This window comes from Acomys russatus, chromosome 29 (assembly GCF_903995435.1).
Source record: "Acomys russatus chromosome 29, mAcoRus1.1, whole genome shotgun sequence".
Classification (NCBI taxonomy): Eukaryota; Metazoa; Chordata; class Mammalia; order Rodentia; family Muridae; genus Acomys; species Acomys russatus.
Window position 1 is genome coordinate 47,387,839 of NC_067165.1, and position 276,443 is coordinate 47,664,281.

At 49.6% G+C, this 276,443-nt stretch overlaps 11 protein-coding genes and 2 pseudogenes across 17 annotated transcripts; 6 read left to right on the forward strand and 7 right to left on the reverse strand.

The window, feature by feature from the left end:
• Positions 1-2,398: 2,398 nt before the first annotated feature.
• Positions 2,399-15,434, reverse strand: Ttll10 (tubulin tyrosine ligase like 10). Its single transcript, XM_051171201.1, has 13 exons — positions 15,235-15,434; positions 11,970-12,391; positions 11,061-11,141; positions 10,841-10,973; positions 10,044-10,162; positions 9,838-9,964; positions 8,660-8,745; positions 8,029-8,200; positions 6,986-7,157; positions 6,230-6,370; positions 3,809-3,925; positions 3,437-3,530; positions 2,399-3,149 (listed from the first exon to the last, which is right to left on the reverse strand). The coding sequence occupies exons 2-13, from the start codon at positions 12,310-12,312 to the stop codon at positions 2,701-2,703; spliced, it is 2,034 nt and encodes a 677-aa protein (XP_051027158.1). The 5' UTR covers positions 12,313-12,391; positions 15,235-15,434; the 3' UTR covers positions 2,399-2,700.
• Positions 15,435-46,181: 30,747 nt separating this feature from the next.
• LOC127211361 (40S ribosomal protein S29-like) lies at positions 46,182-46,342 on the forward strand. The gene has a single exon (XM_051171200.1). It carries the CDS (start codon positions 46,187-46,189, stop codon positions 46,340-46,342), a length of 156 nt encoding a protein of 51 aa, XP_051027157.1. The 5' UTR covers positions 46,182-46,186.
• Positions 46,343-68,739: 22,397 nt separating this feature from the next.
• On the forward strand, positions 68,740-86,807 carry C29H1orf159 (chromosome 29 C1orf159 homolog). The gene is made up of 10 exons (XM_051171748.1): positions 68,740-68,968; positions 73,527-73,636; positions 77,871-77,963; positions 79,972-80,047; positions 82,491-82,586; positions 82,917-82,982; positions 84,622-84,756; positions 85,053-85,078; positions 85,168-85,198; positions 86,686-86,807. Exons 3-10 carry the CDS (start codon positions 77,892-77,894, stop codon positions 86,781-86,783), a joined length of 600 nt encoding a protein of 199 aa, XP_051027705.1. The 5' UTR covers positions 68,740-68,968; positions 73,527-73,636; positions 77,871-77,891; the 3' UTR covers positions 86,784-86,807.
• Positions 86,808-91,101: 4,294 nt separating this feature from the next.
• On the forward strand, positions 91,102-94,097 carry Rnf223 (ring finger protein 223). The gene is given in 3 exon segments (XM_051171419.1): positions 91,102-91,545; positions 93,229-93,657; positions 93,659-94,097. Coding segments are annotated over 2 exon segments (768 nt in total). The 5' UTR covers positions 91,102-91,545; positions 93,229-93,237; the 3' UTR covers positions 94,007-94,097.
• Positions 94,098-104,851: 10,754 nt separating this feature from the next.
• Positions 104,852-106,837, reverse strand: LOC127211303 (single-stranded DNA-binding protein 2-like; annotated as a pseudogene).
• A 6,933-nt stretch (positions 106,838-113,770) lies between these two features.
• Positions 113,771-145,935, reverse strand: Agrn (agrin). Of its 2 annotated transcripts, XM_051172195.1 has the most exons (38): positions 145,663-145,935; positions 143,632-143,893; positions 134,139-134,186; positions 127,712-127,927; positions 127,415-127,639; positions 127,101-127,325; positions 126,771-126,977; positions 125,610-125,828; positions 125,344-125,538; positions 125,058-125,258; positions 124,827-124,975; positions 124,636-124,741; positions 123,399-123,515; positions 123,157-123,321; positions 122,875-123,018; positions 122,661-122,785; positions 122,482-122,587; positions 122,069-122,398; positions 121,828-121,965; positions 121,275-121,402; positions 121,044-121,158; positions 120,842-120,961; positions 120,383-120,727; positions 120,093-120,285; positions 119,722-119,937; positions 119,101-119,330; positions 118,877-119,011; positions 118,614-118,710; positions 118,364-118,528; positions 118,073-118,184; positions 117,507-117,623; positions 117,174-117,366; positions 117,003-117,090; positions 116,791-116,814; positions 116,041-116,073; positions 115,579-115,803; positions 115,011-115,114; positions 113,771-114,774 (listed from the first exon to the last, which is right to left on the reverse strand). In XM_051172195.1, the coding sequence occupies exons 1-38, from the start codon at positions 145,867-145,869 to the stop codon at positions 114,617-114,619; spliced, it is 6,183 nt and encodes a 2,060-aa protein (XP_051028152.1). In that variant the 5' UTR covers positions 145,870-145,935; the 3' UTR covers positions 113,771-114,616. The 2 variants fall into 2 exon arrangements, with proteins under 2 accessions (XP_051028152.1, XP_051028151.1); XM_051172194.1 differs by lacking the exons at positions 116,041-116,073; positions 116,791-116,814 and having other exon boundaries at positions 145,663-145,934.
• Positions 145,936-147,841: 1,906 nt separating this feature from the next.
• On the reverse strand, positions 147,842-148,376 carry Isg15 (ISG15 ubiquitin like modifier). Its single transcript, XM_051171227.1, has one exon. It carries the CDS (start codon positions 148,319-148,321, stop codon positions 147,860-147,862), a length of 462 nt encoding a protein of 153 aa, XP_051027184.1. The 5' UTR covers positions 148,322-148,376; the 3' UTR covers positions 147,842-147,859.
• Positions 148,377-151,905: 3,529 nt separating this feature from the next.
• Positions 151,906-167,142, forward strand: Perm1 (PPARGC1 and ESRR induced regulator, muscle 1). Of its 2 annotated transcripts, XM_051171259.1 has the most exons (4): positions 162,259-162,512; positions 163,251-165,626; positions 166,201-166,326; positions 166,545-167,142. In XM_051171259.1, exons 2-4 carry the CDS (start codon positions 163,535-163,537, stop codon positions 166,655-166,657), a joined length of 2,331 nt encoding a protein of 776 aa, XP_051027216.1. In that variant the 5' UTR covers positions 162,259-162,512; positions 163,251-163,534; the 3' UTR covers positions 166,658-167,142. The 2 variants fall into 2 exon arrangements, with proteins under 2 accessions (XP_051027215.1, XP_051027216.1); XM_051171258.1 differs by lacking the exons at positions 162,259-162,512; positions 166,201-166,326; positions 166,545-167,142 and adding an exon at positions 151,906-151,994 and having other exon boundaries at positions 163,251-165,929.
• An 892-nt stretch (positions 167,143-168,034) lies between these two features.
• Positions 168,035-175,642, reverse strand: Plekhn1 (pleckstrin homology domain containing N1). Its single transcript, XM_051171637.1, has 16 exons — positions 175,088-175,642; positions 174,896-174,995; positions 172,161-172,307; positions 171,965-172,045; positions 171,813-171,885; positions 171,537-171,664; positions 171,344-171,457; positions 171,158-171,238; positions 170,467-170,542; positions 170,175-170,323; positions 169,904-170,044; positions 169,572-169,718; positions 169,273-169,413; positions 168,900-169,112; positions 168,645-168,693; positions 168,035-168,564 (listed from the first exon to the last, which is right to left on the reverse strand). Exons 1-16 carry the CDS (start codon positions 175,168-175,170, stop codon positions 168,461-168,463), a joined length of 1,827 nt encoding a protein of 608 aa, XP_051027594.1. The 5' UTR covers positions 175,171-175,642; the 3' UTR covers positions 168,035-168,460.
• A 117-nt stretch (positions 175,643-175,759) lies between these two features.
• Positions 175,760-181,394, reverse strand: Klhl17 (kelch like family member 17). Of its 2 annotated transcripts, none has more exons than XM_051171650.1 (12): positions 181,177-181,394; positions 180,376-180,635; positions 180,164-180,285; positions 179,796-180,017; positions 179,240-179,356; positions 178,833-179,046; positions 178,481-178,625; positions 178,229-178,396; positions 177,769-177,857; positions 177,580-177,653; positions 177,186-177,367; positions 175,760-176,945 (listed from the first exon to the last, which is right to left on the reverse strand). In XM_051171650.1, exons 1-12 carry the CDS (start codon positions 181,275-181,277, stop codon positions 176,717-176,719), a joined length of 1,923 nt encoding a protein of 640 aa, XP_051027607.1. In that variant the 5' UTR covers positions 181,278-181,394; the 3' UTR covers positions 175,760-176,716. The 2 variants fall into 2 exon arrangements, with proteins under 2 accessions (XP_051027607.1, XP_051027606.1); XM_051171649.1 differs by having other exon boundaries at positions 178,226-178,396.
• Positions 181,395-184,127: 2,733 nt separating this feature from the next.
• On the forward strand, positions 184,128-196,867 carry Noc2l (NOC2 like nucleolar associated transcriptional repressor). The gene is made up of 17 exons (XM_051171127.1): positions 184,128-184,335; positions 184,423-184,551; positions 185,583-185,703; positions 185,790-185,880; positions 187,193-187,271; positions 187,365-187,475; positions 189,352-189,465; positions 190,249-190,437; positions 190,598-190,737; positions 191,628-191,739; positions 192,718-192,831; positions 193,241-193,342; positions 194,432-194,575; positions 194,694-194,807; positions 195,075-195,210; positions 196,164-196,253; positions 196,468-196,867. Exons 1-17 carry the CDS (start codon positions 184,327-184,329, stop codon positions 196,566-196,568), a joined length of 1,896 nt encoding a protein of 631 aa, XP_051027084.1. The 5' UTR covers positions 184,128-184,326; the 3' UTR covers positions 196,569-196,867.
• A 103-nt stretch (positions 196,868-196,970) lies between these two features.
• On the reverse strand, positions 196,971-214,633 carry Samd11 (sterile alpha motif domain containing 11). Of its 4 annotated transcripts, none has more exons than XM_051171125.1 (14): positions 213,940-214,633; positions 212,799-212,890; positions 209,601-209,782; positions 208,986-209,036; positions 204,494-204,585; positions 201,536-201,625; positions 201,229-201,363; positions 199,650-199,812; positions 198,643-198,758; positions 198,451-198,529; positions 197,883-198,373; positions 197,599-197,720; positions 197,331-197,441; positions 196,971-197,213 (listed from the first exon to the last, which is right to left on the reverse strand). In XM_051171125.1, the coding sequence occupies exons 1-14, from the start codon at positions 214,454-214,456 to the stop codon at positions 196,971-196,973; spliced, it is 2,484 nt and encodes an 827-aa protein (XP_051027082.1). In that variant the 5' UTR covers positions 214,457-214,633. The 4 variants fall into 4 exon arrangements, 3 of the variants coding, with proteins under 3 accessions (XP_051027082.1, XP_051027081.1, XP_051027083.1); XM_051171124.1 differs by having other exon boundaries at positions 204,494-204,618; XR_007833420.1 differs by having other exon boundaries at positions 197,073-197,213; positions 197,609-197,720; positions 204,494-204,618.
• A 40,459-nt stretch (positions 214,634-255,092) lies between these two features.
• LOC127211304 (F-box/LRR-repeat protein 19-like) lies at positions 255,093-270,934 on the forward strand (annotated as a pseudogene).
• The last annotated feature ends 5,509 nt before the right edge of the window (positions 270,935-276,443 follow it).

Here is a 276,443-nt window from a genome sequence, read left to right on the forward strand (position 1 = left end):
ATGTTCTGCTGCAGAGGCCACTCCAGACCCTGCCTTCTGAAGGCTGCCATCTGCCCACCTGCAGGGTCTGGCAGCCATTGACAGCTAGGTGTGGCTCTGCCTGGCCTAGATTAGCAGGAGGGAGGCCTTGCTGAAATTCCCAGAAACCCCTACCCCTCGGTGGATGCTCTCCAGTTCAGGAAAACCACAGCACACACCCTTCACCTTGATTTCATAAGTTTTGTTCGGGCTCAGATAAAGGCCAGAAACCATCTCAGTTCCCAGAAATGCTTCCGGCCACAGCTGGTGGCTCCTGCCCAGCCTCCACCCTCTCACCTTGCTGAGAGAGAACCTATCTTTTACTCAGTGTGAGGCATGCCCCAGCTTGACAAAGAGACCTGTGTTATGGAAAGTGAGGTGCTTTTCCTTTTTACAACTGGACCACCTCTCCCCCAACTCCAGCTCCAGACAGCTGTCCAGAGACCCCGAGGGCAGGTGGGCAATGACTAGCCCTAGCTTCTGAGGTATACGCCCTCTGACCACGTAGTCACTCAGCCTGTAGGTCTTTCCTCTACTGGGCTTGGGTCACATCCCAGGGACTATCTCTCAGGCAGCCACTAGGCACTATGGGAAGCAGCTTATCTGCCCAAGAAGCTCCATGGATTGGGATGTTTTTCAGAAGACCAGGCACTGACTGGGGAGAAACTGGAGTGGGTAGGTATTTAGGATGTTCTGAATCTGCCAGGTGGCTAGATGCTCAGATGCCCTACAGCCCTTCTTCCCCCCAGAGCTCTATTTGGTGCTAAATGCGGGGCTCTGGGGGACTTACATGTGGACTGTAAAGGCAGATGGAGTCATCACTCCTGTGGGGTGAGCGAACAGCAGGTCTCAAACGTTTATTCACTGTTCTGCAGCTGCCAGGAATGAAAAGTAGCGATGGCCCAAGCCCTTGGGGAGCCTGTGGTTGACAGTGGCTCTGCTTGGACAGCACAGGCTACTGCCAATGGACATTTGTCACATGTCCCAGTAAAGGCTCCATGTCCCCAGCACAGCAGTGGAAGCATCCCCCCTCCTGAGAGCTTTGTCCCTCCTCTGACATCTTGATGGGGGCCAGGGCTGCAGGTCCATGTGGCAGCTGAGAGCAGAAAATTTGATGCTGGTGATGCCATCAAGGGACACAGCTCTGACTTGGCCAGGGAAATGGGAAAAGGGGGAGACACTATGGGAAACAGAACTTGGAGGTGGCACAAGTTGAGCATGTATTGACAGGTGGCCCCGAGAGACATGGCTATATAGCTCCTTGGATGGCAGCAGAAATGTGGCTGTGACCCAGATAGCAGATGTGGATTCATCAAGACCTTGGCATTTAGGCCTTGGGAAGACTGGTTGGTCTTCATTTTCCTAGCTTTAGTGGGCTTCAGATACCCAGATACCCACAGGCCGGGGTGGGGTCTTTGCAAGAGGAACCACAGATGGCTATAGGAGACACTGGACTAGGTTACATAAGGACAAGAACGTGCTTAACCCTGCACCTTGTACCTTATGCTCTAGGCAGCAGGCAGAAGGCCCCGAGCGAGAACACCGGGGTGGAGCAGGCAGTCTGCATGGAGACTGGATGTGGAGGGTGTGAAAAGATGTAGGGTGTTCGCAAGCCACACTGGGGTCTCCACGATTATTTCCTCTGGGACCTGAGCACCTCACTTTACCTCTTCGAGCCTCAGTTCCCTTTTTGTTCTGTTTAAGGTTTCCTGCACAGAACCCCCACTGTATGCTGGCCAGAGCAACAGCGGTAGACAGAGCCCTCTAGTGGTAGGCAGGCCATTGCGTCCCCGAAACCGCGCTGCAGCTGTACACTGTTGGGACGGGAAGGTCTCGCTACGGGAGGGATTGGTCTGGCGTTGGGTCTGGCGTTGGGTCCACACGCGGTGGAGCTAGGCTTGCTGTTTGGGACAGGTCACTTGGAAGGGCAAGGAAGCGGAATTGCCACCTCGGATATGCAAGAGAGTATTCCAGCTGGGCGGGGCCTTCTGGAAGTCTGTAGGTTGTTGTCTTTGGAGGTTTGTAAGGGTGGGATAGCTTGAGAGGACGGGGTTTGGCTGGAGGGACTTAGAGGCGGAGCCCTGGCTGCTTTGTGGTAAGACGTGGACACCTCAGAGAGAGGTGCATGAACATTAGAGAGTGCAACCACCACCCACGCCAGTTTAGCCTCATCCTTCCTGGCCAACTTCTCCGTCCCTTGCCTCTCTGACACAGTGCTTCACAAAGTGTCTGAAAGGCCAGAAGATGGTGGGCAGGACGAGCCTGAACCCCAGCTCTGCACCAGAATAGTAATGGGAGAGGGTGGGTCTTTCTGGGGGCTCCACTGAAGAGTAGGTGGGTCCCAGTGCCAGGCTGCAGAGGTCATGAAGGCCACGGCAGGTCAGGAGGGTCCTACAGGATGAGTGACAGGCGCAAGCAGGGGCTCAGGATTTGGTGGGTTACCCCAGGGAAAGAAAGAGACCGGTGGAGTTTTTCCCTTCCTGAAGGACCCACTCCCGTTCTGCATGCAGCTCCTCCTCCTTCCCCTAAGGTCAACCAAGGAGCAAGGAGAGGAGCGGAGACAGACGGGCTTGGGTCGCCCAGGTGGGATCGGCTTCTGGAGGCCGCATTTGTCACAAAGTAGCTTTTATAGGTCCTGGACAGGGCACGGCGGCGCGTGGGGCCGCTGGATGCTTGGGGCAGCTAGGAGCCCCGGTGGCTGGTGCTCCTCTGTTCCTCCTCGCGCTCTTCCTCGGATGGTCCCGGGGAGGGTTCCCGGGCTGCGTCCCTGCAGCCTTCCGGGGACCCAGAACAGACAGAGGGTTCGGACTCCGCTACGGAGCCACGGCCGGAGTCAGGCAGCCGTGATTTGCGGGAGGTGCATGTGGGGGTGCCCCTGGAAGGCCCTGGCTTGCGTGCGCTAGACCGGTCTGCGGGGGCACGTGCTGAGGACAGCGCAGAGGATGCGGCTTCACAGGTGGACCTGGGAGGCGTCGTTGGAGGCAGGCGCGCAAGGGGCCGCGAGCAGCCCCCTATGCGCTGCCACAAGTCCGTAGTCTCGCCATTGTAAAGGAGCACAAAGCGGCGCTGTGACAGTAGAGGCAGCATCTTCTGACAATGCAAGCTCTTTTGGCAGGTCTCAAGCGCCAGGTCTGTGGGAGGCAGGAGAGGGACAAGGTGAGAGGGCAGTTTGGAGGGGCAACCTCTCCAGCATGTCTGGAAACAAGGGAGGAGGAAAGGGGTCCGTGTGGGATTGGATGTAGGTGGACGAGGTGACAGAGAAGTTGGAGCAGAGGGCTTGGCTGCCACGCAGATTATGGAGCGTTGGAAAACCAGACTTGTGGAGTCTGACTGAACTTGGAGGCAAGTAGGATGGGGTACCCAGAACTAGAAAAGAAATATATGGGACAGCTGTCATACGGGGCTGCCCAGAGCTCACCCAAAGTCTCCATAACCACTCCAGGGATCACCTCCTTCAGGACTTCACAATTGGTATGTAGGGCAGGGTTAGAATTCATCTCCAGCAGCCAAACCTGTGACAGACAGCAGTCAGCGTCTCTCTCTCCCCACCTACAGCCAGTTGGCCAGTTAGAAAGCTGGGATTCTGGTCCCTATTAAGCCATATGGTTTGTTTGCTCAAGGAATTAAGACTGATCTTGAGAGCTGCTCTGTTCCAGTAGGAGATGAGCTTTATGGACAAATCCAAGTTTAGGGCTGAGTCCACCCACTGGACCTACTTATGTGGTCGATGTACAGATGGGCCCTACCTCCTTGCACCTGCCTACCAGACCTCATCTTCCCAAGACAGCACCTTGAAGTTCTCATCAATCAGGAAATCACAGCCAATGAGGTCAAAGTAGCCCAGCTTGCACTCCAGCTTGGACTTGACCGCCAGGAAGCAGTGCACCATGATCTGCTGCATCCGCTTCTGTGGGTGAAGCAGGGAGGGATCCTGGCTGTCACCTGTTGGCCCAGATGAAATATCCTAGGCCTGAACAGTCACACCTCTCACCTACACTCTCACCCTCACGTGCACAGCTGTAACTGCCCACACTTTCACACGCTCAGAGTCACAGGCTCACAGTCAGAAACTCATTCAACAAAACCATGCGGCTTCTGCTGGGAGGCCGCTACTAAGAGATACAAAAGTGAAACAAATTAGAACTCACAGCAGGAGACACGGAAAACTAGAACATAGAAAACCCTGGTAGAAATGAACATTATAGCATTTCAAGTTTCCCTACTTAGTTTTATCCCATATCTTTCACCTCAGTGAAAACCTTGAAAAATGTATCTCAGTATCAGAAATAGAACATATCTAATTTACAAATAATTGTATTAGTTTCCCTAAGTTTGGAGATTTGTTGAAATATTCCTTTAGAAAACACCAAAGGACAGTTGAGTATCATCAATCAGAAAATTAAATTAAATTAAAGAGGCCCGCCAGGCCGCGGTGGCACACGCCTTTAATCCCAGCACTCGGGAGCCAGAGGCAGGTGGATCGCTCTGAGTTCGAGGACAGCCTGGTCTACAAAGTGAGTCAAGGACAGTCAACCCTGTCTGGAAAAACAAAAACAAAAATTAAATGTAATTAAAAGTTAAAAGGATACAAAGTATAAAAGGAAGTGGATTAAAATTCCTGGAGTACAAAAATAGTGACTACAATTCTTTAAAAAAAAAAAGGGGGGGGGGTGATGGTGGCAGGAATGGTGGTGCAAACCTTTTAATCCCAGCACTCCGGAGGCAGCGGCAGGCAAAGCTCTGTGTGTGTGTTCCAGGCCATCCTGGTCTACAGAGCAAGTTCCAGGACAACCAAGGCTACACAGTTGAGACTCTGTCTTGAAATAAGAGAGAGAGAGAGAGAGAGAGAGAGAGAGAGAGAGAGAGAGAGAGAGAGAGAGAGAGAACTTGCTTGTGCTCTTAACCACAGATCTGTCCCTTCAGCCTTCCAAGAACACTGTAGACCAGGCTGATCCCAAACTCACCTGCCTCTGCTTCCCCAGCACAGGGATAAAAGGCATGTGCCAACCAACACCCAGCTCACCATTTACTTTTATTGTCCTAAAACTATATACACAAGACTGGCTTCAAACTTAGAAATCTGCTTGCCTCTGTCTCCCAAATGTTGGGATTAAAGGTGTGTACCACCATGCCCAACATAGTAAAATTAATGTAAGAAAATACAGTAAATGTATGTAAACCAAACACATTATTTAACTAAGGAGAACTGGAAAAATCCCTAGGAAAAGCTAATAAATTAAATAGAAAATTATTTTTTAAATTATAGAAAATATTAATAGACATCAATCAAATGAGATTGAGGGGGTGGCTAGTGACAACGCTCCCCACAAAGGGAAGGCCAGGCTGCTTCACAGGGTGTGTCAGTCTATGGTTTTGTTTTTCTCACTGTAACAAATACCTGAGAGAATTACTTTCATGGAGGAAAGATTTGTTTGTTTGTTTGTTTGTTTGTTTTTGAGACAAGGTTTCTCTGTGTTGCCCTGGCTGTCCTGGACTCGCTTTGTAGACCAGGCTGGCCTTGAACTCACAGCGACCCACCTGCCTCTGCCTCCCGAGTGCTGGGATTAAAGGCGTGTGCCACCACTGCCTGGCTAAGATTTTTGCTTTATAGTCTCAGAGAGTCCCATCTGAGGGTCTCTCAGATTTGATCAGGGCAGACTATCAAAGCAGTGAGATAATGTGGCAGGACCTCTTCAGATAGACCTCAAACCTCTAAAACCATGAGCCAGAGTAAGCCTTTCCTACAAATCAGTTGATTACTTCAGGTGTTTCATATAGTAAAAGTGAGATGATAGATCTGATACCAAAATCAGATAAAACACTAAAGGTCAGCATTACTTATGAGCATAGACACAAAAATAATTACAGTAAAATTAAATTCAGAAGTACATATTTCATTGATTAGAATAAAGGAAAACTAATGCAGGACCACCTTAATCAGAAAGGAAAACTAACGCAGGACCACCTTAATCAGTACAGAAACAGCATTTCACATCACTCAGCACCCTACCCTTAAAAAATGCTTAGCAAACTAGAGAGGAAAGAGAATTCATGAGCTTTCCTCTCCTATCAGAAATACCACTTTTGCCATGTCAACTTGGTATTTAAAATCACATGTGGAGCAACTACACATGCTCCAGTAACTCCCGAAAGCCAAGTGCCTAGCCCAAAGCCTGGGCACTGTGCACACAGAACCCAAAGCCAGACTGACCGTGAAGGTGGTGAAGACCCAATCTCTGGGGAGGCCCTTGCTCTTCCTAAACTTGTCATTGATGTATCGGTTGAGGTGCTCCATGCTCCACACAGTACCCTCTTTCAGTAACATGTACAGGGGGCTCTTCTTCTGCATGAACTACAACAAAAGCAGGACCTAGAGGTCACCTTTAAAAGAACCTATGGAGCTGGAGAGATGGCTCAGAGGTTAAGAGCACTGCCTGCTCTTCCAAAGGTTCTGAGATCAATTCCCGACAACCACATGGTGGTTCACAACCATCTACAGTGAGATCTGGTGCCCTCTTCTGGCCTGCAGGTGCATATGCAGACAGAACACTGTATATAAATAAAGAACTCTTTAGAGGGACCATCGGCCTCACCGTGACCTCGTGACCCTCACAGCAGCTCTGTCACCACCTCCTCACTGACTGTGAGACCCTTGTGTATACACCTTTATGCCTTGAAACTTTCCAGTCAGCAAATCCCCAAAGAGCCAGAAGAAGGATGTGTGCCAGACTCTCCCATTGGGCCTTTGATCAGCACACCGAGAGTAGCCGATTCAAGGCTTTAGGCTCTAAGGTACTAAGACACCCGAGTCTCTGTTTGGGGCAAAGGCATGAGGCTGCTAGGCTACTTCCAAGCCTGGGCAGGCAGACTTTAACTAGACCCTTCCTCTGTGTCCCCACATGAGGATGAGTCATTCTCTGAGCTCAATCACACCTATCGGAAGAGGACTTCTATAAGGGGCTCTCACCTGATTGGTCAAGTGACCACCGAGGTCACTGGAATGAAGATCATACAGGCTGAGGGTTAGGCGGGCATAGCCATGACCAAAGAAGACCATGTAGGGCGCGGCACAGGCAATGAGCAGGTAGGAGCGCACGTCGAACTTCTTCCCGTCGAGCAGCAGCGGGTTCTGGACATATCTAGGGGGTACCACAAGGGGCACCTGGGGCTGAGTTGCCTGGCCAGCTGGCCTACACCCGTCATCTCCACAAGGACCACTTCCTCATTGCCTCCCACCTGTCCCAGGCATGGCCTGAACACTGGCCATGGTCAGAGGACTCTGGTCAGGGGAAATAGGAAGAGGGCCTCATAACCAGATCTTTACCACCCATTTGCAAGTGTCTGGGCCACCTTAAGGTGCAGCTCTTACTAGGAAGCATTATGGGAGCAGACTGGGCCCCCTGTGGCAGGGAGGGTTGCCTGGAGGAGGAAGGCTAACATTGGACCATGAACGGGAAAAAGGGCATTTCACATAGGAAACTTCAGGTCTTCGAGACAAGGTAGAGAGAGCATGTTTGGAATGGCCCTGTGGAAGGGGAAGGGGGCAGCAGGTAGCAGCTGTGGCACAGGCTAAGACTCTACTGGGACCTTCCTAAAGGTGAGCTGAGCTTTCCCTCCTAGTCCCAGGTGAAACTGAGCATCTGGGCCCCACTGTAGGCAGACGAGCCATTGGTCAGCTCTGTGTTGCTGTAACTGGCCGGCTGGGATAGAGAAGACAGTTGCAGGGCGGAGGACAAAAGGACCAGATCCTTCTTGACGAACCCTCCCTAAAGCCTGTGTTTAGGGGCAGTGTCGTCTGCTACCCTAGCTAAATGTGACACCTCCCCTGCACAGGCTATGGGGCTGGAGGTAAGCTGCTTGAGGCAGGTTGGTTGGGTGTTGGAGGTGCTGCGGCCTGCTATGGCCAAGGGCTTCTCTGCAGCACTGCTGATTAGCACCAGCGTTCACAGGCACCAGCCAGCCTGTCATCCCTGCTGAGACCCGGGCCCTTCCTGGCATCCATGCCCACACCTCTGCACCACCCGCGCCTGAGGTGCACGGAAGGGCATCTTGCGGTAGATGGGGTCGTCCTCAATGCTCTGGGTCTTGGCCTGCAGGGCAGCAGCCTCCTCCTGGCTCCTGATCAGAAAGATGCCCTTTCCCTGGTTGGAGGCCGTGGGCTTGCAGATCCATATCTGGGTTTCTGCAGGGAGTAAGCCCTGAGCCTCTGGCCCTGAGTTCTCCCTGCCCATCCCATCCCTCACCTCACCCTGGTCCTGACCGTACTGACCCTTGACCTTCCCTTCCATTATCCTTTCCCCTCAGCCCTGAGCATGCCAACCTCGCTGGCTCCAACCCTGACCCTACCCTGATTTCACTGCCTTGCTCTGGGTCAGAGGGCTATTCCTTTGTCACACCTTGATCACACCCATGATCCAGCTATGGCCCTGGCTCTGCCACACCCCTACCTCTAAAGGCCACAACCCTTCTTTCTCCCACCCCTCAACACCAGAAACCACTAGGCCCCAAGCCCTGGTCTCACTTTTCCTCTCAAGAACTATTCCACCGTTTCTCGGTCTGGCCCTGCCCCACCCTGCTAAGGGTCCTGACCTGATCTTGTGTACCCTTCTAGTGTGCCTGGCCCTACTCAGGGGTCTCTCACCATCAAATAGAGTGAAGAAAGCCTGTCTCTCATCCCTGATGTCCAGCCGATAAGTCTCTGGAAAAAACTCTTCCATTTTCAGGACCCTTTGGGAGAGCAAGGATGTAAAGACGTGGGGAGGGCTGTCCTCCGCCTCAGACGTGTGCAGTGATCTGGTCGTTTGACCTGCAGGCTAGCTGGAAGGGGCGTTTACTGCTGTGTCCTCCAGCCTTCTCAGCTGTTTCCTTTTCTCACACTGTGCCATGTAAAACATTCTTTTATTGTCTCATACTTTCAGTTTCTCTGCTGCAGCTGGCTTTCTAGCTGCCGACCCACTGTGGTTCCTCTGTCTCAGCTCTCTTCTGTGTGGGTTGGTTTCCAGTGCCAAGACAGTGCCTGGCACAGAATCATAGTCTGCATCTGAGCTCCCTTCATGTTATCTGTGAGAAGGTCGTACTGAGTGCTGCTCTGACCCAGCTGTCTGCCTCTGTGGCCCCAGGCACCCTGCGCTGGTCCATCTGAGTTCCTCAAGGACTGATACCTCTGTTCCGAATCTGCATCCCCAAGGGACATAAACCCTGGTGTGGGGGTAGCTCTCTCCAGGATGACTGGAAGTGTGGGTGGGGTATGCAGTGTGGGAGTACAGATGGGCGTGGCGGTAGGTGAGCTGATAGGTGCCTCAGGAGAGTGGCTCTGAGTGGCTGGTAGAAGTTGGTAGGAAGCAGACAGCTGGACACACAGATGTCAAGATGGTGCTATGGTTGGCTATGATCTAAACGCTGCCTTGAGGCGGGGGGGGGGGGGCATATGGTTGGATGAGTGGATAGATCTCTAAATAAATGTTTGGGTGAGCGAATGGCCGGGCAAGTAATTAGTGAACCAGGCAGTGGTCCTGCTCCGCTTTGTGGTAGGGGCAGAGGGAACTGGATGGATGGATAAGTAGTAGGAACAAAGCGATGCCAAAGTGGGTGGGAGCAACGGATGACTTCTGGGGACATCCATGGGTGGCTGTTGTGGGCATAGAGTAAGGAATGGTGGGCATGCATTTGAGTGGAGGCAGACTGGTGATCAGTGGAGAGAGCATGGAACATATGAAGGGCAGTGGTTAGGGTCAGTTGCGACTGGCAGCTTGGACAGTGAATGCTGAGGACTGGAGGTAGAAGTGGGTGTGCCTCTGGGGCTGGGCAGGGTGGGCTCACTTGGCTTGGGTGCTGGGAAGCAGCCTGGCTTTGCTCAAAGTGCGTGAATGCTCCCGCAGAGCACTGAGCAACCCGATCTTGGTAGTAAGCAGCTTGTTGTTAGGGAGCTGGAACAGCAACTGCTGGCCTGGCAAGACAAAAAAGGGTCACGTGGGTGGTGTCTCGAGGCTGTGCCACACCTCCCCCCTTCAGCAAGCGTCCCTTGCCTTCCCGGAAGCTGCAGTAGTTATCCCTGCACTTGATTTCACACCACTTTAGCTTGTAGTCTTCACAGCGGCTGTCCTGAGTGCGTTGCCAGCCCTTGCTCTCACAGTAGTTGCTGATTCTGTGGGATACAATGAGAGAAGAAAGCGCAGAGCTGGGGCAGCTCGGACCGACCGCAGAGCCACCGGGAAAGCGCTCGGAAATGCTATTTAACATCTAAAAAAGTACAGAGCCTTTTAAGCTAATACCAAATAATGTTAGCAGTACGGATGGTAGCAATGCAAATGGCTTATCTGAAGTCCATAAAACTCTTTGGAAGGGACTTAAGAGATGGCGCTATCTGGTGTGACCTGCTCCCGGAGACAGGATTATACTCCTCTGAGCAAATGGCCAGAAAAAAAAAAAAGGAAAAACAAAGAAGGTTAAATTTTGTGCGTCCTGGTCCTGGCGCCTTTCCTCTCTGTAGTCGTTTGGATTTTAGACCCCCTCCCCCCTTCTCATGTCAACTATAAGAAGTTCCTCAGGCCTACGGCGTCCTGGGTCGTTTCTGAGACCTTTGAATTGGGGATCGGATATGACCCAGTGCCTGGGGCTGAATAAAAGATTCTCTTGTATTTACAACAGTCTCGGGTTTCTCTGGTTCTTTTTTTGGGATCGATCTGGGCGCAGCAGCAAGGCAGTATTAACTGGGGCACTTGGGGTTCCCTGAGGAAGGCAGGGCAGGAGTGGCTGCCTACAGCAGCAACTTGAGCTAGACCCAGGACAGGGGTGGTGGGCATACTGCCCAAACCCCACTCACATTGATGCTCCATTGGTGCCTCCGATGTAGAAGAAAGAGCCCTGACTAGGACTGGGCTGCTTGTCCCCTTCCAGCAAGAACTCCTCCAGGGAGGTCACTGGGAGTCTGGCAGCTTCTTCTTCCTCCAGGAGGTCTGCGGGCAGGTAGGTAGGTGGTCAGAGCCCCAGGTTTCTGGCTCAGCAGGGTTTTTCCTGCCCCTCCCAGATGCCAGAAGCCCCACCTGCATCTTGGTCCAGCCGACTTAGCACAGGTCGGAGCCCCTCCTTGATACTGCTCCCCATCCGTTTCTCATGGGTCCAGCCTGGAGACCAGTGTTGTCAGGTGGGGAGTAGGGAGGTATCCATTCTATCTGCCTGAGCCCCGCCAATGCCAGCAGCCGCTGGGAACTAACCCAGCCACTCTGGACCTCTCTTCATGCCAAAACAGATCTCACCAGGAGGTCTGAGGGTCATTACACCCAAGAAAGGAGGCAGACACCACCAGCCTTAGGTCAGGCAGAGTCCAAGTAGTGTGGAGACTACAGTGGGAGTAGAAGGCAGCCCCATCTCCACCCTCCTTACCAGCAGGAAAGGCTCCATGCAGGGGATGGGCTGGACTGTGAGACAGGAGCCCACACAAACATGATGTGGGGATGTCTCCAGAGGGCAGGGGTCACAATGTCTATGATGACATCATGGGTGACCCAAGAGGCTACGGTCAACCAGGAAAGATGAGAGGTTGCACTAAGTGGGGTTGGGGTAGGAAGTGCCCACTGTGATGGCTTAGACCGGTAAAGCCTGCAGATTTTTGTTTGTTTGTTTATTTAGGTTTTTCGAGACAGGGTTTTCTCTGTGTAGCCTTGGCTGTCCTGGACTCTTTCTGTAGACCAAGCTGGCCTTGAGCTCACAGTGATCTGCCTGCCTCTGGCTCCCCAGAGTGCTGGGATTAAAGGTGTGTGCCACCATGCCTGGCTGCCTGCAGATTCTTAAACACAGAGTTCCTAGGATGTGGGCCCCTGCTAGCTTCTCTCAGAGCCTGGCTGGCTGGGCATGGCCTAGTGTGAGCCTAGTCCCCTTCCTATGAGATGCTGCTCCCGGTGGCCCTGACTTGAGGATATATGAAGCCAGTCCCAGGGCCCATCTGCATTCACCTGGTACCCGAGTGTGGCATCGACGGATCCTGGACCGTTTGGGTCTCTTGGAGCCGACATGGGTCCGAGGGGGCTGACCCCGGCAGTGGATGAATATTTTACGGCTGCATGTTGCAGGCATGAAGGCACCAGGGCGAGGAACCCTTGAGGCAGATGTAGTCCCTACACCCCTTCGGGGTCTTCGAGCAGCCCGAGATCCCAGCCCTTGGGTAGGGCAGACACCTAGACCCACCCTGCCTGGGGAAGTACGCCTCCCTGTGTCCTGGGCCGTGGCTTCAGCTTGTGTCTCATTTCCATCTTTGTGATGGTCATGAGGCCTTCCGGCCCGTAGGTGCAAAGCCATCTTTGCATGCCGTCTCTGCCGGCTGAGTCTTCTTCGGCCAAGAACCTTCTGGCCTCGACGAGTGTGGCCTCTGTGTCTGCTGCAAAAAAGGTGTCCATTAGTGTTGCTCTTGTTGGGTGCTCATCTGCAGGGTTAGGGCAAAGGGGCTCCTAGCCCCAAGCAAAGGTCCCATCAGTCTACAGGTTCCCAGGTGCTCCGCTCAGGTCCTGCCAACACAACTTGTCTACAGCTACTGGCACTCTTCTTCCTCCCGGCACGCCTGCCCTAAATGCTGTCCTTTTTCTGTATTTGCCATCTTTGGAATATTTTAGGGTATTTAAAATGAATTCCCAGACAAATCTCTGTGCCTCACATCAAGGAAATAAACCCAGTTTGTTGGGCAGGAGTGAGTGAAGAGATGGCACACAGAGAGGCCTGTGACTGAGAAGGGAAGACAAGCTGAGGCCTTTGGATGGGAGCAGGTCAGCTCTAAAGAGGAAAAAAGGTCTCTGGATAGATCGACTGGCAGCAAAGAAAGGCCATGGGCAGCTACCACGTGACAGTCAAGCCACTCAGGCATTATGTAGATCCTACCATTTCACCCCCACTGAATTGACAGGAGAAGGGAAAAAAAATCCAAAAAATTCTGGAAGATGTTGAGAAAGCCTGGAACCTCTGCAGAGGGTTACCTGCAAATGCAGAAGAATCCAGGAGTGCCTGGAGAGCCCTTCCCACCGAGGAAAGAGAGACTCACAGGAAGAGGCTGAGGCAGCAGCTTAAAAATTGGGCCAAGATGTAGGCGTGGGTGATTCTGCAATCACTAGGGGGTCCACTGGGTTTTCAGAACCCAGCAGCAGGTCAGAGATGGAACCTTAAGACACTGGTATCCTCAGCACTTGGGAGGCAGAGGCAGGTGGATTGCTGTGAGTTCGAGGCCAGCCTGGTCTACAAAGAAGTCCAGGACAGCCAAGGCTACACAGAGAGACCCTGTCTAAAAAAAAAAAAAAAAAAAAAAAAAGACACTGGTGTTCAGTACTGTCCACAGCCTGAGAGGCTGCAGGACCCCCAGGGACATCTTAGGGAGCCTCCTGGGTATGAACAAGAGGAACATATGGGCATGGACACAGGCAGAGGAAGAAAAAAATGTGGGATAGAGATGATGTGGAGACTGAAGCAACCAAGCTCACTTCGAGAATGTGTTTGAGGGTCAGGGAGATATTGCACCGTAAAAAGGCGCTGGGTTCTATTAGAACAGCAAAGAGCCCACGGAAATTAGTCATGTGATACAAAGGTCAGAATTCAGTCCAGGAAATTGTTCGGGGAGAACTGAGGACAGGGCCCAGTGGACCAAATCAAATACAAATGCACAGAGACCCAACAGTATAACTTGTTGAGAGATGAGGAAAGGAAGGAAGTTGGACATACTATTGGGAATGGGGGGGGGGGCTGCCCTGTGGCCAACCAGAGCCCTCTGGCCTTTGAGGAGGGTACACACTGGAGTGCCAACTCCAGGAACCCGGGGAAGTGAGAAAAGAGTGACCAGAGAAAACTAGAAAAGAGAAAATGGATCCTCTGTTACCTAATTTGTCTTTGTAACTTAGCTAGTTTTACTTGGAGTAAGAGCCTGACAGAATGCTATGCAGATTGTTTCTACCTAGAACATGTCAGGGTGGGGCAGGCTGCCCAGGAAGTATACTGTTGAGTATAAGGGTAGCCACACAGTCCCAGGAGGATCAGAGCTCAAGGACAACTAAGCAAAACAAGCGAGTACATGAGGTAATGAATGTCTTAGAAAAAACCTTCCCTGTGCAGCTGCTCAGCTGGACTGTTGGTACTACATGCACACGAAAAAGCACAAATAAAAAAATTTTTAAAGGTCCTGTCATGTCTGCAGACAACAGCACTGTCAGAGGCTGTTTGGGAATGATGGGGTGAACTGGGTGTGGGTGCGCACACCTTTAATCTCAGCACTTGGGAGGCAGAGGCAGGTGGATCTTTTGTGAGTCTGAGGCCAGCCTGGTCTACAAAGAAAGTTCCAGGACAGCCAGAGCTGTTAACACAGAGAAAGCCTGTCTCCAAACAAACAAACAAGCACCCCCCCAAAGCCTATTTAAAGTCTCAAAAAGAAACCAGCAGATTTATCTGCTCCCTTCGCGGATAACCTAACTCCACTGTCGCTAGAATGGGGTACCTTTTCTATCAAAAACCGTATGCCCCTGACTTTCCTAACTTCATATTCTTATTATTTTCACAATGAATTCAGCTATGAATTATTATTCCTTGTCATTCATATTTACTAAAACTAAGCTAGGAGTGGTGACACAAGCCTGTAATCCCAGAACGTGGGAGGCAGAAAAAAACAGGATTGGCAGAAGCTAGCCTAGGCTGCACACTGAGACACTGTTTCAGGAAAACAAAAAATATCAAGGGCTCAATGGACAGAGCGCTGCATAGCATGCGTAAAGCCTAGATCTGATGCCCAGCAAAAACAAAAGGCAGGAATGACAAACACACACAATCTCAGTACTTGAGGAGGGTCAGAAATTCAAGGTAATCTTTAACTACATAGGTTGGAAACCAGCCTGAGCACATGAAACCCTACCTCAAAAAAAAAAAACCCCAAAAAACAAGTAGCCCTCCCACACAAAACAACCAAAACTTCATAGAAAGCCTATATATATCTACCTAAGAGAGGAAGGGATGGATGCAGCATCTAAACTGCGTCTCTTATCTGGTAGCCTCAGGGATGAGACCCTGAGTCCAGAAAGGAAGGGTCACGGTAAAAGCTTCAGTTACTATTTCAGGGGGCCAGTTGTCCACTACTGTAGCAAATCATGTGGTCATGAGTCTTGGGATATTACATAAAAGCTATGGGAAAGCTCCAGGTTAGGAGCCAGACAGGAGCCTGAAGTATTCATAATAAATTTAAAATAAACTTTTTACCTGGTCACATAAAAAGACCTGCAGGACAGCACAGCCCGGTACAATGGGCAGGAGACGCGTTTTTTAAGCCTGAAGAAGATGGCCAAGAAAATGACCACATCAGTGCTCCGCTGAAGTTTTCCCCAGACACGAATTTCGCAACACGGGGCTCTGGAAAGGTGCTGACATTGTCTGAAGGACTGGTGCCTCCAAAGCAGCGCTCACTGTCTGGGGATGTGTTCTCTGAGGCTCTCAAGAGGTGGCCCTTCTGAGGGGTCAATTCTGGAGGAGACAGACATGGCTCTAGGCAAAGAGCTCCTTCTAAGAGATCCCAGCCCCACCCCACAAAACACCCTTTCTTGGCTGAGACACTGGGGTTTGGAGAGAGAGTAGCTTTGGCAGAGGGCTCAGCTCAGCCAAGCTGCCCCTCTGCCCAGTCTCCGTCTACTTCCGGAAAGGGCCAAAAAATGGGGCACAGGAGGGCAATGACTCAGCCTCAGCCCTAGTCACGACCCTCAGCCGAGACCAGTCGGAGAGTCTGTCTTACCTGCTCTGCGAGGTCTTAGTAACCGTCTGCTAGGATACAACAGTGGTGACCTGGCAACTGTCTCCAGGCAACTATTACTAAGGAACTATGATTCAACAGCTGCCCAAAAGTAAACAGAGTTTTAGAGGCAGCCTCATAGAAGTTGGGCAAAACAAGAGGTGGAGAATGGGGTCGAATTGGTCTGAAGAGGGTGGGGGATGCTGATGCTGAAGAGGGGTCTCGTATAGACACCCCTCCCATGTCTGAATGTGGGGCACAGCCCCACTTCTTCCATCCTCCCATATATTCTTCCAGGATCATCCTGAGCATTCACAGGGACTCCTTAATTCAGAGCTAGTGATCTGGGGGTTCCGACACCAAGCAGGCTTCGGAGTGGCTCTTGGTGCCAGTTTGTAGTTTCCTGCTGGGGTCCTTGCGACCTGGTGTGACTCCTGCTTCTGAACCCAAGTTTCCAGCCATATGGACCTCACATGTCCATCGTCTTTCAGCGCCTTGTAAGGGTCACAAGGGTTTGATGGGCTATATGTTTGCTTCTAAAAAGCCAGACCATATGTTGAGTCCTGGAGCCTATGAACATTATTTTTAAAATAAAGGTCCGTACTGATGTGATGCAGTTACCAGGCAGATTCTAAACCCAATGACTGATGACCCGCTCAGAAGGAAGCAGAGACAAGGGTATGTGGCCATAAGCCACAGGACCTGAGAAGCAATAGTATGAGAGAGAACTGCTCTATGCTTCCTACGTAGGTAATAATATTTCCTTCTAAAATCCCCGATGGGGTTGAAGACTAGACAGTCATAGTCTAGTACAACTAAGTTTAGTTGTTTAGGAACTAAGATAATGGTTTAGATCTAAAAAGAGGTTTTAAGGTCTAGACGTTTGCAGGTTGATAGATATGGAAAGTGATTTAGCTATAGAACTTTGGACTTATGAGGGTAGGGTAGATAGTGGAATACTTTTTCCAAGGGTGCCAGATATGAATGGACTGGACATAGTAAATGTAATTTTTACCTGATAATTCTAATAGTTAATCTTATTGTATATAGTTTATTAATGTTAGATAAAAAGTCTTTTTTTTTTTTTTTGAGACAGGGTCTCTCTGTGTAGCCTTGGCCGTCCTGGACTCACTTTGTAGACCAGGCTGGCCTCGAACTCACAGCGATCCGCCTGCCTCTGCCTCCTGAATTCTGGGATTAAAGGCGTGCACCACCACGCCCGGCCTAAAAAGTCATTATTTTTTAAGATTTGTTTATCATATATACACAATGTTTTGCCTGCATGTACACCAGAAGAGAGTATCAAATCTCATTATAGGTGGTTGTGAGCCACCATGTGGTTGCTGGGAATTGAACTCAGGACCTTTGGAAGAGCAGCCAATGCTTTTAAGCTCTCAGCCATCCCTCCAGCCCAAAGTCATTTTTTTTTTTTTTTAACAAAAAGAAGAATATGTAATGGAAGTGTTGGTTTCTTTGTAAACTCAGTTACGTAAATATGTTTTTGTTTTAATCCCAAGTGTAAGATTTTAGTTTGGGCTTTGGTTTGTCCACATGCACGGTGTGGTCTTTGCCAGTTGGTAATGGCCTGCAGCTCAGAGGGAGCGTGGTCTAGGACTCTGAGGAAGAGAAATAGGAGAGCCCAGAGAAAGGGTGGTGTGCAGCATGTAGCAGTTTGGAGAGCCCAGACTCGGACAGTGGGATGGCTTGGAGTTAGACAGAGAGAAAAGTTTCAATGGAGCGGATCAGAGGAGACTGCTTGCTGTGCTTGCTGTTGAAGGAGACTGGTATTGCCCCCAAAGAACCCACGAATCGTACACAGCTGAGAGAAGTAAATGGGTCCATGGCCCCACTAACATTCTTTCTCATGCTCAGGGTTAAGAGGTTGGTGGAAGGGAGGTCGAGGCCTCAATACCCCAAATAAAATAACATTAAAAACATGTGTGAGCTGGGTGTGGTGGTGCACGCCTTTAATCCCAGCACTGGAGAGGCAGAGGCAGGTGGATCACTGTGAGTTCAAGGCCAGCCTGGTCTACAAAATGAGTCCGGGACAGCCAAGACTAACAGAGACCCTGTCTCGACAAAACAACAACAACAAAAAAAACGCACACCAAAAAAACCCAACCAACCAAACAAAAACTCCCCCTGGGCCCTTGGAGTATTTCAGAAATTCTGGAAAGCAATTGCTTTGGGCTACTCTCTAAACATCCTTCACCTTCAGGTTCGATTGTGGTTCTGCCCATGCAAAGGGGCTCCATTATCCTCTTGGAGGCTGTGCACCCCAGTCTTTCATGTGACTCCTCCCTTGAGGTCTCTTCCCCAGCAGCCAGTGTGGGAGGTTGCTAGGCATGGCTGGAGGGGCACCATCTCTCAGCTGTGCCTGTCCTGCCTTTCCTATGCTGTGATGGGGGCAGGGGTCTTTGTGGTCAGTCCAGTGCTGGATCAGGAAACCTCTCTGCCCCAGACTAGCAGTGTGGGACTGCAGGTGGGCTGGGGCATATGGTCTAAGCCCTGGACTTGAGTTATTGGGGCACATAGTCCTAAGCCTGGGCAGGCAGCATGCCCAATCCTGGAAAGGCTCTGGACAAGGCTTTTCGAGACAGGGTCTCTCTGTGTAGCCTTGGCTGTCCTAGACTCGCTTTGTAGACCAGGCTGGCCTCGAACTCACAGAGATCCACCTGCCTCTGCTTCCCGAGTGCTGGGATTAAAGGCATGTGCCACCACGCCCGGCTTTGACCTTGGAATATTCTAAAGTGTATACATCGTGTACTAGAGCCAGCTTGTGTGGTAACTGGCTGGGTACAATGAACCCTGTGTCTCTCTCCTGTAGGTCTTCTCTCCTCTCTGCTGGGAGCACAGAGCATTGGAATCCTTGTGTCCTCAGCCTGGCCCTTTGCAAAGCTGCTTGTTAATAATGTTTTGTATGGTTAAAATGAAGTGATGAAAATATGATTTCACAAATCACGCAATTTATTGCCTTAAAGAGATTATCCCCGCCCTCACCTTGTTTGCAATGCTTGAAGAGAAGGTGATAAGGAGACCAGCCATCATAGAGTGCACAATGGGCAGACAGGCCCCTCAGCCACGCAGAAAGAACCGCCGATGTAGGGTCCAGTTGCTCACTTGGGGCACAGCAGGCATCTGTGGGAGGCCAATCTCCATATAATGGTTCTCTGGAGGGAATGGCCTGACCAGTTCTAAAAAAACCATTAAGGGCACATTGGGTCCTTTATAGAGGGCAGTGAGTGAGGTAGGGCTTGGCTCTGCTGGGCTCAGGCTGTATTGGCCAACTTCAGGTTTGCAGAGACAAGGTGCTGAGGTAAATGGCTTATATTCAGGGTCTGAGAAGAGGTTCACTTCTTTTCACAGCAAAACTTATGCTGCTCATAAAGCAAACGGTGTAAGAGTTGGGAACCATTCCAAGGGACAGTTTTAGAAACAGCCCTTAGAAAATTCCCAGGGATGGGGGTAGAGGTTAGGACTGGGGTGTTCAGCACCCAGAATTAAAGAATGGCTCTCTGATCCTAGGAGCTGGAGGTGGGCTACAGAGAGAGGGCTCATGAGCAGGCTGACAACACAGGGCTATGCAGCTTTCTGCATTTTCCCTGGGTATGGGTCACTATCACCTGGTCTGGCATTGAAACCCACATGCCCTGTCTTCCACCCTGGGTTTGGCCACAGTATTTAGACCTACTTTTGTTCTCTTTGGCCCCATGACCTGAAAATTTGGGGGATGGGACCGAGGACCAAGGCTTTGGGTGTCCTCTGGTTCTATACCAGTGTTGGTAGCACAGGAGCTATAGGGTCTGCAAGTGGCAGTTGACTACAGCTTGAGGTCTCTCAGTGTGAAGCCCAGTAGGCTAATGGGGGCCGGTGGCACTATGACAGCCCCACCCACTGCTCCTGAAAAAGACTTGATCTGCTGTGCCTACGACAGAAAGCTACCACAGGGTCAGAGGGAAGCAGTCAGGCTTGGGGCGGGGGCTGTAGACCCAAACTGTGGTCTGGTTGGATGGAGGGTATGATGGCCCCAGCCATGGACCACTGTACTAGATGGCTAAGGCCCGGTCTCTACCCAGTTTCCACAACGATGTTGACTCCAGCGGTGATAAAGCCATGGATGGACGGCATTACCAGACAGTATTAGACAGAGGTATCCAGATCTAACCATGTCTGGTAAGACACCCATCAGCAGGCAGGGCACTGTGCAAGGGCCTCCCCATCTGGGCAGTTAATCCTGATTTGACACCTGTGGAGGGAAGGTGGGGTGGGTGGGGTGGGGGTGTCTCCTGCCTGCTCTGGCCTTGGAGTTTGCTATTCTAGGACCTGGGGTTACTACTCCTAAGGATTTGTTAGCAGGCCCCAGCCCACTGCCTGTGGGTGCGACAGGGGAGTCATCTGGTCACTCTTCTTCTTTGGCGAATGCTCATGACAGCACCTCTTTGGTTCTCTGACTGGCTGTTAGGTTAATGAGTAACACTGAAGCCCAGATCAGACCCTCTCCCCGGGGAGAGGCATCTAGGCTCATGCTGGGTGGGGCTCCCTGCCCCGTACTCTGGCTTCAAATAAAGAAAGATAAGAAGTAATCCTGGATTCTGCTTTGGGGCAAAGTTCCTATTCTGGACAGCCACTGGGAAGGAATTCCTTGTCCTTAGTTAGGAAACAGCTGGTGACATCACAACTCTGTGTACCAGGCTCAGGTCTCTGAACCCACCCTTGCCCGCTGGTCCTGTAGGCACCTGGTACTAAGAGTCCTCATGCTTGACAGTGCTGTATACCCTGTCTCCTTACCTAGCCCAGTACCCTGGCCGACCATGACAGTCTCTCTAGGAATCAATGAACCCCAAAATCTAGCCAGCAGGGGAGGAGTTGAAGGTGGGTATTGCTGTTCTGGGAATGGGTAACAAGTGGCCTCTACCCCAGATGGTAAAACCATCTCTTGCCCCAGCATGAAGTAATTGGGGCAAAGTCCAACCCCCATTGACTTACTGAGCTGTAGAGAGGAAACAGGGCCCCCTGCAAGCCCAGCGCATCCTCAGTCTTGGCCTCCCTGGAGTCTAGGAGCTAAGGCAAGTGTACAAGGCACCGTCAGTCTCTCTTCGACGAGTGGTGGGTCACCTTTGAACATCGTTACCAGACAGTGTTAGAATCAAGCCAAGAAATCCAGCACTGTCCGGTAAGATGCCCACAGAGGCCCAGGTGTGCTTTGTCAGAAAGATACAGGGTAAGATATGTGGTTTTCACCCTCAGAGAGGCCCAGTTGGGACCTAGCGCCATGAACAGCCATATATGCATTGGAATAGACCAGCAGGGAGAGGTTGACCTTGACTCCTACTGTCTGCTTTGTCCAAAACAAGGGGACTGTGACACATTGGCTCAATACCCATGTTGAAGGTGCTGTGGGTCTGCAGGTCAGTACCCACTTGATACAGGAAGGGAAGGCATCCCAGGCTTGAGGAGCCCCACTAGGGGTCAGTACGCAGCTCCCAGATCTAGGTGAGGCAGCTCTTTGGCATGAGGCCCTCTGAGCCTGGGCTCAGACTTAGCCCTTTAGAGCCTTTGTTGCAGTCCCACCCAGCCCACACCTGCTAGGTGTGGTGGCAACACCTGGCTGGGTGTTGTAGGCAGGACCCAGGTACCCGAGTGTCCTAATACCCAGAGCACTGGGAGGGGGCTACCCCCAGGGCAATGGTAGGAAGCCTCTAATCCCAGGACACAGAGAGGCTCTCTCTCAAAGGTGCCTGGTTAGGGGAAGCTCTCCCTAAAGCCTCCATGTCCAAGGTTAACTTTCTGCCCCATAGCCCCACCTTGGGCAGGGTAGGTGAGTGGGCTGATCAGGAGGCGGCTCCATTGCTGCACGCAGGGCTCCGCCGTCATCATTACCAGGCAGTATTAGAGATCAGACACTATCCAATGCTGCCCAGTAAGATGGCCACGGCTGCCCAAGTTGGGTATGGAGGCCGCCCAGCAGGGAGTTGAAGAGAGCTAAATCCCATGGTCCTAATCTCCAGAGCACTGCAGAAGGAGAGGACCCCCAGGACAATGAAGGGTGGAGAAGGGCAGACCCATCTCCAAAGATAGGTAGCGGGGAGCTCAACAGCTTGAAGTAGAATCAAGTTCTCTTTTGGAAAGTAGATGGGAAAAAAAATTTTTTTTAGGATGGCAGTCTCATGGGCCCTGAGGTCTCTGTCTGCCTCTCCATGAGGCTCAGAGGAAGGGTTTGGCACCAGGGGCCATCGATAAGCTCCCCTGCCCAGCCAGATTTGGGCTGACAGCCCCGAAGAGTTCCAGGTTAGATAGAGTTCCATGCGACCAATGGCCAGGTCAGGATCAGGTCATAGATAAGCCCTCCATCTAAGTATACCCACTACAGAATAGCCTGGCCATCAGGCCGAGGCGCACTAGGGCCCACAGTCTATTTCAAGGTTGGTAAGGTTCAGCCACTGGACAATGGGCCTCTGTCTCGGGATGGTTTCCTGCCCAGCTCCCACTTGCCTTTCTTGGGACCAAAGAGGGACTAGGTGGTGGAGTTTGCTGTCTGATGGTCTGGGGGTCTGACATTTTAAGTACATAGGAACAGCAGCCCCCAACAGAAGTACAGCAATCACACACCCATAGCCTGCAGTGCCAAGCCACATCTGCCTAGGGGTGTTTGGAACAGGAATGTTTTTTGACCCTCTTGTTGCTAAGGGCATAGCCTATAGTCCCCACACAGACCCGGGAAACCAAGCACTTGCCCCAGGGATAGGGATACCTGGGGGCGGGAAGAGATGCAGTTTGTGCTTCCCCTCATCCCATCTCTGTCTTTACACAAGCATTCCCTGAGTTTGGAGAGCCTGCCGAAGCAGCATCTCATGCTTTTCTGGCATCTTCTGTCACAGAGGCCACACAGGTGGCTCAGGCCCTGCACTGGTCTCCTTGGATCACAACTAAGGTATCACTGTCTCCAGGCAGCTGCTGGTCAGTTCTCTAGCCTCTTGCCCTGTAGACAACTATTCTCAGAGAACCTGACCGGAGCACAGGCCCAGCAGATGGGGGTGGACTGACTACAGGACCCCGGGGGCTCTCAAACACCTCCCAAATATACTTCCCTTTCCCTGGACTGTTTTAGCTCTATCCTATCAGACCCATAGAGTTTGTGTGTATGTGTGCGCGCGCGAGCGAGTGTGTGCGCGCGCACGTGTGCTCGCGCGTGTGTGCACTTTGGCAAACTAAGGCTTCTATTTGAGAACTAACTAGAATTTCAGTTGTTCTCGTGGCTGCAGAGCCACAAAGAGAAGAGAGACAGGGAGCTGGATGAGGGTTGGCACCAAGGGTGTTGCTGTCCTCCCGACTGGTTGTATCAAAGACACAGGGAAGACAGAACGGTGTCTAACAATGAGCCTGGTGTCCCTGTGTCCTTGGCCACTCAGGGCGAGCACTTCTTAGGGAACATGGAAGATGACAAAGGGGACCCTGCCAAGTACAAAGCTGGCCAGGCCATAAGTCAAAAGGGCAGACCACTCTCTCTGTACTGAACCCTGTTCTTGCCTAGCAGGCTGAGAGGTACAGGGGCAGGTGCCTAGACAGGGGAGAGAGAGAGAGAGAGAGAGAGAGAGAGAGAGAGAGAGAGAGACTCTAAAACGTACAGCCTGCAGGTCCTCCAACAAAACTTAAAGGCTAAACAGACGCTAGAAGTCATGAGTAGGGGAGAGAACCCTGTTTTATCCAGCACAGGGGTTAGGGAGAGGCAAAAACATGACAGGATTGCAGCTAATGAATGGGTCAAGAAATGAAAAATGAAAATAGAAGTTCTATTTGGAGCCCTGTGTGGTGCCCATCTGGTTAGCTGTGTCTGGGATGTGAGGTTCGGGTCATGGTCCCCACAGCTAGTTAATTATCAGCATCCATCAGTCTTAGTTTAGGAAAATTAAGGAATGGATTCAGAAGCCCAGGGACTCCAAGGCTCCTCTGCATGGCCCCCCATCCCTCCCTTTCCAAGCTATCTGATCCCCACCTGCAAGAACAGAGAAAGTTGGGGATTTGTGGCAGAGGAATGCAATCCCAGTGTGAAAAAGTAAGTCGCTGGTTACCTTGCCCAACGGGCCTTAATCAATGGTGAGGCCAGAGAACAAAGCTCTGAAATTCAACCTCTCCAGAAGCAGATTGGCCAAACTTAGATGCCAGCGGCTGTGGGGGGCGGGGGCAGGAAAGGCTTGTCTTGTCTACGCTCTGGCTACTTCTTAGCGTCTGTTGGAACTACGTGTCTTCAAGGCAAAGCCGCCATTTCATCCACACAGCGGTCAGCATTGTCCCTCAGCCCCTGAGTTGTATAGCACACCCTCTCATCCTCCGCACCCCTGGTGCTAGTCTCTTGCAGGTAGGGGACATTTTTAGGCCGTTTTACCTGACCCTAAACACACTAAGACCATCCTGACCAATTGATTTTGCAAATAAAGTATTTGCAAATTACCAAGATGTCTGAAAGTTAACAATGGACTACATCCATATTTTATGGCCCACTTGTATTTTCATAAATGCAAAACATTTTGCTTTATTCAACAATCTGCCAATTGGTCTAACATTTTATCTGGGTTACTAGAAAAACAAAACTACTTTTCCAGATGCCCAGCCTAAAAAAGGCTTAAAATGTTCATCATATATTAATCAAAACACTGCACTCTTACATCCCCTGAATTATGTTCAAGAACACTTAAACAACGTACTCTATATTAGACCTAAAGAAAACTGACCTTACTTCCCTTTAACATTATCAGCTCCTGAGCTTAAACTCAAAGACTTGGCCATCTGGGTACAAACTCAAGGCTGAGCGTGCCGGACGCCATAGCACAGGCTAAACGTCCCTCCAACCAGGCCTTTACATGGCTATCCATGGCTGCTGTGCTATTTGGCATTTAAGAAAAAAGTCTTCAAAATAGACTTTGGCCCTGATCCTGAGTAATGGTTTGCGGAACTTGTTCCGTCTCCTCCAGTGTGGTCTCGCTTTGTTGGCACCTCAGAAATGAACAAATGAGAAAAAGCCGGAGGACAAGACTGAGCAATTCTGATCTCACACTGTCACCAGTCTACAGGTCTCAGCCAACCTCTGACCATAGGTCACTCGGGGTCATGGCAAAAGGAAGCCATTCCCAGCACAGAGACCCACCAACAGAGATGAGAGCCTCATGCTGGCCAGCCGCACCCTTCCCTGCACCCACCTCTGAGGCGGCAGTCTACTGTGCTGGAAAAAGTAGCTCAGGAACAGCAGTGGCTGCTTCAAGAAAGAACTTTCCAGAAGGGTCTGTTTCCAGAAGTCTGCTCTCCAGGTGCTTGGACTCACCTGGTCTAAAGATACAGCCCGTGGGGCCCTGAGGCTCCAAAGCCTTGCCCAAGATGGCTCCGCATCTGAATCCCGGCTGCCGCACAGTTGAAGAAGCCACTTTCTTCTTTGGAAAAAAGATCTGTTCGGTTCTGCACTCACCGATACACAGTTCACTAGAGAGAGGCTGATCTACGCGTCGCAGGCCTGTCACCACCATATCCTACTCCATGTCAGACACGTCGGGGGGCCTTCGGCCTCTCCCTACAGAGTGGTATTCGGAGGCCTCTCTGGCCTCACTCCTGCCCGTCCCTACCTGCCCCAACAGGTTCCTGACAGGATCCTCCACTGCAAGCCGCTCCACCCCCAGTATTGAGGCAGCACTGTGCCTGTGCCTAGGACCTACCAGGTGGGGTGTAAACCAAGGTTTATAAAGGACATGGAGAGGCTTGGGCATCCATCACCCCCATATACCTGTCAGCCGTGGTGGATAGGGCTGGGCGCCCAGCTTTGCCATCAACCCAAACTTTCCCTCAGCCGGGATTCAGCTCAGGCGTTGTAGCTGGAGAGGCTCAGCAAAGAATGGCTTGTCTTCCCTTCAGGTGAGTCTCAAACACAAAGAAAACCAGGATGCACAGTGGGCTGGCACAGGCCGACAACTCGGGGACAATGGGGAGGAGAGAAACAGCTCGCAGCCAGCCGGGAAGGGGAAGGACAGTGTGGCCTGGGCTCGCCTTACATGTAGCCACTCACCCCGCCCCATGCAGGTGTCTGTTGCCTGCCAGCCAATCTCTGCTCCTGGCCCCCAACAGGTGTGTCCCTTGGGCTCTGATAGGCTGAGAGGGAGGCAGCTCTGATGACGAAGGCAAAGGGGCGGTAGGCTCACACATTCCTGCCCCCACCTTGCCCGCCAAGCCCAGGTTGAACAAAAACCTGGGTAGGAAGGGCCCCTGTGGGGCATGGTGCTTGGGCAGGTGATTACCTAGGCGCAGGCAGCAGCTCCTTTCCGGATCCATGGGCACTGGAGGCTGCCTTAGAAAGGGGAAAGGTGGGCCTGACCACCTCTCACCTCCCAGGCCTCTCAACTGCGGCTCTTACCTCTGGCTGGGTCTCAGCCTCTACGCCTGACCAGAGCTTGAAAGAACTACACTCTCCTAGCCCCTCTCTATAAGCAGGTAGCCTTAGAACTCCACAGCCACAACTACTGGGGTCATAGGTGTTACTGGGGCCTTCTTTGAACACAAACGATACTGCAGCCTCAAGAACCCTAATGAGCAGGGTGTGGTGGTGCACGCCTTTAATCCCAGCATTCCAGATGCAGAGGCAAAGGCAGGTGGATCTCTGGGTTCAAGGCCAGCCTGATCTACAAAGCAAGTTTCAGGCCCTAGGGCTACACAGAGAAACCCTGTCTGAAACAAAACAAAACAAAAATAAAAAATGATCAGACTAGTGGTGCAAGGTGTCTTATTAGGGCTTGGAAGGGCATGTGGTTTCTGGTTCTGGGGCTGGGAGAGTATGGCCCCAGTGTAGTCTAGGGATGAAACTGTTAAGTCCCTTTCTAAGAGTTCCCCATGACTCCACCAGACATGTTTGTTTCTTGGGCTCCCTGGGGAAGGGCCTATAATGAAAGACAAACGACCCTAGCAATTAGCCAAACCAGCAGAGAGGTCCCCAGGAGGCCCAACTATTTTCCATAACGAACTCAGCTGCTCTGCTGGAAACTCCTAATTATGAAGGGCCTGTCTCCTGGGCCCTGACACTTGCTATCCCTCTATGCCTAGGAGTAGAGGGAGCTTTGTAAGGTCTGCTGGCTGTCCTGTGTACAACCTCCAGGAGCAAACTTTCCTCCAGGGATGAGGTGGCCAAGGAGGGCGGCCTAAATCAGGCAGTAGTTCCCAGCAATGAATGCTGGAGTTAGGGCCATGGCCCTTCAGTTGACTAGACTAGCTACTTAACACTGAGGGTTCTCAGTCCGCTGCCTGCCCTAGACACCCTAGTTCACACCTCACTTGAGCTTAGCCTGCCTGAACCCAAGGATTATGCGGGGGGGGGGGGGTAGGAGTGTCACAGCTGGGCAGCATGAATGACCTCTGATTTCCTGAATCCCACATGTTCAGGCTGTCCCATCTCAGTTATTGGGACCCTTGCTCACCCTGAATTTCACGTAGAGTATCTGTGTTTGGAGGACAGGAATGGGGTCAGAGCTGGGTGCTGTGGCACACATCTTTAATCCCAGCACTCGGGAGGTAGAGACAGGTGAGTTCGAGGCCAGCCTGGTCTACAAAGTGAGTCCAGGGCAGCCAGGGATACACAGAGAAACCCTGTCTCCAAAAACAAACAAACAAACAAACAAACAAAACAAAAAATGGGGTCAAGATCCCCCCTGGATTCTGGACACCTGTGTTCTGGGAAGACTGAAGCATTTTCTTCAGACCCCGAACCTAAAGATGTCTGCTAATAGGCACAGGGACAGAAGAGCTGTTTCTTGTTAACTTCCTGGCTCAGAGTTGCCTGTTCTTGCCTAGCACGTCTCAGTCTGGCCTGGTGAGATGGGCTGAGGGTGTAGGCAATCCCACGATGGTAAGGGCAGCCACTATCTAGGGAACCCTAGGAAACGGTGGGGCCAGACCCTCATGAAGATGTCTACACAGCTTAGTTTTGATGTCTGTAACTGTCTGGAAAGGACCAAAGAGAAGAGGTGGAGCATATTAGCCATAAGGGACAGTTGACATACAAGTCAGGGTTTCAGGGCACAGCATGACTGGGACTGACTCTGCGCTCTGATGGGAAGAATAGAGTCTTTAGACACTTTCTGCCCTGACTGCGTTTCTCCTGGATGGCTGAGCTTGAAGGCTCATCCTTGCCAAGGTGGGGGGAGACTCAAGGGCTTCTGGCAGGAACATAGCAGCCCATGGAAGGACCTGTTTCCCTGTCATCTCCATCTGCAATGCACTCATGTCTGTGTGCTCCTTTGTCTGCACGTTCACTGATACAGAGGATGCTCTGTTGTCTAGCCTCAGTGAAAGAGTACAAACACTGACTTGAGCCCCGCTTTAGAATGGACCCAGCTCTAAAAGCTTTGCTCTCTGCTCAGATGCCCTAATTAAAGTCTGTTGAGGACATTTCTGGGACATGTCCTAGGAGAGTCCAACAGCTCTGAGCTGTGGTACGTAGCCCTTAGTCTCAAGGAGCCACAGGCTGCTGGGTTAGCACCCTAAAGATGACATGAACACGTAGATATCTTCTGATGAGCTTGAGAGACCTGGGCCTGCGTGAGAAGGAGGTAATCTGAGAGGCTCACCCAGTCCCTGCTTACATACACAGGCATCTGGGTGGGATCCTCGATACGTGTTCTTTCCTCCATCATCAAGAACTGTGTGCTGCCAAGACGGACAGACGGCTGCACTGAGTCCTAGTCACAATGCTGAAGCTCGTGTAACCTCCCATTTCTTCCTACTCCCTCATAGCAGAGGTTGCTGTTCAACACGGGCTGAGCACCAGAAAGAAGAGACCTCCCACTTGGTAAGCTCAAGTCTCCTCCTTTCTTGTAGATGCAGCAGTGAACCTCGCATCCTCACAGTTCCTGCCCATGTCCGTTGCCAGGGAGTCGGCGCCCTCCACACAAACCCAGAGAGCTCTGGACAGGAGTTTTCCCTCCTAGTCTCAGAGTAGAGAGACAACCAGGTTTCCACAGGAGACTCAATGGGATGGCTCCACCAGGGAGCTGCCAAAGCAATAAGACGGAGCCATGTACCAAAGTGTCTACAGATGTTCCTTTATCCTTCTTGGTCCTAGATGGACGAAGCTGAGCCCTAACCTGTTCTGGCCTAGGCCCTTCACAGACGTAATGCTGAGTGGCCAGCAGCCCTGCATGTGAATGTTCTCAGGGAATAAAGCTGTCTTTAAATATTTTCCTTGGCTGTCTGGAAGAATCTTGCCTGGCTGACCACTGGGTTCTTGTTCCTGCAGTTACCACCCCATTGTTCTCGTGTCCTTCCTGAATCCTAAGTAGAATAACGCGGCCAGAGCTGTCTGTGTCTGTGCTAGAGACTGGTCTAGAGAAGGCAAGGTTGCCACATCTTACCACAGGACTTCGAGCAAAATGATCAGTTACCTCAGGCTATCCCACTGCAGAGCTTCCTGCTTGAAGAGATGGAGCCTCAGATGGTCATCAAAGTCCGGATCCAGCATCATGGTAGGGTTCAGGAAGCCTAAGGCAGTCCATCCTTTTCCCATCTAAAAAAAAGGTTCTGGCCGGGCGTAGTGGCACACGTCTTTAATCTCAGCACTGGGGAGGCAGAGGCAGGTGGATCACAGTGAGGCCAAGGCCAGCTTGGTCTACAAAATGAGTCCAGGACAGCCAAGGTTACACAGAGAAACCTTGTCTTAAAAAAACAAAAAAAAAACAAAAAATAAAAACAAAACAGGGTTTCTCTGTGTAGACTTGGCTGTCCTGGACTCACATTGTAGACCAGGCTGCCCTCAAACTCACAGGGATCCACCTGCCTCTGCCTCCCAAGTGCTGCAATTAAAGGCGTGCGCCACCACCCGGCGAGAAACCCTGTCTTGAAAAACCAAAAACCAAAAACCAAGCAAACCAAAAAGGTCCTACTGTCTTGCTGGTGCCTAGGTGTTCATGGCCAGCTCTGAGCACCCAAATGGATGGGCAGTCTGAGTTGTAGCAGGGTCTACCACCTACCATGTGAAAAAGCATAGTGAGGAAGGCCTGGGACTCCTGTCTGTCACAGATCTTTCAGGGCAGGCCTCAAGTCTCAGGAGAGTCCTCTCTCTGTAAATTCCACCTGCCAAGGAGGTCAGTGGATGTGGGCACCATGAGAGAGTTTCTGTGGATGTGGGCACCATGAGAGAGAGTTTCTGTGGATGTGGGCACCATAAGAGAGAGTTTCTGTGGCCTTGCTGGTCAGTGGATATGGGCACCATGAGAGAGAGATTCTGTGGCCTTGCTGCTCAGTGGATGTGGGCACCATGAGAGAGAGTTTCTGTGGCCTTGCTGCTCAGTGGATGTGGGCACCATGAGAGAGAGTTTCTGTGGATGTGGGCACCTGAGAGAGAGTTTCTGTGGCTTGCTGGTCAGTGGATGTGGGCACCATGAGAGAGAGTTTCTGTGGATGTGGGCACCATGAGAGAGAGTTTCTGTGGATGTGGGCACCATGAGAGAGAGTTTCTGTGGATGTGGGCACCATGAGAGAGAGTTTCTGTGGATGTGGGCACCATGAGAGAGAGTTTCTGTGGATGTGGGCACCATGAGAGAGAGTTTCTGTGGATGTGGGCGCCATGAGAGAGTTTCTGTGGCCTTGCTGCTCAGCTGAGCTACTTCACACCACACACCAGGCCAATCTTATGCCAGCTGTGCACAAAGGTTCTGTCTGGCCCACCTGCTGGGCAGGGCAGTGTTACCATGGCAGCAGGAGAGGGTTAGTGGGTGGGAATATGTAAGTAAGCTCTCTAGGGACCTGGGAGGCCTGGCTGCTCCCCTTTGTGGCCTCCTCAGAGGAAGGGCTAGTCTGAGAGGTGTGGCAGAAACCCCCCCCCCCCATTAGTCTGGTAGTAGAGTTGGCCTGAGGGAACCCAGCCCCCAGTCCCTCAGCCCTGGCCAGGCTGAGGCCTCCTTGGGTGGGGCAGACACAACAAAGGCCTATTGTGCTGGCAGCCAGGCTACTTCCTGGATGGCTACCAGCCTTGCCAGCACCCAGAACAAGCTGAGGAGGGGTCCCACGAGCAGCCAGGGGCTCGCCTTCACTCTGGGACAACCTGGAAAGGAGAGCCCGGGAGTCTCCACTTAGGCTTTGGTTCTCTTAGGCATGGCAGACTTCAAGGTTCCCTGATTCTGTCATGTGCGCACAGACGGCTGCCAGCCTGTCTATTTCTGGCTTTTCTTCCACGTGAGCCACACACCTTCCCACTGGCTTTGACTCTTCTAACTTGCACACCAACACCTGGGCAGATATGGATGGATGCTAAGAACTGCCTAACCCTATGTAAGGTCTATCTTAAAGCCAGCACCCTGCACCAGGAAGCTTAACTCTGTTACCTCAGTCTCTGGCCTTTTGCCACATCGGGGAGGGAGCTCTAAGCTCTCCTATTGCTCTAGGGAAAGGTTGGCATCTCCTCCACTCCTGGTGGACAGTCTGTGGGTTATTTTTGTCTCTCCCTGCTCTAGCCAGTACTGTCCCTGGAACAGGAACATTTTTTTTTTTTAAAGAAACCTAAGGCCGGGCGTGGTGGCACATGCCTTTTATCCCAGCGCTCGGGAGGCAAAGACAGGCCGATTGCTGTGAGTTCAAGGCCAGCTTGATTTACAAAGTGAGTCCAGGACAGCCAAGGCTACACAAAGAGACCCTGTCTCAAAAAATAAAACAAAACAAAAACCAAAAAAGAAAGAAAGAAAGAAAGAAACCTAGGAAGAGCCAGCATTGTGGTGCTCATGTCTGTTAATACTAGCACTCGGGAGGCAGAGGCAGGCAGATCGCTGTGAGTTCAAGGCCAGCCTGGTCTACAAAGTGAGTCCAGGACAGCCAAGGCTACACAGAGAAACCCTGTCTCGAAAAACCAAAAACCAAACCAAACCAAAGCAATGACAACAAAAAATCAAAGAAACCTAGGAAGAAAACTCAGCTCATAGAGCAGTAGCTACAGGGCCCCAGCCCCAGGCTTGCAGAGCCCCATCTTAGTATTTGGGATTCAAGCAGATTGGGGGTGTCTGCCCAAGACCCAGGGCCACCAGTTCTACCTCTTCATGCCTCCAACCCCCTCTCTTCCTACACTAATCTGCCTCACCTTCTCAAGAAGGCCCACGGAGCTGGGTGGTAGCGCACGCCTTTAATCCCAGCACTCAGGAGGCAGAGGCAGGCGGATCTCTGTGAGTTTGAGGCCAGCCTGGTCTACATAGTGAGTCCAAAACAGCCAAGGCTACACAGAGAAACCCTGTCTCAAAAAACCAAAAACAAACAAAACAAAAAGGCCCATGGAGTGAGGGAACTGGAGTATTGATAGAAGCCCAGGTCTGTCTTAGATTTGCTTTCTGCCCTAGGTCCATGACGCAGGTGCTTCTCAACACGCTGCTCTCTCCTAAGGGTAGGAACCAACAGGTAAACACACCTAGACACAGATGTCTCCTGCAGCTCTGCCCGTCTACTCAAGGGGCAATACACCCCTTGGCCATGGAAAATTCAGGACATGAGGGTCAAGCCGAAAAGGTCACCCTGTTAACTTGCGGTCCCTTTACAGGCCTGCTTAGCCATCTTAGAGCATCATGTGGCCTTAGGCCTGGCAGAGAGGTGGCACAGAACAGACGCTGCTAACCCTGGACCAGGCCCCGTAGGCGGCCTCAGCCTGGACATGCTTGAGCCCTCCACTCTCATGTCTTCCCCTGCAGGTTGCTGGTTTGGTTTGGTTTTTTGTTTGTTTGTTTGTTTTGAGACAGGGTCTCCCTGTGTTGGCCTTGGCTGTCCTGCACTTGCTTTGTAGACCAGGCTGGCCTCAAACTCACAGCAATCCACCTGCCTCTGCCTCCCCAGTGCTGGGATTAAAGGTGTGTGCCACCACGCCCAGCGAGGGTTCTTACATATTAACCATAGCATCTTTTGAAATCTCAGGGAAATGGAAGCAGAAAACACAGAACTTGAATTATGAAAACTCACATTCACTTAGGCACACCCTTCTGCTACATTTGCCTGACCTGAAACTGCATATTTCTTTGAGATTCACCTTTAATTCTTCGGAACTCCAGCGAGATTTCCAGAGGCCCAGATGTGGTCAGCTACTGGAACTTCTCAGCCCAGCCTAGTTTTGGTCCCCTCAGCCATGTCCTCACTGTCCCCCTCCCCCACCCCCATGGGGCTCATTTACATCAGGGTACCAGTACCACAGGAAGAGAGGAAATCTGAGGCTGGAGTTCTGGGTACCCTCTGGCCTGGCAGCTGAGAGGTCACAGCTCAGACTTGTTGCAGGTTCTAATGGGGCAAAGAGAGTTCCCATGGAGAGCTCTGGTGGCTGACAGGCAGCACACCTGATGGTTCCTATTGACAGTAGGCACTGAGGCCAGTGATTTACTGTGCTGTAAAGAATCCCAGGATTTGCCGGGCATGGTGGCGCACGCCTTTAATCCCAACACTCGGGAGGCAAAGGCAGGCGGATCGATGTGAGTTCAAGGCCAGCCTGGTCTACAAAGGGAGTCCAGGACAGCCAAGGCTACACAGAGAAACACTGTCTTGAAAAACCAAAAAAAAAAAAAAAAAAAGAATCCCAGGATTTGGCTGGGATGTAGGTGACTGCTCTGCAGAGAGGACAGAAGGACTTATGGGGTCTGGAGAGCTGAAGGAAGAACTCCTTCTCGTGGCCTCCTTGGGCACCTGCACACACACAGTAATACAAACAAACAGACACATATACATAAAGTAAAAAGAAATACTTTTTTTTTTTTTAAAGGGACTTGCTGTTGAACTTCTATTTTCTCCTGCACAGGGACCTGTTTTCAGATTGTGTTTTTGGGTGTCCGTCAGTCCCTGGTGTTGATGACCTTCTCAGCCAGGCTTGAACTTGAGCATGAAGTTCAGGACCCAAGACGCTTCTGGACCAAACCCTACGCCAAACTCCAGAACCCTTTAAATGAAATGTCAGGAACCTCAGCATCATAGGGTCTTAGTAAGCACTCCAAGCAAGTGGCCCTGAAGCTCAGTTGGCACATGGAGCCTTGAAAACCTGCTTGCAGACCTCCAGGGAGGCTGGCTCTCTGCGGCCTGGAACAGAAGAGGACCTGGGTAGAGAGAGCCCAGCTGGTGGAACCAAGACAGGTATGGAAATCTGAAGCAAATCAGTCTCAACAGGCTCAGCCCCACCCTCTCAACCTCCTGTGGCCCAGGCTTCTGCATGCACAAAATCGAGGATGTGAAATCTGACAGGGGTATGGGAGCGGCTGCCCTGTGAAGGGGTCTCAGACGTTTGAGGCCAGCTTGCCATCCTTTTGAATGACAGAAGGTGCCCAGGATGAGCGGTCAGCAGGGTTGCCACTGTTTGTACTAAAGGAGCAACCCTGAGAGCTGGTGGACTTCCACAGTAGGGTAGACTGTGAAGGAGGGAATGAAAGGGTCAGGGCTTCGCCTGCCTCACAGCCCTGTAGCTCAGGATCTCTCAGACCCAGGGGAGGAAGGGGAAGCGGATAGGCCACTTCCTGTTTGAGTCTGACTGGCTGAGCCCTTCCTGCCCACAGCTTTATCTCTACTTGATCCCGCCGCCTGCCTCTAACCTCCAGGGTTTCCCAACCTCTAACCACGCTTCATGCTAAATTCAAGGGGAACTCACAGGTCAGTTATGTCAGTGGCGCAAGGTGGGTCCAAGCCAGGCTGGGCTTGGCCTACTCCGAGGTAGGCAGGAGTCCAGGCGGGAGCTGCAGGGGGCAGGGGGTCTTCGGTGTTTGCTGGATGAGCAACCAAGGAATTGAGGCCTGGAATGTGTGCTCATGACAGTATAACTAAGGGCTCTCATCAAAGAGAACAGTCCCTTCACAGCTGGACCTGCTTCCTGAGGGACCTATGACAGCCCTGTGTTCACCTGGGACACACACCAGATCCCACCTCTAAGTGGTTGTGAAAAACAGCAAAATATTCAAGATCAATCTTTTATTTGCTTTGCTTTTGCCTTATTTATTTACTTTGAGAAAAGATTTTATGTAGCTTAGGCCAATTTGAACTCCTGATCCCCCTGCCTCCACCTGCAAAGTGCTATTGGCTTATTGGTGGCTCAAGTCTTGAATCTCAGCATTGGGCAGGGTGAGTTTGAGGCTAGCTTGACCTACAGTGTGAAAGCCAATTTCAAAAACAAAATACAAGAACAACAACTGGCTGTGAGTTGGATGTGGTGCATACTTACAACCTAAAATGCTCAGGACGTCGAGGCAGAGGGAGCCATTGAGGCAAAGGGCAAAATACTGAAGCTTTCTTATCTAAAAAATGCCATGAATGGGGCTGGAGAGATGGCTCAGAGATTAAAAGCACCGACTGCTCTTCCAGAGGTCCTGAGTTCAATTCCCAGCAACTGATGGCGGCTCACAGCCATCTAATGCCTTCTTCTCTCATGCAGCAGTATATGCAGACAGAACACTGTATACATAATAAATAAACCTCCTTTTAAAATGCCATGGACAGCTGGGCATGGTGGTGCACACCTTTAACCCCAGCTCTCGGGAGGCAGAGGCAGGCGGATTGCTGTGAATTCGAGGCCAGCCTGGTCTACAAAGTGAGTCCAGGACAGCCAAAGTTACACAGAGAAACCCTGTCTCGAAAAACCAAACAAACAAACAAATAAAATGCCATGAACAAATAAATGCAAATAAATAGCCTTGATGTTGAGCCTTCCCCTGAGAGTGTAGGAAGCTGTCCAGGCTTTGATCAGTACTGGAAGAAGAGGAGACCTATCCTTGCTTGTGACGCGAGGACCTAGGGGTCCCTTTGGGCAAATCTGGCCAGTGTCAGTCAGTACACAGAGAGGCTAGCTCTGTGTGCCCATGGGAGGGTAGTACTAGACATTGCATCTATCTCCTGGTGTCCACACTCCAGTAGCACTCCCACACTGGGCAGCTGCAGAGAATCCAGACATCACTGTTGGAGCCTAGCTTTTCCCTACCTATGGATCTGCCTCAAACCCAAGCTCTGGAAGGACACAGCCTTGTACAGGTAACAGATTTGCGTTAAAAGCAGCACCTGGAGCCAGAATTAGCATCTAATTTGAAAGTTCTTACATTCAGGAAGAAGGTAAGGGTTGCAAGGAAGCCCTCCAGACCTATGGAGTAAGGCCAGTACGCTGGCCTTCACAACTCTCAGCCCCATCTCTCTGAGCTGGGTCCTGAGCCAGCAGCAAGCTTTGCTTGGGTGGGGGCAAAGCATATTCTAAGATAGCATGGTAGCCCTGGTGGTCCCCAGGCCTCCTGGCCCCTGCTTTTCTTTGTATGGCTTCCCAGTGGCCACACTGACTCCCAGTACCCTAGGTCAAATGTCTGCAATAGAGACCTGTTGACCTCCCTGAGCAGGAACCAGGGCAGCCCCAGTTATAAACTCTCAGGGGGTGCTCAAGGCACTAACTAGTTGAAAGCCGGTAGACACCTTGTCCTGTCCTACTGTTGGGACTCCTAAGGGCCCAAATTTACATGTGGACACTTTTGCCCAAGCCTCCTGCAGTTCTGGGTGCTGCCACCTGGCTCCTGACTGCTCTCTGGTCCCACCTTCTTACCCTGAATACTTTCCCTTCCTCCTTATAATTAATCCCTTATAACTCATGTGTCCCTCTTCTTGTGCCTTTAGATGAAGCACTTCATCTTGGTGCCTCTGCAGGCTGTAGATCAGAATTTATTCTGATCAATTTACACATGTATTTATTATTTATTTATAAAAGTACAATTTATTTATTCAAGGCTGTAGGTGACTGGCACAGCATTGGGCCTGAGAGGCCTCATTGAGGTCAGATGGGAGTCAGACTGGGCCAGGTGGGGTTAGTAAGTCAATCACTGTGGTAGGTATGACTGATTGATCCCCCAGTCAGGCGCTGGGAAAAGCTGGGGTGCTAATTGGGAGTATATGGACCAGCATGGTAGATGACTTCTGAGGAAGAGGGAGGCAGGGCCTGGAAGCACCAGGCACCCTTGGAATAGATGCTGCCTTAAGCAGGGGAGGGGTTCCTGGATGCCCAGGCTGAGCAGAAGTCCCCGTGGTATCATAGAGGTTTCTCAGGTTAGACCCCTGGTGGAGCAGGTGTGGAGGGCTTGGCTGCTCTTGCTGCGTGTGAGGGTAGGGGGCAAGTACAGGTAGGTGGAGGCCACTTGTTCCTACTATGTGAGCTTTGGAGGACCTGACAGAGAGGCTGGAGTAACCCTGCTCTGGGTTAGGACTCCTTTCAGATTGCATTGCAGAGGAGGGAGGCAGAATCATGCAGAAATCCCACAGGAGGCAGGGTCCCCAGCCCCAGAGGCTGAGGCCTCTCCCTGTAGCCAAGTTGGGGAAACTGAGCTGGGACTGCAGCTTCAAGCCAAAGTCCTGTGCTTGGTGACAGAACTAGGTAGGGGAGAGTGCCACCCTGTTTTCTGCACTCCCCAAGCCCCAGGTGTCACAGCTGGGCCCTTAAGGCAATGTCTGATGCAACTGCAGCACAGAAAGAAGGCCACTGTGGCCTATGGCCAAGCAGAAGGGAGCACTGTCACACAAGATTATTCTGTTCACCCTGGGGACCCTTGCTCCTGGCAGAGGTCTGAGCCCAGCGAGCCAAGTGAGGCCCCTCAGCCCCCTCAGGCACCCAGCTGCCCAGAGCCCTAAACCCGTCATTCTTTCTGGCTTGATCTTCTCTCTTGCACAGCAATTCTAGGTTCTTAACAAGACCCCTGGGTCTCCACCTAAGTAATTGGTCTCTAAAGGAAAGTGTCATGGAGACAGAGCCCCGGGCCTCATGGGGTAGGTGGAGTCAGAAAATCACCACCCTTTTCCACTTTGGGTGTCTAATTGTGCTCAGGGGCTGTAACTCCCCAGCACTAAGAAGGCTTGTTTTTCAGGGTACAGGAGTGGAGTGGGGGCTCACTGACTTCCCGTTCTCAGACACAAAAGACCACTTTGCAAAGTACTCAGATAAGTCCAGGAATCAGGCTTAGGGTGACATGGGGGGGGGTGGCGGGGAGGGCGGGTGACAAGGCTAGGGTTTAGAGCCGAAGCTACTTAATCAGCAAGAACTATCGATATGGGAACGTTAATCAGGTACTTAGATCATGGACTAAGACGCGTGGGGCTGGAGGATGTGTTTTGTGTTTGCAGTACAGTTTATTTCTAATTGGGGTCAAATTCACATGACATAAGTTAATCATTTTAGAGGAACAAAATATTGCACTTCTGTATTCATAGCATTTCAGCAACTACGAGATCCATCTGAGAGAAGCACCTTGAGCAGTGCTCTCCAGCCTGACCGCTCTCCAATGTCTATATCTATGGGCTGAGTCTGTTCTGGGCACGTCCTAGGACTAGGTCACATACAATTATGGCATTTTGTGTCTGGGCAGGGGACCCAGAGACACCCCCACCCCTACCCCCGTCAATCCCAATTTCAATCCTCCCATAGCTAAAAGTGTAGATATTTCTTGCTGCTGTTTTTCCATCCCATGGGCCTTTGTTGTTTAGGAAGACACGCACCTGCTCACGGTCTATCCTATTGTCTGGGAGGGCCAAGAGAGAGTGTCCCAGAGGGAACCTCAAAGTTTAATGGAATCAGAGCTGACGTAACGAGAGAGGGTATGCTCTCTACCACGGCCTGGTCGGGCTAGCCTTGTTAATACGCGAAAAGTGGCAGCATAGCTATATCTCCAAACAGGAAGACAACGTCGGGAAATAATATGGAAGCACATTTTTATTATGAAACCATTATGTGTACTGAGAAGGATCTGCTGATCCCGTTGGTTCAAACTGTGTGTGAACAGGAAGCATCAGACTGTGAGTCAAATAGCAGGCGAGAAGAGAAAGAGACACTGTGGTTTTACAGTCACTGGGTGGAAGAAGATCTCATTTAGAAGTCTGAGGACACACGTTCAGGAGCTGAAGGGGCAGAAATGGGCGTGTAGCATTAGGAGAGCCCTGAACAGCCGGAACATGGGGGCAAGGCAGCTTGGCATGCACCCCAGGAAAAGGAGGTAGAGACAGCCCTCAAGAGAATGGAGAGTGCAGGAACTCAGGAGGCAAGGGGGGGGGGGAGTGGCCAAAGGCAAAGACCATATCAATGCCAGGCCTTGGCTAGATCAGTCCAAGGGGCCATCTGTCCTCCTAAGCACAGGCCATGATGGAGCAGGCTAGCACTGAGGGAATGTGGAGCAATGGTCTGATGTGAGCTATGAGAGTTTGCTCATTCTGATAGGTACCCTTATCCTTCCTCTCGCCAAGCACACACACACAAAACTAAGACCCTCAGAGCCGGGCGTGGTGGCATATGCCTTTAATCCCAGCACTTGGGAGGCAGAGGCAGTTGAATTGCTGTGAGTTAGAGGCCAGCCTGTCCAGGGCAGCCAAGGCTACACAGAGAAACCCTGTCTCGAAAAACCAAAATAATAATAATAATAATAATAATAATAATAATAATAATAATAATAATAATAATAATACGACCTTCTGTCCCACCTCCAGGGCTCCTCTGTAAAGGGGCATATACTAAACTAACTGCCCAATACTGGTAACAGAGATGCCTAGAACAAAATGAGTTTAGGTTCCAGGACTCTCTCCCTCCCAACATGACTGCACCCTAGCTCATGGGCCCACACATTATACTTTTCCCAAATCTCATCCTAAAGATCCCCAGACATTCCTCAAGTGCTACTTGTGGTGCCCTAAATCTGGACTCTGAGTGGTCCTGCCCACCCATGATCATGTGCATTTCCTGTCTCTCTGGACCATCTGGCATCCTTGGGTGCTATCTGGCAGCAGGGGAGAATGCTGTACACGTAGGCTGTAAGCATGTATGTGCAAACAGGCTTATGTGAGAAGTGTGCAACTCAAGCATAGGAAAATGGCTGTGCGAGGCATGGTGGTGCACACCTTTAATCCCAGCACTCTGGAGGCAGAGGCAGGAGGAGCTCTGTGAGTTAGAGGCCAGCCTGGTCTACAAAGTGAGTCCAGGACAGCCAGAGTTACACAGAGAAACCCTGTCTCAGAAAAGAAAAAAAAAAAAAAAAAAAAGAAAAGAAAGAAAGAGAGAGAGAGAGAGAAGAGTGTGTACATACTGGCAAGCATATAACTACACACATGTAGATGGTCACATAAAGGCAGGCACTCAAGTGTGCAAACAGGTGCAGATACAAATTCTTGTGTTTGCACACAGGCGCGCGCGCGCGCGCGCACACACACACACACACACACACACACACACACACACACACACAGTGGCTGCTCCTTAGCTCTAGCCTTCTGCTTCCTTATTTGTTAGATGATGACAGTGAAGGAGAAACAGGGTTATGAAAGGCTTAAGACAGGAGTGGGTCTCCTTACTGGCCTCCGGGTTTTATTCTTTTTACAAAGTAATTCTCTCTCTGCTCTTCTCCTCAGGCTCCATGAAGAGCCTGGAACAACCATCTACAACTTGAAAGTAATGACCATGCCTGTTCAGGAAGGACCCAATGTCGGGAGAGGAACTCTGGGTTCACAGAGCTTAGCAGTCAGTAGAGACAATTCTGAGGTGTGTAAGGAGAGGTTTCCTGGAGAAGGTGGGCCCTTAATTTCCAAATAGAGTGGACTGGACCCAGGATAAAACAGCCTCTGGGGACCAGGTGCAGTGGTGCACGCCTGTAATCCCAACACTCAGGAGGCAGAAGCAGGCAGATCTCTGTGAGTTCGAGGCCAACCTGGTGTACAAAGTGAGTCCAGGACAGCCAGGGCAACACAGAGAAACCCTGTCTCAAAAAACCAGAAAGAGGAGGAGGAGGAGGAGGTGGAGGAGGACAGCGATGTAGATGATTTGAAATGGGAACTGAGAAGCCTCAAAACAAACAAACCCTGTGGATAAAAAGCATGTACCAGAACAACAGCAAAAGCTAAATGTGGTGACTCACATCTTTTGATTCCAACCCTTGGGTGGTAGAGCAGGAGGGTCGCTGTGAGTTCCAGGCCAGTTTGGTCTACATAGTGAGTTCCAGAACAGCCAGGACTATGTAGTGAGATCCTGTCTCAAACAAACAAACAAGCAAACTGCGTACCAGAAGAGTAAAACTACACCTCCATTTCAGATGATTTACCAAGCATGGCACCCACTAGAGCCTTACAAGCTTAGCACAGAAAGCTGTATGACACTTTTAATTTCACAAACAAAAACTCACAAAGAGGAAAAGACTGGAATTTGATGACATTCCCTGGTTGAAAAAGACGCTGTGAGCAAAGTTGAATTTCAAGTAGATTTATGAGAACAGGAGGAACATCTTATACTCAGGGTCAGTGCTCAAAACATACATCACTCATGCTCCTCCTTAAGGGCCCTGACTCTGAGCATACACATCTCAGAAAGATGGGCCAGGTCAGCCGGCATGGCTGCCTTGCACTTCACAGTGTGTGTGCTGAACCCTAACCCTGGGTCATGAGAGAATCATGTCACTAAGAGGGTTAATCCACCCTTTCCTAGCTGGACTATCTTGGCCAAGGCCCAGTTTCCCATCTGTACCAAGAAAACACCTATATATAGGATTCTAGAAGATCCATACAGGGTACCATACTTTTCTCCTTTCTTCTTCCTTTTCTAAGACAAATCCTTGGATAAGATGGGAACAAGGCCAGCTTGGTCTGCAAAGTGAGTTCAGGACAGCCAGGGCGATTACACAGAGAAACCCTGTCTCAAGAAACCAAAACAAACCAAAACAAAAAATCCAAAAAACAAAAAAAGATGGGAAGCAAGAAGCAAAAAAGCAGCAGGTATCCAAAGTTAAAATGTCCCTTTAACACAACTTTTCTAATCAAGGCTTTAGTAAATCTTGCTTTCAGCAGGATGGCTCAAATAAAAAACGTTCTCTGTTTGTACCAGCTGGGAACAGAAATGGGACACACCTCAACACAGGCAGGGCCTCCTCTTGCCCTTCGGTGTCTGATGTCCACCACATTGCACTGCACACAGGCTACACCAATGTTTGCTCCTTCTCTCAAAATCACAGGCTTGGAGCAGAGGGTGTTGCTCTGTGGTGGAGAACTTTCCACTTGCCTAACATATGCAAAACCCTTAGTCTGACACCCAACAGCAAACAATAATACATATATGGGGGGAACATGTGACCTTGCAAGCTGCCTAACACCTGGACACAAACTTATGTTCTGGATTTTTGTTGTTATTGCTGTTTTTTGTTTGTTTTGGGGTGTTTTGTTTTGGTTTTTCGAGACAGGGCTTCTCTGTGTAGCCTTGGCTGTCCTGGACCAGGCTGGCCTCTAACTCACATAGATGTTGGGGACAATAGGCCATATGGCCAATGTTCAGCCATCTTGTCAGAGCCTGCACCTTTAAGTCTCTGTTCTTCCTAGAGCTTGCCTTTCCCCAGAAACTAGCTGACCCTGTTGTGGGTCAGCAGTTAGACTAAAGACAGATAGAGATGGAGCAACCCTGTTATGGTTTAGCAGTTAGACTAGACAAAGAGGGAGCCAGATACCCTGTGTGGCAGGACATTATGGCCCTGCCTGGAATTCCCTGTGTTTTGAGAAAAGCCTGCAGCTGGGTTGTATAGCAATATGCTTCCCTGCCTTCTGACTTATAAAAGCTGCTGCCTGACTAATAAAGTTTGAGAGTTTGATCAATCAGACTTGCTCTCCTTCTTTGTGTCTTGCATTTTTCAACAGGTGACCTTCCTCCCGAGTTTTAGTCCAACCCTGCAGGTCAGGGTACATAGATCTGCCTGTCTCTGCCTCCCAAGTGCTGTTTTTGTTTCGATTTGAGAAAGAGTTTTACTATATAAGCCAAGGTGGCCTGGAACTCACAAAGACAGTCTTTTCTCTGATTCCCGAGTGCTGCAATTAATGGCATTAAAGGCATGTGCCACAGTGCTAGGCTATTCCTGGATTTTGAGACCTGACATGTACTTATTTGCCAGAAAACACATTACAAATGCAGTCACCAGGGCTGGGAGGATGGCTCCGTAAAGTGTTTGCCATACAACTGTGATGACAGGTTCCCTAGTACCCACACTCAGCTGGGTGCTGAGGCATGCATCTGTAATCCTGTGACTGGGGACTGGGGGAGGCAGAAATAGGCGGATCCCTGAAGACCATTGGCTTAGCTAAAATGGGTGAGAGTGTGAGGTTTGCTGAGCACAATTGTGGAAGAGATCCAATGTCAACCTCTGGTTTCCACATGCATGCACACACATGTTCACACACAACCACACAAAAGCATACATACACCATACACACCAAACAAGCAAAGGATATCTTTGGGTGCTGGGCATGGAACCCAGGGCGTTTGGCTTGTCAAGCATGTACTTTAGCATTGACCTACCTCTCCAGTGCCTATAGATGACATTTTAACACTAAAAAGCCCAGAGCTGGAAACCTTTCCCTCTGTCTGGGGAGTTCCCACTAGTTGAGTGGTCTGACCAGACCAACTAACCGTAGCTGGGAGTGCTGCTGGCCCCATCCTTGGGAGCCACAGAGAATGAGGGGGAGTCCACTGGCAAAAGTCCACCCTATGCCAGGAAACTGCCCCTAGGGGTTGGGGTGACTTCAGAACCAACAAGTGCTTGTTCCGAATTCCAAGAAGGCTGCCCCTGGTTCCTGTCAGGGACCCAAGGCCCCTAGCACAGGGCCACAGGATCTGAAGACCTTCCTGAGGGTTGCTGTGTACACAGAAGCACAAGCCCCTGCGCCCTCCCCCCACCCCCCCCCCCCCCACCAGGGCTTTTGGAGAGCACCAAGACTGTCAGGTTAAAAGGTCTTCCTTCGAATTGCTGCGAATTTTTTCACATTCCATAGGCCTTGGAAACTACATATCTGAGGCCAGCTGGCTGTGGGTATGGAGCCCACTCTTTCTGGTCCCTGGAAGGGCGCCTTCCGAGCACAGCTGCAGCGCATGCGTGCAAGGCCTCCAGCAGCTTCCTGCTGACTTGCCTCCATCTTCTTTCCCAATCCCTGCCTTAATTCCTCTGTGTCCTAAAGAATGAATAAAATTGCTAACACTCAGGGTCTGGATTGCAGAAAACAATGGGGTGGAGGGTGCTTCCTAGAGGAATGGGGGCTTGCCAGGATTTTCCATTTGCCTGCCGGCCCAGAGCTGTTGAAATAAGTAAACCTTGGGAAGTCGTCCAACAGGTCAGGGGCAGGTCAAGAGGGCCCCAGACCCGCAGAGACCCCAGAAAAACAAAGTCTTGTCGCCTTGAGTTTTGTTTTTGTTTGTTTGTGTGGCTGTCCTAGGCCTTTCCTGGGCTCCAAGGACTTCGCCCAGCGCCAGCAGGAGGCAGAAAGCCCACACAGGAGGATGCACCAGTTTGTTAGAAGTTATGCTGAGGCAGAGAGCTTTGAAGTGATTATCACTTGGCTCAGACTGCAGAGCATATACATGCTCACCATAGGGCAGGGTGTTTATGTCTGAGCATGCACGGTTATGAATGCATGTGTATATGTGTTCTTGTGAATAGTGGCGCAGAACAAGGGAGGAACTAGAGGAGCTCCCAGAAAAGGGAGCATACCTTTCTATTCTCTTGGGGGCAGGGACCCCTCCAACATGAGCCCCTCCTTCCTTCTGGAGAAAAGCTAGTTGGGACTACTCCCACCTCCGGTGGCAGGAGCGGAGCGTAAACATAAGGCCACAGGTGGCGCCGCTCTCTAACGAAGTCTTATGAGGGAGGTGAACTGGAGTTGAATCTGTTCTCCTTGGAAGCCTTTCCCTCTGTTTGGGGGGTTCCCGCAGTAGCTCGACAATCCGGGAAGCTGGGAGGGCTGCAGGCCCTAGCTTTGGGAGCCACAGTGAAGGAGGGAGAGTCCCCCACCCCACCCCACCCCCGGCAAAGCTCCACCCTATGCCCAGAAACTGCTCCTAGGGTTGTGGTGACCTCAGGAACAACAGCTGCTTGCTTGGCTTCTAAATTCCAGGAGAGCAGCCCTTTTCTCCAGCCTGGGATTCCCTAGCTAGTCTCTACCCTACCCCCACAGTGCCGGGCGCCCTGAAGAGCCGCCCGAGGGTTGCTGTGGATCCAGGAGAACCCGGCCCCTCCTGCCAAAGCTTTTGCGGAACAGAGACCAGCAGGCGGGGCAGTCTTAGTCGCGCGCACCTGGCGTTTCTGGTTTCCTCCTGTGTGGATGGCTCCTAGCCAACTCGAACTCAGAAGGAACGGAAGGGGACCCTGCCACCCAGCACCTCCGCCCATTGTCGGGAGCAAACTGGGGGTTGGGCGGTGCTGGGGAGAAATGAACAGGTGCACGCCGACCGAATGGGGAGGCCCAGGGGCCGCTAGCCACCCTATCCCTTCCGGCCCCACGCCGAACTGCCTGCTCTGTCACCGTGTGTACAGAGTTGTAGGGTCTCCACAGATGGGGAGTGGCCAAGTCCTGCCTAAGGACTGGTGGGTTTCTAATCTGTCTTCTGGCTGCCAACCAGGTTCCGCCCGCGCCGGCGGGAAAGGGTTCAATGGCCAGGAGACCGCGCCTTTGTTTGCTTGCGATCCCCACCTGTGTCCAATTAACTCGGACAAATGAAGGCGAACTGGATTGAATGAGTACAACAAAAATAAGAATTCGCCCCAGGGAGTGGCCAGGTCCTTCAGCCACGCAGGCGCCTGGCTCCGCAGCTGGCCCTCGCTGCCTTGGAGAACTTTTAAGATTCAGATCTCAAGACCCTGCTCTTCAGACAGGCTTCCGTGTGTACCATCCAACCCGGCCCCCTTCCAGTCCTAGGGCCTCTCCCCTTAGCCTCTGACCACCAGTCTGCCCTCCATCCCCCATGGCGTGCGTTTCCTTCCTCTTTCCTGTCCAACGAGTGACAGCATGGGTTGAGCCACAGGGAACTTGGTTGCCTTTTTCTCCTTCAGACAGACTATCCCTGACCGCCCATGCTCTCTGACCTCGCAGATTCTGCTTCCTTCTAAAACACGTCAGCCCTAGCTTCCTGGTGTGAACTTTGAGGCTTCTCCCCAGGACAAGGTTCCTCAGGTGTCTGCTTGGCACCTGCCCTACAAGCAGCCTACCCCAGATGCATGATACTTGGATTCCACATGGATTCTCAGAGATTTGCTCATCCCTAGACACCTGCTGCCCCACACCACAGCCAGGGTTGAGAAGCACCTCCCACCACCTGTCCCCCAGGGCACCAAGAGGTGGACAACTGGCTCCCTTTGGCCTTGCTGGCTCTCAGTAAGGGTGAGGCTGTTGTTCTCAGGCCAGTGCTGGGCATTCGGCATCAACAGGCAGCCAGCGGCCACAGACACAGCACTAAGACCTGATTTCTCTGACCTGGACTCAGACCCCTGCACGGAGGGAACCATGTCTAATTTTTAAATTAAAAACTGAGGTCTGGGACTAGGTAGAGTGCTTGCATAACACTGTGTTCAATCCCTAGCAATGACAAAACAAAACAAAAAATAACAACAAAATGATAGGATTTTAAAAATGTAAAACCCGCCTTTTTCCTCGTTGGCTGAAGGCAAGATGGGTCACCAGCAGCTCTACTGGAGTCACCCCCGGAAGTTCGGCCAGGGTTCTCGCTCCTGCCGCGTTTGCTCTAACCGCCCCGGTCTGATCCGGAAATGCCGTCAGTGTTTCCGTCAGTACGCAAAGGACGTAGGCTTCATTAAGTTGGACTGAGCGACCTTGAGTAGATTATTCAAGACTGTCTGCCCAGTAAAACTGATCATGCTAGCCTTTGTACATAAAGAATAAAAACGTGAAGACCTTCAAAAAAAAAAAGTAAAACCCAAATTTCTAGAAGCCAGGCCTTTGAGCAGCATGGCCCTTGTGCAGGGTCCATGTGGATGACAGATAAGGTGTGGGAAGGTATGAAAAACACCAATAATCCCTCATTTCAAGGTTAAAAAGTTCCAGAAAGCCCTACTGTTAGGATTCTACTTCAGTCTGCCTACTTTTGATGAAATTGCCTACCTGCCATGGGGGTGTGGCCCCCTGCCCAGGGCCATATAAAAGGACAGACCCAGCCGGGTTGTGGTAGCTCACGCCTTTAATCCCAGCACTTGGGAGGCAGAGGCCAGCCTGGTCTACAAAAGTGAGTCCAGGACAGCCAAGGCTACACAGAGAAACCCTGTCTTGAGAAAATCCCCCCCGAAAAAAAAGAAAGAAAAAAGAAAAAGAAAATCCAAACACCAAACTAAAACAAAAAGGGACAGACCCACCTCGCCCCTGTCTCTCCTACCCCCTTTCTCTCTTACTGTCTTACCTACCCTTTTTCTCTGTTCCTCTGTCTCTCTCCTTCTCTCTGGGGTACCCCATCCCCCTTCCTTCTCTCCCCCATGCTCATTTAATAAACCTCATATAATCTAATATCTGCTGCCTGGTATTTTATTATCCTATTTCTTATTCTCTGGTATCTTATGCATTATTATTAAACATAAAACCAACACAGTGGAAAGCTATGGTCAGTCAGCATTTTGGGACTACCCCCACCCCTACTCCCTGGAGAGGTGGCAAGACCTCAAAGTAGGTATATGTGCATGTAATCCAGGTCCGAGACACTTGGCATCCTTGAATGCCAGCAGCTTCTGGCCTAGACAGCAGGGTAGTTGGGAGGAAAAAAGGAGACAGTGACCTTGGTATGGCTACAGGCTCTTGTGGGGACACCCACTTTGGGAGGGAGGACTACCAAGGAGATGGCTTGATGGCATCTGGTATTAGAGACTGATTATTCTTTGTTGTTGTTGTTTTTGGTTTTTCAAGACAAGGTTTCCCTGTGTAGCCTTGGCTGTCCTGGACTTGCTTTGTAGACCAGGCTGGCCTCAAACTCACAGGGATCTGCTTGCCTTTGCCTCCCGAGTGCTGGGGTTAAAAGTGTGCACCAGCACGCCCGGCTCTAGAGACTGATTTTGAAATTAAGATACAAGTCAGCTGGGGAATGACATCATTGATTTTAGAGGAACTCCAAAAAGTCGGTCACTCCTTCCTGGGTCTTATGGGAAACTGTGAAGCCATGTCCCTCACAGGTGTCTCCTTTGTGAGTGGGTGGTGGCTTCATATGTTGCCTTGATGCAGCTGATATGGAAGGAGCTAGAGGTGGGGCCCAGCGTGATGACGTGGATCAAGGAGTGGAGGGAGTAAAAGTCAGGGCGTTGTAACCACACCAACTTGCTCAGGCCCTTATGAAGTGAGGACTGTTGAGGTTCAGACTCAGGACAGAAGGCTGAGATGCCTGTTTAACATACCAAAGCAGACCTGGCCTCCAGGCTCACCCGGCATCCCTCAGTCCCTACCTGTTACAAGGCCTGGCTGACATACTCCACCCTCTGCCCTGAACTTTCCAGGCCAGGGACTGGGCTTCCTCTCTTCAGGAAGCTTTTCCCTATGAATCCAGATGTTTGGTTTCTCCCTTCCCCTCTTTCTCTGTCTGTGCCCACACTCCCATCTCCCTTCTCTGTCTCCCTGTCTGCATGGTGACTTCCCTGTGAACCTGCCTGAGAGCTGCCCCCAATAAGCCTGACTTTATACTTTAATTTGACTCAAATTGGCTCATTTAAGCAGAGAACACCTTTCATCTTTATTAAAAATTGATACACTTGATTTCCAAATTCTCACTGCCATAACAAATGATTACCAAATATCTTACATCTAAATTTGCTCTGTTCTATACTTAAAGCCCTACTTCTCCCCTCTTAATCTTTTTTTGTTTGCTTGTTTGTTTGGTTTTGGTTTTCTGAGACAGGGTTTTTCTGTGTAGGCCTGACTGTCCTGGACTCACTTTGTAGACCAGGTTGGCCTCAAACCCACAGAGATACACCTGCCTCTCTCTCCTGAGTGCTGGGATTAAAAGTGTGTGCCACCATGCCTGGCTTCTACTCTTAATCTTTTATCTCTGATTTCTTTGCATTCTGATTTCAAAAGAAAAATAAATATATCTTAAAAGTATGCTCTACTGGGTATGGTGGTGCACGCCTGTAGTCCCAGCACTCGGGAGGCAGAGACAGGCAGATCTCTGTGAGTTCAAGGCCAGCCTGGTCTACAAAGCGAGTCCAGGACATCCAAGACCACACAGAGAAACCCTGTTTCAAAAGAAAGAAAGAAAGAAAGAAAGGCAAAAGGTTAACTTAAAACTCATAACTCTGGGTTACTAATTGAAAGACTGTGTGTAGATAATCTTAAACCATGTGGTATGATTCTGTTCTGGGATATAAACAACATGCAGATGGTCACCATTTAAACTATGAGATAAAGAAGGTGGAGTCATAGCTTCACCACCATCTTGATTGAGGGCAGGCACGTGGCTGACAGCCATCTTTGTTATGGTAAAGAGATACTGCTTCCCCAATATTAATTGAGGGTTGCCAAAATGTCTATGTATATTGCCTTATTTACCCTCCTGTATGTCTTTTCAAGGTTAAGCCTAGGATGGGTAATAGAAACAAGCAAAGTTTGTCTATTCAAATATATTTTAGATAGATGGTACTCAAGCACTTCAAAGATCTGCTGAATATGGCATTTAAATGCCTAATGAAAAAAGCTTACTATAGATGGGCATTGACGACTCCACATATATTGTGGTAATGCTTAACCACTGGGCATAACTGCACCCAGTGCCTCTCTTGCTGCCAGGATCCTGCCCTAACTATGGGCTGACTGTCCTGCTTCACCTAGGCAAGGTAAGATCAGTTTTTCTTCTGCAGGAAAGTCTCTCAGATTTGCTGGGCCTGGCAGCCGGTGACTGATGGCTGCCCTAAGATCTGTGTCCCCCAATGAAGCCATTAACACCATTGGAGCCTAGTGGGGTGGTCATCTAAGTAATGGATAGGTCCCTGTCATTTTAACTGATACAGAGGCCATTTGGATTATACTTCCTGCTAAAATTTATTCTTCTCAGATCTCTGATGGGTTTGAAGACTAGACTAATGAAAGAAGTAACTTTTTTTTTTATTATTATTTCCTTTATTTAAAGGCACTCACTTTACAGTGGCTGCGCCCAGTAATCAAACACCTATGTCTCATAGAGGTAAATAGTTGGATAAAAAAAAAGAAGAAGAGTTGGGGCTGGAGAGACAGCTCAGATGTTAAGAGCACTGACTGCTAATCCAGAGGTCCTGAGTTCAATTTCCAGCAACCACATGGTGGCTCACAACCATCTGTAATGGAATCTGACACCCTCTTCTGGCCTGCAGGTGTATATGCAGGCAGAGCACTTATACATAATAATAAATAAATATGTCCTTTTTTTTTTTTTTTTTTTTTTTTTAAAGAAAAAGAGTGTAAGGTTTACAACTTTAAAGTTCAAAGCTTTAACATTGATCAGTGGAATTCTGATAAATTAGTAGTTTAACTCTGGTGAAACATTCTGCTGTAGAATTCAGTATCATAGTCACAACCTCAAGATTTTAAATTGTTTGCCAAGCTTCTACTGTGGCACAGAGGCGTGGGTCTACTGCCTCCTCTACAGTGTGGATTTCAGTACAGATCACAGACAGTGGTAATGCTGACATATCTAAAATTTATCTCTTTTTGTAAACTAAAATAAGATTCTTGTACGCTCCAGGGAATCCACTTGGGTCCACAAGTCGAATGGACTCCAGAGAAGCACTGTCAATCAACAGCCTGTTTCCCCACCTGCCAATCCCGAGGGTGGGATCACTCCCCCTTTCTCTAGTTTTGGGATTCTCCCCACCCCCAACCAACTGTGACGATCACAGGCCGAAAAATTTCAAATGCACATCTATAAAAAGCATTTCTCTCTAAACTCCTTAACTTTGTCTTCTGGCCCTGGCATATATGTCTGATCCAGCACCTTGCCAGGTCCAAGCCTTTCTTCATAGTCTGTATCCAGGACGGCCCCGACAATGGCTGGCCCCAGATAGTCCTACAGCCTGGACAGCAAGTGAAACAGCCTGCTTTTCCCGGACTTGGCCAATGTTCCAGCTTTTTGTGTCTCTACCCTCCACCACCCCGCCGTCCTGTCTTCTCACGTCTTAGAAGACCCCTTCCCGCCCAGTACCCTCTCCACCTCGCCTTTACTCACCATTCACCTCGAACAATGCTTCCTGGAGCTGGCTCTGCCAGTTATGAACACTGATTTGGGCCTCTCAAGTGGGCCTCTCTGGATGTCTGCTTCCCTCCAAGTGCTCTAGGTGGTCTGGTTCTAGGCACCTGTGGGGGGTTCTGGGGTCCTTCCTGTATCTGTGCCACATGGCTTTTGACTATGAGAAATTAATTTCCGCTAGGACCCTGCATGGGGCTCTAGTCCATTTATTTGTTTATTTATTTATTTATTTATTTATTTATTTATTTATTGAGACAGGGTTTCTTTGTGTAGCCCTGGCTGTCCTGGACTTGCTTTGCAGACCCAGGCTGGCCTCGAACTCACAGCGATCCGCCTGCCTCCCCCTCCCGAGTGCTGGGATTAAAGGTGTGCTCCACCACGTCTGGCTCGGAGCTCTAGTTCTTGTGTTACATAGCTACACTGAGGGTGTGTGGGGACTGTACTGCTATACCAAGGCACAAATGACTCCCAAAAGCCACTGCACCTGCTGAGGGACCATATTGTTATGCTCTTTAAGGAATTTTCCTCCTGGCTGGGAAACAAACTCATTGCCCTCACAGGACAGCAAAGACTAGTTTGTTTGGTTTTGGGTTTATTATTATTATTGTTGTTGTTATTATTATTTTAGTTTTTTGAGACAGGTTTTCTCTGTGTAGACCAGACTGGCCTAGAACTCACAGCGATCCACCTGCCTCTGCCTCCTGAGTGCTGGCATTAAAGGCGTGTGCCACAACCGCCTGGCCTGGTTTTTGGTTTTTCGAGACAGGGTTTCTCTGTGTAGCCTTGGCTGTCCTAGACTCACTCTGTAGATCAGGCTGGCCTTGAACTCACAGCAATCCACCTGCCTCTGCCTCCTGAGTGCTGGGATTATAGGAGTACACCACCATGCCTGGCTACCATGCCTGACTTTTTACATTGACTCTTGGGAGAAAAAATTCAGTTTCCCTGACATGAGTATCAAGCACTCCATAAGGGGAACAAGTTAATCAAACATTTTTTTTCAAGAAAGACAACTTGGGACGTAATTGCTCACACCTTTAACCGCAGTATTGCATAGACAGGTAGGTATATGTGAGTTCTAAACCAACCTAGTCTACATTGTGCTTACAGCCAAGGGCATGGTGGCACATGTCTTTAATCCCAGCACTTGGGAGGCAGAAGCAGGCAGATCACGTGAGTTTAAGGCCAGCCTGGTCTACAAAGTGAGTCCAGGACAGCCAAGGCTACACAGAGAGACCCTATCTTGAAAAATAAAAACAAAACAAAACAAAACAAAAAACAAAAACAAAGAAACCCACAAAAAATAGGCCAGGCAGGGTTACACATAAGACAAAAACCAGACTCTACCTCCTAGGACACACCTTTCCCCACCCACAGAGGCAAACTCCAAGGAATTGCCACATCCAGGCTAGGCAGGAGCTCAGGTACTAACTGCGTGTGTATGTGTGTCCCAAAGCTCTTGATATCCTTGTTAGGAAGGTTTAGCCCCACCCCCGGAGGCAGCCAGGCTACCTTGCGCAGCTGGATTCAAGACCATAAGTGAAGTGTTAAAATGCAAGGTTAGAGGTGGCTTGCCTTCCCAGGATGGCTAAGGGTACTGGAAGAGATAAGATATCTGTAAGGCTAGATAGATGCCTTGAAGTGGACAGCTAGCCAAGGTGACATCCGTCTATGAGGGACTACCTGCTGGAAAGAATACACCAGGATTAGCCGACTGACCATCCCTACCCATAGCCCCAGGACCTCTGAACGTGAACGTTTGAAGGTAGGCCTTGCAGGACCGGATCTCAGATCCTTCGCTATTCTGACTAGGATCTTCACCACACCAGGAAAAGGACAGTACAAACAGCAACAACAGCAAAAAAAAAAAAAAAAAAAAAATCACGCGAAGACACTTGAAAATGGACCAGGAAGAGAGGCCTAGAAAACAGCCCTGTCTACGTCTTGGTGTAAGCTTGTAATCCTCAGGACTATGATGAAACCAGCTTATTGCATAAGTCCCCTCAGCTGAGACATACCCAGTCAGCCCTGAAGGCACGCATCTTCCTATCACACATTATAGGAAGCTACAGAGGTGCCCCTATGGTGCCTAACCACCCTCGTCAAGCCCTAGAAGGACTATGGGAGCATCCACTGCGGTTTACAAACACCCAACTCTTGGCTGATAAGCCAGATAGCCTTGAATCAAAGGCTACACACTGACGCTCTCCAGCAAATTCTCCTTTTGGCCATCAGACACATCAAAAGTGAAATGAGGTATCCTGGTTCCTCTCAACAGGCTCAGCCCTGACACCCAAGGTTCACAGCTGCTCACACCGCCTGACCTTGAGGCAGATTTACCCTTCTGCTTCCTCTAGGCCAAGTATGATGGTGTGAGACTGTCCTCCCAGCATTTGGAAGGTAGACAGGAGGATCACAAATTCAGGACTACGCATGGTGGTGCACGCCTTTAATTCCAGCACCGGGGAGGTAGACAGATCTCTGTGAGTTCAAGGGTAGTCTGGTCTACAGAGTGATTCTTGGACAGCCAGGGCTATTACACAGAGAAATCCTGTCTCAAAAAAAGAAAATGAGCCGGGCAGTGGTGGCACACACCTTTAATCCCAGCACTTGGGAGGCAGAGGCAGGCAGATCTCTGTGAGTTTGAGGCCAGCCTGGTCTACAAAGCAAGTCCAGGATAGCCAGGGCTGTTACACAGAGAAACCCTGTCTCAAAAAACAAACAAACCCAAAACAAAACTAAAATAAAATAAAAACAAATAACAACAAAGAAAAAACGGAAGCCCCTGAAACTAAAGACTAGGGAATTCAAATTGAAAGCGCCACTGGGCATCTGGCAGAAGGGAGAGTAAACCTATGCGCAGGTTTGTACTTGTGAAATGTCATACAGACAAAAGAAAAGTCCCCAAAAACTCCAGAGAAAAAAGCCTAAAATCAAATTTCATACCAAAACTAGGGATTAAAATGGCACTACCAGCCAGGTGTGGTGGCACATATCTTTAATCCCAGCACTCGGGAGGCAGAGGCAGGCGCATCGCTGTGAGTTGGAGGCCAGCCTGGTCTACAAAGTGAGTGCAGGACAGCCAAGGCTACACAGAGAAACCCTGTCTCAAAAAAACAAAACAAAACAAAAATAAAATAAATAAATAAAATAAAATGGCACTACCTATGTCGACGGAGGTTCTCAAGAGCAGCAGGAGGGTGCGCACAGCCACAAAGTGACCCAGGCCAACTACGGTCCGAATAGCATCTTAGGACAGCGCCTCCAAAGCCATATGTTTCCTATACCCTCCTTTCTAAGCAGCTATAGACGGACCATCTACTTTGGCAAAGAGCAACCCAAGAAATGTGAGCTCCAGACCCAGGGAATCTGGGGGAAGCCAGGAAGATCTCCAGGACCTAGACCAGAGGCCGTCTCAGGATGCCAGTCCCACACCAGGCACAGGAGGATCAGGCTGAGAGCCTTCCCCAGAAAGGCCCAGTGCAGAGTTAGTAATTTGATGAGAGAAAACTAAGCAAGCAAGGAAGAAAAAGACAATTATTAACCCTTTGGAAAGTAGCACAAAAGTTCAAGTTAGAACAAGTATCAGAAGCCATGGGCCCCTCAAGTGCAGATCTTGTTAAAGCAAAACAGTTTAACTGAAGTCCTCACATAACGATGAGAAAGATAGAAAAACCCAAGTGTTCAGTGCCAGGACAGGAGGTGAAAGACAAACACTGCCGCCCGGGTGAGGTCAGTGGGTAGCAGCTTCTAGTCCTGTCAGGGCAAGTGGCGGTGAATCCCACTGGAGTTGGGGCAGGCACAGGGTGTGGCTGAGAAAGTGTTTGTCTAGAATATTTGTCTCAAACAACATTCAAATACAATGCTGATAGAAAATGAAAGTAAAAGTTATACTGGTGCGCTCTGTGTGAGGCCTGAGAGTGGTAAAATAATGCTGCCATCACCTATTCCTCAAGGTCTGCTGAAACAACTGTTCCTACGTCTTAAGAACGTGTTTCTAAATCACCTTCCCCACTCTTTGACCACAGAACATTTCACATTTTATACTTTACCTTGTCTTGATGACTTATACTGGCTGGGTTTTCCCATTATGGTGTGGCCTCATGAGGTCCAATTTCCCCGACCCACCTTAAGTGGCCTCCCCAGGCCTCCCCCTGGCATAGTGCCCAGACGCTTTGCTCGTGAGGCTAAGGACAGGCTCACTCCTGTAATACTCTGGACTTGTGGGTCTCCACCAGCCTGAATTTCAGTTTTAAAAGAGCAAACCTGGGACACCCAGTCTTACCCTATCTGGCTACAGATCCTACAGTTAAAGGGCATGCTAAGTACATGTGTGACTTGATTAACAGGACAAAACAGAAGCACTTCCCTCCAGGTACCAGACACAGGCGGGATGCAGTAAGGCCGGGTTCGGACCTTCACACAGATCGTTTCCCCCAGGAAGCTTAAGATATCTATAACATTAGAGTGGCTCGAGACCCCTGACTTCTCCTAGGGGCTCATTGGTTACTCCATGGTTTTTCTGTAAACTTTTCTCAGGAGAGAGAGAGAGAGAGAGAGAGAGAGACAGACAGACAGACAGAGAAAGACAGAGACAGAGACAGAGAGACAGAGAGACAGAGTTCTGACCTGTCCAGCTAATCCAATATCACAGTCTATTCCTCATCACAGCTCCCAACTTACACTGAACGTGGTTGTAGCTTTCTGGAAGACCCTTCGCTTCCCTCTGCAGAAGAGGCCTCCTCTCACATGTACTTGACCCCATGATGGTATCTGAGTGCCCAGCCTGACATACCCTGGAAAAACACCCTCCCAAGACACTGACATCTACATATGGGGCCAAGAAGGAAAGGTTTCAGGGCAGGGCCTTGGGACTATTCAGAAGCACAGAGGTAACCAAAGTAACTACAAGTCCACAGACAATTTTTCCCGTTCCCCACAGACTCTGATGGAGTCTCAGTCCTACCTGGTCCCTGGGGCCTCAGGTGCCTTGTGGGCTAGCAGGGCTGCCTTATCACAGCCTGGCTGGACGGAATGTGGTGAAAACCTTTGCCTGGTACAACTGCCGCTGCTCCACAGCCCAGGAATTTTGTGTTGAATAATTTTTAACTTCTGCTCTGAGAAAAAACAGGGTTTGTGTATAATGTTCATCGACACAGGAATGCCAAGGGGCTTTCATTGAAAAGTGGAGACTCTGTTATAACGAGGAAAGCCTTGACTTGGAGAAACAGCAAAGTGAGCAACAAAAAAGGTCAAAGAAAGCAGCCCTGGGGGCTTGTATACAGACCCTGCTGGTATTTAGCCCTGACTGCTGAACCCTGGCCACTTGCAATTCAAGGGCAACAGTTCTCCCTGGAGAAAAATTGAGAACATTGTGGGGGTAGGGGACAACTCCCTTTCCCAGGATAGGTTTGTGTTTCCTGGTAAGGATAGAAGCACCCTCCCCCACACATTTCTGCATGCACTACTTGTTCTGTGGTCACTCACCCCACCTGGCCCATAACCCAGTGAGATGCCCTGTGATTGTTAAAGATCTTTGTATTGCAGAAATTGCCCTGTTAAGGACCACTCTGCACTCTCTAGCCAGCTTTACAACCACTACACCCAGTCTCAGTGGCAGGCACTCAAGGGTCTATTCTAGGCAGGCTTGAACCCTGCCTCCAGGCCATGCCTCACCCACCCACCAAGGCCCTGAGCCATCTGTTAGTCTGAGACCCTCTTGCTCTGTCCTGGTGAGAATCTAAAATGATGATGACCTCACGACTTTACAGCTGAACAAGGAGGAGACTGCATATGGTTGCCATGGCCCCCGTGGCCACTTGCATGGGGAGATAGTCCATGGGTAGGGTCCACCTAGGACAAGTGTAGAGCCCCCAGGTGTGGCCAGGATTCCTCTAAGTCTTTGTTTTACCTTGGCAGAGGGTTTGGTGGTCTGCCTTTGCACTTCTGTGCCCTCTTCCCTGTGAAGCGTCCAACAAAGATTGAGTATGAACACCAAGTCTGTCTCCCTTCTGTCTCCCGTTTGTTCACCTATCCACCAGGTGTTAGAAGCATCCGTTAAAAAAAAAACCCAAAGCATCCATGTACCTCTGAGTTATTGCCAACTCATGTGCTAGGACAGTGTCCAGCACAAGGCTCTGCAGGGGCATTCAACCTGTTACATTGGGTCTTTCAGACATCCCTGCCTAAACTGCTCATGATCCTCACAGCTTTCACAAGCTCCAGTGCTTGGCCTTGCCAATTCATGGGTGATCGGAACCCATCTCAGCCTCATATGTGCATGTCTCTAACTACTAACCCCGGGCCTCTGTTCATGGGGGCCCCAAGTTCAGGCCACCAGGTGGGGCATGGTGGCACACGCCTTTAATCCCAGCACTCGGGAGGCAGAGGCAGGCAGATTGCTGTGAGTTCGAGGTCAGCCTGGTTTACACAGTGAATCTAGGACAGCCAAGGCTAACACAGAGAGACCCTGCATCAAAAAACCAATAAATAAATCAATAAATAATTTTTTTAAACCGCTTATAGAATTTTGCTAGTTTTTCTTCTTTCCTGTGGAATTGTAGAATTCACATCCATCCAATTCCAATCACATTTAAATTGTTTTTTATTACATTTACTTCTAGGCAGATCTCCCACTCTACCATTACATGCTGAGCCTCTGGGTGTTGTGGTGGTGCTGCATGTCCACCACAGAGTCTGCCTACGTTGGCTGCTGTGTAAACACCTCATCCCACTTTCAAGTTAGAGATCCAAGGGTACAGCCATAGGCCAATTCAGGGTCAGTGGTGGCCACACCTTTACATCTGTGATTTACACGTAGTAGTATTGCCCCACATCCAATAAAGAGCAACCCTTGAGATTTGTGCTGTTCAGTTGTGAGAAACCAACCTGAAGGGAGCCCAGGTTCCTTCTACCGCTCTCCCTGGTCACAGGGCAGTAAACAGCTGGAGAGCTGTGCAGCATCACTGTACGTCCACCAGATGGATTCTGCTGTTGTTTGAACTTTGCAGGGAGGATAGCACTGCCCTCCCACAATTCCCAAAATGACAGTAGGTGTTTTGGAGCTCCGTGTCTTTTTTTTTTTTTTAATTTATTTTTTTTTTAAAGATTTTATTAATTTATTATTTATATAGTGTTCTGCCCTGCATGCCAGAGGAAGGCATCAGATCTCAGTGTAGATGGTTGTGAGCCACCATGTGGGTGCTGGGAGTTGAACTCAGGACCTTTGGAAGAACAGTCAGTGCTCTTAACTTCTGAGCCATCTCTCTAGCCCCGGAGTTCCATGTCTTAAAAAACCAATAGTGGAGGCAGAGGCAGGCAGATAACTGTGAGTTTGAGGCCAGCCTGGTCTACAAAGGGAGTATAGGATAGCCAAGGCTAACACAGAGAGACCCTGTCTTGAAAAACAAAACAACAACAATAACAAAACAAAGAAACCAATAGTGTCTGTGAACTGATGTGCTTCCTACTAGCACCAGTGAATTGGGGGTTTTCTCTGTCAGGGAGAGAGCATGTCTGGAAACAGGTCCCTCCTGACCTGGAGATGCTTCCTTTTAACTCCAGGAAAAGCTTGGGTCACTTTGGAGCTGGTGTCCACTGCCCCCCAGGCTATGCACCCCAGTAACCCCCAATCTCCTTCAAATTTGTGCTTTCCAGAAGACTTCCAGCCCTTCAAAGGGTAGGCTCAAGGTCAGAGTATAATCTAAGGGTTCTTTCCGTCTCAGGCTTGGCTGACTTCTTGCCTGAGGAAACGCCAGGGAGAGGAAGGGACACTGGCTCTTATTAGATTCAGGCTCATGCCAAAGCTGAGCATTCATCAACCAGGCAGCCCCAGAGTGTCTAACAACCCACTGCACAGGATGGCCCAGTTCCACTAGTCACTCCTCTGGGGTCAGGGAAGGGGGACTCAGTCCCCTTCTGCCTTCAGTGCCTGAGGGGCATGTCTTGCTTGCTGCAGATCCTTCGAGTCCTGCAGGTGGAATTACCAGGGAAGTCTGAGGTGCATAGGTCACATTTCACAGGATTCAGGATTCTAGGGTCCATTTTTTGGAGAGGAGTTGGGGATAGAATTGAAGCAGGCTCTCACAGGATATCTCTGTCTGGCCACAGGACCCACTTCTGAAGGGAGCAGACATACTGCGCTCTCAGCTACTACAGGGTTAAAGAACTTCTGGTGCCTGGTGGTTCTGAGTCAAGGCTCCCCCCCCCCGCCCCATCATATTGTAAGTTACCCTCAGGCATCTTTCCAGATGGTAGCCCTCATACTCTCACTGAGTTCCTTAATGGTCTGTCTTTCCATTATCCTCCCATCAGAACACAGAGACCAGGTTGGTAGATGAAAGGGACATCAGGATCTATCCTGTGCTGGCACAAGCCGCCAACCCAACCCCTGGCACCCATAGTTCCCCATGTCCTTTGTACAAGGAGTGTGATCTAAGGCCCTCTATTCCGGTTTCCTGCCAGATGAGACATCTTTGCTTTGTGTCTCCACGACATTGTGGCCCACTTAGCTCCCTCTGTGGCTGAGACGTCTCAGACACTAGCCGCCGTCTAATTCTCATTCTCACAAACCCTTCCTGGTACAGCCTGACACTAGTTTATTCCTGTGCTGCTATGGCTGTGGCCTTCATCCTGGTGAGCCATTATTTGCCAAATAAATATTTGCGCAGGGTGGGACTTGAGTTTTACATGGGCCTAAAGTCGGAGGACTCTGTGGCAGCACCACAGAGGCACAGGGGTAAGGGAACATGGTAGAAAGCTGACCTAAGGCTCTCACACTAAGACTCAAGAAGTCAGACCCAATCTGCCAGAGCACAGATCCCAAAGGAAAGGTGAAGGACAAGGGAGACCTGAGAAGTGCAGGCACATGGGAAGCCATCACCAACATCAAACTAGGGGGAAAGGATCATGGAGCAGGAGCCATATGAGATACTTAACCCTGAATTCACAGGGCACCTTTCATCAGTTACCTACTGCTATTGAACAAGCACCTCCAAATCTAATGTCTGAGGACATACATTTATCATTTCTGTTCGGTAGCTTAGGAACCAGTGGGACCACTGTCATTGGAGGCTGGACTATATGGGGACAGGGTTGCCACAACCTCAAAGTTTAGTGGTAGCCAGTCTTCATACGTGCTCCTTCCAAGGAATTTTTTAGGTTTTGTTTTTGTTTTAAGAAAGGGTGTTAAGCCGGGCGTGGTGGTGCACGCCTTTAATCCCAGCACTCGGGAGGCAGAGGCAGGCGGATCGCTGTGAGTTCGAGGCCAGCCTGGTCTACAAAGTGAGTCCAGGATGGCCAAGGCTACACAGAGAAACCTTGTCTCGAAAAAACCAAAAAAAAAAAAAAAAAGAAAGAAAGGGTGTTGGCCTGGCATGGTAGTACATGCCTTTAATCCCAGCACTTGAGAGGCAGAGGCAGGTGGATTGCTGTGAGTTCAAGGCCAGCCTGGTCTACAAAGCGAGTCCAGGACAGCCAAAGCTACACAGAGAAACCCTGTTTTGAAAAAAAGAAAGAGAAAGAAAGAAAGAAAGGGTGTTGGCAGGTATGGTACCACAAGCCCTTAATCCCAGCACTCAGGAGACAAAGGCAGGTGGATCGCTGTGAGTTTGAGGGCAGCCTCGTGTACAAAGCAAGTCTAGGATAGCCAAGGCTACACAGAGAAACCTTGTCTTTTTTTCCCCCAAGGCAGGGTCTCTCTGTATTAGCCTTGGATGTCCTATACTCACTTTGTAGACCAGGCTGGCCTTGAACTCACAGTGATCCACCTGCCTCTGGCTCCTGAGTGCTAGGATTAAAGGCATGCACCAACACCACTCGGCTGAAACCCTGTCTTGAAAAAAGAAAAAAGTTGGAGATTACCTCTGGTGCCTAGAGAGATGGCTCGGCAGTTAGGAGCACTGGCTGCTCTTCCAGAGGTCCTGAGTTCAATTCCTGGCACCCACATGCCTGCTCACAGCTGTCTGTAGCTCTGTAGCTCTAGTTTCAGGGGATCTTACACCCTCTCACAGACATACATGCAGGCAAAAAAGAAAAAAAAGTTAAAAAATAAAGGATCTTATGTAGGTCAGGTTAATCTGAAACTTTTTTTTTTTTTTTTTTTTTTTTTTTTTTGGTAGCTAAGGCTCCTGGTCTTCTTTTTTCCACATCCCAAATATTGGAACTACAGACAGGGACCACCATATCTGTCTCCATGGACCTCACTGCTGGGCTACCTGCAAGGATTGGCTGTTCAGAGCATGCCATCCTAGTGAAAATACCCAAGATAGCCTGGCCTGGTGGTACAGGCCTGTAATCCCAACTACTTGAGATACTGAGGCAGGAGAGTAAAATGTTCAAGATGTACAAAAACAGAAGGCAAAAACATGGTGGGGAACCATTGAGATGGCTTAGTGGGGTAAAGATACTTATGGCACCAAACCTGATAACCCGAGTTCAATTCTCAGGATTCACTTGGCATAAGGAATGAATCAACTCCTATAAGCTCTCCTCTACTAGTGAGCCACCCTGACGCACATGTATGCGTCTATACATATTCAATCAACCAATGTAATTTAAAACAAAACAAGGTGGAGATATATTTTAGTGTTGGAGTGATTGCCTAGCTTGCCTGAGGCCCTCAGGCCCTCAGTTCAGTCTCCAGAAACACACAGACACCACACACACACACACACACACACACACACACACACACACACACACACACACACACACACGCTTGTTCAAACACCAGCCGTCAAGTGTATTTGGGAAGCCATTCGGTAGATAAAGGAGTATGGGGAGGGAAAACCCTAGGGCTGCTACCATAATTAGCTGTCCTGGGTTTAAGACAGCTGCTGGTCAGACTCCTGGCCCACTAGCTTTGCTTGCTTTGGCTTTTTTCCCTGGGAGCCAGTCATCTTATTTGTGGGTTTGTCTATGTTTGCTGATGGACTAGCAATTGTTTGGCTAATAGTATAAAGGCAGAGGACCTTTGAAAAGACCCACATTTTGTTCTAACTTAATATGTATATAAATACACAGAACATACCCACTTGTTGTGGGGCCTGGAGATCAGACAGACGTCAGAGGCTTGCTTCAAATTGTGTTACGTGTTGCCTTCATCTGGTCTTTTATTTTCTTTCTTTGTTTCTTAGCTTTTCTATTTTTTTTTTTGAAGATTTAATTTATTTTATGTATGAGTGCTCTATCTGCATGTACACCTGCATATCAGAAGAGGCATCAGCTGGGCGTGGTGGTGCACGCCTTTAATCCCAGCACTCGGAAGGCAGAGGCGGGTGGATTCCTGTGAGTTCAAGGCCAACTTGGTCCACAAAGGGAGTCCAGGACAGCCAAGGCTACACAGGATTTTTGTCTCAAAAAAACAAACAAAAAAAAGAGGTATCAGATTCCAGTATAGATGGTTGTGAGCCACCATGTGGTTGCTGGGAATTGAACTCAGGACCTCTGGAAGAGCAGACAGTGCTCTTAACCACTGAGCCATCTCTCCAGTCATCTTTTTTTTCCTCCTTGTTTTTTTAGACAGAATTTCTCTACATAGACATGGGGGTCCTGGAACTCACTTTGTAGACCAAGCTGGTCTCAAACTCACAGAAATCCACTAGGTTCTGCCTCCTGTGCTGGGATTAAAGGTATGTGTCACCACACCTGACTTTCACCTGGTCTTTCACTTAATTTCCATAAAAAATAGCTCAAGTTTTGCATTCATTTAGTGTGTTTATGGATTATTTAGTTTAAACCACACCCTCTTATCACCAAAGCCCAGTGACATCTTTGACTTTTATTATACCAAATACAAGCCATCTGTACATTTCAGAGTGGTATAGCAGTGACGGACAGACCTGAACATCCAGGCCTGGGATGCAGACAGGATAAAGAATGGTACACAAAGTGTTCTTATTTCAGTTCTCAGGGCAGAACAGCGCCTTGTGCTCTTGGAAAAGCCTTCCAGGACCTCCTTTGTACATTGTAGAATTTTGTTTTGTTTTTTGAGATAGAATGTCTCTTTGTATCCTTGAGGGTCCTGGAACTCACAGAAATCCCCCTGCTTCTCTGTCTCCAGGGTTCTAGGACTAGAGGCATGCACCACTATGCCTTGTTTGGTTGGTTGTTTGGTTGTTTTTCAAGACAGGGTTTCTCCGTGTAGCTTTGGCTATCCTGGACTCGCTTTATAGACCAGGCTGGCCTCGAACTCACAACAATCCACCTTCCTCTGCGTCCTGAGTGCTGGGATTAAAGGTGTGTGCCACCACCGCCTGACAGGTTCTTGTTTTTTGAGACAGGGTTTCTCTGTGTAGCCTTGGCTGTCCTGGAGTCACTCTGTGGGCTACCCCAGGCCTGGCTTTGGTTTTGTTTTTGAGAGAGGGTCTCCTGTGCAGAACTCCCTATGTAGTTATAAACGATGACCTTGATCTCCAGATTCTGCCTCTGCCCTCCAGTCCTGGGTCATAGATATGCACCAACACACTCCGCAATGTGTTATCAGTAAAAAGTAAGAGGTAAGTGGGGTTCTAGACATCTGGAGGCTGTACTCTGGGTGGCTAGTGAGGGTTAGGGACACCAGGAAGCCGTGGTCTGAGGCTGTAGGGTTAGTGTTATGAGTTTTTCCTGGATGAGACCGCCAGGAAAAAGAGATGGTGACAGGGTCACTTTCTGCTTTTATTCCAAAGCCAAGTTAGCCCAAGGGTTGAGATAGCCTTGGCATTAACTCTCAGGCCACCTCTCTGTTCTTTGGCTGTAGAGGTTGAAGCTAATGTTCAGGTCCTGAGGACCTCCTGGAAAGATCTTAAGCTATACCCTGCCCTATCTTCCTCAGTTCAAGTAGGTAGAGTTGGAACAATAAAGTGACTGGCAGCGTTGGCCTAGTCTTGGTGGACAGCTGCTGGAAAGGGACGCCACCTGCAGGGCAACTCAGAAATCCACTGTTCCCAGGTTGTCCCTGAAGCGCCTGAGTCAGAGTTCCCAACTGGGATGCAAAGCCCATTTGATGCCAAAGAGGAAGATAGGCCCTGTGTAGGCCTCATAGCAAATGCTGGCGAATATGATGGCAACTGGGGCAGTGTCCTTCCTCTGACTGGTGAAGTCCAGAGGCAGCCGTGAGCAACCCTCTCGACCTTCAGTGAGAGTGAGGTCATCCAGTCGCGGCTGAGCCTTGCTGATAACAACGAGCTAAGGTTCCTTTGTACGGCCAAGCTCCTCTACCTCTGGGGTTCTTGTCATGACGATTGTTTTAATTGGCATTGAGGCTAGCAGGATTCAGTCTCACAGCCTAAAGGGTGGCTATTAGGCTGGCACCCCGTCCTATATGGTGCCCCAAAGCCCTTCCCTCCCAGATCTGTGCTAAGCCTGTTTCATATGATCTCCTCACCCATGCAAATGCAGCACCTGTCCAGGTGGGCTGTCTCCATCTCAAGTCCATTCAGCTCTGACTGAGGCTCAGGGGTATCCCTTAGCACCGTGTGCAAAGTAGGTGTCATGTAGAGATGCTCTCACCCCATCTAACCCTGCTGGTTACCAGGGGGTGGTTACGTGTGGTTTGCAGGGCAGTCTGGGCTGCAGGAGGAGAGCTTGTTAGTTATCACAGCCTGCTTAGCCTGCTTCCTTCTGTGTCCTCCCTCACAGGATTTCACACATGATGCTCAAGTCTAAAGCCGCCAGTCTAGGGCCTGGTAAGAGAAGGCGAGGGATAAACACAGCAATTAGGGCCTCCTTCTATTACATGGATTACGTAGCCTGGTAACTGAACCTCCCTTAGCTCCGGCTGTTTGGAAAGGAAGCACTGAGGGTTCTTACCTGCTCGTCCCTCCCGTGTGGATAGAGGGCTTCTGGGCTTTGCTGGTGGCAGGGTGAACAGGTACTTCAGACACACATAGTCTAGCGCTAGGGGTGGTGGGCCAAGGGCTCCCTGTGCTCTGTGGGGCCCTAGGCACCATCAGCTTCAGCCCATTAAGTCAATTGAGCGGCACCTTCCCAGGAAGCTACATAACCTTGTCCTGGAGATGAAGGTCTGGAGGCAGTGAGGAAGAACAAACCTCTGGGAACAACGTGAGGATGATTGCTTCCTTGTGAGACACCCAGAGCCAGCAAGCCTGGGCATGTTTACCCCAGGGACCTTCCTTCCTGATATGACACAACACAGCGAGCTCTGGTGCTGTCTCCAAGGACTGTTAAGGAAACTGCTGAACTGGCCGCTCAACTGAGCCAGGTCCAAAGCTTTCAGAAGAGTCCATAGAGCTGTCAGGAGTGCTATCTACCTAAGTCATCCTTCTTTTAAAGGATTAATTTGTTTTATTTATTTGTTTGTTTGTTTGTTTTTGTTTTTTTGAGACAGGGTTTCTCTGTACAACCCTGACTGTCTTGGACTCCCTCTGTAGACCAGGCTGGCCTTGACCTCACAGAGTTCCACCTGCCTCTGCCTCCCGAGTGCTGGGATTAAAGGTGTGTGCCACCATCTCCTGATTTTCCTGTCTTTCTGGTTTTTGGTTTTGTATTTGTTTTATTTTTAATCATGTGTGCCTATGCATGGGTATGTACAAATAACCTCAGGTGTCCAAGGAAGTCAGAGGCTTCAGAGCCCCTGGAGCTGAAATTTTGGGCCATTGTGAGGCACCCCACATAGTAGGAACCAAAGCCTGTTTCTCGCTGCTCTAGATCAGTCCATGCTTTTGGCCACTTGCCCCAACCTGAGGGGTTCGACTAAAACTCGGGAGGAAGGTCACCTGTTGAAAAGTGCAAGACACAAAGAAGGAGAGCAAGTCTGATTGATCAAACTGTATTAGTCAGGCAGCAGCTTTTATAAGTCAGAAGGCAGGGAAGCATATTGCTATAGCAACCCAGCTCCAGGCTTTTCTCAAAACACAGGGAATTCCAGGCAGGGCCATAATGTCCTGCCACACAGGGTATCTGGCTCCCTCTTTGTCTAGCCTAACTGCTAAACCACAACAGGGTTGCTCCATCTCTATCTGTCTTTAGTCTAACTGCCGACCCACAACAGGGTCAGCTAGTTTCTGGTGAAAGGCAAGCTCTGGGAAGAACAGAGACTTAAAGGTGCAGGTTCTGACAAGATGGCTGAACATTGGCCATATGGCCTATTGTCCCCAACAGCCACTGAGCCTTCTCTCTCTCCAACTTTTGCCGCCCCCCCTCTCAGCAATGTGTGCGAGTACTTGGCGACAGTTACAGTTGTTTTTAATTGTAGGCGTGGCAAGATGTCACCCTCTCAATGGACATTTCTAACTGGCAACGATATTTATGAGAACCGCCCCCTCCCCTTTTTTCTTAAATCTCTCCGAGGTTATTAGCCTGACAGAGACCCATATTCCTTGAGCCCTCTCCTTCTCTTTCACACTGATTAGCCAGTTACATCAAAGTGGATGTGGAGTTCTCACTTCCAATTATGGTATAAGATATAGTCACCATCTATGTTAGGGATAAAAGCCAGAGGCTGGGCTGGAGAGATGGCCCAGAGGTTAAGAGCACTGACTGTTCTTCCAGAGGTTCTGGGTTCAATTCCCAGAAAGCACTATAATGTGATCTGATGGCCTCTTCTGGCCTGCAGGTGTACATGCAGAGCACTGTAAATAAATCTTAAAAAAAGAAAAAAAAGACAGAGGCCATTTTGACTGTGTATGCTTATTAGAAATAAGTTCTGGGTCACAAAGAAAGAGACACTATTCTAACTGAAGTGTCTAGACAAGGCAAACCACTCCTGATCAAGAGGGTGCTCAGCACACACCAGTACAGGAAATGAGAAGTGCATGTGGTTTTTATTCTAACTCAGGTGGAGGCCTTACAATCTTATTCAGTTGGCTGGCATGGAAAACATTTGGGGAACAGGAAATGGGGGGAAGGGACCACTACTACTAGGAGACCGGTGTCACTGTCCCAGGTCATCAAATTCCTAGAACGGAGCCCTGGGCCTTTGTGTAAGCAAAGGTTTTAGTGGGTGGGGAGGATAAAGACATTTGCATAAAAGTCTTAAGAGAAAGTGAATAAGAAGTGTCATCAGCACAAAGCAAATGGTGTCCCGTCCATCTTTCCGTAGGTGTCCTTGGTGACGTTTGATAACCCTGTTGCCAAGAAGCACCAAACACAGGACACTGTCCCATGAGGGACTTGGCTGGAGGTGAAGAAAGCACAGAAAACCGGAGGGAAAAAAGCCTCCGTTCTGGGGCAGTAGGGCTCATATAACTTACTGATAGTTTAACTCTCATAAAGCCAAGATGGGGAACAAGTTAGGCAAAAATAGTTCTAAGAGAGTGTCGAGGCAGGGAGCAACCAGCTCCCTCTGGCAGGCCCAGAGGTGCCCTCCACCCTTCTCAATAGTCACAGATCTGATTTCAACTCATTTCTTTCTCAGGTGGGATAAAATGATGCCAAGGTTACATACACTCTCTTTCCCAGTTTGTACATGTTCTCTCAGCACAACAGCGCCACCTATGGGTGTTAAGCACGCCTCCCACTTCTTTGCTTTTCCTGGGTTCACTTTCCCAGCAACAGCTTGTTTCTAGAAGCTGAGGGGCGGTCAAAACAGACCCAGATACACTGACTGGTACTCACAATTATAATTGTGGTAAAGCATATAAACTCATGGAGATTCACTTGCTTCTGCTACCCTGAGTGCTGGGATTAGAGGCGTGTGCTACCATGCCCAGCTGAACTCATCTTTCTTGGTTTGAGACTTTTTTGTTTGTTTTGTTTTGTTTTTTCGAGACAGAGTCTCTCTGTGTTAGGCTTGGCTGTCCTGGACCCGCTTTGTAGAACAGGCTGGCCTCGAACTCACAGCGATCCGCCTGCCTCTGCCTCCCTGAGTGCTGGGATTAAAAGCGTGCACCACCACAACCGATGAATCCAGCCCATTTCACCACAGTCCCATCACCTTGTGCCACTGTGGTCATTGCAGCTGGCTAAGAAGGCCCACAGCTCTTAACACTGAATTCTTAGAGCTGCTGAGACTTAGGGTAGAGTTCCAGGGAAGAGTAATCAAGGTGGCCAATAGAATACTGAGTTGTCTGACCGGCTCTACCAGATCAGAGACACTGAGGTCACGTCAGTATCTAGGACGTGAGAGGCCTAGAGGAGGGCAGCCGCGCTGCCTGAAGGCAGGTCCCGATGCCAGGGTGAAAAACCAGTCCCGACACAAAGGCTGACACTCCCTAACCTTTATTCAAAACATAGCCCCGGTGTATACCCTTGTGTCCTCTGCAGATGCTGCCCATTGGTCCAACACCACTTCCGAGAAGCTGTAAATTGATGGACTGCAAAAAGCACATGGCCTCCTCGTGTCTGGGTGGCACGTCCAAGGAGTATTAGGGAAGCAGCCCAGCTACCTGAGGCCCCCAAAGTGAGAGAGCTCAGGGTGATCAGGTAGCCCAGAGACAGACCCCTAAGCGTTCCACGCGGCGACTGCAGATGCTCTGTGCTCGGTTTAGCGTGGGTGTGGCCTCCCACTTGGGAAGAACTGGAGTCCAAGTCTTCAGGCCGACACTACAGATAAATTAGAGAGCCCAGACGTTTACAAAAGGCTTAATTTGAACTTCGTAAATGTTCACTTTGAGGGCTGGGCGTGGTGGTGCACGCCTTTAATCCCAGCACTCGGGAGGCAGAGGCAGGCGTATCGCTGTGAGTTCGAGGGCAGCCTGGAATACAAAGTGAGTCCAGGACAGCCAGGACTACACAGAGAAACTCTGTCTTGAAAAAAAAAAAAAAAAAAAAAAAAAAAAAGTTCACTTTGAAACGGGGCTAGCCAATCAAACCATTCGTTCTGAATAAGTTTGAAATGCATCTGCTCCATCTCAATCACAAACTAGGGCCGGTTAAATATGCCAAAGGCTAATGTGGCGTTGATACTCTAGGGAGAGAGAGATCGCAAGGAACTCGGAAGTCACAACCCCTATCCGAACGGCCTAGAGCCAGAGGGTGGCCCTCCGCCTAACAAGGACTACGGTGATTGGCCGCCGCTAGGAATATTGGGAAATGTAGTCGTTTCCCGGTCCCCTCCCTCTCCCTAGGTTCAAGTCAACTTGGACTACATTTCCCAAACAGAGCTCCGAGTCCAAACCTGCTGCTAGAGAGAATCCCGGACAAAGGCACTTGGGTGAGGGGGCAGTTAGGAGTTGTAGTTTTTTGTCCAAAGCAGAACCAGCCGACGCCTGGACGGGGGCGGACCAGAGACTACAACTCCCAGATGGCGCTCGCAGGGCATTCGCTAGGCGGCTCGTACGAAAGAGGAACCCGCCTGGTGTATGGTGAGTGAGGGCCCTGGTCTGATGGAGGTGGCGGCTGCAGCTACAAGATAAGACTCCGGGTAACTTAGACTCCAGGACTGGCGCAAGGCCTAGCGGGACGGTGCCCACCCTGTCTCGCTGCCATTTTGTCAGCGATGTGGCGGTATGGGTGGAGCCGGGAGTGGAGCACGGTGGTTGCACGAATGGACAGATGGAGGGAGGGGAGATTGAAAGTGGACCGCCAGTAGCTCGGAGGTGCGCTGGAGCGGAGCAGGACGTGGGAGATGTGGGACTTCCTTTGTCTGTTGGTGTCAAGAAACGGCCGAGGTTCTGCCACAGATGAGGACTTTGCTGTGGGACCCACTTTGGTCTTTGCAGTCCCCCCACGCCGACCCCGGCCCCCCGCAACTCTATTCTTACTGAAGTCTCTACTCAATAAGCCTATTAAATTTAAAGGTGTCGAAGTTGGCCCAGTATTTTGTTTTTGCTGTTTTGAGAGATTCAGGGCATGTTGCCCCTGCCAGCTTTGGACTTGCTATCATCGGGCTTCTTAGGCGAAGCTCTCTTGTCCACTAGCAGCACCTGTCACAACACCTCTCAAAACTGCCACTTATATTTCTCCATGTTAGTTTGGATGTATAAGGTAACTCATTAAAAAACAAACAAACAAACAAACAACATTGCTTCCGGTCAGGCGTGGTGGCACACACCTTTAATCCTAGCACTCGGGAGGCCGAGGCTGGCAGATCTCTGAGTTCGAAGGCCCAAGGACAGCCAGGGCTACCCAGAAAAAAACCCTATCTTAAAAAACAAAATAATAATAATGAACGAACATTTCCTAGGGGCAGGAGAGATGGCTTAGTGGCTGAGAACAAGGATTCAACAAGAAAACCTGATTTCTAGTCCCAATCAGTACTCATGTCTAGATGCTCACAGCCACCTGCAATTCCAATCTCAGGATCCAACTCCTTCTGGCCTCTACTGGCACCTGCATTTATGTTTATAAACACACACACACACACACACACACACACACACACACACACACACATATAATTACCTAATTAAAAATAAATATTTAAAAGAGAAACCCCAACCTAGTGCTGGAGAGGTGACTCAGCAATTAAGAGCACTTGGTGCTCTTGAGTTTGAGCCCTGTAGGTGCTTACAGCTATCTGCAACTCCAGTTCCAGGCGATCTGGCACCTAGATTAGTCTAAAACCACGAAATCCGCCTACCTCTGCTTCTGGAGTGGGATTGAAGGGTCGTACCAACACTCTGGTGCTTTTGTAATTTTTGTAGCCCATTGAGTTCAGTTAATGCTGTCTGTTGGAATGTTATTAATCTTACTAGCTTGATCTTGCACAAGTAGCCATAGCTTCAGTGGATTCATGAGTGCAGTGATTATATGTCCAGGAGACAGCAGTTTACACTCTGGCTTTTAGTTTTATTTATTTTTCACTCTCGCTTTTAAATAATTCTTCTTCTTCCTCTTCTTTTTCTTTCTCGAGACAGGGTTTTTCTGTGTAGCCTTGGCTGTCCTGGACTCGCTTTGTAGACCAGGTTGGCCTGGAACTCACAGCGATCCCCCTGCCTCTGCATCCTGAGTGCTGGGATTAAAGGCGCTTGGCACTGCGTATCAGTTTTTTCTGTCCCCTCTTCCACAATCTTCCTTGAGCTTTGGGGAGGGGAGGGTTGAAATAGATGTCCTATTTATGACTGAGCACACTCATTTTCAGTTCTTTAACCACCAGATAGATTACCTTATCTATTTATTTGTTGAGGCAGGATTTCACTATGTAGACCAGGCTGGCCTTGAACTCACAGAGCTCCTCCTGCCTCTGCCTCCAAAGTGCTGGGATTAAAGGTATGTGCCGTGATGCCTGGCCTAGATTACCTTTTAAGGGAGAATATAATAGGATGTGACATTTTAATCTTTGGCACATGTACCCAGGGCCAGATGTATTCCATTGTTTAGACCTGGATGTCTGAGAGGTGATAGCATATTTTCCGTTCTAGTATTACCAGGGAAGTGGGAGGTGGTGCCCAACTAACCACGAGGGACATACCCTCAATGGCTCCCAAGGATGCTAGTCTTTGTTTAGCTATCTAATGATGAGAATCTATTCAAAAGAAAATTAATTTGAAAGTCATCATCTACATAAAGAGTTTGAGGCCATCCTGAAATACATAACAACACACACACACAGAGCTATGTGTGATCTGTAAGCACATGCTTGTAATTCTAGCACTTGGGAGACAATCTGGTCTACATAGTGAGTTCCAGGCAAGCTTGGACTTTATAATGAGATCCTTACTCAAAAAAAAAAAAAAAAAAAGTGCTGGGGAGCTAGCTCATTTAAAAGCACCTGCAGCTGGGTGTGGTGGAGCACACCTTTAATCCCAGCACTCAGGAGGCAGAGGCAGGCAGATCTCTGTGAGTTCGAGGCCAGCCTGGTCTACAGAGTCCAGGACAGCCAGGGCCACACAGAGAAACCTTGTCTCGGGAAGAAAAAAAAAAGTGCCTGCAGAGCACGCGTGAGGGTCTACGTTTGTGCCCACAGCTCGCATATAAATGCGAGGCGTGGAGACAAGCAGATTCTTGAGCTCAATGACTGTCAGTTTAGCTGAATCAATGAACTCCAGATTCAATGAAAGAGCCTGTCCCAGCAGGTGGGGCACACCTGTAATCCCAGCCCTTGGGAGGCAGAGACCTCTGTGGGGAGACCAGCCTGGTCTACAAAGCGAGTCCAGGACAGCAGGGCTACACAGAGAAACCCTGTCTCAGAACAACCAACCAACCAACAACAACGAACTGTCTTGAAAAGTAGCTGGGTGGGGCCTGGGGAGATGGTTAGAGGCTAAGATGCAGGTGACTCCAGGGTCCCAGCCTGAGTGGGGAGAGGGGCATGCTGGCCTTGCAGCAAAAGTGATGCAGTCCAGGTTCAGTGAAAGACCCTGTCTCAGGAAATATGGAGGGCTGCCCATATTTAATCCCAGCATCTGAGCAGCCGAGACAGAAGGAACTGTGAGTTTGAGGCTAGCTGGTCTACATAGCTAGTGCCAGGGTAGCCAGGACTACATAGAGAGACCCTGTCTCCAAAACAAAGGATTGTGGAGTGTGATAGAGGAAGCCACCCATAACCCATCCCTGAGCACCAGGTGGACCATACACACATGCACCACACACCAAAATAAGGTGGAGAGTGATTAAAGGCAGTGCTGACTTCTGGCTTACACACACTTCCAAACATGCAGGTACACCACACACAACAGGAAAGAACACACAGGTTATCATTGAGATAGCTCAACAGCTTACAGCACAAAGCTGAGTTTAGTTCCCAGGACCCACATAGTGAGAAGAGAACTGACTCACAAGTTGTCTTCTGACCTCCATGCATGCCATAACACGTGTGTATATATACACATAAGCAAAGAATCAAAAATTTAAAAATTATATACGGAACTGCTGAACCAGTGAAGTGGCCGAGTCTGACAACCTGAGTCTGATCTCTGGAACACACATGGTGAATGAAGAGAACTCACTGTTCTATGACATCCACATACATGCTGAACATGTGTTTCGTGGCGTGTGTGCATGCTCATGTGCACATGCACAGACACACTAAGTGAAGAACTGCCATATCTAACTAATTGGAAGACACTTCAATAAGACACACGTGACTAATGACATGAAAAGATGCCAGCCATTACCAGTCAGGGAAATGCTGATAGCAATAAGATGCCACTATGTGCCCACCAGTACGTTCCAGATACTGGTGGGATGCGAACCCTGTAAGCTCTTCTGCTCTCCTGGTGGGAAAGTGAGGAGATGCCACTGTATGGAAAAAGATTTGACAGGTTAAACACACCTCTCTGCTCCATTGCAAATTCCTTGGTATTTACCTATGAGAAATAGAAATACAGGTTCACATAGTGTGTGCTCAAGGGTCTATGATTTCCAAAATAGTAGAATCAGCTCAGGGACCTTACAGTAGGTAATAGGTAAAGGAAGTGAGGTACAGCCACATGACATAGTAATGAGCAGAACCTGCATAATACATCTAAAGAGCCTTGGTGCTGAATGAAAGGAACCATTTATTTATTTATTTGGGTTTTTGAGACAGGGTTTCTCTGTGTAGCCTTGGCTGTGCTCGACTCACTTTAGACCAGGCTGGCCTCGAACTCACAGCAATCTGCCTGCCTCTGCCTCCCAAGTGCTTGGATTAAAGGTTTGCTCCTGGCTCTAAGACGTCACACCTTAAATAGAAGAGTTAAATCAAGGACAGAATGTATTTTGAAACTCAGCATGCATTACTGAAACAAAAAAAAAAAAGGCATGTACTGCGTGCCAGAAAGGCTCTGGATAAGGTGTCACAGGTAACTCCCGAGCACTACCTCTTGCCCCTTGCAGTGTGGGCATTTTCCTGACAGTCCTGGCTTAAACCCAGTATAAAGTGAATTATAGTGGATCCCTTCCCCTGCTGATAGAACTAGAGCCACATAGTCGGTTCCCTGGGTCCTCGGGTGGGGCCTCTCACTTTTAGCCTAAAGCTGAAACTTCTCTGTGTTCTCTCAGGGTTCTTCTACCAAAGTTCAGAATACTATTGTTCCAGAACTGGAGATGCCCAGCTTTCCTGCTATTTCAGTGCTGCAGAGGCCACTGCTAAGTAAAAAGTCTTCATAGAGGTAACGTTGTTGTTGTTGTTATTATTATTATTATTATTTGAGGCAAGATCTCATAGTATCTCAGGTTGGTCTTGAATTTACTATGTAACCGTACTACTTTTTTTTTTTCTTCCAAGACAGGGTTCCTCTGTGTAGCCTTGGCTGTCCTAGACTCACTTTGTAGACCAGGCTGGCCTCGAACTCAAAGCGATCCACCTGTCTCACCTCCTGAGCGCTGGGATTAAAGGCATGCGCACCATGCCTGGCTGTAACCATACTGCTTTTGACCCTCTTGCCTCCAGCTCCCGAGTGTTTGGATTACAGATGTGTAGCATCACACCAAGTTATATGATAATGGGGATAAAACTCAGGGCTTTGTTCATGTTGCTCAAGCACTTTCCAACTGAGCTACACCCTGAGTCTCTTAAGAGGTAACTTTATGAACTTGGCATGGTGGCGCACGCCTTTAATCCCAGTGTTGGGAGGCAGAGGCAGGTGGACACTGAGTTTGAGGCCAGCCTAGTCTACAAAGCAAGTCCAAAGACAGCCAAGGCTACACAGTGAAACCTTGTCTCAAAAAACAAAAACAAAAACAAGAGGTAAATTTATTGCCAGGCGTGGTGTCGCAGCCTGGTCTACAAAGGGAGTCCAGGATAGCCAAGGCTACACGAAGAAACTGTCTCAGAATTTTAAAAAGGTAACTTTGTTTGTTTAAAGATTTATTTTCATTTTATTTGCTTAGGTCTTTTGCCTGCTTGTTCCACAGGCATGCAATGCCCTCAGAGGCCTGATCCCATGGAATTGGAGTTACAGACAGCTGCCATGTGGGTGATAGGAATTGAACTCAGGTCCTCTGGAAATGACTTAACCACTCAGCCAGCTCTCCAAAACTGGTTTTGTTTTTTGAGACAGAGTTTCACTATGGCCTGGAACTCACTAGGTAGGCCAAATTGTCCTCAAACTCATAAAGATCCTCCATACCGAGTTAACTTTTTGTTTTGTTTTTTGTTTTTAAAGATTTATTTATGGGGCTGGAAAGGTGGCTCAGTGGTTAAGATCACTGGCTGCTCTTCCAGAGGACCTGAGTTCAATTCTCAGCAACCACATGGCAGCTGACAATTGTCTGTCACCCTAGTTCCAGCAGATCTGATACCCTCATACAGATGTGCACACAGACAAAAAACCATTGTACATAAAATAAAAAAATAAAAAAGATTTACTTAAAAATTAAAAAAAGGGCTGGAGAGATAGCTCAGTGGTTAAGAGCACTGACTGCTCTTTCAAAGGACCCAAGTTCAATTCCCAACACCCACATGGCAGTTCACAGCTGTCTGTAACTCCAAAATCTGAGACCCTCATACAGACATATATGCAGGCATAACACCAATGTACATAAAATAAATTTTTTTAAATTAAAAATAAAATAAATAAAAATAATTTTAAATTATGTATACAATGCTCTGTCAGCACATACACCTGCACACCAGCAGAGGGCATCACCTCACATTATAGATGGTTGTGAGCCACCATGTGGTTGCTGGGAATTGAACTCAGGACCTCTGGAAGAGCAGACAGTGCTCTTAACCTCTGAGCCATCTCTCCAGCCCCCCAGTTAACTTTTTATTCTTGTTTGTTTGATTTTCAAGACAGAGTTTCTCTGTGTAGCCCTGGCTGTCCTGGAACTCACTGTAGACCAGGCTAGCCTCAAACTCAAAGAGATCTCCTTGTCTCTGCCTCCCGAGTACTGAAATGAAATTAAAGTTGTGTACCATCACTGTCTTGCCAACTTTTTTGTTTTTTTTACAGAGATAACCTTTAGGGGGCTGGAGAGATGGCTCAGGGGTTATAATGAGCCTCTTCTGGTGGGCCTGCCCCCCAGTGGGCAGAACATTGTAGACATAGTAAATAAATAAATTTTTAAGAGAGAGAGAGAGAGAGAGAGAGAGAGAGAGAGAGAGAGAGAGAGAGAGAGAGAAGAACACCTTTCGGAGCTGGAGAGATGGCTCAGTAATTAAGAGCCCTGGTTGCTCTTCTAGAAGACCTGAGTTCAATTCCAAGCACCTACACAGAAGTTTACAACTGTCTGAAACTGCAGCTTCAGAGTATCCAATGCCCTCTTCTGGCCTCCAAGAGTCCAGACACTACTACACAAACATGAGTGCAAGCAAAATGTACAAACACGTAAAAGTTAAAAAAAAAAAAAAATTCGGGTGCACTGACACAGACCTGTAATCAAAGCACTTTGGGAGGCAGAGGCAGGCAGATCACTGTGAGTTCAAGGCCAGCCTGGTCTACAAAGAGAGTCCACGACAGCCAAGGCTGCACAGAGAAACCAAAAAAACCTTTATGGCAAAAAGTATTCTTCAAATCTTATTTTGGACTGATTGATTGATTTATAGGTACCACGTTGTGAGTTAACCTAAGTTTGTTGTAAGAGGGACAGGGAGACTGGAGAGATGGCTTGTGGTTAGGAGCACTTGTTTTTGCAAGGGACCCACGTAGCGTTTCTAGCAACCCAAGTGCCAGCTCATAATTGTCTGCAGCTCCATCCGTGGATCTGATGCCCTCTTCTCGCCTCTGCAGGCGCTAAGGGTACCTGTGATGTACGTGCATACATACAGTTTAAACATTCATATATGTAAAATAGAATAATATTTGAAAAAAATTAAAGGGGATGTAGAGGTGGTTCCGTTGCTTGCCTAGTGTGCACAAAGCCTTGGGTTCAAGTCCCTGGCCCTGCGTAAACCAAGCTTGATGTTGCACATCTGTAATCACAGCACTCAGTGGTAGAAGCAGCAGGTGAGAGAGATGGAGAGATGACTCAATACTTAAGAGCGCTCGGGAGCACTGGTTGCTCCTCTGAAGGACCCAGGTTCAATTCCCAGCACCCACATGGTAGCTCACAACCGTCTCTAACCCCAGGTCCAGGGGATCTGACACCCTCACCCATACATACAAGGAGGCAGAACACCAGTGTACACATACCATAAATAACTAAGAAGAAGAGCATGGGCTAGTCGTCTAGAGGCCTGTGTTCTCTTCCCAGCACTCACATGGCAGCTTGCAACTGCAGCTGTTACAATCTGTAGCTCGAGCTCCAATAGATCTGATGATCTTTTCTGGCCTCTGCTCATGGAACACAGACAAATATGAGGACATACATCATATACCTAAAAAAGAAATTTTGTTTTCAAGACAGGGTCTCTCTGTGTGGCCTTAGATGGCCTAGAACTCACTCCATAGACCAGGCTGGCCTGGAACCCAGAGGTTCACCTGTCTCTGCCTCCTAAGTGCTTAGATTAAAGGTGTGTACCACCATTCCCGGCTTGTTACTATTCCTTTTTTTTCCCCTTCGGTTTTTTGAGACAGGGTTTCTCTGTGTTACCCTTGGCTGTCCTGGACTCGCTTTGTAGACCAGGCTGGCCTCGAACTGACAGCGATTCACCTGCCTCTGCCTCCTGAGTGCTGGGATTGAAGGCGTGCGCCACCACGCCCAGCTTCACTATTACATTTTTAAGCATGGGTGCTACTCTGGACCATGGTTTTACATCATCTTGTTTCCCCAAGTTCATGAAGGCAGAACCTATATCACTGAGAATTTCCATTGAGCCCATGTTTACCCCCACCTGCTAGCTATGACGTGAGTAGGGGCCTCACTGGGACAAGTGTGTGTCTGCATCCTGGGAAATCAAAGGTACAATGGTCTTGCTTTCAGAATTCTGACAGCATGATGTTTCTGGAAGCAGCACCAGGCCATCCCTCTCAATCAAGGCCTTGCTCACCTGCCTTGATTCCTGAGTTTTGAGTCTTAAAACTATGGTATGTGGCTGGGTGGTGGTGGTGCACACCTTTAATCCCAGCACTCGGGAGGCAGAGGCAGGTGGATGGCTGTCAGATCAAGGCCAGCCTGGTCTACAAAGTGAGTCTAGGACAGCCAAGGATACACAGAGAAACCCTGTCTCGAAAAAACAAACATACAAAAAACCTATGGTATGTGGTGGTCAGGCCTATGAGCTCCCCACAGTCCTGTCTCTGCTGACAGCTGATCCTCAGGTGATGAGTTGATATCTGTAACTCTTATCCTAGAGGGGCAGGTTAAAGTGCTTTGACTACATCATTGTTTCCCTGAAAAGCTGCCCCACCCTTTCCATTTCAGCCCTACCCTACCTGCTTTAGTCCTGCCCTCCCAGTTATGCCCCTCAGCCCCGCCCACCCTTGCCAGTCCCTCCTCCCTGCACACTGTTCTGTCTTGCAGATCTCTCTGTTAGCTCCCCACATGGCACTGCAGTGTCTCATGCTCCTGGCTGGCCTTCTGACGGGAGGCATGAGCAAGTCCACAGAAAGCAAGGTGGGTAACCATGTACTCAGTGACAATGGGTCTTTACCCCATAAAAATCTCAGTCTTTGAACTTAGGGCTCACTGAAGGTAGCCTAACCCTAACCCTGGTAGAATCCTCGTGGAGTGTATTGCTAGGATTAGAGATCCTTGAACTCTACCTATCACCTGTTTATTCTGCTTTCTAGAAGTTCCTTTGCCAAACCTACTTATTGCTATAGCTGACCTAGTGTCTCTGCAGAACCACCCTCCAGAGGTGCCTGCTCAGTTGTTGCTTACTCAGGAGAGCTAGTGACTGATAGGCATACATGGTCAAAGCCAGTGACACTCCAGTGGACTGAGCTTTGTTATCTCAAATAGAGGTGCCAGTATTCTGCTCTCCAAGGCAGGCAGGATGAGGGCCTCACTGTTTGGGGTGATAGCATGGGAATCTCTTACTGACTTGGCCAAGGGTAACAAGAGGGATGGCTTGTGTGCTGGACCTTGATTCTTCCCATGGTGGTCTGCCTAGCCCCAGTGTCCCTGTTCCCTCTCAAGGTTAAGGAGCAGGACTGACCTACATAATGCATCCTTGTCCTTTTTTGGTTTGTTTGTTTGTTTTGGTTTTTCAAGGCAGGATTTCTCTGTGTACCCTTTGCTGGCCTGGGCTTGCTTTGTAGACCAGGCTGGCCTGGAACTCAAAGTAATCCACCTGCCTCTGCCTCCCAAGTATTGGGATTAAAGGCGTGTGCCACAATGCCTGGCTCTTTTTTAAGATAGAGTTTTTCTGTCTATCCTGGAACTTGTTCTATAGACCAGGCTAACCTCAAACTCAGAGATCCAGAGTATTGGGATTTAAAAGCATGTACAACTACCCGGCTGGAACCCTGCCTTAAAAACAGAAATGAAAAAAAAAAAAAAAAAAAAAAGAAAGAAAGAAAGAAAGAAAGAAAAAAAAAACCAGAAATGAACAGGGTCAACAAGGTAGCTCTGCAAGTAAGGGGCATGCTGCCAAGCCTGAAAGTTTGTTCCCTGAAACCCACAGTTAAAGGACTCCCAAAAGTTGTCCTCTGACCTCCATGTACATGCCCGTATTCACATATACACAATAATAATAGTAATAAATAAATCTGAGTTTCATGGCATATGCCTTTAATCCTAGCATCTGGCAGGCAGAAACAGGTAGATCTCTATGAGTTTGAGGCCAGCCTGGTCTACACAGTAAGTTACAGGACAACCAGAGCTAAATAATGAAACCCTGCCTCACAATATGACAAACAAACAATAATAAAGTAAAATGTAGAAACTAAGAATAGAGAAAAGAACTGGGTGTGGTAGCACACACCTTTAATCCCAGTGCTCAAGGAAATAGGCAGGCAGAGCTCTGTCAGTTCAAGGCCAGCCTGGTCCACAGAGTGAGTCTAGGCCAGCCAAGGCTACACAGAGAAGGCCTACCTCCAGAGGGAAAGGGAGGGAGGGAGGGAAGGGGCAAACTTAATATACATTTTACATTTCTTGAGAGCTTCTATAAAGAAATAGAGACACCTGTATATTTATGTTGGATTTGGGGAAGAAAGTGTGATTGGATAGACGACATGATCTCATTAACTAGGGGCCTAATCAGGCTGCTGCTCAGATTCGTGTCCCTGTGGCTTTGGAAACAAGAACTTGCCCTTTCAGTATAGGGAGGGCACCACGCTATGAGGACCTTAGCCTGTCTTTGCAGGTAAAGGGCAGGCAGGGAGTCAAAGGCTTCCTTTTGAACTCTCTTCGGTGTCTTTAAGTATTCTATTTTAGGTAATTTCTTATGTGTCATATCATGCCAGGCTGTCCAAGGCCCAGGGCAGTTCACATAAATTCACTAGTTCTTACCTTTCCTGGACTTTGGGAGACTAGTTAGTGTTGGACATACCTGGTCACTTGACCCTGAGAGTTTGGGAGTTGTGGGTGATGAGAAAGACAAAGCCCTGTCGTGACCAATGCTGTCCTTGACACAAACTAGGCACTTAACCAGCCTGTCTCCCTGATGTCTCTCCTCTAGGCCCAGCAGCTGGAGTGTTGTGTGGATGTGGTAGACTTCAATGCTACCTGCCCAGGCACAGGGCTGTGTGGCCCAGGTAAGCACACCAGTCAACATACACCAGCATTCCCAGATGTCTTTCACTCCTCAGCAACAAAACAGCTGGGATAGCACAGGCTGTGGCATTGTGCAAAGGAGGCCTACCTGGGCTTCCTCCTTATGGAGCCTAACCACACCCTTGCCGAGTCCCTACAGGGACCTTTGGGGGCTGTTGTTCTGTAAAGGGCTGAGCCACAGGGAAGAGGAGGAGGCATGGGCTCAGAAGGAGACTAAGCCAGGGTAGTGCTTCTAGGAGCTAAGCTAAGCAGGCCTTTTTGGGTTTTGTTTTTTGTTTTTTCGAGAAAGGGTTTGTCTATGAAACAGCCCTGGCTATCCTGGCTGTGCATTGTAGACCAGGCTGGCCTCGAACTCACAGAGATCTACCTGCCTCTGCCTCCCAGGTGCTGGGATTAAAGGTGTGCACCACCACCCCTGCCTTGAACTGGGCAGTTTTTGGATGTATCTTTTTAAAAAGACTTTAATTTTTTAAATTTTTATTTAATTTTATTTTTTTTTATGAATATGAGTGTTCTGTTTACATCTGCACGCCAGAAGAGGGCATTAGATCCCTGTATAGATGGGTGTGAGCCACCATGTGGTTGCTGGGAATTGAACCCAGAAGGGCAGACAGTGCTCTTAACTTCTGAGCCATATCTCCACCCCCTGGAGGTATCTTTTTAAAGACTTATTTATTTTTATTTTAATTTTTTAATTTTTTAATTTTTAAAATTTTTCCAAGACAGGGTTTCTCTATGTTATCTTGGCTGTCCTGGACTCACTTTGTAGACCAGGCTGGCCTCAAACTCACAGCGATCCGCCTGCCTCTGCCTCCCAAGTGCTGGGATTAAAGATGTGCACCACTGTGCCCAGCTTTATTTTTATTTTATGTGTGAGTGTTTACCTGTGTATGTGTATATTGTGTGTGTGTGTGTGAGCATGCGTGTGGGTGTGTACCACATGCATACTTGGTACCCTCAGAGACCAAAAAAGGGTTAAGATCCTCTAGATCTAGAATTATGGACAACTGTGAGCCTACATGTGGGTTCTGGGAACCAAACCCAGGTCTTCTTTAAGACTAGCAAGTGTACTTAACGGCTGAGCCATCTCTCCAGCACCTCCTGAGGTATCTTGACCTTGGAATATCCAGCAATGTCTGGAGGCATTTTTGGTCATCACAACTGGTGCGAAATTAGTCGAGGAGGATGCTTCTATTATCTGGAGGTAGAGGCCAGGGTGCTGTTCGCTAGCCTCAGTGCACAGAGGACAATCCAGCCTCAATGTCAGCATGCCAAAGGTGAGGTCCCTTACCCAGTAAAGGTTTTAGGAGGCTGTGAAGGTAGCACTTTCTGAAAGCAGCTAACAGGGCTCGGGGCTGGTGAGAGAGGTCGAACAGGGACATCCAGGGGAGGAAGACTGAAGTGAGGTGCCGGGGCCACCGCTGTCGTGGTCTGCCCTGAGGCAAGAGGTCTTTGTGGAAGAAGATGGTCAGTCTTGGGTGGGTGACTCTGGGCTGCTGTTTATCCCTCTCAGGCCACTTATTCATTACTGTTAATACTATCTCTGTCACCACAGAAATGCTTTTTTCTCCCCTCAACCCACCTATTCAAATCAGATGTTAAAAAATATTCATTTTTAAGGTCCAGTGACCCATGGTTTAGCTCTATGTATTGGCCACTATCCAGCTTTGGCGTCTAGTGCCCAGTCAATGCATATAGAACATGTCTGCTCATCTTCTGTGTTGGGGATAGTAGAAGGAAAGATATGCCCTGACCAGGTGGGAAACAGTTATCCACAAGTCACTAGCCAGTACAGGCTGGGTCACCCCAAGCATGAAGGTGTGGCTTTGGTCAGTACATATCTGGGATAGAAATTTGGCTTGATCCTGCTGCAGACACCCTGGGAAATGGCACAGGGACAACAAACAAACCTATGTACACCTGCCCCCAAGTTGAGGCCCAAGTGAGGGCACACTGCTATGCTTAGGAGCTACCCTGATACACAGTAGGCAGCTACCTTGTATCCTATGTATACCTGCCCTCCCCCCCCCCCCCCCCCCCGCACCTCTTGTTGAGGCCCAAGTGAGGGTGCACTGCTATGCTTAGGAGCTACCCTGATACTAGCTGGACAGCTACCTTGTATCCTGGAGGAAGTGATTCTAATAGGTAGGCTAGATCTTCACACAGTACCTGTTAGCTTTAGGCTTGCACAGTCTCCTGAGGCATGCCTTAGTGACAGGCATCCACAGGAGCTTGGTTGTGAGCGCTGTACTTCCTGTTGGTTTTACTTCTTTTTCTGGAGTTTTGTCTGTGCCCTACACATATCCACAGCATTGTTAGTGTTCCTGGGTTGAAAATGACCAAATCACAATACAGAAAAGTTTGCATAAGACAGTGAGATGACCTTGACTTACTTTGGCTGAAAAACCCTGTCTCCTGGTGCAGGTTGCTACAGGCACTGGAATGCAGATGGGAATGCTAGCTGTGTCCGGTGCTGGAATGGGACCCTCCCGACATACAATGGCTCTGAGTGCAGAATTCGTATGTCTTCTTCAAGCTATCTGCCCCAGCTCCCCCATACTTCACAGGGGCCCTCATGTCCAATTTGGGGAGAAACCAAGGGAACCACTGTACTTGTCCTCTCCAACAGTGAGGACAGTACTCACCTTCCCAAGAGTATTGTCTGTCAGTGAGCAGCCCCTTGGATCCTCCCAGAGTGCTCTGTTCACTGAGGACAGCTGTGGGTGAGACCGCTCCTTGCTTTATCATCTCTAACTGAGACTCCCTTTAGGACTATGTGTGGGGGCCTCAGTCCATGGCCTCGGGTCTCAGGCATGGCCTGGGCCTCCTCTCAGTTCTGCTCTCCCACAGTCACTGGCCGGGGCACGCAGTTTCCCATGAACAGAAGCTCAGGGACACCTGGACAGCCACATTTTGGTAAGTCTCTCAGCTAATAGATCCAGAACTGTGCCTCTGCCTGGGACCTAGGCCTGGGGCACATCATTAAGGCTGGTACAGGCAGGAGTGCCAATCCTGAAGTTAAACATTTTCTTCAAGGAACTGTGGTCAAGGAAGAGGTCTGGTGGAGTCCAGCATCCCCTGGGGATGGAGTTATTTGGCTTGTGTGTGGACACGTGTGGGGGTGCCATGGGAGGAAGATACTTCATGGTCCCCAAAGAGCTTCAGTTAATAGCAGCCCTCACTGCTACCTATTGATGCCTTTGCCTCATTCCATGTCCGCTGTGACCCCAGGCTGTTAGGATTGCACTGCCCCATCCCAACTTGTTACAGTAGGGTGTAGGCCTCTGTGAGACTGCAAATGCACAGGCATGCCTCCTGAACGTTGTCAAGGAGGGGACCGGCCCTATCACCTGATGTTCATACCTCCACAGCCTTCAGGCCCACCTTAATGAAGGCCTGGGGAGTAAAGGGTGGAGGGATGTGTCTGGGGAAGCAGCGTGGCCAGGAAAGCAGGACAAAGGATGGCCTGGTGCTGCCCGAGAGAACCTCAAAAGCAGAGGAGCTGCAGAGGCCAGGGAGCTGGGTTGAGCTCCAGTACAAGCCTGTCTTTTCTGAGGTGACTGAGTCACTTCAGGGCACATCATCCTGAGATGAGCTCATCCTGCCTTAGTGGTGGATCCAGCCAGGTGCAGTGGTGCACACCTGTAATCCCAGCACTCAGGAGGCAGAGGCAGGCGGATCTCTGTGAGTTCGAGGCCAACCTGTTTGTTCTACAAAGAGAGTCCAGGACAGCCAGGGCTACACAGAGAAACTCTGTCTTGAAAAAAAAAAAGTAGTGATGGATTCTTTTCTTTCTTTTTTTTCTTTTTTTTCAAGACAGGGTTTTTTTTTTTTTTGTAGCTCTGGCTGACCTGGAACTCACTCTGTAGACCAGGCTGGCCTCAAACTTAGAGATCTGCCTGCCTCTGCGTCTGCCTCTGTCTCTGCCTCCTAAGCGCTGGGATTAAAGATGTGTGCCACCGCCACCAGTTTGGAGTCCTATTCTGAGAACTCTCAGTCCTTCTGAGAGCTCTTAGAACGTATCCCTAGAAATTGCACGTGCACTCCAAAAAGGTGCTATTCTCACCAGTGGGAGCCAGTTATATAGAGCAATGGTGTAAGGAAATTACCTCCCATGGCTGGCAGTTAGGACTGTTCTGTCAACTACCTGCTCCTTAGTATGTGTTGACCCCAAACAAACGGAGATGAGCAGGAGGCAACTGCATGCATCAGAAGTGAGGAGTGGCAGAAGTGTCTGCTGCCAAGGGTGGAGGCTCTGACTCTCGCTCCAAGAATCTGAGGCCAGTCTAATGGAGAGAGCCCAGGATCTGAAACTTGTGGAGCCTGGAATTAACCTAGGTCAGGAAACAGTAGGCAACACGCTGCCCCTATCGTATGGCTAGGTGAGTTGGCCTGTGGAGAAGCCTAAGGACAGAGCCCTCGCTCTGAACTATGGCCAGCACCTAGTATGCCTCGGGTATGTTTGGGGAATGGTGGCCCCAGGGGTTAAGCAAGGAGTACTGGACACCATCTCCTAAGACTCAGGCTTTCCTGGCAGCTTTTGATTTGTCTGCAGGGGCTCCTCATGTGGCAGCTTCCCTCTTCCTGGGGACACTCTTCATCAGCTCCTGCCTCATCCTCTCTGTGGCTGGGTTCTTCTACCTCAAGCGCTCCAGTAAGCTTCCTGAGGTTTTCTACAGGAAGAACAGAGGTACTTCCATCCGCCTGGCTTCAGGGTTGGTTACTGTCCAGAGTCTGTCCCCAGGCAGGGCCTTGGGGGTCCCCAGCAGGTACATAGCAGGCACGGACTCCACTATGCCCACACTCACCAACACAGAGCGCCTTCGGGTGCTGTTATAGCTGAGAAGGTGTGGTTGGGCCCTGCTGCTTAGCGTTCCCCAGGTAAGAAGTGTGGCTGAGCAGCTGTCCAGGCTCAGGGTGCTCGGGGCACACAGAGCTGAGGCAGCTGCTGGGCAGCAGGGTGACATATGCCTTTTTCTTCCCCAGCCCCTGCACTACAGCCTGGTGAAACAGTAAGTAACCTGCCCAACTAGGCTGAGCAACCAGGGTTGAGCACCTCTGCCAGGCCATCCAAGTCTCATTCTGCTCTTCTCTTTTCAAGGCTGCAATGGTCCCTCTGCCGCAGTCTTCAGGTACAGGCTGCAGCATGTTATGGGAGTCGGGTGGGAGGGTCTTACTGTGGACATCTTCAAAGCCTGTTCGATGGTTTTACCAAAGACATAAAGGTCCCTCTCCGGGACCCAGCTTGTCTTCACGCATTCTAAGTAGACTGTTGATAAGGCAGGGACGGGGACAGGCGCTCAGCAGGTGTTGGATAAGGCAGGGACGAGGACAGGGTCTCAGCAGGCTCTACTGCTCTTCCTTCTCATCAACGTGCATGGTTCCCATGCTGTCTCCCTTCCGTGGCATAGCCCAGACTTCCTGCGTCTCCTGCAGCCATGTCTAAGTCTGGCGCTGTTTGAAAGCTGCAAGGAACGGGTCGGATCTTAAGCTTTTCCCTGCCAGGCCCATCTGAGCAGTGACAACCCATTACACAGAAGAGGAAGCCATGGCTGGTCCATAGTTACACAGCTACAAGCCCCAGAGAAGATTTACTTAACTGCTGTCCCCACCTCATTGTCTCACTGCACAAGGGTTTAGAATACAGAACCAGTGACAGTGTTTCTCTCTTTTGAAGATAAAGCAGTTCCTTAATGAAGTTAGACTTGCCTCGTTCCAGCTAATACCTGTCTCAAGTTCTCCAAAGCAGCCTTCTCCCTGAGGGCCTTACAGGTGTTGTCAGTGACCTGCACCACACAGCAAAACACACACACTGGCCTCTGTAAGAAAACTGTATCCCTTGATAGTTGTTGGAGCCAGAAGTTAGAAATTAAGATGTGGGGGTGAGAGACACGTATTCCAAGGCCTGGTGGATGGGGAATCCCTTGTGTCTCTTCCAGCTCCTAGGATCTCATACCTCCTGTGGCTTGTGGCCACACCAGCCATGCCCTGTAAAGAGGGTACTAATTGGGTTCAAAGTCCACCTGATTAATCTAGGGTGATCTCACCTCCTATCCTAAATTACATCTGCACAGGCCTTTTCAAATAAGGCTTATAGCCGGGCGGTGGTGGCATCCGCCTTTAATCCTAGCACTTGGGAGGCAGAGGCAGATCTCTGTAAGTTCAAGGCCAGCCTGGTCTACAAAGTGAGTCCAGGACAGCCAAGGCTACACAGAGAAACCCTGTCTCAAAAAACAAGCAATCAAACGAGGGTTATGTTCATGGGCTTCAAAACTCAGTGTGGTTCCGTCTTTAGAGGTTGCCGTCCAACTCCCTGTGGTGCATAATGCAGGTATGGTTTGTGCTTTTGTCTTAAAGAATAGCTGTACTGTGATCCAGGGCCTGGGATGTGGGGTTTGGGGGTCTGATAGGAAATAGCTGAGCTCTTGGAGTCTCCATCAGAAGAAACTGTTTTTGTACAGTGGAGCCTGATGAGCTTCACTTTCTTGTTAAAATAAACACCATGTATGGGCTTTGTGCCTGTTGGCTGTTGACTGTGCTCCTGAGAGCCAACAGTGCAGGCAAAGACCTCAACTTACCTGGTAGTCTCTGACTCAGCTTGTCTCTGACCCCATTTCAGTGAGGAAGCCGAGATACATCAGGCGTGAGCTGCATCCAGACAAGACTAAAGGTCCTTCTGCCTTCTCCACAGTGGAGGCCCACATCAGCAACGTCTGACTTCTAGAGATCATCTGAGACTTCACAGTACAGCAGTGGAGACCCAAGCCTCCACTCCAGTGAGCTCAATACACGAAGGGTCTTAAAATAGGCCAAACTGGCTCTCAATGACAGACATAAACAGATGCTAGGGGGAGCCGCCCTCCATGCCGTGAGTTCTTCACTGGATGGTTTCACAGGAGTAACCATTTGTTTATGAGACCCAAGGACTCAAGAGCAAGAAGTCATGTGGGGTCTGGGCCCCTTAGGAGTCACAACAAGGTTCCAGCATCTGTAACAGCCACAACACAGGCCTGATCCAAATGGTCAAAGCTTGTGGAGCCACCCACTGGAGCCCGTAGTAGACAGGACTCTCTCTCATCACCAAGCTGAGAAGAGTGAAACCAAGATCCTGACAGTGAAGAAAACACAACCTGGAAACTGGTACCAGAGATAGGCTGCTCCAGCGTCTACCTGCTAATTTACCTGCTGACCTCAAGGCACACATTTCTGAGAGTTGCAGAATGGAGTGTCCTGGGTTTCCTGATTCCAGAGGCCAGCAGAGCCTTGTCTCCCAGGGATAGACTGCTGTCCTTTCAGGCTGAGCATGGAAAGTAAAATGTTTGCCCATGGGGCCTCCATCTCTGAACACTTGAGGTCACTGGGCTTGTGAGGTCATGTTGGTCAGTGGCCCTTTCTTTGCTGTTCCAAGCCTCCAGGAGCAGTGCCTGTGAGCTGCTAGTGTGGCTGTAGTATTGGCCGTGTGCCCCTGTGGGAGAAGGTGTCCTGCTAACCAGTGCCACCTCTGAGTGGGCCAGGGTGTCTAGCATCTTCAACACCAGGCACACAACTGAGGTTACTAACAGTGCTACAAGGTTGCTGTCCCAGACGTGAACCAGTGGCTCAGGTAACAGCAGTGATTTAAGGTTAGACCAATTAAACTAGACTAGATCTTCTCTCCTCTCGCTTTATTGTCCCAAGGGTCATGTACTCAGTGTGTGGGAGCTGTCTCCTCCATTGCCACCTTCAGGGGACAGACTCAGGGGGGTGAGGAGGGGCCCCTCAGCAGGGTCCAGACCATGTTGTCTGCTGGGACTGGCAGTGCAGCACAACCCATCCCCTCCTGTCTGGCCAGAGCCTGCACCACATGTAGCTCCTCCCATTTCAGGACGCCGTCTTGCATGAGAAGATGACCCCAGCTCCTTAATATTGAGGTAGAAGGTGCCAGTCAAGCATGGCATGGTCAGTCAGATAAGACTCCGGATGTATCACTAGGCTTTGTGGAGGCCACTGGCAGTTTATAGATCTAAGTCGCCCTTGGGAAAGGCAGGACCCGCTTCCCTGGCCACCTGAGTCCAGCTTAGTCGTCCCATGTGGAGCTGTCTGCTGTGCTGACTAGTGGTGGAACTGGGTAAGGAGTGCAAAATGAGGGCTTGGGGATTCTAGAAGTCCTCCATGGTGGTTTGAACAAGAATCCCACCCACACCCCAGGCTTATATACTTGGATGCTTAGTCATCAGGGAATGGCACTATTTGAGAGGCCCACTGGCTTTCTCTTCCTGCCATCCAAATGTGGGTGTAGAATGCCCGGCTCCTCCTCCAGCACCATGTCTGCATGTGCACTGCCATGCTGATAATGGACTAAGTCTCCAAAACAGTAAGCAAGCCCCAATTAAATGCTTTCTTTTTTATAAGAGTTGCTGAGATCATGACGTCTCTTTACAGCAGTAGAACACTAAGACACTGCCCTTGCTTTGTAACTTCTATAGGTCTCTGTGCACTAGCTAGAGGGTTGTGGCCCAAGACATCTGTAGAAACTGGAGATGAGTTTCTTGCCTGAGGCATCCAAAGAGCATCCCTCTGCTCTTGGCCATGTTTCAGAAAAGTGCTGGGGAGTAAGATCCTGTCAGGCTAAAATGTTGGTTTCCAGGGCCAGATCCTTTGTTCTGAGAGACAGGATGTGGAGTAGCTTAACACTCGGCCTACTGCAGGGCTCGGTGCTCTAGGCAGCATGAAGCACCTCAGGGTTACAGCTCCCCAGTATGATTTCTAAAGAAGAGTGGAAAGGGATGCTGATAGCAACAAGGGAAGGCAGCATACAAAGTGGCTTCCTGGGGTCACAGATGGTTCCTCACCCAGCACGTCTTGAGTAGCTAGTGCCCATGCACTCCAAAGTGGAACCCCCAGATTATTCCGGCCACTTCCATGTGCCTCCTGGTGCCTGGCACTATGGAGGAGCATAATGGTCAGCAGAGATGAAGGGTGGGCTTAAGGCAGAGAGCCTAGCCAGCCGTGGTGGCGCATGCCTTTAATCCTAGCACTCGGGAGGCAGAAGCAGGCGGATCTCTGTGAGTTTGAGGCCAGCCTGGTCTACAAAGTGTGTCTAGGACAGTCAGGGCTTATACAGAGAAACGCTGTCTTGAAAAACAAAAAGACTTGAGAACCTAAGAAAAGTCCTGGTCCTAAAAGGCCTCATGTGCTAGAGCCATACCTTGTTTCTCAACAGTGCATCATCAGACACTTGCTGCCAGGTCCATAGCCTTGGTAGTGAGGACTGTAGTCAGGGTAGGTTTTGGGGTACTGCTGAGAGAGTGTGACCACTTTGGTACAAGGATGGAGTCAGTAAGGGCCTCAACCAAAGACTAGGGCTGTGGAACCCAGAGTGAGGAGATAGGAAATAAGGTTGGCCTTGTGGGCCATGCAAACATAAATGCATACATGTGCTCAATGGTGGTAGTATATTGATGTGCACACCCACACAGTCACTTGCTTGGCAATTGCTGCTACTTTGCTGCTGGTTAAGATAGGGTCAAGACGGACCTTACTGCCCTAGACAGTGTAGTCTGGGTTCTTTTATACTGGCTGGGGCTCCTCCAAGTCCTGGCTCCTCTGCCAGCTGGGAGTTGACTTCCCCTGAGGTCAAGCTTGGGAGAAGGCCCAGGCTGTGAGAGGTGTGATAGATTCCTAAGGCCTCACAGCACATTGCCTCTCGACATTGACAATTCACTGGGTGGCCTTGGTGACCTCAGAGCTTGGGTATTCCCAGGAGCCCTCTGAAGATTGTTCCCAGAACACCTGGGACTCCAGCTTCCTAGAGGCAGCATGTGACACAGAGTCATACGCTACACAGATCTTGGGCTGGGCCCTTAGCAGCTTTCCCTCCATAGCACCCTCATGCCCTCTGTAATCCTGGATCCCCTCATCAAAGGCCCCCAGCTCCCTCCTTAGGTCTTAGTTGCCCATCTCCTCTCTGGTCCTTCATTTTCTCTCAAGCCCCTGCTTCCCTGGGCCCTGTTTTTGTTTTTTGTTTTTTGTTTTTTTTTTTTAATTTTAATTTTTATTTATTTTATTTTTTATTTTGGGGGGGCCCTGTTTTTGGTCCCTTGTACTCATAGAATTAGGGGCGCTCCTTCCAGGGCTCAGGCCCCTTCCTCCAGTAGGACCTTGTCCCCAGGCTCCCACAATCCCCATATTTTAGCTCCCTTGAAAGTTGGCCTTGAGCATACAAGTATACAGAAGCAAAACTGTGACAGCTTCTGGGAATCTGGGCCATTGGGTAGCCGTTGAGTACCTGCAGGTAGGAGTACCTAAGGTCAGCACTTCCACCAAGATGAGGTCCCTTCCAGCAACATGCCCCCCCCCCCACAGGCTTATGTGTGAGCTCCTGTCTCAGAACCCTTCAATTCACTGCACCGGAGGACAACTAAACTCAGGGACAGGGAAGAACCTGGCCTGACCAAAGTAGGTGGGGAAAAGAAATGTCCACCGGGGTTATTGAGTCTAGTCAGTGGGCCTGGAGCAGACTAAGGGGCTGCCTATCATACGGTCCCCAGACCCATCCCATTCCAGTGTGGCACTCCCTGCCCCAACCTTAGATGCCCCTTGGCCACCAATTCATAATTCTACTGTGTCACCTGGTCAAAGCTTCTTGAGAGTCTATCTTTCCAAGGGCACCTGAAGATAGAGGCTTCCTTCCTCAAGTATGAACAAATGGTACCCAGGCAGTGCTCACCTGGGTCCCTAGTATCCTCAACTGACTCCAGCATCTCGGCTGTGGTCCAGGCCTGACCCTGACCTTGCACCCCGACTTCCAACTTCCTAAATGCATCAGCGGCAGCAGGTGAGGGCTTTGCATGAAGCAGTTGTGAGGTGAAGGAAGAAGAGGCAGGACATTGGTGGGCACAGGTGGAGACGGGGCAGAAGGGGCACACTGGGCTGTGTCTGAGAGTACACTAGGCTCAACGAAGGATCTCTGCTGAGCGCACTTGCTTTTCAAAGGAAAGAAGCTTTGAGTACCTGAGCATCTACTCAGTCTACACCAGGGGCCTGTGCTGATCCTAGATGAATCCTGGCTCTAACCCTTCCCCTGGATCCCCACCCATTCTGAGCCTGCCAGGGAAGAGGACTAGCCAATCTCTGATGTTCATGCCGTTCAAAGCCACACCCCCAGCCACCATGACTTGGAGGGTATAAATAACCCCGTTTCAAAGCTCATGGCCTGAGAATTCATACCTGTCTCAGTCAGGCAGCTCCTGGATGAACACAGGCACCACACCTCCCATTCCCACATACACACAGAAGAGGTGCTCCAGCCAGACCGGTGCCACAAGAAGGCTGTTGGCTGCTAGCCTGTGGAGGAACACCTGCCAGGTGGAGCAGAGGCTAGGCTGGACCCGGAGGAGGGGAAACAGGCTCTTCTAGAGCCAGTCAGCCTAGAGACGCAGAGCTTTGCTGTTGCCAGTGGAGAGGATCATGCCAAGGAACTGTTGACCCCAGCTACCAGGTAAGGCCACCTCAGCCTATCCTCACCTTTCGCCTATGCAGTCTCAGGGTGAGGCCCCTTCGTGGAAGGTGAGGCCTGGTGCCAAGGAACCAGTCCTGTGAGCAGCACCGGTCAGGAGAGGATACACCCAAGGTCCTCTCAGACTTTGCCAAGACCACTGCTGCTTCCAGGAAGTGGTGACATCGCATGCAAGAAGGTTGGGCCCTCATGATGTCACAGTGATGTCAGATGATTCACATAGACCCAGCGATGACTCAGCAATCTTTCAGCCATTCTACTCACTCATGGAGCTGACCAATGAAACAGGGATAAGGGTCATCTCTGTTGTCGCTGCTGGGATCCATGAGTTTTAAGGCCAAGGCTTTTGTAGTTAATATTCTCTGGTCTGAATGCCTATGTCTTCTGAGGTGTGGTCCTGGCCCAGGGGAGGTAAGCAAACAGTACTAAATGGTCAGCGTGTTTCTAGGATTCCTCTCAGGGAAGTGGGGTGAGCTGTCAAAAAAGAAGGCCTGGATCTTCTGCATTCCACCTTCTTGAGAGGCAGCCGTGTGACTAACATTGGCAGAACAGGGCACGGGTGTCCTCTGGCTACTGGCTAAGGAGCATTTTTGATCCCTGGTCTCTGGCATTTCTCCTTTCCAAACAAGCTGGCCCCAGATTCCAGACTACAGTCGTTCAAAAACTTCTTGGGCCTCAACTAAGGCCCTTCCTGTTTCTCAGAGCTTTATGGGCCCAGCTGCTCGCCCAAAGACCCCAGAATCCTTACACAGCTGCCTGGAACTCAGATGTATGCCATGCAAACCAGGGCCCACACCAGGGTCAAGTTCAAACCCTTTCCACCTGATCCAGAGCCATAGGTAGCTCACGCTACCTGGTCAGGGCCCAGCTTCCAATTGGCGCTGGTCCAGAAGACCCTGCTTAAGTCACTCCACCTTGGAGATGCCTTTTCCATATGGAGGAGCTGTTATGATTATTCTGTGGCATGGGTTCAGCCTTGCAAAACACAGACATAAGTAGTAGCTACAGTGGGCCACTCTCATGACCCGCATGGGAAAGGATGGGCAATCGGTATCCAGCCATCAGTGTTGACAGCCCCTAGCACTTGGCCTCTATTTTTGAAATCCATCTGGACTGTCCATGCCTAGGGCTTGGTACTCTTGACTTTGTAATAAATGGAAGAGGACCGGTTACTGTTTGGACATGGGTGGAATTTTGAAAGTACATACATGTGGTTTGTGCCCTTCACTGGAATCTTTTTTTTAAAGATTTATTTATTTGTGATGTTTATAATGTTTTGCCTGTGTGTACACCTCCACACCAGAAGATCTCAGTAAAGGTTGTTGTGAATCACCATGTGGTTGCTGGGAATTGAACTCAGGACCTTTGGAAGAGCAGCCAGTGCTCTTTTTTAAAAAAATATTTTATTTAATTTTAATTTATGTGCATGTGTTGGTGTAGGGGTGTCAGACCTTGGAGTTACAGATAGCTGTGAGCTGTCCTGTGGTTGCTGGGAATTGAACCAGGGTCCTTTGGAAGAGCAGGCAGTGCTCTTAACCTCTGAGCCATCTCTCTAGCCCCCTTCACTGGAATCTTTGGGTCTGATGCTGGGTAAGAAAAGAGTGTAATGACTGGCTGACCTTTCAGGAAAAGGGCATCTCATAATGTCTGGTCTCTGTTCCACAGCTAATAATTATGTCATCGGGCCAGCGGTTATGGCACACAGCTATGCTACCCCACCGCCAGAGCAGCCCCACAGGCACAGTGCCCAAGTCCCCCGCCTCAGTTGGCAGCCCCAGGTCCCCTGGTACTCCTGGCTCAGAGAGGGTGGCCTCCCCACTGGAATGTTCCATCTGCTTCTCAGGCTACGACAACATCTTCAAGACACCCAAGGAGCTTTCCTGTTCTCATGTCTTCTGCCTTGAGTGTTTGGCTAGGCTGGCAGCTGCCCAGCCTGCAGGCGGTCCTGGCAGAGATGCTGTGCCCTGCCCATTCTGCCGGCAGCCCACCACTGTGCCTGCTGCTGGGGCTCCTGCACTGCGCACCAGTCGTCAGCTACAGGCCAAGATGCCAGCACACCTACAGAAGGAGGAGCCTGTGTGGCTTGAGGGCACCAAAACTGTGCTGCCGCCCCTTGCCCAACGCTTCTGGCCGAGAGGCCAGTGGCTTTGTGAGTGTGGATGTAGGCTTGAACAAACCAGCTGAGCCTACCCTACCAGTACCTGTTGAGAACCCTGCACCCAACCGAAGCCGTTTGGCCCGCTGTTGGGCACGCTTTGCGGACTGGCGTCGTGTAGCCCTGGTTTCTGTGCTGTTGCTGGTCCTCTTTTGTGTGGTACTCTGGCCTGTGCAGTGTGCGCTCAAAACTGGAAATCTGCGCTGCCTTAACCGGCCACCTACAGCCACTGCCACTGTCACTGCCACCACCAATGCCCTCACCCTTGGGCCCCTAGCCAACAACTAAGGTCACCACTTGGGCAAGGCCAGCTAGTCCACCAGCTTCGTGGATGGGTCTCTGACCCACTGAGGTCAAGAACACAGCAGCTTTAGATGTTAGTTGGCCCCCCAGAACCTGATATAGGACACATATGTGTCCCTCACTCTCCAGGACTAAGTGCCAGTGGGGGGCAAAATGGTCCTCAAAGCCTTTATGAACTATAGGTTTGTAGAAACTGCCCTGGGACCATCATACAGATGAGGAAAGGAACCTAGGTATGTCTGGCCAGACCCCTGGCCTCCCGAAATTGCCAAAACAGCAGGTTTGCCATCCTTTCTTTTTATCAGGACCCTCCCCAGTTCCTTCTCTGGGAAGGGCTGGACCCTCCCACTTGATGGGGATGCTGACCAGCTAGTTTTCTGATTAAGAGTGAAAATGAAAAGGCAGGACACTTGCTTATACCGCAGCAGGACCTTGCCAGCTATCCCTGGCCATTATGAATTGTACATTTTAAAATAAATTATTTTGTATAAATGTTGTTTCTCTGTGTACCCCCTCAGTCTCCCACCATTCAGTTTGCCTGTTGGAAAGTCTCCCACCCCACAACCCCACAATCAAGCCTCCCTCCACTCAAGTAACCTAACTGGATCACAGTGGGAGTGGGAGGGCGCGAGAACCAACACTCGTTTTTCCTGGCTTCACAAGGGCGATGGTAACCCCTGACTTGCCTGTAAACCAACACCATAAAGCTGTGAACCAGTAGGTAGCCTGAAAAACCTACAGACCACAGGGCCCTTCCAACAGATCCCCAGTCTTCTCCAGGCCAGCCTGGATACGGAAACAGCAAAGTTTAGTATCATGAGGGCCAAGCAGAGCCCTGTCCACCTCACAGCCATGCAGGTTCTGCCGCTAGCCCTAGGAATCCTGTACTACCTACCAGGTGAGTATGGCCAGGAGAGCCCAGGCCATTTCCAGCTTGAGCTGGTTTCAGCCACCTCACCTCTGACTCCCCAGCCAAGGTACTTCCTGTTCTAGCCAGCCGTGCCTTTGCCTAGGGCAGGGAGCTGATTTAGAGAGGTGCTAGCTGGGCCTGTCTTTGGGGGACTCCCTCATACCCCTGGCCCCAGTGCCAAAGACACTGAACTGAGAATTTCACTGAAGATGCTACAAAGCCACAGGCCATCTGTGATGGGTAAGGATCTTCTATGTCCCGTGAGGTTGTGACATTGCACCCTGTCACACTTAGTGATGCATACATTGGAGCTACACCTGTGTCACTGGCGGGGCCAGGCATGTGAGAATGCTTACATGGTCACATGAGCATATCACATGTGTCTTCATTCCACAAGCCTTATCCATTGTGGCTAAGACAATACTGAATCATCACAGGGACCAGATCCCAGACCATCCTGAAGTGGGTAGTGTTAAAGGACAGGACACAAGGAAGCTGGACTAAAGTACACGACAAGTCAGGCTCAGACTATCCCTATCCTTGTCACTAAGGTCATACACAGGACCATACGGAGTGCCTGGAATTGTGGCACACACAAATTCCCATAGAGTCGCTTGTCAGAGCCCTGCAACCATGTTTTAGCTGGATGCGAGGAACTGGGCCAGGCTACTGGGCTCTTCAAATGCCCCTTCCGTTGCTGGAACTCAGGCCTATCTGGACTGAGGCAGACTCCTGGATGTCTTCCACAACTCCAGTCATGGTCAGTCAGCAAAGTGGCCCTTCAGGGAAATACAGAGAGAGGCTCTGCTACCCCTGAGGCGTCCCAGGGTTCCTCCACCTTTGGCAGTTCTTCTGGTACCCGGTCCTGACCCCTTCGAGAAATCCCAGACCCCAAGATGCCCTGGGCTGCAGGTACCGCTCAGGTCGGGAGCTATGGCTGGCCCCAGAAGCACCTGGTGCCAGTCCACCCTTGCACACTGGTACACTGCCTTTCCCCATTCTTTTGTGCAGTGTGGCTTCTGGCCTGGGATAGCCACTTCTGCATTAGGATGCACGCCTTCCTGAACCGGTGGCCGGCTCCTGCACTGCTATGGTGGTGGTGGTGATTGTCGCTCGGCACCAACTGAGTCATTATTCCGGAAATCATGTCTCAGTCCAACCCTGGGGAATAGAGAGCTCAGGGGGCCAAGGGTAGACTAGGTGAGCACGGCCTCAGTGGGACGGACCCAAAAGGGGAGCTGGTGCTGTGGTGCGGCAGGGGAGGAGGCAGAACCCAGAGAGGAAGGTGGACCAGCAGAAAAAGGTGAGTCTGGAGGTGGTTTCATACGGTAGAAGGATGGAGAGGCCTCTGGTTTATGGAGGATTCGTGGAGGTCATGCTGTGGGACTCACGTGTCTGTGGATGCAGTCAACCAAAACATTAACCTGGATAAAGGCTTGTTCATTGTTCATCCTATACGGGTCCCGATGGCCCATCACCGCCCCCCCGCCCCCTGCTGGCCACACATGAAATACTCTGGGTCTGGCTCTGACTTTTGGCTCTGAATCAGGTTCACCCCCTCCAGGAAACTTACAGCTATCAGCGGGCTCTCGCTGACTTCTCCAGCCATAGTGGTGCCTGCTGAAGAAGTACTACTGCCAGAGCTCATGGTACCAGGGCAGTGAGCTGGAGCCCCTTGCTTGGTTGTGGAGTTCATGGATGAGAAATGCACACAGTGCTGGGACCCTCGTGGGCAGACACAGAGATTAGCCAAAAGTGACCACGTGGTGGGACCAATGATGGAGGAAAGGCAAGGAAATACTCCAGGTGGGACAGAGACCCCAAGTGTCCTAGATGCGCAGAGAAGAAAAGCAAGGGCAAGATTGACAACATTGAGTTTTATTTGGGAAAAGCCACCCTTAGGGACTTCTAAGGAACTACAGTTTCCCCACTTCTACTCATGGTTGCAGGTAGAGAGAATTCTGTGCCGGGAAAGAAATAGCTACCACTGAATACAAATGGATACACCAAAGCTGTTTAGGGTCAGGGCGGGCCTGAGTGGGAGTACAGGGGAAGCTGCTCTGGAGCCCCGGAGCAGAGACCTGGGTCTGAAGTTGAGAGCATTGCTGTCTTATTTAGGCTTCTACTTCTGTGATGGAACACCGTGACCAAAAGCAACTTGGAGAGGAAAGGGTTTATTTCAGTTTACAGCTTATGGGTGCTTTATGAAGGGAAGTCAGGGCAGGAACTCAAGGCAGGAACCTGGTGGCCAGAACAGAAGGGCAGATCATGGAGGGGTGCTGCTGACTGGCTTGCTCAGCTTTCTTTCTTTCTTTCTTTCTTTCTTTCTTTCTTTCTTTTTTTTTCTTTTTTAAAGATTTATTTATTGCCGGGCAGTGGTGGCGCACGCCTTTAATCCCAGCACTCAGGAGGCAGAGGCAGGCAGATTGCTGTGAGCTCGAGGCCAGCCTGGTCCACAAAGCAAGTCCAGGACAGTCAAGGCTACACAGAGAAACCCTGTCTCCAAAAACAAACAAACAAAAAAATAAATAATAAAATAAATAAACAAAACAAAAAGCTTTATTTATTAGGTTTACAATATGATCAGATCACATTATAGATGGCTGTGAGCCACCATGTGGTTGCTGGGAATTGAACTCAGGACCTCTGGAAGAACAGGCAGTGCTCTTAACCACTGAGCCATCTCTCTAGCTCCCTTTCTTTCTTTTTTTAGTAATTTGTTTATTTTCATTTTATGTGCCTACACAGATATCTGTGTGAGGGTGTCAGATTGGAGTTACAGACAGTTGTGAGCTGCCATGTGGGTGCTAGAAATTGGACCCGGGTCCTCTGGAAGAGCAGTTAGTGCTCTTAAATACTGAGTCATCTCTCCAGCCCCTCAGCTTTCTCATGTCACACGGGACCACCTGTCAGAGGGGCAGCAGCATCAACAGCAGTGACCGGAGCCTTTCCACATCATTATTTGTTTTTTTTTGTTTTGTTTTGTTTTTTGAGACAGGGTTTCTCTGTGTCGCCATGGCTGTCCTGGAATTCACTCTGTAGACAAGGCTGGCTTTGAGCTCACAGAGATCCATCCACCTGCTTCTGCCTCTCAAGTGCTGAGATTAAAGGTGGGCACCACCATGCCCGGCTTCCACATCAATTATTAATCAGGAAAATGCTCCCACAGACCTACCTTCTGGTGAATCTGGTGGGGAGCTGTAAGGTAAAAGGACTCCTGACTGCCCTGCCAGGGAACCTTTCCCCCTCAGAGCTGTGACACAGGAGCATTTTCTCAAATGCTTCCTGAATGACAGTAGCTTGGGGATATTTCACACACACACACACACACACACACACACACACACAAAAAGGTAATCAGCACACATGGCTTCTGTGAACTGAAAAGAGCCAAGGCTTACACTGTCCTAAATATGTTAAGGACATGGGAGCCACCAAATTCAGTGGGGTTGGCCTGGGGACTCAGCATAGGGCTTCCTCATTCTCAGCATAGACTTGGGGACCCTGACCATGCTGACTTCTGTTACTCACCAGGATGACCTGGTTGATGCTACACTTCAGTTCTTTCTGAGTCCTGGGTCTGGTGCTCAGCCGTGTTGCACGGCCACCTTCAACTACTGCACGTTGCAGCTCTGGCTGTTATTGGAAGCATTTGTTCTAGGAGACAGTGCTTTACGTCAGCGTGCTTGTATGTTCTACGGAGCTACACATGTACTCTCTCATTCTTCAGGGCCCGCCTCTATCCCAGTGTTTCACGGCTGTCTCTAGAAGCAAGGAATAATGGAAGCTGGCAGTCTTGCTACCATAGTGTCTGACCAGATGGAGCCTTCAGGGCGGCCCCATTGATAACTCACCTCCTCCTATCCAACGTCCTTGGGCCCCTGTCCCAAGCCCAGAGGATAAGAGTCCAAGGTGGGCACTTGTGGGACCATCTCCAATTTTTCTCTGACGACTCGTAGGGCTTTCCCATTAGAGTCTTTAGGCTGTTTAAGCTCCTTCATGCCTCATGGCCTTAAGAGGCTTGTAGGGAGAGAGTGTGCAAGCTAGGAAGCAGTTGAGCCACACCCTCCACAGGGATGGGAAAAATAAAAATTGTTACTCCCTGAGGTGAACCCAGAGCGCTTTGTCTCTGCCTCCCATTACCCGCCTTCCTATGCTACTCACTGCTGCAGTGGCCAAGACAAGTGGTCCCCGTAAATGAAAACTCCCAGAAACAAGCTGTGTCTGCAGAGACCGAGTGATTGATTAGGAGTGCAGTGTTGTGAGGAAACTGAGATGCTGTAGGTCCAGAAACTAACTGGCTACTTATCATGGCGACTTCTAGTCCTTTAGAACAGCCATTCCTTGCCCACTTCTGTTTTGGAACTAACGTCTTGTGACTAATAGATAAAAAACCCTTTAGACACTAGGCAATGGTGGTGCACACATGTAATCTCAGCACTCAGGAGGCAAAGGCAGGCAGATCTCTGTGAATTGGAGGCCAGCCTCATCTGCAGAGAGCCAGGACATGCACGTCTACACAGGACTAAAGGCATGTGCCACCATGCCCAACTCTATTTGTTGGGTTTTGGTTTGGTTTGTTTTTTTCCCAGCCAGGGTTTCTCTGTGTAGCCTTGGTATTTGTTGATTTTTCATGACAGGGTTACTTTGTGTAGCTTGTGTCCTAGAGCCATTCTGTAGAACAGACGGCCTTGAACTCCCAGAGATCCTTCTGCCTCTGCTTCCTGAGCGCTGGGATTAAAGGTGTGCACCACCACCTGCCCGGCCAAAAAAAGAATTTCGAGACAGGGTTTCTCTGTGTAGCCTTGGCTGTCCTGAACTCGCTTTGTAGACCAGGCTGGCCTCAAACTCACAGTGATCCGCCTGCCTCTGCCTCCCGAGTGCTGGGATTAAAAGCGTGCGCCACCACCACCACCACCGGCCCATTGGTTTGCTTTTAAGGCTGGCTTTTTATAAGAAAAACCATAACCAGGTGGGGAGCAAGGGGAGGGCAGCATTACAGTATTTTGACCAGTTAAACACAAGAAGAATCAATTTTTTTCTGAGCACAGTGTAACCAGGTGGATAGACAAAGCATTTTAAGCTGATTGGCTGGAATTTAGGGTAGGGGAGCTCTTTCGGTTTTTCAAGACAGGGTTTCTCTGTGTAGCCTTGGCTGTCCTGGACTCCCTTTGTAGACCAGGCTGGCTTCGAACTCAGAGACCTGCCTGCCTCTGCCTCCCGAGTGCTGGGATTAAAGGCCTGTGCCACCACGCCTGGATGAACAAATGGGTTTTATGTGATAATTGGGTGGGGTCTTTGAGCTGATCCAGGCTGCTCAGACTGATCAGGAACTAGACAGTCTTGCCCAATGTACATTACTGTAGTGGTTTTCCTAGTAAAAAACCCATCTTCCCAGATCCCTGAGGAATGCTGAGTTTAGGCTTCTATTTGCTCAATACCAATCCTGTTTACCTGCTCAGAGCTCTGTTTGGGGCATTGTTACCAACACTACCATTTTGAGGATCCACTTTGGACCTAACAGATAACACCTTTAACTCTACATTTATGGTATTTTTGTTTGTTTGTTGTTGTTTTTTCGAGACAGGGTTTCTCTGTGTAGCCTTGGCTGTCCTGGACTCACACTGTACATTTATGATATTAAAACAGCCCTCCATCATGTGTTATGTATGTTGCATTATTCCTATAAAACTAAAAGAAGAGCATTCTTCAGAAAATATAAATGCTATACTGGGAAACTTATTGACAATGCTAAAAACTAGAACTAAAAGGCTTATAGCAGCAATTCTCAACCTTCCGATGCTGATACCCTTTATTACAGCTCCTCATGCTGTGGTGACCCAACCATAAATGATTTTTTTCTTTCATTCTTTCTTTCTTTTTTGAGACAAGGTCTTTCTGTGTAGCATTGGCTGTCCTGGACTCACTTTGTAGACCAGGCTGGCCTTGAACTCACAGTGATCCTCCTGCCTCTGCCTCCTGAGTGCTGGGATTAAAGGCGTGCGCCACCACGCCCGGCCATAAAATGATTTTCATTGCTACTTTATAACTGTAATTTTGCTACTGTTATGAATCATAATCTGTGTTTTCCAATGGCCATTCAACCCCAAAGAGGCTGCAATGGACAAGCAGAGAACCACTGGTTTGTAGGGTTGCTAATTGCCTCTGTCCTAACAGTCACTGCTTTCATAACGGATACTATTGAAGTGACACTGGCTCTCAAACAGGAAGTACAGACAGCTCAGTCTACCAACGAGCTAGTTAACAATGTTTCAAAGATTGAAAGAAGCCAAGGAAAATGACAGAATTTTTTTTCTCAGAAACACTGAATAGCCTTAAGAATAGCATTGATTAAATTAGGCAGCAAATGAAAGCAATTAACTATTGATTGGTAATTGTCATATTTTATCTCTACTTTTTCTTATAATGAATCTAAATATACATGAAAATTGGTTACAACCATCCAGACTGAGTATAGTCTTTTTTTTTTTAAGATTTTATTTATTATTATGTATACAATGTTTTGCCTGCATGTGCACCTGCACTCCAGAAGAGGGCACCAGATCACATTATAGATGGTTGTGAGGCACCATGTGGGTGCTGGGAATTGAACTCAGGACCTTTGGAAGAACAGACAGTGCTCTTAACCTCTGAGCCATCTCTCCAGCCCAAACCAAGTATAGTCTTAACACAACAGTACTATTCACCTTGGACAATTACATTAAGAAATAAATTCATGCCGGGCGTGGTGGCACACACCTTTCATCGCAGCACTCGGGAGGCAGAGGCAGGCAGATCACTGTGAGTTTGAGGCCAGCCTCATCTACAAAGTGAGTCCAGGACAGCAAAGGCTAACACAGATAAACCCTGTCTTGAAAACGTCACCCCCAAAATTAATTAATTAATTAATTATTAAAAATAAATATATTCATTGGGAAGATGGGGGACAAAAATAAATATATTATTAGAACATTCTAAATTGTCATTAGTTTCTGGCTAACAGTTTGCAGATGAATTGCAAAGCACCTTACAACATCCCAATTCCTTTAATATTTTATGTGTTCAAGTTACTAAAATCCTGATAAATCTAATATTAGTTGTTCTTACTATTTTATTGTTTTTAATATGCTGTCTCTTCATTCAAAGAATCCAGAGAGGATTGATTGTACAAGAAAAAACTACGATCTCATCACAATCCTACAAAATCAGTGGGGAAATGTCAGGACCCAGATGGTTTGCAATTGCAGACTCTTTTTTTTTTTTTTTTTTTGGTTTTTCGAGACAGGGTTTCTCCGTGTAGCCTTGGCCATCCTGGACTCACTTTGTAGACCAGGCTGGCTTCGAACTCACAGCAATCCGCCTGCCTCTGTAATTGCAGACTCTTGTGAGGAAGCATCACCTGTCAATAAAAAGCTAATGGCCTGTTAGCTGAGGCAGGAAGTAGGAGGTGGGAGTTCCAGGAGAAAGAGATGAACTCTGGGATGGAGTCAGAGGGGAGATTTGTCCTAGAGTCGTATGAGGAAGACTGGGCAAAGGTAACCCAGCCATGTGGCACACATAGAATAGAACAAACAGGCAATATAAGTTATGAACTAGTCATGGAAAGAGCCAAAGCTTATGGCCTGGGTATTTATTAATAAATAATAAGTCTCAGAGGTTGAGAAATAATGAGGAACTGGGGTGCGATGGTGGAAAACCCAAGGTTACATGCAATTCCTTTCTCAGGCACAACCCCTGACCGAGAGGTGCCCACATGATTTTGGAAAACTGCATGCTTGAGATAAAGCCTAGAAGGAATGTCCTCTGGGGTAAAACAAGACCACAGTGACAGGAAGCTGCTGAAGGAGAACTCAGATAAAGGGTCAAAGAAACTGCTAAAGATCTGCTTGCAAGGCTATCTCTAGCTGCCGGCTAAACAGTATACAAAAAGCAATGACAATGTCCGGGCGTAATGGCACACACATTTAATCCCAGCACTCAGGAGGCAGAGGCAGGCAGATCTCTGTGAGTCCAGGACAGCCAGGGCTATCACAGAAAGACCCTATCTCAAAACAAAACAAAACAAAAAAGCAATGACAGTAATGGAAATAGTTTACATTTTAAGCTCTCTAATAAGTGACGTTATATTACCACAGACATTACAAAACCATAACATGAACCCTACCACCTTTTTTTTATTTTAAGTTTTATTTATTATGTATTCAATATCCTGTTGCATGTGGGCCTGCCCGCCAGAAGAGGGCACCAGATCTCATTATAGGTGGTTATGAGCCACCATCTGGTTGCTGGGAGTTGACCTCAGGAGGAAGAGCAGCCAGTGCTCTTAACCTCTGAGCTTTCTCTCCAGCCTCCCCCATCCCTCCTTTTAAATTTGCCTTTTAAAATAACACATAAGCCTGTGTGGTGGCACATGCCTTTAATTCCAGCACCTGGGAGTAGAGACAAGTGGATTTCTGAGTTTGAGGCCAGCCTAGTCTACAGAGTGAGTTCCAGGACAGCCAGGGCTACACAGAGAAATCCTGTCTGGGAAAAACCAAAGCGAGCATACAAAGCTATAGATCGGTGATATACACAGCGCAAAATAGCCCTGGCTGTCCTGGAACTCTCTTTGTAGACCAGGCTGGCCTCTAACACACAGCGATCTGCCTGCCTCTGCCTCCCTAGAGCTGGGATCAAAGGCCTGTGCCACCACGCCCAGCTGGGGAATTACTCTCACTCTGAAAACATGGTGGCCATGGAAAATGAGTCTGTATAGCCTACAGGTAGGTCTTGTGGGAAGATGACTTTTTAAAAAGTAGACCCACGAAATTGGAAGGAAAGATGCAGAAAATAAGCCGTGCAGTGGAGAAAATGTTGAACCTATACCCTTCCCCACTGTCTCTCAGCTCCCAGGCTTCAGGCCACTGGGAGGCAGGCACCCATGACAAGGAGATGTGCATTAGCCTGCAGCTCCTGCAGAAACACTTCATTGCTGAATAGGGCTGGTCCTAGGCCCAAAGGCCGGACTCCATCTTGGAGTGCTGTTTGCCCTATTGGGAGACAGAGAACAGTGCTCAGGTGTCCGCAGGCTACAAGCACAAAGGTCGCGCCAGTGAGAGGTGCAGCAGCCTGGAACTCACATGGAACCTGGCCCCAGATGCCCTGCCTAGCTGCAAAATCACCCTGACTCAGGGCAAGAGCAGGATATCCAAGGTGAGTCTTGGCAAAGGTCCAGTATTTATGGTGCTACAGAAACCTTGAAGCAGACTAACAACTCCCTGTGATAAATATTTGCGTGTAAAGATTTTTTTTGGGGGGGGGGAATACTATGCCATACATTGAAGTTTCCAGTGCCACTAAGATGAACAAATATGTGATGGAAAAGTGGAAAAGGTGTGTGTGTGTGTGTGTGTGTGTGTGTAAGGGCAGAACTTGACATCCGACACAAGAGAAGGTTGTGGTGGACAGAAGAACAAATCATTGCCAAGGAGGGCCAGCAGGGTGGTGATCCTGGAGCTTGCGCAGACTCAGACATTCTGTCCAGCCACACTATGAATCACCCTGGCTCTGAGTAACAACAGGATGTCCTAGATGAAAAATGGCTCATTTTCTGGATTGGACCTTCCAGAAAGACCTCAATGGTCAATGCTGCCCCCTAGAGGCCATATTGGTACTTGTGGTCTGTGCTGTTGCCTCATGCTGAGCTGAAAATGGGGTTTTCATGTCTGAGGTCTGAACAGCTGCTGGAGTCAATGTCTGAGGTCCAAGCTACAGCTAGAGACCATGTTGGTGTCTGTGGTCTGTGTTGCCGCCTAAAGCCATGTCAGCATCCGTGGCCTATGCTGCCACCAAGAGCCATGAAGATGTCTGTGGTCTGTGGTCTGTGCTGCAGCCTGAAGCCATGTTGATGTCCATGGCTCATGCTGCTGCTGAGGGCTTTGCTAGTGTTTGTGGCCCACGCTGTGGCAGAAGGCTGTGTTGATGTCTGTGGTCTGTACTGCCATTGGAGACCGTGCTGAGGTCTGTGGCATGTGCTGACACCGGAGGCCACGTGGATGTCCATGGTCTGTGCTGTCGTCAAAACCCAGGTGCTCCCACTGACTGTAAAGGGCAAGGAAGCCTCTTTTTCAGTGTATTGATCACTGCAGACTCAGTTGAGAAAAAAAGACCTAGAAGGCTTCTGTGTCAACCCCTACTCCCCCAAAAGGTAACAGCCTAGACAGGAAGCCGTTGAAGAAAATTCTGGAGAATTGTGATAAGGATGCTGAAGGAAATAACCAATGGCTTCTGGAGGGGTTGAGGTGGGGAAGGACTCAGTTTTCTCTAAGGGGCTGGCCACTGGGAGTTTGACCATGCTCCAGTGACTGTATGGACCTGTTTTTGTGGGAGGAGGGTCATGAGGGTAGCGAGGCCTACCTGGGAGGACTGGGAAACGAGTGTGATGGGAGTACATTATATGAAATCCCCATATAATTTATGGAATAATAATCAATACAAATATTATGTTGGGGGGAAAAGACATTTCCCCTCATTTAGCTATTGTCCCTTGCAATGGCCAGCTGGTTTCTCAGGTTCATATTATTTGGAAATATTGTCTATATCTCCTGAGTCTAAAAAGCAGATTTGTGTGTGTGTGTGTGTGTGTGTGTGTGTGTGTGTGTGTGTGTGTGTGTGTGTGACAGGGTTTCTCTGTGTGGCCTTGGCTATCCTGGACTTGCTTTGTAGACCAGGCTGGCCTCAAACTCACAGTGATCCACCTGCCTCTGGTGCCCAAGTGCTGAGATTAAAGGCGTGTGCCACCACCACCTGGCTTTAAAAGCAATTCTTGTGATGGGAGTCCATTCTTCCTAATTCACCCAGGAGACCCCGGAGAGCTGTGAAAACCCATGGCCCTTTGTATCTGTTAGGCCCAGAAGGTACTATACTCATTAAAGTACATATGTTATCTCTAGAGTTGGTTGATTTGTCTGTGCTAGTCACAGTGGGCCCTATACAGCCTAGAAGACCTACTTAATTCCCAGGAAGCACGTATGGCTTTTTTTTTTTTTTTCCTTTGAGACAGGGTTTCCTTGTGTAGCCTTGGCTGTCCTGGACACTCCTTGTAAACCAGGCTGGCCTCTAACTCACTGCGATCCGCCTGCCTCTGCCTCCCTGAGTGCTGGGATTAAAGGCGTGCGCCACCACCACCACCAGGCTGAAAAGTATGGTATTAAATTGTCATTTGCTGAGCTTGGCCAAGGTTTGCCACCATCTGGAGCTATGTTCATTCCATGAATTCCAAGGCAACCTAAAGTATCCAGTATGGTCTCACTTCATCTGCACAGCTCTGTGGTCCTAAAGGCACATGTCTTGGAGGAGTCATCTTCTGTATTTTTCCACACATGGTTGGATATCCTTGTAGTTGTGTGGATCTATTCTGCTAAGGAGTAATGGCTGACTTCCTGGGGCACCTCCAAGTGCCTAATTAGGTACCCTCCAAGGGGCCTTGGACCTCCAGGGTACCAAGGTGACATAAAAGGCTGAAAGAACCCCGGTGGCCCAGGACTTACTGGTATGCCATTTCCTGGGGCCATGTTTCCTAGCACTGAACTGGGATCCGCTGCAGCACTATAATCATAGAAGGCTTTTGCTTTACTGGGTGTTTATAGTAGTCTCTGGAGCTGCGTAATAGAGATCCCAGGGTATACACCACCCAGCCTGTAAGAATCCTGGTGGTTCCCAGTGCGATTTTTCTCCTCATCTTGTTGCTGATTAAATTGTATGGGCCGATTTCTGAGCTCCTGCATGGACTAGATGGTCATATGTGGAGAGTGTAGGCTTCTCCCAGGCCTGGCTGTTAGGTGGTCATATGCGGAGAGTGTAAGCTTCTCCCGGGCCTGGCTGTTGGGTGGTATGGCACTGATGTTACATTTTCCTTTGCTGTACATGCTTGGGCAAAGAGCGTCTCCCACTGTCACTCACCTGTCAAATCATCACAGCTTCCCCCTCCCTTTTTTGTTTGCTTTTTTTTTGGGGGGGGGGGGTTGTTGGTGTTTTGTTGGTGTTAAGTTTTTTTGTTTTTTGTTTTTTTGAGACACAGTTTCTCTGTGTAACCTTGGCTGTCCTGGCCTCCAACTCACAGCGATCCACCTGCCTCTGCCTCCCGAGTGCTGGGATTAAAGGTGTGTGCCACCACTGGCAGGCTTGTTTTGTTTTTGAGACAGGGCTTCTGGATAGGTCTGGCTGTACTGAAACTCATTCCATAGACCAGGCTGTCCTCAAACTCACAAAGATCTACCTGCCTCTGACTCCTGAATGCTGGGATTAAAGGCATGCACCACCACTGCCCGGCTCCTTTGTTCAGTCTTGTTTTTTTTTAATTTATTTAATTTTATTCTATGGGCATTGCTTTGAAGATGTCAGATCCCCTGGAACTGGAGCTACAGACAGTTGTGAGCTGCTGTGTGGGTGCTGGGAATTGAACCCGGATCCTTAAGAAGAGCAGACAGTGCTCTTAACCATTGCGCCATCTCTCCAGCCCCACTGTTCATTCTTGATGTGAACCCAGAGTCCTGTCTCTGTCTACCATTACCTTTCTAGGTCCCTTGATGTTCACATGTGTGTTGGTTGCGATAATGGTGTTTTATCACAGTAATGGAAACTTAGGAGAAATTGGTACCAGAATTGTGGTATACTGCTACGATAGACCTGATTATGTTTTGGAGAGGATTGTGGGAGGACTTCTAGAATAGCCAATATGTTTTCAGACGCCAACAGCTATTGTGGAAACTTAAAGGATAATGCTGAGAGTAGTGCAGATGGGAGACCTGTCAAGTGATTTTTCTTTGATTTATTTTATTTATTGCATATGAGTGCTTTAGAGAAGCAGGTCTAATTATAGATGGTTGTGAGCCACCATGTGGTTGCTGGGAACTGAACTTGGTACCTCTTGAAGAGCAGGGGGTGTTCTTAACCACTGAGCCATCTCTCCAGCCCCTCAAGTGATATTTTGAATTGAGAATTTGTAGTTCTGGTTAGTTGGGACTAAAGAATTGGCTGTGATTAACAGGAGACCAGCACTACTGGAGTAAAACCTTTGCTTTTCTGGGACAACAGATGCTGGTCAGCTGGGACTGGAGAATCGGCTGTGATTAACAGAACACCAACATCACGGAGGCAGACTCTTCTGGGAAGTACATCTCAGGATCAGGACATGGAGGTTGTGGTCCATAGACGGCTAAGGCTATATATTATGCTGGTAATGTATTAGAGTCTCCAAGGTGGTATTAGTTTTGAAGTCATGAAGAAAGCGGTCACTGAGAGCAGCAGAGACTTGGCACAGTGTGGCAGGGCTGGTGCCCAGGTGCAGCAGGAAACCCTGGCATTTTTGAGATGCCAGTACCCTGGGATGTCCACCAAGTCCAGTAACAGGCCTGGAGTGAAGCTGGCGTGCTGTAGATGGCACGCCAAAGAGGTAAAGCCCATGAGTGGGTCCCAGATGTCAAGCACTGAACTCAAAACTACTGAAGTTTGGTTTTGCTTTAATTTGATTATGGCTGTACTCTGGTTTCTTTCTTTCTTTCTTTTTTCCTTCCTTCCTGCTCCTCTTCCTCCTTCTGATTTTTCAAGACAGTGTTTCTCTGTGTAGCCCTGGCTGTCCTGGAACTCACTCTGTAGGCCAGGCTGGCCTCAAACTCAGAGATCTGCCTTTCTCTGCCTCCAGGTGTGGGTCACCACTGCCCAGCTGAGGCTTTGAGCTTTTTAAGGTTTTGTTTTGTTTTTTAATAAGTTTTACAGGAATTTTGGAGTTTTAGAGACCTTGGGTATTTAGAGATAGAACTTTTAAAGGCAGTGGGACTTTTACAAGTTTGAATGTTTTATATCGTGTGTGTAGGTGTTGCTGAGACCAGAAGAGAACAGTCATTTGGAGTTTTTGTAGTTACAGGTGGCTGTAAGCCCTCTCACATGGGTGCTGGACATCAAACTTCAGTTCTCTGGAAGAACAGCAAGTGCGCGTGCTCGTAACCCCTGAGCCATCTTTCTATCATATATATATATATATATATATATATATTTTTTTTTTTTTTTTTTTTTTAAACAGGGTCTCATTATATAGCTCTGGCTGTCCTGGAACTTACTATGCAGACCAGGCTAACTTGAACTCAGAACTCTGCCAGCCTCCTAAGTGATGGGATTAAAGGCATATGTCACTATGTCCTTATTTTTGTGTGTGTGTGTTTGAGTGTTTTGCCTACATGTACATATGTACAACACATGCATGCCTGATGTCCTGCATGTCACAAGAGGGCATCTGATCACTTGAAACTGGAGTTAAGGATGACTGTGAGCCACCATGTGGATGCTAGGGACTGAACCGTGGTCCTGTGCAAGAGCGAAAAGTGCTCTTAACTGTTGAATCATCTCTCTAGCTCCCTTACCCTCAACCCTCCCCCCTTATTTGGATACGGTTTTATTATATAGCCCTGGATGGCCTGGAACTTAATATGTTATAAACCAGGCTGGCCTCAAACTAGCAAAGATCGGTCTACCTCCGCCTCCTGAGAGGTATGCCAGATTAAAGGTGTGTGGCTCCAGCATGCAGTCAAAACACCAATATACATAAAATAAAATAAAGAAAGTGAAGATATGACTTGGCCCTACATCTGGAATGACCCTTAACCTGCAGGCGCCTCCTTTGCACATTTCCCCTGTGCCTCAGGCTTGAGGCTCCTCCTGTAATTGTTAACCTCTTACAATCCTGCTTCCAGCCTCAGATCCTACATCCCCACAAATCCCTTGGGAGGGATGGGGAGCAAGGGATGGAGAGATGACTCAGTAGTTAAGAATGCTGGATGCTTCCAGAAAACCTGGGTTCAATTTCCAGAACCCACATGGCAGCTCACAACTGTCTGTAACTCCTGTTCCAGAGATTCTGACACCCTCACATAGACATGCATGAAAGCAAAGCACCAATGCACATTAAAAACAAAAAACAAACAAACAAACAAACAAACAAAAAGGGCAGGTGTGGTAGTACCTGACTTTAATTCTGTCACTCAGGAGGGAGAGGCATCCTTGAGTTCGGGGCCAGGCTGGTCTACAAAGCCAGTTCCAGTACAGCCAAGTCTGTTACACAGAGAAACCTTGTCTCAAAAAAACAAAACACCCCCTCACACCCCTCACACACACACAAAACAAAAATGAAACCAAAAAAGGAGGGGTCATGTCACCCTCAAAGCAACCAGCCACAGTGACATTCTTTGGAGAACTGGCCTCTCCTACTCTTCCAGGCTGGCTTTCCCTTCTAGTCCTCTTTACTTCCCAGCACAACATGGGTAGGTGTATAGTCTTCAACCCTCTACAGTGTCTCAAGCTCCCCAACCCAGCCTCCTTCAGACCATCAGGCGTCTCCCATCCAAACACCCCTGGCCTGTTTTCACCCTTGCCTCCAACCTGCTCACTACCTTACATGGCCTGTGATTCACCTTGCCACGCCTCAGGGCCCTCCTCATGAAGTCATAGTTTTCCCGGCAGAGTCTAGTCTACGTGAACCACCAGACGTGCCCACTACTCCTATATAACTGCAGGGCACTGGCTTGTGTTGTTCCTGGTGGAAGGACCTCAGGCCCATTGTACTCCACCAGGAGCTGAGTAGAATTTCAGTTCTCCAACCCTTCCTGAAGACAAGACAGTGCAGTGTCCTGATCTGTACTGCAACCTGATGCTCTTAGCACCTGCTATCGTAACGGCCTTTCTGCCTATTCTGAGTTTCTTTTCTTTTTCAAGATTTATTTATTTATTATATATATGATGTTTTGCCTGCCGGGATGCCAGAAGAGGACACCAAATCTCATTATAGATGGTTGTGAGTCACCATGTAGTTGCTGGGAATTGAACACAGGACCTTTGGAAGAGCAGTCAGTGCTCTTAACCTCTGAGCCATGCTGGCTGGAATGATAAAACCTCTTATCACACCTATAAAAGTTAAGACTGTGAATAGTCACAGACTCATGGGCCCCCGGCTGAGCTTACAATTATTTGTGTTTGTTATTTGTTTTGAGAGTTCTCATTGTTCAGGCCCAGCTGGCCTAGAGTTTGCTATTTATGTAGTTCAGGCTGGCCTCAAATTCAAAGATCTGCCTGCCTTTATCTCCCGAGAGTAAAGATTCATGTCATCATGCCCAGCTACATAGGGTTTGTTTCAGTTTCAACGTATTATTTGTGTGTGTGTGTGTGTGTGCATGTGCGCGTGTGTACCACTGCCCCAAGTGACAGAAGGACAACTTTATGGAGTTGCTTCCTTCTATCCACCTTTTATGCATGTTCCAGGGGTTGAATTCAGGGTGTCAGGATTGCATGACAAGCACTTTTTACCTGTTGAGTCATTTCCCTGGCCTTCCATGTCTGGTTTTTGGTGGTTTGGTAAGAATGAAGGACTACCATAGGCTCATATATTTGAGTGTTTAGTCACCAGGGAGTGGAACTGTTTGAGAATTGGGAGGTGTGGCCTTGTTTGAGTAAGTGTATAGCTAAGGATGGGCTTTGAGGTTTCAATAGCCCAAGCCAAGCCCAGTGTCTCTCTTCCTAATGTCTGTGAAGCCAGATGTAGAACTCTAGCCACTTCTCCACCGTATCTGCCTACATGCTACCATGCTCTCTTATATAAGAGTTGGCAGCCGGGCGTGGTGGCGCACGCCTTTAATCCCAGCACTCGGAAGGCAGAGGCAGGCGGATCTCTGTGAGTTCGAGGCCAGCCTGGTCTACAAAGTGAGTCCAGGATGGCCAAGGCTACACAGAGAAACCCTGTCTCGAAAAACCAAAAAAAAATAAAAATAAAAAAATAAAAAAGAGTTGGCATGGAGTTGGGCAGTGGTGGTGCACGCCTTTAATCCCAGAACTGGTGGATCTCTGTGAGTTCAAGGCCAGCCTGGTCTACAGAGTGAGTTCCAGAATAGCCAGTGCTACGCAGGGAAACTTTGTCTCCAACAAACGAACAAACAAACAAGAGTTGCTATGGCTGGGAGGTGGTGACGCACACTTTTAATCCCAGCACTCCCAGGCAGATCTCTGAGTTCAAGGCCATTCTGGTCTACACAGCAAGTTCCAGGACAGTCAGGGCTATACAGAGACACCCTATCTTGAAAAAACAAAACAACAGTTGCCATGTATGGTGGTTTGAATAAAAAGGACTCCTATATGCCCATAGGGAGTGGCCTTGTTGATGGAGGTGTCACTGGGGTCAGGCTTTGAGGTCTCAGATGTTCATGCCGGGCCTAGTGTGACTGTCTCTTCCTGTGTCCTGTGTATCAGGATGTGGAACTCTCAGCTCCTTCTCCAGCACCCTGCCTGTCTGTATGCCACCATGACGATAATGGACTCTGAAACTGTAAGCCAGCTAAATGTTTTCCTTTATAGAGTTGCTGTGGTCAAGGTGTCCCTTCATAGCAATAGGAACCCAAACTAAGACGCTGTGGTCAGGGTGCCTTTTTCACAGCAATAGAACACTAAGGGCTGGAGAGATGGCTCAGCGGTTAAGAGACTGACTGCTCTTCCAGAGGACCTGGGTTCAATTCCCAGCACCCACATGGGAGCTCACAACTGTGTAACTCCAAGATCTGATACCCTCACACAGACATATGTGCAGGCAAAACACCAATGCACATAAAAACAAAAATAAAACCAGAAAAACCCAAAACACTGACTATGATTTTACTAACACGAAATCAGAAAAGCATACCTTTACACTGAAGTTACGAGTTCAAGGAGCCACTGAGCCAACCGTACAACCTCTTTTTCTTCCTGCTCTTAAGGGTAGCCCTCAATATCTTGAAGAGGGGGGTGCCAGTGATTGTTCATAATTTCCTTCGCAGGGTTTCCGAGTTAGTGTCTCCCACCGCACATATCTGAGCCAGATGAAAGGGCTACCTCACTACTATTTTAGGTCATATATATCCACCAAGGCAACCTTGCCCCCATTTGCCTGGTTTTACCCTCAGTGCAAACATCAGCTCTCTTCCTTGTATTCAGGCTAGTGTCTGTACACACAGAGGCACACTGTAGCTTTGGTGCCCAAGGACAGCGCCTTTTGAGTCAGCTTCCACACCCTCATCCTGCTTCTAGCAGTGTGTATGCTGAGTACATAAGGCACCTCAGCCAAAATGAGCTAGACGCCTAGTTCAGGTTCTATTTCTCCACTCAGAAACAGGAGAGCTTAGGTGGGCATGGCGGCGCATGCCTGTAATCCCAGCACTCGGGAGGCAGAGGCAGGCGGATCGCTGTGAGTTCGAGGCCAGCCTAGTCTACAGAGTGAGTCCAGGACAGCCAAGGCTAACACAGAGAGACCTTGTCTCGAAAAACCAAAAAAAAAAAAAAAAAAAAAAAAAAGAAAGAAAGAAACAGGAGAGCTTGAAGTCTGTGCCTCATGAATCTGAGCAAGGAGCCACTAGGCTGATAAGTACAAACATGGACCCTACTGTAAGGTTTTCAAACTTTATTTCATGGTATTTGACATGGACACATACTGGAGTTAGTAACAAGACACCATGCAGTTCCCTCCAGCCTTGGACAACAGAAGCAGGAAGGTCAGGCTGCCCCCACCTGCCCCCGCCCCAGATCTGTCTGGTCTGTCTCCCAAGATGATTGTGCTGGACATTAAGGACAGGGAGTGGAGAAATGGATGGTTGCTGCAGTTTAAGGCATTTTTGGCTCCGTAGCCATCTCTGCCACTTCTGTACCTGCCTTTGGCTGGACACCAGGCAGATAATTGTCACTAGGACAAGGATGACCATCATCACAACGGACCAACTGGGTTTGTCCTCACGTTAGACCAATTAAGGGTTTCTGTGAGTTAAAACAGGAATGACTTCTATATCAGAACAAGTAAAATCAACGCTTGAAGGATATGGTTAGGAGTCTGGCTTAGATATCCTTTGGGAGACAAATGCAGCTGGATGCTCAGGCAGGTGAGCAGTGGAGGTCAACCACATCCCACGGTCACACACTTTAGGGGCTCCTGAGTGGCCTGGTGTTTGAGGAAAGGATGACCATGTCCAGGGTGGCTGGGTAGGTGGGTAAGGCCAGCTGAAGGCCAGTCAGGACACTTAGATTGTGCCTGGATTTTGTTTCCAGTCCCCTCAGACAGGCAGACACATATGGGGAAGTAAAAATAATGCCCCAATATTACCAATTTTTCTAAATCACAGTATTGAGACAGAGAGCACTAGGGGTCCAGACTAGCCAGGGATGAGGCTGGCCCTCAGCACACGCAGGAGAGCAGCTTAAGTGGGAACCTACAAAGGACCCAAGGTTACTTGCTATAATGATGGGCCCTTTCAACCTCAACAACCCCCTCCTGCTCAGGGACACAGTTTTCATCCAGTAACACATTAATAACACACAAACAGGGCCTGCCAATGGACCAGGAGACCCAAAGGACTGGCACAAGTGGACAGGTAGGGGTATACAGTGCAAGAGGCTGAGGCCTGACACCTTAGGCTGAGGAGTGTGTCCTAAGGCTGCCTTCAAAGCCCAGGGCTCTAGGGTGCCACGGTCTACTTAAGAGTCCTTCAGCACCACTTTATCTCTGCAGCACAGCTGCCTGGACGGAAAGGAGGCCAGGCCAGGAGTTATCTGGCCAACGTGCAGGCAAGAAAATCATATAAAAATGCAACAAGTTTACAAAAATAGAAAATAATTACAGTAGGAAGGGTGGGAGCTCTGGTGGCAGCTCAGGGGGTGGGGCAGGGCCTTAGCTCTGGTTTGGTGACAGCATCCTCCAGCAGGTGTAACTGGCGATGGCCCACGAACACGTCCCGCAGACAGCCCACAAAACCTGTGCCATAGGCCTTGGGTAGAGCCTGGCCCACAGGAAGCTTCTGCAGGCCTCCTACAACACAGACAACAGATCAGCAGGCGGTGACACCAACATATGGGGCCCACCAGCACCTGAACACCAGTGGGGGCACTACACACGTGCACAGATTCCTGTGGCCTAAAATCTGCAGGGCCAGCCCATCCCTTATCCAGACAGGGCTGCTCCAGGTGTCAGCTCTAGGGCAGTCTACCCACCAGAGAGTGTGAGACCCTTGGGTACCCCTCCCCTGGCCAGCTGCGAACACTCACCAAGCCACAGGGCTCCATCTGTGTCCAGTTGTGTGGCACCCAACGGGGAAGAGCCAGTCACAGGGGCTTCATTGCCCACCTGAAGAGAACCTTTCCTCTGCTCCCTGAGGGACAGGTGGGACAAAGCTGTCAAGAGCGTCCTCCCTACTTCTTCTATGACCTAGGCTCCTCATTCCCTCTACTACATGCTTTGTGGGTACTACACCTGGGAGTGATACTACATGCTATGCTGGGGCCAGTGCTCAATGTTTCTCTTCTTCTTCTTCTTCTTCTTTTTCCCCTCATTTATTGATACAGGGTTTCTCTGTGTAGCCCTGGCTGTCCTGGACTCCCTGTGTAGACCAAACTGGCCTTGAACTCACAGAGATCCGCCTGCCTCTGCCTCCCAATTGCTGGGATTAAGGGCATGCGCCACCACACCCAGCCTCCTGTGTCTTCTTGTTGCCCCCTCCTCCCCTTCTCACTAACAGGCCTTGAGTCAGACTGCTAGTGACCATGAGGACTAGGTATGGCGCAGCTAAGTAAGTCCTGCTACTACCTACTGTTGCTCTCAGTGGGCCCCACTGACCTGTGAGCCCTGACTCGAAGCCAGCGGCTGGTGTTGACCTTCACAGTGGAGCGCAGCACAACTGGCTGGGAACCTAGGTCATAGCTCAGCTGCAGGTGTCCATCCACAATGGCCAGAGCCATGTAGTCTGCGCGTTCCGTGGCCTTGCCGACCCACAGCACTAGCCCCTGAGTGGCCTCAGTGCGTAAGCTCAGTTCAAAGTGGTTGCTCTGTAGTGCCTTCTCACTGCAAAGTGAAAGGATTGCTCAAGGGCGCCCAGGTTGGTAAGTGATGGAGTGGTGTAGGTGTGGGTGTTGCTGCTACCACATACACCAGAGGCTGGTGACCAGACCCAGGCAGCTAGGAGGGCGGGGCAACACCAACAGTGGGACAACTAGATAAAGTTGGTCAGAGAAGGGACAGACAAGAGGCAGGCACATGGCAAGCTAATGTGCAGGGTCTCAGGTCCTGCCATGTGCTTACCTGAAACGTGCCCAGGAATCCAGAGTTTCAGGGCTTAGAAGCAGGAAGAGAGGGAAGCAGTAAGCAGGAGACAAGACAGGCGGGATGCAGGCCAAAATTCCCATTGTCAACATGTACAGATGAGAGGAAGGGCAAGCGTAGCTCCAGAGCATCTATGGCCCTTCCCAGAAAGAGCCTTTGGCAGTGACCCTTATGTAACACATATGTTGGTGACATGCCTTGGTGGGTAGTTCAAGGAGAAAGGCATAGGTGATATGGGATGGATACAAAGGCTCTTTTGATGGCAGCAGCCCTGAAGATGCCCTAGCACATACAGGACCATGCCTGTACGTACACACGCACACACACAGGTACACACACGTACACACATCTACACAGGCTCACCTTTACATACATGCTTGTATCTTACATACACATATGGGCGTATGTAGATGTAATATATACCCACAAATCAGGTACACACCCAGATACATGCCTACACACAGAAACATGTATACACAAGCACAAAATCACACTTGTACTGGAGCCTCAGTGGTGTGGGTGATGGCCCTTGGCGGGTGTATCCTGGGTAGAGGACTAACCACTTTCAAGGTACGAGGCTGAGCCTGACAGTACATAAACAGGCCCCAACCCCATCCTCCATCCAGGGTAGAAATTCCTCCTTTAGTGGGACTCAAGATTATAATGCTAGGAGCAAAGCATGGACATGAGTGAGTGCCAAGGTTTGAGTACAGCCAAGGGCCTACTTACGCTGGGATCTCATTGGTCAGCTCGCTTGCAAACAAAGAGACAGAGATAGTGAGAATGAAGGGGGGTTAGGGAAGATTCTCGGCCTTCTCTCCTGGCCAGAGCTGGCAGGGGTGTGGAGACCCTAACACCCATACTCTGCATGGCATGCACAGATAGGACCAGACAAGACAGCTGAGGGGAGGAGGGAGTGCCTGGCTCCTGACTCATTTTACCTCTCAATCACGGCATTGAGGTATTCGATGTAGGTCCGTCCGTCAAAGGCCAGTGTTTCGAGGTCCCCCACTGACTTCTCAACTAGCCCTGGGAGACAGACGGGATGAACTGGGCCTCAGGTGAGATCTCCAGGGCATGTCAAGTCTCAGCCCTGGGCTGCCAGTGCTCACCCTTCTCGCAGTGTAGCCCAGAGAAGCCTCCAGGGCACAGGCATTCATACGTGGCTTCCCTCGGGACACATGAGCCCCCGTTAAGGCAGGGGCTGCCTGAGGCCTGGGTGCAAGGGTGGCCTGCAAAAGGTGAGACATCCACTGCCCGCAACACATGCCCCTGAGTCAACAGCTGGTGGCCTCTTAGAGACACCTGAAGAGGAAGAGAGAACTCCTTAATCACATCTGCTACCTTCTCTGACGAGCCAGCCCTCACCTGGGACCAAATCCCCACATACGACAGCCCTTCTCCACCCCACTGTGGAGAACCCTGGCTGGTGCCTGCCCCCATACCAGCTGGATGGCACCATCGAAGCCAGAGGACACTGCAGCTCCCCGGGCCAGCTTGCTGAAATCAGGTGCTCCCCCGACATACAGGGGCTCCTTGAGGTTGAGCATGGTGTGCGGCACCTGTAAGAGGCAAGGGGCAGAAGGCCACGTATGATGCCCCTAGGCCAGAGCAGGACGAGTCCCAGGTCAATATGCCCAATTGCTTGATGCCCCACATCCACCCCTTACTATCTAGGAGGCAGCATTAATCACACAGAAATGGCAGACATGGGCCTTAGTAGGAAAGGCTACTCTAGGAATGGGTACGAGAGATGATGAGTTGGGTTGGGTAAGAAGCCAACAGTACCTTGCGGGATTTCTGACATCCGGAGAGCAGGTGGGGGGTTTGCAGAGCAAGAGCCAGAAAGCAGTGGGGGCAGAAAGGAGACAGATTGAGGCACAGGGCAGACAGAGAAAACAGTTCTCTGAGAGGCGGCAATCAGGGTCGTTGAAGCCCCAGGGAGGAGGAAGGGAAGTGGTGGGAACAGGGTGTGGGAGGTCTGGAACTTCCTCACACCCTGGACACTCACCGGAGACTCCCCTAGCACACGGGGCCCATCGCCCACTTGAAGGGCACCCTTGCGGCCATTCCGTTCCAGGAATACCCGGGTCCAGGTGCCCAGAGCTATGGGCTCCTTGCTCCTGTAAAAAGATATGAGTAGGCCCTGGGCTCTGCTCACTCCAAGTGACACTGTCATACACCCCTGGCATATACACTGTCATCCCAACCTCAGGGTCGCCCCCCAGGCCCTCCTTCTTATCTGTGCACAATGTCCAGAGGCAGCCCCGGCCAATGCCCAGTCTAGCTCCCATATGCCCACCTGATGACTGCAGCCCCCTTGCCAAGATCATAGCGGAACTCCAAGTGCTGGTTATGCAGGGCCAGGGACACAAAGTCCCCCTTGCCATCTGTCTTTTGCCCATTGTAGAGGAGTAAGCCACTGGGCCCACGAGCCAAGAACACCATCTCCAGTGCCATCTTCTCCCTGGGGTCATGTGGGAGTTGTGGGAATGTGTCACTGTCTCCCCATCAGACTGGCTCCCTTCCCTTAATCCTCCTGCCCTACTAACCCTAGGTCTCTCTCGAAGGTGTGCAAGCCTTTTAGTTCCAGGTAGGAGAAGCCATTAAAGTCAGCCAGGAAGGGCCGGGAGCCAGCAGTCTCCAGGACTATGGAGGGCCAAACAGATGTCAAACAGGATTGCAGGCCCTGGTTTCCCTACTCCTGTGTCTAAATGATCAAATACAACCCTACTGGATTACATACCAGACTCCAAATCCACCCAGGAATTTGGCTCTAACCCTTCATCCTTCCCCAGCACTTCTTTGACCTCACCTGTCTGGCAGAAGGCACCACTGCGTCCCAGGGGGCACTCACACTTGGCCCCACCCCTAGAAAGCACGCGGCAGGGGGCTGCCCCATGGCAGGGGTTCGGCTGGCAGGGGCTCTTTTCATCTGCACAAGTCGGCCCTGAGGGGAGATTGGCAAGGAGTTCCAGGAAATATGAGACTCTTCCCACAACACCTAGATTCCTTCCCAGTCTCCAGGCTGGCTCTCACCAAAGCGGCCAGGTGGGCACTGGCAGAGGAACATGCCAGCCTCCAGTGCTTGGCACAGGGCCCCACCGTGGCAGGGGCTAGGCGAGCAAGGATGGTCTCCACATTCTCCCACACCGGAGCTCTGGACCACGGCGCCCTGCCAGTCGCTGAGCTCCAGCTGCTGGTTGTTGATGTCCAGCATGCGGATGCACCCTTTCAGGCCGACGCCCACAGAGGTCCGATCAAGCACCCTGATACCAGGAGGGGTCAGAGTCAGAGGCACCCTCTCACAATCAGCTGTAATACCAACATGCCCCGTAAACCAAGGCCAGGGATCAGGGGTGCCCCTACGCCCACTCTCCGTATGTGTTCACGGGGCAGCCAGCTCAATAACAAGACAGAATCAGATGGTGGGGATGAGGTTCAAGGGTCAGGGCCGAAGGTCAGGCAGGGATAGCCATCTTCACAGGTCCCATCAAAGGCATGCTACCACAGATAGCGCAGCAAGAACCGGTGGAGGGTCAGAGGCTGGGCTGGGGTCAAAGTTACAGCTACCATCCACACCCATTCCTCTATTCCCATCATTTGTTACCCAGAGTCAGAGACCAGAGGCCCAGCCAGTCCCAGCCTGCTCCTGCTCACATGGCAGCCTGTTCTTCTGGGACACCACCCACATATAGGTTCATGTCCAAGTTGAGGCCATCGGTGCCACTGGGACTTTCACCCACAACAGGAGTCTCGCCATCCACAGAAAGTGTGCCCTGCCGCCAATGCCGTGACAATTCTAGGCGGTGCCACCGCCCTGGTTCCACTGGCACTGAGCTGGTTAGCACTGCTGGCCCCGAGCCTGTGTCGAATCTGGACATGGTAGCAGGTGTTTAGGATGTTGGTCCAGGCTCACCACAGAGACTTCAGCCCTTAGACTCAGAAGGTCTGATTGGTCTCTGTAACCACACCGCCCATCGGACCCACAGAAGCCACACTCACAGACTAACCCCACCCACCACACCCACCTGAACTGTACATGCCCATCAAGCAGAGCCAGAGCCAGGAAGTCTTTGCCACGTGTATTTCCATTGTACAGTAGCAATCCCTTAGTGTCCAGTGCCCGGAATTCCAGTGCCAGACGCAGTGTGTGGTAGGCCCGTAGGGTGGGGAAGACCAAGAAGGAGTGGCCCGCAAAGGCCGGCACAGAGGGGAGTTGTACTGCAGGAAACAGACAGATCTAAGCTGGAGGAGTGCCTGAGACCTTGCTACATTCTCTGGCCATATCCCCAAACCCTCCAGCATTGGGTGACCTTACCTTCCTCACAGACAGCGCCGCCCCTGCCTGCGGTGCAGCTGCAGGTGAAGCCCTTGCCTGAATCCTGGTCCCGGCAGCTACCTCCATGGAGGCAAGGCTGGGAATCACAGGACTTTGGGGGCCATTTAGGGCGGAGGGTCCGAGGCCGTTCAATGCTGGGAGCAGTGGTGGGTGGCCGGCGTGTGGCTAGTGGTGCTGTAGTTCTGCCAGCAGGCCGGCTGGTATGACTGGGGTACCGTAGGGTGACAGAAGAGGCGGGCAGTCGGCTCACAGTGGTGGCTCTGGCTGTGGCCACAGCAGCTGTAGCTCCTGTTGCAGCTCCCGTGAAGAATGCGGGGAACCAGTCTGCAGGGAAGGGTAACTGTTAGGTATGCAAGGCACAGGGCACGCAGAGTACTGTTGAGACATGGAGGCCAGAGAAGGGAGGACAGGCAAAAGGAAGCCTGACTTAGCACTCACCAAAGTCCAAAAATCGCACGTGCTCCTGCAGAGGCCTTCTCACTGCCAGGGCCCACGGCCTGGATACCTGGATCTGTCGGAGCAGGGCCCGGCCCACATCCGGTGCCTGGAAGGCTGTGGCTAGAGAAGAGAGGGTCCTGAGCATGACCTGGCTCCATGCAGTCCACAGCCATCACTTCCCATGAGGGGAACAGGAGCTTACTAGGGTCAAAGTGAACATCCACAATGGCACGGACTAATTTGCCGGGCCCCAGTTCCCGCAGACGGACACTCCAGAAGTCCTTCTTAACGTCTGAATTCCGGAATAGGTCATCCAGCTGTGGGCAGGTAATGGGTGAGGGTACAAGGTACTGCCTAACCCCAGTTAAGATTGATTCACTTGAGCCAGTCATCTGGGTCTGTCCTAAGTGGACACTCCACAAAAGCCTCATACCGTGCTTTCAATGCTCCTTGCAGTCTCCCCAAACAACTCTGACTTGGGGTCAGCCATCTCAGGTGTGTAGAACAGTTCCTGTCCCTCGACCCCCTCAAGCTCCAGCACGCCCTGGAATGCCTTGGTAGCTGTGGGGGAGGGGCAGTGAGGCCCTGCCAATGCCTTCTAGCCTCCTAGGCAGCCACAGAAGCAGGCCCCACAGCAAGCCATGTGGGGCACGGGGCAGGGGATGTTAGTCAGATGATCATGGGGTTAGTAAGTGGGAACCCCAGGGTAGGGCTGGCGTCAGTTACCAGGCAATTCCTAGGAGCAGGTGCCCCAAGCTGGCTTGCAAGGAGAAAGATGGGTTAGGTACAGGGTCCTTGGCACACACGCATATTCAGTGTCTGAGACCAGAATGCATGTGTGCCAAATCTCTAAACCCCCACACACTTAAGTCCTAGAGCCAGAGTACCACAACTTTATACCAACCTGCTGCCACAGGGTGAAGACAGTACTCCTGACACGTCTACGCTGTTCCTCTAGCTCATCCCTTTCCCCGCTGTCCACTTACCAGGACAGTTGGAGCCTTCTGAGTCCAGTGAGGGTGTCTTGCCATCTGAGCAGCAGCCCAAAGGTGAGTTGTAGCAGGGTGCCCTCTCGATGGGTGGCCCATGGGTCACCACAATGTTGCCCACAGGGGGCTCAAGTCCTGGGGAAATGTAGTCTAAGCACAGCCCCGGGTAGGAGCCACTCTTGGGCTCTGCCCCACATCCCCCTCAGACCTGCCCACACGTCCCTGAGGCCCTGCTCACCCCCAGACCCGCCCCCACTGGCCTCCTCATCTCCACTCAGCTCCTCGTCGCCACTCCCGTCGGTGCTGCCGGACTCGCTGAAGACTGATGTGGCAAGACTGGTTACGTCAGAGGGTGCTGCTGGAGGCACTGTCAGCACAGGCCATGCAGTGCTCCCAGGGATGTTGACCGTGGTCTGAGGTGATGTGGGTAGTGGGGTGGGCCACTCATGGGTGGCACTGCTGGGAGCCAGAGGAAGGCTGTGGTGGGGGAATGACAGTGCCTTGCTCAGGGCATGCCTTGGGGTGGTCACAGATGCAGACGTTGGAGAAGCCCCAGGAAGAACAATCTCTGCAAAAAGGATGTTAGGGGCTGGAGTCAGGACAGGACCAGGTCCTTCTGGTTTGATTCAGATGGCTGCTCTAGGTCTTTACCTTGGCACGGGCCAAGACTCTGAATGGAGATGTGCAGGCCCCGGCGGCAGGCGATGGTCTTCAGCTGACATTCGTTGCCATATGTGACACCGTCTGATCCACAGACCTGGGATACAGGGAAAGGGTGCTTGGGAAAGGCCTCCTTACCCCGTAATTTCTCTACCTATTTCACTCCTTACCTTGGTAGAGTTAGCCTCTGGACATGTGAGAGCTGGGCAGACACAGTGGGCAAAACCAGCCTCCTCCACGCAGGATGCTCCAAACTCACAGTGCATCTCCACACAAGTCACAGGTGTAATGGGATCTGGGGTAGGCATAAAAATTCCTGCACACTCAGGGACTCCCACCCTCAGCATAGGGAGTCCTAAGGTCAGCACCAGCCCCTGCCCTCACCTGCTTCACAGCCATTATGGCCCAGGGCTTGACCATCTGGACACTGCCCACACTTGGGACCAGCCACACCAGGCCTACAGGAACACAGTCCAGTCATCTGCTCACAGTCATCTCTCACAGCACCCCGAGGGTCACAGCTGCAGGCTGAGGGAGTGGGAGGGAAGAGTCTATGGTTTATGCCTGGATAGGTTTCCGTACCTGCCCCAGAGCCCTACCAGGTATCATCGGTCAGACCAAACACGAGCAGTGACAGGGAGGACCGCTTGGAGCGCCAATACTCACGAGTACAACCACTATGCCCATCAGTGACAATGCCACGGAAGTTCCAGAAGCCAGGCTCACAGCGATCACACCTGAGGCCTCCCACACCTGGCCGGCAGGAGCACTGGCCTGTGGCTGGGTCACAAGTGCCACTGTAGGAGCCATGTGGGTTGCAGTGGCAGGTGCCTGCAAGAGGACAAAGCACTGGTCACTGGAGCTGCACAGCTCTGCTAGACCATGGTCAGGGCTGTTCAGGTACTCACTGGGACATCCAGCAAAGCCCACACCCTGGGCAGCAGTGACACTGTCCTGGCAGCAGCCATAGGGGGTTTGGGCACAGTGTGGGAGGGCCACAGGCAGCAGTGGAGCCAAGGTAGGGCCTGAGGAGAGGTGCACAGATGTGGCGCTAGCTGTTTATTCTAAGCCCAATCATTCTGCCTCAATGGTTCCTGCCACATGACTCGCCCCTTTTGACATCAGTTCCCACTGGGAGCCAAAAATCTGGGGCTGTCATAAGTGAAACCAACATATCACATATAAAGACTATATATAGTAAACGCAGAACCCAAAACGCACGAAACATACAAAACCACATACACAGATAGGGACACATACACACATGCACACATTACCGGAGCCACAGACAGACATGCGCACGGAAACAAGTGTATACAAATATGTGAAGACACTTTTACATCAGTCACTCACATTCCTACAAAACATTCTATTCCTATGCAGAGACATCTGTGCATACGCCCAACACACACATCAGCACAGTTTCATTTAATTTCTTCCTCCTTCCTTCTGAGAGTTTTTCTTTGTGGCCCTAGAACTGGTTCCGTAGGCTGGCCTTAAACTCAGAGACCCACCTTCCTCTGAGGTTAAAGGCATGCACCACCACACCCAGCCTGTCATTAAAAACAAATCTCTTCTACAAGAGTAAAAGTCCCTAGTGGCAGCCCCTCATGCTGCTTGTTGCCTCCATCTGTCTTATAGAAAGGGAGTGCCTGGGGGATGGAGAGACGGCTCAGAGGTTAAGAGCACTGTCTGTTTTTCCAGAGGCCCTGAGTTCAATTCCCAGCAATCACATGGTGGCTCACAACCATCTGTAATGTGATCTGACGCCCTCTTCTGGACTGAAGGGGTACAAGCAGACAGAGCACTGTATATGTAATAAATAAATAAATCTTTAAAAAAAAAAAAAAGAAAGAAAGAAAGAAAAAGGAAAAAGAGAGTGAGTGCTGGGTGCACATCTCTAATCCCAGCATTCAAGGGGCAGAAGCAGGCAGATCTACGAGTTCAAGGCCAGCCTGGTCTACTCTACATAGCTAGTTCCAGAACATCCAGGGCTATGTAGAGACACCCTGCCTCAAAATAAATAAAACAACAACAGAAAGAAAACCAAAATAAATAAAATAAAATATAAAAGACAAAGCCACCACCATCATCAGAAGCACAAATACACAGAACACATCACCACATGCTGGACGTGCCACTCACCACGGCAGGCTCCCTGAGCGGCAACGTACAGCTCCTGCTGTGATTCACACTTAGCCTTCTTCAACTCACACTCAGTGCCATAGGTGACCCCATCAGAGCCGCACACCTGGAGGAGTGTCGTCTATGTAGGCAACCCCAAACCCCTCCTCGGTACATCCACCCTGGAGCCATGGGAAAGTTGGGGTACTCACTGGGCTTCTCAGGACACTCTGGCAGCTAAAGTCACAGACGCACGGTCCATCTTCTGAGTCCTCATCCCAGACACCACCATGCTGCCGGCATAGCTCCTGCTCACACTCGTTGTCTTCCCCAGAACCAGAGCCCCCCGAGCCACACTCAACTGCAGGAAAGGGGAGCCGTCACCCTGAGGTCTCTACCAGAGACTGGGGTCCAGGGGGCTCACATGAGCTGCTTGAGCTTACCGTGCTCGCACGGCCCTGCACGGGCCTCCTCGATTTGTACCTGTTGCTGACAGGCAGCTTCTCGTAGCTCACAGGCACTGAGGTAGGTGACACCGTCACTGCCACACACAGGGCCAAGTGGAGGGTGCTCACAACGGGGGCATACACACTGTCCAGCTGAGCACACAGCCCCAAAGGTGCAAACTGTGTCTCCACAGGTCTCTGCAGGAGAGAGCAAGAAGCAGGAATAAACACAATTCCCTTATTGAGGGAACCACGGAGACCTATCCCTTCCGGTCCCACTCACGGCAGTGTCCAGCTGAGGCCACATGTAGGCTGATCTGGTGTGTGCAGGCGTGGACATGCAGCTCGCATTCATTAGCATATGTGTGCCCATCAGAACCACATACGGGCTGGGCTGAGGCCACACATTCAGAGGGGCACACACAGCGCCCGGTTTCCACTTCGCACAGGGATCCAAAACGACACTGCCCACATCGGTCTGGAGAGGAAACTCTATCATCTCGTTGACCAGAGCCTCCTTCCAACCCCACCCACTTGCCCACCACTGACCACAGGGTCCTCTGCGGGCCACTCGGATTTCCCGCCCGAGGGCACAGGCCATGGATTCCAGCTCGCACACACTGCCGTAAGTGACGCCATCATGGCCGCACACAGGATCGTAGACTTCCGAGCACACCCGCTGGCACTCGCACACAGCTTTCCCGTTCTTCACTGTGCACACTGCCCCAAATGCACACTGCACTCCACGGCATGGGGATGGGGTCTGGTCTGGGGAGGGTGTGGTACTCAGTCTACTTTCTCCTCTAGCTGTGGACAAAGCCCACCCCCATGCAACAGCCCCTCTCCAGGGTGGGAATGGTGGAGGAAAAGCTAGATGCACAGGACACAGCAGAGAAAGGGACAGACACATAACAGAGGTGGATGGGGGCATATGAGTTTCTGACTGCCATAGCAGGTCACTGACCCTGGACCACCAGCAGCCCTAGGATACCATGCACACGGGGGTTGAAACTTTCCCCCCGTGGATAGGAAAACACTATTCCCCACAGTCACAGACTACACAGGGAAGAAGGTGTCTGTCAACTTGCTCTGAGGACCAGAAGGCCAGGCAGTAGCAAGCCACTCCCCCCAGCCGCACCGGGGGCAGACCTCGGGCTGTGGGCTCCTGGCGGGCAGGCGCAGCACCTCATCCTGCCAGCAGGTCAGGCTGGAAGACACAAGAGTCGGAGCCGAGAGGGAAGGAAGGACCAAGAAGTAACAGACAGATGCAGAAAGAAAGATGGACAGAGGACTGACCAAGACAGATAGCAGAGGCCACTGCCCAATTTCCTCCACCCTCTCCACTGGTCCCTCAAATTCCAAAGCAGGATCTACCTCTAAGATTGGAACTGCACTGTGTTCCTAGAGCAAGGAATCTCCAGCATCACGTCCATTCCTGCCCACCCTAGCAGTCTGTGCCCCCTGCAGTACGGAGACTGATGACAGCGGACGAGAGGACCTGCTGGTGTAGCAAGGCCACGTGCACACTGCCTTTGTTTCATCTTCCAGGATCCCAACTCCCCTCCTCACAGCCTCCACATACCAGCACCCTCCCCAGTGACCCCAGCCCAGGAGCCCAGGAGACAAATGACAAGAAATGGAGGTGGTATATGGTGGGGACAAGGAATGACGCAAGACCAGCTAGTCCCAGCTGACTCCCAGGTTGCTCACCACACGGGCCCTGGTGCTTTGGGGGAATGGCCTGCTGTTGTCGACACTCGGCCTGTTGCCGCCAACAGTCATTGTCATATGTGTGCCCATCCTGGGCACACACAGGCCTGTAAGCCCCATCACAGGTGACACGATCGCAGGAGCAATGGGGACGGCCACGGCGGGACAGGCATACAGAGTTGAACTGGCAGGTCTCCGGGCACTGGTCTGGGAGCAGGCAAGGAGATCAGATAGGCAGAACATCACACCAACTGGGCACCTGACATAGTGGGTGGGGGTACAAGGTACGCAGGACCGGCAGGGCTGGATCCATCCCCTAGGAGCACCAACCTCGAGTTTGGCATCGGCCAGAGCGCAGTTTCTGGAGAAGCAGGCCACGGGTTGCACCGATACGGCTCATGACACAGTCATTTTCGTAGGTGACCCCGTCATCTCCACAGATAGGTGTGTGCTGGGCAGGGCAGTTCTCTGGCCGCAGAAGCATTTCTGGGTGCCGTGTACGCGGGTTCACACGGCAGATGTGGTTCAGGTCTAATATGCTGCCCTGGCAGGGGTCTAGGGTCAGAGAGTAGAAATCAGGAGCTGTCACCAGTGTACACTGAAGAGTCACATATGAGAGGAGCCATAGAGAGTGCTTTGCTTACCACAAGGACCACTGAACTTCTTGAAGATGTGTTCCTGGCGGGCACAGGCGTGGCGCAGCAGCTGGCACTCACTGGGGTAGTCAACACCATCACTGCCACACACAGTGCCATCAGGGGCCCCAAAGCAGGTGGTAGGACACAGGCATGAGGCAGTCTGTCCATCGGCTGAGGGTGCACAGGTGCTACCAAAACTGCAGGTCACATTGGCACAGGGGTCCCGGGACCCTGTGGGCATACAAGTGGGGTGATGCTGACTGTTCACTGCCCCCCCTTCCCCCACCGCCCGCACTCACTTACCACATGGCCCTTGTCGAAGTAGGCGGATGCGCCGTTGCTGGTTGCACTGTGCACGCTGTAGCTCACACTCGTTGCTATAGGTGGAAGCATCCGAGCCGCACACAGGAGCCACCACAGCAGGGCAGACATTTTTCTTGCACACACAAGAGGCCCGGCCTGGATCCTCAACACTAGGTTCACACACAGCACCAAAGCCACATAACATCCCCCTGCATACTGAGTTTAGACCAGAGAAAGAATATTCAGAGGCAGGCTACCAGGAATCTGTTCCTAGGTCCACACACCCATAAGCCCTTGCATCACATTCTGTTTGTGCCCAAATTTCACAGGGAGATCCATACCCAAGTATCCACATGACCAAGATGCCACCCAAACACACAAGCACCTACACCTTGCACCTGACACAATGCATATGTCCAACCCTACCCCTGGAAGGCTTCCCTCGTTTCATACCCTTCAACTGTAGAGAGTTTATGTCCCCACAATAGGACAAAGCATTCACTTCCTGAACAACTCCATGGGCCCTAACACACCAGGTATGGATGTCTTAGCTCCATCCACATAAGCCTCAGAGCTCAGCTCCTATGCGGCTGGGTTTCTGAGGTAGTTGCACTGGAAGGGCCTTGAAGGATCTGAGTAAATGTATGTCCTGAGGTGCGTGTACAGTCTCAGGGAGAGCCTTGCCATTGCTGGCTGGAGGGGACTGGAAGGTGTGAATGAAAGACAATGGCTGTAAGAGTTATATCTGTCTGATTTTACTCCACAACTCAGACTCACCCCACCTTAGGTTCCTGTGGCTCCTTTCTGGGGAGTTGCTTCTGTATCCATCTGACTCCTGCTACCTCATAGTAAAAAGCACCTCCAAAATCTTCTGAGGTCCCCCTGTGACCCCCACCAAGCTCTTTCACCTTCCTGCAGGCCTGATGGGCACTATGTACCACTAGGAGTCTGGAACTTTCCCCACATACCCTGCTTTCTTCTTTCATTGCACCTGCCGCCATGCCAGCTCTCTAGTAGGTCTCTCACCTCCGGAAGCACACTGTCCTGCCTTGCCCCACCCTTTACCCTGTTCCCACCATCTTTTCTCCTTCAAACTTTTTTCTCTACTTCCCCAACCTTTCAAAGCCTCTCCCATTTACAGTCATACACAGCTTTCCAATAAGCCTCAAGTTGGCAGTGGCACAGGTCTCTCTGGGTTCACACAGGTAACTCCCTTTCTATCCTTCTGGGCCCTGACTTCAGGAAATATCTTCATCCAAGTCCTCTGAGTTCCCCCTCAGTGAGAATGCTCCCTATGTTCAGACTCACACACACTCACACAAGAGCTTTCTTTCTTTCTTTTCTTGTTCTTGGTTTTTCGAGACAGGGTTTCTCTGTGTAGTCCTGGCTGCCCTGGACTCAATTGTAGACCAGGCTGGCCTCGAACTCACAGAGATTCGCCTGCCTCTGCCTCCCTGAGTGCTGGGATCAAAGGTGTGCATCATCACACCCGGCTGAGCTTTCTAACATTGTAGACTCAAACAGCAATGTCCAGAGGAAGACCCAGGTGTTGTTCACGAAGACCACAAGTAAAGTAGACACTGGAATATTTAAAGTTTAGATAACCAATGGGAACCCTTCCTAAGCACAGAATTGGGGCCAACACCCTCCCCTGAGTTGGGTGGGCCCCTAAGTTCCTTAGATCTACTAAATGTTTAATTGAGTGTGATTATCATCGCCTCATATCACGCTCAGAAATGAGCCAGAAGCCATCTTGGACATCTCCTAGGAGGGCAGGGTGCATTGGGGGCTAGAGCAATGGCCTCCCATGTTTGTTTGTCTGGGTAGCCTCCATCTTAGAAGGCTGACATTATGGGAGTATCTACCTGCCTGACATACAACCTGCTTGTGTGTGTGTGTGTGTGTTTACCTTTCATCAGCTCTTAGAGCCAGGTACTCCCACGCTGTGCTTTAGTGTCCCTTCCCTTTCTACAAATAGGATTACTAAGTACCTACTCCCAGAACTATGGGTTTTCCAATGTCTATAAAACTTAAGAGAAGGAGCCCCAGACAAGTACTGGGTAGAGCATACAATAATTGGATTGTTAGCACAAACAGCTTTCCCTGTCTTGGCTCAAAACAAACATATATTATGTCCACCAGTGGTTTCTCTTCATGCCTAGCCAACACCTCTCTCCCATTTAGCGTTCTCTCTCCCAGTCATGCCATTCTCACAGTTAGCCTTCTCTCACCCAAGCCCCTGAAGGTCTCATACCAAATCGGCAAGCACTTTCTGAGGCTGAGCTGATGCTTGCTGCCTGCACTCTTCGGCTGTTGACCAGGCTTCCTCTAGGTCCAGTCTCTGGGTCTGCACCTAGCACCCATTCTTTGGCTGACTGATGGTGTCTGCGCTTCTTGATCTCTCTATCTGATTACCTGGCTTAGCCAACCTCCCCCAGGTCTCAAACCCACAGCCAAGGTAGCTACTCATTCCTTCACCCACTAAGACCCACACACCAATGCCAGGTGTAGCTCTACAAGTCTAAGATTCTGTTGTAAAAAAGACAACAGTAACAACAAAAGACTTGTACTGAGGCTCTGTGGCAAATACAAGGTTTGGAGAACATGGTACCCATCCTGATTCTGCAATCAAGTCACTTATTAAAAGTTTACTTGTGGCTGGCTTGCTACCAAGGCTAACCACCTGAGTTCGATTTTCAAGACCCCATAGTGGGAGAGAAGTGATTCCAGCACCTTGTCCTGATTTCTACATGTTGTGTCATGGCATGTGTGAGCATGCACGCGCACACACACACACACACACACACACACACACACACACACACACACACACACACAAATGAATGCTTAGAAAAAAAGAGAGAGCCAGGTGTGATGGTGCACGTCTTTAATCCCAGCACTCGGGAGGCAGAGGCAGGCGGATCTCTGTGAGTTCGAGGCCAACCTGGTCTACAAAGCAAATCCAGGACAGTCAAGGCTACACAGAGAAACCCTGTCTCGAAAAACAAAAAGGAGAGAGCAACTTGGGAACCATCTATCACCTCCAATAGACCCCCCTGCCTTACACTTACATTCACACCATTAAACTGATGCAGAATGATCCATGGTGATTCCTGTTTTAACAAAGTTTATGTGTCCCTTCCCCACAGGACCAAGAGATCACAAAAGCTCAAGACAACACTCTTTCTTCTTCTTTTCTTGAGACAGGGTGTCTCTGTGCAGTCTTGGCTGTCCTGGAATTCACTCTGTAGAATGGGCTGGTCTCTCTTGAAATCAGAGATCTGCTTGTCTCTGCCTCTGCAGTGCTGGAATTAAAGGTGCTTGCTATCACCTTCTGATAAGTTTCTTTTCTTTTTTTCCTTGTTTTTCTTATCTTATCTTTTTTTTTTTCAAGACAGGGTTTCTCTATGTAGCCTTGACTATCCTGGACTCACTTTGTAGACCAGGTTGGCCTCGAACTCACAGAGATCTGCCTGCCTCTGCCTCCTAAGGGCTGAGATTAAAGATGTGTGCCACCACCATGCGGCTTGATAAATTTCTTTCTTTTTTTTTTTTATAAATGGCTTAATGTTAGAACAGACACAATCTGAGACGACCTGCAGACAAGTATGGATGAAGTAAACGTAAACACACACACACACACACACACACACGCGCGCGCACACACACGCACACACACACACACACACACACGCACACACACACACATGCATCACTATGGCAGGCAGAGCTACTTTAACCGGACTTCATCATTACACAATGCTCATGTATCAGGGAAGGAAGCAGAGGCTCAGCAAGGTTTACTGACAAAGCCACATGCCTAATAAACACCAGCGCTGAGCCCAACTGCACTCCTAGTCACTTCCCCACACTGCTTCTTATGAAAACAAGTGGTCAACCTGGGCACCTGTGAGCCAACAATCTCTAAGGGATCTGGCTTCTTAGCCCCTGTGGAATTTCTCCCTGGCCTCCTAGCTTCTTACCCAGGCAATCTCTCCATGTGATGTTGGAGGCGTCCTGTACTTTTTATATCTACCACAGTGGTAGAGGGTATATTTAACTTCTTTCCTAGTCTTTGGTAGGTTGAGAGATGAAACATATGGATGCCCGTGAGCCTGCTTGTGTCCATTTGTGCGTGGTATGGGTACTCGTTTGTGTGTATGACAGCCATGTCCTGTGTCTAAAGTGTACAAAAGAAAGCTGGGTATCAATAAGGGGACTGCGCGCACAGTTGTGGGGAATGCAGCATAAATATAAAGGAAAGAGGACATCGGCAGGTTGGGGGTTTCAGAAGAAACTGAAATGGCCAAGAAGGAAGATCTCTTCACTCCTGAGCCTCCCTTGAACATAGAAAGCTGTAGGCCTCTTGCCTCTAGTATGTGAACACTCAGGCCTAACCTTATGCACCATACTAAAGGAAACATTCTACCCACTATCAGCCCACCCCATTGGGAGCGATTTGGTCCTATTTATTTATTTATTTTATTTGGTTTCTCTGTGCAGCCATGACTGTCCTAGACTCACTTTGTAGATCAGACTGGCCTCAAACTCACAGCGATCTGATTTGGTCCCATTTAATTAATTAATTAATTAATTAATTAATTAATTTGGTTTCTCTGTGTAGCCTTGGCTGTCCTAGACTCACTTTGTAGATCAAGCTGGCCTCGAACTCACAGCAATCCACCTGCCTCTGCCTCCCGAGTGCTGGATTTGGCCCCTTTTTAAAAAAATACTAAGAAGCAGAGCTACTTCCTCCTGCTTCCCAGCCCAATAGGCAGATTGCTTACTCACCCACCAACCCAGCCTCTAACTCTAGGAATAGTGAAAGTCATAGAGCAAACAATGGTATCCAACCGCCCTGACAGTAACTTCCCAGGCAGAAGCACCTGGTGGGACACAGCCTCACCTTACCACAACCCAATCTGGGCTGAGTACTCTAAAGGGCCTTCTAGGAAGGATACTGGTACCAGGGGCCAAGACTTGGGGTCATAAAACCAGAGCCCCGGGCTAGATTAGACACACTTACCACTCACTGACAGCCTCCATTCCCACTGCCCAACTAGGGACCAAAAGCCTATTGGCCAAGTGTGTCAATGCCAGCTTGCTAACCCTGTAGACACTGGGAATAAAGAGCAGTTGGCTACAGATGACCCTTCCCTGTTTGGCCATCAAAAGGCAGGACAGACACTTGTACCCTGCATGTGCATCAAGTTCCTGCTTTGGGGTGCCTGGGCTCCCTCCCCACCTGGCTTTACAGACTGCTTTGCTCCAACCTCCCAGTATAGGACAGAGGTCCCGACAGTGCCAGGGTACCGTCTCCACTCTCAAGATCCAGGAAGTGACCCAGACTATCTATGTAACCCAAACACTGCTTCCTAAAAAGAGAACAACTCAGGGTCTGTTCTCAGAACGACACCCACAACCTCAATCCCAGGATTCTCTGATGTCCCCATGACCCATATCCTGGCCAAAACAGAGACCACGGCTGGGCACAGCGGCATGCACCTTTAACCCCAGCACTTGAGACATATAGGCAAAAGGCCCTCTATGATTATAAAGCCAGCCTGATCTACATGGTGAGTTCTAGGACAGCTAAGGGTATATAGAAGTCTTGTTTCAAGCCCTAGTTCCCAAACCAAAAAGCCCAGAACCCATCACTTTGTCCCACATGAGATATCTCTAGACATATAATTCTACAAAACTAGCCAGGTGCCCAGGCAGCAGAGTTCATAGGGTAATAGGTTCCAAGAACAGAGCTGGGAACTGACCCCGCTTGCTGTGAGAAGCCTGGCTGGGCTAGCAGAAATACAGTCTATGCCCAGTCTTGGCTTTTTTTGTAACACCGTCAGTTCCTCTTCTCTTTATCGTTAGCTTAGTTACAGAAGCCTACACACTAGCAGGCCCTCTGGGAGTGCTGGCCCCAGCCCACAATGGCATGAAAAAGGTTAGTTAGCCTGTCCTTTCCATCATCTGCTTCCTTCCCCCACCCCAGGGGCAGACCTAGGCCCTCCAGCCCTCACACAGCTGTCACTAGCTTTACTGGGCCCTCCCCCACTACCCAGCCCACTTTCCCTTCTGTGCTTCTGTCTGTTTCCAGCCCCACCCTTTCCTGAATAGGGAAAAAGACAAAGAAAAGGAACCCCTCTACAAACAGACTGACTTTAGAGCTCCATCCAAACCTCACACAAATTCTCTGATGTCGTCTCCCAACTTGTAGGGTCTAAGACTGGTCTTGCTCAGGAGTATTAGCCAGCACCTAAAGACCACCGAGGACTCCATAAAAGGGTTCCATACTCTCTCGTCCAGCCTACTATTCCAAATATTAGACCTGATGTACATACTACAAAACAGCTCCAATTCTGGTAACCCTGTCCACTCCCACCCCATTATCAGTTCGCCAACCACTGGCCCCAACCACCACACTCACCATCAGGAGGCACAGGAGGCGCTGGTGTGAAGTGGATTCCAGGTTTGTCTAGGGGAGGAAAGAAGTTAGGCCTCTTTGAGCAGGCACTCATTGCTCTAGACCAGTTACAATCAGCAAGGCTAAAAAGTTCACTGCCCAAGGCAGGGCAGACAGAGGAGGCCCTGGCCTCTTCTCTGCCCCTCCGACTTCACGGCCCGTTTTCTTCTCCAACCATTTTCTCTGGGTAAGTCCAGCTCTCGTCCCTGCTCCCTATCCCCCAGCACTGATACACCCTTGCCAATTGTCACTGGTGTTCTGCAGCTCAGGATGAAGGTCTGCACCACTAAGAATTGAAGAACAGGTCACAACAGGCCTAGGAATCTAGTGTGACCTATCCAATACCCAGGACGAAAAGATGCCTGCCCACAACCACCCCTGGGTTTGACATGACCCCGACTGCCCCCAAATCCTCAGTAAACTGAGATGAGGCACACCCAGCAGCCACGTACAGTTGCTGAGGAAAAGCAGCACCGCGAAGCCCAACGTGGAAGTAGCCAACAGGATCAAGCAGATGTTGCAGGGGACCATGAAGTACCGAACCAGCGTGGAGGCACCAGGCTGCTGCCTGGGTCTGTGCTCCAGTGGTAGAGGAGGCATGATACAGTCCTAGCCCACTTCCTGGATGTGGGGGTTCTTATGGAGTGCCCTTAGGCCTCTTCGGAGCTACTCCCCCCATGCTGGGTGCCCTGCAGCAGCAGATGGTAGCTGTGATCTCAAAGTTTAGCCGGTTCTGGCTAGGGGAGCACCAGGCCCTCCCCAGCCCTCCAGGCTCATGGTAGGAAATAAGCAGAATTCTCTCCAAGTAGAAATCCCAAATGTGAGCTCAGAAGCAGGCAAAGGATGAAGAGAGCCAAGGCAACCCCTGTTGACTACAATTCTTCTGCCCACTAGCCAGTGGTGCTCTCTGTAGCCCCTGGAGTCTGCACTGCAGAAAAGGCCCCAGAGACCAGGAGCGCCGATGCAGGGCCTGTCTGCTCCTGTCTAGCAGAGGCGGGAGCAGGATGGCAGCAGCGGGAGGAGCAACAGCCTCGGAGAATAAAGAACCGCGGAGGCGCCTGCCCACCTCCAGCAGCAGTGGTAGCGGCGGTGGCGGCAGTGGCGGCGGCGGCGGCGGCGGCCAAGGCAGCAAGCAGTGCAGCTCTTCTCGTCCCTGCTAGGCTGGGGCAGTGAGTGAGGGGCGAGGAAAGCCGAGGGGGCGGGTGTGTATGGCGGTGAGCAGAGACAAAGGAAGATGTCTCTGGGGACTCAACTGTCCACGGGGAGTCGCAGTTGGGAGTGAAGAGGCTGAGGTGGATTAAGACCAGGGCGCAAGGTGTACAAAGGGGACAGAGCAGCTCTGGGTAGAGGCAGAGCCTGGGGAGGGGTGGTGGTGCTGCTAGTAAAACGGCAGGGACCAAGGGAGGAGCAAGTGGTGGCCAGGCGGTGGGGCTAGAAATTGGAGGACGAGGGAGAAGTAAGAGTGGGCTGAGTGTTGTCATAGGGGAATAGAGGTTGGGGCTGGAGAGGAGGCAGTTGCTTGGCCCCCCACCCTATGGAGGCTGCTGAGGAAGGTGAGGTAGGAGGCGGCCACGTGAGAGGGTCAGCAGCCAGAAGCAGTCCTCCCTTATCACTTAGTGCCTGGCTGGGCTGAGAGGTTCCTGAGTCACCACCACAGGGGACTTGGGCCTGCAGGAAGGACTAAGTTCTGGGATTTGGTCTGCTTGTGCTTCTCTGTGCCTTTGTGCTAGTGCCTGTATTGTTCCTGATCCTGCAGGCTCTGCCCTGGTGTGTGTGTGTGTGTGTGTGTGTGTGTGTGTGTGTGTGTGTGTCTCCCCAAGGGGCGTGTGTGTGTGTGTGTGTGTGTGTGTGTCTCCCCAAGGGACATGTAAGATGCTTAAGTGGGCACAAGCTGGATAGTAAGGTGACGGGTTCAGAAAACACCCACCCACCTTTCCCCTTGTAATGGAAAATAACACTTTAAGCTACCTTTTCACTCAACTCCCCAGCAATGAGAAAACATGCAAATAAGTCCATGCAAACAGCTGTGGAACTCCAGCCATCCCTTGAGCACTCCCCTGCCCCCAGGCTACTTTGCAAACTCCAGCAGAGCCACCAGGAGCAAAGGGTTTAGGATGGAGGCGCAGCCTACCTAGTTCTGGTGAACTGTCCAGAAGCTTGAGGGATATGGTTCCACACCATCCCTACTTGACACAGCCACCCTCCTGCTAAGTCCTCATCTTGGCTGAAATCACACAAGCAGCTCCCGTTCTACTTGGGTTATACTAACAGCACACAGTGCCCACAACTCAAGGCTCTAGTCAGGCTTCTGTATCTGTCAGGAAGTCCAACTTCTCTGCCATCTCATCAGCCACATCTCTCTCTCTACCAGCGACCCATCCCCTGTCTGTCTCTACCAATCCCCTGTCTGTGGAGCTCTTCCATTCCTGCCCTTCCCAGGGCCCTGACTGCCTCACCGCACACTGACTGGAAAGGGCCCTACTTCCAATATTACCTACAGCTGAAACCTCTCCAAGGCCTCTCTGGCCAGACACTTGGTACCCTCACTGATAACAATTTATCTTCTCTGTTTCTAAGCCTTTCCATTCCCTGTACGAAGTGCCAGGTATGAAGTGCCATCCTCCATTGGGCCATTCATTCATCCCCCGTAATAAGAGGTTTTCCATCTTTTGTGGCCCCAAACTCACTCTTCTAGTGAAGTCTTAGAGGAAACTCCAAATGCGTGCAGACTAGGGCAGCGTCAGATCTAACTACTGGAAAACTCCACTCACAGATGGCCTCACCCTCTCCTCAGGGGAGCTCTGGCCCTAAATGCGCCTGTGGCACAGAAGTCTGTGATGCTAGCTCCCCCATTACCAGGAATAGTCTGAGTTCTCAGCTCCCAAGGCAGGTTTTGGCCAAAGAGGCAAAAGAACGTAGAACTGGGGAGCCCAACACAGGTCATATACATCTTTTGTTTGTCTCACTGCCCCTCAGATAGCGCCAGAGGCCAAGTACCCTAAGCAATTCCCAGCAGGCCACACGACACTACTGGGTGTGGTGTTTCAGCCCTTCAGCCCTGGATTGTCCCAGTGTGCTCTACAGGGAGCACAGGAACCAGGGTCCCAGAAGACTGGGCCCCACCGCTAGTGGGAACTCTGGACAAGAGCTGGCAGAAGAAGCCTCAAGTGATCTTGGGAAATTTGCTATGTAGCCTTTGCTCACTACCTTTCCCTAAGCAGAAGCCCTGAGATCTGCCACTGCAGAGGTCTCAATAGACTAATTTTTTCAGTGCTCATATGAGGCTCTAGTCAGCCCTGGGCAACATTGAAATGGGGCTTGAGGTCTATTGGGCCCAGCCATGGGAAAGGGAACTAAGCAGGCAGCCTGGCCCCACCAAACCCCAGTCAGTGTCTGAGCCCCCTGCAGGGGCAGGATGCCTTCAAAAAACAAAGAGCCTTTGAGGCTCCAGGCCAGTGGGGGAGGGGAGCACAGGCTACTGAAGTTATTTTGGGATCTTTAGACAAAATTATTCAGCCTAGACTGCCCCAGCAGGCTCAAGCCCAGGAATGAACAGGATGCTGATCCAAGCTTACCCCCTCTGGGCACACACCCTATCGACACACAACCATACATGAGCCAAGACACTAAGTACTCTTGCTTCCCAGCAGTCACTCAAGCTTACAGGCATTGCATCCCCCACCTGACAACACATACACACTAGACATTCTTTGTGTAGCACAAAGCTTGTCCCTCACTCCCAGGCATAATGGGTGTGGCCCTGGGTTCTGGTTCTTCTCAGGACCAGGGGAGGTTGGGGGATGGGGCCTGGAGAAGGTACTGAGCCCGGCTACTGTTAGCTCACTGGTCCCATTTTCATGCAGATGACACTTCTGCCTTTCTAGACAGCCTTCTGCTCCCTTAGAAAAGGTAAAGAGCTGGGGTTAGATGACTGAGGAGCCCAAGGGAAAGACCTTTCCAGACATTCAGCACACACTCAATTCCCCAATGCACAGGTCTCACCCAGTAAGTAGACTCTTCCCCACCCCCCCCCCCCCCCATCCCCCGCTCTCTGACCTCTAGTCAAGCCAGGGTAAGGCCCATCTGTTCTCTTTGGCTGTGGGCATTTCTAGGCTCAGATTAATAGGGGTACCTGATGGGCTCAATTCTGGCTGCCCTGGTTGGGACAGCGCAATATTATTCTGGACCTAATAATATGTCTGGCCTCAAACTGCACCTTGCCTTTTCTCTTTCCCCCTCCTCCGCCTACACATAAGCACTTCACAGCAGGACAGAAGCACTCAGCCCTGGTCAACTGCCAGCATGAAGGGGCCTCCAGAGTTCCTCTTGCCAGCTTCGGGCCAGTTATCCTGCTCTGCAGGGTGGCTGAATTAAATTTAAAAATTGGGATACAGGGCTGGAGAAACAGCTCAGCGGTTATAGCTGGCTGCTCTTCCAGAGGGCCTGGGTTCAGTTCTCCGCATCAACATGGCAACTCACAACTGTCTGTAACTCCAGTTACAGGGCAGTCAACTCCTTCCTTGGGAAGCCACTAAAAACACCAGCAGACGAGCCGGGCGTGGTGGTGCACGCCTTTAATCCCAGCACTTGGGAGGCAGAGGCAGGCGGATCACTGTGAGTTCGCGGCCAGCCTGGTCTACAAAGTGAGTCCAGGACAGCCAAGGCTACACAGAGAAACCCTGTCTCGAAAAACCAAAAAAAAAAAAAAAAAAAAAAACACCAGCAGACCCCTGAGGTGGCAGCAACAGCATACAGCATGGCCCACGACCCCATAGGGGACGGCTGTAGAGTGGTGGTGACTGGACACATGCAAGAGTGCACTGATGGAATTAATGATGGATGAGACCACACACCACTTCTCATACCCGATGGCTTCCTTCCCAGAGTAGGGGACAGATACCTCAATCCTTCTACCAATATGGTATCTGTGCTCTGCTCTTCTATATGCATTGAAACCTCCCTAGTAGGTACAGAGGGCTACACAGGCATAACGCAAGTCTACATCTTCTGGGGCCTAGGACGTAATGGTCAAGGAAGCTCTCAAACTTACCTCAGGCTAGCAACAGATAGGGGGCAGAGGGGAAGGATCTGGCAGGCTGGCAAAGGTCAGTGACAAAGGTCTCTGGTCTCCTGTCTTCACAGCAGCTCAAACAGATTCCCTCATTTTATTTTATTTTATTTTTTGGTTTTTCGAGACAGGGTTTCTCTGTGTAGCCTTGACTGTCCTGGATTCACTTTGTAGACCAGGCTGGCCTTGACAATCCGCCTGCCTCTGCCTCCCAAGTGCTGGGATTAAAGGCGTGCACCACCACCGCCCGGCTTCAGATCCCTCATTTTAAATGTTTGCGATCCACCTCACCCATTCCTAGAAGCAGAGCTCACAAATGGTGGCCCTGCCTTTCCATCAGGTAAGGGGGCTGAGGTGGACCCAACAGAACCAATGGCAAACAGATGCTGAGATCACAGTCACAGGAGGACCGCAGCTAGGACTTGACCACTTAAAACCCAGGAAAATCAAGATAGTAAGAATTCCTCCATCCCCAGCTGTGGGCCTGGGCATCCATATCTATACAAAGTTCACACAGCTGGAAACATCCCTAGTGCGGGAGAACAGAGCCTCCAGACTTCCCTATGTCCTGGGAAGGGGCCACAGCGATTCCCCTGGTAAACTGCCCCTGCAGGAGGCCTTCCTCAAAGGAAATCCTCAGGGTTGGTGCTGAGGAGGGGAGGGGTGAGACTCCTTCATTTCCTCCACCATAGATCTTTTTATTTTTTTAATTTTTTGGTTTTTCAAGACACGGTTTCTCTGTGTAGCCTTGGTTGTCCTGGACTCACTTTGTAGACCAGGCCGGCCTCGATCTCACAGCTATCCGCCTGCCTCTGCCTCCCTAGTGCTAGGATTAAAGGTGTGCGCCACCACGCCTGGCTTCCACCAAAGACCTTAACAACTCCTCCAGCTTCCAAAATGGGATACAGACACTGTCTGTCTGCCCCCCACCCCCCACCCACCCAGGAGGGACAGGGTCATAGAGCCCTCCTCTTGATGGTAAATGCTCCAGATGAGCAGTCTTGTTATGACAACTGTTGTGCCCAGCAGGGCTTCAATGGCTTGGGACTCTATCTCTACCTTGAGGTAAACAACTGACCTGCAGCTCACAAAAGGAGCAAAAGACAGTGTTTCGCACCCTTTTGTAACCTCTGCCTCTTGTGCGAGCAGCCAGGCAGGCATAGGAAGCAACAGAGGGTCCTTACTAATCAGGGACCCTCTTGAACCTATGGTCCTGAGTGTGTCCTCCACTCCTTCTCTCTTGTAGGGACTGGTGAGTAGCCACAGACCTGGGTCAGTGTCCCACTCTCCCAATTCCTCAGGTCCCATGCCCACAACACTGCTTTGAGGGCTCAAGCATGTGAGAGCAGAATTTGCTTTGTCCAGAAAGATTCATGTACACAAAAGTGATTTCAAAACTGCCTTCCCCATTTCTAAGGGACAGGAGAGAGCATCTTCTTCAGGATGGGAGAGTCGGATGGGTGTGGGAAAGGCCAAGAATAACTTCCACCTGCTCAGTCTTGCTTACTGCCTGTCTAAAGGGAGGCTGCTTCCGCAGAACCAATAGTCCTGCCTGTCAATCACCTATAAGCAAGCACCTTTGATTCCAGCAAGCAAAGCCCACCCTCCAAAGCTGCCTCAGTGAGCCCAAATATGAGACAAGTCCATTCTTGCAGCAACTTCTTACCAGAACTCCTTGGTGTGGGAGAAAGGCCTTTCCCTCCCTGGGCAGGGAGGCTTTTCTCTGGGCAAAAAGCAGCGGGGATACCACGCAGCCTCCAGCCTGGACCTGCCTAGGGGGAGGGGCCCTCAAAGGACTCTGGGTGGGGTTGTAGAGAACCTGGAGTCCAAAGGGAGAGCCACCTCCCACTTCGGCAGGAGGAATGTGGGGGAGGTATGGGGAAAGAACAAGGCAATGGGAGTGTAAGTCTAGCCTGGAGGGCAGTCCTCCCAACAGCCGAGGGACCGTCACAATATCCTAGGCAATGCCAGTGCCAGAAACCAGCTTTAGGGGGTCAGGCTGCTCCCATCCAGGGCCTTGGCCCCGGGAGCTCCTCTACTCTGTCCTGAGAGCCCTGGCTAGTTGACCTAGCAGAGTGAGGTGAGAACCTATCCGGCCATCTTAGGCCTGGGAGTATAGTCACCAGGACCCCAGCTTCAGAATTGGGAGGGGCCAGGCTGGTCTGGTGCCAGATGCTGTCTGTTCCAGACAGCACTTCCTTTCTCTGCTCCTGGCTCTCAGTAGGGAAGTGCAGGTCCCCAGCCAGGCTTGTGTCTCTCGTGGGGGCTTCAGCGAGCGGCTAATCCAAACCTTCTCTAGAGACGAGGTGAGGGCAGGGTTAGGCCTATGCTCAGTACCCTTAATCTGCAGTAGAGAGAATTTGTCAGCGTGAAGGGTTCCTTTCCAGAAGGAGCAGCAGTCACTCATGCCCAAAGGTGATGCAAAGGGAAGGGCACATACCTGCCCCAGTTATGCCAGGAATGTGGCTCCGCAAGCAGAGGACCAGAGGAGCCTTTGGGGGAGGGGGGGAAGGCTGGCTGGCTGGGGGTGTTCCTGGAGTGAATAAGAGGTCAGGAGTGGCCCAGATTTCACCCAGTTTCCAGTGTGGGTGAGGCAGAGAAGGGGACCTGGAGGCAGAATGGGAAGTCAGGTTGGAGGGATGGTTTGCTTCAAGTGTGAGGATCCAAAGCCTCATCACCCACAGTTCAGGAAACAGAGCCAGCTTCAGAGGGGTGGGCAAGGGGATGTCTCCATTCCCATCCTAGACCTGAAGGCCTGGTGGCTCCTTGGGCGTTCTGACCTTGTCTTAGCACCCAACTTTGCACTCTAATCTGCTTTCACAACAGATCCAATGTGTCATTTCAAGCTTCTTACAGAGGTGCCCCGGCTCCTTGCCCCACCCCACCCCGTCTTCCACACACCTTAAGGCATCTCTTCAGCCTCCTTGGCTCTACTACCTAGGAGCCTTCAGTCTCTGTCCTGTCCGCTGTTGTGTGCCGGCCCCACCCCGCCCCCGCCCCGCTACTCCTGGGCTCTCCACTGGCAAAACGCTGGTCTGTGAGTCTTGGGAGCTAAGAATCCCTAAGTGTCAGCCATACACAAGTACACAGGAAGCGGGGCCTTCTCCCCAGCTGTCCTGCTCCAAACTGGGCTCTGCCAGCACCAAAGCCAGAGTGTAGCATAGACGGCTTTGGTGAGATGCTAAGCCTTGTTCCGTCCAGGGTAAACTCCCTGCCACGACCTCTGACCTCAGAGGAAGTCCTCAGTTACTGAGTCATGGACCCTCGAGCTACTAGATCCATCCGGCTATTAATAATTCACCCTCTCGATCTTGAAGGGACGAGGGACTGTGGCTCCTCCCTGGCCCCCTATTCAACCCAAAGTTGACATATACACCTCTGGCCTCACATACACACCCTCCCTTTCCTTCCCCGCCTCCAATTTCCCAAATCACAAATTTCCACACCAGTGCTAGAACCTCTGGCTCGATAAGGTCTCAGAGCCCAGAAGCTGGCTGAGAGGCCACAGAGCTTCCCATTCTGGCCCTGCCCCTCCTACACTGGTGTCCACAAGGCCAGCATGGGGACAGGGTTCTAGAGACACCACTCACGAGCCAAGGCAGCATCAAAGCAGAAAGACAGACAGGAAGGAGATAAGTCTTCCGGGCTGGCGAACATATCCCATCAGAGGACCAGAAGTCATGACCCTTGCCACTACCCTGAGAAGGAAGTTTCTGTCCCCAGCCCTACGAGCCCTTTCCAGCCAGCCAAGAGGGAACAGACAGGGTGTAGCAGCAATGAGAGGAAAAAAAGCACTCTTTATCACATTTACCCCCAAGGGTTTCAGTCACCAACGGGGGCTGTCCTGAGGAGAGACCTGGAGAGTCACCTTCTAGAGGACGGCAGCCCAATCCCACAGAGCTGGTCTATAAACTGTGGGCCTCTGAAACATTCAGGACAGCTCCCCACCTTCCGGTCCCCTGTGCCTAGCCACAGGGGTTTACTTAAATGTATGGGTCCAATCCAGGCAGGTGTTTAGGCTTCTGTAGGGATAAGACAAGTGGTGTCCATTCACCTGGTCCCAGCTTCCACAGAAAAGGGTCTTTCAAGGGGCAATGTGGAGTGCTGAAGAAAAAGGGAGAGAGCAGAGACACCTGTCTCTTTGCAGGGCAGCAGCTTGTTTATGGCTCCAAGACCAAACAAAGACAGCTAATATCAGACTTTGGGGTGTCTACACTGCGTGGCTAAAGATGGAGCCAGGAGCAATAAGGTTGCATCACAGGTAGGCAGCACGATGGTCTACCCTCCTGTCGATGGCAAGCTCTCCTCTGTACCCCACTATGAGATCCCATACATTTTCTGTCACTGTCAGTAAGCCACTGGCCCTAAAGGGACGCCCTCACCACGCACCTTCTACACAGAGCTCCACCTCTTCCAGGTTCCTCAGAGTGATCCGCATGAGGCTGGAGTTGAGCATCAGCTCATTCTTGTGGGCTGGCCACAGGTAGGGTGGTGCTGGGTTCACAAAAAAGATTCTAGTGTCCCCAGTGGACACCTGGTTGTCGCAGATGAGAGGGTCTCCAAAGCCACCAATTACCACCTTGTTGCCACCATCCAGCAGACTCTCCTGCGCCACCACATCTTTGCCTTTCAAGTACCGCCACACTCGAACCTGGCAGACACGGAGGTAAAAGTGTATTGGTCCTACGGGGATAGGGTTCCAGACTGGACACCTGGGCCCCTTCTCCTCTCTGGTCTCACTAGCTCAAGCCATTGTCCACGCTGGACTCTAGCCGTGGGCAGAGATGTTCAAAGTTCTGTGAGTCAGCCCCTCAGCAAAGGCTACAGTGAAGCAGACCCCGCCCGGATATGAGATGACACACAAACGGCATACCACCTGGTCATATTCCCAGTGTAACAGCCGAACGCCAACTCCAAGGGCCCATCTCAGTTTGGACTTACCACTCAGGACCAGCACCTTAGGTGAAGGGACTCAGGTGAGGATCCCAGCTGGAACCCTCACAACTCTCTCTCCCAGGAAGTAAAGACACACTTCTTTGCTCCATAGTCTGCCTGAGTCTGTGCAGCCAAGGCAGCTCTAAACCACAAAGTCAAGTTTGGGCAACGCAAGTCGGCCCCACCCTCAATCTTTTCCTTTGGGGCCCCGAGGGCACCCACTCTGGCAGTTATGGCTGGAAGATATAGCCTGCAGTGCCCACAGGACAAGTCCAGGAGCCCAGACACTCTTTGGAAAGGAGTTCTAGGAAGGGGCCCCTTCTTCAGGTGCTCTGGGGGGGGGGGGTTGGACTATTGGAGTGGAGGGGTCGAAAAAAGATGAAGGGCAGCTTGTCCACCTGACTGCTCCTGCTGGGCACCCAAGAATCGCAGCACCTAAGGGACTTGAAGAACCTCGTCTACCTGCCCTCCTGCCCCCCCCCCCACCCCATTGTGGGAGATAACCCAAATGGGGGAAGCTCACAGTTTTCACACCTCCCCCACCTCAGCCACACCCAGGAGCAGCGGGGAGGAAGTCGGGAAAATCCTGCAGGGACTTGGCAAAGTGCCTTGGCAGTGAGAGGAGGGGGCCCAGCGGGGGATTCCATGAACACACACTACTCTACAAGAAGTCACCATCACTCCCATCCCCAAAAGCAAGGATAATCCTATTTCCAGTGAAGTGATTTGAGGGGGCTAGGAGACCCAGCAACGGGTGTTCTGAGCGTACCCACCACACCTATTCCAAGGTGCTCTCAAATTCAGCTTTAGTTGAGGCAGAGCTGACTCTTCTACTGTACGGTAGGGGAAGCCGGCTCTTCCAGAGGTAGAATGAAGCACCTGCCCCTGCTCCTCGTGCACCAGAGACTCAGCCACAGCCCTCTGCTCCCGCTCCTCAGACACCCAGTCCCTGCAGCACCTTACGTAGGCTCCTCGGACTTGCGGATTAGACTACGCACCCCTTCCTCTCTGCAGACCGCCCCTTCTCGCCCTGGTAGAGGCCTCGCCACAGTCCGTTCCCACTTCACACCTCCCCAAACCCTATTCCTTTCCTTTGGCGAGGATGTACACTTGTTTCCAACAAGAGAGACGGGCTTTGGACAAGGAGCGGGGGGGGGGGGGGGGGGGGGACGGGGGGCAGTCACTACCGCAGCTGGGGCCTGGGCACCGTGAGAAGAACCACAGCGGCTCCGCAGTAACTTTCGCCCAGAGCTGCAGAGTTTTCCGGGACCTGGTGCCCCACCCGGGGGCTTGGCTGTCGCCAAGGGAGCTCGAGCTGGGGCTGCAGAAAAGCGTTTCGGGCTCGTTCCCACGGCTTGGGGCCGGGGTCCCAGCAGGGCGGCCGGCACGCCACGGGCGGGCCTCAGGGATGGGAGCCACGGAGAAAAGGGCCCGTGGCTGAGATTCCAGAGGGCTGGGGTCTCGTGGGGTCTTGTCGGGGCCCACCTTGCATGAGTACGTGTGCTGCACCGGGTCCACGTTGAGGATCTCCTCCACTGTGCCGGTGAGCACCACATTCGCCTCCTCCTCGCGCCGCTCCAGGGCGCGCTCCGGGCACGTCCCGCTGGCGCCGGGCAGGGTGTGCGCGGCCACCACCAAGAGTAGCAGCAGTGGTAGCAGCCGGGCCGGGAAACACAGCCGCAGGCTGGCCATGGCGGAAGGCGGCGGAGAGCGCGCGGGCCAGACTGTTCAGGGGGCAGGACAGAACTGGACCGCAGTTCGGCTGTGGAGGTGGGAGGTCGGACGCCGTGGGGGCGGGCCAGGGGCGGGAACTGGGCAGCACCGCCCCTCCCCCTGGGAGCTCAGCCCGCCCCCGCTCCCTAGGACCCGCGCGGGCAGCGAACAAAGCCCGGAGACTGCGGCGCCTAGCTGGGGCGGGGGCCTCGGCCGGGTGGGTGGCGGGCCGCCTTGGGGGAGGGGAAGGTGTGGCGCCGGGCGCCCCTCCCCCGGTCCGCCTAAACTGTCCTTCCACCAGGAAATGCAGCTGAAATCAGGTTAATGTATAATCTAGGGGCGACGTGCCGGGACTTCCAAGGGGCTCGCCGGGGCGCCGAGAGCCGCAGGGCTTTCTGGACAGGAGAGGCTAGCTAAGCTGGACCTCCCGTTTCCCCGCCCCTTAGGTCCGCCCCATGCTAGGACTGTTCACAGAGCTCCCCGCAGCAGTACCGAGCCCGCCATAGGCTCTGAGGCGACCCAGCAGGGCCACGCCCCTGCCGGTGGCCGGTCGGTGATGACTGGTCTGAATTGCGCTCAGACCCGCCTACCAACCCTTTAGCTGAGTAGGGCAGTGGGATGCCCCTCACCGATCTATGGCTGCCTTCTTTAAGTCTTGCTGTGGAACCTACCACGGCCCCGCCCCCTCCCTCTCTCCAACTGTGGACAAACCCAACTTGGCCTTCCTAGGTACAGGGTATACACTGAGGCCCAGGGGAGCCAAGCTAGCGACGGATCTACGGAAGGTTGAGGGAAAAAGAGAAGACATTGCTGTCTTCCTAAGATTGGGATTGCCAGAGTGAAGTGTGAATAGCAGAGTGTCTTCCTTGCAGGCTTCAGGGAAGGGGAGAAGTCAACGAAGCTTTGAGGTCACATCTACACAATGGGCACCATCATTACTACATCTGGGGTCACTTGATCGGGATAAGCACAAACACACCAACCAGAAAGGAGGCTTCTGAGTCTCCATTCAAATTCTCTAAAGGTCTGAAGGGCCATAAGAGGTGCTACTTGTCCTGATTTGCTTGTGCCTTAGGCGGACTCAAAGCCTGAATAAATTGATAGAGGAAAAGCCAGGCACGCCTTTGATCCCAGCACATCAGGGAGAGACAGTGGCAGGAAGGTCTCTGTGAGTTCGAGGCCAGCCTGGTCTACAAAGTGAGTCCAGGACAGCCGAGGCTACACAGAGAAAACCTGTTTTGAAACAAAAAGCAAAAGAAAAGAAAAGTTGAAAGAGGAAAAGACAAGAGAAAGAACTATCAGGCAGGAAGGGGGTGGAGCTTTTCCAAATTAGATGTCTCCTATTTGTGATACTATTTCCTTTCTGGACAGGTAAGCCCCCTTACCTGCCAACTGTGGCCTCTCTATAGCCTTGATGAGGTGTACTTGCTAACGATCATGTTCTAAAGAGCAACTGACTGATGTCAGTGGTGAGACCCTGTCCTACCCTCTGTGGACTAGTGGGTGGGATGAGGTGGGATGAGGAACACCCACAAAACAACCCATCATCCTCCTTCACAGCCTACCTAGGTAGGTCTGAGAACATGCCTTCACTATTTCCAAAGGATCTGGGGAGCAACTAGTCCCACTAGGAGCCTCATCCTGTTACCTGGTAGGAACTGCCCTGCCCTGCCCTGTCCCTGAGCCATGTGTAGAGATGAGGAACATTTGTTGGGGGGCTGACTGAGGCTCAGGACTGGGTCCTGGCAAAAGTGTCTTTCTCTAGAAGTGAATTAGTTACCCAAAGGGGTTGGAAGGAGAATTCCCTCGCTAGGCTCTAACTGTAAATTCTTGTCTCTTAACTTGGCAGCCCAGGACCTGGTCACCATGGATGGAAAGGAACTCCCTTCCGAAGGAGCAGAAGCAAATAGAAGGCAGAACTTCTTATTGCATCATCTTTTATTATCAACATTGGCTCTGGATAGGGGTGCTAGGCATAGTCCTCCCCACCGCCCCTCAGGCGCAAATGCATGATCACTGTGCACTGAGGCTTTAGACCATACTCCCCCAGGGGCTGCTTGTCCTCCAAGGGCCTTCCCTCAAAGCTCAGCCAGAACTGATCTTCCCGCACTTGCTCCTGCTGGGACACCTGCCTCTTAAGCACTTCCACAGTCTGTGTCAGCGTGACCCCATAGACTCTGCTGCGGCCCCTTTCGTTCTTCACCAGGATGCTCAGGGGGGCGCTGCAGTTCTCTACCACCAGCACGACTGTGCTGCCAGGGCCCAGGCCCTGGCTGAGAAGGGTGACACTGTCTTGTAGCATCTCCCCAGTTGTTAGGGCCAGGCGCTGCTGAAAAGCGGGCACACCAGTCTTCTGGGCAATCTGCTTCTTCAGTTCTGACAGCATCATGGAGTTAGTCAGGGACACCAGGAACTCGTTACCCCCCAGCATCTTCACCTTTAGGTCCCAGGCCTGCAAGCATTACATGGGTTTAGCAGTGGTCCTCAGCCTTCTTAATGCTTTGTCCTAGTGCAGTGCCGCAGCCCTTTAATACAATTCCTTGAGTTGTGGTGACCCCAACCATAACATTATTTTCATTGCCACTTCATAACCATAATTTTGCTACTGTTATGAATTGTAACATAAATATCTGATATGCAGGATATCTGATCTTCAGCCACTGTGGAAGTGTTATTTGATTCCTAAAGGGTTCGTGACCCACAGGTTGAGAACCACTGGTTTAGAGCCTTCTTTGGCACTGGTACTGGGAATTACTACATGCAAAGCACTGGTCACAGGACTGGGCCCCCATGTCCCACCCCCATCCTCTCCTCCATCAGAGGGAGCCATCCAAGTAGGATGGATGAAGGGTCAGCTCCCCACAACCATCAGTTGTTTCAGTTTACCCATCCTTCTGGGCCCGGCCCTAAGGGATCCAGGGCTGGTAGCTGAGCAGACAAGGAACCCAGTACTTCTCTAGAAATCAAACTTTGAACAACTGTGACTCTTCTGCCTCCAGAAGACCCTACCAAGGAATAGCAGAAACTCACCTAGAAGGGACCCCACCTGCCTCTGCCCCAGACTGGACTCACCATGGCTTTGGTGTGAGCACTAGGTCCCACGCAGGAACTCAGGGGTTTGTTGGTCTCAGCTTCTGGCTGCTTGCTTGCTCTCACAGGCAGGGGCTGGGGCCAGCTCTTTTAAGGGTGAGCTGTGGGTACCAAGAGGCGGAGTTTCCTGACCAGAGTTGCCTTCTGTTTCAGTTTCCTTTTCCCAAGGTACATTGTCAATGGAGGCGGGTGCGGGGGTGGGGTGGGGGTGGGGGCTCTGGGAAACAAAACTGAATGAAAAGAAACTGTATCTGGGAAGGAGAGGGGCTGGCTCTCAGGAGTCAAGGCCACAAATCGGCTTGTGTACTCTGAAACTCTCTAAACATCCAACACTTCAGGTTCTTTTACAAGGCATGTAGAAGTGAGAACAAGACATAATAATAATAATAATAATAAACCATTTTTCATTCGTCGGCTTGGAAACTAGTTATCTTGAAACATGTCACAATGATTAACTCAGAGACTGTATAATGTAGTGACAATCAGAGCTGCCCAAAGACAGCTACTAATGGTTATTAGTTAGGACAATAGTTGCAGGGGAAAATTGTAGGAAGCATTTTTTTTTGTTTTTGTTTTTTTGTTTTTTAAGACAGGGTTTCTCTGTGTAGCCTTGGCTGTCCTGGACTTGTAGACCAGTCCTTTTGTTGACGAGGCTGGCCTCAAACTCACAGCGATCCCCCTGCCTCTGCCTCCCAAGTGCTGGGATTAAAGGTGTGTCTAATCTTATTGCTTACATAAAGATAAATGACTGAGGGCTCCGTGGCAAATGACTGTAAACCCAGCACCCAGGAAGCAGAGGCAGGCGGATCTCTGTGAGTTCAAGGCCAGCCTGGACTACAAAGGCAGTTCCAGGACAGCCTCTCAAAAACAAAACAAAGCAAAAGAAAAGAAAAACAAAACAAAACAAAAATCATGGTTGATGGGTATGTTTTTTCAGAGAGTTTTTCATTGTTATCCATGCTGGCTTCAAACTCACTATGAAATTGGCCTTAAACTGGTCCTTCTGCCTCTGTTGCCCAGGTTTTGAGATTACAGTTACGCATTTTCTGTGCCAATTTCTGCAGTGCTGTGGATAGAACCCAGAGCTTCATGCATGCTAAGAAAGTACTCTAACAATTGAGTTATATATTAATCCTCAGATTCTTTTCAAGATTTATTTATTTATTATGTATATAGTGCTCTGCCTTCATGTACCCCTGTAGGCAAGAAGAGGGTGTCAGCTCACATTATAGATGGCTGTGAGCTACCATGTGGGTGCTGGGAATTGAACTCAGGACCTCTGGAAGAACAGACAGTGCTCTTAAACTCTGAGCCATCTCTCCAGCACTGCCCCCCCCCCCAGAAGTGGCATTTTCAAGCTGGACGAGATGGTGCACACCTTTAATCCCAGCACTTGGGAGGCAGAGACAAGTGGATCTCAGTGAGTTCAAGGCCAGCCTGGTCTACAGAGTGAGTTCCAGGACAGCCATGGTTACAGAGAAGCCTTGTCTCAAAAAACCAAATAAATGAATGAATATGAATAAACAAATGTGGCAATTTCTCTAACCAACAAACTAGCCACTTTCTGTAGTTTACTAAGCCAAATTTGAAATTCTAGTAGAGTGTCTAGCCCCTACTATGGTCTCCATTGGATAAACACATGCAGGCAGCTGCCAAGCTATGCTGTGCTTGGTTACCTGATTATTAAATGTCTTTATGTCCTGCTGTGTAATTTAGAGTGAAAACAGTAGTAACTATAAAAATAATAATGGCCCAGTTTTTCTTATCCTCCTCTGAAAAAAAATTTTTTTTTGAATTTGCCATAATTTTGCGGGGAGAGGGGTGTGTTTTGAGATAGGGTCTCACTATGGAGCCCTGGCTGTCCTGGAACTTTGCAGGTCAGGCTGGCCTTGAACTCACACAGATTTTGTTTTTGGTAGTGGGGTAGTCATGTCATAATGCATCATTAGCTCGGCAACATCATCGCATCGGGTTTCTGTCATCACTGATACCCTTACCTTGCATGTAGCTGTCTTTTCGTTGCCCTGTGGTAGCAGCTGATGTCCCTTGTCAGACAGCTAACAGGCACCAGTCGACCTCCCTCTAGTGTCTGTGGCTGGTGTTGGTTCATCTTTCCAGCAGAGCTTGTTCCAAGGCCTTTGTGTTACAAGCTCCTAGCTGGGGGCTACACTGGTGTGAGCAAGACGTGCTCAGCTGAGCAGACAAGGGGCAGACTTGAAACTGCTAGAATGAGGAGATGAATGGGGGCAAGCTTCTCAGTCCTGAAAATTTGTCTTCTAGCCTTTGGAGAAATTCCCTTCCGGATTTCCTACGAGGTGATCATGAACTGTATGCCATATCCACCCATGCTTCCCTCTACGAATGGAAGTGAGCCAGGAGCCTCCATCCGGCCCACTTACTTCACCAATCTAGCCAGAATGCTCCTTTTAGTGCTCTGCCCTCTTGGTAGTGGACTTTGGCTTCGGGTTCACCTTTGTCGCTGGTCTGGCAGCGGGAGGGGGTGGGGTTGGCTGCACGTAACAGCTGGGGAGGGCGGGTCACAGGCCGGGCCATAAGCTGGCCCTCCCATTGGCTGGGAGGAGTGTGGGAACTGAAGCCAAGAAGGATTCACAGGCCCAGACGCTCCACTGCCTTATTTAAGCCTTTAGTGCACAGACTCCAGGGTTAAACTTGTAGGAGCTCTCCAACTCTGCTTACTAGGGCTTCAGGTGCACTGTGGACATCCCGGGAAAGGTGACACCTCACACTTGCAGGAGCTCTGACCAGCGCAAGCTGGATTCCAGACAAGTGGGACGACGCAGCACTTAAAGGTTGAAGGAGGGACAACGAAACGCAGGCCTTGGCCGCTGCTCCACCTAATAATCTTCCAAGGTGGTCATGGAGAAGGGCTGGCCAGTGCGCATCAATCATCAAGAACGCCGTCGCCTAGGGTGTGAGTGGGGCCTGGGATGAAGCACTCAAAGGGTCAAGTTCTCAAGGCTTACTGTGGCTCTCAGACCCTAAGATCCAAAAAGGTAGGATACCTCTCTGGCTTGCTACCCATTCTGCGGTCCTGCCTCCAGAGCTCCCAGCGCACAAAACTAGAGACAGCTGACATCCTGCAGATTACTGTGCGATAGCTGCTGAACTTACATGGCCCAGTGACAGGTGGTGTGTGGGCGACACTATGGAGGTGAGAGATGTAGAATCACTGCTGGAACTCCCGCCCAGTGCCGCCCTGGGCAAGTACTGAGATATTTTCTTTTCTCTTAATCTTTTAAATATTTATTTATTTATTATACAGTGTTCTGCCTGCATGTATGCCTGCATGCCAGAAGAGGGCACCAGATCTCATTGTAGATGGTTGTGAGCCATCTAGGAATTGAACTCAGGACCTTTGGAAAAACAGCCACTGCTCTTAACCTCTGAGCCATCCTTGCTGAGGTGATCTGTGAGATCACCTGGCTGGCTGTGAGGGTGTCCCAGCCAGCGTGTGCTCCCACTTACTTGGCCACCTGGTGGTCTGACTGTACTAATTGGAACTCAGGCACCACCTCAGAGGTGTTCCCAGACTCAGAGGCTGAGGAGCTCAAGGTACACATGTGCCCACTGCTGCAGTCACTGCTCCACCCCCGTGCACATTGACTACTGCTGACTCCAGTAACCTCCTTCTGCTCTGGGGACAGAGGCTCAGGGCCAGAGCTGATCCTGGAGGCTGTGGTGGGGCATGCAGTGTGGCCTGTCCGAAGGCTGCAGGCTTGACATCTGAACTGTACCAGGGAATACTTATTTACAGAGTCTTGTCACATTTTGTTTTGTTTTGTCTTAATGAATGGTGTGGTCGGTAGGTAATACCATGTCCTAGCCCTGACAACCCTGACCCAGTTCATTTTCCAAGCCCTTCATCCAGCCAGGGCAGATATGGATGCACCCCCTCGTACTCCAGGCTTGGCTTTGCTTTGATCAGAAGTGGAGTCTGCAACCATCCTCGGATATAGTAGGCACCCCTGGAGAGGCAGCCAGGAAGGTGACACTCACCAAGCTTTGTCTCAGCATTGGAAAGTGATTAGGGAGAATAACCTCAGCATGCAGGGAGGCAGAGGCAGGTGGATGTGAGTCTAGGACAGCCAGTACTACACAGAAACCCTGTCTTGAAACTCTAAATAAATAAAAGTGTGTGTGTGTGTGTGTGTGTGTGTGTGTGTGTGTGTGTGTGTGTGTACTAGTATGCATCCATGAGCAGACAGAGCAAGACGCTGAATGTCTTCTGCTGCAGGTGGGGTGGTGACGGTGTGAGGTGTTGTGGTGGTGAAGGGGGCACACGCCTTTAATCCAGCATTGGAGAGACAGAGGCAGGTGGATCTCTGAGTTTGAGAAGCCCTGTCTTGAAAAACAAACAAACAAACAAACAAAAGAAGTGGCCAGTGAGCTCTCAGAATATGTCAGTCTCTGTCCCCTGTCCAGGCAGTACAGTCATGACTAGCTTTTTACATGAGTGATGGGGGTTTGGATTCAGTGCTCTATGCTTATAGAAGAAGTGTTCTTTTTTGTTTGTCCATGTGGATGGATGTCGGTCAGGCCAGTGTTAGAATAGCTCAATATCTGCCCGGCTATAGTGCCTGAAGCTTTTAACAAAAATAATAGGTCTCCATGTCTTATTCTGGAGCTAGAAAAGAACCTTAATTTTAGAGATTTCCTTGTGTAAGGGGGTGGCCCTCATCACAAGCTCAGCCTGCAGAGTATCTTGCGAGTCACCCAGGCCACCATGAAGTAAGGCAAGTAACTCGATTGCAAGCTGATCTCCCGCCTCCTCCAATAGGCTATCCTTGGATATTCTTGCTTTGAACTATACACACACTGAAGAAATCTCCAGGTCTTTGCTAAAGTCGCCACCTCTGCTTGCTGCACTGCATTCCATCCTCCTGAACTTCCAGGGGCTGGAGTCTGTGACTTTGTTTTTGTTTTTGTTTTTTGTTTTTTGTTTTTTTGAGACAGGGTTTCTCTGCGTAGCCTTGGCCATCCTGGACTCACTTTGTAGACCAGGCTGGCCTCGAACTCACAGCGATCCGCCTGCCTCTGCCTCCCGAGTGTTGGGCTTAAAGGTGTGCGCCACCATGCCCGCCTGAGTCCGTGACTTTGAATAGTATGTGCCATGTGGAATAGGTGTTGTACTCTTCAGACCTGTGTGAGGGAGAGGAATGGTACCAAGGAACCGATTGAAGCATTTTCTCGTCAGGGAAGTCTGTGTGGGAGGTGGAGAATTGCTCAGTGCAGAAAGGTCTATGGGGGAGGGCAGGGGAGGGCCTGTTTGGATCTAGGCCTCACCTTCAGGCTTCGGGAGGAAAGAGGTACTTTCTGTGTGGCCAGGGGGAGAAGTGTCACTAGGAGATGGGTCCTATTGGCCCCCTAACCAGACTCTGGCCTACCTGCTCTACTTACCGTCTTCTGTAGTTTGTCTGGATACTCTGACCAAAGGGATGAGCTGATGCCAGGCATGGTTGTAACGGGACTTCAGACTTGAGCACAACCGATGCCCTAATAGAAGTGCCGTTTTAGCCACAAAAGCCAGTACACAGGCATTACCGCCTGCCAAAAATGAAAACAAAGACTGAGTCCATCAAATTCCTTAGTTATTGGAAAGTCCCTAAATCTATTAACCTTGCTTTTTGGCTTCTGTAGTTCTGCTTCTGGCTGAGGTGTGTCCACCCAGGATGTGGTTTTTGTGTTTAAAAGCTCAGTCTGATAAAGGCTCAGAAGTGCAATGGGGTTCAGAACATCCGGTGTAGTTGCTGGACAGCTAATAAGACTTTCTATTGGCTTGAACACATGTCTTAGTAGTCTTCCCTGATGGATTCCTCACAGTAGCAAAGAGGTGAGCCATTCCTTTGATACCAGGACTTCTTTCTACAGAAAACAGCAGACCAGAGGCCTCTGGTCAATATCAGTGACAATGAGTCTAAGTTGAAGTCATAGTAGGTCTTCCTGTTTTGAGGGGTTTTGTTATTTGTTTGTTTATTTATTTTTGGTTTTTCGAGACAGGGTTTCTCTATGAAGCCTTGGCTGTTCTAGACTTACTTTGTAGACCAGGCTGTCCTCGAACTCACAGCCATCTGCCTACCTCTGCCTCCTGAGTGCAGGGATTAAAGGTGTGTGCCCCATGCCTGGCTCAGTCTTCCTGTCTTGAAAGACTCAGTAATAACTGTCAACTCAGCCACTCCTTGATAGCACCCCTCAGGGACTGTAAGATCATAAGTGTTTTCCGTTTCCAGTAACTTAGTTTTTCTTGTGTAGCAATGAAGATATTTTTTTTCTTTTTCTTTTTTGTTTTTTTGAGACAAGGTTTCTCTGTGTAGCCCTAGCTGTCCTGCTTTGTAGGCCAGGCTGACCTTGAACTCGTATATGCACCTGCCTCTGCCTCCCAAGTTCTGGGAATGAAGGCATGTGCCACCACACTCAGGAATGAAGATAATTTCTGTGTAATTCATTGATAAAATGTAAAGAACAGAAGCTGTAAACACTAATATAGTCCCTGAAGTTTATATTACAGGCTTAAGATCACCAGAGGTCTTGGGGTATGACAGAAGTCAGAGGGATTGAATCTGGGAACAGCTCTAGTTCTATCTGTGATAACTAGAGAATAAAGAAGAAGGGCCCTTGCCGGGCGTGGTGGCGCACACCTTTAATCCCAGCACTCGGGAGGCAGAGGCAGGCGGATCGCTGTGAGTTCGAGGCCAGCCTGTTCTACAAAGTGAGTCCAGGACAGCCACGGCTACACAGAGAGACCCTGTCTCGAAAAACCAAAAAAAAAAAAAAAAAAAAAAAGAAGAAGGGCCCACTCTTGTGTAGTTACCTCAGAGATGTCTGTGGCATCCGGACTGGACTCTAGCGCACTGGTAGTTAGTTCAGATGCACTTTCTGGGCTGCTACTAGCAAGAGGGCCTGATGTGTGAGCACAGAGGTGGAAGGGGGACAGTTGGATGCTTGAAGTCCTACACTTGCCCTCATCACACCTCGCAAAGCGTTCACAGAATGAAGTACACACCTGAGTCAACAGGAAGTTTTTCATCTATCCTCTGTAGAACAGGAACATGGGCATACCATTTTCATTAAAGGGAGTTATAACCAGGTATGGTGGTATACAACTTTGATCCCAGCCCTTAGGAGGCAGAGGCAGAGGCAGAGGCAGGAAGATCTCTGTGAGTTTGAGGATAGCCTGGTCTGCATAGTGAGCTCCAGGACAACCAGGACTACATTTTGTATGTTTGTCTCAAAAAACAAACAAACAAACAAACAAACAAACAAGCCATCACACCTGGGCCAGACAAATGAGATAGGCATGGCTAAGGTTCCTGGGCTTGGGGAGACAGAGAGAATCTTGGGAGGAAAAAGCAGACCAGAGAGGAGAGAAGAAGGTGGTGCCATTATGGGTTATATGGAAGAGAAGCACATGTCCAGTGTGGATGGAGATTTGGCCCAGATGAAGAACGTTAGCAAGTATTTGGGATTATGGATGGGAGGTGGCTTGATAGAAGTTATTAAAAGCAGGTGGTGTGGGATTGGGACATGTATTTCATACCTGCCCTACTATGGGAAGTAGTTTAGGGGATTAATGTCTGCCTTGCCCCAGGTTAACTAAGGCTACTTTAAAATAAAAGATAAAAACAAAAAACCCAAAGCAAACAAACAAAAAAGTAAGCTTTAGCTGGTCATGTTGATGCTCCTTTAATTCCAGCACTTGGGAGCGGGAGGCAGGGGGAATCTCTGTAAACCTAGTCTATTTATTGAGTTTCAGGTCAGTCTGAGTTATATAGTGAGTGTCATTTAAATAAATAAATAAATAAATTGTGTAATCTTGGCTGTCCTGGACTCGCTTTGTAGACCAGGCTGGTCTCGACAAAACACCACAACCAAAAACAAACTGAGGGGAAAAGAGTTTATTCGGCTTACGCTTGCACACACTTTAATCACTGAAGGAAGTCAGAACAGGAACTCAAACAGGGCAAGATTCAGGAGACAGGAGTAGATAGATGCAGAGGCTGTGGAGGGATGCTGCTTACTGGCTTGCTTCCCATGGTTTGTTCAGCCTATTTTCTTAAAGCACCTAGGAGCACTAGCCGAGGAATGGAAGCACTTGTAGTGGTTGGTCCCTCTGATATCAATAACTAATTAGGAAAATGCCTTACAGTAGCTCTTTTTGAGACAGGGTTTCTCTGTGTAGCCTTGGCTGTCCTGGACTTGCTTGTAGACCAGGCTGGCCTTAAACTCACAGCCATCCACCTGTCTCTGCCTCCCAAGGGCTGAGATTACAGGCATGTACCACCACACCCGATGGTAGTATACACCTTTAATCTCAGCATTAAGAAGGCAGAAACAGGGCTGGAGAGATGGCTCAGAGGTTAAGAGCACTATCTGCTCTTCCCAAGGTCCTGAGTTCAATTCCCAGGTACCACATGGTGGCTCACAACCATCTATAATGGGATCTGGTGCCCTCTTTTGGCCCACAGATATACATGCAGACAAAAAACAAAACAAAAAACCACTGTGTATATAATAAATAAATAAATCTTAAAGAAGAAGAAGGCAGAGACAGGCAAATGTCTGAATTCACTGGCCTGATCTGCATAGCGAGTTCCACTAACCAGGGCTACACAGTGAGACCCTGCCTTTAGAAACTGTAGAATTTGGAGCTAAAGAGATGGCTCAGTGGGAAAAGCACTGGCTGCTTTTCCAGAGAATCTGAGTTCAATTCCTAGCACCCACATGTCAGCTCATACCTGTCTGTAACTAAACTTCCAAGGCTTCTGACACCCTCACACAGACATACATGCAAGCAAAACACCAATGAACATAAAATAAAAATAAATTTAAAAAGAAACTAGAATTTTTTCCTCCTTCACCTCCTCGTCTTCTTCTTCTTCTTCTTCTTCTTCTTCTTCTTCTTCTTCTTCTTCTTCTTCTTCTTCTTCTTCTTCTTCTTCTTCTTCGACAGAGGGTCACTATATAGCCATGTCTGGAGTGGAACTGATGTAGATCAGTCAGGCTTTAAATTCACCAAGACATGCTAACCTCTGCCTCCTGAGTGCTGAGATTAAAAGTACACATCACACACACACACACACACACACACACACACACAAAAGGTACACATCACCAGATTTGGCCCCCAATTTTTTTTTTTTTTCGAGACAGGGTTTCTCTGTGTAGCCTTGGCCATCCTGGACTCACTTTGTAGACCAGGCTGGTCTTGAACTCACAGCGATCCGCCTGCCTCTGCCTCCCGAGTGCTGGGATTAAAGGCGTGCGCCACCACGCCCGGCTTGGCCCCCAATTTTTAAGCATGATAAATGTAAACCTGCTGTAGTAAGGTAATTCACATTTGTAATTTCATAACTCCAGAGTCTGAGGCAGCAAGATTCCTTTGAGTTTGAGGTCATGGTGCTCTACAATTGAGATCCTGTCTCAAAACACAAATTTGATGAATGAACAGGGTGGATAAACCTGAAAAAACTATACTCTTTCACACAGTACAAGCAAATATATACTGTATATGAAGTAGAATAAGGTAAAAAAGACCAGTTATTAGATACTGCTTTCCTGATTTATTTAGCGATTTACTTAAAGCACTGTTTGTACTGCCTGTTTGCCAAGAATGACTTGACTTAAAGAAATAGTGGACGCAATGGATTGTTGGCCTGAGCACTCTGCTGACCATATGCTTCTACAAAATCTTGCTTGCTGAAGCCAGGCGTGGTGTCACATGCCTTTAATCCCAGCACTCGTGAGGCAGAGGCAGGCTATCTCTGTGAATTCAAGGCCAGCCTGGTCTACAAAGTGAGTCCAAGACAGCCAAGGCTACACAGAGAAACTCTGTCTCAAAACAAAAACAAAAACAAAAACAAAAAACAAAACACAAAACAAAACAAAACCCCCAAAATCCCAAATAAAAACAAACAAGCAAACAATAACAACAATGAGAATGCAAACTGGACCTGATATGAGGCCTTCCATGAGCTGTGGTGGCTTGGTCCACTGGTGAATTCATCTCTCTTTTACTCTCATTGAATTTGGATTGCTTATTTCAGAAAGATTGTTGCAACATATGATTCCATTTACATAAAATTCTGGACAAAGTGACCCACTTCATAGTGACAGAAAACTGGCAACGGTTTCCTCCCCATGAGGGGAGGGAAGAAAAGAATCACCAGGTCAAAAAGTGGCCCTGGGTGACAGGCTATTGACTCTCTGTACATGGACACCCTAACTGAATACCTATGTCAGAATCCAGCTCTGTATACTTTAAACATTTGCATTTGCAGTTTATCCTATGTTAAGCTCAGTAAGACTTCCTCCATCAGCCCCCCAAGACAGGGTTTCTCTGTGATAGCCTCGGCTTTCCTGGACTTGTTTTGTAAACTAGGGTGGCCTCAAACTCAGAGAGAGACACCTGCCTCTGCCTCCCTCGTGCCGTGATTAAAAGCTTGTGCTACCACTCCCAGCAGCTACAGTAAGACTATTTTAAGATAAACCTTTAAATAAAACCCACATTTATTTACTTTTTTATTTGCGTGTGTGTGTGTGTGTGTGTGTGTGTGTGTGTGTGTGTGTGTGTGTGTGTAGGCAAAAGGACAACTTGCTGAAAGTTGGTCTTTTCGTTTGACAGTAGAATTTTGGTGCCCTCTTGTGGTACTTCAGGCAAAGCTTTGTCCTTCCCCGCTTGTCCTGCAGAGCGTTTATTCCCTGGCCACAGACCTTCCTTACTCGTTTGCTGTGCCTGCTGACCCGGCTGCTGTCGCTATCAATAACTGTGGTGCTAGAAAATAGCTGTGCTATGAACATGTCCTCTTCCTGCTTAGACTGAGAACAGTTACAGATCCTTTCCCTGAGACGAACATCTGCTCCCTGACCTACCACCTCCACTTCCCTCTTGTTGACCCTGTGCTCATTATGTGGGAAAGCCAAAGCTTCTGTCTAACTGCCTGTGTCAGATCATACCGTCCCCCACTCTGACCCAGACTTGCAGAGCTGTTTTATCTCATGAAGTCCATTTCCCTGGACTCAGACCCACACATGTGCATCTTCCAAGCTATGATAAAGTAACACTACTAACTTTGTAGGGCACGATGCTGGGTGCACTAGAGTGCACTAGACCCATATGGGAACTAAACTGTGTGCTGCAACACCAAAACCAAGTGGCTTGGCAAAGTAAAACAAGAATTTTTTTTCTGGGGTTTGAAGCAGGCAAAGACATGTATCCCCCACGCCTTTTAAAGATAGGATTTAAAAAAAAAAAAGATTTTATTTATTATGTATATAGTGTTTTGCCTGGATATAAGGCCTTCAGGCCAGAAGAGGTCACTAGATCTCATTGTAGATGGTTGTGGGCCATCATGTGGTTGCTGGGAATTGAAGTCAGGACCTTTGGAAGAGTAGGCTGTTGACTCTGTTTCTTAGCAATTAAACTTTATTATGCAACCCAACTAGCTTATACAAGAAAAAAAAAGGTTAAAGGGACAAAAGAGTGAACCTTCCGGTAGCCGTTCCACGGGACGGATCCTTAGATGTCTCTCTGGCCCGCGTGCTGATCCAGCTTGTCCGCTGCTCCCGCACGCTCTCTCTCCAGCCGACTTTGTTATTCTCTCTTCCCCAACACCTTCAGTCACGTGGGAAGGACCGGCTCCTTCTCCCGGTGAGGGTCCATTAGAAAGACAATAGTCCAGGTGGGGTTCCCAGGTCTGCTTTCTGAATTCCAGACCCAGGATGGCTCCACTCAGTCTGTCACAAGGTATTCATGGGGTGCCCCAAGGGTAAAGCCCGCCAAGACTGCTCCCACCTGTGACAAAGCTTACTCCTTCCCACAGTAGGCAGTGCTTTAACCTTTGAGCCATCTCTCCAGACCCTAAAGATGGGATCTTTTTGTTTGTTTGTTTGTTTTGTTTTGTTTTGTTTTTCAAGACAGGGTTTCTCTGTGTAGCCTTGGCTGTCCTGGACTCGCTTTGTAGACCAGGCTGGCCTCGAACTCACAGCGATCCGTCTGCCTCTGCCTCCCGAGTGCTGGGATTAAAGGCGTGTGCCACCACTGCCCAGCTAAGATAGGATCTTATGTAGCCCAACTTGGCCTTGAAGTTGGTACATAGTGGAGGATGCCTTTGAACTCCTGATCTTTTTGTTTCTATCTGCTAAGTGGGATTACTGACATGCACAACCACATCTGAGGCAATAGTGTGTGTGTGTGTGTGTGTGTGTGAGAGAGAGAGAGAGAGAGAGAGAGAGAGAGAGAGAGAGAGAGAGAGAGAGAGAGAGAGTATTGTCCTGGAGCTTGCTGGTCTCAAACTCACAGAGATCCGTCTGCCTCTCCCTTCCTAGTGCTGGGATAAAGGTGTGTGCCACAATGCCCGGCTTAGAGCAATCATTCTTTAAGATGATAGGCAATATCTAGATGCACATGCCTGTTATCCTAGAGCTTTGGAGGCTGACATAGCCGATGTCAGCCTTGCTACAAAGCCAGTTTGAGGTCAGCCTGGGAAGGGTTAACAAACAAGCAGAGAGCTTAAGGACCCTGTTATACATTGGCTGTGTGGAAATTCCCTCTCTGGCTGGCTGGTGCTGGCACACACCTTTTCCAGCACTTAGGGAGGCAGAGGCAGGTGGATCTCTGTGAGTTTGAGGCCAGCCTGGTCTACAGAGTGAGTCCAGGACAGCCAGGCTACACAGAGAAACTCTGTCTTGAAAAACAAAAACAACAAGCAACCCCTCTCCCCCCAGAAAAACCCAAATTCCTTCTTTGTGTCTCATTCTCTTCAGAAAGAAGTGTCTCCCAGTGCCCATCTTAAGATGGGTGAGTTTACAGTAAGGTGTTCAGGGACCTAGCAAGGAGCTCAGCACAGAGGCTGGTTGCTCTGCCCATGTCTTCTTGAAGTAGAGTGGCCACCCTACCACTATAAAGGTTATCACACTAAATACACTCCCCTCCCACTATACTTTGCCCCCTTGACCCTGCTCAATCCTTTTTTGAGGCCCAAAGTCCAGGCCTATCTGGGAGCCCTTTACAAGAGCAATGAATGCACCCACTTTCCTCTAATCCCATAGGCAAGTTTAGCAATGCCCAGGAGGCTCCCATGAGTCCTGGATGTCAGATCTAGGTTGGTATGTTGTCTACAAGATTGGGCTACAGACATTCAGGTGGGAGGTGGGGTGGGACTGACGTTTCATAGTGAGCTGGAAGCCACAGGTCTCCTTCTTCTTGGGAAGAGAGACCTGCATAGTGCTGATCACAGGACAGTCTTCTCTCATTGGAATCTGATGTGACCTTAGCTGATGCCAGCCCTCAGTGCTGGCCCCACACCAGCTAAATGTCCTTCATATGGCTGGAGGGCCCTCAAATGCCATCTATTTGTGACTTGGCTCAGAGACTGGCACGAGTCATAAGTGATCCCAGGGACAGGATATTTTTGGAAGCAGGGCGGAGCTTGCATTAAGAAGCCTAGCACCATGCTGCTTGGGGACAGGTCTCTAGATGCGTAGCTCCACTGCCCCAGCTGGCTGCTGAGAACCAGGTAAGATCCACTTAGCCTTTTGTTCTGTCTAGGGGTCCTAATGGCAGGAAAGCTTCATCATGGCTTTATCATGGGTCTAGAGAGGAGAGGAAGTAGGTAGGAAGCCCTCAGTGGCTTTTCCCACTCAGGATTTTTCCAGTCATGGTGACCTCCTACTGTCCTCATTCTAGACATAGCTGGCTCCAAAGAGTGGCCCCTTTAGGGGACAGAAGCTGAGGCCTTGGCTAGCTCTGGTTATCTTTGTTCACTGAGGTGGGGCAAAATTGGGCTTTGAATAGCAGGGTAGGAGTATAGATGGGTGTACAGACCCTGAGGACAGCCAAAGAGGGTTGCTGGGGTGGGGGGCTCATTTAAGTTCTGTGACCTCTGGCCCAGGATCCTCTTACAAACTTTTGAGCAGGCTCTGGCCAGTACCAACATGACCTTGGTAAGCTTAGAAAACTTGCTCCAGCCAAGGCTGGTAGAAGGTCATCATCCAGAAGGCTAGTCACCTGCTGGACACTACAGATTTTCTTCTGTGGTTAGCTTCCAGTGGTGATAGCTGGGGAGGCTAGGAACGACTGTCAAAGGGAGCTGGTCCCTGATGGGTGGTCTTTGATGCAGAGCCCTGTGTACAGGGGTGGAGAAGGGAAGTCAGTCCCATTGAAAGATCTCAGAGATCTGAGGGAACACCATGCAAACATGACTAACCCTGGTCTTCAGTTTACTTCACTGATATGAAATCATATTTTGTTTTAGGACTGTGACAAGATGTCACAGTGATGTTATTTGGAGTTGAATTGAAAATAGTGGAAACTGAAGTAGATTTCTAACTCAGAAGAATGAAGTAGAAGAATCTGGAAGAAGCGGAGTCTGTCTTGTGGTTCCTCCAGATTGAAATGGGCTGCCAGGGAGAGAGCAGGTGCTACAAGGTCAGACAGGATGGTGGCAGCGTGTGCTACTTAGTGCATGGAGCCCGGATTTGTGAAGACCCTGCCTGGCCCAAAGTCTTGCTGTCACTCCAGCACCTCTGCTGATGTGCAATGGACAACTTCCAGTACAGTGTTCAGCTCAGCGATCGAGAGTGGGCCGAGTTCTCAGCCACTGCTGATGAGTGTGGCCTCTTGCAGGCTGGTCTGGCCTCTGGTGACGAGCTCTTGTCCAGTGACATTGACCAAGAGGACAGCAGTGGAAGCAGCCCCCCTGGGCCCCCACTCCTCTTCACTGGGCAGCTGGATCCTCAAGGGAGGGAACAACAGGGCTGTGAGTTGGAGGACGTGGCTGCTCAGCAAGTGGTCAGCAGGTCTCAGTGTGAGCCTGTCCTGGCTCTGGAGGCCAGTCATCAGGTAGCTAGCACGTCCACACAGTCAGAAGCTCTACCGTTCCCCAGCTCAGACAGTATCTGTCCTAGCCAGGCCTTGTCCTCCCTAGGGTCACCAACTTTCAGAGACAAGATGCAGAGGCTTTTGCAGGGTCCTGCTCCCAACTCTCCTGGTAAGCCCCCTCATGGCTCTGAGACCCCTGGCCACAGTGCCATCCCCCAGAGTCTTCCTGACAACTCTGAAGCTCCATTGCAGAACCCTGGTCGTAAGAAGAGGCGTGCTGTGGGTGCCAAGGGGACCAAGTGCTCTGGATCTCTGGGCTCTACTGCTGTCCAGATGAGCTCCCCACAGCTTACAGATACCAGGCCCAAGGAGGTTCTTATGTCTGGGACACTAAGGACAAAAGCACAGCAGGATAAGCCACAGTCAGACTCTATAGGTGCTCCTGAACATGGCTTTACTATCCCTGAACAGACGGCCAGACAAGAGTCAGGCTTGGATCTTTCTACACCTGGTCTACAAGGTACAGACCAGATCAGAAAGACACCCAGAGCTGTGCAACAGATGGTATCAAAACCTGTCCAGGAAGCTCATCTGGATGTCTCCATGGCTACATCAAATGTGTCTAAACCTGCCTCCAAGCCTCAATCAGACATAGCTTTGTCTACACATGCCTCCATGTCTGACACGACTTTGTCCACACTTGCCTTCAAATGTCAACCCAATTCAAATCAATCTACACCTGCCTCTGAGCCTGACATGGCTTTGTCTACACCTGCCTCCATGTCTCAACTGGACAAGACTGAGTTTGCATCTGCTTGCATACCTGGACTGCATGTGGACCTATCTGCAGCAGGCTCAGAGATCAAGCCAGAAGTTTATCCCTCTATGCCTGCCTCAGTGGTTGTACTTTGTACAGATCCGCCCCATTCTGTTTCAAAGCCTGAGTCTGAAGAAAATGTGTCTATACCTGTTATGCCTTCTTTATCCCCTATTTCCCAGGCTGAAGCTGCCATGGTGGACACAGAAGTGACTGTGCCTCCAGGGGGATGCTGTGAGAAGCCAGTAGGGCAGCTCTTAGAAGGGTCCTCGGGATACTCTTCAGGGAAGCCCTGCCCAAGTCCTGTCCAAGCCCCCAAGAAGAAGAAAGTACGATTCTCCATGGCTGTGCCCAGCCATAAAGAGTCAGGGTCAGGCGAGCCTAAAAGCCCACCCTTCCTAACCCCAGACTGGCCTCCAGCTCCCAGGACAGCAGCAGGGAGCCGTGGGGGATCTGCTGCCTGGGATGCTGTGGCGGTTGGGCCCCGACTCCCCCAGCCTCGGATCCTCAGGCATCTGCCTCCTCCTATATCCTCTGTCTCAGCAGAGCCTGAGCCTGGAAGCTGCTTTGCAGTGACTCTCCCTGAGGCCTATGAGTTCTTCTTTTGTGATACTATTGAGGAGGAAGATGAAGATAAAGAGGATGAGGAGGCAGCCATCCAAGCCTCGGATGAAGTCCAATGGCCTGACACATGCGAGTTTTTTTTCCGGGAAAGCAGAGCCCAAAGGTCAAGTTGCCAGAGGAGATACTCCCCAGTCCCATCCCCAAGAGCAGAGGCTGTGGTACCTGTTCCCCCTGGAAATTCAGTGCCTATCTCCATCCCTGAGGTCTATGAACACTTCTTTACTGAGGAAGGATTTGGGGACAGACAGCCACCAGCCGCGCATAACCAGCTGCAGACCTCAGTGTTTTCTAGGGAAGCAGGCCCTGAGGCATCTTCTAAGTCTGTTCCAGCTACAGCAGAACATCTTAGCCTGGCAATCAGGGAAGGAGGTAAGGATTGATCATGTCCCAGCCCCATCCAGGTGCTGAGAACACATTGTCCAGGAAGCAAGGGCAAGAAGACATGGGAGAGGGGCAGGGGATGACCCTGATCATCTGCTCGTACCTATGTTTGTATGGGTACTCTTGCATGCTCTGGTATCTATATGAGGGAAGGATAAGCTCCTAAGCAACCCCAGGGCACCATTGAGATGGGACAGCTCAGGTCAGACACTTAAGGGTTTTGGCTTTGTCACTGACCACTGTCCTAAGTCCAGTCCTAGGTGCCATCACTTTCCTAGGCACTTTTCTCTAGGGGTCTGGTAGTAGGGGCCCATGCTGTTTGAGGCAATGTGGGAAAGTATTTCCTTTCTCCTCTGGAAATCATTTCACAGACCAGAGAACAGAAGACCCAAAAGGGAAATCTCCCAAATTGTTATGACTCAACTATGACACATGCTATCCAGTTTCTTAAGGAAGAGAAGTCATGGGGGAAGATCTGACTCAAAAGATTTGTCTAGGACAGAAGGTTTCCTATGGCAGGCATGTCTCAGAAAGGAGCACGTAATGTACTTTTCTCTCCTAGCGGAACTACGGAGCCCTCTTACTTCCTTGACATTCAGCCAGAATGACATGTGCCTGGTGTTTGTTGCCTTTGCCACTTGGGCAGTGAGGACCTCAGACCTGCATGCCCCAGATGCTTGGAAAACAGGTTTGGAGGTCCTGGGATAGAGGGGGCTATAGGCATTTACCTCTTCTGCTATGCCAGCAGAGATGACGGGTACGTGGGAGGTTCAGGCTCTCCTTGACCTTGCTTTTGTCATTGCTAACTACCTCCAACATACTGTCCTTTGAAGGCTGGGTTATGTAGGCAGAAGGAAGCAAAAAAGCCAGAGCTGGCACTCAAGATATCTTTTGCTTCTCTTACAGTCTTGCTGGCCAACATTGGCACCATCTCTGCTATCCGCTACTTCCGCCGTCAGGTTGGGAGAGGGCAGAGTGGAAGATCAAGTCCCAATTCCAGCTCAAACCCCAGCTGCTAGTAGCCAGGCTGGCCTGGTGAAGCATGGAGCATGGGGATGAATCCAGGTGACAAGGACAAGATGCCACTCTCTACCCTTTGATACCTGTCTTCTAAGGCATCTGGGAAGGAGCCAGTATCCTTGGTGCTGAATTTCCTGGACTCAACGTATGAGTCCTGCCAGTGGCTAAGGTCAAGGCCATTACTTGAGAGGGTGGAGATTCGGGATTGTTGATGAGTGGGCTCTGAGCAAGGAGCTGGGTGATAGGACTTCAGGTTTGCAAATTAAAGCTACAGGGCACCTAGCTAAATTTGAATTTACATGAAATTTTTGAGATGTACTTGTATGAAGAAATTATGTTGCTATCTGAAATCCAACTTAACTAGGCACCCTGCCTTTTGTCTAGTCATAAGTGAAAAATGAGCAGCAGAAGAGGACTCTACAGAAAGTGCTAAAGCAACAAGGCCCTTCTAGGTATGTCTAGGTCAAGATGAGGCTACTACATGCCTTCAAAGCTAGAGGGAGGCAGTCCAAGCACTCTGCCCTATTGAAAGGCAGACTTAGCTGGCAAGGTCCTCCAAGGCCCTGATCCCAAAGGCACCACAAGCACAGCTTGCCTAGGCCTGCCTAAGTCAGTGAATATGTTCTGGGGCAGCGGTTCTCAACCTTCCTAATGCTGCAACCCTTTAATACAGTTTCTCATAAAACCATAAAATTATTATTTTTCTTTCTTTCTTTCTTTTTTTTTTAAAGACAGGGTTCTCTATGTAACAGTCCTGGCTGTCCTGGAACTCTTTTTGTAGACCAGGCTGTCCTTGAACTCACAGAGATCCGCCTGCCTCTGTCTCCCAAGTGCTGGGATTAAAGGCATGTGCCACCACACCTGGCTTAACATTATTTTCATTGCGACTTCATAACTGTAATTTTGCTACTGACTATTATGAATTATAATGTAATATTTTTGGAGCTAGAGGGTTGCCAGGGGGTCATGACCTACAGGTTGAGAACAACTGTTCTGGGTATAACTCTTGGGGTGGCTTCTGAGGCCCCTGCAATGTGGGATCTATAGGGTTGGATTTTCTCCAAGAGCCCTTGACAGGTTATACACAAAATCTGATAGCATCCTATTTCCATAGGATTGTCTCCTGACACTATAGGGAACTTGAATAAAGCCAAGGCTGAGAGAAATTGTGGAGTGGGAAGGTAGGTGTTGGGGCTGAGGTGACCCAGTAATAGTGAGTGCAGGGTCTATGCAGGACAGCACATGAAGGTCCTTAGGGTGGCAGGGTAACACAGGGACACAGCACCAATAAAATCTCTTTCTTGTTTATGGTGTTTCTGGTGTTTCTGACCAGCCTTGCCCTATGCACCCAACAGTGATGAGTCTTCCACATCACTTTGTGTCTTGTACTAGCTCTCACCCTACCGACCTCTGACTCTCACGTCCTCTGACTTCATATGCTGAGCTTGACAACTTGACTTTTTCAGTACTCTATTTCACATTCATGCTGCTCCCCACTTCTAAGTAAAAACCTGCTCTAGCATGCTCACCTTTTCTTTGCTAGAGCTGTAGGCCCCAGGGTTACTCAGAGTCACACTGATGTCCCTTACTGGTTTGTTCCTAGGGAGAGTTACTTTCTCTCAGTGTTCCAGCTGCTAAAGCTGAGGACTCTACTGAGAGGTGCTTCTATCCTCAGATTTCTAGAGACATCCTTAACCTGCTGGTATATTTAATGTAGGTCAAAGGACTAGCGTAACTGCATGCTCTTATCCAGGTTGGTGCTGGCTGGTTGTATTTCTGAGAAGCAGCCCACCTGGGGGTCATCAGATCCACTGGATGAATCCCCCCTCCACTGCAGGCTTCCTGACCTGCGGCCACTTCTGGTGGGAGGGAGAGGAAGTCTTGTTCCAGACAGGAGCCTCTTCATCTAGGAGGGATGTCAGAGACAAGTCATCAGCCTTTAGGAAGTTGCACCCCTTCCCTGAAGAACAGAAGACCCTCACTCACCTGGGAGAGGCGGCAGAGAACTGGGTGTATCCTCTTTGGCAGGAGTGACCTGGAAGCCCCAAACACAAGTCTTAAAGCCATCACAGATAAGCCCACCCGGCCTTCCAAGCTTTTGCTACTTTCTTCCCCTTACCTTCTAGCTTCCTGTCTTAACACCCTGTCTCTGTCCCATATTCTCCTTAGAGTCCTAGAACCCCCCTACCCAACATCCCCTGACCCAAGAGCGTTCACACCAGAGTAGAGGATGTAACTTACAGGCTGAGGGAAATCTGAGGGCTTTGGCCCTCTGCTCTTGATGGAACCCCGGTGTCTCTGGGAAGCTCTGGACTGCGGGGCACCTTTCCTGGGGAGCAAGTGGGAGCCCAGAGGCCCAGGGGAGCTGGAGTCTGAGACAGGCACAGACACGGAGACTGAGGGGAACGGGCTTGATAGGTCAGGTCCAGCTGATGTCTGCATCGCACAGAGGAACTGAGAGGGAAATGTGGGTTATCTGAAGACCTTGTCTGTGACCACTGTGAAGCCTAGGTATCCCTTGCTCAGAGACACCCTCCTTCATAGTCTTCAGGCTTCTGACATCTGCTGATCTCACTATAGCACATCCAGTTCTGCCATCTACTAGGGCACTGACCTCATCTAGGCCTTGGATGTCTGTAATCTTGTGGTGAGATGTAGCTGGTGGCGTGTAGGGATCAGCATAGAGCGGAGAGTGTGGTATGTCTGAAGAGTGATCCTGAGCCTCTGGGCCACTGTCTAGGTCCAGCGCACTCGTCTACAAGGAGAAAGGCATAAATGGTTCCTGAGTTAGATGCAGAGAGACCCTTATGTCCTCAGACCCTGATGTCTCTGGGTTCTAGGAACACCTAGACAAACAAGGAAGTAGAGCCAGGAGGGACAATGGCCTAGGGTCAGGGAATGTGGTGGGCTTACCTTGGTCAGGTCCAGATGCAGGGGCAGTGGGACAGCTGAGCCAGATATCCCCCTTCGAGTTTTGCCCCTGGGAGACTGGCTGCTGACACTGCGCCTCAACTCTATCTTCTTTCGGCCAGTGGTGACACAGTTTGAGTTGGTCTGGCTCTGTGGAAACCAAGTACCAGTCAGGAAGCTCTCCAGGGCTCTTTCCCACAGACTTTCTATGAGGCTGTATGGAGGTCTCTTCAGTTCACATGCCCGCCCTAACTACGGTCCTGTGCTCCCCAGAAGACAGAATCCCAGGTTTTCTTATCCCCCTCCCATCCTATACGGTTCCTTTAGGTACTTACAGATACAGGCTGGGCAGGGAAGCCTATAGTGGTTGGCCCTGAGGAATCAGGGAGGGACTGGCTAGTAGGGAACACTGGACATTCTAATTTCCAGCTGGTTCGTCCATCGGAAGAGAGTGAACCTCGGCCTTTACCCACAACCTAAGCAGCAGAGATAAGGGGAGTGGCTGGATCCGTCTCATTATCGACCCCTGTTTGGACCTACCCTTCTGCTCCCTAGTTTGTACCACTGCCCACAACCTGAGTTATGGGGACCTCACTTATCCCTTACCTGTGTGGGTCTATGTAATCCTGGGAAACTCTCTGGGCCAGGCAGCAGGTGAGCTCCATCCCTGTGAGAGACAGTCCGGAGGCAGAGCAGCCACTGACTGTAATCCTCATAACTGGCACATACCACACGGATGGTGTTGATGAGGCGGCCTAGCACACAGATAGGTGGGCTAAAGTCTGACAGGACAGGTACATTCCTCATCCCACAGAGCAAAGAGTTGGGGCATCCGCTGAATTCATACCCCCGCCCGAAGCCCAGTCAAGCAGTGGGTAGACTCTAGCTAAGACACTACCTTCGATAAGAAAGGAGCGGATCTCCTTTTCCTTCTCTTCTAGATTAATGTGGACGGCACTTAGTGGGAGCTCTCCCTGCAGAGTGAGGATGAGGTATTTACCTGAGTCATCTCTGCCTCTCCCTGGCCCTACCCTTCCATCACGCCTTCCAGAGCTGGGTTGGAAACCCAGACCACCCAGCACTGAGGATGACACTCCAAGAAAGGCCAGGCAGCTTTGTTTGTTTTGGGACATCTGCACTCTACTTCCTTGTTGGGTTTTCACCAGCTGATGCCAGTTGTAATAGATGCTTATAGGGACCAGCCCCCATCAGGGCTGCCCTCTGGTGTTTTCCAGTGACCGTGAGCACACACCAGTGTTGTGTTTTAGTCCTAGACACACACATATACACACATGATGCACGGAAGGTGCTCAGAGACAAGGGGGGCATGCACCAGGGATTCCAAAAAATAGCCCGTTTCATCCCACCCACTCCAGGGTTAGGGGTATCCCTCCAGGAGGAGATGGGATTTAGAGGGTGGAGATTTCTCCTCTGTGCCAGAGCAGAGACCAGACTGACCAGGGCAGTGGGGCCAGATGGGTGGATCCCTGTGCTCTGTCCCAACAGGCCCTGAAATACAGGTTTCAGAGTCTCCACCCCCACCCCACAAAAGGCACCTTCCTGGACAGGTATATGTGGAGATTGCCAACCTTAAAGCTGAGCCCTTCTGGCTCCTCAGAGAAGATGGCCAGGGATGCTGGATATAGTACCAGAAGCCGGTCCCACTGCTCCTGGATAGAGTAGGGGATAGAGTGGGGTTAGGCACCTAGAGTCCAGCCTTACCTGCTCCCGTATCTTTTCCTATCTCATTGAACCTCAGGTCTTTCCCCACGCACCTGGGAGGGCAAATGTTGCAGCTTGACCCTTGAGGCACAGATTGCGCTGCCCATGGATTCATACTCAGATCCTCTCCATAGCTGGGTGCAGGGGAGTTCATCCCCCAGAGGACCCTGGGGAGAAGGAAGGAGCAGGTCAAAGGCAGATCAAAGAGTCTAGATGGGGAAAGACTTACAGGTTCCTGCTACTGACCTGTGGGGGTGCTGAGTGGCAGCGTCGCAGACCCCCCAAGAGAGCCATTTGTTTCTCCAGGTGGTAGAGCCAGTGGCTGAGCTCAGCCTCACTGTGGCAGAGAACAAGGAGCGGAGCAGGCAGTGGGCCTAGGGCAGAAGAGTCAAATGGGCTAGGGGCTAAGCTTAGAACTCACAGAAGCCCACAGAAAAGCCTCCTCTCCAAGGGCTCTAAGTAGACCTCCAAGGCCAGGTTCAGAGGTCCTGGTCCAGTGGTGGCCAAGCACTCTCCACACACCTGTAATCTGGAAGGCATGCTCTCTGGACCCATCAATCGGGCAGATGCTCAATTCCGTCAGTGGTAGCAGCCCCTGCCACAGGACAGTATAGGAGGGCTGCAGGGACTCCTAGGGAACCGAGTCCTTCCCTCCCTCCATCCCTATCACTCACCTGGAATGTAAGCCCTCCACAGCCATGAGCTTGGAAGTACAGGTGGGAGGGGAACAGCTCTAGATAGCAGTCACTGATGTCCTAGGGGAGAGTAAGTCCACTAGTCTCAGAAGCTGGACAGAAGTTAGTCTCAGACAGCCCTGGGATGGCATGGATGTTGGTTCCCAAGCATTCCTCAACCCGGTATTGCCCCTACCTGGCTGTGCTGGAACCGCAGCTGAACTTTAGAATAGTGCACAACCTTGCCTAGGTTCCTCACAGGTGTCCTCCGCCACCCTTTCTTGAATACACTCAGGAACGGCTGTTCCAGGTTTTCTGGCTGATTTTCCAGGGCCGGGATGTCCTGGGGAAGCAGGGCTCAAGAGAGGGACCAGATGGGGCCAGTTCCCCAGGCAACACACACACAACTGGGGCATACAGCTCTGGTCACACAACTCATTCATCAAGTGCACACACAAGCATATTCTTCACAGGAAAAGTGGGATATGTACACACCACACACATACATATAACTCTCCATACAGCTGTCTGCTCTGTGGTACAGATGTAGTGAATACATGGTGGGTTCAATGCCTGTCTTCATTACCTCCTACACTGTACAATTTGACTTTGGTCATTCAACACCACAGACTTTTCAAAGTGTTCTGAGTTATATCCTGAGGATAAGATAATGCTCAGGGACTTCTCAGGTTTTCAGTGGGAGCTGGCAATGGTTCTACGAAAAACAAAACAAAACAAAAACCAACAGGGTCCTGGCTTATAATATTTGCTAATTTCTTTGTTGTAAATACTCCCAATATTGCCCAAGTTGAGTTATCAGCATGATGTCTGCGAGATTGGAACTGGAAAGAGATGCTAGTCAGCTTTCGTGAGTCTCTGCTGGTGGCCTCAGTTCATCATCTCTATATTACTTATCTTACGGTAGAAGGTAAAGCATTGGCAATGACCTGAGGCCGACTCTATGACTGAACTTGGGGCCCTGTCCCCTCCTTCACTTTTCCGTTACATAAGGCTTATATGTGTCTGTGTGTGTGATTCTCTGCTGAGACCTCTCAGCCCTAACTCCCCATCTCACCCCTTTTTGAGCTTTGTTCAGGTTTTATCTTCTTTCTGAATGTCCTAAAATTCCAGCCTTTGCTTTTAACTTAGTACTGATTTAGTATGGCTTATTCTATCTTCTCGAGTTTGTCTCGACTGTCTTTGACATAGGAATGGAAGAAGGTGAGAACAGGAATCTTGTTTTACTTTGCTCATGACTGACTCGATAGAGCCTAGGACATGACCTAGGATGTTCTGGGAGGCAAGAAGAGATATAGACCCAACATCTACACAGCTGTTAGCCAGTCCTGGAAGAGTCTTCTATATCATATTAGATACCAGGCAGGAATGGGTAGTGATGGCCTGGAGTAAGCAGTGAGCCACAGGCTTAGGACGGGGGTTATGCTGCCTTTGGGAGCTGCCCAAGACCACCTGTATGGGCTGCTGTGCACTGACCAAGTTGAACTAACTTTAGTATAGGCCTAGGAATGCGAACAGACAAAAAAACAACTCCCAATCTTACTGGCTTTGGGTGGGGCCTCCTGCACCTACACCCAGTGTTGAAACTAATGCTAGATGGCTCTGAAAAATAGGCCATGGCTAGGAAGGGCTATGAAGCTGGTCCTGGTGCACAGACAGCCTTCAAGCGCTGTCCCTCTGAGGGCCCAGCTTGGAACTGTGACAGGGCCAGCTCTAGCTCGGTGCAGAATCTACCTAGAGTCCACAGCTCATGTGCAGCGCTCAGGAGGACTGGTTCTATGCCTGGCTAAGGTCCCTTCCTCTGGCTCTATTTCCTGAGGGTCATGTTTAGCTTTTCCCAGTTATGTTCTAGCTAAGGTCAACTACCCTGGAACTTTGGGACCCCCTCCCAGAATTATGTCCTGGGCCTGACTAGAGGGAGCTGGGATCTGAGATGGGCTCATAGAGATACCACCCTTGGTCACTTTAGGCCCCATTTTTTCTTCTACTTTTTTGAGGCAGCAAGGTTTTTGAAGGTGGCACCTGCTTGCAGAGAGCCTTGGGACCTCAGAGACCAGGAGAGGCTGTGGTACAATCTTCCTAGCTTCCTGGAAGTCTATGAGAAAGGTATACTTCAGGAGTTTACATTAGCTTCAGCACCAAAGAGTACAGAATAGGAGCCTTGCCCCAACTCTGGTAGAGGCTGCACATATAACAAAGCCTGGCCCACTGGGGTGGGTGTGGTTCTCCAGGAACAGTACAGTAGGAGGGGTTCCTGTCAGACCTGCAGCCTAGGCTCCTCCAAGCATTGCCCGAGAGTTGGGAAAAGGGGAAAGGAAAGGTGTCTTTCTCCTCAGCCAGCCACTAGACCCACAAAATGGTTAACCCTCTGATCTCATGACAGGAGCTCTAAAGGTACTCAAGAGCCAGCTCCTTGCTGTATGGGATGGGTGCCTGCCTAGATGGCAACACGGTAGCTGTGAGCTGCACATAACCAGAAACAGCTGGGGTGGGTAACACTTGGGGACTGAGGCCTGTAGTATGCTATGTACCAGAAGCTCCCACACACAGTTGTTGGGCCTAAGACCCAGTTTGGGGCAGTGGAGGTTGAGGGTGGCCACTGACCCCTTGGGTGTGCAACAAACTGGGCAGGCTCTGCCTGCTCACCACTGACTCAGTGCTGGTCTTGGTTTCACTCTCAGCCTAGACTTTTGGGTGAGTTCCCCAGGGAGGGGCAGTGTCAACTTCCTTATCTTATTTTGGACTTGGATCCCTCCAAGCCGGCTAAGGATGACCCTGAGTAGCTGGGAGATGTGATGCCCATATTCTCACTCATACTGCGGCACACACAATCATACAGGGGAAGCACAAAGTTGTACTCAGACTCCAGGCCCAGTGCCATACCGCTCCAGCCAGACACGCCCCTCTGCTCACCGTCCCAGGTATGTAGTGGAAGATCTTGTTAGCTGCGGTGTCCCCATCAGGCCTAGCCTCGGTGCCAAACAGGCCAGCCAGCTTCCTGGCGCTGTCCTCTCTGGGAACAAGGGAAACCGGGGGCTCAAGGCCTGGCCCAGGCAGCAGGTACAGGGAGACCCTGTTCCCTTGTAGCCCCGCCACACCCCTCACCTGTTTCCCTTGAGCGAGGACTTTCTGGAAAAGGAGGCCCGTAGCCTTCTGGGGGTCTGAGGGATGCAGTGGCTGTTCCCCATGGATGGCAGCTGCTGGCTTGGGCTGGGCAGGTCGACAAGTCTGGGTACTTGTTTCTGTCGGCTAATACCTCCCCGCCGGTGGGCGTGGCTACAGGACACCCTGCCCCTACCCTGGGGCTGGAGGAGGTTCCTCCTCGCCCAGATTGGCCCCTTTCTGAGGGAAACCTTCTAGATAGTGCCTAGGTTTCCTGGGTCCTAGGCAGGCAGCCTTGTGGTAGGGTAGACATTTCATGATAGGGCCAGGAGCTCTCACACTCTGTATAGGCCTGGCTAGGAGGGCTTGGTGTGTATACACCCTGTCTGTCCGTGTTCAGGCTAGAGGTGCCTGGATGTTGGAGTTCTCTGAACACAGGGATCCTTCCTCCCAGTTGTCCCTCCCCTGCTAGAGCTCACATGTCCTGTTTCCACATGAATCCCAGCTGCCTGAGTCACTGGTGACTGTAGGGGGTGTGTGCGCACTCTAGGCTGTTCAAGGAGTGCAGTATCACGTAATGGGAGGCAGAGTGCTCCCCCAGCTTCTTCCTGGGACAACCCTCCCCCAGACCAAAGTAACCAAACGAAAGAAAGAGGCCACATGCCTCCTAGGTTCCTAAGACAGGAACGATAAAGTTGGGGCCGATCTTCCTCATGCCCTCCACAGCCCCCGAGCATGGGAGCCTCGGGACTAGGACGACAGCCCGTCTCTGCTGGCTAACCCATATACCAGTCTCTGCTCTGCCATTTTGCAGTCCCAGACATGAGTGTGGCATCCAAGCCTGGCTGCACACTTGCCTGTCGACCTTCACCTTGTTGTCCAGACAGGAGCCAAAGATGTGCTGAAGGCCCAGAAGCAGAGCGTACAAAAGGGGCCAGAGATGGACATTCAGCCTCAGGCCCACAAGGCCCAAGAAATATGTTTATTGTTCAAGTTGGCTCATATTGCTGTGTAGGATCTAAGTGCATGTTGTGTGCCCAGCTCCACAGAAGACCCAGAAAAGACATCACACTGTATACACAAGACAAAAAGAAATAAATTTGCTTTTTGCCCTTCAGGGACAGTCCCTGGCAGAGACAGGTAAGTGCTGTGTGCAAAGCTCTGGTTGGGGTCTGCATCTTCTCAGAAAGCCCTTGCCTCTGCTCTGGTTGCTCTGGCCCCTACTGTTTGCAAGGCCTAGCTACTGCTGTTTACCCTCCTTCAGTGAGTGTCCACCCCCAGGATGCTCTGCTGCTCCACAAAGGCAGACAGGCAGGAGGGCACTCTGAAGGGCTCCGTGGTCCCTACATGCAGGGGAGCTGACAATTGAGAGTACATGTGTGAACTGGCAGCTGCAGCACTTCTCATCCATCAATAAATAGTGAATCAATAAATAAGTGAGTGAACAAACAGCACACAAATAAATGAACAAGGACAAATGAACACAGAGACCAAGACAGAAGGAGCAGGAGCTCTCTGGTGAGATATGTGATCTGCCCTAACACTTGGTGGAGGAGACAGAGGTGGTAGGGCCACCCCGTAGGGTTTAAGGCATGTAGGAGGCTGCAGGGCCTCTGTGCAGTCTGACGTGTGTCAGAGGCTGGTAGAGGACACAGACAGCGTGGGTGAGGAAGGTGGTGGGAAGTTGAGCAGCTCCAGCACTGCCACACCCACACTGCTGCGTCTCGTGAACATGCAGGACGCTGCCACCCACTTGTTGGTCCTCGGGTTGTATTTCTCTATGGAGTTGAGGCTGGAGCTGCCATCATTGCCCCCAACAGCGTAGAGCCATCCGTCCATGGCTACCAGGTCATGTGTACTCCTGGGGATTAGATAGGCAAGAGTAAGCCCACAGGGCAAGGCAAGACATAAGCCACATAGGTGAGGCACAGAGGAGGAACCATAGGGACAGAGCCAGGAAAGGAGCTCCAGGTGCCCAGGAGGAACCCAAGGACCTGCTGCACTGTTGAGGTACTGTGTGCACAACCCCTGGAGCTAGACTCCTGGGGTAAACCAGATGGAGCCGCAGAACCACTCATCACCCACCCCCGGCCTTATACACCTGCGGATATTCATGGGTGCCACACTCTCCCAGGCACCAGCTTTGGTGCTGTATCTCTCCACTGAGTTGAGGCAGCTTGTGCCATCGTTGCCCCCTGCCACATACAGGGCACCCTCCAGCACCGCTACACCTGCTGAGCTGCGCCGGCTCAGCATGGAGGCCACAGGTGTCCATGAATTCACCTGCAGAGACAAGGGGACAGGCTGGAGGCAGACCCACCCAGGGCACCCCACCCCCGCCACAACACACATTCTACTCTTGGCTGGGTATCTGAGGGTCAGGGGTGGGGTACAGAAAGCAGACCCCTTGGGTGGCACAGGTGGCCAGAAGATGGGGTTATGCCCATCCCACCCAGCAGGAGAGGAGGAAACTGTGATAGGGGTGCCTTATGCACCTGGGGCTCGTACTTCTCCACGGTGGCCAGGTGTGATGAACTGTCATAACCACCCACGGCGTACAGGTTCCCATCTGTGGGAAGGCAATATACCCACGAAGCTCCTGCAGGGTGCAGGGGCTTTGGGGGTGGGTGGGAAGGGGATAGGCAGGAAAGCAGGTACCGCAGGAAGCAGGTCCTGTCACCCACCAAGTGTCGCCACACGCACATATCGCCTCCGGGTGCTCATGGCAGCAATGGATGTCCATGTTCCTGTCAGTGGGTCATATCGTTCAGCACTGTGGGCACCAGAGTGACGCTGATGTTCAACTACGACAGCCAAGTGACTCTTTCCCGGGCCGTCCCCTCATCCCCACAATGCTGTGGCTAGCATCCTGAGCACCACAGATTCTATGAATAGCAAGGCATGCTGGGTAGGCAAAGGCTCCTGGCTGCTTGAACTGGAGGGAGGGCCCCAGAGAGAAAAAGGGACAGAATAGTGTCAAGGCCCTGCTGATGCCCTGAGTGAAGAGGCCTTGGGGACCTGGTAGTCTGGGTTAGGCAGGACATCATTCTCTCAATCAGACGTGACTTCATATTCAAGCCAGCCTCATCCGTTGCTGCTGAGCCATCCCTGCAAGGCCACTGGGGCCCTAACCCAAACTACTACCTGTTGAGGCAGGAAGCCCCATCATAGCCACCGGCAGCATACAGAAGCCCATGCAGGGCAGCTACACCCAGGCAGCTTCGTCTTGTGCCCATGGACACCTCGGGCTGCCATGTGTTTGTCACAGGGTCATAGGACTCCACCGTAGCCAGGTCTGAGGTTCCATCATAGCTAGGAGAAGAGTCCGCTACTGATCAAGGATGGCCTGGCAAACATATGACAAACTCTTGACCCATGCCCAGCTTCTATGCTTACCCGCCCACAGCATAGAGTCGGTTTCCAACAGCAGCGACTCCCACACGGGCCCGGCGTGTGGACATGGAGGCCACCACATGCCAGCGGTCAGTTCGAGTGTCATATGCTTCACAGTCTCCATGGATGGCAAACAGGCTCCCACCACCTGGAAGATGGTAGACAACATAAATAAAGGGGCTCAGGAAGGCAAGGCAGGGAGCTCTAGTGCAACCCAAATACAAAGATATGAAGGCTCTGGGGGTGGTCACAGATGGGGACCGGGTCACACAAGGCATATGTGTAATGGGTTGTGTTTGTTTCTGTGCTAGGGTAGATGGCCTAGGAATGAATGGGAAGAAGGGGAGCAGCATACCCACAGCAAAGAGCACAGGACCAGCACCCTCACAGCGTCGGGGTCTTGTGCGGCTAGTACCCAGAACACCTCTCTGCTCAGGAAGTAGGTGGAACTTAAGAGCCTCAATGAGTAGATCCTTGCAGTCAGGATGATGCCTCACAAGGCTTTCAGCATCCACATGGCCCAATAGGAAGTCTCGGCTCAGCAGAGGCAGCCGTACACACTTCATCAGCTAGGGCAGGAGGTGCTAGGTAAGGCAAGACCCTAGAGTGCACTTGGCCCAGCACTAAGACCCAGTCAGGTGCCTACAGCACCCCAAAGGAGTCCCTGAACGGAAGATGTGAAGGACTCCAAGAAGTATGCTTCCAGCCTAACCACCTCCATTGCCTCCTGGATACCATGGGCGCCTCAGGACTTGGCCTCACCCGTGGTACATGCTGTCTCCGAGTGTCTACATCATGTTTGACCCAGCTCAGGACTGCACGATAGACGTCTTCCTCTGAAGGCACGTTCAGGCTATCGCTAGAGACCAATTCCAGCACCTGGGGGGCAAAGGTCCTCAGACCTGACGTCTAGGTAGGGAAGGGCCCAGAAAACCCTTTGAAGGTGTCTGAGAGTACCAGGCAGAGGGCACAAATACACACAGTCAATGTTCTTAAAGTGAAGGACAAAGCAGAGTCAAGATTCACAGATTTTGGTTCCAGTAGTGCTGGTGATGGGTAGAGGGGTGAGGGGTACCCTAGGCCCTGCGTGGAATCAGAGACTGGGGAATCATGGTCCTAGAATGTGGCAAAGACAGGAATCTAAAGCAAACCAGTGGGTGGAATGAGAAGATGGAGTCAGGACTGGGGGGAGGCGGCCAGGGAACGGACCACAGGGTGAAACTTGCATCAGAAAACGTGAGGATGAGGACTGCAGGACACTGGCTACTAGGGTCGGCTGGGCCCCGCCTGACACGTTACCTGCTGCTTCAGTGCTTACCTGCTTCAGTGGCAGCAGCATGAACTCTTCGGTCTTGGCCACATCCACGAAGTGCTGCAGCACGTACCTGTGTGCTGCCTTGAGCAGGTCACTGCATGAGTGTGTGTCTGCAAATCCTCGAATGCCCAGGCAGTTGGAAGGGTCAAGCTGGCTCAGGAGGAACTTGCAGCAGGCATCTCGGACACCATTCAATTGCAGCAGGCTGGCAGCTGGGAGTAGAGTCTGGGGCACGAAGATGGGTGAGGCAGGAGTGGGCCAGGGGAGCACAGAGTAACCAGATACCGAGCAGAGGCATGGGGAGGCCAGGGCACACAGATCTGGGGCTGGAGACCCCAAAGGGGAATGAGTGTGGGAATGGCGTGCCTCACCTGAACGTTGCCCTCGCCCACCACGATCTCTGCAGTGTATGCAAACTGCACCAGCTGGTCTAAGGCCTGAGGGTCAATGTCATGCAGCGTCACATGTGTCTGGCGGCTCTCACTCATCTCATCTGTGAGGACAGTGGGTCAGGCAGCCTGCCCTGGGAGATCTGCAGAGAGCCCCCACAGGGCTGCCCAGGACTGTGGTATGTGGTACTTGCTTGTGAACATGGCGTGGAAGTACGGGCTACAGGAGGCCAACACCACCTTATGAGCACGAATCTCCTTGGCTGCCACATGCAGGACGATGTCGCACAGGAGGCCACGCTGCCGCATGCGGCTCATAGCCACAAAGGCATCGTGGTAGTGCCGCTTCGAGTTGTGTGCCACACTGTGACCCTCTCGGCTCAGCAGCTGCATCGCACCTTCCATGGGGGCTGCAGGCCGGGCCTGCCTGGGCCGAGCTCGATCTGTCTCAGGGCTGCAGGCCGCAGGGGCAGGTCAGTGTTTATACACTGTAGGGAGCCACTCATCCACCCTTAAGAACTCTGGGCACAGGCAAGCCAGCTGCAGTCTATCCCCAGTAGTCTAGTCACCAGGGACCAACAGCCCATCAGAGACCATCTGTCACTCACTGCCACTTTCCAGGGCGCAAGTTTTCTCTCCTGTCAAGGAGTCTCCCTGGAGCCAGAGCAGATTCTTCCCTAAACCTAAGCCTACTCTCAGCTGGCACATGTCCCTCTTCCTTCCTCTGCTCACCACCTTTTCTAGTGCCCCAGGAGAAGCAGGCATTTCCCAGGGAGTGGTGTCCTCGGCACTCATTGTTAGCGCAGTAGGCGCTGGAGAGAAGTTGGCCAACGCTGTACCTCTGAAGTGAATCCCCGGATCCCACTCACCAGGAGCAGCCCCTTCTGCCCCATTCTGCAGATCTGTTCAATTGCAGCCGGAGAATCAAAGGGCTGAGACCCTGCACCGCCTCTTGCAGGGAGCCATCCCTCCCTCCATCCCTCCACCCCACTCACGCCGGTGGCTGGGGCGGCGGTGGCGCCTCGGGCCCGGGCCCCGGGCTACTGTGCTCTGGACTCTGCGTCCTGCCAGCAGGCCGCTCGCCACGGGGCTGCATAACTTCAGCCGCCAAACCCGCGGCTGGCCGCGAAATGCAGTATGACTGAATCGGACCGCAGGAAGACTGCTAGCGCTGCGTCCACTCCGGCGCCGGCGGGTCTCCGCAGCCCCTGTTTCTCGGCGCCGCCCGCCCAGCTTCACACAAGGTTGCAGGACCAGGCACCCGCCCGCCCCCCAGCGTTGCGCCGCCAACCTCCCTCTGCTAGGGAGCTCCACTTCTACCCCCGCCCTCTTCCAAGGAACAGCTAACTTCAAGATAGGGTACCGCAGCACTCACCTGCTAGCTCTTGCTGTGGACGACAAAGCTCCATAGCACTCGGGGCGCGCTGGGTGCTTGCCCTCGAGTCTTATCCTCAGGCCTCTCTTTTACAATCGTGTGGAAAAGCAACTCCCCTCCTGGTTCGGCGCTCCTACACATACGTGTTTGAGCACTAAGTGGATTAGGGTCGGCCAGGTGCTGTGTTACCCATTGGGATGGACAACCCAGGCTCGCCAAGGGATTAGGCATCCCTTGACATGAAAAAGATATTTTTATTTTACTTGTATGGGTGTTTTGGCTGTTTGTGTATTATTATATTAACTACATGCGTGCAGTGCCTGTGGAGACCTGCAGAGAGAATCAGATTTCCTGGGACAGCACCCTGTGGATGCTGGGCACGGAAACTCGGTCCTCTGGAAGAGCAGGTAGTGCTCTTAAGCCCAAGCCATCTCTATCCAGCCCCTGGCCGGTCTGTCTGCTTACCTACCTATGTATGTATCTTGCTTTTCGAGACAAGAGTCTCCCTGTGTAGCCCTGGCTGTCCTGGAACTCGCTCTGTAGACTAGCCTCGAACTCAAAGAGACTCAGCTTCCTTTGCCTCCTGAGTGCTGGGATTAAAGGCCAGTCCCTAGTTAAAAAAATTTTTTTTCCTTTTCTTTTCTGGTTGAAGTGGGCAGAGCCCAGCCTTGTATTTCCCGGGTGGGAACTGTTGTTACTGTGTTTTATGAAGGGCGTTGAGCTGTGAGAGTCGATCAGCCCGTACTCGTTAATTCGTGCGGAAATCGCTGCTTAGCACACCTGTCGCGCCAAGAGGACAAAGGCACCCTTCCGCTTAGGGACTGCCAGAATTAATGCGTGAGAACCTTAAAGCTACCGGCACGGTTACGATGGGCGGGGCTTGCTAGAGGAAGTCTGGCGGCGCAAGGCATTCTGGGCCCGGAAGTTGGCTGCATGCTTCTTTGAGTATCATGGCTGTGTCTGGCTCTCCCAGGAGGTGAGTTGATTAAGTGGGCGGCCGGATCCCTGGCAGCCCTCACTCTCGGAGTTCTCTACGTTTGTAAGTATGGCTGGCGGGCGGCCGGAGGTCTTGACCTGATGTAACCCGCAGGCGACTGGCGGAGTTGACAGTAGACGAGTTCTTGGCCTCGGGCTTTGAGTCCGGGTCGGAGTCGGAGCTGGAGGACACCAAGGAGGCTGCTGTGCAGGAGAAAGAAGAGCGAAGAGTCCGTTCTAAGGAGCAAGGGAGCACGCGCACCTCACCCAGGTGAGAGCCCGGCCCCGCCGCAAGGCGATCTACTTCCAGTAGTTCTTCGGTCCCACGTTGCTGCACAGAACTATGGGTCAGCTGTCTTTGCGTTGGAAGATAGTGTAGGAGGCTCTCTCTCTCTCTCTCTCTCTCTCTCTCTCTCTCTCTCTCTCTCTCTCTCTCTCTCTCTCTCTCTCTCTCGACAGGGTTTCTCTGTGTAGCTTTGGCTGTCTTGGAACTCTGTAGAGCAGGCTGGCCTCGAACTCAGATATCTGCTTGCCTCTGCCTTCTAAGTGCTGGGATTAAAGGCGTGCACTGCCTGGCTGGCTTTTGTTGTTGTTGTTGCTTGTTTGTTTGTTTTTTGAGACAAGGTTTCTCTGTGTAGCCTTGGCTGTCCTGGACTTACTTTGTAGGCTAGGCTGGCCTCGAACTCACAGCGCTCCTGAGTGCTGGGATTAAAGGCGTGCGCCACCATGCCTGGCTTTTTTTTTTTTTTTTTTTTTAAACCAAGAAAAGCACTTGGTCCTGGATAAACCATTGGGCAGCGTGCATTGGAGGAAAAGTCACTATGGGTGGAAGGGGAAAATGGAGTTTGGAGGGTATGTTTGCCAGAGCAGACAAGGTCTCTAGGCGGGATGCAGAGATGGGGGGGCGGGGATTTATATTAAATGATGACAACTTGAGTGGGAACTGCAAAGGAAAAGTGGACAGCCAGTCAGTGGCGCACGCCTGTAATCTCAGCCCTCAGTGAGGCAGAGGCAGGTGGATCTCAGAGTTCGAGGCCACCCTGGTTTACAAAGTGAGCCCAGGACAACCAAGGCTGCACAGAGAGACCCTGTCTCAAAAACAAACAAACAAAAAAGTGGACAGCCTTTGAGAAATTAGAGTAGAGCGCAGCTGTGGTAGAACAAACCCAGGAAGGCTGCTGAGAGTGATACTGAGGGCTTCTGACTCTGCCTCAGGGCTGAGCAGTGAAGTGATGCTACGTAACAAGAGGGCGTCGCCAGGGCTGTTGTGGGCGCAGGGTTGGAAATGGAGAGTTTTAAGGGTCAGCACACACACGATTTGGAGGTGTTCCCTTAGGAGAAATAATGGAAGATTACAGCAGTGCAGTGAGCATGGTCTGGGGTGCTCTGATCACATGGTGAATTTGAAATGATTGTATTGAAACAGTGTCAGAGGTGCTCTCTGTATGGGAGTATGGAGAAAAGACGAGCCTGATGATTTAACCTCCAGAAAATTCTCCTGCTTGTCCATTGGTACTCACTGTGAATTAGTGATACTCACTAATATCATGGCTTCATTTGCTAAGGAAGGACAAAAAACTCCTTCCCCTGTTGGTTTTTCGCTGGCCTTACTGACACTCATTTTATCAGCCTGCATAAGGGGCGTGCTTCTGAGCACAAAAACCAGCTCTCTCGGCTGAAGGACAGAGACCCTGAGTTCTACAAGTTCCTGCAGGAGAATGACCAGAGCCTACTGGACTTCAGTGATTCAGACAGCTCTGAGGAAGAAGAAGAGCAGTTCCACTCCCTGCCAGACATGCTGGAGGTGAAATGTGGCAGACATGGGCAATGTGGCACCTATCCTATGACTTCTGTACCCTGCCCCAGCTTCATCCTTTTGTGTCTGATGCAGGAAGCAAGTGAGGCAGAGGAGGATGGCGGAGAGGACAGTGACACATTCCCCAGAGGATTGCAGAGGAAGAAGAATGAGCCTGTACCTGTGACCCTGGCCATGGTGGAGAGATGGAAGCAGGGGGCAATGGTAAGAGGTGGTATGATCTGGGTGGCTGCATCTCCACAAGCAGGGTTCTCTAGCCTCGCCTCATTTGAGGTATCTGAGACTGTAGGTGAAAGGAGTGCATTTCTGGGAGGTACAGAATAAGGGTCTTCCTGAGTGCCAGGGTCCTCCAGCTGAATCTCCTTAGTTACAGTGTTCTCAGTCTCTCTCAGGATCCTGCCCGTTGTGGGTGGGTCCATAGTTTGTTTCATTTCATTTTCCGTTGCTGTAAGAGAATACCAGAGAGTAGGTACATTTGGTTTTTGTTTTTTTAGTTTTTATTTATGTGTATGTTTGTTTTGCCTGCATATGTGTTGGTGTACCACATTCATAGTTAACAGATGGTTGTGAGCCACCATGTGAGTTCTGGGGGTTGAACCCAGGTCATCGTGAAGAGCAGTCATCTTTACAGTCCAGACTGGGTAATTTATAAAGAAACCCCTTTTCTTTTTTTCAAGACAGGGCTTCTCTGTGTAGCCTTGGCTGTCCTGGACTCGATTTGTAGACCAGGTTGGCCTCTGTCTCCCAAGTGTTGGGATTAAAGGCATGTGCCACCACGCCCAGCCTTTTGGGATTTTTCTTTTCTTTTCTTTTTTTTAAACAACAGGAGACCACTGTGTAAATCACCCTAGTGGCTGACCTTGAACTCTAGTCCTCAAAACTTGCTGCGGTTCCCTTGCCTTTGCTTTCCCAGACTTCAGATGTTGTGCTTGGCTCTCACATTGATTTCTCAGGGAAGGGATGAAAAGGGAGAATTCCCATGTACTTTCTAGAACAGGTTTGTAATACAGGTTTTCACTCCTTCCTCCTGGGCTCCTGAGATAGGTTCTGCTTATCTAAGTGGGTTATAGGCTCAAAGCCTTTTTTTTGCTGGCTCGGGGTTCAGTGATCTTAGCCCCACTGTTGCTCTTGGTCTGACTTCGTGGGTTAGGAACATCTTTTCAACTTGGAGCAGGTTGCTGGAGACAGATGCTGTGTACTGCTCTCGTAGTGATCTTGATCTCTTGTCCCTTCAGCGCCACCTTACTCCCAAACTGTTCCATGAAGTTGTGCAGGCATTCCGAGCAGCTGTAGCCACCACTCAAGGAGACCAGGAAGCTGCCGAGACTTGCAGGTTCCAGGTCACAGATAGTGCTGGTAAGCTGGGGCCAGGGGACCTGGGCAGCCTCCACTGTGACTCCTATGTCCCTTATACAGGCGAGTGACACTTTTATTCCTTACAGTGTTCAATGCTCTGGTTACTTTCTGCATTAGAGACCTCTTTGGTTGCCTTCAGAAGCTGCTGTTTGGAAAGACACTAAAGGATAGCAGCAGGTGAGGGGATGGGCAAGGTTCTGTCACTGGTGGGGTAGAAGAGATCACAGAAGGTCTTAAGGAAGCACAGACAGCAGCTAGTAAGTAGAGAGGGTCATGGTGGAGCTGAGAGTGGATATTGCCGCCGTGTCTTGAGGTAGTCAATACAGAAGAGCAAAACCCGAATGACAGGTGGTGGCACTTGGCTGATGCATTGACAAGACGTGTCCATGTGGAGGCAGCACAGAACGAAGCTGCAGGGACACCCACAGGTGGGCAGGGTAGAGAATAAGCCAGATGGTTGTGCAGAAGCCTGAGTGGCCTGTCAATGGCTAATGTAGCCAGACTCTGGGGAGCAGTGATTATGGAGGGACAAGTGAGATTTTGGAAACAAGCGTTGCCTCCTAAATTGGATAAGGTGCTTGAGGTGTCCCACAGACAAGGTGGTGTAGGTTTGGATACCTGGAGGAAGTATCTACACAGTGGGGTATCTTTAGTGGGCCCTGTTTTTTTGGTAAACACTTATGTGCTAAGTATTCAGACACTGAGGAATAAGGCATAAAACTCACAGGAATTATTGCTGTTGCCAGGTGTCCAGTTATTTAGCAGTTACGGGTCTGGAGTTTTAGGGTGAAATTGAGTATATACGCACATTCTTTTTTCTTTTTAGGATTTATTAATTATTATGTATACAGTGCTCTGCCTGCATGTACACCTGCAGGCCAGAAGAGGGCATCAGATCACATTATAGATGGTTGTGAGCTACCATGTGGTTGCTGGGAATAGAACTCAGGACCTCTGGAAGAGCAGGCAGTCAGTGCTCTTAATCTCTAAGGCAGCTCCAGTCCTGTTTTTCTGGTTTTTTGATACTGGCTTTCTCTGTGTAGCACTCCTGTCCTAGATTCTCTTTGTAGACCAGGCTGGCCTAGAACTCACAGAGATCTTGTTACCACTACCCGGCCATAAGCACATTCTTTATGGTGAGTGGCATGTGTAGGCCTAAGACACATAACCATGGATGCTTGTGGTCGTAGGGTTGGGGCTACAGGGACTCAGAAGAGGAATAGGTCTGAGAAGGTCCTGGGGAAGATAGTTTAGGATTTTAGAGGGCAGTTGTTATGAACTCTGGCCAAGTTGGTGACCTGTGCAAGGGTTGGGTGTTGCTTTCCTGCTGCTGTCACTGTGGGCCATGCTCAAGAAAGTACAGCTAAGCCTCTGCATCTACCAGCTGTAAGGAGCCCCTCAGCCTTTTTATATGGGGTTAGGCTGTATGCCCTTGTGCCTGGGCGGCTTGTATCTGGATTGAGGAATGGGGTGGGTGTATTCCCTGCAGGATGCTGCTGCCATCTAGTAGCCCACTGTGGGGGAAGCTCCGTGTGGATGCCAAGACATACCTGAGTGTAGTTGTGCAGGTACTGTTCCGGTGGGTAAGGAACCCCAGGGTCTGATAGTCGGGTGCTTTCTTAGGCCAGAATGAGTCTGGGCCTCATTGTTCTCTCCTCCAGCTGGTGGCCTCTCTGGCTGAAGCCACAGTGTCTGCAGCTGTCCTGCAGCATGTCAGCAGCTTGGTTCCTTACTACCTCACTTTTCCTAAGCAGTGCCGAATGTTGCTCAAGGTATGTTTGTTAAGGTTGTTTTTATAAAACTGTGTTTTTCAGTTTCTCTCTTAACCCAACTATCACACAAACAATTGAGACTCATATGTGTTTAATTATAAGCTTCACAACACAATAACTGGGCAGTTATTACTCTATTCTTTTTTGTTTTTTCTTTTTTTTTTTTTTTTTTTTTTTTTTTTTTTTGGTTTTTCGAGACAGGGTTTCTCTGTGTAGTCTTGGCCATCCTGGACTCACTTTGTAGACCAGGCTGGCCTCGAACTCACAGTGATCCACCTGCCTCTGCCTCCCGAGTGCTGGGATTAAAGGCGTGCGCCACCACGCCCGGCCCTTTTTTGTTTTTTCGAGACAGGGTTTCTCTGTGTAGCTTTGACTTTCCTAGATGTGCTTTGTAGACCAGGCTGGCCTTGAACTTAAAGCAGTCCACCTGTCTCTGCCTCCCAAGTGCTGGGATTAAAGGTGTGCACCACCACTACCTGCTAAGCTAATCTGGTTTCCTCCCAGTGTACATCCCAGAGATACCTTCACTTTCTAGATTTCCTGCTTCAGCTCCTTCTCCTGATGTCTCTTGGACCTCTCCCATGGCTGAATCCCCTACTTCCTCCTCTATCTACTCCTCCCCTGGCTGGCAGGAAGTCCAGCCCTATTCTCTTCCCTACTCAGCGATTGGCTGTAAGCTACTTTATTGGCATATCAGGGGATAGCTGGGGGGGGGGCAGAATTTATACTGAGACATGAGATTCTCAGAACAAGGATTACAACCAAATATGGGTGGGGAGGGTACAGAAATCAACATTTGAATTATAAAATAACCTTATGTCTACATCTATCCCCTTTTAGTCTAATAAAAAGTTCTTTTTCTTATAATAACAAATTATATGTAATAATAAAAATTAAAATTATTATGTAAGATTTACATTTGTAAACCCTTGGATAAAGTATTCTATTATCTATTAATTTCTATCCTAAACAATTTAAGTTTAACTATTTAGTCTTCAACCTTAAGAAGGAATAAATATTACCTAAATATATAGGAAATGCAGGCAAGTAGCTCCAAAAGTATAGGACAGAGATATTTGGCTGCCTGGACAGGTCCCCCAGATTTTTCCCTAACGTTGGAGCATCATCTTCAGCCTTCTGGCTCAGAATATTTGACAGAGTTTTCTGTGGAGCAGGAATTATAAAGGACTTGCCTACCTTGTCCTTACAAAGCTCAGCAGGAAACACTGTCTTGGGGGCGGGCGGGAAGTGGCGGAGGGGGCCGAGGGGGACAAAGCTCAGCAGTGGACCTTCTTGCAACCATTTTGTCCAGTCTGGACAGTATTCTGTCTGTAATTGATGCAAGGCCATTTTTTTACCCAGTGGCTAGCTTGCCACATATGAAGCCTTTGATGCTCTTTGAAGTAAAATAGGGTGCTGTCAGGATCAGGCCTATCTTATTGTGAAAAGGCCTTAATGTAATAAAAACTTTAAAAGCCATATTCTATAGATTTTTGAGGATTTTGAAGACCATCTATCTTTTTTTTTTCTTCCCCGAGACAGGGTTTCTCTGTGCAGCCTTGGCTGTCCTGGACTCACTTTGTAGACCAGGCTGGCCTCGAACTCACAGCGATCCGCCTGCCTCTGCCTCCCGAGCGCTGGGATTAAAGGCGTGCGCCACCACGCCCGGCTGACCATCTATCTTATCTGAATTGTTTTTGTCAATCTAAGAAACTAGTATTAACTAGTATCAAACATTGCCATGAGTTTAATTGTCTAACTGGTAATACACAATTGTAATTATCGTAAACAGTTAGTAACAGCAGGTCCACTGAGGCATGCCAGCTAGCCATGGAGGGTCCTAGGCCAGGAAAAGCAGTGATGTATCTCTTTTCAGAGAATGGTGGCTCTGTGGAGTACAGGTGAAGAGTCTCTGCGGGTCCTGGCCTTCCTGGTACTCATTAGAGTCTGCCGGCACAAGAAGGAATCTTTCCTTGGTCCCATCCTGAAGGTAGTATGGGTCTTCTGTCTTTTTTTTAGAAACAGGGTTTCTCTGAGTAGCCTTGGCTGCCCTAGAATCGCTTTGTAAACCAGGCTGGCCTTGAACTCTGCCTGCCTCTGCCTCCTGAGTGCTGGGATTAAAGGCGTGTGCCACCACCGCCCAGCTGGGTCTTCTGTCTTGTTCATTAAGGTCTGTGTTGGGAATCAATCAGCCTGAGCACCTGGCAAATGGTGTTTGTGTCTTATGGTCCTTATTGGGACCTGACACCAAACTGATGACAATTTCCTTACTAGGAAAATAGGGTGGTGATGGGAACAAGAATCCGTGGTCTTCTGGACAGTGGGGGAGGGAGGCTCTTTTCCCCTAGGGATGAGAATGTTATACCTAGAAAATAGGAACAGGTCTGAGTCCACACCAAGATCAGACCCCGATGTTCAGCTGCAAGCCTGGGGTGGCTCTCCTGCACATGGGCAACCCTGGAGCCCTACTGTGTAGACTCAGCATCTCCTCTGCTTCCTTTCTAGGCCTTCAGACTTGTCCTTGCTTAGTCCTTAGCTTATCCCTCTTTTATCATACGCCTTCCTCTCTTCTGCATATCTTAGATTATATGCCTGAGTCTGGTGGGTGAAAGTGTGTAGGCTGAGAAACATCATAGTTTTGGGGTGCTGGGAACCATACAAGGAATGACTCTGCTGTCATTTGGGACCGCAGTTCTGGTGGAAAGGCCTAGGTGTTGGCTTGGAACTGAGCAATGGTTGCTCAGGTGGCTCTTAACTTTGGTTTGTCTGTTAGCAAATGTACATCATGTATGTGAGAAACTGCAAGTTCACCTCTCCCAGTACTCTGCCTCTCATAAGCTTCATGCAACGGACACTGACTGAACTGCTTGCCTTGGATCCCAGCATCTCCTATCAACATGCTTTCCTCTACATCCGCCAGCTTGCAGTCCACCTGCGTAATGCCATGACCACAGGCAAGAAGGTACATGATCAGACCTTTCCAAGCCAGTAGCCACACCCAGGGCCTTAATGCATGCCAAAGCCACTTTTTATGGGGAAGAGTGCTTAGCACTCTGTGAGGAGGCTTTGGGTGATTCTGGCTGGGAAGAACGGGCCCTTAAAGTGGACTCCACTCTCACCAGGAGACATACCAGTCTGTGTACAACTGGCAGTATGTGCACTGCCTCTACTTATGGTGCCGAGTCCTGAGTACCCTTGGTTCCAGCGAGGTCCTGCAGCCCCTAATCTACCCTCTCTCACAGATCATCATTGGCTGCATCAAGTGAGTTCAAGGATAGGGCTTGTTAGATTATCCCGTGGGTTGGGGGCAGCAAGTTCCTCAGGGTATTGACAGTACTCTCGGTATAGAGCAGAGGTTTCTAATCTGCTGGCTTCTGTGAGCTGTGTTGTGCAAAGAATTTTCTTAGCACTGGTCATGGTGACGCACGCCTGTAATCCCAGCACTCAGGAGACAGAGTTCGAGGCCAGCCTGGTCTACAAAGGGAGTCCAGGACAGCCAAGGCTACACAGAGAAACCCTGCCTCAAAAAACCAAGCCCTAACCCTGAGGATTTTCTTGGGTGGCCACGCCTTAAATATTAGAGCGTTTGTGTCTGGGTTTTAGTGGTGTTTGAAGAAGGGCCTGAGAAGATGGTGTGGTTGTAGATTTTAAGTCGCAGGGCTTTGCGGTTACTCTCCACTTCGGTAAGTAGCCTGTCTGCCCACAGTGTAACACCCATTTGTTTGAAGCCTGCTTGGGCCCTTGTGCAGGTTCTAGTTCTTAGTGCTTTTGGCATGCTGCGAATGTGCTGTGTACCTCTCTGGCCAGGAGGGGGCCTCTGTGTCCTCTCGCGCTTTCTCCTGATACTGAGACCAGGCTGGGAAGGGAAGGAGGCAGGCGGTACAAAACAAGAAGGCAAAGGGTGGAGACCAAAAGTGGCAGGAGTGAATGAAACTGAGTTAAAGCTGGGTGGGCGGGGCAGGGCCAAGTCCAAGTATTTGTCATGCCATGTTGAGTTTGGTGACTATTACAGTGCTGTTCTCGTGGGTGCTCTCCCTGTAGGAGTGGCTAGGACCCTCCTGTACTTAGAGCATGTGACTTGAGAGGAGTCAGCAGCTGCTGCTGCTGCTTAGGGCTGGCTACCTAACGAGGCTCTGCTCCTTCTTTCTCCAGGTTGCTGCCCACTGCGCGGTTTTACCCACTGCGCATGCACTGTGTGCGCGCCCTGACATTGCTGTCGCAGACCACTGCCACCTTCATACCCGTTTTGCCCTTCATTCTTGAGGTGAGTGTAGGCACAGCTCGGGTTAGAGTTACACGTGCCTTTTGGAAAGCACATCTTCTCTGTCTGCCAGTAGTGACTTCTGACTGGAATGCTATGGCCCCCAGAGTCTCTCTAAGTCTCACAATTACCATGTTTTCCTAGATAGCCCTTTTTTGGTGGCGGTGGTCTGGTGGTGGTGGTGTTTCTCTGTGTTTGTAGACCAGGCTGGCCTTGAACTCACAGAGATACACTTGCCTCTACTTCCTTGGATGCTGGGATTACAGGTGTGTGCCACCATGCCCAACATAGCTCTCATTCTGACCCCTGTCTGATTCACTGTCCTTGGGCTCTTCATGCAAGATGCTTGTTTCCTGAGAAAGTGAACTACACGGATTGAAACCAAGCTTTCTGCCAACAGGGTGTCTCCGCCCTTTCTTTAATTTATAGGTAGTAATACTAGTGAGCACCCTTTGCTCAGATAAAGATCATCCCCCATCCCCAAATTATCATTAATTGTTGTAGCTGGTTCAGCTGCCAGAAACATGGTGCTCCATGAAGTCTCCTGTGGCAGCTTTCCTGTAGAAGCCCGCTGTGCTTCTGCAGCACATGTGTCTCCTTGATTTGCCTGCCCTCTGTGTGTGGGCTTCTAGTAGCTGGGGAGGCAGCCTTGGACCAAGAGGCTGCTAGGCTAGGATCGTACTTCAGTCTTTTCCTGGGAAGGCAGTGGTGTATAGCTTGCAAAGACTCCCGGGTTTTGGAAAACACAGTCTCTCCCCTGAGACCTGTCTCTTTGTTCTGAATTTCTTTGTTGCTGGTTATACCCACGGTCCTGGGAGGCAGCGGTTTGAGGCCTAGGCCTGAATAACTTTTTTCTCCAGAGTCCTTGGGGCTCTGGAAGGTGAACAGGGCCTGGAGGCATCTGTGGGCTTTGAGCTATCTTTAGTTGTATAGCCTGGTCATGAAGGGTCTCATTGGGTTGGGCTGACACTCTGTGTGTAGATTTTCCAACAGGTGGACTTCAATAAACGGCCAGGCCGAATGAGCTCCAGGCCCATCAACTTCTCTGTGATCTTAAAACTCTCCAACACCAACCTGCAGGAGAAGGCATACCGGGTGAGGCTGGCCTCAAGGCCTTCTGGGTGAGGCCCGTGGCTATGCTTTAGCTGGCTTACAAGGACTTCAGAGAGTGTTGGGGTACAAGGTAGGGCTGCCATTACACAACATCTGTGGTTTCTTTTGAGACCAGATCTCTGTTATAGAGCCCTGGCTGTCCTGTAACTTGCTATACAGATCAGGGTGGCCTTAACTCACAGAGATCCACCTCTCAAGTGCTAAGATTGAGGTTTCTGCAGTCATAGACCAATGGCTCCTTAATCTCAGGCCCTGTAAAGGTGGGTGTGGCTTGGGGGATACTGAGTACTGTTTTATAGCCCGGATCTTGGAGATTGAGCAGCAAGGGTGAAATATAAGATCATGGGCTTTTGGGCTGCTTCATCCAATGAAATGGGGCCTGCTTCCTCAGGATGGTCTGCTGGAGCAGCTGTATGACCTTATCCTGGAATACCTGCACAGCCAGGCCCATAGCATCGCTTTCCCAGAGTTGGTGCTGCCCACTGTCCTACAGGTATGTGTGCTTAACACCTGACGCTCTTTCCCCATCCAGACCTTGGCATCTTCTTTGTGGCTAACTTGGACAATATGCTAGTAGGTTATCTGCCTTTGTGTAGAGGGACAAAAGGGAAGCTTCTTTTAGTTCTACAAGACAGTAGCCAGAGCTGTTGGTACCAGTGCAGGAGAGGGTGCTCATTTGTCTTGGTTGCTTGAACAGTTTCTCTCTGGGGACTGTGGAGTTAACTTGTAAAGGGTTATCAGCCACTGACAAAGTTGGGCCAGGCCTGGGTAACTTAACAGTGATTTCAAGAATTTACAGACCCTTCCCCAGGCTGGCTAGAACCTACTATGACCCAGGGCTACCTATAGAAGTCTGGAAGCCTGGGCTGGTCTGGTGCCCATTCTGCTTTCCTAGATGGTCATAGAGGTCAAATGTAGCCCTCTCTCTCTTTTTTTTTAGCCCTCCCTCTTTTCAGCTCTTTCCGTGTCCCTCATGAAAATCTGTTTGCCCTCAGCCCAGTCATCTTCACACCTCTCATTGGAGGGGGCTCTTGTCCCTGTCTGGTACTGGTAAGGGATTATTAGCTCCATTACTCACAGGCTCGTTGGGGTGAGGGTGCTGCTCATACCTGGATCCGGCTCATATATAGACACAGGTAATATGAAGGCGAAATTACATATACAGCAGTGCACATGTGCTCTATCACTGTTGGTGGCATAATGTGGCGGTGCCCTCCCCCTATGTCCTCTTGGCTGATGATGTCAGGTAGTCAGGACACCTTTGGTTTTGGGCTCAAGGTCCTAGGAATATGGATGTGTGAATCTGGAGTAGGAGTTAGCAGTTAAGATGAAAATAGCAAACAGGCTCAGGGTTTTATGGTTTCTCACAACTGTCCAGCTTCTCACCTCTCAGGCCGCTGCAATAGTACTCAGAAGCACATGAGTGAACGGCCTTAGGCTTGTGAGACCTAGGTAAGAGGCTGGTAGCAGGCCCTGTGTCTCCTTGTGTTTGCCACGTGGCTTCTCATTGCCTGGATCCCCTGTGAGGTGGGGAATAGTCCGGTCACTGGGGCTGTACTGAGTCCGTCCTTCCTTTCTGCAGCTGAAATCTTTTCTCCGGGAGTGCAAAGTGGCCAACTACTGCCGGCAAATGCGCCAGCTGCTGGAGAAGGTGCAAGAGAACTCAGAGCACATCCTAACCCTTCGCCAGAGAGTGACCTTCAGTGTGTCTGACCAGCGGGCAGTGGTGAGTTGGGCTCGGCATCTGGGTTGGAGTGACGCTACCTGAGGTCACCAGTTAGGGTGTTGCATGTGTTTGAGAGTTTTCCAGGATGAGCATGGTCCTGAATTTACTCAATCCTTAGGATGCTTGGGAGAAGCAGGCCCGTGAAGAGGGGACCCCTCTCACCAGGTACTACAGCCACTGGAAGAAACTGAGGGACCGTGAGATCCAGCTGGAGATCAGTGGCAAAGAGCGGGTATGGCTGGGGTCTGGGAAGGTGGCCTGGTAGAAAGTGGCCAAGCAGGTTACTTGTAAAAGGGGCCGGGCTGAGGGAGTGAAATTGGAAAAGGAAACAGAGGTAGGAGGGGAAAAAAACGGGGCAGTGAGTTTGTGTGAAGCCTGCAAGTTGCTGTTTCCTGCACCTGTCCCGTGTATGGCTCCCGTGAGACTGGGCGAAGCTAAGCTCTGCTCTCTTGGCCTCTTCCTTCCTTCATCTGTTCTTCTCTTTTTCTGGTCCTTGAAGCTAGAAGACCTGAACTTCCCGGAGATCAAAAGGCGGAAAGTGGAAGACAGGAAGGCTGAAGACAGGAAGGAATTAAAAGACCTGTTTGAGCTGGACAGTTCTGAGGGGGAGGACAGCACAGACTTCTTTGAGAAAGGTGGGGCCTGGGGTGGGAATGGTTAAGAGCTCTGTGTGTGCTTGTATTTCATATCTGGCTAGTGGGCAGACCTGGTTTTTGTTGTTGTTGGTAGTGTTGATTTTAATTTTTATGTGTTTTTTGCTTACAAGTATGTCTATACCAGGTGTGTGCCTGGTGCCCACAGAGGTCAGAGGAGAGTGTCAGATGCCTTATGACATGTGGGTGCTGGGAGTCAAACCCAGGTCCTTAAACCACTGACCACTGAGCCATCTCTCTAGCCCTAGACCTGTTTGTTTGTTTGTTTTTCCTTTTCTTTTCTTTTTTTTTTTTTTTCTTTCTTTTGTTTTGCTGTTTTTTTGTTTTTGTTTCTGTTTTTGTCTTGAGACAGGATTTCTCTGTGTAATAGCCCTGGCTGTCCTGGAACTCTGTATGTAGGCCAGGTTAACCTTGAACTCACTGAGATCCGCCGGCCTCTGCCTCACTGAGTGCTGAGATTAAAGGCGTGCGCCACCACGCCCAGCTTTATACCTGTTTCTTGTTATTATATTTTTCTCTTTTTTGGTTTTTTGAGACAAGGTTTCTCTGTGTAGCCCTGGCTGTCCTGGACTCACTTTGTAGACCAGGCTGGTATCGAACTCACAGTGATCCGCCAGCCTCTGCCTCCCGAGTGCTGGGATTACAGGTGTGCGCCACCACGCCCGGCTTATACCTGTTTCTTATACCACTCATTGGCCCTTTCCTTCTGTTTAAGCTGAGGACTCAATATTGGTAATTTTCACCATGCTGGGGCTTCCATGTAGGTGGCAGAAAGGGCCAGTGGTACCTTTACCACTGCTGAGACCTGTGGCCCCGGTGGGTGTCCTCATGGGATTACACGGCTAGCCAACTCCTGTGTTGCTGCTCATGCTGCCTTGCTGTTGGGTGTCAGGACGGGGTGGGGTGTATGTGCTTCTGTGGTTCTTCCTCTGCAGGGGTACCTGGGTTCCGAGGGGCTCACCAAGGAATGAAAGAAGAGGACCAGGAGGAAGAGGATGAAGAAGAGGGTACCAGCAATTCAGAGGGTAAGTGGTTTCTGTTGTGAAATAGACTGCTCTAAGCCAGGCCTATGCCCCTCCCTGGGGTACCAGGCCAGCTGCTCTGTATTCCCTGGCAGCCAGCTATAGCATACTGATAATTTTAATTAATACTGTGCTTAATTAGTGATGAGTAAGTAACCTATAAGACTGGCTTCTTCGTGATATAGCAGAATTTATATAGCCTCTTCTTTCTCTGTAGATGGAGACCCAGACACAGGGGTGGACCCAAGTGAACTGTGGCAACTGGCTCAGGGACCACAGGATGAACTGGAGGATCTTCAGCTCTCAGAAGAGGACTGAGGGCTCCTGCCAGGTCCTGGAGGCCTTGAGGCCAACAACTGTGCAGCAGGAGACAGTTAGACAGGGCTTTATTGTACCAGCACAGCAGAACAAATGTACTCAGAGCTGCTTTGATCCTGAGAGGGAACTGGCTCTGCAGAGCCTTCTGCTGCCCTAAGCAGGAGGCTGACCCTGACCTGCAGAGTAGTCCCAGTTGACAGTGGGGAGGGTGGCTCCATGGCCTCTCTACTTTGTCTTTGGTTTGTTTGCAGACCTCTGCAGTTAACCTCTAGAAGGTAAATTCATTACTTTCCTCTTAAGCCACGTGTGTGTGTTTAATATTCTTGGTATTTTTGCATCTAAAATCAAAAGGAAAAATACTTTGGGTGTGGGCAATTTCACGATTATCAGAGAGTATGATAGTTAGAGAAGCTGGGAAGGATCTGTGGTCCCTGGGAGCAGAGCTATGGTCCCTGACCCATTTTCCTGCTTGGGTGAGGCTCGGCCTGTGGGCAGGTAGGCCCCCTCGTATGGGGAGGTGGTGGTTGCTGGGGACAGGGGTTGCTGTCCTGGGCTGAGCTCAGGTGCTTGCAGGCTTGGTGGCTGCAGCGGCAGGGCCACAGGGAAGCTCGCCATGTAGAAGACACGGCCCAGGCGCTTGGCCACCTACAAAGAGATGAGGCTGGGTGAATACTTGCTAGGTAAAGGGGCCTGGGAGACCATCTCCAGTCACAAAGAGTCCTTATGCCCTCTCTAGACTGTGAAAACACTGGCCATACTTACTTGTGCCCTGATCTTGAGAGCAGGCCCTAGCTTCAGTCCCATGGTATTCAGAAGGTGCTCTTCTGTCAATAGAGGCAGAGTTTCTCCATCTATTCCTTGTTCTCTAAAAACCTGGGGACAAGGTAGGCCCACAAAGTAGAGTTGTGTGTCTTGCACAGAGAAATAACTCAGCAAAAGGAAAGTCTCTTTTTGTTGAATGTGGAGACTGGGATATTGCCCAGAGCTGGTCCTCCCGGCCTAGCCCGCAAAGACCTGCCACTCCCCTCACCCTGGCATACTCGCCACAGCCAGAAAGGCCCCCCACGAAGTTGCAGACATCATCTACAGTCCACTTGTTGACATCGTCAGGGGCTGTGGTCTCTTCATCAGTCAAGAGTGTCCCCATGGTTCCTGGAGATAGAAAGGGTGTCACTAGGGCTTGGGCTTTTCTGTTCCTATGCCTCCTTTACCATGGGCTGACCTTTCTCTTAATTGGTTAAAGTCCTTGCCTCAGTGACAAAGGATTTTCTTCCCCATGGAACCCCCTATCAGTGGGTGGCTAGAGTTGCCCACCTGAGTGGAAGTAGGGGCTGACTGCTCCACAGGGGAATCCCAGGGGCAGTGTGGACTCTGAGAGAAGCCCCTTTCCTTCTGCTCTGGTCCCTCCTGATGGGACTTGGCTGGGAGTAGAGGCCCCGCCCCTGGCAGCTGCTATCTCAGGGTCCTCTCCATCTGAATCCTTGGATGGCTGCTCAGAGACATCTTGAGCCCAGAGGCCAGTCTCCTTAGGTTTGCTGGGCCGGGCTGAGGCAGCACCAAGACTCCCCTTTTGGGAGTGGCTTCGGACAGACTCCTTGGGTGGGGTAGGGGATCCTGGGCCTGGGGGTCCCTGGGGTGGCAGGGCCAGTAGTGGTGCTGAGCTGTGTTTCAAAACCAGCATGGAGCTATGCCGCTGCAGCTCGTCAGGACCCTCAGGCATATGCAGAGCCACCTCTGGTGCCAGAAGCTGTGGGCGGTGAGCACTGCCCACTTCTTTCTGCCTAAGCAACTCGGACATCTCCAACCTGGACCAAAAGGACAGACAGTGGGAGTCAGCCTGGGCATGCTTAAAACTACTCCCACTGGTCTTCCAGGTACTTACCGAGCCAGGCTCTGCTTCCGTAGAAGCTCCTGCTGCCTAGCTAGCATCTCAGCTTGGGCAGGGGGCAGGAAGCTGTAACCTGGGAAAAGAGAACAGGCCGTTTACGCCCTGCACTTCTTTTATGTCTGCCTTCTGCACCTAAAGAGGGTCCTGTGGGGACGCAAAGGGCTTACATACCCGACTGTTTCTCACCTGGGGTCTGACACAGGGCTGTGGGCACCCCCCAAAAAGGAGGCCGGAGATGGGAACCCAAGGCGATGTGGGGGGCATTCTGGGGTGACAGCAAAGGGGGTGGCTGTGACAGTTCCCTGTGGACAGCAGAATAGTGAGCACATGCCTGGTTCCATCTGTGCACCACCCCCCTTTTCTGGCCTCGGGTGCCACCTCTAATTGCTAACCCCACAGGCAGTCACTGGTTATGGCTTCGGGTTGTGTGTTGTCCCTGTCCAAGCTTGCAGCACCAATTAATCTCCCTGTGGCACAGAGGCGCTGACCCTGTAGGTGGAGGCGGCTGCAGTGGTAATTACTGGGGGGAGGGGGGTGACCTCTCATCCTGAGCAGCGTGGGGAGGGGCACACAGCAGGGTAATTAGCCACTGTCTAGAGATGGCAGGCAGCTGCAGATGCTGCAGTCTGGTTGGTTGAGGTGGTATGGCTTGTGTTTAGGAACCCTGGTGCCCCTTCGCAGCACTTTCCTTGGCTTCACTAGTTGGCTGTGGAGACAGTCTGTACTGTGAACAGCTTTGATGTCTCCATGGAGGTTTTTTTTTTTTTTTTGGCCTGGGGTGGGGGGTGGGGTGTGGAGGCAGGCAGTGTGGCGCTCTCTGCTCCCTAACTCTGAGTGCTTTGGCTGACCCGTGGGTGGGAATTCCAGATGGTAAGTGGCTGACTCCTTGCCTTCCACCACTCCCTGTGAGGAGAGGCCCTCTGCTGTCTCAGGGCACCTCTGGCTAGTCTGGCGTAGTAGAGTCGCTCAAAAAGAATGTTGAAATGGCTCTTGGCTTTCCTGCATAGTCTGCCCCAGAAATGTTTCCTCAGCACAGGTGGTTTTAGGAGTCTCCTTCAGTGGACCTTGAACATGGTGATACATGTTCCCACACATGTGATAGATGAGATTCAAGAGGACGTTCCAGGATATGTTAGACCTTAAGTAACAAGCACAGGGAAAAATGGGACCTTGCTGAAACACCACCTTAGTACCTCTCAGAGAAGGGTGGGTTAGTAGCTGGAACTGTTCCCTCCCGGTGCTGAGCTAGGCCTTGCTTCCGTCGATGGCCTGCTGTGGATGAGGGCAGGTGTATTTCCAAGCTACTGGGACTCCTCAAAGTTGCAGTTGCTACTTCCTGCCGCAGCCTTAGCAGATCTGGGAAGGGAAGCAACAGCAGTGACCCAGATGCTAAGCTCCTCTAGGATTCCCCCTTTTTATCTTGGTGAGCAGGGCATTGACCCAGTGAAGCCAGGAACAGAGTGGGAGGGGGAGACTTTCACTTCCACGGGTCCTGAGCTGTTTTGTGTCACTGGGTCTGGAGGAGAATCTGCAGGGAAGGCTACAGGGTGCATCCAGGCAAGTGAACTTGGAATATCATCAGGAAGTCAGTAACTATGATGAGCTGGGGAGGAGGGCTCCATGGAGGACAACTTGGTGTTTGTGAGTATTGGTGCTGATGGGTGGAGACTGGAACCTTCACAAAGTGGAGTGTGTAAAAAGGTCAGCGCATCGGGTTGGGAGGGGACCTCAAATACAAGGCTGCCCAGGTAACTCCTTTGTAGGGGCAAGAACAAGGAGAACTTGTCACTCCCATAAAGCAATACATAGAGTGTATGGTCACAATATCAGACACCATTAACTGGCAGTAAAACATGGCCACATAGTTGTGATATGTGCCCCACTGCACTCAGGATGGGAGCAGGCTCCTCTGCCCTTTAGCTCAAGCTCCACGTCTCTACTGCCTGTTTACAAATTAATTACCTAAGAAAGGGAGGTGGGTCTAGCCAGGGCTTGAAGCCAGGCCCCTGAGCTCAATAAGTCCATCCCACCCCATCCCAGTTATGCTCTGTGCAATGGTGATTGACAACCAGCTTGCCTGTACACCCTCTCCTGCACAGGCTGGCAGAGCTGGGAAAGCAATTAGAAGGATTTTTAAATTATTAACATTTAGTGAATTATTCAGGCTCTTTGTGTCTGAGCTGCCCTTGGGGACAGTGCCTTCTGCAAGAATCGGAAATCCTACCCCCTTCCCTGAGCCCCCAGCCATTTCTGCTAGAAAAGACAAGACTCCACAGTGCTGCAAGCTTGGGTCGTGCTTCAGGTTTAGTTTCTCTCAAGCAACCTGGGGCATAGTGGCCACATCCCCGTGTGACACAGCCACCTTTTTCTGGGCTGCCTGCCTATCATGCCCCCCTCCCCAGACAACAAAAACAGCTTGTAAAGGTCTGACACAATATTAACGTGACCACAGATTCGTGGCATTGTACTGACTGCTCTGGGAGTGAGGAGAACCTAGCATAGGCTACAGAACCCACACCTCTTCAACAGAGAGCAGGTGAGCAAACTTTTATGTCCCAGCCTCACCTGGGCTCTCCTCAGGGGTGAACAGTGAAGGAAGGACTGAGAACAGCCTGTATCTGGAGGACCTCCTGTGTAGCCAGTACTGGTCTTGGTGTTGACCTCCAAATATTCAGATCCTTTTCTTGGGGTAAACTTAGTACACAGGATGGAAAGATAACAGAAGATTGGCACATTTGAGGTTGGAGTGCTGGGGGGAGGGGTGGCACATACCATGGGTGGGGATACCCAGGTGATAGAGACGTTGAGTTTCCTCAAAGGGGCCAGCATCACTCAGGGCTGACATGAGCCGATGGTAGTGGTCCTCAGGGGCCATTGTAGATTCCAGCTCTGGGATCAGCAGAGTCTCTGTTGGAAGGAGCACATGGTGAGGGCTTCTTCAGATAGTGCCAAGGGGGGAGTCAAGGCCTCCTCTCTTACGGTTTCCACCCAAGGTCTGGGGAACCCTTCAGGATGCAGGAACTGGTTGCTTCCTCCCCTCTCCTGTGTCCTGTCTCCCTTTCCTGGGTCAGGCTTTCACCTTGAGGGGACTTGCTTCGGGCCTTTTTCTCTGAAGAACAGTCGCTGGTAATGTAAGAGGAGCAGCCCAGCCTCTTGCCCAACAGGTCACCTGTAGAGGATAGAGTGAGCCCCATCCAGCGCCTCATGGCTTGGAGGGAAGGCCACCCTGCCTTAGCTCAGCTTGGAAACGCAGCCACCACCATATTCTCCCTGGCAGTTAAGACCTTGCCCAACCTGGTATCTCAGGCCAGAGACTCCACATTGATGACAGGTAGGTGTGGAGTATAGCAAGGACACAAAGCAACCCTGATTCTGGCCCTAGTAATGAAGTTCATGCCAAGGTTTCACTAGGCAATCTCCTGCAAGTCCGTCTGATTCCCTAGCCCCTCCTTGGGGGAGCTGAGTGGCCTCCCTTTGCAGGTGTGGGAGAGGCAAATTCAGAAAGCATACTTGAGATCCCAGCCTACTTCATACTGGTTTTTCCCCAAGTAACCTCTCCGCTACACTTGTAGCACAGAAAGGAGGTCCTTGTTTCTCCCTCTTGGGCCGTATCTGCCCACCTGCATGTCCAGACTCTGGGCTCTTGAGGGACTTCTGAGCAACTCACCCCGTAGTGACAGTCTGTGTGTGCTATGCCTCTTTAAGGCAGGCCCAGCCTTTGCTTCCAATATCCCCTACAGGACCCAGAGATCATACCCCACATGTCAAGCCTCAAGCATTAGTCGGCTCAATTCCAGACCAGCCTAAACACTGTGCCTAGCTTCCTGCTGAGCTCCTGCCCCTGAGGCTAGGGTCTTTTCTGAACAGCCCCTGCCATCCTGGCTCCAGGTTAAGGTTGCTGTCTGCCCTCCTTATCCTCACCAGCTATGAGTGTGGAGGAACAATTTCCTTGTGCAACCCAAAATCTCCATGATGCCCAGCAAGTGCTGCTTCCACATGTGGGCCCACCCTCCTGCAAAGCCACCAGCACCAGAGCTGAATTCCATTAAAAAAAAAAAACAAAAAACAATTTCCTTACTCTGTCATTTTTTAACAGGCTGGGGAAATGTGGCAGCCAAAACACCGATCAATTTCAACATTATGGCTGACAGAATGGTGCTAATAACTTATTGATCTCAAGTACCTCACTGCTGTTGGTCTAGCTGGCCACATCTCAGCCTTCACCCCAAAGAGAGAGACAGCACCCACTGTCTGGACAAGGGTCCTACCCATAATATCTCAGGGCAGATGGATCCAGCAGACAGTTTAAGAGCATCTGGCTGCACTTGGAGCCATCAATAGCATATCAGAGACTAGTGGGCAGGAGAGGCAGCAGCTGATCTAGGCAGGGTCCCTTAGGTCTTTGTGACCTAATCTCATTCACTCTGTACCTGTTCTTGTCCCAACCCACATATCCCCTTACGGATTAGGCAAGGGCTCTTTTCACAGCAGTTTGTTCCCACTTTAACAGTGGCTACCCCCAAACCCAGAGGGGGCAGGGAAGGAGAGAGAGAGAATATATCTTTGTATTCCTGGATTTTGGTTCTTGTAAAAGCGTTGTGGAAGTGATTATGGAGTAGAGGCACCTCAAATAAGACCCAGTCCTGTGGCAGACTTAATGAAGCCACACTCACTTGCAGCACACTAGGGTGCTCCTAACAGCATGCATGAAAATTAACTGCCTGATGTGTAATAGAAAGATGCACCAGGTCATAAAACCTGCTGCAAGCTCTGTGGTCCGCTCTGGTTCAGGAAGCAGTGGCACAGTGGAGACGTGAACCTCTACAAGGACTGAAAGAAAGCCCCTGGGAAGTAGGGACAAGACTCTAAGAGAATATATGTGGAACATGGGCACCACACACACTCCCAGTTTTCACAGTATGAACCTCTGAGTGCAGTGCCAAGGGAGGAGTAGTTGACAGATGACTAAACATCACAGAGGGACATATGTATGTGCAGTACACAGACATCACAGCAAGCATGGAAGTGTGCAAGCGCACAAGCACACACACACACACACACACACACACACACACACACACACACACACACACACACACACACACACACACACACACGGCTCTCTCCATGTGTAGGAACGAGGAGGAGGGCCTGTGAGCTCAGCATATCATAATCATTACAGACTCCCTTGAGTCTACCCAATCAATGGAGCAATTAGATTTTTATCAGCTGCTTGCTCAGCTGCTTCCATCAGGCTGGACCTCCATCTGGTCCCCAGCTGTTCCAGAAGCAGTCCCCTACCAGCCTTCAAAGCCTTTCTAGCACATGGGGGTTTGATAAGGATGTCCACTTTGATGGACCACACTCGCCCAGCCTTTCTAAGCACTGTAGCCACTGCCAGAAACATTTCCATTTAGGAGCCCAGGACAAAAAGGCTCTCACGGCCTCTGAAGCTCAGTGCGCCTTCACGGAAGCCGTATGGTCTGCTTTTTTGAAGAGTGCCATGATCTCTCTAGGCTGCTTCTTTCTCTGAACTCCTGTTGCTTCCAGAGGTGAGCTTCCTCTGTGGTCCTGGGAGCCCTAGTATATATACTTTGCTCACCTTGCTTAAGGTCAGGTCCCCAGAAAGGCAGAACTAGGGCTGCACATGCTCTGTGGGTAGGAGGAGTGAGCATGCTCTTGCTGCACGAACCATTCTGCAGTGGGTAGTTCTGAGCTTAGGAGAGCTTTACATATCTGCCCCTTTGAGGAAAAGGTGTTGGGTCTCAGTCACTGTAAACTCACTCCAGCAAAAGCCATAATGGAGCAGCCCTGTCTGCCCGTCTGCCCGAGATGAACACAATTATCATCACATGTAGCCCCAGGGGAAAGCCAGCCTCACACCTCCCCCTCCTCTGCTGGCCTCTGGCTGCCAGCCAAAGTGCTCAGGGCCCAGAGCTGCTGATCAGAGACTTGGGGAGGATACTTGGCTGTCTTCAGTCAGGATTTCTGTTGCCCCAGAATCCCACTCTGCCCTTGGTATCCTTAGATTCCTCACCTCCAGGTCCAAGGCCAATCTCCACGTTGCCTCTCTTGAAGTCACAGTGGCTTGGATGCTCAGGCATAGCGAGGTGGCGGCTTCGATGTACACTGCGTATAAGGGTGTGGAGGCTGTTGTCCTGGCTGCAGCAGGCAGGCCATGAGCTGCCTAATGGGTTGGGAGTCTGGCACACTGTTAGCATGAGGGCCCATGGACAGTATTCACCAAGTATGCAAAGCCAGGCGCACACGTCTGTATGAGGGTAATGACAGCACGTACGTGCATGCCAACTAAACCGACCAAAAGGAAGCCAGAATCTGGCGCTTGGACCCAAACACCTCCAGCTAGTCTACTTTTTAGATAAATGTATGCCTTGACCTACCTTTGAGAGCAGCTTGCAGAGAGGGTAAGTTGTCATACGTACTGTCAGCTCTGGCCCCAAGCACATGGCAAATACTTCCTAGTTCCTAGTTCTTTTAAATAAGGAGACTGAAGCTCTGACCAGAGCTCTATAACTGACAAGATGCGTGTTCATTAGCAGATGCCAGCAGGCAGAGGTGGCACACCATCCATGGGTGTCAGGACTTCTAGTCAGGCCCTTTTGGTTTGGTATAACAGCATTTAACTCTGTGTGTCTCCTTCTAGTGGAGTCAGCTGAATACTCATCCACAGAGCCCCATACAGGAGAGGTTGTGTAAGGGATACCTTACCCTGAAGTTCTGTAAGCACCCCCACATCAGTAGAGAGGGGGAGAAACAGGAAGCCAAAGCCAGGGCCGGAACAGTGGTACCAGCACTCAGCACATGCTCTCTGTGGCCCACCTGTGACAGAGCAGCCTCAGATTCTGGCGGAACGTCTGCGAAGTGACCTGGGAATCAACTCTAAACCTCATTAAATAGCTCCCAGCCCCTGGCCAGGATGACTGGAGCTGGGCTAATCCAGGGCTGGCACCTAAGCCGATAAGTTTCATCAGCAGACACCCTAGATGGCCCCAGCCCACATGTGGTGTTCTCCCCACCCCAGTGCGACATGCCCAGAGGGCAGGTGGGGGTGTAAGTACTTTATAGGATTAATTGGCATGAAGCTCATCCCCTGCATCCTCATCAATGTGGGGATTTTAGAAAGAATTGCTATCTCAGCATGAGGGAGTTGTTGGCTGACTAGGCACAGGCTGCAGTGGCTACAAGTGGCTCCCATGGGGACCTCCTACTGGTAAAGAGGTGAACCAGCTTCTAGAGGCCCCATGGAGGGCAGAAAGTCTCTTCTATGTGAATACAGCCTGGCCCACAGAAGGAAAGTAAGATCTTTTACTTGGACCTGTATCTGGAAAAGCCTGGTAACATCAGAGTCACTGGATAACAATAGAATAGGAATTGAATTTGGGGCACCCATCTCCCATCTTGCCTTGGTAGTTTGTTCTATGGGCCCAGTGGTGACTCAGTTCTGAAAACCTATTCCTATAGCTTGGCCAGTCATTGAAAAAATTATGCTGATTTTATACAGATATGAAAAAAATCCCACCCTTACTGAAAATGAATTAATTATGCCTTTAGCATCCTAGCATGGGGTTCTTGAAGCCACAGCCCACCCTCTGCACCCTATCACATATATGGACCAAGCCCTGGAGTATCTCAGGAGGTTGAGGCATGGATAAAGAGATGTGTGAGCATGGAAGGGCCAAAATGCTGCAGGAGAAGGATCATGAGGAGGCCACAAAGAGAAAAGGACTGGTTTAGCATGCCTTCTGGGGGCTCCACCCTGTCCCTCTGGTGTCTTCATGAAATCCAGACTGGTTCCCTTTCCTGTCAGTTTAGGAAACCTGAGTGGCCAGAGGCGTTGCCCAAGGCTGCACAGGCAGAAGTTAGGCCCTCTGCTTGATTCAAGCAGGCTAGCAGTTCACAGAGTTTGTCAGAGAACCAAAGACAGATGGATCACTGGAAACAAGTGAACAGACAAGTGGAAAGTAACACTCAGAGATGGATTCACAGACAGGAGACTGGGGACAGAAGAAAGAGCAGGCAGGTCAACAAGGCAGAACAGAGAGCTAGGTCGGGGTAAAACAAGGGAGCTGGGCTTGGCGACCTGCACCTTCCTTTATAGACACTAAATCTACCAGTAGGTAAGCCGAAGTCTGTCAGTACCCCTGGGCTGTCTGTCTTCTTCCCCCTTTTGGTAGAATCCTGGCTCTTGAAACTAAGGGTTGCCTCCTCCTCTTCTTCCTCCTCCTCCTCCTCCTCTTCTTTCAAGACAGGGGTTTCTCTGTGTAGCCTTGGCTGGAACTCACTCTTTAGACCAGGCTGGCCTTGAATTCAGAAATCCGCCTGCTTCAATCCCGAGTGTTGGGATTGAAGGGATTTTTGAGGGGCACCAGATTGTAGCTGGCGTGGTGGTGCATGCTTTTAATTCCAGCATTTGGGAGGCAGAGGCAGGCAGATCGCTGTGAGTTCAAGGGCAGCCTGGTCTACAAAGTGAGTCCAGAACAGTCAAAGCTACGAAGAGAAACCCTGTCTTGAAAACCAAAAAAAAAAAAAAAAAAAAAAAAACCACCAAACCAAACCAAACCAAAACAAAAACCAAACTTGTAACATGTAAAGTAAAAGCCATATAAAGTGTCATTAGTGTTCATGATGGCTCATAAAAATCATCAGTTGAGCTGGCAACTCCAATTCATCCCTAGAATGCAGGCAGTGTCAATCACACAAATAATAACATATCTGACAAGAAGCCAGGACAGACATCTCATATATGGCTTTGGTCATATGAAGGTAGTCCCTGAGTGATGTATTTCCTTGGAGTAAGATTGGACTGTACCATCTAGAAATCACAGCTGAGCGTGTTCACAGACTTGTCCTTCAGGAACTGGGAGACTGAAACTGATCTTCTCGAAACTCCAGCGTCCTTATCTGATGATTTCATTTTATTTATTTATTTATTTATTTCATATACAGTGTTTTGCCTGCATGTATGCCTGCACCAGAAGAGGGCACCAAATCTCATTATAGATGGTTATAAAACATCATATGGTTGCTGGAAATTGAACTCAGGACCTCTGGAAGAGCAGCCAGTGCTTTTTTGTTTTTTGCTTTTCCAGATGGATTCTCTTTCCTTTCTTTTAACATAAAAAAACTTATTTATTCTATTTGTGTTGGTGTTTTGCCTGTATAATGTATGTATGTGAGAGGGTGTCGGATCCCCTGGAACTGGAGTCACAGACAGTTGTGAGCTGCCATGTGGGTGCCAGGAAATGAACTCAGGACTTCTAGAAGAGCAACCGGTGCTCTTAACTGCTGAGACATCTCTCGAGCCCCAAAAGGATCTTTTCAAAACACACTTCCTTGGTGAAGGGCCTTCTGTGTCTTCTTTCTTGAGGACAAACTCCAACATGTCCAGCATTCAAGGCCCAGATATCTTTAGCCTTCACCTGCTGCTCTTCATATCTTCTTTCTTTCTTTCTTTTTTGTTTGTTTGTTTTGTTGTTGTTTTTCTTTTCTTTTTTTTTTTTTTTTTAAGTATTTATTTATTATTTACACAGTATTCTGACTGCCTGTGAGCTAGCATGCCAGAAGAGGGCACCAGATCTTATCATAGATGGTTGTGAGCCACCATGTGGTTGCTGGGAATTGAACTCAGGACCTCTGGAAGAACAGCCAGTGCTCTTAACCTCTGAGCCATTTCTCCAGCCCTGTTGGTTGGTTTTTCAAGACAAGGTTTCTCTGTGTAGCCTGGCTATCTTGGAACTCTCTTTGTAGACCAGTTAGCCTTGAACTCATGGAGATCTGCCTGCCTCTGCTTCTGCTGGCATTAAAGGCATGCGCTGCCGCCACCACCCCCCCCTCTCTCTCCCTCCCTCTCTCTCTCTCTCTCCCCTCCCTTCCTCCCTCCCTTCCTTTGTTTTATTTTTCAAGACAGGGTTTCTCTGTGCAGCTCTGGCTGTCCTGGAACTTGCTCTGTAGAACAGGCTGTTCTGGAACTCAGAGAAATTCACCTGCCTCTGTCCTGAATGTGCCACCACAGTCTCCTCATTCCTCCTTCTAACATAACTTTTCAGATACTCTTTGCCCAGTGAATTTTCACATATCCTTCAAGACACTGCACGTCCATCAGCATTCTCAACTCCAGGTCTGTACCTGGGAAAGTTATAGAGAACATTACAGTCTCAATCTTTTAGCAGATGGACACAAATGGACACTCCCATCAGGGACAATATGTGCTTACCGAGATGCGCCCTGCTCAGAACTGCTTGTGCCACTTGGCATAGGTCTGTGCTAGGCTAAGGTGGGATCCTGCCACCCACCTTCCAGGTTGTGCAAAAGGACAGAAAACCCGGTGGATACTCAGCTCACATTGGTTCATATTGGCTAGGACAGTGAATAAGGCAAGGGTTCGTAGGCAAAGGAGGGAGAAAAGACAGGCAGCATAGAATTTACAGATAGTCCAATGGGAAGTAGAGCAATAAACCTCGCTGCTGCCTGTCATGTGTGAGCAGGGCCTCACAGTTCTGGACTCCTACCTGCAGGATGTTTCTCTGAAGGAAATATTCACGTCCCAGTGGGTGTGGACTCTGAAAAGGGAAAAGCAGAGGGTCAGTATGGCTCCAGGAATGCACCTGGACAGAAGGTTGTACATGAGTCTGGTTCTAGCACCCTGCTATACCAGTGGTTAGGGCAGTGCTAAGAGGCAGTGCCCCATGCCAAGTTAAATGTGCTGCAGCTCCCACTGGCCAGGTTAGAGTCAGCTTCTGGACTTACCAGAACCGAATGAGGATAACAGTCTTGACATCGCTTCCCTTGGAGCACCCAAAGTAGCCTTGCTGCCGGCTACCTCTACATTGTTTACTGAATTTAGTTGCTGGAGCCGCTTCAGCCAATGTGAAATCACTCCAAGGAGAAACCTAATAGCAGCCGCCTGAAGGAGACTTGGAGCATCAGCCCAGGTTGGTGCAGGTCTCTAGTCCCCACTGCTACCAATGCAGTCCCTAAAAGTGACCCCTGCACAGAAGTAAAGTGCCTGGATAAGATGTCAGGAAAGATCCCTGCACCTACCTGCCCCTCACCATGCTTACAGAGCCTTGACTCTGATGCCCTACCCCCACAGTAGCCTCCTGCCCTGGCCATGGGCCACATACCTTCTCTTCATGATATGGGTATGTGGGTCATCCTCCTGCTTCAGGCCTGGCTGCTGCCCATAGGCTGGACTACTTCCATCACTGTCACCATCACTGGCTGAGAAATTGGAGTTTCTTTCTTTCTTTAGGACATGTGTAGGGGGCAAAGTGACTGTTCTCTTGTCAGCCAGCCGTCCCCGGTTCTGAGAAGGTGGGAGGAAGAGGGTTAGGTTGGGCTGGGCCCTCAGCCTCTAAGACCTAGGCCAAGGTGCAGAAGTCCCATTGCTGTAGGCCAGCTTACAAGGACAATAGTGTGGGACCTACATGCTCCTGTCCAGTTCTTCTCTGTAGACTCAACCATATATGGTAAGCCCCACCTTCCACCCTCAGAGGATGCCTCTCAAACCAGTTCCCTTCATGGGTTCTGCAATCTGCTGGGATCTGTATGCAACCTAAGACTGGGTTCTAGTTCCATTTTCTCTATTGTCAACATTCACAAGCAGAAACATCAATGAGTGGTCATTCTTCTCCCCTCCCCCCACCCCCCACTTCTGGGATATTGGGCATGCTGGGTAAGTGCTCTGCCTTCCAGGTACCACCCACATTCCTTTTTTCCATTTTGTCAGTGCTCTTCAGAGCCCAGTTTAGGGACAATCTGAGGCCTATACCTGGGGCTTAGAGTAATTGGTGACTTCCTGAACTGCTGGTCCCTTGCAAACTGCAGGCCTATTGTTTATAGGACACCTGGAGAGGAGGGCCCTTTGTCCCATTTATCCCAATTGGTACAATTTTTATAAGACTCATTTTTTTCTCTCCCTTGTATCCATGGTGTAAGTATGTAGAGCTTTCCATACAATGGGAAGAAAGAGACTCAGGGGTCATGAGACTAACTTGGAAAGGAGTTAGAGCCACCTGGCTGTTGCCAGCCTCAGCCCCAGCACACACAGAGCTGGGCACAGGGACCTACCAGCCCCTTCCATACCTCTCCACACCTACCCTACTCTTCTGAGGGTATGAAGGGTTGGGTCTGGGGTGGTACCTGAAGGATGACCTATGAGAAATGGTACCAAAGATCCTGATGGCCATCCTGATCATACACAAGGACTGAGAATACAGCTTCCCTTATGTACTGGAACTGTTAGGCAGCCCTTGGCTCCTAACCAAGAACTGGCCCTCTTCATACAGTGGGAGGGTTGCCATTATTAAGAGATTCTGATTGATGTGCACATCAGATTCAACTACTGGAATATCTATGACACTGATGCATACTGTGGTTCTGATTGTGGGGTTAGGGAAACAGCAATGGTGTGGGAAAAGTGGAAAGTCTTTTCTAAGAAAGGACCAGGCTTAGGAAAGTTGGCCTCCCATGCATAATAGGGACTGGGAACCCTAGATAAGCAGTGGGCCCATCTCTCTCAGAGCTTCAGATCTCCCACCTGAAGTCAGGGAGGCACCTGGCTACTTGTCCCCATCTTCTGGGGGTGCTCAGCAGGCACTGGTTTGTAAGCAGCATGGCCCCTCCCACCCAAACAGAAAACAGAACCTTAAGCCTGGTGAGGTCCCTTCTCTTGCACCAGCTACATGCTGGTGCAGCAGTGGAGAGATTTGGCCTCTGGTCCCTGCACCTACTGATGTCTGTTTTCACCTACATGTTTTATGAACCTAGTATGTGCTAGCCTGAGGCTGTTAGCCTGTATTAGATCTGGTGGGGTAGGCATGTGGCTCCCCTTTGAGTCTGTTGTTTTCCAGCATGACCCTCAGGACCCATAAGGTGTCCATAGAGATACTCCACCACCAGTCCAAATGAAACAAACTCAAGGTAGTCAACTGGGTCCTATCAGGGCATCTCTGCCTCTCTCTGCCCCTGCAGAAGGGATGCTGCATGAAGCCCAAGTTCAGCACCAAGACCTTTACTGCTCTCCCCCAGGTGCCCTTAGTCCCTCTCTGGAGGTAATATATTTTTCAAATGAATCCCTCAAATTCTTCTTGCATGGGGGCATGCATGCCTGATCCCTAATCTCTTTTGTTCTTCATGTAGTCAATACATTGTCCACCTTTGGTGAGAATCTCTAACTAGCCCCCAACTTCAGCTCACTATACACCTGTACTGTAGAGTCTGCCCGGGCCAGGTTATTCTCTCAAGACACTCAGACATTTAGGCCCATGCTGGGCAGGATTCCAACCTAGCACCCCAGAGACATAGGTTGCTTACACTCAAGTCTGGGACTATTCCAGATCACAAAATAAATCAGTGCTGTGATGCCTCAGAATGAGCACAATCAGCATCACTCCCGAGTGTGTCAGATGATTTGGTGACCTCCAGATCTGGGCCAAGAAAGTCCCAAAGCCCAAGTTGAATGAAATCCAGAAACAAGGCTATGGACCATTCCCACGATTTAAGTAGAAACAGTTCCAAGGGTGGAGGTAGAAGAACTGTACAGACACAGTGTTTAAGAGCACTTGCTGCTCAGCTGGGTAGTGGCGGCATATGCCTGTAATCCAAGCACTCTGGGAGGCAGGGGCAGGCAGATCTCTGAGTTCGAGGCCAGCCTGGTCTACAAGTTGAGTCCAGGATAGCCAAGGCTATGCAGAGAAACCCTCTCTCAAACAAACAAACAAACAAACAAACAAACAAACAACAGAACACTTGCTTCTCTTGCAGAGGACCCAGGTTTGTTTCTAAACATCCACATGGAGCCAGGCGTGGTGACACACGCCTTTAATCCCAGCACTCAGGAGGCACAGGCAGGCGGATCTCTGTAGGTCCTAGGCCAGCCTGGTCTACAAAGGGAATCCACGATGGCCAAGATAACATAGAGAAACCTTGTCTCAGAACAAAACAACAACAACAACAAAACAAAACAAAACACATTCACATGGCACCTTACTACCTAATACTTAATTCTAATTCTAGGGCCTCTGACACCCTCTTCTGGCTTCATAGGCATCAGGCATGCATGTGCTGCACCTACCTACATATATGCCAAACAGACATACACATAAAATATGAATAAATCTTAAAAAACAAAACAAACAACAACAACAAAAAACCACACGACTCACCCTGTATCAGACTTGGGAGGGGCTTGAGACCCTGAACAGTCAGGGAGAGTGCAAAGTAGCCCCCTGGTCTATTTGTACTCAGGCTACCCTTGCACAGCAGCAGCTTTGAAGCAGAAACCCAGCCCTTCTGCCCGACAAGCTTAACTCATATCTCACCACAGGCGAGGATATTCTACAGCCTGGACAATCGCAGATCGGGGGGTGCACTTGCAGGATCCCCTTGGACATAAGCGTCTTCAGGCTTTTCCCTGCCAGGAGACCAAGCAGAATACTTGAGGGAGAGGCCAGGTGCAGGTAGCATTAGCATGGTTTTTAGGCCATAGTCAGAGCAGGGCCAGACCTCCCTCCTCCCTGCCAAGACGCAGGAAATTCACAAAGATCTCTCACACCCGCCATTGTCCAATCTCTCCTGTCCCACCCTTGCGGCAGCTGCTTGGGAAATGCGGGGGCTCTGAAACTCAAATTCCAAGACAGTACCCCTGTCTGACCAAGGGAGTATTGCCCCACCCCACCCCCCGCCCCATAGCCTTCTTTCAGCACTCCAACCTCTTCAAGCTGGTCCCAAGGGATCCCAGCTTGGCAGGGGCTAGATAGGTTGAGCCCCGATGAGGTGAGAGGTGGTCTGGCCTGCTTCTACATTCCCTTTCTTGCAGGAAGAGGCAGGCTTCATGGGGGCGGAGCGTGACCCCCTAAACCGAATGCAGTCTTGTCCCTAACTTTTTAACTCCGGCGCAGCTCCAGCACTTACTGAACCCGGCTCAGGAGCCTTCACACCGCACCTTTGGACCCACAGTCCAAACAGTCTGTGGTTGGCAGTACCGCCAATGTTGTTAGGTTCCGCCGTCCCCACCTGCCTACAAAGCCTCCTCTAGCGCCCACTCCACCAGCGTACCCTTGCCGCACGTGCACCCCACCACTCCTGCCAGGAACCGCTGGCTCGGCGCCCGCGGAGAAACGGCGTCCCTCCCATTGGCCTCTCCGGAATTCCCGTAAACTTCCCTGCCTTCAGGCCTCGGAGACCTTCCCAGCTAGGGATCTACCGGTTCGTGGGTAGCCCGGACCCCCTGCGCCCTGTGGCCTGGGCTGAAGGCATGTGGGAGGCGGAGAGACCTCTGCTGTGTCCACTAAATGGCCTGTGCGTGGGTGGACGGACAGGTAGGGCTTGGGGGAGAAGGGTAATCCCCTAGGCTAGCCCTGGACCTGCAGCGCCCCCTCTGGGCTAACGCCACGTGTCCCAGGTGGCGGAATGAGGAACCTGGAGAGAAGGCGGCGGCTCGAGCCCCCACCGCGGCCGCACCTTTGTGGCGGATGCTGCGCTTCCAGTCCTTGGCTGTCTCACGGCCGCTGACGAACTGGAACTCGTTGGGTGTGAGCCACTCGCCTCGGTGGCGGATGGACGGGCCCTTGCTGCCCTGGCAGAGTTTGCGTACGTAGAGCAGTGCTCGATTGGCACCGCACTCCACCTCGATACACGGCTCACCATTGTCTATCAGCGGCTGGAAATCCGATGCCGCGGACGCGGTGGCTGAGAAGCACTGGAAAGCCAGCGGGTCTCCGGGCAAGTAGAGATGGGGCGCGGCCTCGTGCAGGTTAAGGTAAGCGCGCGGGGGGCAGAGTGAAGGAGCCAGCAGCGCCTCATAGCCCGAGGCTGAGGCGGGCAGCGCGGCGGCCGAGGGCAGGGCTGCTGCAGCGGGCAGTGGCGCCAAGTAGGCGGGCAGTGGTGGCAGCGGCAGAGCGGCCAGGGTCGGGTGGAAGGTAGCCAGGGCCAGGGCCAGGTCCTCGCGGCTCGGGAGCTCTTTTTTCACCGCCGGCATGGCACTCAGATGGAAGGCTTCTGTCGCCTGCTCAGTTTATGTTGGTTGGAGTTGGGTCTTGGGCCAGGAAGCCTCACTCGGCTGGCTACTGTGCCTCAGTACTCACAGCTGATGCGGCTGCCTTGCTGGCTGCCGGGCCTCCCTGGACAGTTGTCTGGCTGATTAGCTTGTCCTCAATCGCTGGAGGCATGGTGCTCCTGGAACTGCCTAAGATCTTGGTCCGCAGCTCCGGGTCCTAGGTCTCTGCAGAGCATCTGAAGCCCAGCTGCACTAACCCAGGCCAGTCTTTTCCTCCAGTGAGAAGTTGTGGACTCGCCAGTCCTGCTCGTAGTTGAGCAGGCGTTCTAAGCCACAGCCCCGCCTTTCCCCGCCCCACAGCTGCCCGGGAACACACTCCTGTTCACGGTAGGACTTGGAAGACCCGCCGCCGCCGCCGCCGCCGCCGCCGCCGCTGCCGCCGCCGCCGCCTCTGCTGCCGCCACAACTTGGCCCATTTAAACCGCCCTGGCGCGGCCAGCCGGCGCGGGCTCCGGTGGGGGGTGCGTGAAGGCCGACTAGACTCTGGTGGCATGAACATTGCGGAACAGGGCTGCAGCCCCTAGCTGCCCCGAGTAGGGAGGAGAAAAGGGGCCCCTGGGGTGTGGGTGTTGAGTGCAAGACCTCAACTGTGAGCTTAAGGGAAAGTGGGGTGGCCTGCAGGACAAGTGAGTTGGCTTCCACGGAAATGGAGCTGGGATAGTCCCATTTCCCCGCTGTCACTATGCTTCTGTGGAGGCTGGGTTGTGGAGGGTTTGAGTTCTTATAAACATTTAAGAACAGCAGTTCTCTGTCAGCTTCCCCTCACTACCCATTTCTCACAGAGTTGGTACACTTGATCACATATTGAAGACTCTTGTTTCTCATTTTGCAGTTGAGAACCTGAGGCAGGTTAAGCAGTCTTTGGATGACACGCAGCTGTTTAGACTATGATGGTACTTCCAGGACAAGCAGGGTCAGTGTACGGAACGGGACAAGAGGCCTTAATAGAATCAGGGTTAGGGTTAGGGGATGTGGCATTGGGTTCAACAAATGTCCACACTTCTTATCCCCAAGATCCCCAAATCTGGGAAAGAGGGCCCCCCACATCTATGTTCACCTTGATACCTTGGAGGGAGCGGATTAGCGGTGTGACTAACCCTGATCCCCTCTTCTGTGTGTCCGTATAGACGAGATCAGCGTGAAGAGAGACAGAGATCTTGTGACTTCGTCATTAGCTGTTGGTGTGTCATGTGGGCCACTAGAAAGCCACCTCTTGTTTTCCTTTGGCTTCTGAAATTCACCTGGCCTCCTCTGACTTTGTCCTAGGAGGCTGAGCTGGGTCACAACTTATTTGTACAAATACAGAGAAGCTTCAAAGTAGGGTCTGGGAGTGAGGAAACAGTGCCTCCTGCCTCCCCTACTGACTCAGCACCCCCTTGTCTGAAGCTGGTTACTGGGGCAATTCTATTTTCCCCACCAACCATGGGCTTGCTCCACCCATCAGCCATTCCCAAGTTGACTTGGAGAGTGAGGTCTACACATGCTCTGTTCGTATGAGGAATGCGCTAGACATCCTCCTAATAATGCTGTTGTTCATATGTGCTCTGTTGGTGCCACAGGGGCTAGATGGAAGTGCATGTCCACTCCTTTCTTCACCAACTTTGGCTCCATTACCTTGCTCGGATCCTGGACATTAGCAGGTCCCTAACATCGTCTCTGTCTCTGTGGCCTGTGCCTTTTCTAAGGTATGGTGCTTCAATGTCTAATGCATATAGGCGCTGCCTGTGATCTGCTGCTTTGGGGAGGCCATTGTGTTAATGAGTAGCTGTGGTACACATGGAGAGACTGTCAGGGCTCCTAGCTGAGATCAATTGTTGGGCCTCCTGTGTTCACTGTCTGGACAGAACCCTTAATCAAGACCTTCCATAGATTTAGAAGGCCACTGCTTGGTGGTGTGTGTGTGTGTGTGTGTGTGTGTGTGTGTGTGTGTGTGTGTGTGTGTGGTGTGTGTGTGTATGGTGGTGTGGTGTGTGTGTGTGTGGTGTGTGTGTGTGTGTGGTATGTGTGGTGTGTGTGGTGTGTGTGTGTGTGTTGGTGTGTGTGTGGGGTGTTGTGGTGTGTGTGTGTGTGGTGTGGTGTGTGTGGTGTGTGTGTTGTGTGGGTGTGTGGTGTGTGTGTGTGGTATGTGTGTGTGTGGTGTGTGTGTGGTATGTATGGTGTGTGTGTGTGGTTGGTGTGTTGTGTTTGTGGTGTGTGTGTGTGTGGTGTGGTGTGTGGTTGTGTGTTTGTGTGGGTGGTGTGTGGTGTGTGTGTGGGTTGTGTGTGTGTGGTCTGGTATTGTGTGTGTGTGTGGTGTGTGTGTGTGTGGTGTGTGTGTGATGTGTGTGTGTGTGTGTGTGTGTGGTGCTGGGTGTGTGTGGTGTGATGGGTGTGTGTGTGTGGTGTGGGTGTGTGTGTGGGTGTGTGTGTGTGTGTGGTCTCTGTGTGTGTGTGGTGTGTGTGGTGTGTGTGTGGTGGTGTGTGTGGTGGTGTGGTGTGTGTGTGTGTGGTGTGGTGTGTGTGTGGTGTGTGTGTGGTGTGTGTGGTGTGTGTGGTGTGTGTGGTGTGTGTGGTCTGTGTGTGTGTGGGTGTGTTGTGTGTGGTGTGTTGTGTGTGTGGTGTGTGGTATGTATGGTGTGTGTGTGTGTGTGTGTGTGTGTGTGGTGTGTGTGTGTGTGTGGGGTGTGTGTGTGTGTGGTGTGTGGCGTTGTGTGTGTGTGTGTGTGGTAGTTGGTATGGTGTGTGTGTGTGTGTGTGTGTGTGTGGTGTGTGTGTTGGTGGTGTGTGTGTGTGTGGTGTGTGTGGCGTGTGTGTGTGTGGTGTGTATTGTGTGTTGTGTGTGTGTGTGTTGTGTGTTGTGTGGTGTGTGTGTGTGTGTGTGTGTGTGTGTGTGGTATGTGTGTGTGTGGTGTGTATTGTGTGTTGTGTGTGTGTGGTGTGTGGTGTGTGGTGTGTGTGTGTGGTGTGTGTGTGTGTGTGTGTGTGGTATGTGTGTGTGGTGTGTGTGTGTGGTATGGTGTGGTGTAGTGTGTGTGTGTGGTGTGTATTGTGTGTTGTGTGTGTGTGGTGTGTGGTGTGTGGTGTGTGTGTATGGTGTGTGTGTGTGTGTGGTGTGTGGTGTGTGTGTGTGTGTGTGGTATGTGTGGTGTGTGTGGTGTGTGTGTGTGTGTGTGTGGTATATGTGTGTGTGGTGTGTGTGGTGTAGTGTGTGTGGTGTGTGTGTATGTGGTGTGTTGTGTGTGTGGGTGTGTGGTGTGTGTGTGGTGTGTGTGTGGTGTGTGTGGGGTGTGTGTGGTGTGTGTGTGTGTGTGGTCTGTGTGTGTGTGGGTGTGGTGTGTGTGTGGTGTGGTGTGTGTGGTGTGTGATCTGCTGGGAGGTGTGTGTGTGGTCTCTGTGTGTGGTGGGTGTGGTGTTGTGTGTGGTGTGGTGAGGTGGTGTGGGTGTGTGTGCGTGTGTGTTGTGGTGTGTCGTGTGTTGTGGTGTGTGTGTGTTGTGTGTTGTGGGGTTGTGTGTGGTGTGTGTGTGTGTGTGGTCTGTGTGTGTGTGGTGTGTCTTGTGTGTTGTGGTGTGGTGGTGTGTTGTGTGGTGTGTGTGTGGGTGTGTGTGTGTGTGTGTGTGTGGTCTGTGTGTGTGTGTGTGTGTGGTCTGTGTGGTGTCGTGTGTGTGTGGTGTGTGTGTCGTGTGGTGTTGTGTGTGTGTGTGTGTGTGTTGTGGTGGTGGTGTGTGTGTGTGTGTGTGTGTGTGTGGTCTGTGTGTGTGTGGTGTGTCTTGTGTTTGATGTGTGTGTGGTGTGTGGTGTGTGGTGTGTGGTGTCTGGTGGTGTGTGTGTGTGGGGGTGGTGGTGTGTGTGTGTGTGTGTGGTCTGTGGGGTGTGGTGTGGTTGCTGTGTGTGTGTGGTGTGGTCTGTGTGTGTGTGGTGTGTGTGGTGTGGTGTGTGGTGTGTGTGTCTGGTGTGATGGTGTGTGTGTGTGGGTGTGGTGTGGTGTGTGGTGTTGTGTGTGGTGGTGTGTGGTGTGTGTGTGGTGTGTGTGTGTGTGTGTGGTCTGTGTGTGTGTGGTGGTGTGTGTGTGTGGTGTGTGTGGTGTGTGTGTGGTCGGTCTGGTGGTGCTGTGTGTGGTCTGTGTGTGGGTGGGTGTGGTGTGTGTGGTGTGGGGTGTGTGTGGTGGTGTGTGTGCGTGTGTGTGTGTGGTGTGTCTGTGTTTGTGTGTGTGTGTGTTGTGTGTTGTGTGTGTGTGTGGTGTGTGTGTGTGGGGTCTGGTGGTGGTGTGTCGTGGTGTTGTGGTGTGTCTTGGGTTGTGTGTGTGTGTGGTGTGCTGTTGTGTGGTGTGTGTGTGGGTGTGTGTGTGGTGTGTGTGGGTGGTCTTGTTGGGTGTGTGGTGTGTATTGTGTGTTGTGTGTGTGTGGTGTGTGGTGTGTGGTGTGTGTGTGTGGTGTGTGCGTGTGTGTGTGTGTGGCTGTGTGTGTGTGTGTGTGTGGCTGTGTGGGTCGTGTGTGTGTGGTGGTGGTGGTGTGTGGTGTGGTGGGTGTGTGATGTGTGTGTGTGGTCTGTGTGTGTGGGTGTGTGTGGGTGGGAGTGTGTGTGGTGTGTGGTGGTGTGTGTGTGGTGTGTGTGGTGTGGTGTGGTGGTGTGTGTGTGTGTGTGGTCTGTGTGGTGGGTGTGTGTGTGGGTCTGGTGGGTGTTGTGTGGTGTGGTGTGTGTGTGTGGTGTGGTGTGGTCGTGGTGTGTGTGTGTTGTGGTGTGTGTGTGTGTGTGGTGTGATGTGGCGTTTGTGATGTGTGTGTGTGTGTGGTCTGGTGTGGTGTCGTGTGTGTGTGCTGGTGTGGTCTATGTGTGTTGTGTGTGTGTGGTGGGGTGTTGTGTGGTGTGTTGTGTGTGTGTGTGGTGTGTGTGGTCTGTGTGGTGTGGTGATGTCTTGTGGTGTGGTGTGTGTGTGTGGTGTGTGGTATGGTGTGGTGTAGTGTGTGTGTGTGTGTGTGTGGTGTGGTGTGGGTGTGTGTGTGTGTGTGTGGTGTGTGTGGGTGGTGTGTGTGTGTGTGTGTGTGTGGTGTGTGTGGTGGTGTGTGTGGTGTGTGTGTGTGTGGTGTGTGTGTGGTGTGTGTGTGGTGTGTGTGGTGTGTGTGTGTGTGTGTGGTGTGGTGTGGTGTGTGTGTGTGTGGTGTGGTGTGGTGTGTGTGTGTGTGTGCGGTGTGGTGTGGTGTGTGTGTGTGTGTGTGTGTGTATGTAGGGGGCTGCCCCAAACACCCAGCCTAACCTCACACCAGTCTAGTCACACTGGGAGCACTAGTACTTTTCCCTTCCTAAAAAGAAAGACCCTGGCTTAGGTCTCAGGCTGGAGGACTCTTCCCCTCGTCCTTTGTGCCATTCCTGGGCTTGGCAAGGAAATCCCTTCCAACCTACTCCTTTTCCTGGGATGAAGATCACTGTCATCTTTGAGGACATTATGCTTTCTACACCTGTGCCCGAGGCTGGGCCACCTGGCCTACAGCTTCCTCTGTAATGCTTAGGTTACAGCCCCTCCTCCACCCAGGAGGCCCCACCCACTGGCTTTGGCACGGCCTGGTCGATGCTCCTGGGCCCCCTCTTTGGGGGCCCTCTGCTTCAGGCTGAAGCTGCAGGAGGGGGGAGGAGAGTCATAAATAACCCTGGTGGCTGTGACCTGAGATGTATAGGAGGGGCTTGGCCTGGTCGCAGACCCCTCTGTCCCAAGAAAGCTTGCCTGTCAATTTAAGATCGCCTCTCTCTTAGAGCCCTTTTACTCATCTTCCCATCAATTATTTGTTTACTAAGCACAGATGTGGTGGAGCCCCTTGGAAGAGAGAGCCAGAGGTTCAGCCGTAAGACATGTCTGAGACCACAGACGTGATCGGAAGAGGCACTGTGAACAGAGTCCCAGCCCATCACTCAGACTGCCTGGCTGCTGTGGCAATGAGCTGCATGCCATGCAGGCCTTGACCCTCCCAGACTGTAGACAGACAAGTTCAGAGCTACAGGTTCACAGACGGAGGCCCAGTCTTCAGTGGACATAGAGCTGTGAGCAAGCACACCTTGCTTACACATATGTTTAACCACTAGCAAATATATACACGCTCAGAGCATGCAGTAAACACAGTTGGGTTTCAACCTGCATCTACACTGCTGCTTCTAAAGTTCCTGAACTTGAACATGCGTGATTGTGCACAATGCATAGGCTTTTACCACAAACAACACAGACCAATCTCAGGTATACCAAAACTTATACATAAAATACCAGACTTGCAGTCACTACTATCAAATAAATTCTGTTCCACATGTTTTTCTGCCAAGACAACATGTTTTGTCCAAGTGTGTAGTTGGTAGTGCTGTTGGGCTCCCTAGGAATGGGTTACCCCGCAAGGTTAGAGGTTAGTGGTAAATTAGCTGGGGCGCCCTCAGACATTCTGCAAAGTGTCAGACCCTCCAGGAATATGTTTGCTTCTGGTCCTATTTACATACAGAGAAGCCGATCTATTGGGACATCAGGGGTACAGGCAAGCAGAGCACTATATACATAATAATAAATAAACAAATCTTAAAATAAAATAAAATAAAATAAAAACCAGCTAGAGTTGCCTGGTAGCAGCACTGGCTGAGTAATGTCCACTGAGCAGGAAGAAACTGAAGGCAGGAAGGTGGCACCAGCTCAAGAGAGCCTGATAACAGTGGTCAGGGTGTGACATCCCAGGGGCAGTTTTCAGAATAACCAAGATCCCTCTGTGTGTCACACGCCCTTGTCCCAGTGTGACATATGCCTTGGGGCAAGACTCAGTAGCATGATATAGAACATTAGTGTGTGGAAAAGCATGTGACAGAACAGTGATGCAGTCAGGACATGTAACATGGTATGGCACAGAGCACACTACTTTGCATATAATATCTGCCATGATGGTGGGGTTGTCTAGGTTACTGCTGGGCTCCCATCGCCAATGGGCCTCCCTCCTGGTGGGTGCTGTTGGAGTGCACTGATGTCTTGTTATCCCATGAGGGATACTGGGTGTCAGGACAAAGTTACCTGGGTTCAGCTCTTTTCCTATGTTGTACCAAGGGATCAAAATAGGCTATCCCTCGATACTGTTGGAAAAGAATGGGTACTGTGTGCTATGTAACTCTGGGTACTATGTGCTATGTAACTCTGGGTACTGTGTGCTATGTAACTCTGGGTACTATGTGCTATGTAACTCTGGGTACTATGTGCTATGTAACTCTGGGTACTGTGTGCTGCGTAACTCTGGGTACTATGTGCTATGTAACTCTGGGTACTGTGTGCTGCGTAACTCTGGGTACTATGTGCTATGTAACTCTGGGTACTTATGTGCTACGTAACTCTGGGTACTTATGTGCTGCGTAACTCTGGGTATTATGTGCTATGTAACTCTGGGTACTGTATGCTATGTAACTCTGGGTACTATGTGCTATGTAACTCTGGGTACTATGTGCTATGTAACTCTGGGTACTATGTGCTATGTAACTCTGGGTACTTATGTGCTATGTAACTCTGGGTACTATGTGCTACGTAACTCTGGGTACTTATGTGCTATGTAACTCTGGGTACTTATGTGCTATGTAACTCTGGGTACTTATGTGCTACGTAACTCTGGGTACTATGTGCTATGTAACTCTGGGTACTTATGTGCTGCGTAACTCTGGGTACTTATGTGCTACGTAACTCTGGGTACTTATGTGCTATGTAACTCTGGGTACTGTATGCTATGTAACTCTGGGTACTTATGTGCTATGTAACTCTGGGTACTTATGTGCTATGTAACTCTGGGTACTGTGTGCTGCGTAACTCTGGGTACTATGTGCTATGTAACTCTGGGTACTTATGTGCTACGTAACTCTGGGTACTTATGTGCTGCGTAACTCTGGGTACTTATGTGCTATGTAACTCTGGGTACTGTATGCTATGTAACTCTGGGTACTATGTGCTATGTAACTCTGGGTACTGTGTGCTATGTAACTCTGGGTACTATGTGCTACATAACTCTGGGTACTATGTGCTATGTAACTCTGGGTACTTATGTGCTGCGTAACTCTGGGTACTATGTGCTATGTAACTCTGGGTACTATGTGCTATGTAACTCTGGGTACTATGTGCTATGTAACTCTGGGTACTATGTGCTATGTAACTCTGGGTACTGTGTGCTATGTAACTCTGGGTACTATGTGCTATGTAACTCTGGGTACTGTGTGCTATGTAACTCTGGGTACTATGTGCTATGTAACTCTGGGTACTTATGTGCTACGTAACTCTGGGTACTTATGTGCTGCGTAACTCTGGGTACTTATGTGCTATGTAACTCTGGGTACTAATGTGCTACGTAACTCTGGGTACTATGTGCTATGTAACTCTGGGTACTGTGTGCTGTGTAACTCTGGGTACTGTGTGCTGTGTAACTCTGGGTACTGTGTGCTATGTAACTCTGGGTACTTATGTGCTATGTAACTCTGGGTACTTATGTGCTACGTAACTCTGGGTATTATGTGCTACGTAACTCTGGGTACTATGTGCTACGTAACTCTGGGTACTTATGTGCTATGTAACTCTGGGTACTTATGTGCTATGTAACTCTGGGTACTGTGTGCTACGTAACTCTGGGTACTTATGTGCTATGTAACTCTGGGTACTTATGTGCTGCGTAACTCTGGGTACTTATGTGCTATGTAACTCTGGGTACTGTATGCTATGTAACTCTGGGTACTGTATGCTATGTAACTCTGGGTACTATGTGCTATGTAACTCTGGGTACTTATGTGCTGCGTAACTCTGGGTACTATGTGCTATGTAACTCTGGGTACTATGTGCTATGTAACTCTGGGTACTTATGTGCTGCGTAACTCTGGGTACTTATGTGCTATGTAACTCTGGGTACTGTGTGCTATGTAACTCTGGGTACTATGTGCTATGTAACTCGGGGTACTGTGTGCTATGTAACTCTGGGTACTGTGTGCTATGTAACTCTGGGTACTTATGTGCTATGTAACTCTGGGTACTGTGTGCTACGTAACTCTGGGTACTATGTGCTATGTAACTCTGGAGCCATGTACTGAACCCTTTCTTGTAGCTCCAGACACGAGTGTGTGGAGGCCTTGCACAAAATGCACACAGAGCCTGTGGTCTGGGTCCCACCAGTTCACTACTGGAGGAAAGGCGTATCTATTCACAGCACACACTCAGAATCTGCACGCACATGGGTTTTACGCAGGACTAGGGCCACGAGGCTTCCTTGGGTCCCCAGCCTGGGGCCCAGCATGGCGTTTTTCTTTGGGAGCAAGGTTTCTCTGGTGCTGTTTGGTCCTGTGGTAGTGGTAGCCCAGTAGCCCAGTCTGGAGTTACTGTGTCCCTTTTATTCTGAGCACCGTTTATCCCCTTACAATGCAGGAAGACTCCAGAGCAGAGATTCCACTCCCTACCCAAACCCCTGCTGCAGCAGTGAGGTTAAGACTAATAAAACACCCACCTCAAAGGAGACAGCTTTATCTTGTTGACCGGAAGTCTGCCAGCCCAATTTATGACAGAACATAAGATCTCCAAATCTAAATTTACACACCCTGGTGTAACAAAAGGGCAATGATATTGAGGGTGGACTTATAAGAGGATCACCGAACGCTCCCTTGTAATGCTGCATAGAAATCTTCATGTCCTGCACCAATGGCGTGATGCCCAGCAGGAAGACGGTGGTGGGAAGGGCAGGTGAGATTCCGCTGGGGAGGCATTTACAGAAAGGGATAAGCAGGAAGAGAACTGTGCTGTCACAGGGTTACGCCCAGAGCTGGCCTAGATAATTTTTGTTTAGGAAGATAACTATTCATGCTGGAGAAAGATCAAGATGACAATGGTGCTGTGGTGGTGGGACACTCTGGGATGAGAAGCTCATCCCTCTGGTCTCTTACCTTCCACTAGGTAGCTCTGCCTTAGAGATGAGGCTTCAGCATAGTTCAGATCTCAGAGTCCATCTTAAGACGGGCTCGTTGTGGGTCCAGGTTAGCTCCCTAGCCTTTTTATGCCTTCCACCACTAGGGGAGGGTTGTGGAAAGATGGCTTTGTCATGGCCTGGGAGCTTAGCCACCAGGGGGCTGGGTCTTTGAGCTTAGGGCAGACCCTGACTTCAGGATTTATACAAGTAAATGAAATAAGGAGTGCTGGCAGCTCTGATCTGATTACAGTCATTCATTTTCTGGTCGTTAATAATTTGTGCAATAAAGGATTGAGGCTGCTCCAGTCAGGGAGAGGTTGTGGCTCAGCTGTCCCTTGGCGCCAGCAGTGGGAGCTGGAAACATAAATTATTAGTTTCTTATCGCTTGGCCTGCCATTGCTCATGCTGCCATGGTCTGATGGGGGCTGCGACTCAGAGTCTGCTTTGAGTGGCTGCTTGTCTTGGAATATCTGGGTTGGACCCTTTGTCACCCCAACCAACATCCTACTACCTCAGGCTGTGACCCCAGAGTTGGAGCTACTATGGGGATAGGGCTTTGTTTCTTGTTCCCTGAGCCTCCGACCCTTCCTAAGTGAAAACAAACCCTCCATTTGTAAAGCCCAAAGCCCAGGCACACACTAGCTCAGTAAAAGACAGGGCTTTTTGTCACCATGTGCTCATTACAGAAGCTCACAGACCAGCCTCTGTCTAAGCTGTCCAGCTATATGGCTTCACGATGGATGGGGCTCAGAGCACCTGTACTTGACTTTCCACGTCTGCAGGGAATGTCTATGTGTCTTTCTGGACCAGCTCCTGGTCTTGGAGTATTGAGCAAAGAGAGTAATACTGGTGCTATTTTGAGACCTTGGTCCTCATGAAGAGCAGGTTCAAGTAGAGCAGCAGGAGCTTTCTGTGGTTCTGGTACCTTTCTAGAGTTCCACCGGGCGTGGTGGTGTACCCCTTTAATCCCTTCACTTGGGAGACAGAGGCAGGTGGATCGCTGTGAGTTCGAGGCCAGCCTGGTCTACGAAGTGAGTCCAGGACAGCCAAGGCTATACAGAGAAACCCTGTCTCAGAAAAAAAACAAACAAAACAAAACACCCAACAAGAACAACAACCACAACAGAGTTCTGTTTCTCGGTTTCTTTGTTTGCATTCAGAGAAGAGGGCAGAGGTGAGTGAGGTCTGTGGTTGAATGTAAAGGCTCAGAGAGCTCTAGCCCTAGAACATGACAGAAGTATGGCAGGCAGGATCTCAGGCTGCCTGGGGTAAAACTGTGGAAAGAAAGGTTCAGACAAGGTTGAAAGGTCAGGAGTGGGTATGGAGGGAAGAAAAGATGATGATAGCCTCTGGCTTCTGCCAGGGAAGATTGTTAGAGCTAAACTCCTCTCTGAAGTCATAGTGTTCTTGTGGACTGTGTACAGTTTACCCTTGTTCACTCAAATGCTGACTTCTCTACCCCTCTCTCTGATTTCAATCCTGACTTTGCATTGTGATGTTTATTCTAAGTATCTCCTGTCTCAAGTTTGTGTAAACATGTCACCATTTGTTCTCTGTATTGCCAGTAAAAACCAACTAGCCAATGCTGAGCAATACATAGAACAGGGTGGATAAGGTGGGACATCCGGGTCCAGTGAGGGAGGTGAAGGACAGGATGGAGCCAGGAGAAGACCAGGAAACATCAGGAGGAATGAACCAGGACAAAGAGGTGATTTAAAAGCAGGAATAATGTGGGAAATCTGAATGGGAGGAACTATGCTAGCATGGAGGGTTAGGATGGAGTAATTATTGTGTAGCATTGTGCTATAGGAGAATTAAATAGATCCTGGTCTCTCAGTGTGGTTATTTGGGTATAAAGCTGGTCAAGGAGTAACCACTGATTTTATTAAAATTATTATTAATATTAATAATCATTCAACACCTCTCTATCTGAGCCTTTAATATCTGGTGCTGGGAGTTACCCAAGAAATTGTACGGATGGTGATGTTTGGTGGTCAGGGTTGTATGGAAGGGAGAGTTGGCGCTAACTTGCCCAGGCCTCTTGGTCCACCACTTTCTGGCTCTGTGGCATTGAAAGGACACTCAGCCCTAACGCTGATTTCTATTTGTAAAATGGAACTGACTATTAAAAGAGGCAAATTCTGGTGTTTGGTGAGTTATATAGGTCCCAGATATGCCAGGGTATGTAGACAGTTCAGCACGTATCTTCTGGGCCACATAATTTACCATTTCTCACAGCAGTGTTCTCAAAGGTTTCAACCATGTCCCATCAAACCGTAACCCTGAATGCAGTGGCAACGAGTACTGTAACTTGTCTCTGATCTCACCATTTTATTGTTCCTGGCTCATCTTTCATTGACTGATTTTCCTTCTCTTTTTCCTTCCTTTCTTCCTCCCTCCTCTCCCCCCCGCCCCCGGTAAGTTTTTGAGCAGACAGTGCTCATAACCACTGAGCCATCTCTCCAGCCCCCTGCTTGGTGAATTTTGATTGGGAAACAGGAACTATGGGTTTTGTTTAGTGAGTACTAATTTAAAATTTTTTTCACTTTGCTCTGGATATTAAGAAGGTACTTGGAAACCATTTGGCCCTGTTGTGTTTTGCTCTGAAGCCTTGTTGAGAGGCCAGAGGAGCATTTCATCTAGGTTAAACTGTGTTTAACACATCACTGTGTGAAAGGTTCTGCTTTGTCCCTTTTGTGGGCCAAAGTTCTACAGATTGGCTGTGGAAGCTGCACAGTCCCTGACAGGGCTCTCCCTTACCCTTTGATTGTCTCTGGGCTTTTCAGTATTGCCATCTCTGATGTGGGCTTGCTGATGGCAGTAGGGCTCCCAGCCCTGTCTCTTTCCTTTTGAGAGACCTTCCACACTATTCTGGGTCCTTCTTGTGTTACTATATACTGGGTATTTTTGAGTCAGGGCTTTACACTTATATTATTACTTGGGCTTCTTGCTGTCCTGACTGGTATCTTTTGGTGTCACTGTTCACCAGAAGTGCAGCCTGGCACAAAGGAGTCTTGGAAGTCTTCTCTGAATGTTGCTGGGTTGTAGCATATGGATATTCCTGTAATGTGTGGTGCAGCAGGGCACAGGGTGCATCAGATGCCTAGTTGCCTCAGTGTTAAGCAAATCTTACCCAAATTTCACACAAGGAATGGACCAGAGGGACCTCATTGTCACTTACAGCACCTGCAGTCCTTCAGCTTGGAACTATTTCTCATCTATAGGACCTCAGGTTGACTGGGATGTCTCGGGAGGTACATGTTTGCTGAAGCATACTAACTGTAGTTGGGGGGAGTTGGCTTCATACTGAAAGCATCAGACCCCTGTTAGGCTTGTATTAGGGTCCTATCTTTGAAGAGGACTTAGTACCAGTGCCCCATTGTGAGAAGGTAATCTTAGAAATGTCCCTGGACGGGATGAAGCCTGCTGATGCTGGACCTATTTTTTTCCCCTGGAAGTGGGGTCTCTGTAGGCTACAGGGAAGCATCTGAGGGTGAACATACATGCACGTGTGCTACAGATGGGCACACAACTGGCTGCACATGAGACCTGGGAAGCATCTGAGGGTGAACTTACATGCATGTGTGCTACAGACGTGCATACAGCTGGCTGCACACAAGACCTGGGAAGCACCTGAGGCTGTACTTGGGTGTACAGTCTGGGATGAGGTGAGACCTGCAGGTGGATTCTGGCTTTTGCTCCCAGTTGTGTAGATACATAAGCAGAGGAGTCAGCAGTGTGAGATGCTCCTGGGTCTTGAACTCCTACATGATTTCTTTAGTGTGATAATCAGCTTGCACCCAAAGCTATCACTAGATGGGCATATTTTGTGGTTTCTGCTTTTCGAGACAGTTTCTCTGTGTAGCCTTGGCTGTCCTGGACTCCCTCTGTGGACCAGACTGGCCTTGAACTCACAGTGATCCACCTGCCTCTGCCTCCCAAGTTCTGGGATTAAAGGCATGCTCCACCACGCCTGGCTGACAAGCATCTTTTAATTGACTTTGTGAATGTGTATGCAAGCATGTGTGTGTGCTCATTTGTGTGTACTTGCACTAGGAACTAGACCTAGGTATTTGCGCATGCTAAGCAAATGTTCTACTACTCAGCTACATTTTTAACCCTGGTGAGACTATTTCTAATAGTCTCTGAGGGAAATGACCTTGTTAAAATTGTCCTGTTTGGACTGTGATGCCGCAGCTCAGAGATAAAGTACTGCCTAGCATGTGTGAAGTCTTGGGCTTCATTCCAAGCAGTGTAAAAAAATAAAGAGGAACACAAAAAAGACTGAAACAGAAGCTGCCTATCCTTACCCAGCCATTAGCAGATGCCTGAAAATCTCTAGTTGAAGATCTACATAGGGTTAGCTACCTCTAGCCACCTCCAAGGTAACTAGGAGAAAACATGTTGGCTCCTTAGGTTCCTTGCCTTCAAGTCATTGTCTTCCAAGGTAGAAGCAACACAGACCTGTGCATCTGCATACAGGGGCCCCCCTGAGATGTTACTGCCCCTGCGAGAGCCCTGCCTTCCCTATCTATTGGTTGGTCAGCCCTCTGTCTGTGCTGTTTCTCATAGCTTAATACAGTCAAGATTTTGTTCCAGGCTCATTGGCACTTAAGTGAACTCAGTCTGATTCCTTGACTGAGAGCAAAAGTAGGGGCTCTGTGACACTAAAGGTCTGTTGGTCACCAAGGTTGTCTGCTATCTGAATGCCTTAGGTCCTGAGGCTATAGATGGGGTGCAAGAGTCCTAGGACCCTAGTGATTTGTTTGTTTGTTTTGGTTTTGGTTTTTCAAGACAGAATTTCTCTGTGTAGCCTTGGCTGTCCTGTACTAGCTTTGTGGACCAGGCTGGCCTTGAACTCGCAGTGATCTGCCTGCCTCTGCCTCCCTAGTGCTGGGATTAAAGGCATGCGCCACCACGCCCGGCCCTAGGACCCTTCTGGAAATGTTAATGGCTTCTATCTGTCTGTTTGCCTGAAGGCATAGGTCACTACCACTCACCCGTGTGCCTGAGAGTTGCCTTCTTCTCTCCCTGGGTACCAGCTGGGGCTCTCAGAGGGCCAGTCTTTCTTTGTGGCTTGGCCCTCTTAAGATGACTCAGCCTTTTCACTTTGCACCATGCCTTGCACTGTCATGGTTCCCACACCCTCACATTTCATGTGGCTTTTCTTCCAGAGTTTGTTCCCCAGTCCCTGTAAATATACATACTTCACAGGAAGGACGCATAGCAGATGTATACAGATCCATTAATATGGCCTGGACAGGCTGTGCATTAATGCAAACATAAATCACTTGTATTTCCCTCACCTATGCCTGGAGTTCCTGAGTGGAGACCTTCCACTTACACTCTGTGTGGTAGCCTTGAGACTGATTTCATTTATCACTGGCTGAGTATGTATAATTTTTATCATGAAATGCAGCTTAGGGTGATAGATGAGGGAGCCGGGGCAGATGACCGCCTGGCTACTTCCTGCTTTAAGAGAGATGCTCAAGGGGGCCCCTTGCCTTGTATAGAGGGTGATGATGGGACAAGAGGTGGAGGAAGAGGACAAGGAGCTGCATTACAGTGGTTGGAAGTGGAGAGACAGAAGACACAGTCCTGGCCTTCCTGTCGGTGTACCATAGGAGTGTGTCATGAGGCAGGTCCCTGACTAGGTAGGAGACATAGCTATCTCACAGATATGCCCAGGGCCAAGGTCCAGAGGCAGAGGATGAAGGACAAACAGGTGGTTTTTTTTTTTTTTTCTGTTTTTGTTTGTTTGTTTGGTTTTTTGAGACAGGGTTTCTCTGTGTAGCCTTGACTGTTCTGGACTCACTTCGTAGACCAGGCTGGCCTCAAACTCACAACAATCTGCCTCCCAAGTGATGGGATTAAAGGTGTGCACCATCATGACCAGCCAATAGGTGTGTTTTTTCTCCCAGTTAGAAACAAAACAAAAGAAACCCATGAGGGTGTTCTCACATGTGTCTCTTTTCCCTCAGCTGCTTCACAAATTGCTGTGATGCCTGTTTCCCTGTTTTATTCATACTAGCCAAAGGCATATCTGCCTTAACCTTTGGATGTGGGTGCCCTGGCCTCCGGGAGCCTCTTCCATTAATTCCATCAGGGAACCTACCTATGGTCAGTGGCATGGGGGCTAGCCTGCCTATCTTCCCCTAAAACCCAAGCAATGGTAAATGTCAAGGCATTCACCAGGCCTTAGGTCACATAACCAAGTAGCAAGCATCTGATCTGTTTATTTTCTTTCTTTTCTTTTCTTTCTTTCTTGTATTTGGAGACATGGTTTCACTGTGTAGCCTTGGCTATCTTGGATTCACTTTGTAGACCAGGCTGGCCTCGAACTCACGGAGATCTCCCTGCCTCTGTTTCCCAGTGCTGGAATTAAAGGCGTGCGCCACCACCTCCCGGCTCTGATCTTTTTCTTGCCTGTGAAGAAGTCCAAGTTCCTCAGGTGTGGTCAGCCAGCCCAGGTCCCATCTCTACCAAATTAAAGCCTCTTAATGCCAGATCCATGCAGCCAGGAAGGTGATCTCTGGGCTAGTCACAGGGTCAGACAGATTCAGTCCTGCAAGAGTGATTCTGCTGTTTCTTGTGTGGCTGGTAAGTGCCCAGCGGAGATGATGGTCAACAGTGCTGTCATCTTGGTTAGTGAGTCTCAACCAGCCTTGGTGTGTGAGAAGGCTGTGGGTGGTACCAGGGGATACTGGTACAGGAGTGGAGCTGTCCCCAGGCAGCTGGGCAGCTTCCCCTTGAGGCTGCTGCCACTCAGCTGTGGCGCCAGGCCCATCCGGGAAGTCTAGGCGGCTGCCTGCCCACAGCTGCCCCTAGGCGTGTCCCTGACTTACTCTCCAAGGCTCCCACTGCCACAGCCGATTAACCCTTTCACCACTGGTTGCAGGGAGGTTGTCTGAATGTGGATCAGGCAGATACCCAGTGTGCCTATTATGCCTGCTCAAGCTCTAAAAATTAGGTTGAGGCTTCCGATGTCTTTGTGCTTTGTTGAGAATAATCAGTGGTTAATGAACATAGGTAAAATGGCCGAGCAAGCATTAGACTGTAAATCTAAGCACAGAGACTAAGCCCTCTTTTTACCAAACTTTAAGGTGATATTCACATCGAATTGCAAATTCGAAAGTATAGAGCAATTCTCTACTGAGGCCTCTCCCGCCCCCTTTCTGAAAGGTGGGAGAAGTAGATTGAAGCCAGAAATAGGGTGTTTAGCTGTTAACTAAATTTTTGTAGATTTAAATCCTGCCAATCTAGTTGAGAATTTAGCTTAATGAAATTAATTTAATTAAAATGACTGATTTGTATTCAGGAGATGTAAAACGAAATCGTACAATCCTTATCAGAGGTTAAACAATGGGTTTTCTTAGAGCTTTGAAGGCTCTTGGACTTTATATCCTAAATTTCTTATAAAATGAGCAGAAAGCCGGGCGTGGTAGCGCATGCCTTTAGTCCCAGCACTCAGGAGGCAGAGGCAGGTGGATCACTGTAAATTCTAGGCCAACCTGGTCTACAAAGTGAGTCTAGGATAGCCAAGGCTACACAGAGAGACTCTGTCTTGAAAAAATAAAATAAAATGAGTAGAGGTGTTAAAGGAAGTGTGAGTGTGCTTAAGATAATTAGGGGTTGTAGTAGAGGTTTTGAGGTTCGTGTGTTGGTCATATAGTTTGGAGTTACTATTTGTTGAAGAGATAGTAAGTGAAGTGGAGTACATTAAGCATGTATAAAAGAATAGGTTCAGCAGGACATTTAGGGCTGTTAGGCTTGCTAGGATTGTACTGTTGTTTTTTAGAAGTTCTGTGATGATAATTCATTTTTGTATGAACCCTGTTAGTGGTGGAAGACATCCTAGAGATAGAAGAATTAGGGATGTTGTAAGTAATGATTTAGGGGTCTTGTTTCATGAAAGTGAAATTGAATTAATTGATATAAATGAAAAATTATTAGAATAATGAATATTGAGATTGTAAGAATGGTATAAATAAATAGGTTGAGGAGTGTAAGGGTGGGTTATAAGGGAGAGTATGCTATAATTTTTTGTGTTTGTGTTTGGTTGAGTCCTCCTCATGCTCCAATGAGAACTGAGAGAGCTGTGATGGTCGTAGGTTAATATTAAGGAGTCTGTGGATTTGAAATAGAACAGACAGGGAGCAGCTTTTGTTATGTGAGAAGACTTAGGCCTGTGAGGAGAGGGTTCTTGGGTTACTCCGGGGGTCACAAATGGGACGGGACTAACCCTAGTTTAATTCTTAGTGAGATGAAGGTTATAGTACAAATAATATTGTTAGTTTGTGATTGAAATTTTCATATGCCTAGTTGTCTGTATAATGTAAAATAGTTATTGAGGCTGTTGCTTGAGTCATAAAGTATTTTGTTACTGTATCGGCAGATTGTGGCGTTCTTTTGTCGACGAGTAGTGGGATATTTATTAATAGGCTTATTTCTAAACCAACTCATATAAGAAGGAGGTTGGTGCTAAGTATTGGGCTGGAAAAAATAGTAAAGCAAATAATAAGAAGGATTGAGGGGTTAATTTGTATGGAGGGATTTAAACCAACATTTTTGGGGTATGGGCCCCGCAGCTTGGTTAGCTGACCTTTTAGACTAGGGTGCACGGGTAGCATGAAGGCTTTTGAATGCTTAAGTGCAGGCTCAGTCCCTGTTGTCCTAGAAACAAGAGTCCAGACCTCTATAAGTTACTCTATCAATGTAACTCTTCTGTCAGACATATTTCTAAGAGCATGTTGCTAGAAAAACTGGTAACGAAATGTATCATGTGCAGAGTGCTAGTGTTAGTGGAAGGGAATTGTCTCACAGGAGATGTATGAGTTGGTCATATGATGCTCAGATCCATAGGAACAGGATGGTTAATAGTAATACTTTAATTGTAAAATCTATGGTGTAGTGTTCTGGGTAGTTTATATTGTGAAGTGGGCCTAGAAATACAATTGATGAAAGAGCATTTATTAAGATAATGTTGGTGGGCTCTGCTATAAAAAATATTGTGAATGGTCTGGTAGCATACTCGACATTGAAGTCTGAGACCAGTTTGGATTCCCCTTCTGTGAGGTTGAAGGGAGTTGAAATAAATCATATTATGGTTAGTGGTCAGGCTGGAATGATAAGTCTGATTGGTTCTTGGGTTATAATTACAGTTTGGAGTGAGAAAGAACCATTTATTAGAAATACTCATAGTGGAACAATGGCTATCATAACGTTGTAGGAAATTGTCTGGGCTCCATAGGCAGTACTTGAAGTTTGATGATCATCCTGATCATAGGGTAGACTAGACTGAGAGACTTGATAATGCTAAAATAAACAATACACTTAGATTTAGATTGACTAGGGGGTAGGTACAGGTAATGGAATTCACAGGCTAAATAAAGGCTTGTGTTAGAGATAGGGTGGGGGCAGTAATAAATAATGATGTTGCCAGGCGTGGTGGCGCACGCCTTTAATCCCAGCACTCGGGAGGCAGAGGCAGGCGAGTGGCTGTGAGTTCGAGGCCAGCCTGGTCTACAAAGCGAGTCCAGGACAGCCAAGGCTAACACAGAGAGACTCTGTCCTCAAAAACCAAAAACCAAAAACAAACAACAACACCAACAGCAACAACAAAAACGATGTAGAGGTTGTTAATGGGTGAAGTGGTTCTTTAAGAAATAGTTTTTGTTTTTTTGAAGACAGGGTCTCTCTGTGTAGCCTTGGCTGTCCTGGACTCACTTTGTAGACCAGGCTGGCCTCGAACTCGCAGCAATCCACCTGCCTCTGCTTCCTGAGTGCTGGGATCAAAGGTGTGGGCTACCACGGCTGTGGAGGAATGCAGAGTGTATGTAACAATTGTCAATAAAGCGCTGTTTAGCCAATCAGCTGGGCAGAGGGACAGGAAGTGGAAGGTGGGACTTCCAAGGAGGAAGGGGAGGAAGAGGGATGGTTAGAGAAAAAAAGAGGATGGTTAGGGGAGAGAGAGAGTGAATGAGGATGAGGAGAGAAATTGCCTAGCACCATCATAGTAGCAAGTGCTTCGGGTATATGTACGTTATGAGGTTTTGAGTAGTTTGTTTATTTTACGGGTAGATTTGTTTTAGTTAGAGTCTGCCCGGCAAATAGTGCTGACATTTTAAAGTACGCTTCAGACTCTTCATTGTTATTTAGCCTTCTTAGGTTGTACTGATACAAATTTATTGTAACACATGCCCAGCTTAATAATAGTTCTATTGCATCTGCAAATGGTTGAAGAATACCATAGGGCCCTACGATGTTAGGGCCTTTTCGTAGTATTATGTAGTACAGCCATGGATACCTATAGAAGCTGCAGGTACATGGCTCCTTTTCACTGAGGATGCTGTCACTCTTCCCCTTTTCCTGTAGTCAGCCCTTCTCCTTTCTTCTTGTGGCAGAAGAATTCGGATGATTAACTGGTAACTGTTGGTTTCTGCTCAGATTATTAGTGGGCTGGGTGCCCCACGGGTGTCTTCACATAGAAACTGAAGTCAATGACCACTGCCTTCTCAGGGTCCTGAGGCTTCAGAGGCCATGGCTTGTCTATAGCTTTTGCAGAGAGACTTGCTGCATTTTTGCCTCCTGTCCCAGGGTTAATGCCCCTTCCCCAAATGTCTTCTTCCCCCATGCAGATTGTACAAGGAGATGACTTGCCTGTGGGGGAATGTGACCTCAGAATTGCCAGGGCCTTGAACTGATGGACACCATGTGTGAAGAATTAAGTCCAAGCACAAGATCCAGAGAAATGTCCCAAAGCACATAGAGGCAAACGACACCCCAACCCTTACCTCTCCTTGACCTTTGAGAGACTTACAGTGAACCATACTCCTCTTGGCTACTACAAAGTCAGAGTGAACTATCACACGGGACCAGCACCCCCACCCCCTCTTTGTGGCCTCTGCCAAGTGCTGCTGGAAGTACGCGCTTCTCTGGTTGGAAGTCCAAGTGCTTCAGGGTGGAAACAAATGAACCTCAGAGTCCCTGGTTCTCCCTCGGGAATGTTAGGAGCATGCAAGTTCCTGTGATAAGACTTCCAATTTCTCTGGGGATGTGGAAAGAGTTTTTCCACCAAGAAATAATTAGCTCTTTTTTTAAATTTTTTTTTTTAAGATTTATTTATCTATTATTGTGTAGTGCTCTGCCTGCATGTACACCTTCAGGCCTGAAGATCACATTATAGATGATCGTGAGCCACCATGTGGCTGCTGGGAATTGAACTCAAGATCTCCAGAGGAGCAATCAGTGCGGTTAACCTCTGAGCCAACTCTCCAGCGCTAGTTCGATCTTTTTAATGAGATTGCCAGTACCAGTTGACAGCAGAAACTTGGAGTTCCAATGCTGGCGGTAATACCACTGTGTTATAGCCCTTCAGTTAAACCTCCATATTAACAGCAGAGGGTGTTGTTGTGATAAGGTTATTGTATACTTCAAATGCTGATTTATGTATCCCCCCCCCCCTTGTATCTGATTGCAAGCTTTGTTCTGAGAATCTCCTGTCTGCTCAATTGTCCCCTTGTATGCCAATAAAGCAGCAGTGGAAGCTCAGGATTCTTTAAGCTCAGAGCTGACCCAGACACTGGTCACCAAGGTGGTTCTGCTATGGCTGCCTGGTTGGCAGTCAAGCCTGGAGGTTCAGTGGTGAATCCTTCCAGGAGGAGGAGAGCCCTCCCTCCCCAGAACAAATGATGAGTCTCAGATGATCTTTGATGAAATAGATGTTGCTGGTTTGGTTTTTTTTTTTTTTTTTCTTTCATATGAAACAGGGACTTATAAACCTTGGACAGTGGGAGGGGTTTTGAGGATAGATGCGTGTCATTGGCTGGGACTAGGATGTTGGTAATACTGTATTTGCATGGGGAAAGATAACAGGAGACAAGCTCGAGGGACTGACCTGTAACCTTGGGGGCTGTGCCACCTACTCCTGAGGCAGGCATGGGAAACAGCGAGAGAACTTTGTCCCACACCTTCTGTTCTCAGGATGAGATTTTAAGTCTCAAATGTGAGATTTCTGTGGTTTGAACATGCTCCAGCATCACCAATCCCATGCCAGTTCCTCTCAAGGCACCACACTTCTTTGTACAAAATTTTTGAGACAGAGTTTCTCTATGTAGCCCTGGCTGTCCTGGCATTCCCTGTGCAGACCAGGCTGGCCTCAAACACAAATCCACCTTCTTCTGCCTCCTAAAGGCTGGGATCAAAGATGTGTGCTACCATGCCAGACCGGGACCAGAATTCTAGTTATAGAGACTCTTGGAATAATGTTTATTCTTCCTACATAAATAAATACAGTAAATTATTAAGCAGTCATTTTCTGTAACCAGCTAGTTCCCCAATGATAGACATACAGACTATGGTTATGTTTAAGCTGCTAGCACTATGCTGGGCAGAATCTGAACTACTCTAACTCTAATGACCTTAAAACCCACATAAAAACCAATAACTTGCCAGTCTGATGACTCCTGGGGTGGCTTCTATTCCATCAGTCTCTTCCTCCAGCCACCTGCTCCGCCATCCTCCTCTCCCCCGTAGGCCCTGCCTCCCACTTCCTGTCCTTCTGCCCAGCTGATTGGCCAAACAGCTTTTTATTGAAAACTGCTACATCCACTCAAAGCATTCCTCCACAAGAGACTTTAAAAAATTATTCTACATAATGTTTATTACATTTACTTATGTGTGTTTCAAGGAAGTGTGTGGGTGTGCGCAAGCACTACAGCAATTATATGGAAGTCAGAGGACAACGTTTGAAGTCAAATCTCCCCTTCTACCATATGGATCTCAGGGATCAAACTTGTTATTCAGTCTTGGAGGTAAGTGGCCTTACCTGCTGAGCTATCTTTCCTTCAGTCTTTATTTATTTATTTTGCCTTTTTTTTTTTTTATGTGTATCACTACTGTCTGGAACTTTCTAAGTAGACCAGGCTGGTTTTGAACTTACAGAGGTCTTCCTCTTTCTCCCAAATTCTGGGATTGAAGGTGTGCCACTAAGCACAGGTTAAAAAAGGATAATACACCAGGCAGTGGCACTGCACACCTTGAATCCCAGCACCCTGTTGGCACAAAGTTCTTGTGGACAGTGTATAGTTTACTCTTGTTCATGCAAACTTCTCTACTCCACTCTCTGGTTTCAATCCCATCTTTGCATTGTGATGTTTATTCTAAGTATCTTTGGTCTCAACTTTGGGTAAACACATCACCATTTGTTCTTTGTATTGCCAATAAAGCCAACTAGCCAATGCTGAGCAAAACAGAGGATAGGGTGAGACATCCTGGTCCAGTGAAGGGAGGAGAAAGAACAGGAAGAAGAGGAAAGAGCCATGAAGAGAGGACCAGAAAACACCAGCAGAAATGATCTGGACCTAGAAGATGTGTAGCAAGCAAGCATAATGTGGGAAATATGAAAGGGAGGAAGCTATACTAGCTATGAGGTAAAGGATGGAGTAATTATTGCTCAGTATTGTGCTCTAGGCTAACTAAATATATCCTAGTTTCTCTGAGTGGTCATGGTGAGCGTGAGGGTGAGGGTGGTGGTGGTGGTGGTAGAGGTGGGGGGTCAGAGTTGTGATCACGGTTAGGGGTCGGGGTCAGGGGTCAGGGTCAGGGCAGTCAGGAATTAGGGTCAGGGTCAGGGGGGTCAGGGATTAGGGTCAAGGGTAAGAGTGAGAGGTCAAGGGTCAGGGACAGGGTTAGGGTCAGGGTTGTTAGGGTCAGGGTTAGGGGTTAGGGGTAGGGGGTTAGGGTTAATGGACAAGTGTCAGGTTTAGTGTTTTAGGGTTAGGATCAGGGTCAGAGTTAGGGGTTAGGGGAAGGGTTGTTAGGGTTAGGCTTGGGTTAGGGGTTAGAGTTAGTGTTAGGGTTAAAGGGTTAGGGTTAGGGTCAGTGTGAGGGTTGGGTTTAGGGTTAGGGTTACTAGGTTAGGGTTAAGAGTCAGAGGTCAAGGGTCAGGGTTATGGTTTTAGGGTTAGGAGCAGGGTCAGAGTTACTGGGTTAGGGGCAAGGTTGTTAGGGTTAGGGTTGGGTTCAGGTCAGGGTTAGGGGTTAGGGTTAGGGTTGTTAGGGTAGGGTCAGGGTCAAGGTTAGGATTAGGTTAGGGTCAGGGTTAGGGGTCAGGGTTAGTTTTGGTTAGGGTCATGGTCAGGGTCAGCTTCAATGGTCAGGGATTAGGGTTTGGGTCAGAGTTAGGATTAGGGGATTGGGATTAGGGTTGTTAGAGTCAGGGATAGGGTTAGGGGGAAGGGTCAAAAGTCAGGGGTTAGGGTCAGGGTCAGGATTTGGGTCAGGTGTCAGGGTCAAGGGTTAGGGTTAGGGTTGTTAGGGTCAGGGTCAGAATCACAGTCAGGGTCAGGTGTTAGGGTTAGGGGTTAGGGTCAGGGTCAGGGTTAGGGTTAGAGGATTGGTGTTAGGGTTATTAGGGCCAGGGATAGAGTTGGGGGGAGGGTCAAAGTCAGGGGTTAGGGTTAGGGTCAAGGTTAGGGTCAGGGGTCAGGGTCAAGGATTAGGGTTAGGGTTGTTAGTGTTAGAGTCAGGGTCAGAGTCTTGGTTGGGATGAGGGGTTAGGGTCAGGGTCAGGGGTCAAGGGTCAGGGTCAAGATCAGGGTTAGGATTAGGGGATTGGAGTTAGGGTTGTTAGGGTCATGGATAGGGTTAGGGGGGAGGATCAAAGTCAGGGGTTAGGGTCAGGGTCAGGATTAGGGTCAGGGGTCAGGGTCAAGAGTTAGGGTTGTTAGGGTAAGGATCAGGGTCAGAGTCACGGTCAGGGGGCAGGGTTAGGGGTTAGGGTCAGAAGTTAGGGTTAGGGTTACGGTGTTAGAGTCAGGGTCGGTGTAGAGGTAGGGGAAGGGTTAGGTATAGAGTTAGGGGCAGGGTCAGGGTTGGTCAGGGTCAGTCAGGGTCAGGGGTTAGGGTCAGGTAGGGCTAGCGCTCGTTCTAATGCTCACACTCGGAGTTAGGATTAGGGTTAGAGTCAAGGGTCAAGGTTAGGGTTAGGTTCAAGAGTCAAGGAGGGCTCATGCTCGCACTCACTTAAGTACTCGCACTTGTGGTTAGGGTTAGGGTTGTTAGGGTTAGTTTCAAGGGTTAAGGAGGGCTCGGGCTCACTCAAGCACCCGTACTCACGCTTGCGGTTAGGGGTAGGGTTAGGGTTAGGATAGGATCAAGGGTCAAGGAGGGCTTGTGCTCGCGCTTGTGCTCACTCAAGCGCTCCTGCTTGTGATTAGGGTTAGGGTTAGGGTTCGGTTAGGGTTAGGGTTAGGGTCAAAGTTGAAGGAGGGCTCGTGCTTGTGCTCGCTCAAGCGCTAGGGCTCACGGTTAGGGTCTGGGTCAAGAGTCAGTGTATGGTTCAAGGTTGGGGTCCGGTTCGAGGTCGTTGTCAGGGTCAGGGGTCAAGGGTGAAGGATCAGGGTCTGGGTTGGGGTCATTGTCAGTGTTAGGGTCAAAGTAAAAAAAAACTTTTAAAAACTCTTAAGCTGATAAAAAAATTCTTAAAAAAGAAAAAAACAGTACATATAATGTACATACACAGTAAAAAATTTGTAAAGAAAAAAACTTTAAAAAATACTTTAGAAAAACTCTTTTTTAAAAAAAAAAAAACCCAGTACATATAATGTACATACACTGTACAAAACTCTTTAAAGAAAAACCTTTTTAAACAATTAAAAAAAAAAAAAACTCTTAAAAAACTCTTTAAAATAACTCTTAAAAGAAAGACTACATAGAGAAACCCTATCTCGAGAAACCCTATCCCGAAAAACCAAAGCGTTGGATTGTTCACCCACTAATAGGAAACATGCCCGGGTTTAGACCGTCGTGGGACAGGTTAGTTTTACCCTACTGATGATGTGTTATTGCCATGGTAATCCTGCTCAGTACAAGAGGAACCGCAGGTTCAGACATTTGGTGTATGTGTTTAGCTGAGGAGCCAATGGGATTATGACTAACCGCTTCTAAGTCAGAATCCCGTCCAGGCGGTCAGGGTTAGGGAGCCTCGGTTGGCCCTGGATAGCCGCGTCCCTGTCTGTTCCCGGGTGCTCGGGGGTGTCCCCCCTCCGGGTGTCGGGACCGGGGTCCGGTGTGGAGAGCCATTCGTCCTGGGAAACGGGGCGTGGCCGGAAAGGGGGCCTCCCTCTCGTGCTAAACCGTTCTTAGTAGACCTGCTTCTGGGTTGGGGTTTCGCTCCCTCCTGCGACGCAAGGGTGTGTCTAGGGTGCGCTCCCTCGCTCCCTCGCTTCCTCTCTCTCATCCCCGTCTCCCGAAGGCGGTTTCCTCTGCTCCTCTGGGAGCCCCCTGGCCGCGTCGCCGCAGCCTTTCCCACCCGGGATCCTGACCGCAGGGGTGTATTTCTTGCGCACGCGTGAGGCAGAGGGAAATTCCCGTTTTCTCTCTCCTCGGCTCCGCGCCCCACTCGCTCGCGCCTTGGTCGCTCCCCGCCCGACGCAGAGGGGTCGCTTGCTCCCTTCCTACCCGGGGTTAGCGCCCCCCGAGGCCCCGAGGTACGAGAGTTTGGGGGTCTCCCCGCACGGAGTGAGAGGCGCACAGCGGTACTGGGGGGGGGCGCTCAAGTTTTCCCCGCGCCGGTTTCTCTCCCACCTCTTTCCCGGGGGAGTGTGGTGGGGGGAGACGCACGCTGGGAAGCCTGACAGCCGCCTCCTTCGTGGGGCTGTGTTTTCTCGCGCTTCCCGGGCAGCGGGGAGGGGGGTGGGTCTCGGCAGCCTGCCCTCTCCGCCTTGCCCTTGCCGCCTCCCAAGAGGCCGGGTAGACTAGTACTCCCACCGGGGAGTCCCGCTCTTTATCCTGGATCCAGGTCGACCGGATGTCGGTTCAGTCATAAACCTTTTTTCTCTATTGGGGAACGGAGGTCGACCAGATGTCCTTCCCAGACCTCCACCCTGGAACGGTGGAACAGAGGTCGGCCAGATGTCGGCTCTGGACTTTGTAAACTATAAACAAACAGTAGGTAGACCACTTGTCTATCGCTTTCTCTTATAAAAAGGTGAATTGAGTCCTGATTGTGGAGGTCGACCAGTTGTCCCTTTTGCATAACAGGGTAATCAGTCACTCTGTAAACATTAATTGATTAATTAATTACTTCTTTTTCTTTTCTCCAAACAGGGTTTCTTCTGTGAAGATGCCATCCAGGAGCTATTTATTTATTTATCTATCTATTCATTTATTCATTCATCTATCTACCTATCTACTCATTTGTTTGTCTATCTGCAAGTACACCTGCCGGCCACAAGAGGGCACCAGATCTCTTTCTCCTCCTCCCACCCCCTCCTCCAGGAGCTATTTATTTATTTATTCGTCTACCTGTCTACTCCTTTGTTTGTTTATTCATTTATATATGTTTGTCTATCTGCAGGCTGGAAGAGGGCACCAGATCTTTTCTCCAGTAATTGTTTATTCATTCATTCGTTTATTTGTTTATCTATCTTCAGGTGCACCTGCAGGCCGGAAGAGGGCACCAGATCTCCTCCCCTTCTTCCTCCTTCTCCTCCCCTTCTTCTTCTTCTTCTTTTTCTTTTTCTTCTCCTCCTCCTCCTCCTCCTCCAGGAGCTATTTTATTTATTCACTTATTTACTTATTCATTCATTTATTCACTCATTCATTCATTCATCTATCCACCTATCTACTCCTTTGTCTTTGTCTATCTGCAGGTACACCTGCAGGCCACAAGAGGGCACCAGATCTCCTTTTTCTTGAGCTATTTATTTATTTATTCATTCATTATCTATTAATTAATATTATAATAAATTATAAATAATGAATTATTATTCATTAATTCATTGCTTATGTTTATCTGCCTGCAGGTGCACCTGCAGGCTGCAAGAGGACACCAGATCACCTTGAAGAGCAGTCCAGTGTTTTGTCCCAGGTCTGATTGCAGACACTCTCTCTTGAGGTGTGTGGGGGTGGGGGGTTGTTTGTTGGAGGTGGGGAAGAGAAACATGGAGGAGACAACATTGGGAAGCATTGTGTTCCCTAAAACTCCAAATTGAGTGCTCTATTATCTTGGTTGGAAGGAAGGTGGCTGTGAGATGACTGTGTGTGCTAGACTCAGTTCTCTCTGCTGTCAGCATTTGTGGAATGGACGCTTGTTTGGTGGGTCCCAACTTGATGGCTGTTTTCTCTGCTTGCTTTCTTGCCTCCATGCAGGAGGGAGAGGCCAGAAGGAAGGTTCTTCTTGAAGATAAAAGTCACAGAACTATGCCCCAGCCCGTATGGACAGACTGATGGACTGACTGACCATCCTCTTTCCCAAAAGAAGAAACTTCATCCTCCCAGCATAAGAAGACGACCCTTCCCAAATAAATGGATAAAGAATTAGTTTCCAGGTATTTATTTGTTTCTCTGCTTGTTCTGAGCCTCTGGCTGTCTCTGCATGACTGTGCGTGTATGTGTGTATGCATGCTTCTGTCTGTGGACTACCGGTACTCACAGAGACCATGAGGATCATGTCAGAACAGCCAGTACTCTTAACTGCTGAGACATGATTCTTGTGGTGCAAGATGTCTGTCTGCATGAGTTCAGTTTGCTTTCAGAAGGAATGTTTTAGAACTCGTGCCCCCCCCGAAAACTAAATAAAACAAAACAAACAAACAAACAAAAAACCACCGAAAAACAAACCGCGCAAAAAACTCACTCGCTCCAGTTGAAGATCGGGTCTTCAACGTTTACTTGGGCTTAGAAGAACCTCTGGCTCCTCTAGTCTTCCTCTTGCAATGTAATCCCACTATGTGAGGATAGACATCAGAGGAAGGCTTTGCTTGACCCATTGTTTCTTTCAGAAGTAAGGAGGAACCTCTCCCCCCACCCCATCCCCACCCCCCAACACACACACACCTCTTTGTAGACTGGTTAGTGTCTACTTCTTCCCGAAGAAAAGTTGGAGTGATTTTTTCCACCGTTTTAGGAGGGGGGGGGGTTCAAGACAGGGTTTCCTCTGTGTGACATCTCCTGGAAATCGCTCTGTAGACCAGGCTCATGGAGATCCGTCTGCCTTTGCCTCCAGACTGAGTCTTTGTTTTTATCATATACTGAGTGATCTCACAGGTAAGATAAAAATCTTCAAAAGTAGGGAAATTCCCAACAGTATTGACAAAGTCAAGCAGAACTCTAAGGCCAACCTGGTCTATGATTCAGTTACAGTTTGAATTGAAGGAAAGGACAATATTGCAATAAAGAAATGTCCCTTACAGTTGTGCATGATTGGGCATGCAGGGAGGCAGAGGCAGGTAGACTCTGTTGGAAGAGAAATTTAGGTTTTGGGGGGGTGCTCTGTGTGAGTTTGAGGCCAGCCTGGTCTACAGCCAAGGATTTTACACAGAGAAACCCTGTCTCTGGGGCAGGCAGTTGTAGGGAGGGGAGGAGAGAATTGTCCCTTCCTTGAGGCCCCTGCAGCCCCACCCCACTGGCTAGCACAGCAACAAAGGGTGTGCCTCTGCTCTGCAGACCCTGGAGGACTGCCTGTCCTGAGGAGTTTATGCTGTTTTGCAGCATTCCTTGCTCTGCTTGTTGCCCTTGCGGTCTTCACCCCTCCCCCCTTATTTTATGACTTGTACGAAAACTCAAAGGGGGCAGTATCATTGACACTTACAATAAATAAGAGTGAGTGCCAAGAGCCACCTTGTTAAGGGAGTTCACTAGGCATGTGGGCTGTCTAGGAGGTGATCTGGTGTTTGCAAGGTCTTGTACCACGATGCAACCCCAAACTGCTTCCAGCCTCTGACATGCTATCAGGAACCATTGATTTGGGGAAGTCCAGTAGGTATGAGAGATCTCTGGAGGTGATCCAGTATTTGCAAGGCCTGTGTATCATGATGTACCCCAGAATTGCTTCCAACCTCTGACTACCCTGTCAATTGTGTTTTGCTGCATCTCTCCAAAATCTGGCATTAGAGCCAGGCATGGTGGCACATGCCTTTAATCCCAGCACCCAGGGAGGCAGAGGCAGGTGGATCACTGTGAGTCTAAGGCCAGCTTGGTCTACAAAGTGAGTCCAGGACAGCCAAGACTACATTCATGGCCAGCCTAGTCTACAAAGCGAGTCCAGGACAGCCAAGATTAGACAGAGAAACCCTGTCTCGAAAAACCAAAAGTAGGGCTGGAAAGATGGCTCAGAGGTTAAGAGCACCATCTGTTCTTCCAAAGGTCCCGAGTTCAATTCCCAGCAACCACATGGTGGCTCACAACCATCTGTAATGAGATCTGGTGCCATCTTGTGGTGGGCAGGTACACGTGTGCGCAGAATACTGTATAAATAATAAATTAATCTAAAAAAAAAAAAAATCAAAAGTAAATACATCTGGCATTGGTGTGAACTGTTATTTTCTGGGTACTGACCAGCTCTGACTGAGCAAACTTCCTACAGGATTTTATTGAAGATGTACTGTTTGTTATTCAGATGAATTAATCCCTGATTATGGAATTCCTGATTTGATTCAAATAGTTTTAAAAGTTAAAGTTAGTTTATGGCTGCAATAAATACCTTGGTGGACCTCTGGATGCCTCACTAAGGATAGCCTACTACCAGATTTGTGGCTTCAGATAAGCCTCCACTGCAGATGGCACCACAAATTCTGGCATTTTCACCATAAATAGAGGCAAGTTTGTTTAGAATTCACAAGTATGAATGAAGTTATCTAGAGATGTTTGAATTTACTCTGTTTCTTTTTTCTTTTTCTTTTTTGTTTTCCTTGTTTTTTTTGTTTTGTTTTGTTTTGTTTTTTGTTTTTTTTGTTTTTTTTTGAGACAAGGTCTCTCTGTGCAGCCTTGGTTGTCCTGTACTAACTTTGTAGACCAGGCTGGCCTCAAACTCATAGTGATCTGCCTGCCTCTGCCTCCAGAGTGCTGGAATTAAAGGCGTGTACCACCACACCCGGCTTACTCTGTTTCTTAGAATGAAAGACAGATAAAATTATTGTCCTGAGCTCATTATGAACTAAGAGATAGCTGGATAATGTATAGTTAGGTCTGTCTGAAGAGATAGAAAAGTTTTTTTTCAGCCCTGGCCACTCAGTACCTTCTGAGATTGCCTCAGGACTGTTCTATACTTTTCAAGAAAAACTACACCCTTATACCTGTCCTGGAAATCTGACATCACATGATGTCCCAAGTTGAGCTCTTGTCCCCTCAGGGATAAAATAACTAGTAACCAATCATTTTAAAGGTCATTCTTAAGAACCAACCACGGCCCAACAACTCTGCGTAACCACCACTTCTGCTTCTGTAAGAGTATAAAAGACCCAAGCTTTGCTTATTTGGGGTTTCCAGCTCAACAGAGCTTGGTAGACCCCATCTCAATGGATCAATAAAGCATCCCTTGCTGTTTGCATCGGACTGGACTCTTGTGTCTCATTGGGCTCTGGGAAATAGGACCTAGCCCCCAGGTCTTAAATGTCCTAACTGATAAGTTGTACACTCTTGTAAGTTTCAGACCCTATTAACCTCAGACTCTGTCAACCTTTGTCATTCTGAACTCACTATGAACTTGTGTAATGGATACACAGATAAGAAATGTTTAGATTTAAAACATGTAACCTGTTATATTTTATAATTCATCTGTTTTTGTGATTAATTGCACTCTTTTGACTATGAGGGAATTCTTGTTCTCAGAAGTATAAATACGGTCTTCTACAATAAATGTGGTTGGAGAATTGGAAGCTTAACTTCAATCGAAGTTAAGATGCCTGACTTCATTCACCTCTTCTCTTAAAACTTTTCTCTTGAATGTATGTGCTAACATTGGGAAACCTGACTTCAGTTGAAGTCAAGATGCCTAATTTCATCCACCTTTTCTCTTGAATGCATGTGTGTGGGTGGTTTATTTTCTATCTCTCTCTTACTTATTGCTTCTCTGTAGATTCGCAAATAAGTTAGCAGACTCGGGGCCATCAGCTTTCTACTGCTAATAAACTTAAGTTTACACAAACTTATTGGAGATCTCCGCAAAGAGGCCTTTCTTCAGATCACAGAGCCTCCTTTTACGACCCCAGTGCAGTTTCTAGCCAGAAGCCTCTTTTAGAGCCTCAGCCATAGGAAATTTGTGGTCAGTTTAAGTTCTCCTCAGCCGCATTACAGCCAGTCACTAGAGAAGAAACCTTGGGCTCCTTTTCCCCTTCCCTCCTTTCTCTTTCAATCTTGATCTGTTGCCCGAGCCATCAGCTCTGGCCACCCAAGAGATGAAGCAAACTGGAAGGGCATCTGCATCTAGCACCTGAGACCCTACCCTGGACCTCTCCGGAGCCATAGCCGGCCATTAACAAGTGAGTGCTTGATCTCTTTCAGGTGTGGCTGCTAAAGCCCATTCATGATTTGACCACCACCCTTGGAAAGAATTTAGAGATTCCGGCGTGGTGGCGCACGCCTGTCTCTAAAGCAGGTCCAGGAAAGCAAAGGATACACAGAGAAACCTTGTGTCGGTAAACCAAAATAAAAAACCAAAAAAGAAACAAACCAAAAAACCAAAAACCAAACCAAACCAAAACAACAAAAAGCAAATGATAGAACTCAGAGATATAGACTGTTAGCAATGACGACTGTCCTTACAAAGAATTTGGCAAAACTGTTTGTTTAGCAAGTTTGAGATTCAGAAAAGTACACTCTTTTTTTTTTTTTTTTTTTTTTTTTTTTTTTTTTTTTTTTTTGGTTTTTCAAGACAGGGTTTCTCTGTGTAGACCTGGCTGTCCTGGACTCACTTTGTAGACCAGGCTGGCCTCGAACTCACAGCGATCCGCCTGCCTCTGCCTCCCGAGTGCTGGGATTAAAGGCATGCGCCACCACGCCCGGCTATGAAAAGCACACTCTTAACAGCTGAGCTACAGACTTTTAGAGGTTTACAAGCAAAAACACTGCCCCGACTACCACTAGCTGACAAGACTCTGTCACGGAAGCTGGACTTCTAGGGGACTGATTTCTTACTGCTATTTCTGCCCTCAGCTTCCTTGATGTGATTTGATAAAAATTGTTAATGAGTAGATGGGCACCTCGGGGATTTAAACTAGAAGTGGTTGGTTAAAGTTGAGATGTGTGAATCTTTTAAGATTACACACACACACACCTTTAAAAATAATTAACACAAATCAATTCATCCTGTCTTTGTAACTGCACTCATTGGAGCTTTTCATGTTTCATCCAGTGTGTGTGTGTGTGTGTGTGAGAGAGAGAGAGAGAGAGAGAGAGAGAGAGAGAGAGAGAGAGAGAGAGAGAGAGAGAGATTGTAGGCTCAATTTTTATTTTTATTATTTTTTTCTTTTTTGGTTTTTCCAAACAGGGTCTCTCTGTGTAGCTTTGGCTGTCCTAAACTTGCTTTGTAGATCAGGCTGGCTTCGAACTCACAACAATCTGCCTGCCAAGTACTGGGATTAAAGGCGTGTGCCACCATGCCCGCTCAGCTCAATTTTCTTAACATTTATATTTTTATATGAATTTGTTAACCATGTGTAATTCCCTTACAATCCGACTAACCCAAACAAGAGGAAAAAGAGATTAAGGAACAGAAAAATGAAACCTTCAGGGTATCAGTTCCCAGGAACGACTCTCCTGGTGCTGTCAGCAGCATTTCTTCTGCTGGCACCTGGAGCAAACCGAAACTCAGAGCTTCAGCTGGAGCCTGGAGCCCCGAAGCCTTCCCTTGAGCTGTTTTCTCTAGGAACGTTTCCAAGTGGAGCAATGAATAGCTGAACCATCCCAAGTCTCCAAAGACCTCCCCTCTCCTGATTTTGGCTCACTTTTATATCTCTCAGAATTTGTTAAAGGATATCTTTCAGCGTTGGTAACAACCAAGCTCCCGGACAAGGTGGTTCGACTTCTTCTTCTTCTTCTTCTTCTTCTTCTTCTTCTTCTTCTTCTTCTTCTTCTTCTTCTTCTTCTTCTTCTTCTTCTTCTTCTTCTTCTTCTTCTTCTTTTTTTTTCGAGACAGGGTTTCTCTGTGTAGCCTTGGCCATCCTGGACTCACTTTGTAGACCAGGCTGGCCTCGAACTCACAGCGATCCGCCTGCCTCTGCCTCCCGAGTGCTGGGATTAAAGGCGTGCGCCACCACGCCCGGCTATTCTTCTTCTTCTTCTTCTTTTTCTTCTTCTTCTTCTTCTTCTTCTTCTTCTTCTTCTTCTTCTTCTTCTTTCTTCTTCTTCTTCTTCTTCTTCTTCTTCTTAAGACAGGGTTTCTCTGTGTAGCCTTGGCTGTCCTGGACTGACTTTGTAGACCAGGCTAGCCTTGAACTCATAGTGATCTGCCAAGTGCTGGGATGAATAGTGGATACCACCAGGCCCAGTTAAGTGTTGGATTTTTGTTTTGTTTTTTTGTGAAGTCAAGGGATTCTCTGTGTAGTCGTGGCTGTCCTGGAAGTCACTCTGTAAACCAAGCTGGACACAAATTCAGAGGCTCAATTGCCTCTGCCTCCCCTCAAGGGCTGGAATTTTGTGTTTAGGTGTTTGCTTTTTTTCAGACAGAGTTTCGTGGCAACAGCCCTGACTGTCCTGCAAATTGCTCTGCAGACCTGTCTGTCATTTTGCTTTGGTCTGTCTTTTCTGTGTAGTGAAGGGTTTCACGTTTAGAGTTAGATTTTGTGCAGGGACATAACACAATATGCCTTGGCTTTCCCAGAACCCTCTCTGTGTGCGAGGCTTGCCTCAAATTCAGAGCAATCCACCAGCCCCTGGCTCCCAAGTGCTGGGATGAGAGCTATGGGCCGCCACAGACAGGCTCTAATTCAGAGTTTTATCTTGCTGTCTGGTTGGTTGAGTAAAAAAGAATCTGAAGTTAGTTTAAGGTCATCACCCCCTTCCTCATCCTTTGACCTTGTGTCAGAAAGGGTGAGTTAGGCCACTCACGGCCTGACTGAACTTCTTCTTCTTCTTCTTCTTCTTCTTCTTCTTCTTCTTCTTCTTCTTCTTCTTCTTCTTTTTTAACCTTCTTATCTCTTACTTACCTTCCAGTGAAACCTTAGTTTCTTCTTGGAGGTGGAGAGGCGTCCATGGCCAATGTGAAAGTCAGCCATTTTCAGGTTTCACAGGAAAACTCTCATTTGTTTTTTGGTCCCCCCTCCCCCTCCCCAGACAGGGTTTCTCTGTGTTGTAACCTTGGCTGTCCTGGAATCAATTTGCAGACCAGTCTGGCCTCAAACTGACAGTGATCCACCTGCCCCTCTTGGGAGTGAGTGCTGGGATTAAAGGTGTGTGCCACTGTTGGACCCTCACACCCAACTTGGGAAGGGGGTCGCCATGAGAGACCACACGAGGCACAACGCACTGATGCAAAAGCAAAGGTTTATTGCTGACGCGCCAGGGTCCTACAGCACTCGAGAGGCTAAGGACCCCCAGTGACTGTTACAGGCTAGTTTTAAAGGCTAAAACCACAAAGCAGGTGGGGTTGCTTATCAAGTTAGAGCATATGGGCATTAGGACATATGGTGTTGGGAGACCTCTTGTGGGCACTTGGGTGTGGGTCCTTAGGGCGGTTACTGCAAACTGTATGAGACCTCTGATATTTGGGAGCTCGCATATAGCTATTCTGGGAACTAGGGCGTAACTCCTGAGGCTAGCAGTAATGAGAACTGGGAGAAGCCTCAGGTCTTACATTTTATAATTTTTCACTACCACCACACCTGGCTGGTGTTTGTTTTGTTTTGTTTTAACAGATGGTGTCAGTCTCTTTAAGTAGCCTTTATTGTCTCAGAATTCACTGTTGTATTTTTCTCTCTCTCTTTTTTTCTTTTTTAAGATTTCTTGACTATTATGTATACAGTGCTCTGCCTGCATGTACATACACCTGCAGGCCAGAAGAAGGCATCAGATTACATTATAGATGGTTGTGATCCACCTGCCTCTGCCTCCTGTGTGCTGAGATTGAAGGTGTGTGCCACTGAACATTTTTTTTTTTAAAGAATAAAGTTCTATTTTCAAGAATACAGTTCTGATAGCTCTTATTTAATGCACCATGGAAGATTAATGTGAACTAACAGCACTGCAAAACCCAAAACAAGATGCAGTCTCTGTGGCCATTTGTCCAAGGCCAACTATGTGAAGGTTGCTGGCATGTCTTGATTCCATATATTTCATGGTGCTGGAGATTCCATGGGGAAAAAATCTGTTTTACAGAAACAGTTTTTCCAGTCCTCATGGATTGGAATCATTGTCAGAGCTATCACAGGGTTAAGTAAAGCATGGAACCTGAGTGTCAGACTTCCTGCTAGGTGCTGTGGGAGATGTGGTGCACAGCCCATCATTCCTCATGGTGGAGCCTTTCAATTTAGTTTGGAGAAGTTAAGACGAACTGTGCGCTTAAGCAGCACAGGACTTACAGGACAATAAATGGCAGAGCAGGACAGTTTACTCAATGGACAGGATGTTGCAAGTGAGTGGGGTGTCTTCTTGAAAGTGCACAGAACTGGGGCTAGGGAGATGACTCAGCTGATGAAGTCAACCGAGGCCAAAGACCTGTGTTCAACCCTTGGGATCCACACAGTGAAAGAGGAGAATGGCAGTACACACACACACACACACACACACACACACACACACACACACACACATGAATATAATGACTTTTTTTTATGTGTGCAGATCTGAACACAATCTGATAGGTGGACATACTGGAGTCAGTGTGAGGCAGCTTGGTTCATAAGCATGAGGTGCTCTCTACTGAGTCACTTACGTAAGATTTTTCTGGAGGAGGGGACCATAGGGCTGTGATCTCCATGAGGAGGTTGGGTGAAGATTAGTGACTCTGGCTTCCATTGTTTTAAATGTAGACTCATTAAAGACTATGGGGTAAAGTTCAGCCACTGTTTAGGAAGAGCAGCATCAGATCCCTTTGAGCTGAGCTACAGGAGGTCAGGAGCTGCCAGATACAAGAGCTGGGCACTGAACTGTGGTCCTCTGGAAGGAGAGCATCCTAAGCCTGAGACAACTCTGTAGCCTCCCATGTATGGCCTTATAAGCCAATGTCAGTTGGGACCACATGACCATCAACCATCAGCCCTGAAAACTTTAAGCTGAATTAAACTCTTTTCTTTGTTATTGCCCAGCTGCAAGTATCTCTATAGTATTTAAAAACTGGACTAAGGCAGCATCTTAGCTGACCTGTCTCTCTCCTTCATCCCCATCCCTGCCACATGCTCCAGGTGCTGGACGACCAAAAGAGAAGAAAAGGAGTAGAGTGTGGTGTCTCATACCTATAATCCTGATATTTGGAAGATGAACTCATTTCGGACAGGAGTAATGCAAGTTCAAGACCAGCCTGGTTTACATAGAAAGAACCTGTCTCACGAAATGAAGGAGGAGAAGGACAAGGTAAGAGGAGAAGAATGTCAGGTGTGGGAGGGAACCACACATTACAAGCAACTGATGCCAGAGATACTGGGCATGAATGCCTCCTTAGATACAGCTCAGTGATTAAGGGAGGGAGGAAGAAAAGGGCAGAAGGAGGGAGGGAGGGAGAAGAATCGAGGGAGGGAAGGTGGAAGGGAATTAGGTCACATATAAGCTGGGAGTGAAGCTCAGTGGTAGAGCATATACCCACACGCTCACAGCCCTGGAGTCAATCCGCAACACCAAAACCAAAGGTCACTCATATCAAGTGTTGCTATAAGGAGATTCTTAAAACGGCCACTTGCTGAAGGACATTGTAAGACCTTTGCAGACATGCTTCCATTTTCTCCCCTGCTTCAGTCAGGAACAAGAAGACAAAATACAAAGAATCAAAGATGACACAGTCCAAGGACTAGAAAGAAGTTGTGTTATTGCTTCTCATTTCGTCCTGTATCGAGAATAGAATGTTAAGCCTGGAGATGTTTATCAGTGGGAGAACACATGCTTAGCAAAGTGAAGTCTGTACTTCAGTTTGTACAGTTTGTACAGTTTTGCTCAGCACAAAACAAGCAAACACACAGAAAAGGGCAACATTAGCTCAAGGGTTTACTGAACAACTGCTAAAGAATGTATGAAATGAAAGGAGAGCAGTGACCACTGCACAGACAGCTGATCAGTTTACAGTCTCGGTGAGTCAGCCAGAGCAGGCTGTTGAGCCAGCATGTTGCTGAGCCTTTGCTGAGCTGCTGGGAACAGACAAGGTCTCAGCATGGGCTGCTAGCAGGAGCCTTGTTTCCAGATCCTTGGCTTCAAAATGACACATTAGGTCCACACACAAAAGGAGATCGTGTTGTGTCCTATGACGACTCAGTTTTTCTTGCTGGGGAGACAAGGGTAATCTGTCTGTCAAAGTGATTTTCAGGGCAAATTGAGAATGTAGATCTCTGTCTGGAAAAATGACTTTCTTCATGTGGGAAATCAGGTAGTCTCAGGATGGGGTCCAAACACCATTCCTTCAGTGATGGGATGGGGGCCTGTACTCTACCATTTGTGTGTTTAAAAAGGAATGGGAAGTAATTATTTTTAAAAATATACTACCTTTTGGGGCCTGGGAGACAGTGTAGCTGGTAAGACACTTGCTGGACAAGGGTGCACTCCATGAAGCATATGTGCTTCTGCCAACATGCACTAACTAAATTGACCTTTAAAATGAAACAAATGAAATATTGGCAGAGAGAAAACCCACCAGGATGTGATGCTGTTGGGATGTTTGGATTGGGATCTAGCACCAGGTCTTGTAGTCATTGAGGAGGTGCCCCTGAGGGACTCTGGCACCCCTCCCCACTCCTTTCTTGCCTTCCAGCTTTGATGTGGTGGCTTAGCACAAGCTCAGAAACAACAAAGATAAATAATCATGTACTGAGATCTCTAAAACTGCAAGCTCAAAGAAACCTTTATATATAGGTGTGTGTGTGTGTGTGTGTGTGTGTGTGTGTGTGTGTTTATCAAAGCTATTTGCTGCAGTTAGGGGAATGCAGTAACATGCCCTCTTTCTCCCTGGCTAGGCACCACTGCTGTGTGCTGGTGCTGACTTGACTGTATTATTTAGTTTACACCCCTACACATGGGTATTTTCATGTCTCCTCGGCTGAAGAAAGTGAAGATCCCAGAGACTGAGTTCCTGGGTGGTATGAAATCCATCATGTGAAAGGAGACTTAGAGCACATACAGTCTTTTAAAACAGTTTAAGGACTTATTGGGGCTGGAGAGATGGCTCAGTGGATAAGAGTGCTACCTGCTCTTCCAAGGGTCCTGAGTTCAACTCCCAGCAACCACATGGTGGCTCACAACCACCTATAATGTGATCTGTTGCCCTCTTCTTGCATGCGGCAGAACACTGTATACATAATAAGTCTTTAAAAAGATACATAAAATTAAAAAAAAGAACTTATTCTGTGTGTATGTGTGTGTGTATAAGAACACGTACTTTGTGTGTGTGTTTCCCTCCCTCCCTCTGTCCCCCCTCCCCCCCGTGTGTGTGTGTGTGTGTGTGTGTGTGTGTGTGTGTGTGTGTGCACTCGCGCGCGTTTGTGCCCGTGTCTTATAGTCAGAGGAAAGCTCTGTGGAGTCTATTTTCAACCTCTAACCTTAAAAAAATGTATATGTTATGAGGGTTTTGCCTGCATGTATTTCTATGTAACACAGGCATTCCTGGTGTCTGAGGAGTCCAGAAGATGACACTGGATCCCTTGGAACTGGAGTTACAGATGGGTGTGAATTTCCATGTGGGTGCTGGGATTTGAACATGGATCCTCAGGAAGAGCAGCCAGTGTTCTTCACTGCTGAGCCAATCTCTCCGGGACCTGCTGTCACTTTTACACGTGTTCTGGATTCAATGCGAGCCATGAGGCTTGCTAGGCAAGTGCCTTTGGGAACGAAGCCATCTCCCTGGTCCTGATAAATTAGGTTCTTCACAGTGGCACCTATGGCACAGCACACTTTGGAAAGCCCATATTACAATCTAGAAGGAAGCAAGGCTCTGTTGTATGCACCTCTTCTACACCTCTGCCACAGGGTGTGTCTGTCACTGGTTGGGTCAGTCCCCAAAGAATTTCTGATTTGAGTATGGTACGTAATTTTTGTTGTTGTTGTTGTTTTTCTACACAGGGGTTCTGTTTTAGCCCTGGCTGTCCTGGGCTCACTTCGTAGACCAGGCTGGAGGACATGTGCTTTAAAAAAAAAATTTTTTTTTTTTTCTCGAAACACAGTCTTGCTGTGTAGCCTTGGCTGTCCTGGACTCGTTTTGTAGACCAGGCTGGCCTCGAACTCACAGCGATCCACCTGCCTCTGCCTCCCAAGTGCTGGGATTAAAGGCGCGCACCACCACGTCTGTGGAGGAATGCAGAATGTATGTAATAACTGTCAATAAAGCGCTGTTTAGCCAATCAGCTGGTCCGTGGCTGCCTTCCACTCTGTGGTACTCTCTTCCTGAAAGGCCTTGGGTCATCCTGCTTCCCTGCCCCGCCCCTCCAAGCCCCGCCCCCAAGGTCACCGCTCCCTTTCCCTGGGGAGACCCCGGGAGAGCGGCGCCCTGAGGCCTTGGGAGCCCCAGGCTCCAGACCGCTTGAGAGGAAGAGCGGCGGAGGGATGCGCTTCCGAGGGACCCTTCCAGGATAGCTTTGCTTTAGGCTCCTGGCGCCAGCATCCGGACTCAGGGTTCGTAAAGCAGAGCCCCCGACTCCGCAGGTGAGTAGGGCCTGGGAGAAGAGCTGAGAGGACGGGAGCCGAACCGGGCCGACGGGTGCCGATTGGGGCGAAGCTGGGCCAGGCTTGACCCAGGATGGCTGAGTGGGGCCTCGGGGTCCGCAACTTCGTGCCGCGTCCGGTACACAGTGGAGCGGACGCCTGGGATGCGGACTTGGCGCTCGGAAAGCCACGGTCCCAGTTTTCTTCAGCTCTCACCAGGAGCGTGGTCCGCACTGAACTCAGCGCGCTGGCAGGGTGCAGCCGCGGTCCCAAACTTTGACCAGCTCCGAGCTACCCGGGCCGCCAAGCTACCGCCTTTGCCCTCTTTTGAGGAGGGGAGGCCAGAGGCGACCCCAGCTTGTGTCTACGCTCACCAGTCCCCTTGGAAAACCTGGGGAGCATGCTCGATTGGGAGCACCTGTTGGCGTCTCTGCTGTGCTTCGTGAAGACGTCCTTTCGATCGCTGGCTGTATTATCAATTTGCACTTAGTTGTTCAAAACTGGGACACCTGTCTGTGGGGCAGAGAAGCCTTTTGCACGTGTGTGAGGGTCATCCCTGTCTGTTCCCTGGCTCTGTTACTTTGTTGGGCACTTCCGAGGCTGGACCCCGTATTTGAGTTCAGGTGCTCTCTGTAGCTCTTTGGGGCAGAAACAACGAATGATTCACTGTCTTCTCTACAAGATTTAGGCAAGCTCTGGAACCAGTGGGGAGGGCCGGAGAGGTCCAAGGCACATAGAGGGTCTGTGAAGATGGTGTTTCTTCATCGAGGCTTTGGCTCAGATTTCCAGGTTGTTGACTTTTAAAGCAGGAGAGAGAGAGAGAGAGAGAGAGAGAGAGAGAGAGAGAGAGAGAGAGAGAGAGAGAGAGAGAGAGAGAGAGAGAGAAAGAAAATAATTGGTCTTTTCAACGGAACACTGAGCCATGCAGTGTATGAACTGTGTGCATGAACAGGTCCGAATGAGAAGGAGCATGCCTGTGGAGGAAGTTAGGGCAGAAGCCAGCTTGCCTCTGCTGTTCACTTTACATCTGTTAGTGCCTTAAACTTTCTAAAGATCAAGCTAGTCTGTAGTCATTTGCCAGACACTGATGCTTTGATGGAAGATAAACCACATATGTGAAGGTGGTCCTAACAGGAACTGAAAAATTGCTGTGAGGGATATCGTCCCCTTTAATGATTGTTACATCCTAGTTCAGTGAATCACTGATGTCAACAGTCCACCCTTCCAGCTTTAGAAGAGTTACTTTGAGCTGGGGCGTGGTGGCGCGCGCCTTTAATCCCAGCACTTGGGAGGCAGAGGCAGGTGGATCGCTGTGAGTTCGAGGCCAGTCTGGTCTACAGAGTGAGTCCAGGACAGTCAAGGCAACACAGAGAAACCCTGTCTCAAAAAACTTTAAAAAAAAAAAAAAAAAAAAAAAAAAGTTACTTTGTCCAGTTAGGTGTAGTGCATGATACTTACTTTCATTGCATTTGGAGACATGGTAATTCCCTCCTGGGACATGGGAAGGCTGGGTCACTCGCTGACAGCCGTTGTAAATACCATAGAACTGGCATCTTTACCAATGTTCAACAGAATTCTAACGGTAAAGTAAGTGTGTGGATGTGATGTGGTGGATGATCTTCTCTAAATGGTCAGGAGAATCCGTGTGACAGTTGAGACTTTAAACTGCATGAGGATCCCATCTGAGTACCCCTTTCTGCGTGGACACCTGGCCTTGAGTGATGCCCAGGCAAGGCAGCAGTGAGGTGCCTCTCCTCTGCCCGGCTCAGTAAAGATCTGGAAGCAGGATATAAAATCTGGGCCAGTGTCCTGTCCTTGAACCTGAGCTCAAGACTCCTGGCCTGGAAGAGTTTCCTTTTGCTGTGCTTTGCTGCTGTTATATCAGTTTTGAGTGGCAGCAACTCTGGGTTTACCTGAGTACTTGGCCTCGAATATGAATTGGAAATACAGGCCCAGGGCCAGAAATGTTTTTACTCACAGCAGGAGACTAAAACTTTGGATCAGGTTCTACCTGGAGCTGTTGGAGGGTAACCTCAGTAGCAGGCTTGGCTTCCCCATGCCCATCCTCCTGGGTGACCCTGAGCCTACTGGACTCTGCCAGCTCTGTCTGAGCTGACAGGGCTATTAAGGGGCTGATGCACCATGTGGAGTCAGTCTCCCACCTGTGGGGCCTCTGTCCATCACCTGCTGAGACTTAGGTGCTGGAGAGCATGTGAGGTTCTTGTTTCCCAGAGGCTGCTGTGTGCTCCTCCTTTCATTCCACTCATGCTGCTTTTCTGGAAGAAGCCAGAGCCCTACACATCATTTTGACCCTCCAGCTTGAGAAGACTGCTGCTGTGGCTCATATGTTTTTAGTGCATTCTTTTGTATCTCCCTAGAGAAAAGCAGTGTGTTTTCTTTGTGTGTGATGTGATACAGTCTTGAATATCCCAGTTACCTTCTCTGGGGTCTGACAGGTAAGGTCCTCATCCCCAACCATCTGACCACCACCACCCGGCCTGCCTCCTGCTCTTAAGGGTGCCACATTCACAATTCTGTTGATGATATCTTACCATTGTTGGGTGAGGGGTTTATTGTATTTTTTTCATTTATGGTTGCCAGAATAATTTTCATAAAAATCATCTCATGGAGCATTTGCAGTAAGTGTATTTGAACACTGGGTTCACTGCTACAGCAGTTACAAATCTCCTCGAATTCAAATTCACCCATGCTTTCTTAACTCCCTGTTCCTCTATTTGCCTATTCAAGAGCATGTCCTTTGTCCCGGAGAATAGGCATCCACAGAAAGCTTTGTACATGTTGGTCATATGTGGAACCAGTACAGATTTGATTGAATCAGAAAATATACTTTATAGAGCACCATAGTTGTGGTTGGAAACATTAACATCTTGGATGTGAGCACAGCATTCAGAAATGCATCTTTAATGCCTAGTTATTAATGTTATACCTTGAGTCTGATGAAAACTGAAGATCTGACTGCTCCAGGATATGGTTGAGGTTTATTCTATGCTGTGTTCATCCTGAGATTCCCGGGAGAAAAATCAATTCCACCACTTGAACAGGTACTATTATAAATAGTAAATATTGACCAAGAAATGGACTTTGGTCAAGAGCTACAAGAGCTTATGAATACAAACCTATATGCCACCATACTTTCCCATGTGGCTTTGTTATTTTTGAAGAACTACAATTCCCAGCATTCCAGGTAGCTAATCTGGTTCTTGGGCAGGTGGTTTTGCAGGTCAATTTTGTGCTTTACAGTATGAGGGAGAAACAGCCAGATGTATCTAGAAGGGTCCAGACTGAGCCAGCTCATGAGAAGACTGACAGGGGAGGAGATGGGGCACAGAAAGAGAAGGGAGGAGAGACTAGGGTTTAGAGAGGAACCAGGCAACAAGAAATCACCTCTCCACAAATGTCTCCTTTAATATGTTAATCTCAGGTAGCCCTTTGTCCTGAGTCTCTTTGGGAGCCCAGCCCACTATGCGTGCTGTGAGAGCATGACATCAGGCCACACTGTTGTTATAGATAGAAAACTCACTATAGATTACAGCAAAATTAGGATACACCTTTTGAGTGATTGTGATTGCTGACTTAAATCAGAAAATGTCTCCTTTGTTAAAGGAAATCCCTGTGCCTGTGCACATGTGGCCAAACTCTTATTTTTAATCTCACGGCTTGTTAACACTGAGTTTTTTCACTGTAGACTTCTTGCAGGAGTGGGAATGCCTGGACCCTGGCCTCAGGGCTTTTTTTCATAGACCTCCTGTTGTAGTGGTGCAGCAGTCTGGATTCTGTGGGTCAGAATCCAGTTTTCTTGCAGTCTTCCTTCCTCAGGCTACTTGGGAAAATGGCTCCGCATGTGTGTACACTGTATGTGAGTGAGTCTCACATCTCATGCTCAGCCAGATCGGCTCACCTGTGAGTGACAACTAAGAGCCCTAGATAGTGAAGACAGAGTCGATTGTAGCAAAGGATCCAGGTATGTTAGATTGAGCATGGTGTCAGGTGGCTCTGAAGTGACAGTAGAAACAGGACATGCAATTGATTTTGCAAGATTCTATTTCATTAATGATTCTGGAAATTTTCACTGAGAATAATGTTAGATGTGGTAAAATGGATTGCCCATTATAGGTGGGTACATTAAGCATTCAGTAGTTCCCTGATTTGATTAGTTTCGAGTCTCTGAAATAACTGTTTCCCATTGAAAACAAAGTCTCTGACTGAGACTGAAAGCAGCACCTGGTCTTGGGTGTGAACCGAGCCATTTGTGTGTGTAGCAAATGTCATAGTGGATTCCATTTTAGGGCCTGTGACCTTCCTTATCATTTGCTTTGGTCAGGTTCCAAGTGTAATCTGTGTACTTTTCCCCTTGTGCAATTACCCTCATATTGAACCAGAAAAGCTTTTGTTACTACAAATAGTCTTGCCAGTATGGCTCCAGTGGACATGTCTGACAGATTTGGATTGTAGCACACAGGATCCAAATTGGGATGTGACCACTGATGACTCTGCCCTCCTCCTCAGTCTGCATAGCTGTTTTTGACATTGCTAATGGTATTACTATGTAGTCCAAGATATCTGAAGACAGTGTGAGTGGTTTGTTTGAGCTTCTTCTTCTTCTTGTATTTTTTTTTCAAGACAGGATTTCTCTGTGTAGCCTGCTCAGTCCTGGTCTTGCTTAGTAGACCAGGCTGGCCTCAAACTCACAGAGATCCACTTGCCTCTGGCTCCTGAGTGCTGGGATTAAAGGCGTGAGCCACCACGTTTGCCTGAGTTGTTGTTGTTGTTTTTTCCTTTAAGGAGATCCATTTGCTTTCTTACTCTATTGTCCCCTTAAATTTTTCTGTCAGAGAACCATGTACTCACTGATGCACTGTGTTGAGTTAGTCCTGATTAGAGTGGAATTATTCCAGTTGTCCATTTTTACACTGTTTGCTTTAGCTTTGTGTCTGTCTGTATTATTCTGAGGTATGTTCCTTCTGTCCTCATATCTTGAGAGGTTTTATACTGAGAAAATGTCATATTTTACCATAGGGCTTTAATGTATCTATTGACATAGCCATTTTCCTTCTCTCACTGAGTCTACATATTTGGTGTCTTATATAGATTCATTTGTAGGTGTTGAAACAGCCTTGCATTCTTGGTGTGAACTCAATTTTTCCATTTTTCTGTTATTTAGAGATGATCTCTGTGTCTGTGTAGATCCTGGCAACTGCTCTATGATTTTTTTATTTTTTGCATATATTTGTTTGGGCTCACCTGTTTTGCGCTTTGAGGTAAAGCCTGCTTTGCATGAGGACTTTCTATTGCTCTTCTTTTTTTTGTATTTTATGCACTGTTCTAATGGCATTAGTATAAGGTTTGTTGATGGAAAGGATTATTCCATGTTAATCTGTCCAGTCCTCAGACACTGTTGGCGGAAACGCTTGCTGCTTCAGTCTCAGCAGCTGCTTGCTGTGTGTTGTAGCTGTATCGTGTAGGAGGCTGATTTAGTCACTTGTTTCTAGGAACTCATCATGTCTTCTTCAGTTGTGGTTTATGTGTGTACGACTTTCCACAGCACTGTACAAGGTAACACTGAAGTCCTTGTCAAATCTTGCAGTATCCCCATGCTAGTTTTACTTCTAATACATATAAATTCCCTTTTCAAGTTTGAATTAGGTGAACAATGCTTTGTTAGTACTTTAGTCCCTGCACCAAAACAGTTCTATTATGTTGAATCACTGTGATTGTCTTTCCTGAGCTGTCACTCCTCTTATGCTCTAAGAAAGCGTCCTTGTTGCTCCATCATTTCTGACTCACTGCTCATTGATTTAAGAGTCCACAGTAGCAGCCGGGCATGGTGGTGCACGCCTATAATCTCAGCACTTGGGAGGCAGAGGCAGGTGGATCACTGTGAGTTCGAGGCCAGCCTGGTCTACAAAACGGGTCCAGGACAGCCAAGGCTACACAGAGAAACCCTGTCTCAAAAAACAAAACAAAAAAAGAGTCCACAGTAGCTGCTTAAGGAACCATTAAAGGGCAGAAGATGGGACTCAGCAGTTAAGGGCAGTGGTTGTTCTTGGAGTTTCCAGGTTCACTTCCTGTGTCTGCCTGGGGACTTGACATCTTTCCAGAATTCACGTTCCATAGGGCCTGTTACGCTCTTGATCTCTGTCAGCTGTCTTATTGCTCTAGCTAGAACTTCAAATAAAATATTGAACAGATGTGAGGGGAATGGACAGTCTTGTCTTGTTCCTGATTTTAGAGGAATTGTTTTGAGTTTCTCTCCATTTAATTTTATGTTGGCTATAGGCTTGCTGCAGATTCCCTTTATTATGTTTAGGTATGTGTTGGAGGTGGGTCTGGTGTATTTTGATGCTAATTACTGCTTGTCAGCTTGTATCAGGGCAAATGGGATGGGCGTGGCTAAGGTTCCCGGGCTTTGGGAGACACAGAAAATCTTGGGAGGAGAGGAGAGGTGGAAGAAGGCTGCGCCATGGGTTGGGTGAAGGAGAAGCATATGGCCAGCGTGGATGGAGATTTGGTCCAGATGCTGAAAATTAGCAAGTATTTGGGATTATGGGAGGGAGGTAGCTAGATAGAAATTATTAGAAGCAGATGGCGTTAGAAGTAGTTTATGGATTTAATATCTGCCCTGCCCAAGGTTAACTAAGGCTATTCTGTGTCTTGACTGATTGCTAGCGGGTTATAAAATACCGCCATAATGATACATATAGGCCTAATAATAACATTATTAGCTATACTGATAAGTTAACCACAACAGGTGTGTCCCTTGTATCCCTAATCTCTCCGACTGTTGTCATGAATTGGTGTTGGTGTTGTTAGGTGGCAAATGAGATGGTCCTGTGTGTTTCTCTTTTTTTCTGTCAGTTTAATTATATGGTGGGTTACATTCACTGATTTTTGTATGTTGAACCATCCCTGCATCTCTGGGATGAAGCCTGCTTGAACATCGTGTGTGATCTTTGTGATCTGTTCTTTGATTGAGTTGGCAAATATTTCATTGAGTGATTTGGATCTATGTCCATGATGGAAACTGGTCAGCAGTGCTCTTTCTTTGTAGAGTAATTATGTGCTTTGGGTATCAAGGTGAACTGTGGCTTCTTAAAGTGAATTGGGAAATAATCCTTCTGTTTCTGCTTTGTAGAATAGGTTGAGCAGTATTGGTGTTAAGTCTTCTTTGAATGTCTGGTTGATTTCTGCATTAAAACCATCCAGTCCTGGGTTTTTTTGATTGGGAGTCCTGTATTGAATTTTTCTGTTTCACTAGGGGTTATAGGTCTACTTAAATTGTTTACCTCATCATGATTTAACTTTGGTAAGAGTTGCCTATCAAAAAAAAAAAAAAAAAAAAAAGTTGCCTATCAATTAAGTTATCCATTTATTTTAGATTTTCCAATTTGTTGGAGTATAGGTTTTTAAAGTGTGTCCTTAACTATTCTCAGGATTTCCTCATTGTCTGCTTGTATGTCCTTTTTGTTTCCAATTAGTAAAATTTGCATATTCTATTTTGGTTATTTGCAACGAATCAACTCTGTTTCATTGATTCTTTGTTGTTTTTGTTTGTTTGTTTGCTTGCTTTTTGGTCCACCGGAGTTTAGTTTATTCAGGATTGAGGCATCAGCCTGACTCCTGAACGGAAGCTACACCTTGAGTCTGGGAGTTTCTTGCTGGAGCAGTGGGCGCTTGTGTCTGCCATGCCACAGACTCACACTTCATAGAGTAACACGGGGGAAATCCACATGGATTCGGTCGGTGCGCGGGGTGTGTGTGGGGGATCCAGCCTCACGATGTCCTGAGGAATCAGATTCTTATGTATCTGTCCATTCTTGGTGACAATTGTCTCCTCATAGAACTTGTGAGCCAGATCCCCATCTTTATCATAGAACATGGAGCCGCGTGAGTGGGAAGGGAGGCAACCCTCGGGCTGAAGACTGCACCAAAGATTGCTCAGCGCCGCCTCTCCATTCAGGTAGCAGAGGCAAAAAGCCAGAGACCCCAAGCTTCGGAGCCTCAGCTGCCCCTGTCAGCCCCGCCAGAGCTTGGCGGCCACTGGGCTCTCACAGTGCGGTGTGGGCGTGACCATGCCCTGCCCGGTCTCAGGTGCTGCCGCTGCTCCCTGATTCTTTGTATTCTTTATTTTGGTATCTGTTTACTTGATTTTGAGTGTGTTATGAGTTCCTTTAGCGTATGTTACTTTGTGAACTTTCTGTGGAGAAACAGTGTTAGTTGTCTCTTCTGGATCCTGAAGGTTTGCCTCTCATTTCTTGGCAACTCTGTGTTTTCCAGTTGTAATCATCAGTTTGTTTTTTTGTTACTTAAGTGATTGATATGGTTAACACATTGGTTTTTGGTTTTTCAAACTTTCAGCAAATGCTGAAACAGAAGCAGGACTTTTCAAGGAGAAAAGAAAGAGGGCCCTTGATCTGGGTTGGAAGGCTAACAAGGTGCCTTAAGGGCAATACTTCCTCCTGTCCAAGCCTTAAATTAATGGAAAGAGTATGCAAAGTGATTCCTAGTCCCGGGAAGAAACTTCACATAAAAGCTGCTGCTACTGTGGTCCAAGCGTGGCAGGGTCCATCCCAACATAGAAGCCAATCTTGACAGGATCACCTTATTGTGCTGGTTCTAGAAACAAGAAACGCAAAATTCAAAGATTCTTCCTCTGTGGTTTCAGTTCAGCAATGTCCCCTCTATTTATGTTTGGCAGCTTTATAGTCCCAGTGAGGAGACTGTGAGAGTTCACTGCATTGAAGCTGTGAGGATGAAGCCTGAGTTGTATTTTGAGGCCACAAACAAGATGTTGAGACACCCAAGCCATTGAGAAATCTGCATGGAGAGATGCAGATAGGGAGTGGAAGTAGGCAAACTGAGGGATGTGTGAAAAGGGACAGGAATGGGTCCATCTAAGCCCTTTGACGTGAAGATCCATGTGTGTGAGACAGAGCTGCAGGATTTGGTGTTTGCCCTGCGGAGTTTCTTGCCTTGGTCTGATCTCCCCTCATTGTGTACACATTCCTATTTACTGGAATGAGACGGACTATTCTGTGCCATTGTGTGTTGGAAAGATAGAACTTGTTTAATGATTTTATAAGATGTGTCAATCAAGAGGTTGTTGTAATCGTCAGAAGAGACTTTGGGCATTTGTACAGAACAGGCTGTTGCTTTGGGCATTTGCACAGTGTACAGGCTGTTGCTTTGGGCATTTGCACAGAGAACATGCTGTTGCAGATTATTAGGATCATTACCGTTATACTAAATGCATTTGCATCACAGGGTGACCATGAGCCTATAGTAACCAGGGTGAGAATGCAGTTGTTTGAGTCAAAAAGCTCCTAGATTAGAGGTTGTCTTTGAGCACTTGTCTGGCCTTTGTGGCTTTCTTTGGGGAGCTTATGGATGCTTTTGTAGGAGGAGCCTTTCTAGATTCTGTTTGTGTGTTGTGTACAGTTTACTCTTGTTCATTCAAATGCTGATTTCTCTACCCCACTATCTAGTTTTCATTGTGATGTTTATTTCAAGTATCTCTGGTGTCAAGTTTGTGTTGACATGTCACCATTTGTTCTCTTTATTGCTAATAAAAGTCAACTAGCCAGTGCTGAGCAATAACAGAGACTAGGGTAGGACATCCTGGTCCAGTGAGGAGAGGAGAAAGATCAGGAAGGAAAGGAAGGATGCCTGAGGAAAGGACCAGGAAACACCAGGAGAAATGAGCTGGACCGTGGAGACAAATGGGAGGAAGGTATACTAGCTTGGAGGTTTAGGATCGGGTAATTATTGCTTAGTGTTATGCTCTCTGCCAATTAAGCAAATCCTCGTCTCTCTGTGTGGTGTTTTTGTTAAGGAATAAGCACTGCTTATCTTAAAATTATAAATATTAATAACCATTCAACAAGATTCCTTATTGGGGATGAAATTTGGTTGTCTATAGACTCAATCCATTTCCTGTTCTTTGTGTCTACTGTGTTGTGGTTGCAACTGATCAGTTAGCTTCCTTCTCATGCTGTCATGCCTGCACCAGCATAGACTCTATGCTACATCACATAAGATACAGTAGAAGCAATTGCTACCCAATGCTAAGCTAATTTGCTAGTCTGGTGTTTTTATGTTTTTAAATTTGTTATTCCTGTTTCTGTTTTTGGAAACAAAGTTTCTCTGTATAGTCTTAGCATTCCTGAAAGTAAGTATGTAGACCAGACAGGTGTCAAACTTCGAGATCCCCCTGACTCTGGCTCCAGAGTGCTGGGATTAGTTTGGGCCAACATGTCTAGCTGTTTTTTTACTTTTATTTTTTATTTTTTAAAAAGATTTATTGTTTATTCTTATGTATATAGTGCTCTTCCTTCATGTACACCTGCAGGCCAGAAGAAGTCATCAGATCACATTATAGATGGTTGTGAGCCACCATGTGGTTCCTGGGAATTGAACTCAGGACCTCTGGAAGAGCAGACAGTGCTCTTAACCTCTGAGCCATCTCTCTAGCTCCCTGTTTTTGTATTTTTTTAAAAAATAAAGTTAGCGGAAGTTCTTGGAATGTAGGTTTTTGTACAAGGTAGCATATGCTGTTGTGCTGATCTTCATCCACATCTTGAATTTTGAAATTTGGCAGAGAGTGTATTCTGTCTTTTAGGATGGCATGTATTCATGATATTAATACGACCGGAGCCTTCTGAGTCATTGCACTGCAGGTGTGTGACTTTCTTCCTACATGTGTTTGTTCTGAATTTTTGAATGAATATGAGTATTTTTCCTGTATGCATGAACATGTATATCACATGTGCCTCCTCTTCACTGCTGTCAGGACTCCTGAACTTGGAATAATGAATAGTTGTGAGCCCCATGTAAATAACGACAATTGACCTCAATTATTTTTTCCTTCACTTTTCTTTTTCTTTTTGTTATTTTATTTCTTATTTTTATTTTTGGTTTTTCAAGACAGTATTTCTTTGTGTAGCCTTGGCTGTCATGGACTCACCTTGTAGACTGGGCTGGCCTTGAACCCATAGTGATCTGCCTGCCTCTGGCTCCCAAGTGCTGGGATTAAAGGCGTTACCACCAATGCCCAGCTCACCTCAATTATTTTGAAGACCAGAAAGAGCTTTTAACTGGTGAGCCATCTCTCCTGCCCTATTTTGTTTATTTATATTGCTATTTATATTTATTACATTTATATTGCTATTAATTCCTTCTGTTTATTTATAAATGTTTAAACATGCATTCCCTTTTAGTAAAATCTTACTAATATTACAGTGTAAACCAGGGTACCTCAGGGTTATGGAAGATGAATATCAAACAGGAGTGAATGCATAATTCTTTGTATGAACTTCAGTAAAGACCTCTGAGTTCTTTCTGTCTTTTTTGTTTGTTTGTTTGATTGATTTTTTTTTTTTGAATGGAGTCAGGATCTTAATATGTTCGTCATGGCATAGAACAGGCTGGCACCTGCCTCTGCCTCCTGAGTGCAGGGATTAAAGGCATGAGCAAGTACACCCAGCTTGCCCATCATTTCTGTAGTTAGTAATTGTTCCTACAATTTCTCTGATGTGTGATCTGTGCGCATCGCTCTCTCTGTCTGTTAATTGGCATTTCTCTTGCAAGGCTATTTCCTGTTCAAAGGACACAGAAATGACAAATGCCAAGAGCTATGCAGGATTGGCAAAAGCAAGTCTGTGAGCCTCTGGACGCAGCCCACTCATTTTCACAGCTGTATCCCTGGTTTAGGAGAAGCCTAAGTGATTTTGCCTCAAAACTGCTTCCTGTTGCTACCCTGTCTTTCCATGCTTCTCTCTTGTGTTTGGCATAATGCGTTATGCAGATTTCCTGCATAGTCCTATGAAGGTGATTATATAGTTCCTGACAGCGATTTCTGAATAAATTTAAGTAACGTCTAGCCCTCCATCAAATTAGCAAAAAACTGCTAGGAGTTCTGCGAACCACATGAGTTACACCAGAAAGAAAAACAAGATTGAAACCAATTAATGATCAAGGGAATGCATTCATTCTAGGTTTAGTCCAGGCTGAGTTCTAGGTGTTTACCACAATAAGAAAGACCATATGAATATAAAAACAAAGAACAAATGGTTTTCTATACAAGACAGGACAGACACCTGTTTCTTGATAACAACCTTGACACCAAAAACTCTTGTTTGGAACACATAATGTACATATCAAATAAGAAAAAGATAAAGCTTCTGCTTGGAACTCAGTGAGCTTATAGATAAAACTACTATTTAAACTTTAATGAGCAAAAAATGTTCAGTTAGATATAGTTCTAATGAAATAACTTAAAATCAATAGTCCTACTGTCATTCCCCTTCTGTGTAATGATTGTATAGGGGGGAAAACCTAGGACAAGAATAAGAGAGAGAGGGGCTTGCTAGAGCCTGTGCTACCCGTTTACTGTGTGTCTGTGTGTATATGTTCACATGTGAATAGATATGTGTATGCATGTTTAAATGTCTACATGTTGTTGTTGTTGTTGTTGTGTGTGTGTGTGTAAAATTGGGAACTCCCTTGTGTGTATGAACGTGTACCTGTCTGCATGTCTCATTGCTTACATGAGCTGATATAGTGGAAGAGCCACAGCCAGGGTCAGGTTCCCTGAGGATGGCCTGGATTTGCTGCAGTCTTTGCAAAAGACACTGCTAAAATCAACGCCACCATCACAGGAAAGCTTGTGGGAATCTGCTGTTCAAAGCCCATGTTTATTTTACTTGTATGAGTGTATGTGTAAAGGCTTTTTTTTCTCTTCCCCCCTCTCCCCCCCTTGTCTAGCTGGCCACAAGAAAACCAGTCCAGAACTGTTCCTTGGCCTTTTTCAGGTCTCTAGCTTCCAGCAGCCACTGTTGGACGCCCAAGGCAGCCACTGAGCCTAAAAGCAGACTAAGGTTTTTCATTTACAACCTCCTGTTGTTTGCACAGGAAACTGTCACAGCCTCAGCTGTTAAACAGTAGACTCCTTAGCTAAGGAGCGGCTTTGGCAGCAGAAGAGCCAGAAAAAACCAAATAGCTCAATTGATAAAGCCTCAGATGTTTCTTTGGAATTCACCAACACTGTGTCCTGTGCAAATACTAACGTGTGTCAAGGCTGGCCCTTGATGGAGATGAACCTCATTATTCAGTTTCCTTCTAAAATGACTTGGTGGTTACAGTAGAACTTTTGTATCTGGAAATGAGTGGAGGAAGCACCAGAGTTAGATGACTATGTTGTCAATGGCGCAGACATGTACAGTGATGTCAGTGTCCTGCTTTCTGTGTACACATGTACAGCACACTTTAGGATGCAGTGACCTGTGATGATGAGCATGTGAACTTCACTCGGGAAGAGTGGGCTTTGCTGGATCCTTCCCAGAAGAGTCTCTACAAGGATGTGATGCTGGAGACCTACAGGAACCAAGCTGCTGTAGGTAGGACTGAATTATGTTTTGCTTTTTAAAGTCAGGGGACAAATGTTTCTCTATTACCGATGTTGTTATGCAAATTCAGTTGAGAATGAGGAAGAATGAGGTGAATAAATCAGGCATGGTTCTTAGAGACTCTGGATATAATAACTTCAATTTTCCTAATTTCCAATAATATATAATATATTTCTGGTACTATATTTTAAGCTACAATTTGGGAGACCATAATATTGAAGAACGTTGTCAAGTTCTAGAAGGCATGGAGGGTAATTTTCATGTGCAAGCTGATACATGTCCTGCAGAAGAAATTTTAATGTGCCCTGCAAGTTTTAAAGAAAAGCAACAGTGTTAAAAGACGAAAAAACCGACCCCCTCTTTGCCCTGTCTCTGTGGGTCAGGGGGACCCAGGGGAGGGTGCCAGGTTGCAGCGACCTCCCCCCCCCCCGCCCCCCTGTGAACCAGCAGTGGGAGTGGTTTGAACCCCGGAAATGGTGGGGAGCCCTGGATCTTTCCCTGGATGGCTAGACAGTTGGAGCTGGGAAGGGGCCAGTTAAGGGTGGGGGGGCTTTGGGGAGAGGTAGGGGTGGGGAGCTGAGACTCGTACCGGGACTGAATGGGGCCTGGGCAGAAGCTGATCACCCTGTGCCCAAGGAGCCCTCCGTTGTCTGGAGTGGCTGAGTGACTGAGGCCCCGCCCCCCAAGAGCAGGACCTTCCCTTGGAAGGGCCTCGCAGCAGCCGGTGGGAGGGCCTGGCCCCCGCGCTCCCGACCTCCACTCGCTGTTGTCCCGCCCCCCGCTGGAGGGAGGGGCCGAGCGCCCTCAGGAGGCGTGGGCCGAGGCATTCCGAGCGTTTCCCGCCCTGCGCCGCCACTGGCCGCTGACCAGCCAGGAGATGGCTCCCGGGACACGTGAGGGCCTTCGGTGGTGTTGACACCCCGAATATCGTCGCGCAGCCAGGGCCCTGGGGCTGGAGCGCACCAACGCGGAACCTGCCGCCGCCGCTGCCAGGCCTATGTGCGGTCTGAGTGCAGGGACTGCCATTTCTGAGGAGACATGAGGAAGCTGGGGGCGTCGCCGGAGCAGGCGCATGTGCCTGCTTCGGCAGTGCGCTGCGCCCATGCTCCCACACACAGCTGTGTGCCTTCTGTGTGGGGAAGCTGGGAAGGAGGAAGGTGGATGGAGAGGAAGAGAAGTTTGGTTTGAGCCTCATGGAGTGTACAGTCTGCAATGAGATCGTCACCCTGGCTGCCTGAAGATGGGAAAGGCTCAGGGTACTATCAATTCAGAGATCCCTACTGCTGGGAGTGCCCCCAAGGTACCCAGGAAGGATGGACAAGGATGCAGGTGAGGGTCCAGGGCGCCATAGAGTTGACAGTGGTGAGGGGGTAGATGGAAGCTGACAGAGGAAGCACCACCTCCACCTCTGTCTAGAAGAAAGGGATCCTTACTTGCTGTCCCTCCCCCTGACCATGTGTGTCTGGGCCCCCAAACGGAAGGAGTTGGAGGCAGGGAATGAGACCCCCACTCCAAGGAAAAAAGTGAAAAGAGGCCAAGAGAGGCACTTGAAGAAGGTGGGAGGAGATGCCTGCCTCCTCTGAGGAGTAGACCCAGGCAGCCCTGGCCTTCTGTCCTCTCCCCCCCCCCCCCCCCCGCCCCAGGTTCTGAATCCGAGCCTGGCATTCTCATCCTGTCACCCTGGGCTCCCTCCCGAGAACTGGGAGAAACCCAAGCCAACTATGGCTTCTGCTGAGGGCACGGCAGTGCCATCCCCATCACCACAGAGGGAGGAACTCCAGCCTTTCAAGCGTATATGCCAGCTGCTGGAGTGGGTGCCTGATACCTCTTCTTCCTCCTAGGACTCAGACACAAACTCAGACTCCTAGGGCACATCGTTTAGTGAGGACAAAGCTCCTGGGGAGGCCTGGAATGGCCTTCAGCCATCCTGGGGCAGCTCTGGCGAGAAGGAAAACCATGGGGTGGTGGTGGGCTAAATGCCCTGGCAGTGGGGGACCACTGTTCTATTGGCCTCTGGGCCCTGCCCCACCACCATGGCCTCCACAGTTACCCCCCACCCCAAGCCCTGAGCCTGACAATCTGCCTTTCTTTGCCTGCTGCCTCGGGCTGCATGGCTCCATGTCTTCCACCACCTTGGACTCCAAGAGTTATGTGTCTGCATGCAAGTCTGCAGGACTTTGAGCTGCTGGTGCTACAACAAGCGTCTGTGGCCTCGGATGCACCTAAGCCGGAGGAAGTCGATGACCCCACCCATGCTTAATGGGGTGGTTTGCTGCCAGCCATGTGCTCTGGACCTCAGCTGGACAGGTGTTTCCACAAAAAGCAGCTCATGTGTTTTCTGAACCGACTGCAAGGTTTGCAGGAGTTGGTGCTTTCTGGGTGCTCCTGGCTCTCCATCTCTGCCCTGGGCTCCACCCCACTGCCTGCACCGCGGCTCTTGGACCTCCACTGGATTAAGGACGTTAAAGACTCCCAGTTCCTGGACCTCTTGCCCTCATTTCACCCCCTAATGTAAGGCCAGGTTATTTTCTTCATGACTTGGCACTCCTTAATATCTTGGGATTTCTGCCCAGAGACATGAGCCAGCCTTCCTCTTTCCCACCTATGCTGATGTCTTTGGGGATCTTTGCTTCCCATCTCTGCCTTCCACCTGCTTCTTCGTTGTCCATCCCCTTGGGGGCGTGGGTCAAGAGATACAGGGGAGATGCTGAGCCAAAGGGATGGTGGGGTGGTGAAGATGCAAATCTTGAGTAGGGAAGAGTGAGGGGGCAGGATACTTGGGAGCCACGGGGCTGTTGGAGGTGATGGATGGGTGTGTGTGGGGAGGGCAGAGAGCAGACCAACAAGGGTTCAGGGAACAAAGACCAGTTGGGTGGGATGGGGATCCAAAAAGGGGAAACCAGAGGAGCAGTTGGGGATCCGGGAGTCAGATAGGGGGCTCTAAAACCAGGAAATGCCAGGACTGGGGCCTGGGAGAGGAGCAGATGTGGGGCTCATTCCCTCTCTGTGTGGTTACCCCTCTCCCTTCATTCTGCCCAGATTTCATTTCTTTCCCTGACCCTGACTCCTTGAACGTCACTGAAAATGGCAGCTACTACAAGGAGTTGGGGCCACGGGTCGACTTGCTGTTCAGCTTGTGGCCCAGGGGAGTGGTGAGGGGTAGCCCAGACCCCTGCCTGGCTCTCTACACAATACTTGAACATTCATCTGTACTAAACCAGGGGAATCTCTGATCTGGGGGACTGTGATGTGAGGGGACCAGCTTGACCTAAACTGGGCTAGTGGGCACCCCCTTTGGACTGTCCCACCCCCCAGCTTTCTTGCATTACTGTCTTGAACAGCTCCACCACTCTGACCTGATGGGGGATGTCAGCTTAAAGATGGGCAAGATGGGACTCCTCCAGCTTGGCTCATCCCATTCTTTCATTGTCATGGAAACTTGTATCCCAGTTGCTGTGGGAACTTAGTTAACAGACTCTTGGCACCTCCCCTCTCCCCACCCCTTTCCTTCTTCCAGTGTTGGGGTTAGAGTTTCAAGAGCCTGAGGGAGGAGTTGAGTCCAGGTTCCACTCAATTTAGGCCAGGGGGAACTGGATCGCACCACATGGGTGTAGGGAAGGGGAATCTATCCACATACCTCAGGTTACAGGAAGGTGCGCGGGTTGGGGGTGGGGGCTGGGCAGACCAAAGGCAGATGGGAGGGGTGGGCCTGGGGTTGGAGAAGGGCTTGACCACGGGGCGCTTAAGGGAGGGAAGAAAGCACCGCGGCAAGGGGCAAGTGAGGGACCCAGCCGGTCTGGACCCCTAAACCCCCAAGTCTGTACAATATGGTTTGCTATAAAACTCAGAATCGTCAAAACAACAGACAAACAAACATAACAAAAACAAAACAAAACAAAAAAAACCCAAATGAACAAAAACACCTGAAAAACAAAAACAAAACCCCACTGCTTTAAGTTCAGTGATGATTATTACATTCTCACAAAACCAGGCACCTCAATGTCAGGAATCTGATTTGTGTTCTTTTTTTCCCTCCTCGATTTATTTATTATTATGTATACAGTGTTCTGCCTGCATGTACACCTGCAGGCCAGAAGAGGGCGCCAGATCTCACTATAGATGGCTGTGAGCCACCATGTGTTTGCTGGGAATTGAACTCAGGACCTTTGGAAGAGCAATCAGTGCTCTTAATCTCTGAACCATCTCACCAGTCCTGATTTATGTTCTTAAGACATTCATCTAAGAACTGAAACAAGGAAACAGTGACTTAACAGATGTCACTATTTCAATCGTAGCCCAATTAGAGCTGTGCTCTAAAACTGCCAGTCGGTTTAGTTTCATAGTAGGATATTGCAAAAGGAATACACCTTGAATATGTGATCAGTATGTGTGCAAAACCTTCTATAAGCAAAAAGTCCATAGCATTGCTGGTGTTAGACATAGACTTGTAGTCCTGTTGCTAAGATCAGCGAGAGGGCAGTTTATGGTAATCATGAATGTTGTTGTGGAGAACCCTCCTCTCATACCATGTCTGTGAGGAACGAGAATCAAACTGAATACAATGTGGAAACCTGTCATTTTTTATTCTTAATGGGGGCATCCTATGTCACAATGGATACTAGCCATGTGAGCATAGGGATATTGAAAGAAGCAACATACCTCTCTCCAGAACCATGAGAAGATATGTAGGAGTTCCCACTTTGATTATATTTTATGAGTGTGATACAATTTTACAATTAATTGGTTTTCCAACATCATCGTGAACCTCCACAGACTCACACTGCAGAAAATCTCTGAGTACTAAGAATGTGAAAAATCCGTTTGTCCTGGTTCACTTTTCAAATGTGGTATGACTTACAGTATAGAAAAATTTGTGAACGCCATCAGTGTGGCAAAGCCCTGAGTTCTTCCAGTTCTCTTCAAATATATGAAAAACATTATATAGAAAGACGATGCTGTAAATGTGAGCCATGTAATAAATGCTCTCACTACCATAGGTCTCTTCACAGACTCAACACATGAAGAGAGGAGAACACCATGAACGTAAACAAAGTGATAAAACCTTAAGATCTGGTTCCTCTTTACCATTAGACCAACTGTAAGATTAATTCACAGAGGAAAATTAATTCAGTGTAACGAATGTGGGAAAGCTTTCACATGCCCTAACTATCTTTGCAGGCATGAAATAAGTCACACGGGAGAGAAACACTCTGAATATTCTCAATGTGGTAAAGCCTTCGCACATCAGAGCCATCCTCAAAGGTACGAAATAATTCACTGTGGAGAGATATTCTAAAGGTATTTAATATGGTGAAACCTTTGCACATCACAGCAGTTTCCAATATCATAAAAGAACGCATACTGGGGAGAAACCCTATGAATTTAATGAGTATAGTAAAGCCTTCATATGTCCCAGTCATCTTCGAAGGCATGAAAAAGCTCATACTGGAGAGAAAGCCTGTGAGTGTATTTAATAAGGTGAAGCCTCTGTACATTTCTGCTGAAGGCCAGCTTGAACACTACAGGGTAAATTGAGGCAGGACATAGATTTGGTGACTGATCACTCACCAGACTTTTCTCTGAGGGAATCTGGCTTGATTTCGTGGAGCCAGTTCTCCCTTTGGCCAGCAGCTGGGGGCCAGTATTGCTTGTCATTAGCAAAGAAGAAAAGTAAAAAAGGAGGGAATATTCACACACAGACACACACACACACACACACACACACACACTCACACACACACACACACACACGGTAGATGAAGCAAGGCACGTTCCAACAACTTTATTTTTTTCTTATAGCTTACATAGCCCAACAAACAACTTTCAAGCATTATAAAGTGATTACATTCTATTTTTCTTTTAGTGAGTGGCCATGTAAAAACAGTATGTACCCCAATATTTTTACACGAAAACCCTTTTCACATTGCAGGTGAAGAAAACAAATTATTCCCAAGAATCTACATCTATTCACAACTAAGCAGCGTGTTATAGATCAACAAAGTGAAAGCAAGCAAGATAATTTTTTAGCCAGTTGCTGCTTTTCTAAAAAATATGAATTCAAATAGTTAGGTATCCCTTTTAGATTTCACAATTCTCTTCAATTATAGGTATAAAACTTTATGGCTGTGTTTTATTACATTTTCTGTGATAAATCAATGTCTTAGGCAAGCTGTACAAGTTTAATTTGGTTTAAGATGGCAAAAGGGATCACCCTGAGAGTGGCAATGCAGCAAGTGTCACACTTGGAAGCCACAGCAGGAAGCTCAGCTCACATTCTCAGCCTGCAGCATAGGAAGCACAGAGTAAATCTGGACATGGTGTGTGGATCTGCATGTACACCTACTCGCCAGCAGAGGGCGCCAGATCTCATTACAGATGGCTGTGAGCCTCCATGTGGTTGCTGGGAACTGAACTCAGGACCTCTGAAAGAGCAGCCAGTAAGTGCTCTTAATCTCTGAGCTGTCTCTCCAGCCCCGGATGTAAACTTTTTTTTTTTTTTTTAACAGAATGAATCCACTTTATTTTTCTTGTAAAACCCCGTATGTGGTAGGCACAGCTGGAGCCTGGGTCCTCTGAACAGACACTCTGGTGTGTGTTTTCACAAGAGACTTGGTGAACACAGTTTCTTTCCAGAGATCGGGTGTCAGGTCGCTGTAGGTCTTGGAAATGGCATCAAAAGTGGCCTTGGCAAAGTTGCCCAGGGTGGCAGTACAGTCTCTGGCTGACGTGTGGCAGTCATCAATACCGGCCATTATCAGTAGCTTCTTGGGCACAGGAGCTGAGACAATGCCAGTGCCTCTGTGGGCAGGGATGAGACGCACCAAAACAGAGCCACAGCGGCCTGTCACCCACCCCCCAGTGACATGTTTCCTACATCAGGGCAGCATTTCCTAAATCTTTCCAATGATATCCCCAACTGAGAAGAACTAGTTTCTCTGGCTTCAAGCCCACATGCTTTCTTTCTGTTACATGAACCATTTCCTGATCTAGAAAAACTCTTTAAGCCTTTAGATGCCTCAGCATCAGCCAGGTGTGGTGGCGCACGCCTTTGATCCCAGCACTCAGAGACAGAGCAAGGTGAGATCCAGGCCAGCCTGGCGCAAAGTGAGTCCAGGACAGACAGTGCTGTTTGACACAGAAACCATGCCTCTATTTTGATCTATTTTTTCTTTTCTTTTGTTTTGTTTTCTATTTTTGATAAAACAAAAAATTATGCTGCATTATCTGGGTTACATATATAAAATGTACACAAGAAAACATCATGAGTGAATTTCTTTGTGTAACAATTTGCTTTCGTTTTAATTATGTGATGCCAGTGTGTCCTTGAGTGTGGCTGTGATAGGATGACCCTCCCCCCAACAAATACAGTATCAATGTCTTGTAGTTGTGTTGCTGTATTTTCAACAGTTGATTGCTGTGCAAAGTATTTGCTATTTTCCTCTCAGAAGCACATTACTTGCTTTCTGTATGTAAACCTTTCCTTTCCTTCCTCACTTACCCAAGAGGTGATGCTGTGAGATTTATCATGTAAAAAGGTAAGTTGCATTGAAGGGGGTGCCGGGGTTAGGGCTAGGGCTAGGGCTAGGGCTAGGGGTTAGGGGTTAGGGCTAGGGGTTAGGGGTTAGGGTTAGGGTGTTAGGGTGTTAGGGTGTTAGGGTGTTAGGGTGTTAGGGTGTGGTTAGGGTTAGGTTAGGGTTAGGGTTAGGGTTAGGGTTAGGGTTAGGGTTTGGTTAGGGTTAGGGTTAGGGTTAGGGTTAGGGTTAGGGTTAGGGTTAGGGTTAAGAGTTAAGGGTTAAGGGTTAAGGGTTAAGGGTTAAGGGTTAAGGTTAGGGTTAGGGTTTAGGGTTAGGCTTAGGGTTAGGGTTTAGGGTTTAGGGTTTAGGGTTAGGGTTAGGGGTTAGGGGTTCGGGGTTAGGGGTTAGGGTTAGGGTTAGGGTTTAGGGTTTAGGGTTTAGGTTTAGGGGTGGGTTAGGGTAGGGTTGGGTTAGGTTTAGGGTTAGGGTTAGGGTTAGGGTTAGGGTTAG

Excerpts from the sequence above, each read along its gene's own strand:
- Isg15 (XM_051171227.1), bottom strand. The coding sequence starts at position 148,321 with ATGCTGGGGGGTAACGAGTTCCTGGTGTCCCTGACTAACTCCATGATG.
- LOC127211361 (XM_051171200.1), top strand. The coding sequence starts at position 46,187 with ATGGGTCACCAGCAGCTCTACTGGAGTCACCCCCGGAAGTTCGGCCAG.
- Perm1 (XM_051171259.1), top strand. The coding sequence starts at position 163,535 with ATGGACAACTTCCAGTACAGTGTTCAGCTCAGCGATCGAGAGTGGGCC. Across the intron at positions 165,627-166,200 it reads CCTGGCAATCAGGGAAGGAG|CGGAACTACGGAGCCCTCTT; the intron begins GTAAGGATTGAT and ends TTTCTCTCCTAG. Across the intron at positions 166,327-166,544 it reads CCCAGATGCTTGGAAAACAG|TCTTGCTGGCCAACATTGGC; the intron begins GTTTGGAGGTCC and ends CTTCTCTTACAG.
- C29H1orf159 (XM_051171748.1), top strand. The coding sequence starts at position 77,892 with ATGGCACTGCAGTGTCTCATGCTCCTGGCTGGCCTTCTGACGGGAGGC. Across the intron at positions 82,587-82,916 it reads TGGCTCTGAGTGCAGAATTC|TCACTGGCCGGGGCACGCAG; the intron begins GTATGTCTTCTT and ends GCTCTCCCACAG. Across the intron at positions 85,199-86,685 it reads CCCTCTGCCGCAGTCTTCAG|TGAGGAAGCCGAGATACATC; the intron begins GTACAGGCTGCA and ends ACCCCATTTCAG.
- Agrn (XM_051172195.1), bottom strand. The coding sequence starts at position 145,869 with ATGGCCAGCCTGCGGCTGTGTTTCCCGGCCCGGCTGCTACCACTGCTG. Across the intron at positions 120,286-120,382 it reads CGGCGCTGTCTGTGAGGAAG|TACAACTCCCCTCTGTGCCG; the intron begins GTAAGGTCACCC and ends TGTTTCCTGCAG. Across the intron at positions 117,624-118,072 it reads GTGTGCTAGGGGAGTCTCCG|GTGCCGCACACCATGCTCAA; the intron begins GTGAGTGTCCAG and ends TGCCTCTTACAG.
- Ttll10 (XM_051171201.1), bottom strand. The coding sequence starts at position 12,312 with ATGGCTTTGCACCTACGGGCCGGAAGGCCTCATGACCATCACAAAGAT. Across the intron at positions 6,371-6,985 it reads GTGGTCACTTGACCAATCAG|TTCATGCAGAAGAAGAGCCC; the intron begins GTGAGAGCCCCT and ends CTTTTGTTGTAG. Across the intron at positions 3,150-3,436 it reads AGTGGTTATGGAGACTTTGG|ACCTGGCGCTTGAGACCTGC; the intron begins GTGAGCTCTGGG and ends TGCCTCCCACAG.
- Plekhn1 (XM_051171637.1), bottom strand. The coding sequence starts at position 175,170 with ATGGGGAACAGCCACTGCATCCCTCAGACCCCCAGAAGGCTACGGGCC. Across the intron at positions 172,046-172,160 it reads TGCGGTTCCAGCACAGCCAG|GACATCAGTGACTGCTATCT; the intron begins GTAGGGGCAATA and ends ACTCTCCCCTAG. Across the intron at positions 171,239-171,343 it reads TGCAACATTTGCCCTCCCAG|GAGCAGTGGGACCGGCTTCT; the intron begins GTGCGTGGGGAA and ends TACTCTATCCAG.
- Klhl17 (XM_051171649.1), bottom strand. The coding sequence starts at position 181,277 with ATGCAGCCCCGTGGCGAGCGGCCTGCTGGCAGGACGCAGAGTCCAGAG. Across the intron at positions 180,636-181,176 it reads CCGCCGCCCCAGCCACCGGC|CCCTGAGACAGATCGAGCTC; the intron begins GTGAGTGGGGTG and ends TGCGGCCTGCAG. Across the intron at positions 178,626-178,832 it reads TCCTGTGCTCTTTGCTGTGG|GTGGTGGGAGCCTGTTTGCC; the intron begins GTATGCTGCTCC and ends ACCATCTTCCAG.
- Samd11 (XM_051171124.1), bottom strand. The coding sequence starts at position 214,456 with ATGCCGGCGGTGAAAAAAGAGCTCCCGAGCCGCGAGGACCTGGCCCTG. Across the intron at positions 197,721-197,882 it reads CAGCCCCTACTTCCACTCAG|GAACCATGGGGACACTCTTG; the intron begins GTGGGCAACTCT and ends TTCTATCTCCAG. Across the intron at positions 197,214-197,330 it reads CTCTCAAGATCAGGGCACAA|GTGGCCAAGCGCCTGGGCCG; the intron begins GTAAGTATGGCC and ends ATCTCTTTGTAG.
- Noc2l (XM_051171127.1), top strand. Across the intron at positions 187,272-187,364 it reads ACCTGAGTGTAGTTGTGCAG|CTGGTGGCCTCTCTGGCTGA; the intron begins GTACTGTTCCGG and ends TCTCTCCTCCAG. Across the intron at positions 194,576-194,693 it reads TGTCTGACCAGCGGGCAGTG|GATGCTTGGGAGAAGCAGGC; the intron begins GTGAGTTGGGCT and ends CTCAATCCTTAG.